Raw genomic sequence first — 288,358 nt, forward strand, 5'->3', positions numbered from 1 at the left:
GTAGTAGTAGCACTTTCAGTATTAGTGGGAATGTGACATTATCAGTTTTCCAGACTCAATGCTTCACCATACGATGTGTGATACCTGAGGTTGTACTTTAAATGAAGTACATTGCAGACTGTAGCATTGGTTTGGGGTGAGAACACAGAAGGAGGTGGTCTTGATGTGTTCATCCTCCTTATGTTGTACTTTCACCTACAATGACAACACAATTCGACCAGGTAGGTCAATCATAATGCCTAATATATGGATTCATTTTCAGGTTATCTACACAGAATACTTTACCAGTCTTTGTTCATGTCAATACACCAGGAATGGTCTTTTGTAAACTTTGACCTTGCATTGGTTGTCAAATGTGCCCACAGTCTCTGTGTGTCTTTTCAAAATTATAATCCATTTACATTTAGTACAATAAGGGCAGGTACACACTGTAGGACTTTTAAAGTGGTCGGGGATTCATCTGATCGTTAAGCATTACACACTGCAGGAGTTTATTTCTTCGGCTGTCATATATCGTTGTGGTTTTCACACTATAGATTGATCCCCGACCAGGGATTACACACTGTAGGATAGTTCACTAGGATGCTTTCCAGACTCAGACCCAATACATACATTTGTTTTTATTCCAATTCATTTTAATCGATGTCTCCCGTGGTATCTCTCTCATCTCTCTCTTTCTCTCCCTCTCTCCCTCTCCCTCTCTCTCTCTCTCTCTCTCTCGTCAAGTGCGCAGCACGCAGTGTTGCCATGTCCGCATATTATAAGCGACTTTGGGATTGTTTTTCTGTAAAGTTACTTGAAAGTGTAGTTGCTTATTTGGCCTTGTGTCCTAATGTTGTTTGAACCAGTTGTTCTCAAACATTTTCATCGCAAGGACACCCAAATTAATATTTGTCCATAGACAATTTTCAATTTATTTCAATATTTTCTTCTTTGAAAATAGCCAATCTACAATGTGAGCTTGTAGATCGTCTATTTTCAAATATGCAATGTATTTGTATATAGGGTTAAAGTGCTCATGTGGCCTGCCCTATAGTCGCTTTTGTTGGGCTTGTTTTCATAGATCTGGTTGCTTATTTCTCTCGCAAAATCTGGCAACAAAAAAAAACGTGTTCCCGAGGCTAGACTATGACAGACACACTGCTCACGCACGCACGCACACACACACACACACACACACACACACACACACACACACACACACACACACACACACACACACACACACACACACACACACACACACACACACAATACACACAGCTCACGCTCTCTCTCTCATTCAGTTTTATAATGTTTAACTTAAAACAGGTAATATTGCGGGGGAGGGTCTGTTTGTTGCTGTCAGGTCCAGTGATCCTCTCCTAGCCACGGTGGCTGCTGTAATGTGCTCTCATTGGTTGTGGCGCAGATCTCCTCGCAGATTTATCTCAGACCCTTTCATACTGTATGATACTGACTCATGTATAGTCGGGGCCGAATATCTAACCTGGTAGATATTTGAAAACGGTCAGGAAGCCATCACCGAGCGTAATTATCGTGGCCGTATCCTCTCGCAGAGCCTTTCACACAGCGACCAAAACCTCGCCGATCACATCCCGATCTGCGTCAGATCGGGGGCTTTGTCGGCGAGCGCCAAAAAAGGTCCCAGACAGCATAATCGGACCAAATATCCTGCAGTGTGTACCTGCCTTAAGTCTTAAGAGATTCAAACTTGAAAAGTGTGCTCCTCTGAACGCAGGTCTCCGCTAGGCCAGGTTGCCTGCAGGTCCCTGAAATTTGGAGGCAGTCATAGCCAATTGGAATGGAATCTGACAAATCTGACTCATGCATCTCAATTACATGACCACAGAGATACTGATTTGTGTGAGTTTTGGTCAACATATGTATTTGTAATCGTAGTAGCAAAAAGTGTGTTTTTAAGATAGCGCAAACCTGAGTCCACAAACTAGACAAAAACAATGCTTGCCTACAAAACTTGTGTTTCTCCCCTACTGCACTGTGCTATATTATTTATGTGTGTGTTTAAGGAACGGCTGGGTCCATTTGGTCGCAGACTTTTCTCACTACTGGCCTAAGTTCGCCAAAGGAACTGCATGTGACGGACAGGAAATGTACGTCGGGTTTGATGTTGCACGCAACCGCACGGACAACATTGCTGGCTGACGGTGGAGCCAGAGGGAGCGGAGGGGGAGACAAAACGCCCACCTTTATGTCGGTCGGCGCTCGTTACGTCAGACTTTGGATGTCACTCCAACGGTGCAGGACATTAGCTGCTCACAGACACACGGACGGACGGACGGACGAACGGACAGGGGTGAAAACAAAGGCCTTCGGCCATCCAGCCTGGCGGATCTGTGATGCTATTTACTTAACAGAAAATATATTTTACCTCTTTGAGAGGTATATTGATCGGCAGCAGCAATACACTCAGTATCCGTCTGCCACATCTCGGTGGTTGAAGGAACAGCAGAACTTGACCCTTGGTTGGTTTCATGAATTCTTTAATTGTCTCCACGATCCCATAGAGAGATAGCTGGGTCACATTTACAACCACGTGAGTCTGAGTCACTTCCTGTGGTTTTAAGAGTTCCATCTCCCCCTCGTCTGTGATGTGGGCCACAGACAGATCATCACCTGTGAAAAGTTTTTGAGACATTCTAGTTTCCATTTTATTTAAAAATAAATGGTCTTTAATAACGTTGCTGTCCGGCAGGAACCAGTTAACTCAATTTTTCCGCTTTTGCATTTTTTTTTCTCCATAAATCAGTGCTATTGAACACCCTTTACGTCTGTGTGTTGGTAAAAAAAAATATTGAACCAATGAAAAGTATTGAAAAGTGCTAACTCCAGCAAAGGGGGTGGAGTTAGCTGGTTTTGCTGACTCCAGGCTCCACCCCCTTTTGACCTCCAACCTCATTGTGAGCTTGGAGGTCCATTCACCTGTTCTTATCAATGATGAACAAAACCTCCATTTTTTTCCTGTTTAGTTTTTTTTTTTTTTGACATTTTGGAGTTAGCTGGTTCCTGCCGGACAGCAGAGATATCTAAAACAATTCAGTTCAACAGGAAGACAAAGGCTACAGTATCCATGACAACACAATACAACCTCCCATATTGGATTTCAACCTATTATTGACGGTTATACTGTGTTGCTTTGAGCAATGAAAGACATTTTTTTTTTGCTTTAACCAAAGTGTCTTACAATGCGTGTTACATTCACCCATTCACACACACTGACGGTGGAGGAAACCATGCAAGGCAGTAACCTGCTCATTGCTAACCTGGTAAACCCTCTCTTCCGGAAATCTCATTTGCATTTGATTTCAGGAATTGGGTCTGGCTTGAGGGCTTATCTGGGCGTTTCTTGCTCGTCCACAAAATGGACTCGCTCATTGTTCTGTGATTGACAGTGGAGGTTGGCCAATCAGGTGGAACCCGAGTGAACCCGAATGGAGCCGAGTGCAGCCGACCAAAATGTTACGCCGGCCATTAAAACTCTGTCCGCTGTTTTCTTCGTTGTTTTCAAACTTTAAAACGCTCCAAAACTTATTTTTTGTGGCACGGAATTTAATTTTAAGATATTTTTTAGATAGCATTTAGTTGTTTAACTTCATATTTATGGTCAATTAATCATGACAGAGCCTATTTTTTAAAAAGAAATCAGAGAACCGGCAGGGGCGGGCAGTGACACCATGTATCCGAATAAAGCAACCTATTTTCGACATAGCCCTTTCAAAAGTCCCCTTGTCACGTCCCCCTGTCACATACTGCTGATTGGCTGAAGGGGAATGAACTGCTGATTGGCTGAAGGGGTTGTCAGTCGACAGTACTAATCCCGCCCAGCTCCCGGCCACAAAAAAAAGGCAAACAGGCCTGCATGCCAGACTCACTACTGAAATCAAATACAAACTATAAAAAGTGCTCCTCGGAGCACAGGTCTCCGCCAGGTCAGGTACGTTATTCTGGCTTCCTGGTGGCGCTATAATAGGCCAATGTGAAAAGGGTGCCATTTATTCTTAGGTCTTTCACGGCAATCAGACACAGCATTCATGATTTGAGGCATTTTGTTCCAAAAATGTGTTTTGCTAAATTAGACCTGCTGGTGGCGCTATAACAGGCCAATGTGAAAAGGGTGTCATTTCTTCCTCGGCCTAGTGGGAATGTGCGTGTGAAATTTCACGGAAATTGCAAGCTGCGTTCATGATTTGAGGCAGTTTGTTCAAAACGGACCAATCCTGCAAACTTTGGATGGCAACCTTAACCAATGAGGATGGAATATTGGAAATCAGACAGATCAGGGTTGATCACATGACTATAGAGATACTGTGTATCGATTTGCATGACGTTTGGTTAAAAACTGTAGGAGTAATGTGAAAAAATGGGTTTTACACAAATCGGCCTCCTGGTGGCGCTATAACAGGCCCATGTGAAAAATTTGACATCCAGGGAGTGTGTGTGTGCACAGTTTCGCAGCGACCGGGCCAACGGTGCCCCGGAGATTTGGTGGTAACACACGGACAGGACGGACACACACACACACACACACACACACACACACACACACACACACACACACACACACACACACACACACACACACAGACACACACACACACACACACACACACACACACACACACACACACACACACACACACACACACACACACACACACACACGGACGGAGTGTAAAACATACTCTTTCGCCATGCCTTCGGCCTGGCGGAAACAATGAGATTTCCGGAGGGAGGGGTTTACCAGGCTACCTCATTGCTGCCCAGAATGATAAAACAGCTCCTCACCGGGTGTGATATAGCAGTGTGGCAGGCGCAGCTGGTTGATAGACTCCTGAGAACACTTGATGCTAAACAGAGGTCCTACAGGAGTCATTTCTGTTGATTGGAGCTTTTCATTCTCCCACTGAACAGTCCTGTAGAGGACTTATCCTTCTCCTGACATTCCAAACCCCAACCCTGATTGATCGCACTGGATCAGCTCTGCTGCAGAGATGTTGAAGCTGTGACACACACACACACACACACACACACACACACACACACACACACACACACACACACACACACACACACACACACACACACACACACACACACACACACACACACACTCTCTCTCTTAAATGAAATACATAAGTAAAATAAAATACTAAAAGTGCTAATAAACTACAAAAGTGCGCTCCTCCGAGCACAGATCTTTGCTAGGGCCTGGTTGCCTAATTAGGGATGTGCAGTCATCTAGTGCTAATTACAAATTTGAACATTTCATTTTTTAACAGTTTAAAGAAAGAACATTTTAGCAACTTTGTACATTTTATGTGAAGTGGCCTTTTATATTGCCACCATGAACCTGATTTGTTCTTCCTAGGCGTACTGGGATTGTGCGTGCACAGTTTCATGTCTATTGGTGCAGTGGTGCCTGAGATTAGCTTGTACACGTTGCATGTCCCAGTGTTGGAATCCTTTGTAGTGAAACGCAGACAAAGAGTGTAGCCTGTTTAGCTTTATGTATTGTAACCTTGTTTAAAGTAACAAGCTGGAAGCCTACATGCTGCTGTGAGAGCAGTGTTGTTGTTTTTACTAGTCTCACTTGTCATGTGCTTTGCTACATGAATGTCCGCTTTGGAGCACCGGTTCAAAGCTGACACCTGAGATATAACTCAATCCCAGTTGGTTGTTCAATAGAAACATGTTATTGTAAACAGGAAGACTCAGTGGGGTGAGTGATTAGCTGATGGGCTTAAAGGGTCTACACCATGAATTTAAAAAATAATAATAATATTTAATATCATATTGTTTATGTCCCTCAAACGTTTTTCAAAAGGTTTGAGCCTAAATCAAGCCTCAGATATACTCATTCCAACTAACTTCTCTCTGGCTTATAAAGCACTTTCACCAGCAATACCACATTGTCCTGTTTGGCGCGCGGCGCTATTGAGCCACTTTGTATGCATGTTATCTCCTGGTTCTGTGTGGAAAAAGTAAAAAAATAAAATAAGAAAAAAATAAGAAAAATATATATATATATTTTTTTTTTGGGTTGGAACTGAAAAACGGGAGGAATTGTTCCCCCTGCCTACGTAGGCAGGGGGACCAAATCAGTTCGGCCTGTTTTTAGACCAATTTACAGAAAACCCCAGATTTGCTGTGAAAGCCTGAGTGTTCAAACTGGGGTATTTTTGAGGATAGAAGAGAGGTAGGGGAGACCAAAAACACACAAAAAAGAAGAAAAAGTTAAAATTCATGGTGTAGACCCTTCAAAGACAAAGGTTGTACCAATGAAGCTGTTTATGATGAGTTACCTGTATTCATTGGTTGTGTGTTCTGTGTTCACGGTGGGTGTAAAACTGCTCTGAAAGGCATAAAGCAGTGAGGACAAACAATCAGTAACTTTCCTGATGTTCAGTCTGTGTGATTATTCTGTAGAGGAGCTGCTTTTACACACAATGTCCATGTTTGACTGATCCACCTCAGAGGAGAGTCTAGAAACACGCACGCACGCACGCACGCACGCACGCACGCACGCACGCACGCACGCACGCACACACACACACAGAGAGAGAGAGAGAGAGAGAGGTGAGAGTGTGACAGAATGAGAACAAGTAAGATGCGCAAACGCGGGAAGCGAACGCAAAAAATATTAATAATAAAGAAAAAAATATATTTAAAAAAAAAGTAACCAATATTTTTTTTTTTTTAAATACCAAAGAATTCTGCGTTAAAAGGAGCATCTTAGAAAAATACAAATTCACAAAAAAGAAAAATTGAATGTTTTTGAACAATTCAACAAAGTGTTTGAAGTGGCTGTTTCACCCACTTCCGGGGGGCGGAGCCAAAATCCGAGGCCGAAGTATTTGTTCGTAGACCCCCACTTAGGGGGGGTAGAAAAAGTCTGGGAGCGATTCGGGCACTTTTCATTTAACATGGGGTTTCAATGGGGAGTTTTTAGGAGCCTTCTCCGGGGCGTGGCTTCCGGGGGAAGGGGCGGGCTTAAACACAACCTTGACAGGTGTGTTCAGTTTTCAAAGACCTTTCATTTGATGAATGGTACGTCTATATTGGACATTTACTTGGCTGCACACAGGCAGTGCACACATACTGCACACAGACAGAGACACAGGGACACAACCCAAGCACGGTTTCATAGTAGGCTCCACTTGCGCGGAGGCGCGCCTTTGCCTCCTTCCGCTGCGTTCGCAAACAGAGATGTTATGCTTTTCAAATGATCTGTCAGGGAGAACACAAGCAGTTGTTGCTGAGGGTGCTAGATCCCGCTCTTTTAATTGGGGTCCATTTTAGGTCCTCTTTTATTTACACTGTATTGTACATATAACGATATTGCGCTCCCCTCCCTGCACTGTGATGTCCACTACTAAGTCTTAATTGTCTCTAATTAGTCACAAGCTTGTCTCAAACTCTGACAAGACTAAATGTATGTTATTTGCAATGTCTCCAACAACCCAATCCCCAGAGGAAACGTTGTCACTGTACATTTCTCCAGAAACGTTCAATGACAAAATTTCTGGACCACAAAAACGTTACATTTTAGGTACGTTTAGGGTTAGGCTTAACAGTAATGCTGCTGCTTGATGCTGCTACTTGTGTCATAGTTGTCTCTGCCAGGCCGAAAGCCATGGCGAGAGAGTATGTTTTGCACCCTCTCAATCCGTCCGTCTGTGTGTGTGTGTGTGTGTGTGTGTGTGTGTGTGTGTGTGTGTGTGTGTGTGTGTGTGTGTGTGTGTGTGTGTGTGTGTGTGTGTGTGTGTGTCCGCATACACTCCCTGGATGCCAAATCAGAACCTCTGCCCCAAATGTTTCACATGGGCCTGTTATAGCGCCTCCAGGAGGCCGCTTTTTGCAAAACACATTTTGACAGTACTCCTACAGATTTTGTCCAAACGTCAGGCAAATATCTCTATAGTCATTAAACAAAACAATTCTTTCAGATTTTTCATATTCCATCCTGATTGTCTAAAAATGGCTTCCAAAGTTTGCAGGAGTGCTCCGTGTTGAACAAAATGCCTCAAATCATGAACACAGCATGCAAGTTCCGTGAAATTGCCACTTGAACATTTTCAAATCAGCCTCATGGTGGCGCAATAACAGGCCGATTCGTGTTTTTACCTATAACTGCACCGATCTGTGTAAAACTTCAACTCTCTAGAGGTCAAGGAAAAACCCTTACCCTTTTTCACATTTGCCTTTTATAGCGCCACCAGGAGGCCGACTTATGTAAAAAAAATGATATTACTCCTTCCCATTTTATCCAAATTCCACGCAAATCGGTACACATGATCTCTATAGTCATGTGATCAAGACGGATCTGTTTGATTTTTCATATTCCATCCTGATTGGCTAAGATTCACATTTAAAGCTTGCAGTAGTGGCTTGTTTTGAACAAAATGCCTGAAATCATGAACGCAGCGTCCGATTGCGGTCAAACTTTGCACGCTGATTCACACTATGTTGAGGAACAAATGCCACCCTTTTAACATTGGCCTGTTATAGCGCCACCAGCAGCTCTAATTTAGCAAAACACATTTTTGGAACAAAATGCCTCAAATCATGAATGCAGTGTTTGAATGCCATCAAAGGCCTATTATAGCGCCACCAGGAGGCCACAATAACCTACCTGACCTGGCGGAGACCTGTGCTCCGAGGAACACTTTTTCTAGTTGTCTTTTTTATGGTGTGACTGTTCTGTGTTTCTGGACAACAAAGGAAGCACACCTTAGGGCTTTATCGTGTTTTTATCCTCTTTGATATTGTGTTTGCTATATGTTGTGGAAGTGCGGATGTGCTCTTTCCTTTAATCACTACATAAATTCATTCAGAAAATGGAATTGACTGCATAAACATGTGCGTGCTTGCGTGTGTGTATTCCTCCATTCTACTTACTTTATCTGACACAGAGACACTGAGGAGTCACGGTACAACCAGAATCCAGGGTAGAGGGGTTCAGTGAATGTGGACTGGAAGGTGTACAGGTATGTTAGTGTGTCAGAGGACACTCTGTAGAAGGACAGAGTCCCAGCAGGCCAGTCCAGATACACTCCTACTCTGTTGGATTCAAAGGGATGGACAGGGAGGACTGTGGACTCGCAATTGTGTCTGACTCTGTAATTGTCACCGTAGAAATCATCTGAACATTCCAGACTCCAGGACTTGTCATTTCTTCCAAACAGACAGTCTTCACCACTTCCTGTCCTGTTGATTCCTCTGTAAGTTACTGCTATGGCAACATTTCCACTCCACTCTACCTCCCAGTAACAGTGTCCAGTCAGACCCTCTGTACACAGAACCTGGTAATATGTGAAAAATCTGTCAACATGATCAGGATATGACAGATCCTGTTCCAGCCGTGTCACCTTTCTGTTGTTCTCAGTCAGAGAGAGTCCACAGTTTGCTGTGTTTATGTCCAGTGTGAGATGATGGAAATCTGATGAGGAAAAACAAGACAGTACACATAAATATTGTCATTCACTGAGATAAACAGATCGATAGATAGATAGATAGATAGATAGATAGATAGATAGATAGATAGATAGATAGATAGATAGATAGATAGATAGATAGATAGATAGATAGATAGATAGATAGATAGATAGACAGACAGACAGACAGACAGACAGACAGACAGACGACAGACAGACACTCACGGCTTGTAATGGGTTGAGCTTCAACCCAGCGCTCCTCTCCTTCCATTTGCTGAAATGAATGCCGAAAGTTTAAATGAACCAGCTCATAACAAGGAATATGACTGTAATTGATTGATAATTGTTATTACTTTCATTTGAGAATTAGACATTATCCAAATATGTATTAAAACGTGCTGCAGCATTAGTCAGAAGCTGTTTAATATTTATAACTGCATGTTGCCAGCATTGTGGTTACTGCTAAGATAAGCAAAAAAAACAAAAACATCTTAAGGTTCAATGTGGTCTGTATTGTTGCATGTACATAAGAACAAAACTTGTTTTGCAGCAGAAAAAGTAATAAAGAACTAAATAGACAGTAGGCTAAAAATAAGACAAAAATATAGCTGCAAGCAGCAATAAACAGGTTCGAGGTATGAGAGGCAAAAAGCGATATGCAACAATAGCACAATAAGACGTACAAACAGAATATTGAACTTGAGACAATGCAGCATGCAACTAACAATGAAATGAGCATTCTCAACAGCTGAGCAGAGTGCTGAGGGATTGTGGGTAGCAATCCAGGGGTAAGAACATTACCCATGGCCATAGACAGGAATCGAACGTTCAACCTTCGGACTCACAGGCTGTCACACTAGTGATTGAGCTAAGGCTTCATCCAGCCTGACGGTGTCTGTTGAAGATCTTGTCCTCTGCATTGAACCGAGCCCCTGTTTCACTAAAACTAAGATCAGTGGTTCACAAAGCATTTATCAATAGAGAAATGTGATGTCTACAAAAACGCTAATAAACAGCTGAGATTTGGTGAAATCGAAAAACAGGTTTCGCTGTTCCGTGCACATGGTAATGGTCAATGGCTGTGTGCAAATTCAGATCAATTGTTCCAGCCACTGAGGAGAACCGGGCAGAAATGTTTTTTTTTCTACAGACAGACGTTTCTCAAATTATAGGAGGATGGTCATGTTTTGTACAATGCCCACCCCCCTCACCCACTGTAAGATAGAGTTCTACTTTGGTTCACAGAATATTGAACATCACCATGGCACATCTACATGAATGTGGGACAACCAAGTTCCGTTCAAGCCATTTATTGTTCCGTTGTACACATGAGCATTTTATGATTGGGCAAGGAGGTGGTGAGGCTTCACTAACCCTAACCCACCAAGTGACATTCAATATTTCTTAAGGTTAGGTTAATGATTATTGTATTTCCCTGAATTCTATAATAAGTACACACACACACACACACACACACACACACACACACACACACACACACACACACACACACACACACACACACACACACACACACACACACACACACACACACCTATCTATGAGTTTCAAGGCAAACAACACATAACCCACAAATGAACCATGAACAAGTGAACTCACTTCAGTGACGCATGACCCAGACCTGCTGAGACTCCAGGGGCCTGTTCCTCGAAAGGTGAATTAGAGCTAAAGCCTGGCTTTACCACCTATCCTGACTTAATTTAGCCAGGATTAGGGCTGAATCGGTTCCACGAAAGCTGAATTATCTTGAAGATTAGTTTAGCCAGTTCACCCTGGCTAAGTTTAGCCTTATCCGATTCCACGAAAGAGAATTGAAGCAAGCCTACCTTAGTTACCATGGCAATTTAGCTGTGAAGGTAGCCTGGTCAGGAGCAGGCTAACAGCCAAGCTTACTTAATCCAGTGCCTTGTTCTACAAGTTTTTCCACAGTTAATTCAACACATGTGTTTGAATATGGACTCATTTTAATGACCTTGCATTCAAATAAAATGAAATAAATACAATAAGATATAATCAAATTAATTATATTGGCCTACTGAAATAGTGTGTGACAATCATAATTGTTTCACAATGACTCATGTGATATGTCATTGTCCCTCTGTTAACACTATAGTTCATATTGTTGTTAGATGTTTGATAATATATTACAGATTTTTTTTAAATATTATAAAAATGTCTGACACACATAAAAAATGTCTGACACACACACACACACACACACACACACACACACACACACACACACACACACACACACACACACACACATATATATATATATATATATATATATATATATATATATATATATATATATATATAAATTATTAGTTAATTCTAGTCAATGGAGAAATATTTTTTTATTTCTTGTCCATCTTTGGAGTTACATCATGATGGTAAGGTAACTACACAACCCAAACCTCTACCAAAGTGGTCTTGCAAATGTGGGGTTATTGCGTGTCCCGCCAATCATGTCAGCTTTCTGTAAACTGAAAGCTTTTGTGTCAAAAAGCCCAATTGACAAACAAAGTTTTTACGACGTATCTACACATAACCTGCCCCTCATTATCATGGGAGGCATGCGTTAATCCGACAGACCTTTTCTCCGACTATGTGGCATCCGCGTGCGGTTAGGGTTAGGGTGCGGGTTTGGTTCGGGTTTAGTATTGGAAACGTCGGAGCGCTGCGCTGTCGGAGGAATGCGCTGTCGGACTAACGTACTGCACCCCATTATCATACCACCCAAAGTACTACAGAGTAATACAGACTCTGCCCGCACATAACACTGATGCTGGCCTACAAAGCAACCAAAGGTATGGCACCCTGACACCCTCATATCTTTAGTCTGTCGTAGTCTGATCCAACTCTGCAATCTCTCCTGCTAATGAGGAGAGGTTGCACGACTGCACCATGGTAATAGATTAATTTCTGGACAACATAAACATGAACTTAGACTCTTAGATCACCTTTCAAAATGATAGCCATATCAATGCTTTTAAATTAATAAGTAGCTAATTATGCAGTATATAAACTAAAGCCAACAGAAAAAAAGAAGAAAAACATTGGACATATTTATCTGACTTTCTAGGAACCCCAAGATATACCTCTCAACAGAAATGTAAGAGTGAAAATTATGGCCACTACAATTTGATAGGCCCCCTGGCAAGTAGGCGTGGCTGATTTTAAGGCCAGGGAGTATTATTCTTTGCTAAAATGGATGGTTGGAATGATTCAGCACCCCCCAAAACCCATACTTAGACATCCCACGTAGTCCATATTGGCCAATTGTTTTAGTTGTTTGCCCAAGCACTCTCTGAGGATAATGAGTCAGTAATGTAAAAGGAATGAGATCAATAAAGAAAGAAAGAGATAGAGTGAGGGGAGAGAAAGAGACATGACTGGGGTCCACTGACTAAATACAATTGGTACAATGTAAGTTCAGGAGGGAAGACCACACCAGATAACAATCTCCTCCCCCATGTAATCGCCTCCAATCTGGCCGACATCAACAAAGCTCACCTGCTTGTGATGGCGTTGTATGCCGGCAACCATGCCACCTACAGCCATCGCCGCCAACCCCATCCCAGTCTCCGCTTCACTCCGTATCCAGATCCTTCAGGGTATGGATATAGACTTAGCCTCACTACTAAGACCCTCCACTTCCTCCCACCAGCCCAGGACCGTCGATTGCGCGGGGGTTTCAATCAGACTCCGCGACCTCCATACCTCACCATCACACAGCATCCTCACACCCACCGAATTAGTTCTGGCTTTTTCACTATTTCGCAACGTAATCTGTTCACCTTTTCCCACCCGCAGGCAGGAGCTGGACGACTATGTCCAGATCATCATGGACATGGCCGTCCGCTTCGGGGGCACGCTCTACTTTCAATACCACCGGCAGTTTGCGGCGATGGCGGATGGAGTGGAATATGGTAGCATACTGGGGAGCGCAGGACACCGAGCTATTCTGCCGGCTCTTCGCCGGCAGAACCGCCATTGCCTGCACTCTGTGCGGCTGCCCCACCGACTGCACCATATTTATCAGCTCCCACCCAACCACCTCCTCACCGTCCCCCCAGCCAACCTACAACCAGTATCCCCAGGCCTACTCCGCCAAGAGGGAGCCCCAACCACTCATGTCCACCACCGTCCGTCCCGTCAGGGCAAAAACCAACCATCCCAACACCTTCCCAGCCTCCTCCCAGTCAAGGGACCGTCGAGGCCGCCTGTTAGTGTTCGTAGGCTCCAAAATGGTATGTCATAATTTTAACGATCTGGGCTGCGACATGTCTACCTGCAAAATGCTACACGTGTGCACATTCTGCAGTGGCGCACACTCCCGCCCCACCTGTCCCCACAACCCCACCAAGCCCTCAGCCAGCTGACTAACCAAGCACCTCGCCACTCCCATCAACATCCCTGCCATAGCATCAGAATTGGCCTCCCACCCAGATCCCACCTTCATCCGGTTCTTAATAGACGGCCTCAATTATGGTTTCTCCCCCGGCCTCATCACACTCCCAGACACATCCCACACCTGCAACAACCTACAATCTGCCATAACCGACCCGGACACCGTCGACTCATTAATCAACAAGGAGGTCCAGCAGGGCTTTATGATAGGCCCCTTCACTTCCCCCCCATTCCCCACCTACAGAATTAACCCGGTTGGCATAGCCACACGAAAACACTCAGGCAAGAAAAGGCTAATTATAGACCTCCCATCCCCTCCCACGGTTCCTCAGTCCCCAGCATCAACAGCCTCATCCCCAGTTCAGATTTCTCCCTCCAATACTGAAAAGTCACACACGCCATCTCCCTCATCCGGCTAGCCGGCCGTGGGGCCTGGCTTGCCAAAGCTGACATTACGGCTTTCAAAGTACTCCCCCTTCATCCAGACTCCTGGCACCTGTTCGGAGTCTGCTGGAGGGGGAAGTACTACTTTGCTGTCAGTCTGACATTTGGCTGTAAAAGCAGCCCTAAGCTGTTCAACAATCTCTCCGAGCTGCTCTGCTGGATACTCCTCAACAACTATAAAATCCCCTTCCTCGTTCCACCTCCTGGACGACTTCCTGTCTGTCGACTTCCCATCATCCCCCCCGCACGCACTCTGTCTTGCATTAAAACATCATTCACAGCTCTCGGCGTTCCCCTCGCCGAGGACAAGACAGAATTCCTTTAATCTAGACAATCTAGACACCCTCACCTTCCAAGCCTCACTCCCCCTAGAAAAACTACACAGGATCACTTTAACCATTGCAAATTTCGCAGACACCCCCTCATGCACCAAGCAGAAACTCCTCTCACTCCTAGGTCACCCCAATTTCGCCACCCGCATCATCCCGGGGGGCATACGTTAGTCCGACAGACCATTCCTCCGACTACGTGGCATCCGCGTGCGGTTAGGGTTAGGGTTCGGGTTTGGTATAGGGTTAGTATAGTAAACGTCGGAGGCATGCGCTGTCAGAGGAACGGTCTGTCGGACTAACGTATTGCACCCATCATCCCCCAAGGCCGCTCATTTATCTCCCACCTCCTCTCACTAGCCTCCTCCGTCCCAGCCCTCCATAACCAAGTCACCATCTCCCCAGAGTGCAGAATGGAGCTCAGCCTCTGGCACACTCTACTACAGAACTGGAACGGTATAAGCTTTTTCTACGATGACTTCCACTCCTCACCAGAGGACCTACAGTTGTTCACTGACGCCGCCCCCTCCGTAGGCTACGGAGGGTACTACCGAGGCCGATGGTTCGCGGAGGAATGGCCGGAGGAGATGCTAGATACCCAGTGCGACTCCGGCCATTCCGCCGCTCAGATGTTCGAGCTTTGCCCAATCGTTGTAGTGGCTTCCCTTTGTGAATCCGAATGGACCAGCCGCTCCGTATTAATACACCGACAACCAAACCACAGTCAACATCATTAACAGAGGTCACTCCTCCTCACTCCCCATCATGGTACTCCTCAGACGACTAACCTGGATCACCGTCACCCACAATTTCATCATTCGCGCCGCTCACGTACCCGGTCACCTTAATACCATCGCTGACTCACTCTCTCGTTCTCTCTTTCAGAAATTCAGACTCTTGGCTCCAGACGCAGACTCCCATCTCACTCCGGTACTTCCGTATTCACACATGACCTTCCCCTGAAACACCCGCTCGGCCACCACATTCTCCACACACAACAAGCCATCCTCCAGTCACGGGTGCAATACGTTAGTCCGACAGACCATTCCTCCGACAGCGCATGCCTCCAACGTTTACTATACTAACCCTATACCTAACCCGAACCCTAACCCTAACCGCACGCGGATGCCACATAGTCGGAGAAATGGGATGTCGGACTAACGTATGCCTCCCCCAGTCACTCGCCCCATCCTCACTGTCCACCTACTGGACTGCCTGGAAAAACTTCCAGCTGTTTCATAACACCTTCGCCCTGCACTTCCCGCCACTCTCACCTCATACATCAGCCACTGCCACTACTCCCGGTCCATGCACTCGTCAACTATCCGAGTTTACATAGATTACATCAATTTCATCGTCAAACTACTCACCGGCACCGACCCACTCACAGACTCCACACTCGAGTCCCTATTTCTCCTGGTGTTCTACTGATTCCTCCGCTGTTCAGAATTCACCTCCACCAACACTAGGTTCGACTCAGCTCGCCACCCCTGTCTGTCTGACCTATCCATATACTTAGCCCATCCACCCTCATCAACACGCTCACAGTAAGACCGACCAGTTCGGAGCATCCACCCCCATTCACTTATTCAAACTAGACTCACCCCTCAGCCCATACGAATCGCTCGTCCGCCACCTCTCCACCCGACAGTCACAAAACGCTTCACCATCCGACCCTCTGTTCATCTCAGAATCTGGTTCCGTAGTCACCCACACCTGGTTTCACCACCACCTTCGCTCCGTCCTCACCAAAGCCGGCTACGCCGCCGAACATTTCTCGGGCCACTCGTTCCGCATAGAATCCGGAAAGGCGTCCCCGAACACGTAATACAAATCCTGGGTAGGTGGTCGTCGCAAGCATACCACACATACATCCGCTCCAACTCCCACGACCTCCTCCAAGCCCACATTGCACTCATCCGTTAAAAACACTGCACCATCTTTTGGGGTTTCGGTGTGACCAGGTCGCCGATCGACCCTGCCCGCTCCTCTCCATCCCTCCTCCCTACCTCCCTTCATCCCCGCTCGCCATCCTCCCTACCACCTTCATCAGGCCCCTCAACCAACCACTAAGGTAACACAGTAACACTTTGTATGCGCACTCCCTAGAGGCAAAGGAAAAACCTTTGACCTGCATTTTTCAAATCTGCCTTTTATAGCGCCACCAGGTGGCCGACTTATGTAAAACACATGTTTTGATATTAAGCCTTCACATTTAATGCAAATTTCACGCACATTGGTACACATGATCTCTATAGTCATGTGATCAAGACGGATCTGTTTAATTTTTCATATTCCATCCTGATTGGCTAAGATTGACATCTAAAGTTTGCAGGAGTGGCCCGTTTTGAAAAAAATGCTGCAAATCATGAACCCAATGTCCAATTGCGGTGGAACTTTGGAACTTTTGCACGCATATTCGCGCTACATTCAGAAACCAATGCCACCCTTTTAACATTAGCCTATTATAGGTTCACCAGGAGGCCGAATTTTGCAAAATGTTTCTTTTTTATATTACTCCTACAAAATGTGTCCAAACATCATGCAAAACGGTACACATTATCTCTATAGTCAAGTGAAATCGCCAAATGAAAAGGAAAGAGTGCCCTCTGCTGTTTTTTACTCTCTCACTTAGCTCTGGGGGGAGCAAAATGGAGCACCCGTGCGCAAGGAAACCGGGGTGTTGGTCTGCCTTCAGCCTTTCACTTACGGTTGTGCGACTATGTTTTCATTCCCACTAACAATATTTCTCCACGGAACACTAACACCACTTCTCCCAGAGAACATGGATCGTTTTGGTTATAAGCCCACTTGTTTCTATGATGAAAGAGCAAGTTAAAATGTGAATCTTTCCGTGGTTTTGTCTGCTCCGATGACGCTATTGTTAAATGAGTTTCGGTTTAGTGGAGAAGGATCGGCAGACACGTAAATCCCGCCCACTACATTTGATTGGGTAAAGCGCGGCCTGCTTCCTGATCTGAAGGCACGCCCACTTGTAGGCCAGTGCGCAGGCAATATGACGAACCCCCCCCGAAAGTCAAGATCAAGCGGGCTTTTGCCCTTCTGCTCCACGGGAGGTTTCTGTCCTGATTCAAGTTTCTGATTCAAGCGCAGAGCAGAATCTGTTCTTGAGAGATTAGCGAATTCCAAACATTGCTTGCCCACAATAACCTACCTGACCTGGCGGAGACCTGTGCTGCGAGGAGCACTTTTTCTAGTTGTCTAGTTGTAAGGCATGGCGAGAGAGTATGTTTTACCCCCTGTCCGTCCGTTGGTCTGCAAGCAGCTAATCTCCGGCACCCAGTGGCGTCGTTAGGGGGGGGCTTCGGTGGCTATAGCCACCAATGTTTTACCCAAAGCCACCAATAAAAAAAATAAAAAATAAAACATTTTTTTAAAATATGTTTTTATTTTTTTTGAATTATATATCTATCACCCTAACCTAACCCTACCCCTAACCCTAAAACCGAAATAAAGTAACAAAAAACGGGGAAAAAAGTACCCAAATCCGCGAAATCCGTGGAAAAAATCGCGCGCGTGCGGAGGGGGGGAAACATGCACGCGCACTGCGCACGTTGCCTGCGGGGCTAAGCCCCCGATCTAGTAGAGACCTAGCGACGCGTCTGCCAGCACCGATTGCCCGGTTGCTGCAAAACTGTGCACACACACTCCCTGGATGCCAATTCAGAACCTCTGCCCCAAATGTTTCACATGGGCCTGTTATTGCGCCACCAGGAGGCCGATTTGTGCAAAACACATTTTGGATATTACTCTTACAGATTTAATCCAAACATCACACAAATCGGTACACAGTATCTCTATCAAGACGGATCTGTCCGATATTTCATATTCCATCCTGATTGGCTAAGGTTGGCTTCCAAAGTTTGCAGGACATGTGTGCGCATGCATGTGTGCGCATGCATGTGCACATGCGCGTGCACGTGACGTCATAAAATAGAGCCCCACTAGCTCAAAAATCACATCACTGATCCTATAGCTTTCAGCTACTATTACTAATAATACTTGCACTCTTAAATCATAATCCATGATTTCATTCTGAATTACAGGAGGCCACAATAACCTACCTGACCTGGCGGAGACCTGTGCTCCGAGGAGCAATTTTTCTAGTTTTGTTATGTTCTTTGTTTAGCCTACTTTGCTACCATCTGCTAGTTTAATTGTTTGTTAGTGACTTAAATACTTTCAGATGCAAACTGTTTATTAATAATTAGTTAATTTGTTTCATTTGTTTTGACGCTTCTTGTATGAAGAGTTTCTGTTGAGAAAACAGAGGAGGGACATAACACCACATTCTGTGACCTGTTGTGACACTCTTACTGCTATTCAAACTGATAATCCTATACAGGGATGGGCTGCCAGTGGGGCTCACCGGGGGCGGCGCCCCGGTAGCTCTGAAGCTGCACGAATGTGCTCCCCACATGCACGCGCCCGCGAGAGAGCCGTCAACGTGCGTTGACGGCGCCACAACACCTAAATTAACAATAGCCCTCTACCTGGCTGCTTTGCATAACATTAGGCTACTCGAGAAAAGCCATGGACTTGAATTGAATGTGTCTCTCACAATGAGAGACAATAGTTGCACTGCAGAGTGTGAAAGGGGAGGGGATTCAGCCAAATGAATTTAATCATCACAACAAAAATAAAAACAACACATTAACAATGCAACTAAATAATAGGAAATATAACTACATTAAAAATCACATATGTTGAATGCAGTATTTCAACTAGCACTGAGCTGAGTGGGTATGTGCACATGCGTGCACGTGCACATGCACATGACGTCATAAAATAGAGCCCCACTAGCTCAAAAATCACATCACTGATCTTATAGCTTTCAGCTATTATTACTAATAATACTTGCACTCTTAAATCATAATCCATGCTTTAATTCTGAATTACCAATGGAAGAAAGTGTGCTCCAGGGGCCATATTCATAAAACATCTGGTCAAGTCCTAGCTCTGCGTCAGTGCAGTTGACATACAGTATATTGTTACCTAAGTAACACAAACATGCAGTTGCTCATGTGTGTGAATGGAGGAGAGGAGATGCCTTCCTCTGCTAAATGCATTTTAATGCAGTTGTAACTCTCTGCCTGCACATTTTTCAGCTCCAGAAGCTTTCTCATTTGAAGCGTAATACTTTATTCCATGTATAAGATTAGAGTAGTAGTTGCAGCAGCAGCATTGTCAGGATGAATTAAGGAGGTAACATGTGATCACAGCAGGGCGCAGTTTGAAAACAGAGGAGGGACATAACGCCACATTCTGTGAGCTGTTGTGACATGTTATGTTTCCACTGTGGTTAGATTGTTTTCCCTCCTTTTACTCTGTAGACTTAGGCTACAGTTCACTCACTTACACTGATAATCCTATACAGGGATGGGCTGCCAGTGGGGCTCACCGGGGGCGGCGCCCCGGTAGCTCTGAAGCTGAACGCATGCGCTCCCCACATGCACGCGCCCGCGAGAGAGCTTACACTTACACAGGCACGCAAGCACGCACGCGCGCGCACACACAAACACACACGCGCGCGCGCACACACACACACACACACACACACACACACACACACACACACACACACACACACACACACACACACACACACACACACACACACATTTTAACCATTTATCTATGTCCACATAAAGGATAATACATACAGGGACACACAAATAGTATAGGTGCAGTAGGGTTACATTCACAAAATCATGGCATATGTTTTCATGATACAATAGGCATGTCACTCAGTACTCTACGGGTATAAGTAACAGCGTCTCCGCCACATATGGCGACTGCCAATTATAGCAGAGATAGCACAATACTTTGCCAGCCTTTTTGCCTCCTTTTTGGGCATCCTAAGTTGTTGAAGCCGACACACACTCACTCACTCACTCACTCAAACAGCTGCTTTTAGAAGGTGCTGGTCAGAGATTTTTTCTTGTGATAATTGTGCTTCTGATGTGGAATGCTTTTTATCAGATGTCCTATCATGCATGACTGCACACAAAAGCAGAGCTGCATCTGCGTCAGAGGCATCCACAAACACTGGACTAATACCAGCATCCCTCCTCCTCTTCTGCCTAACAAAACATTATGTTAAACCTAATTATTACCTAAAAAAAAGACATATTCTTCGTGGAATAATATGTTTTTCAACATCTGTACAAAGATGTTGAAGGTGTGTATGTGGTTGCCAGGGCCCTTCTGTCAGAAAAAAATAGCTGATACATGCTCACAACGTGCCACAATGCGACACATTGTGAGCTTGTAGATCGGCTATTATCGTTATTTTTGCTCAACACTGTTGTGTGACAAATTATAAAATAAATTAATAACGCTAATTATTCCTCAATTGTTACCTCGATTACATTGCCCTAGTCTCGGATACAGCAGAGAAAGGAAGGGAACTACTACTGGCAGTAGAAATGGAGTGCAGGAAGATCGGCCTCAATGCCAAGAAAACAAAAGTACTGACAGTCTACACAGAGGACAAAACCATTGCCACTGGGGACGGGACGGTGCTCGAGGCAGTCGAGGACTTCAAATATCTGTGGGCCTGGACTGCTTCAACAGAACAGGACCTGAAGGTCCGGAGGGGACTTGCCTGAAATGCCTTGCATTGTGGAAATCAGACATGGGAGAAGACCTCAAGAGGCGGTTGTTCGTAGCTACAGTGGAGTGTCATAGTCCAGTTGTAATGGAATATGACAAATCTGACTGATACATGTGGATCACATGTAGCCTGGTAACCCCCCCCCCCCCCTAAAATGTTACTTTTCGGGTAACAAAATAGCAAAAAGAAATTCAGGATTCCACTCACCTCCTAGAAGTTGATCATGAAAACTCCTCCAGTATTCACAGCGTTGTCTGTGTATTATTTATTGTTTATCTGTAGATGTTCATAAATCAACATTAAGTTATGAATCCAGTGTTGTGAATCCGCTCAATGTCTCTGTTTGACGTTTCTTGTCTGATGAGTTTCTGTTGAGAAAAGAGGGAGGTAATAGATGTTTCACCACTCTCTGTGGTTAGATTGTTTAATCTGTAGACTTACGCTGTGTACACTACGCACCTTAAAAAAGGCACTGCTTTTTTACATGTATCCGTATGAGAAGCTGCTTTTATAAGGAGCTGATCAGAGCACTTTTTCTGGGCAGAGTCTGTGCTGTTTACATGTGTTACTAATAAAGTATTAAATTAATCAATAAAAGGTTTTCCTCAGCGTGATAATTACAGTAATGAAGTAATTATCACACTGAGGAAGGCCTTAGGCTGAAACTTTCGTTGTTGTTGCTTAAAAACAACAAATTAATTAGATATCCTAAAATAACTTTAAGTGAATGCTGGTGATCTTTTAAAGCTACTTAATTCCTTTCAGAACCGTGCAGCCAATAAGTGAACTAATAAAGTGCTCACAATTGTTTTTTTAATGATCTACTGATCTACTACCTTTTGCACTGTACAAGAGTGTGTGTATTGTGTTATTCCGTGTATAATATTTATAAGTCATAAATATTGTCTGTTTTAACAACTTATACCTATAATAAGGTTATGCCTTTGCTATTACAACCTAAAATACTGCATCTCGTTAATGGAAATAATAAAAGCTAGGTAAACTTTCTTTACCATTTTAAAATGTGGATAAAGTTTAAGTGGTGGGTTTCATCCCTCCTGAAATCTTTGCAAATTGGCTATACTGTATATTGGTCACATTAATAAAACAATGTACCTATACCTTATAATGTGTTATTGTAATAATCCATTATAATAATGTATTATGACATGCATTGTTGAGGTCATACACTGGTGAGCAGCATTTGTGCTAATTGAGAAGGTTCACAATGGATTACAAACTACAGAGAGGGAAAAGATTACTGAGTGCAGGGGTGGACTAAAATATATCAGCCTGAGAATGTACATTACAGCAGCCCTCATATTTGTTGTTGTCATGTATACAAATTATAATAGTAGTAGTCAGTCTATCAAATAAATACAAACTAAAGACCCCAGTATGATGGTCTATAGCAACCGTTCTCAAAATGGGGTCTAGGGACCTCCGGGGGTCCTTGAGGGGGTTCATCTGGATCTCCATCTTAAATTGTTGTTATAGCTAGGAACCAAATGGACCCTTACAGGTCTGTAACTCTGAGAGTGTACACATGGAATCAAGTTATATACACTCTCAAAGTTATGGGGGTCCGTTGACTAATCCAAACCAAACTGGGGGCCCTTGAAATTGAAAAGTTTGAGAACCTCTAGGACCGTGCACAGACATGTTGGGGGCTCAAGCAATAAAAGGACACTCACCAACAGATATTATTCTCACTCTGCTCATTCAACCACCATCCATAATCTAACGCTATGTTCATGAGTCTGACAACAATGTCAGTATAGAGTTTCATTATAATAATACAGGGCACACATTATACCGTACAACATGATCACACACATTGTAAAATAAACTAATTAAAATGTTCTATTCTCATAAATATCTAATTTATAGCATCCTCTCATTTGCTCTCTTTTACAACGTAAGACATTGAAGTTTCATTATTTCATTGCTGCGTAGGCCTATGCTTATTTAATTTTATTCTAATTTATTTTATTTTATTTACGCATGCCTTCTTGTCTGATGTCCACACAAAGGGTGCATTGTGAAAGCATACAAAGTGTGTGTGTGTGTGTGTGTGTGTGTGTGTGTGTGTGTGTGTGTGTGTGTGTGTGTGTGTGTGTGTGTGTGTGTGTGTGTGTGTGTGTGTGTGTGTGTGTGTGTGTGTTTGTTTGAATTCTAAAGAGGGTCTGTTGAAAGATGTACATTTGAGGAACTATGTCAACATTGCTTTCACAGAGCTTGTGTAAATAAACAGCACATATTCATCTGTGCTATATCCTTGGTGTCAGGCAGAAACCTTGTATCTCCATATTTCAACTTGTAGATTGTCTGTTTTCACTATTTTTATAAAAAAAAGAACGGTCTTGGACATACAAGGTTTCCACCCGACAGCAACAATATTGAAGAATTTTGACTCTTTTTTTCCCCTCCTAATAAAGTAGTTTTTATTCTGTTTCTGTAAAGCAACTTTGAGTACCTAGAAAAGTGCTATATAAATGGTATGTATGTATTATTATAAGCCCAAAACATTTGAGTAATCAGGGTCCCTAAGGATGCCGGTGTCTATTGGACCAAAATGTCTTGAAATGACATCTGGAAGGGAACCATAGATTAACTTCTGCCACAAGAATGGGGAAAGAAAAATAATGACCAAATGGATTGACTACCAGCTCCACAGTAGACTGAAAGAACGAGCCCAATCGATGGTCTTGAAGGACGGATCCAAACCCAGCCGCCCGGATTCGTGCAGCGCTTCCTATTGCTTCACCAATCTATGTCCCCGCCTCCCTTCCCCTTCCCCCCCCCCCCCCCCCCCCCCCCCGGCCTGTGCACGGAGCACGCTGACGTCACCAAATTTAGAGTGACGCCCCTCTGCACTCTGATATTGGTTAGGAGATAACAAGGTCCTAAGACCATCGTTCCTGCATCGTTCGCCCAGGCTTTTTTTCTTTTGTAACAAAAACAAAACCATGGGTTTCCGAGGCTAGTTCCACAGTGACTCCTACAGGTCAGCAGATGCACCTGCAAGACAAACTGCAGCAACCCGAGGTGCACATGCAAGAAGAATGACAATGGGCCTCATTCTCGAAGGGTACGTACACTCAAATTGCAATAGCGCCAAACCACAAACAAAATGGTTACTTGTATCTGCCCAACATTTGTCAAAACATAATGAAAGAAAAGAAAAAATATGTCTGTTAAACAATCTATTGCTTATTTTTGAATGCTTATGGACATCATGCAAATTCAAACCAATGTTATTGTATTTTTAAGTTGACACATTTAGAGCTGAAAATAATCATGTCCCTCAGCTGTGTCTGCAAGAATGAACATCATTCGGTGAATTACAATGGCCTATCATGCCTTGTTGCAGGAGACCAAAGACGCACATTGCGGTAGTTATTAATCTCCAATAGCAATTATGAAACTGGTTTATCACATGAACCTATGCCACACAATAGACGATCTGATGAAGCAGCCTGTGATGGTCAGGTCAGACAAGCATGTTGGCCAGGGGCGTCTTTTGGGGTCTCTTTTGCATTTAACCTTGAGATTCTGGTCTTGTATTCATATTTCCGCCGCCTCCCAATTGGAATATCGAGCGCTCCAGAAATTGGCAGAGACTTTGACAGGACTTGAGGGGGCAGAGGTCTATATGGATGACATTCTCATACATGGAGAAACAGAGGAAATACATGACCAACGCCTGACCGAGGCACTGAAGGTCATTGAAGCAGCAGGCCTCAAACTGAACAAAGCATGGTGAAGTTACAGCGACAAACAGCGACAGATCCGCTTCCTCGGTCACATCATCGACGAGGCAGGCGTCAGGCCCGACCCAAACAAAGTGACCGGGATAGGGAACTTTCCTCGACCCCAAAATGTGACCCGAACTAAAAAGATATTTAGGGATGGTTAATTACCTTGCAACGTTTGTGCCAGAGCTGTCCACTGTGGGCCAGCCACTGTACGAGCTACTGAAGGCAAAGTCAGAGTGGCTGTGGGGGCCCGCACAGCTCACAGCATTCAACAAAATGAAAACTGCACGTGCAACCGCCCCGGTGCTCACCTTCTACGATGTCACCAAGCCTACCATCGTGTCAGCAGATGCCAGCAGCTACGGGTCGGGAGCTGTCCTGCTCCAGCAGCACGGGGAGGACTGGAAGCCTGTAGCCTACTGTTCCAGACACCTAACCGACGCAGAGAAGAGGACGCTCACATTAAAAACGAGTGTTTAGCCAGTGTGTGTGCGTCCGTGCGTGCGTGCGTGCTGTATAGGTGTATAACATAGGTCATGTTCCAGTGGGATACCTGCCATATGCCAGAAACACCACGGCCATCAGGGAGAGTTACAACGTGTTTGTGAACAGCGCTCTCTCACAAATGCAAAATATAAGGTGCTTACCCGCTTGCCTTTAAGGTGTCTGGAATATTTGTGCAATGTATAGACGGATTTCCGCGCGACGTCATCACAGAGCAGAATGCGCAATCTGCGCATGCCCGGGTGAAGGCGCGTTCGAAAATACAGCCCTGAGCGGCAGTGAGCGCACTGGCCAATACAAACTAATAGGCGAGTGTGCTCCGGTGCGTAATTTCCAAACGCACCCATAGGCTTCCCCCCGCAGCTGCGCGGTCATATTCCTCTCATGTTTACTAACAGGAAACCTCTCTATGTAGTCCATGTTTTTCAATAAAGAAGTGTTTTAGTAATTACTCCGGACACCTAGTTAACATTTGTACACGTTATACAGCCATTACTGGTGACATTCCAGGACAAAATCGGGGGGTGGTCGCTAAGACTTGTAGATCTAAGGCTAACGGCGAAGATTAATCTGACACATAGTTTCAGTGTTAAAACGGATAAAATAATTGCTGTCTGTGGTTATACAGTATAGGGCTGTGGCAATATTTTGACAAATAATAGCTTGCAGCAATGTATTGAAAAACAAACAAACTTTAAAGTAGTTCATATGCATATATATACAGTATATGTCACAGGGAAATTGGCATTCCAGGGAAATTGAAAGAGGAACGCTTGCTTTTATGGGACCAGAGCGGGGGTGGGGAATGAATGCTATTGGTTATGTAGCTTGTCAATCAAATCATCACAAGGTAGCCACGCCCCTCCTTACAGCATATCCTACTTTATCATCAATTTTAAAATAAAAACAATATTTTTTTTACAGTATTATAACACTAAACTCTCCTCTTATCAATGTACCTTAAACCAGTGGTTCTCAAACCCCCCCATCTGAAAATGTTTTGTGCCAGGGACCCCCATAGAGAAGATTTGTTTGAAAAATTTAGAATTTTTCAAACCACTTTCAAGATTTTTCAAAAATGTTCAAAAATAGCAGATATACAAGCTTGTGAGCTTGTATATCTGAATTTTTTGAATAGCCGACATATGGTTAAAGGGGTTAAAATGATTGTGATGCTGTATTAACACATTTTGCTTGGGGCCCCCTGGAACCCCCTCAAGGAAGGACCCCACTTTCAGAATGTCAATGCAATGAGCAGGAGCAGTATTAACACTATACTCTCTCCATGTCAATGCAATGGACCTTAAACTGATCTACCCATGAAGCAGTATTAGTATTATTTCAAAGAAATTGATGACATATTAAATAATTTTGTACTTGAAAAAATCACACCCAGTGTGAAGTGGGCGGTGTGTGGTCATCACAACATGACTCACTTTAAAAAAAGGATAAATTACTTTTTTTAAAGTCCATACTGCTATTCATAGGGCTGCACATGTGTCATGTGTTTCGCTAGCCAATCACAGTCCTGAATTTGCAAAGTCAGCCAATCACATTACAGTTAGTGGTGATGACACTAGCTGTAATGTGATTGGCTGATATGAAAAAAGTATCGATTTGCATTAACAATGGAAGGGTTAGGGGGTACACAATTTTTTTGGTCGGTGTCCAAAACTCACTTATAGGGGGCGGCTACACCGCCCCAAAAAATGGAATTTTATGATGATTATGCAAACGTGATAGCGATTATCTCAAATAATTGTGATTAGACGATCATGTAATAATTGTGACAGGACTAGGGAGGAAGCCCAAATGAGTGGCTGTAGCCCATCCTTTCGATGGGAATGTACCTCCCCCTTGTGGTCTCCTGATAGATTCAAATATTAAAGAACACAAATATTTCAGTACGCTCAAAACAACTTTTAAAACTCAGTGTATACAGGGTAGAAAATGATCAATGCAGATTATGTAGCTGCATTGCTCCAAAAAGGCTCTTTCACCTTTTCTTCTGCTGTCTCGTTCTGCATGAGTAAATAAATAAACTTTATTTATAAAGCCCCTTTCAAAACATAGATACTGTACATAGTGCTGTACTATGAATCCCATTAAAACAATGACAGTTAAAACAATAAAGATGACAGTCTAAAACAAGGCAACAAAAAACATAAACTGGCACAGATAAAAGTGAAACTTCATAAAACAAAGTGTTTTTAAGAGACTCTTAAAACAATCAACTGACTTTTTTTTCCCTCTTCTTTTTTGGGTGGACGCTTGATTGATTGATTGAATACTTTATCAGTCCAAAAATGTTAAACAATTAGGCTAAAATGATAACACATCCGTTGTGGTCCTATGTGTTCAATTCAACAACATTCCGCTTCTACCCCAGATTTGAACTTGGTTTCCTTCGCACGTGCTGACATTTTTACCATTGAGCTAATAGAGCCTGCCTGCTTGCTCAGGGGATAAATTGATTCTTGACCATCAGATCAAAAATGTTGTCAGATCCTGTGTCTAGGTGAGACATGACCTTTGACACAATCTAAATGTCTCAATAGAAGAGCAGGGAGACAAAATACAACAACCCAATTATATAACTTATTAACATACTCTACCATACAGATTGGACACAATGACATTATATTAACTTTTGTATTTATTAAAAAGTTCTGCTTTAATGGTGTACTATTATTTCTTATTTTGTGTGAATGTGCATGCACGTACATGTCTGTCTGGTGTGCACGTGCTTGTGTGCATGTTGGTGTGTATGTGTGTTGGTGTGTATGTGCACAGCTGAAGCAGCAGTGTGTGTATGATGTGAAAAAGATACCTCAGAACATCACACAGGGAACCAGAACAGAGCTGGAGACACTGCGTGCCATCTGGGTGTGGCTGTGCCACTACATAGGTGGGTAATGTTCACTACATCACTGGTTCCCAAACTGGGGTTTGGGAGGGGTCTACAAATTATGTTGGGGGTCCCCAGATGATAAGCTTAATGAGCAACATTGTTTTGTCACTCAATGGTTAACACTTATATACACACATATATATATATATATATATATATATATATATATATATATATATATATATATATATATATATATATATATATATATATATATATATATATATATATATATATATATATATATATATATATACACAGTATAAGTGTATACTGGGTATCTGCACATTTATAAAGTTACAATTTCCTGACTTTTAAGACCTTTTTATTTGGCCAAAGTGGCAAAACTGTCAAATATTACGTAAGAAAGAGGCAAACATTGTGAAAATACCCGATCTAAAAGCTCACAACGCCTCAGTGGTTTGGTGTAGAGTGGAAAAAGGAGCAAACCAAGTACAGAGCCAAATGTCAAGTTTACTAAGTATTGACAGTTTAAGTGGTTGAAAAACATGAATTTACACAACACTGATGATAGAGCTGTCAAACAAGTCTATGAAGCCATCTATGAAATCTATGAAAAAGTCTAATCTGCAAAACAATTTTATACAATATGTAGTGGGGGTCCCTGCTTCATCTCTTTCAGCTAAGGGTCCTTGGCCTGAAAAAACCCTGTCATAGACTATGATGCTTATTTGTAATGTTTGGTCATAGAGTATGATGTCAGTGGGTACCTGGGTGAGTCAGAGAAGCTGTGTTCTCCAGAGGAGGTGATAGCAGCAGGCAGAGAGGTCTACTGTGGATACTCCTGCGTCTGTCTGCACATGTGCAGGTAAACTCACCTGGAAACAAACAAAAAGAGTTTTACACTTTTCATACGTTTTTATGTTTATTTCATTTGACTTTACGGTTTTAGTTTCAATTAGTTTGGTTTACTTTGTATTTTGTGAAAATGCTTCTTTTTAGTTATGTTAAGTTTGTGGTAGTTTATAGTTTTAGTTTTTTATTGTAATATGATCTAGTCAGGGGCAAGATTCAAAAAGGTCAGACAAATTGCCATAATAGCAGATCTACAAGCACCCAACGTGCTTGTATTTGTTATCTTTGCTATCATTTTTAGAATTTCAACAAAGGCTAAATCTAAGGCCATAGTTTTAGCTAGTTTTGTAAACACACAAAACAGTTTTAGTTTTTTTTTTCATTTTCATTTATTATTTTAAAATGTTTTTCCAATTATTGTTTTTGTTATTTCGTTAAAGGCCCACTTCATCCATTTTCAACATAAGTTTACATAAATGGTCATTATAATATGGCACCATTTACTTCTACTCAGTGTGTCAGGACATTTCTGAAACCTTACCAGGATTCCAAGCTAATAGACGCTGCATGCTTTCTCTTCCTGGAAAGTTAGCATGCTATAATAGAAGCCATTGTTCTCGCATTAATATAATAATAATAATACAAAAAAAAAACACCCATCCCCATACCCCCCACACAGCCCCCTACACCCCTCCTTGCACCACGATATCACCACACCCCTATTTCCACCCCATTACATACCAAGCAGCTGCTACCTTAAAAACCCTCCATATCCATCCACCAGCTTTCAGTAATAAAATGTTTTATATCCACTACTAACGCTACTCCTGAACATGAAATATGGATAACATGCTAATTTCAGCAAATTTACATTGATGTCTAGTGGTGATATGTTGATTAATGTGAGAGAAATAATAAAATACATTAATTCATTAAATACAAATAATTTGTTGTTCACTTCAGAAGTACCTCCACAGAACTATTGATTTATTTATTGTTATGCTTGGAGTCTAGTTCAACCATCTTTAGACTTAGGTTTAGGTATTCTTTACTTCATTCTCTCAACTTTATTTCTGTGTGATTTCCTGTGATTTCTGTGAGCAGCAATCACACACAGGTGTGACTGCAGGCAGGGCCATGCAGTCATGCCTTATATGGGGATTGGTGGGGCGAGTACCTATGATAATTAGGATTAACTGGCACACACCTTCAAGTTACGAGGATTCGGATTCATCAACATTAGAACATAAGTTACGAACAATTCTGCCTTTTAAGAACGTTTCATGAATATGACTCGACTTCTCTTAGTAGTTAGTTCAATTCCCCGGCGTCATACAAAAGACTATAAAAAATGGGACCCAGTGCCTCCTGCTTGGCACTTAGCATAAGGGGTTGGATTGGGGGTAAATCCCTGCGACAGATAACGTCATGTCCAGGGGGTGTGTGCATCGAGCCGCCTCACGCTACATAAACAGGTTTTAAATGAGCTCAAGTTAAGCTTTGGACTGATGTCTCATATATCTCTCTTATGTTTCTTGGCCACTTGAACCCCAGCATGTTGTGAGCTTGTAGGCTAGATCTGCAATTTTTGGTGAAGAAATTTGGTATAGACCAGTGGAGTAGCCAGATTAGGCTGGGCCTGGGCAGGAGCGGGTGGGCACGCATGCACGCGCGCTCAAGTTTTTCTTTTTTGTATTATTATTTTTTTAATTCTTATTTTTAATCTAATGACACTAGCACGCACGCACACACTTGACAACAAACTACTCCAAAGACCATTGGGCTTCATTATCCAAATAGACATGACATTACCTTGTCACAGTTCAAAAAATCAGTGATATAAACGAAAGAATAACAGGCGACTGATTTATCTGCTCGGCGGCAGCGTCAATAACCATTACTGTACCTTAGCTGTTGCGGGCAGCAGTTCAATCATTATAAACCAAACGTGGCCTTGCGCTCTGGGGTTGTGGAGATGACATAAACGTTCAGATTTCAAATATAAAGTGCTTAATGCTAAATGGTTAATAAAGGATATGTGCTTATCAGGTGCTGGTGAATAGTTCACTAAAATCACATTTGGTTGATTTCCACAGTTGGCGGTGAGGCCAACGTGTCCGTGGGCTTCTCCATACCCATGAAGTTCACCTACGAGATCAGTCAGTACCAGAACCAGCACAAACACTCCAACAACTCCTCCTCCAGCTTAAACTCCTCCGGATTCCTCACTTACTCTGACCATAGCATGAATTTGCAGCTACGTCCTCCCTCAAGTGACACGTATGATGTAAAGGTGTTCGCCTGCCCTGAACTGGCAGCCACCACTCTCAGATCTGTCTGTTCCTTCACCATAGAGTGCCCTACACCCGGAGCCAGGGAGGTGATCCTCGACAACCCCGCTGTGGCCTAAAGCCCACAGCGGGGTCCCTGGGTGTAGCAGGGAGCGGCCAAAGGAGTGCAGTAGCCGAGGTGTAGGCTGGGGTGTTTGAGCTGGTGTTAAACACCTCTAGGTCCCTGACGGTGGTGGATGAGTTGTTGCATCCACAACTGGAACCTGCAGTGGCTGAGCGCTGCCTGGCCACCCAGATCCAACCCCACCGCCTCACCTGTCACGTGCTCTGCCCCTTGCCTGGCTTCTACCGCCTGTCCTTATTCGTAGGGGACTACAATGATGCCAAAAACGCAGGGGCCGAGTTGCATAACGCCCCTAACTACCTGTTGCATTGCGAAGGGAAGGTGGTTGGCCCGGACAAGCTTTTCCCCCCTAACCTGTCCTCATTGTGCGGTCCAGGGACGTGCGCGGAGGAGGCAGGGCTGTTCAAGTTCAGCCACACAGGGCTGCTGCGTGCTTTCATTAGCACGCAGCAGGGGAAATGTGACATCACCTTCCACAACCAGCAAGAGCTGGAAATTCTCGCCGTGCTGGAACGGGACAAGAACGAGACGGGAACGAGTTCCTGCCTCGAACGCCACATCTTTATCACCTACACCGACAGAAAGGTGACGGTTAGCATCAGCCTGCTAAAGCCAGGCGTCTACCGGCTGGGGCTGTTCGCCAAGACGACGAATAATTTCAGCCACGTGTGTGACTTTATCGTGAGGAACAGCAGCACTCGGCCCCCGTTCCCGTACGTTTATTCCAACTGGGATAAAGGCTGCCAACTCCTGGAGCCTCGCTCGGGGCTCCTGGAGCCTCTGTCCCGGGTGCACTTCAGGGTCAGGGTGCCCGGGCCGCGCAGGGTGAGCGTCATTGTGCCGGACGGAGGGTGGACCGAGCTGAAGCCGAGCGACAGCGGGGTGTGGGAGGCGGACGTATAGCGCCACCATGAGGCAGACTTTTGCAAAACACATTTTTTGCTATTACTCCTACAGATTTTGTAAAAAAAACACGCAAATCGGTACACAGTATCTCTATAGCCATGTGATCAACACGGATCTGACTGATTTTCCATATTCCATCCTGATTGGCTAAAATTGGCTTCCAAAGTTTGCAGGATTGGTTCATTTTGAACAAAATGCCTCAAATCATGAACGCAGCATGCGATTTCCGTGAAATTTTCCACATAGATTCCCACTTGGCCCAGGAAGAAATGCCACCCTTTTCGCATCAGCCTGTTATAGCGCCACCAGCAGGTCTAATTTAGCAAACCACATTTTTGGAACAAAATGCCTCAAATCATGAATGCAGTGTCCGATTGTCGTGTAAGGCCTAAGAAGAAATGGCACTCTTTTCACATTGGCCTATTATAGCGCCACCAGGAGGCCACAATAATCTACCTGACCTGGCGGAGACTTGTGCTCCGAGGAGCACTTTTTCTAGTTGTCACTGGTGTCATTTCTCATATTTTACTGTAATTGTTTGTAAACTGTCTCCTGTACGATGTTTACTTGTCTTGTATTGTATTGTATTGTATTGTATTGTACTGTATTGATATGTCTGTTTTTGTATGGATAGTTATATCACCACTTTTTAACAGCCTGCTTAGGGACTACAGATGAAAATTAGCTTTTGACTGACATGTTGATTAATGTGCACTGTTCCTGGTGAATGAATAAATCAATACAATAAATTCACCTTATAGAATGTGCATTGCCTTTGTTTTGTTCAGACGTTGATACTTAAGCTTTCTTTAGTGGCAATGGTAGGCCAGGCCAGGGTGAATACATTAGCAGTCTGAGTTGTTGAATTGTTTTCATTCATTCATAGTTTTACACCTTGATATCAAACAGCTGATTGTAACAAACGTAGTTATTGTTGAAATGACAACCATGATCAATGAGCTGTGGCCATATTGTCATGAGAATACGAGGTACTATCAAAATCAATACACAACAATGACAGACTTTCAAGAAGCAATTCATTAAACATATGTCCAAATACTATATACTATTGAAATATGAAGAATGGGAATAATATGCGGTTAATATGCAATGGATACAGAATGATGTGATGAATTAACGAAAGAATGATCTAACAATGAAAGAATAGATAAGAACAAAGAATGAACGTTAAGCAGTATTATACTTGATGCTGTGCTTAACTGTCATTATTGACACAACAGTGATGTTGTAAGAGATGAGGGGCTCTATATGACTTAATTTCCCAAGCTCACCCTCAGTTGTAATATTATAATTATACAACAAAGTTACCATCCAAATCAAAATGTATTGAATTCACTCTGAACATTAAAACACATGTGTTAATGTTATCTCAGTTAACCTGGAAATACATGGGGTATGACTGATACATGAACTAGTCATTATTTGCAGTAACCAGCCAACTTGAGCTAATGAGTTAGAGATCAATTTTCCAAACTGAATAAATACCAGACATAGAAACAAAACGTTTCTCAATTTCATTGCAATGATCTCTCTCTCTCTCTCTCTGTGTACCTGAGCAAGACTCTTAACCCCTAATTGCTCCCTGAGTCCCTGAGCACCTTAGAATGGCTGTCCTAGTAGTTATAGGATGGGTAAATGCAGTGGACACATTTCATGTATGTGCAAATATACAGTGACAAAAAAGAAGAAAAAAAAACAAGAAATGGGAACCAAAATTATTATTATTATTTAGGTTATGATGTCTGTTTTCAACTACAAAGAAGCCACTATAGCAGCAGGAAATTGCTTAAGAGGAAGGGGTACGTACATAACCAAATTTAAAACAAATATACTTTTCTTAAAGTAAATGCCCCGGGACCCCTGACTAAATAAACATGTGGACATTCTATACAAGTAACCGACATATTGGATGCACATCTGTTTTACATAACTTAGGCAACAAGTATGGATTCTAGGGATTTGTGCAACAAGCAATTCCACTTACTTTTAAAATGATTACCCAACTAGTAAAACACCCAGCACATGTTGAGGGTAAACCTCATCAGAAAAAAAAGATTGTGAGTACATACAGTAGAAGCCAATTTTTAATGTAGCATTTAAAAAAAAAAAAAAAAGTAAGGCATTTTGCGACCATGCATTATGCTTATGGCTATCCTACAAAAATGTGTAGGAAATCCAAACGGTAAAAACTAAAACCTTCACTAGCTCCAGTGAAGGGTTAATATTGTGAGGGACTCTTTCCAGACAGTTGGCTTGTGTTTATGTTGAGTTAGGTGCTTTTTCCTTAAAGAGGTGGTGCCATGGTTTTGCACTTTTTCTGTTTTTCATGTGTCTATGAGGTTGATAGAACTTCATTAAGGCCCCTGCTGGTGGTTTTATGGTGTTGTGGTTTTATGGTGTTTCATGTCTTCTCTGACTATTTGGAGTTTTTTCCTGGAGGCTGAAACCTTGAGAGTCAAACGTGCCAATCCAAAAACAGGGGCATAGTGACATCACAGAGCCCCCAAAAAACATACCCTCCCCCTCATTATCATAACACAACAGGTGTGGGCATGAGGAGGAGGAGGGACTAGGACAGGTGGGTGGTGCTAAGGTGGTGGAGGAGGTGCTAAGGTGAGAACCAGGCATACTTAATGAACTGGAGGCGTGTCCACATAAAAAACATTTTTTTAACAATTTCTGTAGGCCTACACTTTTTTTTTTTGAAAAAAATCCTTACATAATAATAATACCTTATGATCAGGTTTTAGGGTTGAAAAATATCATGGCACTCCATCTTTAAAGTAACACTTGGAGGCAGCTGCAAAGCTGCAAACTACATGACTGATGCCTATAGACATGACTAAGGGGAAAAAGCTGTGAGAATCAAAATTATGATCATAAATATTAGTTCAAATTACTGCATGGTCGACTGGCTGTGCACATCCCTAATGAATACAAGGAATTAATGAGTATGGCATAAATATCATGATGTCACACAACATTTTTTCTCCTTCTTAGCTGCCTCTTGTTCTTCTGCCTCTTCTTCCTCTGTCACCATTTGACTCGTCTCTGCATCTTGTTCCTCTGTCAATGGTGCTGGCAGTGCTCCCGTCCTGCACATGTAGGAAAAAAATCCAACAGATGTGTAAACTGATGAACCAATTGGTGCAGGGCACAGGTGAAAACTGCTCTTGGTAATGTAACCGCTTGGGAATCAGAAGGTTCCTGGTTGAACCCCCAGGCCCCATCAGGTAGTGTTGAAGTCCAGCGGTGGAAAGTAACTAAGAACATGGATGCTCAAGTACATATACTTACGTTTTTTTTTTTTACTTAACTAAAAAACATGCATTAACCACTTTATCCCTATATACTTCTACAGACTCACACCTTGTAGATCTGCCTTGCATGTTTTCCTCTGCTGTCGTTGTATGAATGGGTGTGAATGGGTGAATGTAATGCACATTGTAAAGTGCTTATTCCGATGCCCCGATAGTAAAACAAAAATAGGGTTAATGTGGATTGGGGTTACTTTAAAGCTTAGCAAAGTGTGTCATTGGACCAATGGTACTTTTGAATAAAATGCGATGGAAAATGTCATGGTACCATATAATATAGGCCTACCATTTAATGAAATCATCATTGTCCGAAAAAGTACACATAATATCTTGTACTAATACAATGTTGGCCTACATTTTAAATACAATTTAAATGGCAATTACTTACAGATCATCTAGAAGAAACTTCTCATGTTTCTCAAGACATTTAAAGAAAATGCCCTTGGCTTTTGGCCCACCGGAATCCAGGAGTTCCATGAGTTTCCTCATCTTCTTCTGACGGGTGCCCTCAGACATCACATCACTTCGGCCCTCATGGGTGATGACACCCTCTTTAAGGAGCAGATCCAGGATGGATGCAACCATGTTCACTCGCTGAATCAGGTCAATCCGGTGTTGGTCGACAAAGTCACTCGCCCACACTGTGGGCAAAACAGTTAGAAACCAGTAAGACTCCCTAATCGGGAGATAAGCGACCGTAGGTCACATGTATACAGAAGAGGGCTGTAACGGCGATTGGTTCCTAGTTGTGTGGGCAATGTATAGTTTTGTTTGGTGGTCTAAATGTGGGGTTAGCTGTGACATGGTGGCGTTTATGTGGGCAGAAAACGTGTAATGTGTAGCTGTTGCAAATGGGTAACAGAGTGAATGCTGAGAAATACGACTGGCACAGATTTTGTTGTGGGGAGCACAGTGGGAGATTGGCTGCAGTGGCAGGGGGTCCTCCACTGGGGGCGCCACCACTTTTGCATCCGTTCTGGAGCACCAGGAGTGGGTGGTCCCCGGGAATGCCCCGTGAGCAGCCCCGTTGGGGTGGTCATTTGGTAATTTGTCCACATGTGCTCATTTTTTACACTTGGGGGTCCCCGAGGCAGCTGGGGGTCCCTGGAGCTCCGGGGGTCCTTGGAGGGTGTAGTTTGGCAGGTAAGGAGTGTGTGTGCAAAATCTGGCATGGATCGGGGCAACGGGTGCGGAGATATGAGCAGGGCAAAAGTGTGACGTGTGTGACGGAGTGACGGAGTGACGGACGGACACCTGGAGCAGTTTTCTGTAGTAAGTGCGACCTACGGTCGCAACAAAACGAGATGTTTATCAATATTCTATGCTTAAACTTGCAAAGACTTTGCATCCCCCAGTTACTAGAATATTAGAAAGTGATGATAAACAACAAAGACTTCAAGTGTAAAAACATATGAATGATAATTGGAAAGCTATCTTATGAATGGAATCTTAGATGTGTTTCAATATGCTGTAGGATATGAACCTGACCCTGTTTTGAAAAGGAACCAAGTAGGTCACAGCCAGTATATGAAGCACTTAATGACAATTAAACATTAACTGACAAACTTAATGTGTTGTCATTAAGATCCGGCGATCGGCCCCTCAATTCTTACACTTAATGTTCCATTCCCCGGGACCTGCAGTAGTCCTGCATAAGCTATAGCATGTAGCATTGGTGGTGATTTAAACGTAAGATAACAAATCTAAACTAATCGTTAGTAGGCTACTGTTATATTAGTTGTACAGTAATTAAATCGGTTCTAGTACAGTCACTAGCCTGGCTCAGCTGGTTGTTTTACTCAGGCTAATCCATGCCATGGCTAGAGTGGATCTACGGCTAAGTTGCAGGTGAACAGTTCCCGGTGCCTGGGACATCACAAAATGTACGTTACTTACGTTAATTGCGTAACCACAGTTACATCAACTTTTTTGGTTACTTGCATTACCCCGGTTTTCTGATAATATAATAGATAGTAGACTGAGGTGTCTCACTATGTGGAACGCTCCTGTCTACTTCTGATAACTAGTTAGCAGCAGAGCTGGCTCTGATTAGCGGTATTAGTCAGCAGCAGCTAGCTTCCACCTGTTAGGTCATGCAAACTGCATTTGTATAATTTTGCAACGGCTGTCCTGGGTGATTTGAGTTTATAAACACAGGTGCCTATGCATTTTCCTATAATTATGTTATATGTTTACAGTAGATAGGCCTGTACAGTATTTAGGGGGTATTTGAGAGATGTGTGTTGTTACTTTTACAAGGTAAATTTGCTGGTGCGTACTGTTTAGACAGCACTCACCAGGGATCGATGCAGACAGGATAGATGCTCCTTTGGATTGTTCTGTAAGAAATACAACATTGATCAAATGGAATTAAAACACAAGCATGTCAGATAATATAGCTAGTTACTGTAAATTGGAAACAGACTGTAACGTCACTGTAACAATGAGCCTGTAGCTATTGTTGGTACTGAATCTGTTGCAGGGGTTGCTTAACTGCAATTTGTCCAAATTTGATGATTACATGAAGTGAAACACAACTACTCTACTTCTTCTACTCTAATTTTAGTGAGAGTAGTAGACTCAACGTCTGGTCTGGGGCTCACCAGGGGTCCAAATGGACCCTTACTGGTCACACTGAGGGTGTACAAATTGGATTCTTTTTGTTGGGACCCAAATCTGCACTGATTACAAAAACAAGAAAGGTAGGCACAATTTGTGATTATTGTAACTATACAAAGTTATTGTCAAGGGTAGACTGACTTAACACTAAAGAGTCAGTTTAGACTTAGTTGAATGTTGTCACTGATGATTCCACGTCCAACTTCCAGATATTTTTTGTTTGCATTTCACCTTGCTAAATAAAACCTCCATGCTGTTCAGCAGGCAGTATACACACAGCACTGGAGATTGACAGTGTTTAATTTTCAATCAGCTCTTAAAATTAAACCTTACCGTCCAATGTCCCATGTCTTCCAAGGAGAATATCTCGCTGCCAGACTGGGGTTTTCTCAGGTCCCAGTACTGCCAGTTTCACACCCTCTGCTTCGAGATCCATCTGCACCTCAAATGTTGGATAGTAATTTGGTCCATAGTTCAATTGATATTTGGCATTCTGAAAACAGATAAGGGTATTATTATTGTATTATGTTGCTGTAGTAGAGCTAGTGGTGGTTGTAGTTGTAACAGTAGTAATAATAACAGTATCGGTAGTAGTAGCAGCAGTAGTAGCACTTTCAGTATTAGTGGGAATGTGACATTATCAGTTTTCCAGACTCACTGCTTCACCATACGATGTGTGATACCTGAGGTTGTGCTTTAAATGCAGTACATTGCAGACTGTAGCCTTGGTTTGGGGTGAGAACACAGAAGGAGGTGGTCTGGATGTGTTCATCCTCCTTATGTTGGACTTTCACCTACAATGACAACACAATTTGACCAAATAGGTCAATCATAATGCCTAATATATGGATTCATTTTCAGGTTATGTACACAGACTACTTCACCAGTCTTTGTTCATGTCAATACCAGGGATGGTCTTTTGTAAACTTTGACCTTGTATTGGTTGTCAAATGTGGCCACACCAACAGACTAGTCTCTGTTTGTCTTTTCAAAATTAGGCCAGGTTGCCTGCAGGTCCCTGCAATTTGGAGGGCAGTCATAGCCAATTGGAATAGAATCTAACACATCTGACTCATGCATCTCAAGGAGATGGTACAGGAGATTAGCTGCTCACAGACACACAGATGGACGTACGGAGGGACGGACAAGGGCGAAAAAAAGGCCTTCGGGCATTCAGCCTGGCGGAGAAAACTATCTGTGATGCTATTTACTTAACATAAAATATATTTTACCTCTTTGAGAGGTACATTGCTCGGCAGCAGCAATACACTCAGTATCCGTCTCCCACATCTCGGTCGTTGAAGAAACAGCAGAACTTGACCCTTGGTTGGTTTCATGAATTCTTTAATCGTGTCCACGATCCCATAGAGAGACAGCTGGGTCACATTTACAACCACGTGAGTCTGAGTCACTTCCTGTGGTTTCAACAGTTCTATCTCTCCCTCATCTGTGATGTGGGCCACAGACAGATCATCACCTGTGAAAGGTTTTTGAGACATTCTAGTTTCCATTTTATTTCAAAAGAAATTGTCTTTAGTAACATATCTAAAACAATTCAGTTCAACAGGAAGACAAAGGCTACAGTATCCATGACTCTGTGTTCAGAGACTCTGATCAAATACAAACTCCCACATTGGATTTCAACATATTATTGGCTGTTTTACTGTGTTGCTTTGAGCAATACAAAAATAAGTTTAGCTTTCAATGGTGCCTTTAACCAAAGTGCCTTACAATGTGTGTTACATTCACCCATTCACATACACTGATGGTGGAGGAAACCATGCAAGGCAGTAACCTGCTCATTGCTGCCCAGAATGATAAAACAGCTCCTCACCGGGTGTGATATAGCAGTGTGGCAAACGCAGCTGGCTGATAGACTCCTGAGGACACTTGATGCTAAACAGAGGTCCTACAGGAGTCATTTCTGTTGATTGGAGCTTTTCTTTCTCCCACTGAACAATCCTGTAGATGACTTCTCCTTCCCCTGTCGTTCCAAACACCAACCCTGATTGATCACACTGGATCAGCTCTGCTGCAGGGATGTTGAAGCTGTGACACACACACACACACACACACACACACACACACACACACACACACACACACACACACACACACACACACACACACACACACACACACACACACACATTAAATACATAAATACAATAAAATAAAATACAACTAGAAAAGTGCGCACAGATCTTTGCTAGGGCCTGGTTGCCTAACTAGGGATGTGCAGTCATCTAGTGCAAATTACAAATTTGAACATTACATTTTTTAACAGTTTAAAGAAACTTTGTAGCAACTTTGTACATTTTATGTGAAGTGGCCTTTTATATTGCCACCGTGAACCTGATTTGTTCTTCCTAGGACGTACTGGGAGTGTTTGTGCACAGTTTCATGTCTATCGGTGCAGTGGTGCCTGAGATTAGCTTGTACACGTTGCATGTCCCAGTGTTGGAATCCTTTGTATGGGCTTAAATTAGTGCCAATAATATTTTGTACTTGTAAAAATAATTTGTATTTGTAAACACATTTTGCATTTGTAAAAAAAATATTTGTACTCGTAAAAATAATATGTACTCGTAAAAATATTTTTTGCATTCGTAAAAATATTTTTTGCATTCGTAAAAAAAATATTTGTACTCGTAAAAATGTATATGTACTCGTAAATAAAATATTTGTCTTTGTAAATAAAATATTTGTATTCGTAAATAAGATATTTGTATTCGTAAATAAAATATTTGTCTTCGTAAAACAAAGTTTTGTATTCGTAAGATAAAAATGTGTGTTGTAATTGTAGAATTACATTTACAATGAACATTGTGACCAGAAAAAAACAACAGCTTGCTCGCTCGAAGATCTGTTCTACGGATTGCAAAACTTTATTTTTGGCACTCTGCACTTCCGGGTCTGAGCCAATCACGTGAGGCCTTTTCCACTACCCAATCATAAAGCTCCATAGGTCTCCATGGCAACATGGCAAACGGGGTTGCCATGTTGCAACCCCAAGAGTTTTAACGGCAACATAATTCCATTGCTCAGGAAATAAACAACGGATTAAAATAATATAACATTCCCTTTAATCAGTAACATGTAGGTGATACCTATGTCTATCAAATATGGTTTTATTGAAAGGCAATCAAAGGCTAGATCGAGTTTAGAAAGCAAACAGGTCATGTCTGAGGGCCTCAGTGTGGCTGCAGAGTTTGATTGAGTGTGAGACTAGGACCCACATGCCATATGTCAAAATGAGCGGCTTCATCGGGAATCGTGCGCATGTATTTTGCTAAGAGATTGGTTACATAGTTTAATTGATATTAATTTATTAGCGCATTAAATTTCCCCATCCACTTTGATGGGAAAATTAAAAAACTTGATTTCAAGTATTTTTTTTTTCAGAAACTGTAAGGGCTAGAGTTACAAGACTTGGAGGGGAGGTTCATAATTTAATCCGAAATTGTCAAAAAAAGAAATACACCAGTCAGCCTCATGGTGGCGCTATAAAAGCCCCCTTTACGTTTTGGCCTATAACCGTAGGTCGTAAAATAAAAATCTAACTCCCCATATAGGCCACGCCCATTTGCGTCAGGATAATTTTCCGCCATTATGAATTTTCTTCAAAACACACTTTTAGCTCCTCCTCCCACATATTTTGTCCAAATTTCACAAAAATCGGTACACATGATCTCTGGGCCCATGCGATAAACATATCCTAACAACATTTTGATAATCCTTACTGTTCGTCCGTAAATGGCTTCCAAAGTTAGTGGGAGGGGCCTTTTTTACCAAAAATGCCAGAAATCACGAACGAAACGTCCGGTCAATCCCAAATTTAAATCACATGTCGAGGGTGGTTTACTCAACGAATCCCCAAAAGCATTTCCACTTTGACCCATAGGGGGCCTCACAAATGCACAAAACGTTACCGTTTGATGCAAAAACATGATTTTTGGGGGGAACAATCCTTTCAAAATGTAATAAAAGCGATATCAGGAGTGACGCAACAATATGATTGGCCGGTTACATTTGTTGGAGGGGCCTATTTATTTAGTGGGAGGGGCCTATTTCTTAAAATCAAAACAGCACGTATCACAAAGGCAGGATCCGACCGGCACCCGATTCGAATGGCACGTCGCGCGGCCTGCGACGGTATTCCTCCCGGCGTATCCCTCGAGTCCCGGCGGCCGAGACCCGCGACCGGCGTCGGCGCAACCACACTTTGCAATTTCCCAGAATTGCTACGCGTCTAGTTTTTATTAAAGTTGGAGACCTCGCACGGCAGTGGAATGTTCGGTCTATGAGCAGAGCAGCCCGCGTGTCAAATCGTTAGAGAGGGGAAAAAAAGTCACTTAACACTCTGGACCACCCTATAGTTGCATTACCTAGTTACTTTTAGTTAGCAGAAACAAAATAGCAGTTTCATGTTTTTGGTAAAAATGTACCTTTGAGAAAATGACGTGAACAAACACGGCTGTATTTGGGTAGGTTCTTGAACGTTAAATCTTTGTGTGGTACAGCTGAGATCCAAGCCATACTACGTCTCTTGAATAGCCTACATTGTTAGCCTCAAACTGTATTCAATCTTGAAGAGGAGAGCTGCGACAGCTTTCTCATAGACCAGCCACACATGTGCAGTGTGCAATGATCACTATGTAGTCGGCAAAGAAGTTAATGTTTACAAACACAAACCACCGTCACTCTCTAGTCTTAAGCGTGTCTCTATGTACCGTCTGACCCCTCAAGGGCTGTAGCATCGAAAAGGTGGGCGTGGCGAACTTTTGGTGACGCGACGTTGGTACACCCTATAGGTCAGTAGCAGTGCTGTCAAGCCTATAATGCTGGAGGAGGAGGGGGGGGGTGGGGGCTTTTTTGTAAAACAGGCCCCTCCCGCAAATTTTGGAAGCCATTTATGGAAGAACCGTATGAACTATCAAAATTCGGTTTGGAGATGTTTATCGCATGGGTCCAGAGATCATGTGTACCGATTTTTGTGAAATGTGGACAAAATATGTGGGAGGAGGAGCTAAAAGTGTGTTTTGAAGAAAATTCAAAATGGCGGAAAATCTGTCCTGGCGCAAATGGGCGTGGCCTATATGGGGAGTTGCGTCATGACCCAAAGAATCTAGGGAAAAAAGATTTTTATTTTACGACCTACGGTTCAAGAGTTATAGGCCAAAACGTAAAGGGGGCTTTTATAGCGCCACCATGGGGCCGACTGGTGTATTTCTTTTTTTGATAATTTCGGAATAAACTATGAACCTCCCCTCCAAGTCTTGTAACTCTAGCCCTTACAGTTTCTGGGAAAAAAATACTTGAAATCGAGTTTTTTAATTTTCCCATTAAAGTGGATGGGGAAATTGAATGCACTAATACATTAATATCAATTAAACCATGTAACCAATCTCTTAGCAAAATACACGCTCACGATTCCCGATGAAGCTGCTCATTTTGACATATATGGCATGTGGGTCCTAGTCTCACACTCAATCAAACTCTGCAGCCGCACTGAGGCCCCCAGACATGACCTGTTTGCTTTCTAAACTCGATCTAGCCTTTGATTGCCTTTCAATAAAACCTTAATAACATTATAGGGAATGTTATATTATTGTAATCCGTTGTTTATTTCCTGAGCAATGGAATTATGTTGCAGTTAAAACTCTTGGGGTTGCAACATGGCAACCCCGTTTGCCATGTTGCCATGGAGACCTATGGAGCTTTATGATTGAGTAGTGGAAAAGGCCTCACGTGATTGGCTCAGACCCGGAAGTGCAGAGTGCCAAAAATAAAGTTTTGCAATCCGTAGAACAGATCTTCGAGCGAGCAAGCTGTTGTTTTTTTCTGGTCACAATGTTCATTGTAAGTAAATGTAATTCTACAATTACAACACACATTTTTATCTTACGAATACAAAACTTTGTTTTACGAAGACAAATATTTTATTTACGAATACAAATATCTTATTTACGAATACAAATATTTTATTTACGAAGACAAATATTTTATTTACGAGTACATATTATTTTTACGAGTACAAATATTTTTTTTACGAATGCAAAAAATATTTTTACGAATGCAAAAAATATTTTTACGAGCACATATAATTTTTACGAGTACAAATATTTTTTTTTACAAATGCAAAATGTGTTTACAAATACAAATTATTTTTACAAGTACAAAATATTATTGGCACTAATTTAAGCCCATACCTTTGTAGTGAAACGCAGACAAACAGTGTAGCCTGTTTAGCTTTAGGTATTTTTTAAACCTTGTTTAAAGTAACACGCTGGAAGCCTACATGCTGCTGTGAGAGCAGTGTTGTTGTTTACTAGTCTCACTCATGTGCTTTGCTACATGTAATGTTCGCTTTGGAGCACCGGTTCAATTAAAGCTGGCACCTCACATATACCTAAATCCCAGTTGGTTGTTCAATAGAAAATATGTTACTGTAAACAGAAAGACTCAGCAGTGGTGAGTGATGATTAGCTGATGGGCTTAAAGACAAAGGTTGAATGAAGCTGTTTATGATGAGTTACCTGTACTCATTGATTGTGTGTTCTGTGTTCACGGTGGGTGTAAAACTGCTCTGAAAGACAGAAAGCAGTGAAGAAGACAAAAAAATCAGTAACTTTCCTGATGTTCAGTCTGTGTGATTATTCTGTAGAGAAGCCGTTTTTACTCACTATGTCCATGTTTGACTGATCCACCTCAGAGAGTCTAGAACATATACACACACACACACACACGCACGCACGCACGCACGCACGCACACACACACACACACACACACACACACACACACACACACACACACACACACACACACACACACACACACACACACACACACACACACACACACACACACACACATTTTAGTTCTTTATTTGAATCCACAAATTACAATTAATTTACAGGGAGACAAATATAGCGGGGTTGATATTTCATGGTCCCTAAGGATACACATGACACCTTCTCCTCCACACAGACAAACTGCCTATAACAGCTGAAACAGAGCAATATTTTGCAAGTTGCTTGGCTTTGTTTTTTGTCATGCCAGCAATTGCTAGGCCACTCGTGGTCAGCTTATATACATGGCCCAGGCTTCCAAATACACACACACACACACACACACACACACACACACACACACACACACACACACACACACACACACACACACACACACACACAATGGCCCTCATTTATCAACGCAGCGTATAAACCGGCGTATATTTTTCCATATATTCGGCCGTACACCAACGTCGAAGTCACATTTATCAACGCATCCTACACAGCTGATCCCAGCGTACATTGGGTCCCAGCCTTGATAAATCTCACGTCTGAAAACGAGTGTCATTTAAATAACACGCCCTTAAATATTCTCAAAACGCCCCGATTTTACGACATGAAGATTGAAGAACCAGAATACGACCTAAGAAGACATCATGAAAAGCCAATAAGAAAGCGTTTCGCCTCGCCGCACACGCACACGCCCCTCTCTCGCACACACACACACACACACACACACACACACACACACACACACACACACACACACACACACACACACGCCTGCCTGTGTTTTTCATTTAAACCGTACCGTTGCGGTGTCACGTAGGCTTGTAGCCTACATGAATGACATATTATGATACCAATTACATCGCCATGAATGGAATACGTTTGTATATTTATTTACCCCATACCGAGCAGTGCGCGTTTGAGTTACACTAAAGCAGTCATGTAGTAGGCTATTCCCCATGAGACTCGGGCGGTCTGCAGACTGCAGTGATCCCGTGCCGCAACCCACGTTACAAGAGATTGGAGCGTCAGGTTTATATCCTTAACCCAGCCAGGTTGTAGCCTATATAACTCTCTATGACATAACTCCATACCATAGGACAAGCTACTGTAAGTTTGTAGACCTCACTGTTCATGAAAAGAAAAAAAGCGCTCGTACATTTTTGAGAATAGCAGATCTACAAGCTCACAACGCGTCGCGATGCGAAGCTGGCTTGTGAGCTTGTAGATTTGCTATTTTCAATGCAGCCAGATCTACAATCTTATTAGCCTCGCGTGGCCAGACCATATCACACGACACACTGCGTGGATATTAGTCTGGTCCCTATCAACGATAGATTTTTTTCCAAGGGGCGGTTACAAAAAGATCCAAACGGACTCTATTGGTTAGACCTAAACCAATCAGAGCAGTGCTTCCTTGTACAAACGAATCAGAGCAGTGCTTCCTTGTACGTCATTGCTCCAAATAAGGTGATAAGCCCGCCCACATTTGGATACTGGGCCCTGATTGGTCCCTCACGACTTCGGAGGGAGAGAAATTAAATCTCTATTGAGGGGGGCCAGACCTAATCTGCCGAGGGCTTAAGTGCGATGCAATTTTGCAAAGGCAGATTCGTCTGGAACCAGGCTACAATCTTATCTGAATGACTGTTAAAGCAATTTGTTTAAATGACTTTATAAAATGTTATATTTTCACAGGGATTATTTATTAGTGTAGATACATTTATGAGTGGATTATGTGTCCAGATGCCTGTCAGACAGTCAGACAATGTTGCTCTGCAGGTCTAGAATGGAATAAACGGGCGCAGCCAAAGTCAACAACTGGTCTCGACCAGGCGTGAGATTTCAGCGTAAAGTAGGATGAAGCCCACGTCAGTATATATTGATAAATGCCGAAAGGTGCGGTGATCTCGCCGTACGCCCATTATTTGGGCTGCACCGCGTTGATAAATGAGGGCCATTATGTATAATACACGTTACATACACATTGTTATTATGTATTTGTCTTTTTTATGGTGTGACTGTTCTGTGTTTCTGGACCACAATGGAAATATGCCTTAGGGCTTTATTGTGTTTTCATCCTTCTATTGTATTTGCTATATGTTGTAGAATGTGCTCTTTCCCTTTATCACCAAATAAATTCAATCATTCGTTCAGAAAATTGACTAGACTGCATGAACATGTGCGTTACTGATAATCCACGATTCGATTCGACTTTCGATTTTAAGGTCACGATTCGATTCGATTTTCGATACGATATATATTTTTAAAACGTCCTTTTTTTCAGCTTTGAGGGCTATATGATTATTAATTTAGGCTATTGTCTTGATTTGTAAAGAAAAACACATGTTTCTCAATAAGTCCCTTTTATTTGAATAATATCAAATGAGAATGACAATAACAAAAAGGGTTTTATGCCCTTACAACAACTGTCATTTTCAGATTCTTCTTTAAGATGAGTTAACAACAACATTCTTTGTGAAGCTCTATAACTAAATCAAATCTAAATACAAAGTTGAACATGTAAGAAAAAAGGATCCAAAGACAACTGTTATTTGGCTACAAGTTTTTAAACATCTTAAAGTATGTTCACATTGTTTGAACAGGTAAGAGCTTTAACAAACAAGAAATGTGAAAAATAAGCTAAGCCAGGGGTCTTCAACAGGGTTTTTATTTTTTTTTATTTTTACCTTAACCCCATCCCTTTTCTGAGGTGAACTTTAGCCAAAAATAGCAGATCTACTGTACAGATCGGCTATTTTTGGCGGAGAGGTATAGGTGTAGAGGGGAAAAAGAGAAGACGGAGCAACTATCAATGTGGAGCATAATCGACAAACGGTAGCCGTTTTGTCAACAACGTGTCGGGTGCCCTCATAATTCACTGAGAAGCCAAAATATAGGCAGACTTTTGACTTAAAGGAAGCGGGAGGGTTTTCCAATTCATCCGTTTGTGTATCATCATTACTATCGCTGGCTTCAGCAGTGGCCAGAGATGGGCGAAAAAACATTGAAAAGTATTTTGATACAAAATACAAATACTGGGTCAAAAAATGTATCAAAATACAAAATATAAATACGTGTCTGAGAAATGTATTTGAGATACAAATACGTATTTTGTATTTTGAAAATACATGAAAATACATTTTATAAAAAATATTTATTCATAGATTTCTAAGAATAAATTGACCATACAAGCAGACTGTTTTTCATGGCGTTTGGCTTTGGAGCAGGCAGCCTAATATGAGTGCATGCCAAGACAACTGGATATCCGAACGACTCAGCGGCGGGCACCGCACTCCTTCGAGTCCTTGGTCAGTCCTATATACACTTGACCATACAGTATGGGCAATTGGGCATAGCGGTCGGATCCGTGGCTCTGCCAATCGGATGTCTGTATATGTCAGTCCTTGTCCCTTTTATACCCATATATGGATATCGCTGATGTCATCAGTACATGCCCATATATGGGCATGCCCTCTTTTGTGCCCATGGGGCTGACTGATTTGTTTGCGGCTGATGCCATGACGACACATTGAAGTTAGACAACACACTCCACAATTGGGTGTAGCTGAATTTGGAACTCTTTGGAACTTATATGGTTATTATGGCTGAGTCAGATTGACGTCAGAGGTCCGCCCTCCGGCCAGTCGGCCCGGCTTCCCATTAGCCAATTTTGATATTGGATAGGATGAAGTATGTAGTAATCACAAAAGTAAACTATCTTTAATGCATAAGGAAACCAGACCTTATGGCTGTGTTTGTTGTTGTTTCCATGGACATGGTGAATAAACAAGGCTGCACAGATGCCACAACTTGAACTTTATTTAGTAAATCATTGTCTCCAGACCGAAGGCGTGGCCGAGACTATGTTTTTGCCCCTGTCCACCCTGTGTCCGTCTGTCTGTGAGCAGCTAATCTCCGGCACCGTTGGACCGATCGGTGTGAAACTGCACGCACACTCCCTGGAGGCCAGAGCGCAACCTTTGCCCCAAATTCGTCCTGTTATAGCGCCACAAGGAGGCCGATTTTTGCAGAACAATTTTGCTTTTCTTATACAGATTTTTTCCAAACATCACGCAAATCTTGATTTGTCTAGTCATGTGATCATGACAGATCTATCCGATTTTTCATATTCCATCCTGATTGGCTTAGATTGGCTTCCAAAGTTTGCAGGAGTGGTCCGTTTTTAACAAAATGCCTCAGATCATGAACACAGCATCCGATTACCGTGACACTTTGCAGACACATTCCCATTAGGCAAAGGAAGAAATGCCACCCTACATTTTCAAATCGGCCTCATGGTGATGCTATAACAGGCAGATTCACGTTTTGACCTATAACTTGAACCGTAGGTCATACAATCAAAATAAGCCAAACTCATTTAAACGTGACAAGTTTTTGTAAAACATACTTTTTGCTACTACCCCTACCAATTTTGTCCAACCCTCACCAAAATTGGTACCTCTTGTATATGAATTGAATACCAAGGCCCTCATTGGAAATAAGTCCGCAAGGACTTTTATGAACGGACCTGTTAGACCCTAAGTATTTTAAATGTAACTGTGCTGTTTTACATTTTTTTTGCCTAATGAAATATTCAATCAATCAATCAAAACTCTGTAGTCATGTGATGAAGATGTATCTGTCAGATTTTTTGGATTCCATTCCGATTGACTACGATTGGCTTTCAAAATTTGCAGGAGGGGCCCATTTTGCACAAAAATGCCACAAATCATGAACACAGCTCCTGATTGCTGTGACATTTGGACACACTCATAGTAGGCCAAGGAAGAACCTCCACTCCAAATCTTTTACATTGGTATGGTGGCGCTACAACAGCCCACTTAACATTTTGACCAATAACTCTTGAACTAGCTTGTACAATAAAAATCTTTTCCCCTAGATTCCTTGAATTCTCATTCTCCATATAGGCCCCGGCTACCTGTGCCAGATTACATTTTCTGCCATTTAGCCTTTTCTTCAAAACACACTTTTTGCTACTACTCCTACAGATTTTGTGTAAAACTCACACAAACCGCTACACATTATCTCTGGGGTCATGTGATCAAGATGTATTAAGTTAGATTTTTCAGATCCCATCCCAAGTGGGTATGACCAAAGTGTTCCCCTGGGTAAGCGACCCGGCCTGGCTAAGACCTGTGCTCCGAAGAGCAAACCTTTCTATTTTTCTATTTATTTATTCCACAGTGTAAACCTGTGTAAATGTTTAAAATGTGTCAATTTGAGAATAAAATGACATAAAAACAAATATATTTTATGTATTTGAAATACAGAAAATACTAGATCTGAAAGTATCTTGATACAAAATACATCTCATTTTTTCCGTTCCAACCAAATATAAATTACAAAATACAAAAAAGTATTTCAAATACGTATTTCAAATACATGTATTTCAAATACTGGCCATCTCTGGCAGTGGCCATGGTGAAATGTAAAGTAGTAGTACAGACGCAACGGTGCCATGTCATTGTTCCGACGGCTCATTGTTCCGACGTATACTAACCCTATACCTAACCCATGACCCAAATGGTGACTAACAGACAAAACCAAAGGGGTTTTGGCATCACTCAAAATATACAGGCCAACACCAAAAACTGTGTATACCTAATCACTTGTAGCAAGTGCAATCTACAATATGTATGAGAAACAGGAAACAGCATTCTCACTAGATTAGCACAACACAGATATAATATCAACAATGGGAAAAAGACACACTTAGTAGTGGTTCAACATTTTATGTCACATGGCCTAACATCACTAAAGGTGTCTGGATTGCAACACAATCCAAATTGGTCAGTGGGACAGAGAAAACATAACGAAAAACAATGGATCAACAGGCTAAGCACAGCCTTCCCAGAGGGACTGAATATGGCCACCTCTTAAAACCTAAAATTTAGCCACTTGATAAAATAGAGCACTAGGTGGAATCAGTGAAGAATCCTACATTCTAAATCCCAAAACCTAACCCTCACCCTAAACCCTAACCCTAACCTTAACCTGAGTGGAGGGTGATTAGGCGGGTGAACTCACTGAAGGAGAATTATTAGGTTTAAAGAATCAGTGGAGACTTTTAAATCCTAAAGCCTATACCTAAACTCTAACCCCTAACCCTAACCTGAGTGGAGGGTGATTAGGAAGGTGAACTCAGTGGAGGAGAATTATTAGGTGTAAAGAATTAGTGGAGACTTTCAAATCCTAAAGCCTTTACCTAAACCCTAAACCCTAACCCTAACCTGAGTGGAGGGTGATTAGGCAGGTGAACTTAGTGGAACAGATCCATTAGAGGTTATCAAAGACTGGGGACCACTTAAGGTAATCAGAGGGAAATGATTACTGGGTCAACTCAATTGGCACACCTCTCAACCCCTCCTATAACCTAAAGTGCCCTTACTGGCAAACAGAACTTCACACCCACAGGTGTAAAGGGAACTCCCCTCTATTAAGAACAGCCCACTCAACCCTTCAAAGGGAGAAAGGGGAGGGAAAATTAGAGCAATTAGAAAGATTACACCAAAATGAACTTTGCCTATCAATGCAAAGATATTTAGGACTTATAAAACTACAGTGATACAAAATAAATATAACTAAGTAGACCTAAAAGCAGTTAAAGTCAAAACCAAACTAACCTAAGATAAAATAGTTAGAACAGTCCCCCAATGAATAGGTCCAGAATAGCTCACGTGAACCTATCCACTTAAAATAGATAGAATTAAACTGAAAGATTTAAATGGAAGAAAAACACCATTTAAATCCAGTTCAAACAAACTAAACTGTTTAAGAATATAGTAATCACAGCCCATTGGGATATATACACAGAAGGGAACTCAAAGTTATACTTTCCCTCAAATTAGATTTAAACAATTCAAGGGAATAATGAAAAAAGATAAAGTCAACTAGAATTTAAATAAATAAGGGTAACCTGATGTATTTTAATTCTAGAAGTAAAATAAAAATAAACTTAAAAGTGAAACTGGAGTTCAGAAAGAAACCTAACTCCTTAAAAATTGAAATAAATAAAAGTTAGGAACGGGATATTTAAATATAAAGAAGCTAAAGTGAAAAACTTAATTGGATAAAAAACTAAACAGCCCATATAAGGGTAACTTAAAATAGAGATAAAAAACAAATAAATAGACAATAGATAATAGACAAAATAGGAGCTTTTAGAATCAACACTTTGGTATGCGGTCTAAAGTGGAAGGACTCAGGGATATGGACGCCCCTGCCATGCACAGCCTAGTGAACATACAATTCCCAAAATATAATCCACAATATAACTTAGTCTTAGACATTCACTTAAACAAAGCAAAACCCTTAAAAACAGACTTTCTTTCAAATGAAGATGGCGAATGCAAACATTCTTTAATCTGTTTTTTTATGTCAAGACGCCTTGACTGAAAACATTTTACTGAAGTCCCGGCGAAGAAGTCCTCCGCTAATCCTATCCTAACCAGCTAGTACCTCTAAACATTTGGAAGAAAGACTACCTCCTTCTTAAAAAACTTAAAAAAGTAAAATCTCACAAAAGAGAAAATAAAAACACAAAGCCTTGTACACCCCTGAAGCAACTAGCAAGAATGAGGAAATAAGACCACACCCCCAGAATCCTGATTGGACAAAGGCCAAACGAGCCACACCCACCAACCAGCTGATAGGCCTGGTAGAAACTAAGCCACGCCCACCTCTCAGTGCATAAATACAGAGGGTCCAGCAACACAAAAATCATTCTTTCAGAAGAATCAACCGCTTGAGGACGGACCAGATCGTCCGAAACGTTGCGAATATGAATCAACTAGGAGCAAACCGATATCAGAGAACAAAGAACCAGGAGAGGCCTGGTCCATGGAGCAGACCAAACCCTCAACCAGGGATGAGAGATCAGACTTGGAGCCACAGAGGAGATCACCATTACCCTGAGGGCCATGGAAATCACTGGAGCCAGTGGACCCACCACAACCACCGGTTTCGAACGGACCGCTGGAGACAACAGACCCACTGGCCTCCATGGAATTGGAACCATAGGATCCAGCCAGAACAGAGACAGGACCCCAGAGTACCACAGCCTCGCGCCGGTCAAAACCAAAGACCAGGCACCCGAGGGTACATAAACCAGACAGGTACAGAGGGCCAGAACACACACACACACACATAGACCCCCTTGAAAGGGACCAATTCCTGAAAACAATTAGATTGTTAAACAAACTCATAGTCTCCACACATCACCTTCAGAACATAACAGGTTCTGAAAAGGTGCCAGCCAGCATAGCCAAAAAAACACAAGAATTAATGACCTTAATTAAACCGGCACAGCCAAGCCCAAACACCACCCTTATGCTGGAAGGGAATGCAAAAAATTGGGAATACTCCACACTTCTGATTCTTGAGAATCACTACATGGCACATTTAGCAGAAATCAAACAACAGCTTGCCGACTGCTTAACAGAGGAATGGAAAAAAGCTTTTTCCATAGCGATCAAATGGGCTAGAAAAAATCTAGGCAAAAGATTAAGACAAACAGACATAGATCTAGCCCAGACAAGTATCACTGAGCTGAGAACGGTCACACAAAACCCCCCCCCACACCCTCCTCTCCCCACCTTTCCCCTCCTCCCTCTCCCTCTCCTCCTCTCTCTCCTCCCCTACCCTCCCCTCGATCCTCACCTCCCCCTTCCATCACCCCCCCTCTACCTCTCTCCCCTCCATGTACCACCCTACCTGACCTAAATCCCCGGCTAATCTTGACCCGCATAGCTATCCCAGCCACCCCAAGACCCTCTCCCCCTCCCCACACCCACACAACACCTCTCTCTCTTCCCACAACACCCCCCACGAATCCCCGTTCTCCCCAAACCACAGGTCCACAACAGAAGACCCCCAGAAGGACACCCACGCCAGGACCCAACACACTACTCAGGGGAATAGTAGTCCAAGCCCAAGTGATCCGGGGAGCGGAAGATCTAAACATGAGCCTGGTAGAATTCCCGGAATTAACAGCAGCGCCAAAGAAGACCCCACCTAGGAAACAGAGGAAGCAAAGGAGCCCTAATAAAACACGGAAGGACCCGGATCGGATCTCGCCAGTGCCAACGCAAACCACGGAGACTCGACCCAGCCCAGACAGCACAACACAAGGCCCAACCCAGGAACACGCTCCACCACTACGAGAGGATGCCAGCGAAACAAGCCAGAACACCACCCGCGGGGAAGGACACACAGAAGACAGCCCAAGACGAGGACCATCGCAAGAGACCAGGCAGGCACAGCTGGAATTGCCACGTAAAGGAGAAAATCTTAGTCTTGGGGGACTCCAACCTATGCAAAATTCCGCCATTTGCCAGAAGCGACATCCAAGTCGAGTGCTATCCAGGAATGAAACTCCACACTTGCCTAGAACTCCTGAAAGCCATCAAGGTACCACATCCCCAGGTAAGACACCTACTCCTATCAGTGGGAATCAATAACAGGCAGTATGATGCAGCAACAACAGCTCCAAGAACGCTGTCACAAATCAGATATTGGGCAGAGAAAATGTTCCCAGGGGCAAAAACCCACATAGCTTTAATTAACTACTCAAAAGGACTCCCAAGGAAGGACCAGCTGAAATTGGATAAACTAAACAGAGAAATCAGGGAAGGACCACATATCCCCAAATTGGACGAAGAGGAATTCCAGACTGGTCCTGATGACATACATTGGTCATCTGAAACTGCACAATTTTTTTTTCAACATTGGATTACTAGTTTAAACTGCTAAGCCCTTCAAGCCAAATACAGACAGGGCTAAAAACAAGTATAATAAATTTATCACACTACTTTAGACCCAACCAAGCTCAAAAAGAGATACTAGAAAAAGGCCTGTCATTTGTACCCACTGTAGACATTTACAAACAACAGACAAAACGTTTGAAAAAATATGTTTCAGATTACCACAGGAGATTAAAATTAGCCACCCACTTTGGACTGGAACAAAGGCAAGAGAGAACTCCATTCCAGCCAAAATCCTCCTGGGAACCGACGGAGGATTCTCTACCAGCCAGCCTCACACAACTTCTCCTACAAGACAGTGGGACATTAGACAGAATCCCAGGACACCTGAAGGAAACAGACAATCTCACCAAACAACAGGTAAGCGCTCTCAGACAACTGGCTAAAAATGAGGACATTATAATCAAACCAGCTGATGAAGGCTCCTCTGTAGTAATTATGGATAGACACCAGTACATTTTCGAAGCGGAGAGACAGCTCGGTAACACCAACCATTACAGAGTTTTAACAACACCAATGTATAAAGACACGGAACTTGAAGCCAAAAGGATTGTTAAACAGATGAGAACAAAAAAGATTATTAATAGCAAACAGGAAACCTATCTCCTGGGGCAGGACACACCACGCGCCAGAGTGTTTTATCTATTACCAAAAATACATAAAGATCCCAGCTCGTGGACAATTCCTTTTGAAGTCCCACCGGGCAGACCAATAGTCTCAGACTGTGGGAGTGAAACTTACCACACAGCGGAGTTTGTGGAATACTTCCTGAACCCTTTATCAACCCGACACGCTAGCTATGTAAAAGACACATATGACTTTGTAGAGAAAATCAAAAAAGTAATAATGCCAAAAACAGCATTCTTATTTTCAATTGATATAGACAGCCTTTACACGAACATTGACACAGAAGCGGGCTTAAAAGCGGTGCAAGAAGTCTTCAACAAATATCCAGACTCTGGACGCCCGGATGAAGAACTTTTGCAACTTTTAAAGCTCAATCTGACCAAAAATGATTTCCAATTTAATAACAAATTCTACCTACAAATCAAAGGCACGGCCATGGGAAAACGGTTTGCACCGAGTTATGCAAATTTGTATATGGCCATGTGGGAACAAACAGCACTGGAAAAGTGCACCCTAAAGCCAACACATTATTTTAGATACCTGGACGACATATTTGGGATTTGGGAACACTCCAGGGAGGCATTTGAGGATTTTATCAAAACCTTAAACACTCACCACGAATCCATCACAATCAAATATGTCACAGATCCAGAGGAAATAGATTTTTTGGACGTGTCGGTCTACAAAGGACCACTCTTCCACACTAATGGCAAATTAGACCTTAAAGTCTTTTTCAAAGAAACAGACACCCATGCACTATTACACAGATCGTCCTTCCACCCACAACACTGTTACACAGGGATTGTGAAATCACAACTCTTAAGATTTCACAGAATTTGCACACAAGAACAGGATTTTAAAATAGCTTGCAAAACACTCTTTACTGCCCTACGAGACAGAGGGTACACACGCACCTTCCTGAGGAAAGCCCAGAACACCTTCCTGGAGATCAAAGAGAGATACCAGGGCCCACAATTGGCACTCGTAACCACTTATTCCTCACAAAGTAAACTGGCAAACACCAGAATAAAAATAAATTTTCAGAACAGGGCAGACACACTATTAGAGGGTTGCAAAATAATCTCGGCCTATAGGAAAAACAAAAATCTCAAAGATTATTTAGTCCACAGCAATCTTAAAAGCTCCAACACACCAATTAAAAGAACACCAAACTATTTTGAGATGACCCAAATGGTGACTAACAGACAAAACCAAAGGGTTTTTGGCATCACTCAAAATATACAGGCCAACACCAAAAACTGTGCATACCTAATCACTTGTAGCAAGTGCAATCTACAATATGTAGGAGAAACAGGAAACAGCATTCTCACTAGATTAGCACAACACAGATATAATATCAACAATGGGAAAAAGACACACTTAGTAGTGGTTCAACATTTTATGTCACATGGCCTAACATCACTAAAGGTGTCTGGATTGACACAATCCAAATTGGTCAGTGGGACAGAGAAAACATAACGAAAAACAATGGATCAACAGGCTAAGCACAGCCTTCCCAGAGGGACTGAATATGGCCACCTCTTAAAACCTAAAATTTAGCCACTTGATAAAATAGAGCACTAGGTGGAATCAGTGAAGAATCCTACATTCTAAATCCCAAAACCTAACCCTCACCCTAAACCCTAACCCTAACCTTAACCTGAGTGGAGGGTGATTAGGCGGGTGAACTCACTGAAGGAGAATTATTAGGTTTAAAGAATCAGTGGAGACTTTTAAATCCTAAAGCCTATACCTAAACTCTAAACCCTAACCCTAACCTGAGTGGAGGGTGATTAGGCAGGTGAACTCAGTGGAGGAGAATTATTAGGTGTAAAGAATTAGTGGAGACTTTCAAATCCTAAAGCCTTTACCTAAACCCTAAACCCTAACCCTAACCTGAGTGGAGGGTGATTAGGCAGGTGAACTTAGTGGAACAGATCCATTAGAGGTTATCAAAGACTGGGGACCACTTAAGGTAATCAGAGGGAAATGATTACTGGGTCAACTCAATTGGCACACCTCTCAACCCCTCCTATAACCTAAAGTGCCCTTACTGGCAAACAGAACTTCACACCCACAGGTGTAAAGGGAACTCCCCTCTATTAAGAACAGCCCACTCAACCCTTCAAAGGGAGAAAGGGGAGGGAAAATTAGAGCAATTAGAAAGATTACACCAAAATGAACTTTGCCTATCAATGCAAAGATATTTAGGACTTATAAAACTACAGTGATACAAAATAAATATAACTAAGTAGACCTAAAAGCAGTTAAAGTCAAAACCAAACTAACCTAAGATAAAATAGTTAGAACAGTCCCCCAATGAATAGGTCCAGAATAGCTCACGTGAACCTATCCACTTAAAATAGATAGAATTAAACTGAAAGATTTAAATGGAAGAAAAACACCATTTAAATCCAGTTCAAACAAACTAAACTGTTTAAGAATATAGTAATCACAGCCCATTGGGATATATACACAGAAGGGAACTCAAAGTTATACTTTCCCTCAAATTAGATTTAAACAATTCAAGGGAATAATGAAAAAAGATAAAGTCAACTAGAATTTAAATAAATAAGGGTAACCTGATGTATTTTAATTCTAGAAGTAAAATAAAAATAAACTTAAAAGTGAAACTGGAGTTCAGAAAGAAACCTAACTCCTTCAAAATTGAAATAAATAAAAGTTAGGAACGGGATATTTAAATATAAAGAAGCTAAAGTGAAAAACTTAATTGGATAAAAAACTAAACAGCCCATATAAGGGTAACTTAAAATAGAGATAAAAAACAAATAAATAGACAATAGATAATAGACAAAATAGGAGCTTTTAGAATCAACACTTTGGTATGCGGTCTAAAGTGGAAGGACTCAGGGATATGGACGCCCCTGCCATGCACAGCCTAGTGAACATACAATTCCCAAAATATAATCCACAATATAACTTAGTCTTAGACATTCACTTAAACAAAGCAAAACCCTTAAAAACAGACTTTCTTTCAAATGAAGATGGCGAATGCAAACATTCTTTAATCTGTTTTTTTATGTCAAGACGCCTTGACTGAAAACATTTTACTGAAGTCCCGGCGAAGAAGTCCTCCGCTAATCCTATCCTAACCCTAACCTTAACCGCACGCGGAAGCCACGTAGTCGGAGTAATGGAATGTCGGACTTATGGGCAGTCCCCGACGCAACAGCGGTCTCTCTCTCTGTCTCCTGACTCTCCTCCAAACTCCTCTGTGGTGTGTATGGGTTTTTTGTCGTGTCGTCTTTTTTTTCTCCCCCGTCGTAAGCGCGCATGTGCGATGCACGGAAAAACACAACAGACGCTCGAGCATGGCTTCACCTGGACGTGCAATCGTATGTGCGCATATGCGGGAGTATTTTTTTTAAATTAACCCTTCAATCGCGATACGGCTTTTGATTGCGATACACTGTATCGTACGTCATTTTCGGTTCGATTTCACACTTAGTGTGTGTGTGCTCTTTCATTCTACTTACTTTATCTGAGACATGGACAATGGGTGGCCTGACAATAAGAATCCAGGGTAGAGGGGTTCAGTGAATGTGGACTTGCAGGTGTGCAGGTGTGTCAGTGTATCAGAGGACACTTTGTAGAAGGACAGAGTCCCAGAAGAACAGTCTAGATACACCCCTACTCTGTTGGATTCAGAGGGCCTGACAGGGAGGGTAGTGGACTTATTATTGTGTTGTATGACGTATCTGTCACCATGGAAATCATCTTGACATCGGAAACTCCAGGACTTGTCATTTAGTCCAAACTGACAGTCCTCACCACCTCCTTTCCTGTTGATTCCTCTATAAGTCACTGCTATAGCAACATAACCACTCCACTCTACCTCCCAGTAACGGCGTCCAGTCAGACCCTCTGTACACAGAACATTTGGATACGTCTTAAATCTGTCAGGATGATCAGGATATGACAGATCCGGTTCCAGCCTTGTCACCTCTCTGTTGTTCTCAGTCAGAGAGAGTGCACAGTTTGCTGTGTTTGTGTCCAGTGTCAGACGATGGAAATCTGATGAGAAAACAAGACATTAGACATTAAAAATGTAATTCACTGACAGAAAGATTAGATAGATAGATAGATAGATAGATAGATAGATAGATAGATAGATAGATAGATAGATAGATAGATAGATAGATAGATTACATTACATTACAGTCATTTAGCAGACGCTTTTATCCAAAGCGACTTACAATAAGTGCATTCAACATAGGTAGGGAACGAAACTACTAATCACCAGAAGTCTTAAGTGCATTTCCTGCAAAAACAAGCAACCAAGAGTATACCTAGCGCTAAGGTAAAAGTGCTATATATCAGCTACCTACTTTCTTAAACAGATGAGACAAAATAGCAAAATCAAATGAGCACGAGCTAATACAAAAAGTGTATCGACTAAACAAGATCCAATAAAACAGTACAACAGTAAAACAAGAGTTCGTACAACTAGTTAACAACAAGTAAGCCAGACAAAGAGGAAGGGTAGTGTTTCCTGAAGAGGTGGGTTTTCAGCCTGCGGCGAAAGATGGGCAGTGACTCTGCTGTCCTGACTTCAGTGGGAAGTTCATTCCACCACTGTGGGGCCAGAACAGAAAAAAAGTTGTGACCGTGTCGATCGACCAGAAGGACCCTTGAGTGACGAGGCAATCTGTCGCCCCGAGGTTGCAGACCGAAGTGGTCGGGCAGGGGTGTAGGCATCAACCATAGCCCGGAGGTAGGAAGGAGCTGTTCCTTTAACTGCCCTATAGGCTAGCACCAGGGTTTTAAACTGGATCCGAGCTGCTACGGGGAGCCAGTGTAGAGAACGGAGAAGGATAGTTGAGTGGGAGAACTTGGGGCGGTTGAACACCAGACGAGCTGCAGCTTTCTGAACAAGCTCCAGAGGTCTGATGGCAGATGCTGGAGCACCAGCCAGGAGGGAGTTGCAGTAGTCCAGGCGGGAGATGACAAGAGCCTGGATGAGCACCTGGGCTGCCTTCTCCGTGAGGAAGGGGCGAATCCTCCTGATGTTGTAGAGGAGGAATCTGCAGGACCGTGTCACTGATGCGATGTTTGCCGAGAACGACAGTTGATCGTCCAGGGTCACACCCAGATTCTTCGCAGTCCGAGTTGATGTCACCACAGCATTATCAATGGTGATGGCCATGTCTCGGTGTGGACAGCCCTTCCCCGGGAGGAACATCAGCTCGGTCTTGTCCAGGTTGAGCTTCAGGTGGTGCGTCGACATCCACTCCGAGATGTCGGCCAGACAAGCAGCAATGCGTGCCTCCACTTGTGTGTCAGAGGGGGGGAATGAGAGGATCAGCTGGGTGTCATCGGCATAGCAGTGGTAGGAAAAGCCATGGGAGTGGATGACAGCACCAAGAGATGTAGTGTAGAGAGAGAAAAGAAGAGGACCCAGAACCGAGCCTTGGGGAACCCCAGTAGTGAGTCTGTGTGGTTCTGATACAGACCCTCTCAGCATCACCTGGTAGGAGCGACCTGTCAGGTAGGATGCAAACACGGAGAGTGCAGAGCCTGAGAAACCCATCCCCTTAAGGGTGGAGAGGAGGATCTGATGGTTCACTGTGTCGAACGCTGCAGACAGGTCCAGGAGTATCAGGACAGAGGAGAGATAGTTTGCTCTAGCGGTATGGAGCGACTCCGTCACTGCCAGGAGGGCAGTCTCGGTCGAGTGACCCACTTTGAACCCAGACTGGTGGGAGTCCAGGAGGTTGTTCTGGTGGAGGTAAGAGGACAGTTGTTTAAAGACAGCACGTTCGAGAGTTTTAGATCGGAAGGATAGAAGGGAAACCGGTCTGTAGTTCTTGATCTCAGGGAGGGGGGTGACTCTGGCAGTCTTGAAAGCAGAGGGAAAGTAGCCAGATGTCAGAGAGGTGTTAATAAGGTGGGTTAAGAAGGGAAGAAGTTCAGGTGCAGAGGCTGCAGCAGAGTGGATGGGACCGGGTCCAGGGAGCATGAGGTGGGGCGACTAGAGGTAACAAGGAGAAGGACCTCGTTAGGGGAGAGGGGAGAAAAGTGGGATAGAGAGGGTGAGGGGGAGGGAGGAGGAGTAGATGAAGATAGGGAGGGAGGGGTGGAAGGCAGACAGGTGTGGGTAGTGCGCAGGGCACCAGCCGGGGGAGGAGTGAAGGAGGATCGGATATCGTTCACCTTCTTGTCAAAGAAGTTGGCGAAGTCGTCAGGGAGGAGGGAGGAGGAGGGCGGAGGGGGTGGTGGTTGCAGGAGAGAGGAGAAAGTTTCAAAGAGTTTTTTAGGGTTGGAAGCAGAAGCCTGAATTTTACTGCAGAAGAAAGCAGCTTTAGCAGCAGATAGAGAGGAGGAAAAAGTAGAAAGGAGAGATTGGAAGGTAAGAAGGTCCTCCGGGAGGTTGCCATTTCTCCATTTGCGCTCAGCCGCTCTCAGGCTACGTCTCTCAGTACGCACTGAGTCCGACAACCAGGGGGCAGGTGGAGTTTGGCGTGCAGGCCTGGTGGTGAGGGGACAGAGATGGTCTAGAGAAGAGGATAGGGTAGAGAAAAGAAGATCAGTGGCGGTGTCAGGGGATAGAAGAGCAAAGGATTCAGGGGCAGGGAGAGCAGAGAGAACAGAGGAGGAAAGATCAGTGGAGGATAGTGAGCGAAGGTTGCGACGTGAGGAAATCATGTGGGTAGGGAGGGGCTCTGAGGGGGGAGAGGAGAGAGAGAGAGAGTAAGACATGAAGTAGTGATCAGAGAGTTTCTTACCCTTTTCACTGGAAAGAGGAGTGACGGACAGGTTAGCAGTAGAGCAGCCTCTGGTGAAGATCAGGTCCACTTGGTTGCCCGCCTCGTGGGTAGGAGGAGATGGGGAAAGGACTAGGTCGAAGGCGGCGAGAAACGAAAGTAGTGGGTCTAGCTGCTTCTCGGTCACCCAAGTCACCCAGAAGGATGATTCCAGAGCCATCGACAGGGAAGTGAGAGACTAGATGGTCCAGTTCCTCCAGGAAGCCACCAGCAGGGCCCGGTGGGCGATAAACAACTGCAATGGTGAGCTTGACTGGATGAGAAACCGTGACCATGTGAAATTCAAAAGAGTTAGGAGAGAATTGTGACAGTGAGACAGGAGAGTATTTCCATTTTCTGGAAATTAGCGGGTGTAGCAGTGTGTAGCAGTGTTTTCTGGTGGGATCCAAGTCTCAGTTAGGGCAAGGAAGTTAAGGGAGAGCACGGATGCGTAGCCTGTGATGAAAGCAGCTTTGCCTTCCACCACAGCCGAGTGGCAATTCCAGAGCCCCCCTGTTACCACTTGCTCGACGTGAGTTGAAAGAGTAGGATATATTAGATTAGCGGTCTCGCGACATCTGGGTGTAACCTAGTGTTTTTGCGACCACCAGGAAGAGGAGAGGACAGGAATAGGAAGAAAACACATTGTTGATCACTAAACATACACACTACTATATCTATCACACTCCTATATATGTCACTAAACACTGATGCTGCTTCTGAAGAGAAGAAGCACTCAATGGCCCAGGTCGTACATTGACGAAGTCGGGCTTTGACAAAGTCGCCCTTGCCTTTGTTCGTCTAGCCTTGACTTTGTCAAAGCCCGACTTCGTTTGCTAGCCGCTTGAAAGCTACCGCTTTCAGAGCAAGTATTTAAGGCCACTTCAACTGATTGCTAATTGTCTACCAGGACTGGAGCCCCTAGTATGAACAAGGCAATTGGCCTGGTTCAGATCAAAATCCCTCTGATAGGGCAATCAGGTCACACCTCACAATATAGCTCTAATGCTTTTAAACCAATTACTTTTAAACACATTAACTATATACAGCACTGATACTCTGAAGCGAGCAAAGTACAGCTAAGCAACCTGATAATACAAGAAAATATATACTCAGACTATAGGTGAGTCAGGCAGTTACAGAGTTCCTCCAGGAGATTGAATAACACACTGATAGATAGATAGATAGATAGATAGATAGATAGATAGATAGATAGATAGATAGATAGATAGATAGATAGATAGATAGATAGATAGATAGATAGAAAGATAGATAGATACTCACATTTTCTAACGAGTTGAGGTTCAATCCAGGGCTCCTCTCCTTCCATTTGCTGAAATGAATGCCAAAACCTAAAATTAGCCAGGTCTTAATTAGGAATACTAGAACTTTACTACTAGAACTCAGCTCGAGCGCCCGTGCCCACGTAGCGCCCGCGCCCACTTGGCAGCGCATATCAGTGGCGTAGCCAGTGGGAACATGGCTCGGTCAGTAAAGACCCTGTAGCGCGTCTGATATGTGGCATAGAGGGGCGGATTGTGAGCCCGCCCTGTGCCCCTCCTCCTCCCCCAATGTGCGGTATTGAGAGCCCTGACGTCACAACATTTGGAGTGATGGCCACTGCACTCTGGTTGGTTGGAATATACCTAGGGCCCAGGTAGAACCCACTTATAGCCCACATGGGCATCCCAGTTAAGACCCACCTCGGCCCCACATAGAATTGCCTAGGTGGGGCCCACCTAAGGCCCGTTTCGGTGGTCACAAACGGTGCTAGGGTGACCACCTCATTTGGTAGCATGCAGGGGCCTTAAGCAGCAGTAATGTAACACAAGCTTAACTTGACCAAAATTAGCAGAAATTACTACATTTCCCATGATGCCCTCTGATTGTGCAGCAACGCATCGCTGCCATTATGTTACATTGTGTCACAAAAACCCACAAAATACACTAAAATGAAACTCTTCAACGGGCTAATTAGGTAGCATTGATGACATTTACCAGACTAACGTTCATACAGGTTGTTGGTAAGATGTGTAACATAGCCGTTTCATCACGACGCAAGCGTTAGCATTAGCTGCATGCTAACGCTACTCGTTCGTTAGCTTAGCTACACGCTAACGGCTCATTATAGGCAGCGCTTTACCTCCGGGTTTTGGTCAATGCCCACACCCCTGCCCGACCACTCCGGTCTGCCACCTCGGGGCGACTGATTCCCCCGCCACTCAACGGTCCTTCTGGTCGATCGACACGGTCACAACTTTTTTCTGTTCTGGCCCCACAGTGGTGGAATGAACTTCCCACTGATGTCAGGACAGCAGAGTCACTGCCCATCTTTCGCCGCAGGCTGAAAACCCACCTCTTCAGGAAACACTACCCTTCCTCTTTGCCTGGCCTACTTGTTGTTAACTAGTTGTACGAAAGCTTGTTTTATTGTTGAATTGTTTATTGGATCTTGTTTAGTCAATACAATTATTTGTTTTAGCTCCTGCTCATTTGATTTAGCTATTTTGTCTCATCTGTTTAAGGAAATAGGTAGCTGATATATTGCACTTTTACCTTAGCGCTAGGTATGCTCTTGGTTGCTTGTTATTGCAGAAAATGCACTTATAACCTCTGGTGATTAGTAGCTTTCGTTCCCTACCTTTGTTGATTGCACTTATTGTAAGTCGCTTTGGATAAAAGCGTCTGCTAAATGACTGTAATGTAATGTAATGTAATGTAATGTAATAGTCATTTAACCCAACTAACGGCAACACAGTAATTGACATAAACATTCACATACATGCTTTAGACATTATTAGCAGGCTGCATTAACAACCAGCAGCAACAGAATCCAAGTTGCAGGCCACGTTAGCTGCTAATGCTGTGTACGATGAGGGTTGGCAGGTCTGTTTGTCGTATAAGCGATTTTGGGATTATGTGGGCGCACCATCTACAATGGAGTAACTGAGCAGGAATATTAACATTCACCACACTAACGTTCATTGTTGACAAAGTGATTGCACAGCTGCTTCAGCCATGAACCACGTTAGTGTTAGCTACATGCTAACGTTGAAAGTGCGTTAGCCGCATGCTAACGGCTCATGTTAAGCACCCCTGGGCACTAATCATTGAAATACAATGATCGCTATCACAGTAGTGGACATAAACATACGTTACATTAGTAGGAGGCTGCAGTGACCTCAAAGTCTTGACAATATGAATGACAGGGCGATTTAATAAAGAAATGACGGTGATTGTGCTGTCCAGCTGGGCTCGCAGAACAATCACGGAGGCCAGCCGTTGCTGTGTCAGTGCGTCTGACTGTAATGGCGGCAGCGAGCTATGTGAGCGAGGGCTTGATGCTGCTGTCTAGAAACTGCCCTAAGCATGACACAACCAATGAGAGTTAGCGCTTAGGTTGTTGCTAAGATACGATGTATGGCACATAGCGTCTCTGCCCCATAGCTTGTAGATCTCGCGAACATGATTGGCGTAGCCTGCGTTGCCAGGTCTGCCTTTTGTATACGCGATTTTGGGCGTATTTGGGCAGGCTTTTGGGGCTTGTTTGCATAGACCACGGCAGCGCTTGTTTCTCGCCCGTTTCATGGATGTGGCAAGGAAGGTGCTCAGTTTGTGTCGCAGATGATGATGATTGGCTGTTAAACGGAACATCCAGAAGTAAATTGCGAGCTGTGGAAGTTAGTCCATGGGCCCAGGTCATAATTTTCACTAATCAGGGACACCCAAGGTGGCAAATTCTAGTTTGGTATTTTGAAAAGGTCTATATCCCTACATTATATTTCAACATGATAGCCCTTCCCAAGTAGTAGCTTAGTCCTAGTTATCAGCCTTCAAAGACACCAACCATAGATCCAAAGAAGGAAAAAATCGCCTAACCTTTTTTGAATAGAACATGTCATACAGAGGGAAAAAAACATCATTCAATCTCTTTCATTCACTTATTTAACCACATGAACCCTAGCATGCCTATTCTGGGGCAAACATTCAGCAAATGGCATGTCTACAAGCTCACAACACTTCACGTTGTGATACGATGTGAACAGCATTTTCACTAATCGGGGTCACTCAAGTGCAACATTTGCAAATTCTAGTTTTGTATTTTGAATAGGTCTATATCCCTAGATTATATTTGATCATGATAGCCTTTCCCAAGTGGTAGCTTAGTCACAGTTATCAGTCTTCAAAGACACCAACCTATTCAAATCATGAAGAAAGCGTGCCACTTTTTTTGAACAGAACATGTGATACAGAGGGGGGAAAAAATAATTTCATCTCTTTCATTCACTTAATATAATAATATATAATAATAATCAATAATAATACAAAAAATAATAATAATAGTAGCTTGAATTTATATAGCGCCTTTCAAAAACAATGAACAACCAACAGACAAACTAACAAACAAAACAACAAACAACTATATGCCATAAGCCTGAGAGAATACAGTACAGTAGGTGTCTTTTCAAGACACACAGCCTTAAGAGTCCAGTGTTGCATGAGCATGGAGCAGGAGCTTGACCAATCCCTATTGGGAGAGAGTTCCACAGGGTGGGGGCTGCCACACTGAAGGCTCTGTCCCCGACAGAGCCTTCAGAACAAGGTTCAGAACATGGTTCAGAACAAGGTTCGCTTGTTTGCCTTGGGGACAGAGAGGAGGTCCAAGTCTGTGGACCACAGGGTCCGTGACAGAGTCGGTTTATGGAGTAGGCTTGAGAGGTACTTTAATCAATGATCATCATCATCATCATAACTGTCATACCAATATCAATTCTTCAGTATTCGTCATCGTCATCATTATCATCATCATAATCAAACAGTTCCACTTCATCTTCCTCCTCTCCCTTCTGATTGCTGCAGGTTTGTAGCTTGCACATTTCTGTGCACTTTAATTCGTTGGCAAGGCAGGAACAGTCTGGAAGCTTGCAGGTCCGTACACACTTGCAGGCCATAAGTTCCAGGACAGCCATTGGTGCTGAGGCTGACAGGCTGGTGGTAAATGCTAAATGGGCATTTATATAGCGTTTTTATCCAAAGCGCTTTACATAGATTGTACATTACATTCACCCATTCACACACACCGATGGCGGAGGAAACCATGCAAGGCACCAACCTGCTCAGAGCAATTAGGGGTTCAATGTCTTGCTCAAGGACACTTCGACACTAACTCTGGGGGAGCCCGGGATCGAACTAGGAACCTTGCGGTTTCCAGTTCACTCTACCCAGCCACTCTACCCCTGAGCCACTGCCGCCCCATGGTGGTCCATGTGGAGTGGGCTGTTCATGTGAAACAGTGCAAGAGAGTTGTAATTGTCTCCAATGACACACACACCTTCACATTACTGCTATACTACACCCCATATACTTACTTCCAAGCACTGAGGATGAAGGAGATCTGGCAGCAGTATGGTACAGGTGAGAAGCGGCGCATCCTCCCACTGCATGAAGCAGTCTCTCATCTTGGAGCACCACTAGCCAAGACAGCTGATCAAGGCACATATCCTGACTGGAGATGACTGCATGAGTAAGGTGGGGACCAAACATGCAGCTATGGCTTTTGAACCAGTGCAATATCTGACAATCTTTGGAGAGGCAGACACCTTGACCGAACAAGACACAGCGTTGACAGAGAAGTACTTGGTGCGTGTCTGGGCAGGGTCCAGTTCAAGTACAACAGCAAGACATTTGATGACCTCAGGGTAGAAAACTATACCAGTGCCAGTGCTGGAATGGATGCTCTCCCTCCCACAAGTAGTGTGATCAGAGGCCACATCCAAGGTGTCTTTCTGGTGCATAGGGCTTGCGACCTGTTGCGACAGCCAAGGAACCTCAGGCAAGACTAGCACCAATGGAACATGGATGGGAGGAGCACTTTGGTACACTCCTGCCATCTAAGTGTCTGAAGGCCTTACCACCAAGTCTGCTCACAGTATGCAAGTATTCAGGCAAGTGTGACACTCGCCAATGTGGGTGCCGTGCTGCTGAGTTCCATGCATCATATTCTGCCATGGAAAAAAATTAAATCCATCCTGTAATAGTCCATCACACTAACCAGCATGCACACATATGGTGCACTTTGAGAGGAATTGTTATTTGATTTTAAGTTATGATTTTATTTGTATCATTTTGTAGGTCTATATCACTCTTATTTGCTCATTTCAACACCCGATTAAAATAAAAGTTAAAGGAGGATATTTATAATGTTATATATCTCATGTGTATGTCTTTTGTTATAAATAAAACAAATCATTATTGAAAAAGAAATACAATGAAAGAACAACATTATTGAGTAATTGAAACATTGCATTGACTTAGATATTTCAATGACAAGATGCTCCTTAATGGTCAAAACAATATCAGAAAGGAATTATAAATGCCAGAATTAGTTTAATTAGTCTTATTACACCTGTTTTTAGTCCTAACAATGGCCAAGTTATGGCCAAGGTCTTCGAAATAGCAAGATGACCTTGACCATGACCTTTCAAGGTCAACATCACCCAAAGTGGTCATAACAGAAATGAATTCCCCACCCCACAATTAGTCAACATGGAGGTATTGCATGTGTATATACACTCAGAAACAAAAAAAGTTGGATTTTCATCATAGCCGATGGCGGCCATTTTTTATTTGGCCATTGCGCCATTCGTGGCACTATGGCGGATGAGCACCTCTGTGATTTTTCATGTCTAGGTACCCATTGACTCAGTTCAAGTGAGAAATTCTCCTAACACCAAATTGCGAACGGTTCTATAGGCCAGGTACAGAACTACTGTGCAGATAATGTGGGGAGATAATGGAAAAAACATGAATGTCCTAAAAAAGTAATAAAGCTACTCATTTGAAAAGGCTATCATGTTTCAAAGTACTTATATGGACCCTACAAACAAAATGGTGCCAAAGAGATTTTGCCACCTTACGTGTCCCTGACTTCTCGTCTGGCCCATGGACTAAGTGATTTGCATAAGTATTGGGGCATAATGCGCTTCATATTAATTGTACATCGTGCAAGTACAGTAACGGTATGGGAAGCAGCTGTTGTTACATGAAGAAAAATTGTGGAATTTTGGGGGATAATGTGGAGTTAGTTGGGCCATGTGTCTGCTTGGAGACTGGCCCCATACACTTGTGTACACTCCATGAGTGTGGCCGCCAATTATGGTTGCAGGATATGACTATGACAATTGTTATTACTTTCATCTGATAATTAAACTAATATCCAAATACCTGCAGCATTAGTCAAATGATACAACAGAAGAAGTGTTTGTGTTTATTACTGTATGTATAACTCTATGGTGCCGTTTGCATTGTGCTTAGGGGATACCGGGGACAAAAGTAATACTTTTTGTATTTGCCTTCATAATTCACAGACTACTTGAAATATCCTAGTCATCTTTTGCTATAAGAAACATATATATGTGCCCTAATTAATAATACAATTTTTAAGCTTTCACTAACAAGGACACGACTAAAATATTAATTTGAATGCAACGAGTCACAGTGTTACAATTGCCCCCAACCACTGTTACAATTGCCCCGGGGGCAATTGTAACAGTGGTTGGGGGCAATTGTAACACTGTAAAAATAAGTCATATTAACACACTTTATCTCAAATATAAGCACATCACCAAGTAATATGTGTTTTTAATAATTTAACATTTTTACTTACGAATGTTTTATATACATAATTACAATTATTTTGTATTTTTATTTGAATTATCTTATTTTTATTTTTTATTCTACAATGTATGTCTATTTTTTATTTAAATGTATTTTTACTTTGAAATGTAGTGATATTTAGTGAAATATGTTCAATTACTAACATGAAAGTATGTAATCCCAGAAATAAAGTCTGCTTGCATTGAAAACACATTGTTACAATTGACCCCGGTCACTGTGTTACAATATCCCCCGATGGGACAACCATGATAAAATCCCATATTCTAGCTAGAAACACCAATACTAGCATAGGCTGCTGACGTTAATTTGTGACCAATAACATAGAGATACAATTCATCTAAGTTTAAATCAGCTGACATCTTATCTTTAGACAGCTGAAGGAAAATACCGTACACTCAAAAAAAATCATTTACACCTCAAAATCATTTTTTTGTTGAAAACTTCTGCTGAGATGAAATGATCATTCTATCCTTCCATAGGCAGAGAGAGGACCCTACTGAGCATGTGCACAACAAGTCTCACCCCTCTAGCTTATTTCTAATCAGAATTATTGAGTGTGTTGCTTTTGTCCCCTGTTACTTTTGTCCCCGGTCTCCCCCTACTGCTAAGCTAAGCTAAATAAAAAAGTTAGAAAAACCCCCAAAACAAGACAGTGTGGATCTCAATGTTCAAGGTTGTCTGTATTGTTACATTTTTTTGTACGTGTAGGAACACTTGTTTTTGTTTGGCTTCTTCAGACATTGTAGCAGCAAAAGTAAAACTATTAGTATTAGTAATAGTAATTAAGTAGTAGTAACGTTCCGCAAGATGGCGGCGCCCTGTACACCGCCGGCTTGTTGATGGGGAAAACTAAAACGTTCTAACTCAACAGAGTAGAAATAAGAAGAAAGAGGAGTCATGAGTAAGGGAACAAAGAAGACACGTGCAAATCCGATGATGGAAAACGACATCGACGAGATCCGTAAGTCGCTCGGCTTTATGACATCGGAGATGTCTAAAGTGACGAAACAGCTAAAGGCGCTAGCAGAACTCGTATGTGAAGTCAAACAGCTTAAAGACCTGATCCAGGAGAAGGACAAGACCATCGATCATCTTGAGCGAAGAGTACACGATTTGGAGCAGTACACACAAATGGAAGATGTTATTATAACGGGATTAGACTTCAAACCTCGCACATATGCATGGGCTGCAGCTGTGGGAGGAAACGTCGGTGAGGACGCTGTACAAGAAGATCTACAAACGCTGGAGATGCAGGTTTTGCAATTTTTTTAGGGTAAGGGAAAAACGGCAAGATCAAGTCAACATGGACCCGAAACTGCAAGGTGCTAATAAAGCTGAATGGATCCACTCCTGAGCAAGCCAAGACAGTAAAGGTAAGAGAACTGAGGGCGGATTCAGACTGGGTCCGTTTGAATCAAACCGTTCCCGAGTATGCTTGGCTTCTCCCAGCTGGCCAGCATTCACACTGGCCAAGACTCGAGACCATTTCATTTAACAGTAATGGTAAATATGTGCCTCATGGGGGCGCTGTGGACTATGGGGCTTTGGGAGAGAGAATGTCATTCACAGAAGAAAAGTCACTCTAGAGTGAATAATAAAGTTTGACTGTGTTCCTGACGCTGTCTTGAGTTATAATAACAACAGATCAACAATACACAACCAAAGCAGTGTGTGCACTGGTCTTTGAAACCTCGAAATGTAACGTTGTCTCTGTTAATATGACTAGACCATACCCGTAGGGGAATATGAGCACCCAACGTGTGCAGTTTGGCTTATGCGCCGAGAACGGACAGTATCAGCGATCGAAAGTGAGTTTGTACTGTTTAGTGGAGTGGTTCGCAAACGTTTTTATGTCAAGGACCCCCAAATTGACACTTGTTAGCCCGCGGACCCCCATTTGAAAAGATATACCAGGGACCCCCATAAAAGCTTTTTTATTTTATGGCTCTAGCAGTGATTCTCAACCATTTTAATTTCAAGGACCCCCAGTTTGACATGCATTAGGGCTATGGACCCCCATTTAATGGCATTTCTATGTCTTGGACCCCAAGTTATATAGTAAACGGTACATGCTCCTGTCGCGAACACGAACACACACACACACACACACACACACACACACACACACACACACACACACACACACACACACACACACACACAAACAAACAAACAAACACACACACACACATACACACACACACCACGGTACATGCTCCCGTCGCAAAAAACACACACACACACACACACACACACACACACACACACACACACACACACACACACACAGAGATCGTCCAGCGCGTTTGTTTAGATCCAAGTGATTATCAATGATAGCGGCTACACCAGGCGCGCGGATCTCTCTCTATCTCCCCCTCTCTCTCTCTCTTTCCCCTCTCCTCTCTCTCTCTGTGTCTCTCTCCCCCTCCCTCCCACGCTCTCGCTCTCTCTCTCTCTCTCTCTCTCTCTCTCTCTCCCTCCCTCGAGCCGTGTATGCGTTGACACGCATATAGGCCGCGGACCCGTCCACCCCCCCCACCACACACACACACACACACACACACACACACACACACACACACACACACACACACACACACAGAGAGAGAGAGAGACATCTGTAAGAATGTTTTCTGTGTAAACGTGCGTAAATGATGTCACCGTGTTTCTGTTGAGCAGTTGATGTGCTGCGGTGAACGGAACGCACTCGCGGTCTCGCAGTGAATGGAATCATGTGTGTCGGTGTTGCGGTGTTGCCATGTTCGCTTATTGTAAGCGCTTTATTGGCAATATTGGTGGTGTTGTGTTTTGGCGTTGGTTGTGAAAGCGCAGGTGGGTGTGGGGACACGTTGTGAGCTTGTAGATCGGCTGTTTTCCAATAGGCAAGGTATATGTGTGAAGGCGCTTCGTTTGGCCTTCTTTTGATAGACCTCGTTGCTTGTAGGGTTCGTTTGGTTTGGCCTTGTTTACTGCTTGTTTCTCTCGCGAAACCTGGCAATGACGCATGCGCAGTTTGATCAAGAGTCCCCCCAACCAAAACCAACCAAGACTCCACCACCGTGAGGTTACTAGAATTATAGTAGGATATTGGCGTCACGGACGCATCCTTGGTATTTTAGCAGTGACGTCACGGACTAATCCTTAGTATATTTATCCTTATATACGCGTTCGCTACACATGTATTTTTTGTTTATTATTTTTCACGGCTCGCGCTACTCAAACACTAGCGGGATTATTAATTCTTGTCAACATTCAAGTAGAACTATGAGAAGGTATAACCCAGCTAAAATAATGTGTCATTATAAAAATATATAAATGATATATATATGTGTATATATATATATATATATATGATTAGCAGTCCACTTCCTCCTGTTGGTACGGATGGCTTCACATTGCATCGTTCCGTACTCGAATACGCATGATCCGGATCCGAGACTACCTCCGGAGGTGGTTTCGGGTATGGTACGGTGATCCGTTTCGGGGAACGATACGCAACGTTCACACTATCACAACATCAGCCAAGTGGTCCAGGGTGCGCACCCGGGACCATAGTGTGAATCCGCCCTGAAAGACCTTGATGCATACAGATCATTTTGCTGTCTCCTCTAAGGGAGTTATGGCCTGGAGGGCTCACGATGGATATGTCTATGGAGCTAGCGCTGACATTATTTATCTATTTTTGTACCTTTTGTACTGTTTTTGGGGGTTTTGACCTTTTTGGCATGGCACAAACGGGTGCAGTACGTTAGTCCGACAGCGCATTCCTCCGACAGCGCAGCGCTCCGACGTTTCCAATACTAAACCCGAACCAAACCCGCACCCTAACCCTAACCGCAAGCGGATGCCACATAGTCGGAGAAAAGGTCTGTCGGATTAACGCATGCCTCCCGGCACGAACATGGATTTCCTTTTTTTTTTTATCAGAAGGATAGATGGAGCTTCTCTGTGTTTTCCCCCCCTCTTATTTATTTTTCTATATGCATTTTGCATGGACATCCTCTTTTTTATTTTTCTATATGCATTTTGCATGGACATCCTCTTTTTTATTTTTCTATATGCATTTTGCATGGACATCCGGGATTTTTGCATGGATCGTTTTTGCATGGGTTTTGCTGTTTGCATGTTCTTTCTTTTTTGTTTTCCTTTTTGCATGGAACTTTGCTTGTGGATATATTTGGGAAGGATAATGCCCCTGCTATTATTTATTGGTTGTGGACTGGACTTATTGGACATGGAAATGTCAAATTCTTTCTTTTTTTCTTTTATGCATGGATATATGACCCAATAATCCACTTCAATAGTAGGAGTCTGTACAAAAACTACACAGAAATTGAGAAATATCTGAGGCAATTTAACAAATTCAATGTAATTGCAGTCTCTGAGACGTGGCTAGAAAAAGAAAAAGGTTATAATGTGGGAATGGAGATATGAGTTGTTCACAATGGATAGGACCTATGCAAAAGCTGGAGGAGTTGCATTATATGTGGATGCAGCTCTAAGATGCAACATGATTCCATCAATGTCAACCACCATTGATGGAATTATGGAATGCATAACAGTTGAAATTGTTGTTGGGGAATCAAAAAATATAAGTATCAGCTGTGTGTATAGGACCTCTGGATCTTGTATAGATACATGTAATCAGAAAATAGAGAGTATATCTTGTAATATTAATAACAAGGGACAAATAATATGTGGGGACTTCAATGTGGACCTTCTAAACCCTCATGGGAATTTAAAAATAGCAGATTTTATCAATACAATGTGTAGTAGAAGTCAGTTCCCATTAATCACTAAACCTAGTCGAATTACAATAAATACAGCCACATTGATTGATAATATATACACAAATGCAATGGAATGCCAAGCCACTGCTGGATTACTTATAAATTACATAAGTGACCATCTCCCTGTTTTTTGTATTTTCCACCACCCACTAAAAAAGGAAAAAAATATCCAAATGTACAACCATAAGATGATTAGATGTAGAACACCTGAATCTGTTGTTGCCCTTAGGGTGGACCTGAGCATACAAACCTGGGATGAGGTCTATGCCACAAATGACCCTGAACAGGCCTATGAGGCCTTCCAGTCCATTATACTCGATAAACATTGTCCATTGAGAAAGTCTACATTTAAGAACAAAGCCAGGCAAAATAGGCCATGGATCACCAAAGGCCTAGAAAATGCGTGTAAAAAAAACCCCTATTATATAAATTATATATGAAACATAGAACAAAAGAATCCGAAAATAGATATAAAACGTATAAAAATAAATTAATAAGTAGTATAAGTTTAAAAAAGAAGGAATATTATCATATGAAACTGGAACAGCACAGGAGTAACATCCAAGGGACATGGAAGATACTAAATAGCATAATTAAAAAAGGTAACGTAAGTAACGATTACCCAAATCACTTTATTAAAGACAATATAATTATAAATAAGACTAAGGAAATAGCTGATGAATTTAACAATTGCTTTGTAAATGTTGGGCCTACTCTTGCAAACGATATTGTAGAGCAGAGAGACTGTGATGGTCTAAATGAAAGAATTATCAGACAGAATCAAAACTCAATTTTCATTAGGAGTGTTGACGAAAGTGAAATCCTGGAAATTGTCCAACACTTTAAAAATAAGAAGTCAACGGACTGTACTAATATAGACATGATGCTGGTCAAGGATATCATTGATTGTATAGTAACACCATTCACATACATCTGTAACCAATCTTTTTTAACCGGCATTTTTCCAAGCAAAATGAAGACCGCCAAAGTGGTTCCTATCTTCAAGAGCGGGGATAAATATAACTTCACAAATTACAGACCAATCTCTCTGCTCTCACAATTTTCAAAAATATTAGAAAAACTGTTTTTGAATAGGCTTGATAATTTGAATTTCATAGAAAAACATAATTTACTAAGTAATCATCAGTATGGGTTCAGGTCAAACATGTCCACCTCGATGGCAGTCACAGAACTGGTAGAATCAATATCTACAGCAATCGATAATAATGAATATACAGTGTTTTTTTTTATTGATTTAAGAAAAGCATTTGACACTATCGACCATGGTTTGCTATTAAAAAAAATTGGAAAGATATGGTATTAGAGGAACTGCCAATGCATGGTTAAAAAGTTATCTTAGTGACAGAAACCAGTATGTTCACATGAGCAGTGTTGACTCGGACAAACTTAACATCACATACGGAGTCCCACAAGGCTCTGTACTGGGACCCAAACTGTTCATAATGTATATAAATGATATATGTGATGTATTTAAACATCTTAATTGTGTACTGTTCGCAGATGACACTAGCCTGTATTGCTCAGGAAAACACCTAGAGCAGCTCCTGGATACAGTAGAAAGTGAGTTAAGTATATTTAAAAAATGGTTTGATATCAATAAATTGTCATTAAACGTAAGCAAAACTAAATGTATTCTTTTTGGAAATAGGAAAATAGACAAACAGGTCAAAATCAATTTTGCCGATGTTGAAAGATCAAGTTGTGGAGAATAGATACACTGGGAATCACAATTGACAGCAAACTACATTGGAAATCACACATAAACACCTTAAGAACTAAATTATCAAAAACAATTCCTATACTGTATAAAATGAAACCAATCTTGGACCAGAACTCACTCTACTTACTGTACTGCTCTCTCATACTTCCACACATCAGTTATTGTGTGGAAGTATGGGGGAGCAACTATAAATCAAATATCAATCCAATATTTCTACTCCAAAAAAAAGCCATCAGAATTGTCAATCATGCAGAATACTACACACCTACAAATTCACTTTTCATTCATTCAAACACCCTAAAACTACATGATCTTGTTGACCTTAATACTGCAGTCACAATGTTTAAAGCACATAACCATCTGCTTCCGCGATGTATCCAGGAGCTGTTTGAGTCAAGAATAGAGAGTAGGTATAACCTAAGGGGATTCGGTATTTTTAAGGGGACTAAGACAAGAACCAATAAAAAAGGTAGATGTATAAGTGTCAGAGGGGTTAATCTTTGGAACAGTTTGGACGATGAACTAAAAAAGTGTAGATCCATGAATACATTTAAAAGAATGTATACATCTAAAATAATAGATAAATATAGAACATTAATGTGAATTATAAATACTTGAAGGAATGTTAGCTTTGCTAGATTATTTTATAAATGATATCTTAATTACATAGCCTACTAATTATGTATTATAAGGTATTATTCAAATTGATTACTATAGTATTATATATGGATATTGTAATATGATAATTTAAGAATTCTGTAAGTCTTGTCTTTTGGTTGTTGTGATCACGTTTGTCTTGTTTTTTCTCTGTTGTATTAATCTTCTCTTTTGTCTGTTTTCTCGTTTGTTTTTGTTTTTTCTTGTTTTCGTAGTTTTTCTTTTTTCCTTTACGTCAATTTGATTTGTGTGAAAAAGGATAGGCAAAATAAGCCAGTGGCTTCAGCCTACTCCTTTTTGTTCTAAATCATATATGATATGATGATGTTGAACATATTGAATGTATCCTGCTAAGACCAAAATAAAATACTACTACTACTACTGTACTACTACAAACAAAACAAAATAGACAGTAGGCTAATAATGATTTATGAGTTATGACTCCACATTTGAGCAAGTTTTCAGTCCAATCTAACCCCCATTTACTTCCATTAGACAGCTGATTCCCTGTGTATTTTTGGTTTCTTTCTGTGAGCTGGAAGCTTTTGTGTCAATAAGCCTAATTGAAAAAAAAACTGTGTCCCATCTGTGTTCAAGTCAGACAGAGTAACGCCGCTCCTCAAGAAACCTCAGACGTCAAAAACTGCGGACCGGTATCACTCCTTTCCAGTGTTGGGCAGTAACGTGTTACTTAATAATATATTATATTGTGTCATTTTCATGTATATCCAGGCAACCCGATCTCACACAACATAGGCGACATAGCATGGATGTCATTCCGTACATAGACACATAGAAAACCCGAAAACCCCTGCATAGCCGCCTCGTATCCCCTCCATTGACTTTACCACATCGGCAGTCTCAAGCGAACTGGAGCCATGTGAAGCACCACCGAGTGAGCTAAAGCGAACAAGTTGCTGTGCTGAATGTTGCGACGTTCGCTTGAGCCTTCTCAGCGCCGTTTGAGTTATATATCAATAGGCACAGAATCGTAAATCATGTTGTGGGGACTGCTCTCCTTCTGGGTTGCAACCCGGGTTATTTCACTGTGGGATTCACGCCACGGCTCATATGCGCGGCTTTTCGGGTTTTCTAGGTGTCTACGTCGCCTATGATGTGTGAGATCAGGCTGATCCAGGTCCTGGTATAGCAAGAAAATGCAATCCAGTCTACTTTATTTAGTCACAGGAGTTGAGATGACAGGGTGTTACACCGTATGTTAGACGTCCAATTCTGTGACCTGCTGTTATTGCAGTGATGGCAGGACGCAAAGGACATGAACAGAATTCAATAGGTCACCAAATGTGGTGTAACACGCAACACGCACAACTTGCACACACACACACACACACACACACACACACACACACACACACACACACACACACACACACACACACACACACACACACACACACAGTGAGGGCAAAATGTGGGATTAAATGGCATTTACTGATTTTGTAAAGGTGTAAAAGTAAATGATTGCCTTGCTAGAGCCATAAGCAATTTGTGTGGCAAGTTTGAAGACAATGGGACAACTGCTCTGCTCTGAGTTTGTAGTCCGCGGAGCATACACACAGGCTGGCTGGGGCCAGGCTTCAATTAAGGTAGGAAGATGTTAATTAACTTGCTCCATCAGAATTCAAGAAACTTTCATACCGACAATGACAAGTTAGTCCTACTAGACGTGACTCCATATTGCAATCGTTCACGTTGTAGATAGCCCCGTTTGGAACCTCGTACAAGCTATAGTGGAGAATGATATTCCAAACGGGGTTACGTTGTAGACTGCTCGCAGCATTGCCTAGTTAAAAAATAAACTAAACAATTCAAGCATGCCAGCCCAAACAAAGTAGTCAGAAGTAGATAGGGACAACACTTGTTGTCAATGTAAGCATAACATTTTAGATCCCTTCAGAGAGTTTAAAACTATTAATTCCACCAGAGTTTGGGGCCAGCAGTTAGCGCATAGCAGTGACATTGGTACTCCTTTTCCATGAATATAATACATTTAAAGACAGAGACAAACAATGAAAGGCAGACAATGTTGCCATACTGTCTGAATGGGGAAACTTTTTTATTTTATTGGACTCAAATTATTTCCCTGGCACTGCTACTGCTTAGTTGTGCAGTTATTTTTACGGGGCCAGGCTTCCAGCATGGACCCGTATTGTTATTGGCATTATTCCGTTTCTTCTTCTTCTGCCACTTTTGGCAGTTCTGGCTGAACCGTGCAGTCGCTTTTTATGAAACTCGGCCATATGATAGATGGTCATGAAAAACGATCAAGAAATAATTCTCACAATCTTTCGTCAAAAGGTGGCGCTATAGCACTCAATTGAAAAATGCCAACTTTGAACAGGTACAACTCATGCCCTGTTTCACCTACAGCCATGAAACTTCGATGCACACATGCGTCTCCTCATGCTGAACAACTTTCACACTCTGACTTTTGACCTCTGACCTTTAGATCTCCCACCATTTTGAATTATATGAAAAACAGTTAAAACCTATCTCCTCCTGGGATTTTTGAGTAATCTGCACGAAACTTTTTACACATGAACTTTGGACCTATGCCAAAAAACGTTTGCAAAATATTTTCCATAAGTGAAAAAATGAAGCTTTAATGAGCCAATGAATATTGCAGTTTTATGACAATTATTCATCTGCCCCTAACACATACATGCAGACTTACCATTCTTTGAAACTTTGCAGAAATGTAAAGGGCCATTCCAAATATCACTGAAACCAATCTTACTCCAATTGGTCAAACGGGGGCGCTATAGCAATTTTTTGAAAATTGAAACTTTAAACAGGCAAAAGTCATGCCTCGTTTGGCCGACAGCCATTAGACCTGCTTACACATGTGCCTTGACTAATGAGGAACACATCTATCACGTTGACCAGTAAGCACCGCCCTTAGATTGTCCGCAATCTTGAGCAGTTTGAAAAAAACTTAAACCCAGGATTTTTCAGCTATTTGCGTGAAACTGTATGATCAGTGTGATCTCTTTTTTCAGAGGTTTGTCTGTTGGTCCAATAGCGTCCCGCTTAAGTGTATGTCTCACAACCTCAAGGTCACAGGTTCAAGCCTCACTTGGTGCAGACTTCATCTAAGTTGCATTTCACACAACATGACTATCAATGAATACATTTGCAATTGTTAAAGATAACGTGAAATACTTAATTGAGTGTTTTTTACATACTTCATTGTGAAAATAACTTTTCAGATAGCAATGAGAGTATGTTTTTTCAATGTATAACATACTTCATTGTGAAAATAGCCGATGTACAATCTGACAACTTTTAATGGTTTGTGAGCTTGTAGATCGGCTACTTTCACTAGTTTTGGTTCTGAGGAGATGTACAATTTCTTCATTGGTAAATGGTTTGTGAACGAGTGATCTTTGTGTTAGTGAAACAGGGGCTTGGGTCATGACAGAAGGCAAGAGTTTGTGATCCTCAACAGACAATATCAGCCTGGACAAAGCTATAGCACTATAGGTAGTGTTGCAGCTACCTAAGAATGCCTCACGAGCGCAAGGTTGCCGGTTCAAGCCTCACTTGATGCAGACTCATTTAAGTTGAATTGCAAAAAACATGACTCAATCTATTCCGTTTCCATGGCTCTCTCTCTCTCTCTCTTCAATCTATTCCGTTTCCATCTTCAATCTATTCCGTTTCCATGTCTCTGTCTCTTCAATCTGTTCCGTTTCTATCTTCAATCTATTCCATGTCTCTGTCTCTTCAATCTATTTTCTCTCTCTCTCTCTCTCTCTCTCTCTCTCTCTCTCTCTCTCTCTCTCTCTCTCTCTCTCTCTCTCTCTCTCTCTCTCTCTCTCTCTCTCTGGTTAGTGAGCCAGCCCAGAGAGCCAGAGGCTCTGGTTGACCCAGGTACGATTCCAGGCCAGGTCAGCAAATGTGTCGATGAAATTAAATTTGTCCCTGAGCAAGACTCTTAACCCCTAATTGCTCACAGGACCTCATTGGAAACAAGACCGCAAGGACTTTCATGAACTGACCTGTTAAAGGAATTATCATTTCTCTTTCTCTCTCCTGGCCCCGTATTATCGCTGCTTGCAGCTATATTGTTGCATTGTGATTGCTGAGGTTTTAATTTAAAGACATCTTAGTTTGTTCAAGACAGGATATTTAAATTCAATATTTTGTTTACATGGTTATTTTGTTTTCCAAAAATAAAACATGTTTTTTCTGTTGTCCAAAAATAGCCGATCTACAATCTAACAACGCGTCACATTTGAACTTGTAGATCGGCTATTTTCAATGTGTTTAGTTCTGCTGTTTGGTTGATTTTTGACTCCTCCTGTAAGGATATTTAGTATTGTTCCGATATGGAATACTAATATGCAGAAAAACTGTTATAATAAAAGTTATAAAATATTTAAAAGTCATTAGTAATACAATTTAAAGGAGTAATAATAAGTAACAGATTACTTTCCTAAGTAATATTGCCCAACACTGCTCCTTTCCTTTCTTTCAAAAACTCTTTTTTGTTTCCAACCAGCTTTCTCTCCATCTCTCACAGAACAACCTACTGGATCCGAACCAGCCCACTCCACGGAAACAAACTGCACTCCTTGCAGTCACAGAAGCACTACATACTGCCCAGGCTGCCTCCCACTCCGCAGTCCTGATTATTCTAGACCTATCAGCAGCTTGTGACACAGTGAACCACCAACTGCTCCTGGACATCCTTGCTGACCTATAGGCATCGCTGGGACGGCACTAAAGTGGTTCTCCTTCTGCCTGACTGACCGGACCTTCCAGGTTTCTTGGAAATGTTTGCTTTCATCCCTCTGCACCCTTCTAAGCGGGGTCCCCCAGGGATCTGTACTTGCCCCCCTCCTTTTCTTCCTGTACACTAAATCTCTTGGTTCTGTCATCTCACTCGCAATGTATCTTATCACTGTTATACCAATGACACTCAACTATTTCTCACTGGGAGATGTCTGGATCTCCTAGTGGATGTCTTCTCACCACCTCAAGCTAAAGCGAGACAAGACCGAGCTTCACTTCTTCCCAGGTAAGTCCTGCCCCATACAGGATCTACCTATTTCCATAGACAACCTGGTGACTTCGATTCCAACGGCCAAAAACGTTGGTATTGTCCTGGACATTAGCTCTCATTCAAGGCACACATTGCAGCGGTCACTCGATCCTGTAGGTTTACACTCTATAACATTCAAAAGATCCGACCCTTCCTCACCCAGGAGTCAGTGCAGCTCCTTATCCAGACCTCAGTCATATCAAAACTTGACTACTGTAACTCGCTCCTTACTGGCCTATCATCATGTGCCCCTCCAAATAATCCAGAATGCCGCAGCACACTTGGGTCTTCAACCAGCCAAAATTCTCACGTCTCCCCCCTTCTAATAGCCCTTCATTGGCTCCCATGCCCGCACAGAGTACAAAACACTGATGCACCCCCATATCTTCAAAGCCTGAGCCAAACCTACAATTGCTCTTGCTAATGAGGAGAGGTTGCACGACTGCACCATGGTAATAGCTTCATTTCTGGACATCATAAACATGAACTCATATTTTTTTTGGAAAACATTAGACCTATTTATTTGACTTTCTAGGAACACCAAGACTCAAAATATAAGTGCAAATTACGGCCACCACAATTTGATAGGGCCCCTGAAAAGTAGGAGTGGCTGATTTTATGGCCAGGGAGTAATTTCTTGCTAAAAATGAATGGTTTGAATGGATTCAGCACCCCCCAAATCCCATACTTAGACACCCCACAGGCGCTCTGGGTACCCCAACTTTTACTAGTAAGCTATTGGTAGGTAATAGCTGTGGTGGTAACCAAGGACGTTTACTTAAGTACTGTAAAGACAGATGTGCATCGTCATTCCTACCTTCCTTCCTGAGAACTGCAGTCAGATGTGTTTTCAGTGCTACTGTGCCGTTAATCCAGACCAAAGACAGTATCAGTAGTTATACCACTATAAACATTGGTTGAGATTTAGACCAAATAATGTGCTCCAGCTAGTGTGCATGTAGTTCCCATGCATCGTGTATGTCATATTTTACTGTTAACACCTATTAACACACTGCTATAGATTGTGACAACTTTGCTATTAACCATTTGCTTATTCTGTTGTAGGCTATGTACATCAAAATAAAGATGTATTCTGCATCATATCTTTTCAGGTAACAGCTGAGGCTAGAATGATGCAACTTAAGCTTGAATGGAAGGAATACTTCCGATGTTCAGGGCATTTAACCCTTCTAGACAACAGAAAAGGCTTCTCTCTCTCTCTCTCTCTCTCTCTCTCTCTCTCTCTCTCTCTCTCTCTCTCTCTCTCTCTCTCTCTCTGTTATGTTGTAACGAAAATAGCAGGTCTACAAGCTCACACGCTAAAAGCTGCAATGCTAATAGTGCTGTTTCCACTGCAGGCCACCATCCCAGTCAAAACAAATCACTCTCTGAGGATAATGAGTCAGTATAAGGTAAAAGGAATGAGATCAATAGAGAAAGAAAGAGATAGAGTGAGGGGGAGAGAAAGAGAGGAAGACAGGTCTGGAGTCCACTGGCTAACCAACAACTTGTGTGATACATTCTGCATAGGGATGGGTATCGTTAGGATTTTTAGGAGTCCGGTTCCGGTTCCGGTTTTGCTTATCGGTTCCGGTTCTTAACGGTTCCATATATCGGTTCAAAAATGGTAAAAAAAAAAGAAGAGGTCAAATGTCTATTTAATAGGGATGCACCGAATGGAAAATTCTTGCCCAAAACCGAATATAGGAAACACTTGGCCGACGGCCGAATACCAAATGGCCGAAAAGTATTATTTAAAATATATATATATACATTTTTTTAAATATTTTTTGTACCATTGCTGTCATGGCTATGCCTCTGTTGTAGAGGTACATGATTATGGCAAAACCCTCATATCATAACTATAATGGGTCCATGTTGAGATCAGTTATTTAAAACATATTTATTTATTGTGTAGAATTAATTATTTACTATTGTGTAGTAATAAAATACAATGTCTTAAAACATTGAATAGCCTAACAAAAGGCAATACACTGTAATGTCTGCAGTTGCATTATTGCACACAGCCAAAATGCATTAATAATATTAGGCCATTCCTTCCTTATGGAGAAGTCACTTTAAGTTTCATTTCAGACAGACAGACAGACAGACAGACAGACAGAGACACACAGACAGACAGACAGACAGACAGACAGACAGACAGACAGACAGACAGACAGAGACACACGCACACACGCGCGCGCGCGCGCACGCACACACACACACACACACACACACACACACACACACACACACACACACACACACACACACACACACACAATCAAGGAGAAGCGTTTACAGCTGGTGTTATTGTTTTGCTCTGCAGGCCGAATGCGGCTCAGAGAGAACCAGCAGCTCCGCAGCTGATTTATACTTCTCCATACAACGGTGTTTTACCGGATTTGTGATTTAGTACTGTTTGTGTAGGACTTCTAAACGCCTTTGTTTTAACGGCTTTTAGCGCGTCTAGGAACCGATATGCAGAACCGAAATTACATATTGTCTATGGGTAGGCTACCCGGTACCGACCATTTCTTTATCGGTTCCTGGAACCGAATTTCGGTACCCAACCCTAATTCTGCATGCAGAATTCTGCATGTCCTTTTTCTGCATTCAATGGAAAACAAAAGACCATTGACCACCCAAAAACAAACGACACACACACACACACACACACACACACACACACACACACACACACACACACACACACACACACACTAGCGCAAGGTGAGGATAAAGGAAACATTTAGTCTAAATGTCCAGTTTGCTAATTCTCGCCTACTACTACTACTTTTGTATTTGAAACTTTAAATTTCTCTAAATATTATCAACTTTCAGGACAGCCTAAGTACAAATATAATTTATGAAAAGGCTATATATAGGCTACAGTGAAGTCGGACTGAATAATGACTTCACTGTAGCCTATAGTAGCCTTTTCATAAATTATATTTGTACTTAGGCTGTCCTAGAAGTATATAATATTTAGAGAAATATAAAGTAGTAGTTGTAAGCGAGAATTAGCAAACTGGACATTTAGAATGAATGTTTCCTTTATCCTCATATTGCGCTATTCCACGCAACTGTTTTGCCAGGTTTTATTTTTGTTGTTTCTCATAAGCGTGTATCCGTTGTCCGTCAACAACACAGTAGTCTGTGCCTTGACTTCAGTGTGCTGACTCTCTCTCTCTGCATCCAATTGAAAACACAACATAATGCATAAAGAGCAGAATACCCACTAATAATCAAAATTGGAAAGACAGCATTTACATTTGATAATCACTAGGCCTAAAGGAAAGTGACCCAGACACGCTCCATAACAAAGCCCTCACCTACAGTGGAACTCTACAGAAATGCTACCTTAGCCATCTTGGTTCTGGGACAACCAGCCGTCAAGCATAGCCACCAGACAGAAAACCCACTGGACTAAACCAAATTATAGGAAAAGAAAAAGAAAGCTATCTGACACAGGAAATAATCAACCCAAGTCCAGGGCAAACTGGAATGCAAACAAAATATGTTGTCAGTGGGTTTGAAGACATTTTGCAAGGCACTGTATCTATCAAGCCTGATTTATACTTTGACATTTGACAGTGCTGTCTGTCAGCAATTGGCGATCTACAAGCTCACAATGTATCACAGCATAAATTAAGCATTAGCGGCAACACACCCCTAAAAGGTCTGACCCTAAAAACGCCCAACGAATAAAGAGTATGATGTGGATGTGGCTCTTGCATTGCCTGCATGGATGAAAATATTTACCGTGGCTCTGTGACTGGAAGTTCTGACTGGATCTGATTACTCTTGGTGTTTCTTGGCTGTCTTCTGTTCTAAAAGGGAGAAAAGAATGTTGCAGGGCAACAATTAAAACACGACATGAATGACACATCTACAATAAAACATAATACGTATGTTATTACCTAGTCTTGATACAGGTCAACCATAGAAACACCACAACCTCTCTGTCCCTCTCTCTTGAATGGCTGCTGACTGTCAGGATGCAACATTCAACTAGTTGGGACACTGCATTCCTTAAAACTCATGTGTGTGACATACATTCTAAAAGTATTTTTGGCAACGCCTCTGGTGACGTCCCGGTCATTACAGAGTTGGTCTATATGGAACCACTCAACAATGGATGCTGCAGGGTCCTAGCACCCAATGACATTTTGGGACATTGGAACGCAACAATATGTTGCCAAATATGATTTATTTATTAAAATACATAAATAAACACACTTTCGGTACATTTCCGATGCCTACGTAATTTTGTCGAGTGTCGGAAGCAGACCCCCACAAATAAAAAATATATGTTTTATAGTGTTTAGGGAAGTTCTAAAAATCACCAGTGAAAAATATCCCTTGAGAAAGATTATATAAAAAAATACTTTTGTTTAATTGCATAAGTTACACATGTAGGACAAAATTCTGTCACGCACTTTATTAATCACTCATGCAAGTATCTGTTTTGACTCAGTTTCTTTATTTCATTGTTCCATCATCATTATAAGCATACAAGTGTCATTGTCTCCGCCAGGCCAAAAGGCATGGCCGAGACTATGTTTTGCACCCGCCCGTCCGTCCGTCCGTCCCCCGTCCGCCCGTCCGTCCGTCCGTGTGTGTGTGTGTGTGTGTGTGTGTGTGTGTGTGTGTGTGTGTGTGTGTGTGTGTGTGTGTGTGTGTGTGTGTGTGTGTGTGTGTGTGTGTATGTGTGTGTGTGGTTCCGTCTGTGGACAGCTAATCTCCAGCACCGTTGGCTGGATTGCAACCAAACTGTGCACGCACACTCCCCCTGGATGGCAGAGCAGAACCTCTGGCCCAAATTTTTCACATGGGCCTGTTATAGCGCCTCCAGGAGGCCGATTTTTGCACAAAAAAAATGTCCATGAGTTTGTGAATGTAACCTTTACTGCAACTAAACTATTTGTGTCCCTGTATGCTTTCCCTGTGTGTGGATATAAATAAATGGTTACACTGTGTGTGTGTGTGTGTGTGTGTGTGCGTGCGTGCGTGCGTGCGTGCGTGCGTGTCCAGCCTCCTCTCCCCTCTTTCCCCAGTTTCTAATTAGCCCTCAACATGCCTTAACAAGTATACATGGAACAACATGCCGTTACATCGTTCTAGGTTTGAACATGAAAGATATCAATGTCGCAAAAAGGCAACAAATATTGACACTATTAATTTCCCCCAGCTGACCCTGAATGTACAGCTAAAGCCCCTCGATAACAAACATACCTATATGTTTTAGCCACCAGCAAAGGAAGATCAGCCCTCTCTCATTTGCTCTCTTTCACAACGTAAGAAATGTGTAGCATAATACCATTATATCAACTATAAAATAAGAGTAGTTGTTGCAGTCTCACCTCCTAGAAGTTGATCATGAAAAACCCCAGCTGGTTATGCATCCAGCTCAATGTTTCAGTTTGACGCTTCTTGTCTGATGAGGTTCTGTTGAGAGAATGCAAGAGGGAGGGAACGGTAGTAAGGCAAATGGCTTCCTGTACCCCACTCTGTGGATAGAATGTATTTCCTCTTTTTACTCTGTAGACAAGGCTGTGTTCACACTAAAGGCTGATGCATAGTACCATTTTAATGCGAAAATAAAATCTTTTCGGGAGGGGTCACCAACCCGATTTTATTTCGGCTCTATAAAAGTCATTTCATACTAATGTGGCTATTCTTATTTATTTGTTTTCGTCATTGAAATTGTCACCCAGCTCTGTGCAGTTTTGGAGAAGTAAAAACTCCTGACAAGACACATGTGTTCTTCACAGCTTTCATGACATCTGCCAATTCAGCACTAATTTATTTGACGAGTGACTAACTAGTCCCTGTGTAGCATGCAGTTTAACCTGTGACCTGTGTAACATGCAGTGCCTCCATCAGGTGCACACAAAGGAGCCAACCAGTGCTCGAGCACCTGCCTGTTTGCTTTCTTAGGAAATTGCCCTTCTCTAGTTTAAATATTGGTCTTGCTGACCACAGTTGCTCTCCAACCTGCTCTCATTCAATACCATGTGTGTAGGTTAGGTCGCTTTGTTTTCTCATCCTGATACAGTTAGCCTAAGTCTGAAAATGTTTTAGTTGAGCATGGCAGTCTCCATGTTTCTTGTTAAAACCAGAGTATAAAAGACAGTTTTAAAAACACGCAGCAGAAGAAGGAAATGTGAACATTTTTCAGACATATACTGTATGTGGGTGTGGAGTGTGGTTTACATTATAGGACATTATGCAAGTAACACTAAAAAGTGTGAACTTGCTACAGTAGGTTCAGCTGACAGGCTTTTTAACACATTAAACTGTCAAAATGATTAGGGCTTATCTATATGAATCATTATCATTCATATTTGTAATTACTATATGAAGTATGTACACTTTTATTAGACTGGGACTATATTGTTTAACTTATCTGTTGCCTAAATTGCTACTGTCCTCCACACAGTGGGGGTTGGGGATATAGTTGGGTAGTCTTTCTTACAATTTATATTTGCTAACAGTATGTTGGATTCATGCATATTTTCAGACATTTAAAACAACAACAAAAAAGTATTAGGAAAAAAAGAAATGGGTGGGCCAGTGACTCTGAGGGGTCACAGACTCCCTGTTGAATACCCATTATGTAGATCCCAGTGGAGTGTGTACTGTCAAAAAATAAATAATAGCCAACCTAAAAAGTAACTAAATTTAGTACTACTTTAGACAATATTTGTCTTGGATATGTACTGTGTACATACTGTAGCAGTATATGAACACTATTATGGTGATATAATCCTATATAGACTACATAATATAGTTATACAAAAATAAATATAATAGCAGATGCCTTGACTGTGTAATATGGACGGCTATCTTTATTTATTAAAAACATAAATTAATAAACTTAAATTAATTAGTGAAACCCCTCCTGGATGGCACCCTTGTGTGGAAGTCCTGTGTATGGGTTCTCATAACCCAGCAACCCTAGGCAAATTACACCACTGCTTGGAGATCAGATATTTTGGGCAGCAGTAGCAGTCTTTTTGGTCCTTTCAATGTGAGGTTTGCTCTCACCGCTTAACACACGGAAAATAACACGTCTTGAGTCTTGTGCTGATCTTAATAGAGCCACATGTCACAGAAAACATTGTCATATAGCAGAGTATGTCCCACAAAACATTGTCATATAGCAGACTATGTCCCACAAAACATTGTCATATAGCAGACTATGTCACTCAAAACATTGTCATATACACTGTAGCAGACTATGTCACACAAAACATTGTCATATAGCAGACTATGTCACACAAAACATTGTCATATAGCAGACTATGTCCCACAAAACATTGTCATATAGCAGACTATGTCACTCAAAACATTGTCATATAGCAGACTATGTCACACAAAACATTGTCATATAGCAGACTATGCCACACAAAACATTGTCATATAGCAGACTACAGTATGTCACTCAAAACATTGTCATATAGCAGACTATGTCACACAAAACATTGTCATATAGCAGACTATGTCACACAAAACATTGTCATATAGCAGACTATGTCACACAAAACATTGTCATATAGCAGACTATGCCACACAAAACATTGTCATATAGCAGACTATGTCACACAAAACATTGTCATATAGCAGACTATGCCACACAAAACATTGTCATATAGCAGACTATGGCCCCCATTCACGGCCAAAACTGCTATTCACACTAATATCTGATTTAGGACTAGGCAAGAGGCGTTTCCCCGCAAACTTTGCTATTCTGTGGCACCCCCCTCACCCGCCAAACACCTGAGCTACCCCTTACATTATGCATAGATGGTTTGGCCGTTACAATGATAAAACCAATCACCGTGCCAGAAGCCATTACCTTTAAGAGAAGACTGCGCTAGCCGTCATCCCAGATCCAATATTATGCTCTCCTATCTCCCAAGGAGGATGTCACAGGCACAAAAAAATGGATCTACAAACTGTCAACACGTTGCAATGTTAAGAATTTTTTGCTTAGAGATCTGATCTTTTTAAGCATGTGCCATCACGCAAACGTATAACGCACGTGCAGGTCTGGGACAGGTCTGTGCTCCGTGCGCAGCTCATTCCTCCTAAGGATGATTATTACCGTAAAAATGATTTAATATAACTTAATACTCTTGATAACAACTATTGCCCATCACAGAATATAGTTAGATCAGTGCTTACCTTATTTGTGTCTACAGAGTTTGTCTTTGAAGAAAAAAATCCAGACTCTAAGCTTCGTCCTCCAGTGTCAACATGTATGACTGACAAGTGATTCCTGTACATGAAAAACATGGTGTAATCATTAACCTGCTGTAAGGAATGATTCTGGAATAAAGTCCACAGTCTTTATTGTTTTTTATTACACAGCTTGGTTGAATGCTTGATTCCGATTGGTCAAACACTGAATTCAGCGGTGTTATTTCTGGATAATGACCTATGAGCTCAATAACAGACCACTGGCTAATCAGAGACTCAGAGCACCTGCTCATATCAACCTGCGCTACTTGATTTTATGCTGTATCCAACATGACAGTGATGCTTCGGGTCCGGGTCGTAACCGTTTCAGTTTGTCTCGGCTCAGACTGTGAAATGGACGGTTCCACTAATACCCGAGTGGACCCAGCGAGCGGGGGGTCTCGGGGCTCAGACTGTGAAATGGACGGTTCCACTAATACCCCAGTGGACCCGGCGAGTGGGGGGTCTCGGGGCTCAGACTGTGAAATGGACAGTTCCACTAATACCGAGTGGACGGAGGGAGGGAGGGAGGGAGGGGGGTCGCTCAGAAGACAGACTGGCAGTGACGCAGTCAATGACTGGCTGCTATTTATATTATCACTACATAATGTTATATCATTGACCTAAATGGCGATATATTAAGGCATGAAGCCTATTTTCATTATTACGTGACACTTTGGCTGAGATGGCCCGCTGGCAAACACACTCAGGGACCTAATAATTCAGCTCTAAATGCGACTCATAGCCTAGAAAATAAATAAAAAGCGGTGGAATCTACATCATGTCTATATTATGCATAGGCTACAAGCAATACATCGTTTAACATTTATTTTTTATTTTTTATATATATGTGTTGACAAATGTTGGGCACATATATATTTTATTTGAGGTTTGCCACTGTTGTAATTGATTTTGACATGAAGGATAAAGCATTCTAAAGACATACGCACATTTCAGCCCTGGCAAGACTGCCTCGGGGGTGACGTGAGAACGTGCGCACCTGACGCACAAGACACAGACCAAAAATGTTTTAGGAATCAGGTGTATGTGTACGACTTGTCCTAAATGCCGGTACGTACAAAATATGATCGTAAATCCCTTTATGAATCCGGCCCCATATTGACACTATTCATTTTCCCCAGCTGGCCCTGAATGTACAGCTAAAGCCCCTCGATAACAAACATCTCTATGTTTTAGCCACCAGCAAAGGAAGATCAGCCCTCTCTCATTTGCTCTCTTTCACAACGTAATAAATGTGTAGCATAATACCATTATATCAACTATAAAATAAGAGTAGTTGTTGTAGTTTGTAGCGACTCACCTCCTAGTTGATCATGAAAAACCCCAGCATTCACAGCGTTGTCTGTTTATTATTATATCTATAGATGTTCATAAATAAAATACAAAGTTATGCATCCAGCTCAATGTTTCAGTTTGACGCTTCTTGTCTGATGAGCTTCTGTTGAGAGAATGCAAGAGGGAGGGAACGGTAGTAAGGCAAATGGCTTCGTGTACCACACTCTATGGTTAGATTGTATTTCCTCTTTTTACTCTGAAGACGAGGCTATGTTCACACTAAATGCAGATACTTTACTTTATTTGTTTATTTAGACGGGACACCGCATATTAATGAACTGCTGAACATATGGAAATGTATTATAACGTCATTTATGTTGAACAGCCCACTTTAGGATATAGGCTTACAATTATTTTATCACTTGCTTTGCCTAAAGTAGTATTATGATATTGACATGTTGAAATTACTGCTGAGGTGCACTCGAAGGCTTGCAGCAGGCAGAGGCCTTTTGTGGTTTTGCATTTCCTGTATGTGAGCTGCACTCGCTGCACACGTGACATACAGCCTATTTATGACTGATCAGTGAGATCAGAGATCACACATGCAAGCGTGGATCATTTTATTTTCTCATTTATTTAACCTGATGATATTAATGATTTAATAATTGCTGATAATTTGCAGTATAATTGCATTTACTGAATTATGCTCAGGTCTAAATTTCCCCTCACATTTTGAGGGAAATTTAACCCCCCAGTATGCCCGTACATGGCCACAGAAAACATATAAAAACAAAAACAGGCACACTGTTCAGTACATTACTTTACATTACACGGGGAAACAGAGCATAACACGTAAATACAAGAACAAAGGTAGCTTACAAAGGTGCAAAGTATATCTATTTAAGGCTAAGACTAAATCAGGTTCCACATTGGCTTGTGTAGTATTGCACTGGGGAATTAGCAGCGTTTTAGAGCACAATGTATTTGTATATTAAAGTGAGTTGTGTATAAAGTGCAGTATTGCTTTCAAGTAGTACAGGATACGTTTTCAAATAAAGTGCATGAGCATAAATGGTCAGGTGTGAATCATCACACCTGATGCGTAGTACAATTTTATTTTGGCTCTGTAAAAGTAATTTCATACGAATGTGGCTCACGTTTATGGCTCGCGTCAAAGTCGCTTCAACAACAGACAATCAAGTTTTTACAGGCCTCCTCTAGATGCTTATTTTGGGCTTGTTTTCATAGACCTGGTTGCTTGTAGATGATTTAGTCATTTTGCGCCCTTGGTCATCTACGGCGATCCACTCTAGACCGGCGAGCCGCTCTGGCCACAGTAGGCGAGCACTGAGCATTTCAAACATTTTAGACGATAAATATGTCACGTATGTCAGTGTGTGTGTGTGTGTGTGTGTGTGTGTGTGTGTGTGTGTGTGTGTGTGTGTGTGTGTGTGTGTGTGTGTGTTGGAAAGAAAAGAAAGAATATGTCTGTTAATCAATCAATTGAATTAAGATGCATAACTGGGCTTATGGACATGAGAAACATTCAAACCAATTTTCATTTATTTTCAAGTTGACATTTAGCTGAACATAAGGGACTATCGTGTGACTATCATTTTTTTATTTAGGAGTGGGGGGGTCCTGATGGGATTTAGTTCTACTTTTTCATGACTACATCATAACCATCGTTAGTTACAGTAGAGTCTGGCGTGAGTTTTTTTCGCAACAGAAAACACTGCATACGCATACAAAGCTTCATATCTGCGTGACTGCATCAATTAACCAAATATAAAATAGTTAAAGAGTCTAACCACAGAGTGCAAAGAAAGAGTACAGTCAGACAACCCAATATGCGACAACTGGCATCCACAATAAAGTGATCAAATACTGCCATGACATGTGAGACAAAAATCCAACTTAAAAACTAGCTGGCTCTCGTGCACGCACGCACGCACGCACGCACGCACGCACGCACGCACACACACACACACACACACACACACACACACCTCAGCAATTATAATGAATCAGTACTGATAAACGTGCCGCATTTCTCTGATCGGTTCTTCACACATACACAGAGCTTAGTCAATGATATGTCTGTAGTTTCGTCGAGGCCCACACCGGGTCCAACTGGACCGGCAGGTACTGTACTGTAAAAGATTTGGTCACGCGACGGGACTGGTGCTTCCTTGTCTGTCATTATTAAGCTGTGCTCTGATTATGGTGTTACAAAATGTACACCGAGGGGACAGGTACAGGGGCGATCCACATATTTAGTCAGACTCCCAATGGCACTTTTTAAACTTTGAGTTTGAAACGCAATACATACAATAGCAATACGTGCTCACAACATGGCTGTTATTGGATCAAATAAATGTCCGGTCTAGAGTGGATACGGAAACAGTGCATGCATGTGTGTGTCTACAGTAGGTGGGTTCTAGACCGGATGAGAGCACTGAGCAACTGAGGTGAAGAAAGAAACCAGGCTTCACACGCGGCTTACACACGTACTGCGCGAGGTGACGTGAGTCTAATAAAACCCACCCAATGTTTTTTTTTCCCCGCCCAATCTAGCAACACTCTCTCTCTCCCATTTAATGCATGAGCGGTTTGGTGAGAGACACCAAGTTGAGTCACCATACAGGGTAAACTTGATATAGATAGTATTAACACGTATGAAAAATTTAAATACTAAATTGAACAAATTAAAGTTGTCTGACCAGTACCGCGGGAAGTAGGGGTGCGGGGGGGGCGGGTGCCCCCCCTCCCCCCAGGTACCCGCCCCCCCATCAAAAAAAAAGATTATTATTTTTTGATAATAAATCGGTAAAATCAGGCAAAAATATGAATTAAATAACACAACTCTAACCTAACCCTAATCCTAACCCTAAAACCGAAATAAAGACACCAAAAACTGGGGGGAAAACGAACCGAACCCGCCCAGAACCGCGTAAAATTTCGCGCGCGCGCACGGGGGGTCCTCATGCCGCACCCCTAACCTAAAAGGTCTTCCCGCGGCTATGTGTCTGACCCCTTCCAAATCCAAAATTAAAATATAGCTGCAAGCAGCAATGAGCGGTTTCGAGAATAATGGCAGACTGGCAGACTGTGACAGAGTGGCAGACTGGCAGACTGGCAGACTTTGACAGAGTGGCAGACTGGCAGACTGGCAGACTGTGACAGAGTGGCAGACTGGCAGACTGGCAGACTGTGACAGACTGTGGCAGACTGGCAGACTGGCAGACAGACAGACAGACAGACAGACAGTGACAGAGTGGCAGACTGGCAGACTGGCAGACTGTGACAGACTGGCAGACTGGCAGACTGTGACAGAGTGGCAGACAGACAAACAGACAGACTGTGACAGAGTGGCAGAGTGGCAGACTGGCAGACAGACAGACAGTGACAGAGTGGCAGACTGGCAGACTGGCAGACAGACAGACAGTGGCAGACTGGCAGACAGACAGACAGACTGTGACAGAGTGGCAGACTGGCAGACAGACAGACAGTGACAGAGTGGCAGACTGGCAGACAGACAGACAGTGACAGAGTGGCAGACTGGCAGACAGACAGACTGTGACAGAGTGACAAAGTGACAGAGTGGCAGACTGGCAGACAGACAGACAGACAGACAGACAGTGACAGAGTGGCAGACAGACAGACAGTGACAGAGTGGCAGACTGGCAGACAGACAGACAGTGACAGTCGGAGAGAGAGAGAGAGAGAGAGAGAGAGAGAGAGAGAGAGAGAGAGAGAGAGAGAGAGAGAGAGAGAGAGAGAGGCAGTGAGAAAGAGAGGCAGTAAGAGAGAGAGCGAGAGAGAAGAAGTGAACATGCATTAATTAACAAAGTCATGATTTTTGTTCAGTAAATTATATTTGGACCGGTTAAATTGGGGTTTGAACCAGGGACCTATAGACTTGTGGGTAGACAGTGTAAAGGATAAGGATAATTCCACGTCCGTTCATGAAAGTCCTTGCGGTCTTGTTTCCAATGAGGGCCTGTGAGCAATTAGGGGTTAAGAGTCTTGCTCAGGGACACATTTCATTTCATCGACACATTTGCTGGCCTGGCCTGGATTCGTACCTGGGGCAACCACGGCCTCTGGCTCCCTAGGTGGGCTCACTAACCACTCAGCTATGGCCACAGTACAGACTGAGCCATTGGATAGACAGAATTGGATTTCATATGTGGTAAGTTATCATACAGCATGGGTTGCTTATTATATACATACAAGCTCATAACGCGTCACATTGTAGATCGGCTGTATGTGGTTACTGTAGGTGTTGTATTAATAATTACATCTGCAAAGTAACAAGTAACTAAAGCTGTCATCTGCTGTAATTGGAGTAGAGTAGAGTAGTAAAGTAAAAGTACCTAAAAATTGTACTGTGCATGTGGCAGGTGTGATTGGTGATGAGTGAGAGCAGGTGAGAGGGGTGGATCCAATCCATGGGAATAGGGGGAATTCCAAATGATGATCACCTCAACGCATTGTTGGGGACAGGGATCGAACCAGCGACCTATGGATTCACAGGCTGCCTCTCTTCTCATTGAGCTAAAGATATGGCCTCCCTGATGGTGTCTGTTGATATCTATAGGTTTTTCCGTCCTATAGGTTCTTCCGGTGTGAGATTGTAGATCAGCTATTTTCACAAGAAAGTATGTCATACATAAAAAACAACTAACAACAACAACTAACAATTGCATGTTTATTCATTGATACAGTCATGTTGTGTGCAATGCAATTGAGTTGAGGTCTGCATGAGGTGTGATTTGAACCGGCGACCCTCTGGTATCAAGGCAGATGATTAAGCCATTGGGCCAACAGACCCGAACTGATGAAAAGGGAGTTCACACACATGACACACTTTCACGCAAATTGCTCAGAAATACTGGATTTAAATGTTTTTCAAACTGCTCAAAATTGCAGACAATCTAAGGGCGGAGTTTACTGGTTAACAATTGCACATGCATTCATTGATACAGTCATGTTGTGTGCAATGCAATTATAATGAATTCTACATGACATGGGATTCGCACCAGGAACCCTGTGTTTTCAAGGCAGATGATTAAGCCATTGGGCCAACAGACCTGTACTAGTGAAAAGGGAGTTCACACACATGACACACTTTCACGCAAATTGCTCAGAAATCCTTGGTTTAAATGTTTTTCAAACTGCTCAATATATTTCGGAATGGAAACTAGTGGAAAATAGTCGATCTACAAGCTCACAACGCGTTGCTATCTAAAAAGGTGTGAGATTGTAGATCGGCTATTTTCACAAGAAAGTATGTCATACATAAAAAACAACTACTCTCAAAAGCATTTCGTGTTATTGTCTAAACATTGCACATGTCTGAATTAACAGGGTCATGTTTTGTACAATGCAATTTAAATGTGAACTGTAATAAGTGGGATTCGAACCAGGGACCTTCGGCACATAAGACTCACACTCTACTGGTGGAGCTATCTAATACAGAGCCTTAGACAGTGAAAAGGGAGAATCCAACAAAACAAAACAAAAGCGCGAATGAAGTACGTCAAACATTGAAAATAACTACTTTCAAGTATGCATTTCTCGTCATCTTTAACAATTGCACATGTATTCATTGATATAGTCATGTTGTGTGCAATGCAATTATAATGAAGTCTACCTGAGGTGGGATTCGAACCGGCTACCCTATGGTTTCAAGGCAGATGATTAAGCGATCAAGCTATTGAACCAACACACCTGAACCTGTGAAAAAGGGCCTCAAACATGTATTTGACACAGTTTCATGCAAATTGCTCAGAAATCCTGGATTTAAATGTTTTTCAAACTGCTCAAAATTGCAGACAATCTAAGGGCAGAGCTTACTGGTCAAAGTGATACATGTGTTCCTCATGAGTCAAGGCACATGTGTAAGCAGGTTTAACGGCTGTCGGCCAAACGAGGCATGGCTTTTGCCTGTTTAAAGTTTGCATTTTCAAAAAATTGCTATAGCGCCCCCCTTTGACCAATTGGAGTAAGATTGGTTTCAGTGATACTTGGAAGGACCCTCTACAATATTGCAAAGTGTCAAACAAATTTGAGTCTGCATGTATGTGTTAGGGGCAGATGAATAATTTAAAAAAAGCTGCAATTTTCATTGGCTTATAAAAGCTTAACGTTTTCACTTATGGAAAATCCGCTTGGTTACGTCTGTCGGCATTGGTCCAAAGTTCATGTGTATACAGTTTCGTAGAGATTGCTCATAAATCCCAGGAGGAGTAGGCTTTTTACTGCTTTTTACTGCTTTTCATAGAATTCGAAATGGTGGGAGATCTAAAGGTCAGAGGTCAAAAGTCAAACAGTGAAAGTTGTTAGGCATGAGGAGACGCATGTGTGTATCGAAGTTTCATGGCTGTAGGTCGAACAGGGCATGAGCTGTACCTGTTCAAAGTTGGCATTTTCAATTGAGTGCTACAGCGCCACCCTTTGGCCAATGGTTGTGAGTTTCGGGTTTTCGCCGTTTGGCATAGCCCTCTACCATATTGCCGAATTTCATAAGAAGTGACCAGGCGGTTAGGCCAGAACTGGCAAAAACGGCGGAAGAATAATAATAATAGTGAAAGTGTAGAGATGTAATAGCTTTCGAAGCCTGATGGCTCTCGAAACCTAATGAAAGTGTAGAGATGTAATAGGGTTCGAAGCCTGATAGGCTCTCGAAACCTAATAATAGTGAAAGTGTAGAGATGTAATAGCTTTCGAAGCCTGATGGCTCTTGAAACCTAATTAAGTCTACCTGAGGTGGGATTCGAACCGGCTACCCTATGGTTTCAAGGCAGATGATTAAGCGATCAAGCTATTGAACCAACACACCTGAACCTGTGAAAAAGGGCCTCAAACATGTATTTGACACAGTTTCATGCAAATTGCTCAGAAATCCTGGATTTAAATGTTTTTCAAACTGCTCAAAATTGCAGACAATCTAAGGGCAGAGCTTACTGGTCAAAGTGATACATGTGTTCCTCATGAGTCAAGGCACATGTGTAAGCAGGTTTAACGGCTGTCGGCCAAACGAGGCATGACTTTTGCCTGTTTAAAGTTTGCATTTTCAAAAAATTGCTATAGCGCCCCCCTTTGACCAATTGGAGTAAGATTGGTTTCAGTGATACTTGGAAGGACCCTCTACAATATTGCAAAGTGTCAAACAAATGTGAGTCTGCATGTATGTGTTAGGGGCAGATGAATAATTTAAAAAAAGCTGCAATTTTCATTGGCTTATAAAAGCTTAACGTTTTCACTTATGGAAAATCCGCTAAGTTACGTTTGTCGGCATTGGTCCAAAGTTCATGTGTATACAGTTTCGTACAGATTGCTCATAAATCCCAGGAGAAGTGATTTTTTTACTGCTTTTTACTGCTTTTCATAGAATTCGAAATGGTGGGAGATCTAAAGGTCAGAGGTCAAAAGTCAAACAGCGAAAGTTGTTAGGCATGAGGAGACGCATGTGTGTATCGAAGTTTCATGGCTGTAGGTCGAACAGGGCATGAGCTGTACCTGTTCAAAGTTGGCATGTTCAATTGAGTGCTACAGCGCCACCCTTTGGCCAATGGTTGTGAGTTTCGGGTTTTCGCCGTTTGGCATAGCCCTCTACCATATTGCCGAATTTCATAAGAAGTGACCAGGCGGTTAGGCCAGAACTGGCAAAAACGGCGGAAGAATAGTGAAAGTGTAGAGATGTAATAGGGTTCGAAGCCTTACAGGCTCTCGAAACCTAAAAAACATGCCGCTCCCCAGTGCTCCCCCCCCCCCGTTTTACACCATACCATCCGTCCATGAATAACGATACTTCCCTAATTATTATGTCCATCAGCGTGTCTGCTGTTTCTGCAAGTGTGAACATAATTTGGTGAATTACAATGGCCTATCATGCCTTGTTGCATGAGATCACAGACGCACCTCTAACATTGCAGTAGTTATTCATCTCTAATAGCAATTATGAAACTGATTTATCGCATGAACCTACGCCGCATGATAGACTACAAGTCTTACCATCTGATGAAGCAGCCTGGATACCTTCCATGGACTCAGGATCCGGCCCTGTGATGGTCAGACAAGTATGTTGGCCTGGGGCGTCATTCGGGGTCACTTTTGCATTTAACCTTACGATTCTGCTCTTTTATTCATATTTTCCAATGTACAAGCTCACAATGCATCACTATGCGATGTGTTGTGAGCTTGTAGATAAGGTTTTTTTGTGCTATTTTGGTTGCCACCCTTTATTTTATCATTTTTTAAAATATTTTTTTTATGAAAAGATACCTCTGATGTAGGCCACAGAGGCATCCACATACAACTACCACCACCAGCACCCCTACTCCTCTGCTGACTAACAAACACATTATATTAAAGCGGCACTATGTAACGTTTTTTAAATGAATAAAATGTTATTTTGTCCCATCTGTATGGTAGAGTATGTTAATACAATATAGCTTACACAATTGGGGTGTATTTTGTCCCCCTGCTCTTCTATTGAGACATTTAGATCCTTAGGTGAGCAATGCATGACCTTTGGCACGATACTGTTTCTGATTTGACACAATTTTTTACCTGAAGGTCAATATTACATTTATCCCCTGAGCAAGCAGGCAGGCTCTAATGCCTCAATGGTAAACGTTTCAGCAGTTGCACAGGAGACCAGGGTTCAAATCTGGGGTAGAAGAGGCAAGTTACATAGTGCAGCTTTAAACCTGTTATCTAATATAATTAAATCATACGCTGTATTCAACGTGGAGCCTACCTATAGTCTGCTCGTTACTTATTATATTACAGTATATATTGTTACCCCTTTGTCCCACATTCTGTTTCACAATGACTGTGACCCTCTAAGGATAAGGATAATTCCTTTTAACAGGTCATTCATGAAAGTCCTTGCAGTCTTGTTTCCAATGAGAACCTGTGAGCAATTTGGGGTTATAAGAGTCTTGCTCAGGGACAAATTTCATTTCATCGACACATATGCTGGCCTGGCCGGGAATCGAACCTGCGGCAACCAGGGCCTCTGGCTCCCTAGGCGGACTCACTAACCACTCAGCTATAATAGCCGCCTCTCATGTGGTCTTATGTTATAAATTGAATACATCCCTTTCATTTACAGTGGTGTGCTTTTGAACATACTTAGGTATTCAAAAGTTAATGCTTTTAAAAAGTAGAAGTACATTTTCTCTCTCTCTCTCTCTCTCTCTCTCTCTCTCTCTCTCTCTCTCTCTCTCTCTATATATATATATATATATATATATATATATATATATATATATATATATATATATATATATATATATATATATATATATATATATATATATATATATATATACTGTACACATTTTTTTTTAGGTTTGTCAGGCTGATCTAGGTTTAGCTGCTGATCAGACTCTTCTCCTGCTGGCCTGCCACCATTACGTTTTGTTTTGTTTTGAGTTGAAACAAGAACTCAAAGAAGTGGTGGATATATGGATAGGTTTGCGCACCTGGATGACATATTTCTGCTTTTATGTAGGGGTCCTTAAAGATGGAGTGCCATGATATTTTTCAACCCTAAAACCTGATCATAAGGTATTATTATTATGTAAGGATTAAAAAATAAAAATATAAAGTGTACAGAAATTGTTTAAAAAAATGTTTTTATGTGGACACGCCTCCAGTTCATTAAGTATGCCTGGTTCTCACCTTAGCACCTCCTCCACCACCTTAGCACCACCCACCTGTCCTAGTCCCTCCTCCTCCTCATGCCCACACCTGTTGTGTTATGATAATGAGGGGGAGGGTATGTTTTTTGGGGGCTCTGTGATGTCACTAAAGGGCTGTTTCTCTATTGGCACGTTTGACCCTCAAGATTTCAGCCTCCAGGAAGAAACTCCAAATAATCAGAGAAGACATACAGTAAAACAATATAAAACCACCACCGGGGGGCTTAATGAAGTTCTATCAACCTCATAGACACATGAAAAACAGAAAAAGTGCAAAACCATGGCACCACCTCTTTAACGTTTTTCGGGCCGCGGACCACTTAGCTGATGAAGCAAGGACCCATACTGTATATTCTTATTTGATTAGGCCCGCTCAGTTCAAAAAGGCAGAGGAGAGAGAAGGACGCAGAACAGGAGTGTGTGAAAGGACCGGTGCGACACAGAAAGGCAGAGTGTAGCCGAGGAAAAGGGCATGCATGAGAGACGGGAGAGCGCGTGCTGCCAGCCATTGAAAGCCACGAGCAAACATTTGGCAGACGGCTCCATTGTTATATCGACCCGTGAGAGACCGAGTGTGCAGAGGGGAAGGAGAGGACGAGAGCAGCAGAGACCAGACCATATAAGGAGCGGAGCAGAGCCTGGAGTGGCGAGGACGTCAGAGAGGCTAAAGTGTTGCACGCGCAACTCCGTCAGTAGGCCGCAATCCGCGGCCTTCGGAGTAAGTTTCAATCCACGCAACACTCGTTTTGTGATAGCCAATACTGCTAGCAGCCCACAATACCTTGCCTGAAAACAGACGAACTGGCCCCATTGCTTCTGTATTTTCAGACTGTGTTAAGAAACAGACGAACAATTGAAGAGTCCTGGCTTGGCTTCCCTCCACCTGTTTTCCCCCAGTATTTGCACACGATTGTCTTAGTTATTTATAGCATTTTATTGTATTTAATAGCACCTGCACTTTACTTTACAATAAGTATTTGATGCACATTTTGCTATTATTTGCACTATTTGCACATTCTGCTGTTGGCCGAAAGAAACCCCCAGTGTTGCACTTGAATGGCCTATAGTAAGTCCAATAGTATTGAATGCACTTTATATGGCACCGCACTCTACTTTTGTAAAAGTAATTTGCCTATTTTGCTATTTAAGTTGCGCTCTTGCTATTATTGTTGTGTTGCCCAGTGTTTGTATTTTAGTTAGTTTTGAGTACATTTTAGTTAGTTTAGCGGCGCCATAGGAGGTTAGGGTTTATATTTTAGGACTGTATTAAAGGCACAGAGGCCTCTTGTATCAGGGACAATTATAGTAAATGTATGTTTACCCCTTTTTATCCGCTGTGTGGTCTCAGTTCCTCCTTGGTTTTATTGGTGTTGTGTTCTCTTTAACGTATAAATACTTACCCAGTTATCTCGAACCTGTAAAAAGCCTGTTAAAACAAAAGGAGTTAACCCAGGAGTTCTTAGGCTCCTTTAATCCAAACCTAAGTGGCGTAGTCTGCAAGGTTAATTACTTTATTCCATTGGTATACGCAACAATTACGCACCCCGCACTTTATTGTGCAATTGATATTTTATTGTTGTTAAAACCATTCGTGAATAAGTTGAAGGGTGTCATTTATTCCACCAGTAAATCGACACAGTTAAATGTGACTCAGTCTGCAGTAGCTCACATATACTGTCTGTACTTTAAAAAATCTATATATTTTTGTAATGTACAAAAAAAAAGTAACATTTTTGTTCTCCCTCTTACCACCAGGGGGGCTGCAGCCCCTATAGCCCCATAGCTCCAGCGCCACTGATCCCACACACATTTACAATACACTAATTCAAATGTTCTATTCTCATAAATATCTGGCAACCGTCTCAGTTCGATTTGAACCAGCTCCTCTTTTCAAGAAACTAAACAATGTCCGTCTCTGAGGTTAATTATTTACAGATATGTATATTTGTGAACAAATGTGCGTGTGCGCGCGTTCGTCCGTGTGTGTACGTGTCTGTCTGTGAGCAACTAATCTCTGGCACCATTGGGCCGATCGCAATATTTAGTTTCTCAGTTCTCAATTACTCCGAATTTTCACATTTACAGATATTCTGTTTAAATGACAAAAATGCATCCATGACCATATATTTGCACAGATATGGTGACAGATACAATACTCTCAGGATCAGCCCACCTTTAATGAGACTTCTATGACTGCACATTATCTGCAAGCCATTTGAAATCTCGATGATACTGTACTTAGTGAATGCCAGTCTGAGGCAGTCATTAAGATGTGAGTCCGTCATACGAGTTATAAACTTGGATTTTATTATTTTAAAGTAGGCATGCAGCTTAAGGGCACAAGACACAATCAGGGGATACTTCACAATTGACCAAAAGTCCAGGTTTCTAGCTCTGCCCTCCAGTTGGTAGCCAGTTAGTAGTTCAAAAATCTCCATTTCAACACCTGTAGTTAATGCAAACACATCCTGCATTTTAACTGACAGCTGTTCAATATCAATACTGAGGAAAGGGTTTGATACAAAAGCAGCTACTTAACTCATGCCTCAACAAATCTACGGCCAAATTCTGATTTCAGTTCAATAACCAAGCATCGTCAGACATCAATGATCTGCTCATATTCCTCGTCCCTCAACTTCAGAAAAATTATGATCTCTGGCAGTAAATCCAGAAAACACTGCAGCACGTTGCCCCGACTGAGCCACCTAACGTCTGCATGAAGTATATCAAACCTCCATATTGCAGAGTCAGTGCCAGTGCTCATTGACATTTTCAGATTCTTCTTTAAGAAGATTAGTTAACATTCTTTGAAAAGTTATGATTTTTTTCCCATTCCAAGTGGCTATGACTTACCACTTTAGCCCTATTTTATAACTATCTGAAAATAGCTGATCTACAAGCTCACAAGATGCACCGCTACGCATTGTGAGCTTGTAGATCTGCTATTTTCAAACATATTTGTACTTTACTACTGGTACTTTAAGTATATTTTGATGCCAATAATTTTGTACTTTTACTCAAGTAACATTTTGAACACAGGCCTAAAAGGTATTTCTACATTGTGGTATTGCTACTTTTACTTAAGTAAAATATCTGAGTACTTCTTCCACCACTTGTGCTCAAATGCGATCTGCTGCGATGGCACTTTGTAACGTTGTAGAACACTGTTTGAAGATTTAAATCCAGCGTTCTCCACCACTGAAAAGGCTTGCATGTCATGAGACTGCGCTCGTTATTTCTTGAGCACGACCCGCGAGTTGAATTATGTGTGCGCGGAATGTAGGCTACAGGAAAACAACGACGCATGGCTACCGTTCGACCAGCGTTGCCAGATTTTGTGAGAGAAACAAGCAACCAGGTCTATGAAAAGAAGTACAAAATAAGCGACTAGGGCAGTTCAGTCCAACTTTATTGTTGAATGTTGTTTTAGAGCAGTGGTTCACAAACATTTTCATGTCAAGGACGAATATATTGGGGGTCCTTGAAGGACCCCCAATATATTCAATCGACTTTACAGAAAAACAAGCCCAAAGTAGCTTATAATAAACAGACTTGGCAACACTGCCTTAGACGCACTAGCCTAGTCTACACTACACAAATTCTGTGAATTGTCGATGGCTGCCCGTTTGCCACTGGGCCCACCCCGCGATCGACTTACAAGGCTTTGATGATCTACCAGTAGATCGTAATCGACTGGTTACCCCTGTACTAGCGTCATGTCCAGGGTGTGCCATCATGGCTCAGGGATTTACTTGTACATCAAGCCGCCTCACGCTACAGAAACAGGAGATGTAGTCCAGGGGCCAGGCCATATTTTGGTACCACCTAAGGTGACCGTAAAGTTTTTGTATTTTTGTCTTCCTACATGTCTCTAGTTTATATTTTGGTATGATAACCCTTCCAATCTTGTAGCTTAATGGCAGTTATCACTACCTACTGGCTAATGTATCCGGTAGGAGACACAAAGTACAATCTTTGTGTCTCCTACACCCGGGCATCAAATTATTGCGACAAAAAACAAAATATATCCATGTATTCAAGGCTTCATAGGGTGTGCAATTGATAGAAAATAAATCATTTTTTGGGTGAACTCCTCCTTTAAGTTTCCCAGGGGGACTCTCTACCCATTCAGCTATGACCACCCTAGACCGAAGGAGGGTCAACTTTTACAAGCTTATGGAAAGCAGTCTTTTTGCAAACACCAAAAATCTGAGAAGTTATCAATTGCACACCCCATGAAGCCTTGAATACATGGATATATTTTGTTTTTTGTCGCAATAATTTGATGCCCGGGTGTAGGAGACACAAAGATTCTACTTTGTGTCTCCTACCGGATACATTAGCCAGTAGGTAGTGATAACTGCCATTAAGCTACAAGATTGGAAGGGTTATCATACCAAAATATAAACTAGAGACATGTAGGAAGACAAAAATACAAAAACTTTACGGTCACCTTAGGTGCTACCAATTTGTGAAAATATCAGTGTTGGCCCCTGGACTAATGGGCTCCTGACCTATGGGCTGCATGGCTCAGCAAGGCTTACTACTACTGATTGATTGATTTATTGAATACTTTATTAACAGTTTGCAACGACAAGCACAGGGAAGTACAGTTCAATACAAGGTCTGTTAAGAGGGGACAAGAACATATGTAGGCAAGGAAACCACTAATCACCAGAAGTCTTAAGTGCATTCTCTTCTAAAACAAGCAACTAAGAGTATACCTAGCGCTAAGGTAAAAGTGCAATATATCAGCTACCTATTTTCTTAAACAGATGAGACGAATAGGAAAATCAAATGAGCAAGAGCTAGCACTATGGCTTGTTTCCATTGGGGTCCTTTGTACTCAATTCATCAAAACATTTAATGACAGACATACACTCCTGATGTAACAGCGTTGACAATAGAAAATGTGGGGGCGGGGTAGATTTAGCTGTTCAAACGCCGATCCAACATTCATATAACATATTTCTTGTTTGAGAATAACAAATTACATTATTGGTACTGTTTTTGCACATTATTTGAATTTTCAGCCATCAAAATGATCTGTTGCCATGTCTTTGTTTAACTACTTATACCCTATATACTTGACCAGTTTATCCAAGGGTCTATACTTGGCCCCCTCCTCTTTTTCATCAACAACAAATGTCCTGAAAACAGCAGATCTACAAGCTCACAATGCATCGCAACGCTGTTTTCGCCAAGATTCTAGGGTTCATTGACACAACACCGAAGGCATAACCAAGATAGTAAAAACGCATTGAGTCAACATTCAATGTTGCCAAGCAGCGGTATTGAATCCTCATTGATTTATGACATTGACTAAACTAATTGCAATATTATTGAAAGCTTGTTACGTTAAATATTGATTTAGCATCACATTTTCAATCAACACTGACACAGAATCAACATAATCTAAATCCATTGTCTAAAGACGCAAACTAAACATTGAATCCTGGCTGATTTGATATTGAGAATACAGTTTCACTCAGACACAAACAGTAGCACAGTCAGCACACACTGCAGGGCCTGCATTCCTCACATGTATGCTTTGGCCCTGTGTGTGTGCGTATGTGTGTGCGTGCGTGAGTGGATGTGTGTGTGTGTGTGTTTACGTGTGTGTTTGGTAGGGCAGTCACAATTATTACATAATCTTCTAATCACAATTGTTTGAGAAACATCACAATATTTTTTGCATAATCGTTTCCATGTTGAAAAATGTTCATACATTTTCAAATATAAAAAGAAAGCAGAAATAGCAAATCTACAAGCTTGTAGATCAGCTACTTCTGCTATTTATACATGTATTAAATTATCAAATATGTCAATAATGTATTTGTATATTTAAGTTATTTTTCATAATATGCCCTTTGCAATTTGTAATTATTAAGCCTCAAAACCAAACGGAAATTAAAATTGTTTTCATATGTTCCAATGTTGTGCCAAAAACACAATTAAATCATTAATCGTAATTATTTATTATTTGACAATTAATCATCAACTTAAATATGTAATCGTGACAGCCCTAGTGTTTGGCTGCTACCTGTTGCTGTTTGTGTAGACAGCTTGCCAGCCCCACCACTGTGTTGAAATGTTCAAATTTCACACATCGTACATTCAACCTTCCATAGTGTGTGTGTGTGTGTGTGTGTGTGTGTGTGTGTGTGTGTGTGTGTGTGTGTGTGTGTGTGTGTGTGTGTGTGTGTGTGTCCAGCCTCCTCTCCCCTCTTTCCCCAGTTTCCAATTAGCCCTCAACATGCCTTAATAAGTATATTATGGAACAACATGCCGTTACATCGTTCTAGGTTTGAACATGAAAGTTCAAACCTAGTTTTTTTCGCAACAGAAAACACTGCATACGCATACAAAGCTTCATATCTGCGTGACTGCATCAATTAACCAAATATAAAATAGTTAAAGAGTCTAACCACAGAGTGCAAAGAAAGAGTACAGTCAGACAACCCAATATGCGACAACTGGCATCCACAATAAAGTGATCAAATACTGGCATGACATGTGAGACAAAAATCCAACTTAAAAACTAGCTGGCTCTCACGCACGCACGCACGCACGCACGCACGCACGCACGCACGCACGCACGCACACACACACACACACACACCTCAGCAATTATAATGAATCAGTACTGATAAACGTGCCGCATTTCTCTGATCGGTTCTTCACACATACACAGAGCTTATAGTCAATGATATGTCTGTAGTTTCGTCGAGGCCCACACCGGGTCCAACTGGACCGGCAGGTACTGTACTGTAAAAGATTTGGTCACGCGACGGGACTGGTGCTTCCTTGTCTGTCATTATTAAGCTGTGCTCTGATTATGGTGTTACAAAATGTACACCGAGGGGACAGGTACAGGGGCGATCCACATATTTAGTCAGACTCACAATGGCACTTTTTAAACTTTGAGTTTGAAACGCAATACATACAATAGCAATACGTGCTCACAACATGGCTGTTATTGGATCAAATAAATGTCCGGTCTAGAGTGGATACGGAAACAGTGCATGCATGTGTGTGTCTACAGTAGGTGGGTTCTAGACCGGATGAGAGCACTGAGCAACTGAGGTGAAGAAAGAAACCAGGCTTCACACGCGGCTTACACACGTACTGCGCGAGGTGACGTGAGTCTAATAAAACCCACCCAATGTTTTTTTTCCCCGCCCAATCTAGCAACACTCTCTCTCTCCCATTTAATGCATGAGCGGTTTGGTGGGAGATACCAAGTTGAGTCACCATACAGGGTAAACTTGATATAGATAGTATTAACACGTATGAAAAATTTAAATACTAAATTGAACAAATTAAAGTTGTCTGACCAGTACCGCGGGAAGTAGGGGTGCGGGGGGGGGCGGGTGCCCCCCCTCCCCCCAGGTACCCGCCCCCCCATAAAAAAAAAAGATTATTATTTTTTGATAATAAATCGGTAAAATCAGGCAAAAATATGAATTAAATAACACAACTCTAACCTAACCCTAATCCTAACCCTAAAACCGAAATAAAGACACCAAAAACTGGGAGGAAAACGAACCGAACCCGCCCAGAACCGCGTAAAAATTTCGCGCGCGCGCACGGGGGGTCCTCATGCCGCACCCGTAACCTAAAAGGTCTTCCCGCGGCTATGTGTCTGACCCCTTCCAAATCCAAAATTAAAAAAACATGCCGCTCCCCAGTGCTCCCCCCCCCCCCGTTTTACACCATACCATCCGTCCATGAATAACGATACTTCCCTAATTATTATGTCCATCAGCGTGTCTGCTGTTTCTGCAATTGTGAACATAATTTGGTGAATTACAATGGCCTATCATGCCTTGTTGCATGAGATCACAGACGCACCTCTAACATTGCAGTAGTTATTCATCTCTAATAGCAATTATGAAACTGATTTATCGCATGAACCTACGCCGCATGATAGACTACAAGTCTTACCATCTGATGAAGCAGCCTGGATACCTTCCATGGACTCAGGATCCGGCCCTGTGATGGTCAGACAAGTATGTTGGCCTGGGGCGTCATTCGGGGTCACTTTTGCATTTAACCTTACGATTCTGCTCTTTTATTCATATTTTCCAATGTACAAGCTCACAATGCATCACTATGCGATGTGTTGTGAGCTTGTAGATCAGGTTTTTTTGTGCTATTTTGGTTGCCACCCTTTATTTTATCATTTTTTAAAATATTTTTTTTATGAAAAGATACCTCTGATGTAGGCCACAGAGGCATCCACATACAACTACCACCACCAGCACCCCTACTCCTCTGCTGACTAACAAACACATTATATTAAAGCGGCACTATGTAACGTTTTTTAAATGAATAAAATGTTATTTTGTCCCATCTGTATGGTAGAGTATGTTAATACAATATAGCTTACACAATTGGGGTGTATTTTGTCCCCCTGCTCTTCTATTGAGACATTTAGATCCTTAGGTGAGCCATGCATGACCTTTGGCACGATACTGTTTCTGATTTGACACAATTTTTTACCTGAAGGTCAATATTACATTTATCCCCTGAGCAAGCAGGCAGGCTCTAATGCCTCAATGGTAAACGTTTCAGCAGTTGTACAGGAGACCAGGGTTCAAATCTGGGGTAGAAGAGGCAAGTTACATAGTGCAGCTTTAAACCTGTTATCTAATATAATTAAATCATACGCTGTATTCAACGTGGAGCCTACCTATAGTCTGCTCGTTACTTATTATATTACAGTATATATTGTTACCCCTTTGTCCCACATTCTGTTTCACAATGACTGTGACCCTCTAAGGATAAGGATAATTCCTTTTAACAGGTCATTCATGAAAGTCCTTGCAGTCTTGTTTCCAATGAGAACCTGTGAGCAATTTGGGGTTATAAGAGTCTTGCTCAGGGACAAATTTCATTTCATCGACACATATGCTGGCCTGGCCGGGAATCGAACCTGCGGCAACCAGGGCCTCTGGCTCCCTAGGCGGACTCACTAACCACTCAGCTATAATAGCGGCCTCTCATGTGGTCTTATGTTATAAATTGAATACATCCCTTTCATTTACAGTGGTGTGCTTTTGAACATACTTAGGTATTCAAAAGTTAATGCTTTTAAAAAGTAGAAGTACATTTTCTCTCTCTCTCTCTCTCTCTCTCTCTCTCTCTCTCTCTCTCTATATATATATATATATATATATATATATATACTGTACACATTTTTTTTAGGTTTGTCAGGCTGATCTAGGTTTAGCTGCTGATCAGACTCTTCTCCTGCTGGCCTGCCACCATTAGGTTTTGTTTTGTTTTGAGTTGAAACAAGAACTCAAAGAAGTGGTGGATATATGGATAGGTTTGCGCACCTGGATGACATATTTCTGCTTTTATGTAGGGGTCCTTAAAGATGGAGTGCCATGATATTTTTCAACCCTAAAACCTGATCATAAGGTATTATTATTATGTAAGGATTAAAAAAAAAAAAAAAAAAAGTGTACAGAAATTGTTTAAAAAAATGTTTTTATGTGGACACGCCTCCAGTTCATTAAGTATGCCTAGTTCTCACCTTAGCACCTCCTCCACCACCTTAGCACCACCCACCTGTCCTAGTCCCTCCTCCTCCTCATGCCCACACCTGTTGTGTTATGATAATGAGGGGGAGGGTATGTTTTTTGGGGGCTCTGTGATGTCACTAAAGGGCTGTTTCTCTATTGGCACGTTTGACCCTCAAGATTTCAGCCTCCAGGAAGAAACTCCAAATAATCAGAGAAGACATACAGTAAAACAATATAAAACCACCACCGGGGGGCTTAATGAAGTTCTATCAACCTCATAGACACATGAAAAACAGAAAAAGTGCAAAACCATGGCACCACCTCTTTAACGTTTTTCGGGCCGCGGACCACTTAGCTGATGAAGCAAGGACCCATACTGTATATTCTTATTTGAGTAGGCCCGCTCAGTTCAAAAAGGCAGAGGAGAGAGAAGGACGCAGAACAGGAGTGTGTGAAAGGACCGGTGTGACACAGAAAGGCAGAGTGTAGCCGAGGAAAAGGGCATGAGAGACGGGAGAGCGCGTGCTGCCAGCCATTGAAAGCCACGAGCAAACATTTGGCAGACGGCTCCATTGTTATATCGACCCGTGAGAGACCGAGTGTGCAGAGGGGAAGGAGAGGACGAGAGCAGCAGAGACCAGACCATATAAGGAGCGGAGCAGAGCCTGGAGTGGCGAGGACGTCAGAGAGGCTAAAGTGTTGCACGCGCAACTCCGTCAGTAGGCCGCAATCCGCGGCCTTCGGAGTAAGTTTCAATCCACGCAACACTCGTTTTGTGATAGCCAATACTGCTAGCAGCCCACAATACCTTGCCTGAAAACAGACGAACTGGCCCCATTGCTTCTGTATTTTCAGACTGTGTTAAGAAACAGACGAACAATTGAAGAGTCCTGGCTTGGCTTCCCTCCACCTGTTTTCCCCCAGTGTGTGGCACACGATTGTCTTAGTTATTTATAGCATTTTATTGTATTTAATAGCACCTGCACTTTACTTTACAATAAGTATTTGATGCACATTTTGCTATTATTTGCACTATTTGCTAATTTGCACATTCTGCTGTTGGCCGAAAGAAACCCCCAGTGTTGCACTTGAATGGCCTATAGTAAGTCCAATAGTATTGAATGCACTTTATATGGCACCGCACTCTACTTTTGTAAAAGTAATTTGCCTATTTTGCTATTTAAGTTGCGCTCTTGCTATTATTGTTGTGTTGCCCAGTGTTTATATTTTAGTTAGTTTTGAGTACATTTTAGTTAGTTTAGCGGCGCCATAGGAGGTTAGGGTTTATATTTTAGGACTGTATTAAAGGCACAGAGGCCTCTTGTATCAGGGACAATTATAGTAAATGTATGTTTACCCCTTTTTATCCGCTGTGTGGTCTCAGTTCCTCCTTGGTTTTATTGGTGTTGTGTTCTCTTTAACGTATAAATACTTACCCAGTTATCTCGAACCTGTAAAAAGCCTGTTAAAACAAAAGGAGTTAACCCAGGAGTTCTTAGGCTCCTTTAATCCAAACCTAAGTGGCGTAGTCTGCAAGGTTAATTACTTTATTCCATTGGTATACGCAACAATTACGCACCCCGCACTTTATTGTGCAATTGATATTTTATTGTTGTTAAAACCATTCGTGAATAAGTTGAAGGGTGTCATTTATTCCACCAGTAAATCGACACAGTTAAATGTGACTTAGTCGGCAGTAGCTCACATATACTGTCTGTACTTTAAAAAATCTATATATTTTTGTAATGTACAAAAAAAAAGTAACATTTTTGTTCTCCCTCTTACCACCAGGGGGGCTGCAGCCCCTATAGCCCCATAGCTCCAGCGCCACTGATCCCACACACATTTACAATACACTAATTCAAATGTTCTATTCTCATAAATATCTGGCAACCGTCTCAGTTCGATTTGAACCAGCTCCTCTTTTCAAGAAACTAAACAATGTCCGTCTCTGAGGTTAATTATTTACAGATATATTTGTGAACAAATGTGCGTGTGCGCGCGTTCGTCCGTGTGTGTACGTGTCTGTCTGTGAGCAACTAATCTCTGGCACCATTGGGCCGATCGCAATATTTAGTTTCTCAGTTCTCAATTATTTTTCACATTTACAGATATTCTGTTTAAATGACAAAAATGCATCCATGACCATATATTTGCACAGATATGGTGACAGATACAATACTCTCAGGATCAGCCCACCTTTAATGAGACTTCTATGACTGCACATTATCTGCAAGCCATTTGAAATCTCGATGATACTGTACTTAGTGAATGCCAGTCTGAGGCAGTCATTAAGATGTGAGTCCGTCATACGAGTTATAAACTTGGATTTTATTATTTTAAAGTAGGCATGCAGCTTAAGGGCACAAGACACAATCAGGGGATACTTCACAATTGACCAAAAGTCCAGGTTTCTAGCTCTGCCCTCCAGTTGGTAGTCAGTTAGTAGTTCAAAAATCTCCATTTCAACAACTGTAGTTAATGCAAACACATCCTGCATTTTAACTGACAGCTGTTCAATGTCAATACTGAGGAAAGGGTTTGATACAAAAGCAGCTACTTAACTCATGCCTCAACAAATCTACGGCCAAATTCTGATTTCAGTTCAATAACCAAGCATCGTCAGACATCAATGATCTGCTCATATTCCTCGTCCCTCAACTTCAGAAAAATTATGATCTCTGGCAGTAAATCCAGAAAACGCTGCAGCACGTTGCCCCGACTGAGCCACCTAACGTCTGCATGAAGTATATCAAACCTCCATATTGCAGAGTCAGTGCCAGTGCTCATTGACATTTTCAGATTCTTCTTTAAGAAGATTAGTTAACATTCTTTGAAAAGTTATGATTTTTTTCCCATTCCAAGTGGCTATGACTTACCACTTTAGCCCTATTTTATAACTATCTGAAAATAGCTGATCTACAAGCTCACAAGATGCACCGCTACGCATTGTGAGCTTGTAGATCTGCTATTTTCAAACATATTTGTACTTTACTACTGGTACTTTAAGTATATTTTGATGCCAATAATTTTGTACTTTTACTCAAGTAACATTTTGAACACAGGCCTAAAAGGTATTTCTACATTGTGGTATTGCTACTTTTACTTAAGTAAAATATCTGAGTACTTCTTCCACCAATTGTGCTCAAATGCGATCTGCTGCGATGGCACTTTGTAACGTTGTAGAACACTGTTTGAAGATTTAAATCCAGCGTTCTCCACCACTGAAAAGGCTTGCATGTTATGAGACTGCGCTCGTTATTTCTTGAGCACGACCCGCGAGTTGAATTATGTGTGCGCGGAATGTAGGCTACAGGAAAACAACGACGCATGGCTACCCTTCGACCAGCGTTGCCAGATTTTGTGAGAGAAACAAGCAACCAGGTCTATGAAAAGAAGTACAAAATAAGCGACTATGCAGTTCAGTCCAACATTATTGTTGAATGTTGTTTTAGAGCAGTGGTTCACAAACATTTTCATGTCAAGGAAGAATATATTGGGGGTCCTTGAAGGACCCCCAATATATTCGAGCGACTTTACAGAAAAACAAGCCCAAAGTAGCTTATAATAAACAGACTTGGCAACACTGCCTTAGACGCACTAGCCTAGTCTACACTACACACATTCTGTGAATTGTCGATGGCTGCCCGTTTGCCACTGGGCCATAGAGTTAAAAATAAGCACTGGGCCCACCCCGCGATCGACTTACAAGGCTTTGATGATCTACCAGTAGATCGTAATCGACTGGTTACCCCTGTACTAGCGTCATGTCCAGGGTGTGCCATCATGGCTCAGGGATTTACTTGTACATCAAGCCGCCTCACGCTACAGAAACAGGAGATGGGCTCCTGACCTATGGGCTGCATGGCTCAGCAAGGCTTACTACTACTGATTGATTGATTTATTGAATACTTTATTAACAGTTTGCAACGACAAGCACAGGGAAGTACAGTTCAATACAAGGTCTGTTAAGAGGGGACAAGAACATATGTAGGCAAGGAAACTACTAATCACCAGAAGTCTTAAGTGCATTCTCTTCTAAAACAAGCAACTAAGAGTATACCTAGCGCTAAGGTAAAAGTGCAATATATCAGCTACCTATTTTCTTAAACAGATGAGACGAATAGGAAAATCAAATGAGCAAGAGCTAGCACTATGGCTTGTTTCCATTGGGGTCCTTTGTACTCAATTCATCAAAACATTTAATGACAGACATACACTCCTGATGTAACAGCGTTGACAATAGAAAATGTGGGGGCGGGGTAGATTTAGCTGTTCAAACGCCGATCCAACATTCATATAACATATTTCTTGTTTGAGAATAACAAATTACATTATTGGTACCAGGCCTGGAATTTCGTCATTTTAGGGGCAAGGCCACTTGGCCTTTGGTGTTGTAATTTTTTGGAGGGCACAAAGGCCAAATGCCAGGGCAGGAAGGCCATCCAAAAAAAAAAGTGTTTAAGTCCCCGGAAATAATGCATTTAACTTGAAGGTTAAGGATGATTGTATTTTAATATATTATAAGAATTGTATAACTATCTGTGAAATATAACCCATTTATTTCACAAAATAATGTGTTGGCAAATGACCAATATTTAGTTATATAGGTCTCAATATGTCACATTCAGCCCTGGACTTCACTGACTGAAGTAGGGGTCACATTAATCACATTAGATTCACAGAATAAAGAGATTTTATGTATTTTCCCCACAAGTTATTTTCATTCAAATGAAATGTGATTGAACTTGCACTAATAATGACTTTAGTTGGTTTTCTCTCTCTTTAAAATATAGTATTTCTTAATTATTAATAATTACAGCTTGTAGATTGGCTATTTTCATGATTTTAAATTGTTTTTAAATAATAATAAAAAAGGAACATACAAGATTTCCACCTGAGAGCCATAATATATAGCCAATATATGGTTCTGTATCAGCATATTAGTCAGTTTTTGCAGATTTCATTCTAATTGGCTACTATGCCTGCATATGAATTTCATGGCCCTGGGTAGGTCACCCTGGCTTGGCGGAGATATGCCCTGTTGCGCACAAGCTCCGCACACTGCAGCAGCAGGTGAAAGCAATCACTTAAACGAGGGCTGTGTTGCGCACCAAAAAACTGACTAAAACTGTCACATTCTGCTGAAATAAACTTCCCAATTAGAACATTGTTGACAAACGAACAGATATCATGGATGTGGTTTGCAAAAGGATTTATTTATTGTCCTTCAGAGCGGTGAGGTCACTCTTTTGTATGATATTGATAGCCTACACTTTTAATTTGTTTGCAGTTATTCTGTTGCTTGCTTTATATTAAGACTCATAATTTGGGGATTTTGCTGTATTTTATTAGATGTATTCATCTATATTTAGCTGTTGAAAAAAACATCGGGGCACATCGGTCTGTAGGACTACAGAATCCTCTCTTTCTCTCTCTCTCTCTCTCAGGCTAGAAATCAAACCTACCATTGATTAGTTCAGGCTGCGTTAGATTTATCTCCTGTTTGGCCCGGTAATGCTTTTGTGTCTATCACACTATGTTGCGGGATTCCGAAGGTTCATAGGAGGCTTAAAATCAAACCTACCTACCACTGTGTTGTAGCTGCGCAGCTCAACCAAAGGGACTGGTGACTAAAAAAACGTATTGACAAGAAAATCGCGCAGAGGAAAAACTGTGAAATCAGTTGCTGGGCGCAGCTGGGGCACCACGGCCACTGTGGCCGTGAAGGCATGTCATTATTCGAGGGGCACACGGCCAATGGGTAATACTGGTAACCAGACATTTCGCTCTAAAACCATTTCGCCCCCGTTTTTGAGCGGACATTTCGCCCACCCCCAGACATTTCGCCCGGACATTTCGCCCTCCCCAGACGTTTTTCCCAGACATTTCGCCCACCCCCAGACATTTCGCCCGCCCACCCCCAGACACTTCGCCCAGACATTTCGCCCTGCAATTATATTGTGCATAGCTCCGTTTACAACTTGTTCTACTGTTTGATTGATGGCAGTTTGCATAGGAAAAGGTACAAACGCCTTAACTGATCACCAGCTATCTGTGTACTTTAATTGCTTTAATTGGCGGCAGATGGCCCATTCCGCACCTCCTGGATCTAGGTCTATTGAAATTTCAAGACAAAGGAATTGAATGTGACCTGCCTCTGTGATGCATCTGTACTGTAATGACAATAACAGAATAGCAGAATAAAAAGTATTGCAAATGTAAATGTTCCTTTTCTCCTGTCTTAGCGTGTGTGTGTGTATGACTCCTGGCAAACCTGTTCACCGCTGCTGCATGTCAGAAGTCATCTCCACTGTTCCTATGTCATGAGCAACAGACACCGTTGGCTTGTTTTACAAATAGGCCTAAAACATGTCTACAACCCATTCCAGAACTGACAGAATACAAACATTTAGATTCTGCTGGATCTTCGTCTGAGGAATCAAGCATGACACGTAAATCAATCAAACAATGCACTGAAAAACAGGCCACTGAGTCGATAATATAATCTATCCCCAGCCTAAATTGTTGTAATTGTTAGATTTGGCTTGAATCATTCTTTCTGAATGATTACACTTGAAAACAAATTAGATTTAGGAATGTTATTCCTAAAGGCTTCAGAAATTAATAAAAAACATAATGATGCATGGACAGTTTAGCTATATCCTGTCTTTTGATTGGCATTTTTGTTTTTTATTTGCTCCGCAGTCACAGCGGTAAAAAAAAAGTGGTAATGTGGTTCAACATTGGGATCCCCCTGTATTTGTCAAAATACTTCCAAAATGTTAATGATGTCCACGATCACAATACCAGAGGCAGCTCCACAAACCTTGTCCAACCCTTTTTTGGCTCAACAAAGGGAAGTAACTCGTTCTCATGCTATTCATCAAAAATGTGGAACGCCCTACCAAAAGGAGTAAAGGAGTGTAAAACCCTACTCTCTTTCAAAACAGCCCTAAAGATACACCTTCAGGAGGCTGCAATTGGAAAATGGCCCCTGTCTAAGTCCTAACCTAACCTACCCCCCTACCCCCCCCCCCCTCTCTCCTTCTCCTTTTGTACATATTTCTCACTCTTCATACCAGTAACCTGTAAACTGATTGTATGACATTCTATAGTAGTTGTGTATATCTGTCTGTCTCTTATATGTCATCATGATTTGTGTGCATGGGGAACTCATTTGAAACAAGCTCTGTGCTTTTATGAGTCTTCAGTTTAGTAGACCTTGTATTGTGAATTTGTACTTCCATGTACTGTTGTTCTCATGTCTTACTAAATAAAGTACATCAATCAATCAATCAGGTAAGGGGTAAGTTGATCCTAGTCAAGGGGTAAATTTACCCATATGATATTTTGCATTTTGAAGTTTTGAACTTCAACAAATAACATATTCACGTATCAACAATAATTTAATAACACATTTCCCTTTTGCAAATTGTCTTATTTATTGTCTTAATGGTATTTAAACAATATAAAACCAATTAAATAATGTTTGTTATTCAGAACCTTTTAATATTTGCAAGTGTTAATACAATATTGAAAACTTACTCTTAAATGAGTGTATTCCTCCAAATGAAAGGTCATACAGCATCATTTGAGAAGCAAATACATAATAAAAAAAATAATAGTAAAATATGTCCAAATTCAAAGGGTGGACAATGACAGGGTCAGTTTTAGGATTTAATTGGCACATGTTGGACCTTCTGTTAGCAACTTAGCTCAGTTAGCAAGGTGACTCTATACTTTTTTAACAGATATATTTCAAATTTCAGAAAAGTTTTTATATTCATTGATATTTCAGTATGACAGAGTGGACATGCTAAGCTTGTACTGGATTGACCACTTGACCCCCCCCCCCCCCCACACACACTTCAGTAAGTGGTCCCCTGCCACTTCCTGGCCCAAGGTGTGAAATGGGTGTGTCTTGAAATGCCCTTTAAAAGGCAGTCCACCACCAGCACCAGTACAACAGTACAGCAACTGCTTGCCCTTCCGTATCTCCCTGCCCATGAGATTGAAGGAGCATTCAATCTCCTCACATTGTCTGCCACAGAACTGCTAAAACCCCTGACTGAGTACATCAAATACACCTGGATAGATGGCCAGTGGCCACCAGAGAATTGGAGCGTGTACAAACGTGCCATTAGGACGAACAATGACGTGGAAGGATGGCATCACAGGCTAAACCGGCACGCAGTGCGAGCAAACTTGCCGATGTATATGCTTGTAACGTTGCTGTATAAGGAAGCTGACCATATCCCCTACCAGATGCGAATGGTCTCAGAGAACCAGCTACGCCGCTACCAACGGAGGGCAACTAAGCAGACCGAGGGCAATTTGGCCCAGTTATGGAAGGCCTTTGAAAGGAACCAGATATCCGTCATGCAGCTACTGAAGAAGGCATCTCGCCAGAGTGTCCCGCCCTATCTCCCTCCCAGAGCAACCCAGTGACACATGTGGGACAGTAGCACAGAACAGAACTTTTTTTTGTATTTTTAGACATTATCTTTGGAAAAAAAAACATGTTTCTTATTTTTTATTTTTTACATTTGTAACTTTTTTTTTACATCTGTACTTTTTGGAAACTAACTTTTTCTTCTATTATTATTATTACAGTTCAGATACATTTGGCACTACAGTTATGTCATAATAACTGTGTTGACCTGTTCTCTTTTATTTTATCAATAAACTGATATATATTCCTACATTTGACCTATTTTGTTGTGTTGCTTTCATATGGATCTCTTGTTATGTGAGTCAGTTTGATTGATTGATTGAGGTTTTTATTATCAGTTTGCATAGGAAAAGGTACAATTTCCTCCATAACCCTCTCTCATTCTCGCACACAAACGGCCAGCTAGCTTCACTATCTATGGGCGAAATGTCCGGGCGAAATGTCCGCAAAAATGGGCGAAATGTCCGGGCGAAATGTCCGCATTTTTGGGGCGAAGTGTCCGGGCGAAATGTCCGACTTTTCGGGCGAAGTGCGGAAAGGGCGAAATGACTGGTATTCGGCCAATGAGAGGGGCAACGACGGCCATGGCCGCCGTGGCCGCCGTGAAATTCCTGCCCTGATTGGTACTGTTTTTGCACATTATTTGAATTTTCAGCCATCAAAATGATCTGTTGCCATGTCTTTGTTTAACTACTTATACCCTATATACTTGACCAGTTTATCCAAGGGTCTATACTTGGCCCCCTCCTCTTTTTCATCAACAACAAATGTCCTGAAAACAGCAGATCTACAAGCTCACAATGCATCGCAACGCTGTTTTCGCCAAGATTCTAGGGTTCATTGACACAACACCGAAGGCATAACCAAGATAGTAAAAACGCATTGAGTCAACATTCAATGTTGCCAAGCAGCGGTATTGAATCCTCATTGATTTATGACATTGACTAAACTAATTGCAATATTATTGAAAGCTTGTTACGTTAAATATTGATTTAGCATCACATTTTCAATCAAGACTGACACAGAATCAACATAATCTAAATCCATTGTCTAAAGACGCAAACTAAACATTGAATCCTGGCTGATTTGATATTGAGAACAGTTTCACTCAGACACAAACAGTAGCACAGTCAGCACACACTGCAGGGCCTGCATTCCTCACATGTATGCTTTGGCCCTGTGTGTGTGCGCATGTGTGTGCGTGAGTGGATGTGTGTGTGTTTGCGTGTGTTTGGTAGGGCAGTCACAATTATTACATAATCGTCTAATCGCAATTGTTTGAGAAAAATCACAATCATTTTTGCATAATCGTTTCCATGTTGAAAAATGTTCATACAGCAGATCTACAAGCTTGTAGATCAGCTACTTCTGCTATTTATACATTAATTAAATTATTAAACACTAGACCATACCCGGTCGACGCATCCGTGGGGGGATATGCGCACATGATCTGTCAACCCGGGAGGCAGTTCGTCCCATAGCTGGGCAGCCCCGTAACCATGGCGACAGTGTTTGACACAAAAACGCTAATAAGAAGCTGAGATTTGATGAAAAACGGGCTTCACAGTTACGTTCAGATGGTAATGGTGAATGGCTGTGTGCAAAATCAGAGCAATTGGTCCAGCCACTGAGGAGAACCGGGTAGCTTCACCTACTCACTCACTCACCACTACAGACAGACAGAGGTTACTAGAATTATAGTATGATGTCAATAATGTATTTGTATATTTAAGTTATTTTTCCTAATATGCCCTTTGCAATTTGTAATTATTAAGCCTCAAAACCAAACTGAAATTAAAATTGTTTTCATATGTTCCAATGTTCAATGCCAAAAACACAATTAAATCATTAATCATAATTATTTATTATTTGACAATTAATCATCAACTTAAATCTGTAATCGTGACAGCCCTAGTGTTTGGCTGCTACCTGCTGCTGTTTGTGTAGACAGCTTGCCAGCCCCACCACTGTGTTGAAATGTTCAAATTTCACACATCGTACATTCAACCCTCCATAGTGTTGCAAAAAGGCAACAATATTGACACTATTAATTTTCCCCAGCTGACCCTGAATGTACAGCTAAAGCCCCTCGATAACAAACATACCTATATGTTTTAGCCACCAGCAAAGGAAAATCAGCCCTCTTTTACCGTTTCTCATTTGCTCTCTTTCACAACGTAAGAAATGTGTAGCATTATACCATTATATCAACTATAAAATAAGAGTAGTTGTTGCAGTTTGTAGCGACTCACCTCCTAGAAGTTGATCATGAAAAACCCCAGCATTCACAGTGTTGTCTGTTTATTATTATCTATAGATGTTCATAAATAAAATACAAAGTTATGCATCCAGCTCAATGTTTCAGTTTGACGCTTCTTGTCTGATGAGCTTCTGTTGAGAGAATGCAAGAGGGAGGAAACGGTAGTAAGGCAAATGGCTTCCTGCACCCCACTCTGTGGTTAGAATATTTCCTCTTTTTACTCTGTAGCCGAGGCTGTGTTCTAAAGGCCGATGCATAGTACCATTTTAATGCAGAAATAACATATTTTCGGGAGGGGTCACCGACCCGATTTTATTTCGGCTCTATAAAAGTAATTTCATACTAATGTGGCTCGCACTCACGGCTCGCGCCAAAGTCGCTTGGGAGTTCTTGACATGAAAATGTTTGAAAACACTGCTGTGTAAATATGTCACGTGTGTGTGTGTGTGTGTGTGTGTGTGTGTGTGTGTGTGTGTGTGCGTGCGTGCGTGCGTGCGTGCGTGCGTGCGTGCGTGTGTGCGTGTGTGTGTGTGTGTGTGAGAAAGAAAATAAAAAATATCTCTGTTAATCAATCAAGCAATCAATATTGCTTGTTATTGAATTAAGAAGCATAATTGGGCTTATGGACATGAGAAAAATTCAAACTTTTTTTTCTTTTTAAGTTTTATATAGCTTTATTAGAGCTGAACATTGATCCATTTTTTATTTAGGAGGGGGGGGGGGGTGCTGATGTGATTTAGTTTTTTCCTTGACCCCCCCCCCTCTCCTCCAAAAGCAACTATGTTCTATTTTTCATGATTACATCTAGCCATCGTTAGTTAGAGTCGGGAGTGAGTTTCTCTCTCTCTCTCTCTCTCTCTCTCTCTCTCTCTCTCTCTCTCTCTCTCTCTCTCTCTCTCTCTCTCTCTCTCACACACATACAAAGCTTCATATCTGCATGACTGCATCAATTAACCAAAGATAAAATAGTTAAAGAGGCTAGCCACAAAATGGATAGTCCCTAACATAGAGTTCGTTAATATAATATAACTTACACAATTGGGGTGGTTGTATTTTGTCTCCCTGCTCTTCTATTGAGACATTTAGATCCTGTGTCTAGGTGAGACATGGCCTTTGACATGATACTGTTTCTGATTTGACACATATTTTGACCTGAACGTCAATATTACATTCATCCCCTGAGCAAGCAGGCAGGCTCTAATGCCTGCCTGCTTGCGTTTCAGCAGTTGCACAGGAGACACAGGAGACCAGGGTTCAAATCCGGGGTAGAAGAGGCAAGTTACATAGTGCAGCTTTAAACCTGTTATTATCTAATATAATTAAAGCATACACTATTTTCATCGTGGAGCCTACCTATAGTCTGCTCGTTACTTATATTTTTACCCCTTTGTCCCACATTCTGTTTCACAATGACTGTGACCCGCTCATGTGGTCTTATGTTATAAATTCAATACATCCCTTGCATTTACAGTGGTGTGCCCTGTAATTGCTTTTGAACATACTTAAGTATTCAAAAGTTAATGCTTTTAAAAAGTAGAAGTAGAAGTACATTTTATATATATATATATATATATATATATATATATATATATATATATATATATATATATATATAAATACATCTTTTTTTAGGTTTGTCAGGCTGATTTAGCTGCTGATCAGACTCTTCTCCTGCTGGCCTGCCACCATTACCGTGTTTTGTTTTGTTTTGAGTTGAAACAAGAACTCAAAGAAGTGGTGGATATATGGATAGGTTTGCGTGCCTGGATGACATATTTCCGCTTTTATTCAGGGGTCTTTAACGTTTTTCGGGCCAATGACCACTTAGCTGATAGAGAGATGAAGCAGGGACCCATACTGTATATTCTTATTATTTTTTTAGAATGCTTTCCAATTTGTCATGCAGAAACGTGAATGACGTGTGCATTGTGGCCTTGCATAGAACTTTTCAATTCTGTTCACAACCCAGAGATCGTCATTGAAATTGACAGGCAGCTCTGTGCAGTTTTCGAGAAGTAAACCTGACAAGACACAAAACGTCAACATGTGTAACAACACTGTTCCATGTTCGAACCTCAGAATGGGGAAGTAGAGCAGTATGTTCTTCACAGCTTTCATGACATCTGACAATTTAGCACTAATTTATTTGGCAACTCAGCACTAATTTATTTGGCAACAACATTTTTTCAGACATATGTGGGTGTGGAGTGTGGTTTACATTATAGGACATTATGCAAGTAACACTCAAAAGTGTGAACTTGCTACAGTAGGTTCTGCTGACAGGCTTTTTAACACATTAAACTGTCAAAATGATTAGGGCTTATCTATCTATTATATATTTGCAATTACTATATGCAGTATGTATACTTTTATTAGACTGGGACTATATTGTTTAACTTATCTGTTGCCTTTGCTACTGTCCTCCACACAGTGGGGGTTGGGGATATAGTTGGGTAGTCTTTCTTACAATTCTGCTAATAGTGTGTTGGATTCATGCATATTTTCAGACATTTAAAACAACAACAAAAAAGTATCAGAAAAAAAAAGAAATGGGTGGGCCAGTGACTCCGAGGGCCCCCTAGGGGTCACGGACTCCCTGTAGAATACCCATCATGTAGATCCCAGTGGAGTGTGTACTGTGAAAAAATAAATAATAGCCAACCTAAAAGTAACTAAATGTAGTACTACTTTAGACAATATTTGACTTGGATATGTATTGTGTACATATAGCAGTATATGAACACTATTATGGTGATATAATCCTATATAGACTACATAATATATTGGAAATATATTACAAAAATACAAAATATAATAGCAGATGCCTTGACTGTGTAATATGGACGGATATCTTTATTTATTAAAAACATAAATTAATAAACTTAAATTAATTAGTGAAACCCCTCCTGGGTGGCACCCTTGTGTGGAAGTCCTGTGTATGGGTTCTCATAACCCAGCAACCCTGGGCAAATTACACCACTGCTTCTTTTGGTCCTTCGTTTGGTCCTTTGGTCCTTTCAATGTGAGTTTTGCTCTCACCGCTTAACACACGGAAAATAACACGTCTTGCGTCTTGTGCTGATCTTAATAGAGCCGCATGTCACAGAAAACATTGTTACAGCAGACTATGTCCCACAAAACATTGTCATATAGCAGACTATGTCACACAAAACATTGTCATATAGCAGACTGTGTCCCACAAAACATTGTCATATAGCAGACTGTGTCACACAAAACATTGTCATATAGCAGACTGTGTCACACAAAACATTGTCATATAGCAGACTATGTCACACAAAACATTGTCATATAGCAGACTATGTCACACAAAACATTGTCATATAGCAGACTATGTCACACAAAACATTGTCATATAGCAGACTATGTCACACAAAACATTGTCATATCATATTATAGCAGACTGTGTCACACAAAACATTGTCACAACATGTCGAGAGCTTGTAGATCTGCTAACAATCTGGGAATAATTTTAATCCAAATTTTTGGAATATGTTTGGAACTTTTAACAACAGAAATCTTGTATGGGGGTCCCTGGCACACAACATTTTCAGATGGGGCTCCATGGCCAAATAAATTACAAATGAATTTGGGATTTCCTTGACATTGAACCACTGTCATACAGGACACGGCCACACGGTGGAGCTGTTGGCTATCAATAACACAAGACACCCTGTAGCATCATGGCCTGGTATGACCAGACCAATTATTTGTTTACCAACATTGAGACTGGACGCACAGGTGACTGTTTCATGTAATCAATTCCCAACAGATCCCCAAACCTGTTGTTTTGGGGTGTGCTGGTTTCAGTTCATTCAACCCCCTCAAGGACGGGTCGGGTGTTTTTAATGTTAAAAATGGAGTTTGAAGTTATAATGGGTTTGTATAGGAAGGGGGCGTGTCTAATAAAAATGAATATCAAATACTGAATAAAGCAACTTAAAAACTGTCTTTGGGGCTCATAAGAGCCAGAGTAGATGATAAAATGACCCAAAAGTGTTTTCAAAGTGAAATATCCCTTTAATGCGGTCCACGGGTCAATATTAAAATACTGATATATTATTGATTTCAGCTGTTCCAAACATGATGCAAGTTTGGTCCGTGGTCAAATGCATATTCATTTGGGGTCCTTGACACGAAAAGGTTTGAGAACCACTGTCATAAAGGACACGGCCACACCGTGGAGCTGTTGCCTAAACATCAAAGCCTGGTATGACCAAAAAACAGTAGCATCTTCCTTCCTGTAAGTCCAGTGTTTCTCAAACATTTTATGTCAAGGACCCCCAAATTGATTAACTGATATAATATATATATATATATATATATATATATATATATATATATATATATATATATATATATATCATTTTGGGGGTCCTTGACATGAAAATCTTTGAGAACCACTGTATTGGAGAATGTGAGCCCAACATCCAACAAGTTAGCCCAACATTCCGACAAGTGATGTGCACAATCTACCAGCTTTTTTATAATGAATAAACGCCATTAATAGTGGAGTTGTGTGGTCCACTGTGAGCTCCAGGAGTCCCTGGGAGAGGAGAGCTCAGAGGCGCTTATGGGCGCTTATGGTGCAGCAGCCAGCCGGTACAGACGTGTCCATGTGGCGGTTGGTACTGAAGTTTCTCTGTAAACGATCACCTATTCACCTATACAGTGAAGAAAAGGAAATTTGTGTCTCATTACATGAAATGAGCTAAATATATTTGCTCAGTATTGATTAATTTAATTTACAACAGCTATCGTTTAACACATGTCGGACTCCATCGTTGTATGTGTATGCATCTATGTTCTGTTGTGGTTACAGTACGAATAAATGAAGTAAACGTTACATATCTGCCATCTGATTGGCTGTAGCTCGGGGTCGCTCAAATCTCAAAGTTGCTGCTCATTGGCATGAACTTGAAATTGTTTTAAGGTTTTGAGGGGTTTTTTTGGGTCGCTAATAGGAGGAATCGGAGGAACCGTATCCAACAATGAGGAACAGGAATCGGTTCCATTACATTTTTGTAAGTGTTTCCGGACCCATTTTTTCTTATCACACTGTCAGTGGTTCTCAAACTTCAAATTTCAAGGACCACCATGACTCTGACATTGCACAAATGGAACTAAATTAACCCGTAAGGGTCCATTTGGTTCCATTGTACACTCTCAGAGTTGCACAGTCCTGTAAGTGATCCCCTCAAATAACACAGAGGGTCCCTGTACCTCACTTTGAGAACCACTACAATACTGTGCTGTATGTATGATTGAATTTGTGTTCATCAAAAATTATAATGTGGGCCTTTTAAATAAAACACTTGGTCATTGTAGCCACTGGAAATGAATGACTGCAGGTCGTTTTGCCGCTTCGCTTTTGGTGTGAATGCAGCGTAACGGCAATTTGTGCAGACCATTGTCTGAAACAATGTTTCACTTGAATGCAGCATTTTATGTTGAAAGAATTTCCCTCTGTAGAAATCAATGCCGTACGCCGTATCTCCAGCAAAGCTTGATTATACCTAATTGATCGTTCTGTCACGCAGAGAATTATAGCCAATCTACAAGCTCACAGTATGTCGTAGTGCCCCGACCACTTCCAACCCCCCCCTCCTTCCACACACTCCAGCAGGCGGCCCGTGCCTCGCTTCCATCCTAACATGTTTAAATTGTATCGTTAATCAAACATCAATGATGATGGCACCAAGAAAAAAAAACATTGAAACATTTTGTCCAATACGCATTATTTAACCTCAAAAGAATTGTACCGTTGCTTGTTTTTTTGTTTATTATTTCCTTTTTTTAATGTTCATAACATTCCAATGGGCGATTAGATTGTTCACCAAGCTGTTGGATACTCTACTGCTGCTGGATACTCTAAGGACAGTGATGAGGAAGAAGATGGCAACGCGACAAATACCAGCAGGACTTTTCCTGCTAGAAGTAAGACTAGAAGTAAGAACTTTCATGATTTCACTATTTCATCACTGGCAGAAACCTTGTACATAAGTGTGTCTGTGGGTTTAAACATGTCGAACCAAAGAAAAGTATTATGAAGTGACTAAATAATAACTACATTGGATCCATTGGAACGCTGGTTCTTTTCCCCCCATTTCCTGATAAGTAACAGTTTTGGACATACAAGGTTTCTGCCTGACAATGATGACTTGGACGTTCCAAAAGTTACAACAGACAACACATTCTGAGAACTGCACATAATGAGTGCTTATTAAAGATTTTATAACCAGTGTGGTGCCCTCATGTTGGGGGCGAAAGCAAGACTCTTAACCCCTAATTGCTCCCTGTGCGCTAATGGAGGGAGAAGGCTGGCCACTGCTCCTAGTTGTTATAGGATGGGTAAAAAGCAGAGGACGAATGTCACCTACTGTATGTGCATATATATACACATGTGTCAAAATTAACACCCCAAAGGAGTGGGGACTATTCTATTTAAGTGCAAAGTCCCACTTTACACTTAAAAAAAGGGAAATTGAATGTGGCTATAAAAAAAAACATTATCTAGGCCTACATCAACTTTGCTAAAGTACAGGCTTACCACACGATAGGCCAACCCTAGACAGACCTCTGCATACAAATGCCTCCGTGTAAGGGCCATATTACGCTGAGGCTCAAATTTCAATCCAACTCACATCCCATGCAACAGATAATATGTTAAATATTATGGCACAGAAAGATGCCATTGTTGTTGTTCAAAAAGGAAATTCATTTTTCAAATGGCACTGTGAAGCAATTATAATTCACATAATTGTTTTGTACTTAAAGGGATAATTCACCCAAAAGATTACCCCATGGAGACTTGAATTCATGGATATTTTTTGTTTTTGTCACATTCCTAAGTTCCGCTGCCGGTCATCAAATTATTGGCTTAGGAATGCAACAAAATCAAAACAATATCCATGGATTCAAGTCTCCATGGGATGACTGATCGATAGGAAAATCCTCCAATAAAATGTTCAAATAGGTGGAAAATAATCGATTCTAAAATGCATCGCAATGCCGCCTCTGCATGGATGCAGTGACGTGACGTAATGGATTATAGCCTTTAAACAAACATGTATTGTCGATTGTTCCTCCAAAAGCAATGTTGCATTACAACTAGTTGAAGGCTGACAGTCATTAAGTTATAAAATCATAAAAAGCCGGCCAGTGTTTTCAAATCTTATCATCTGAGATTTACAATGCCGTTCTACACGCTCACAATACATTGTAAGCTGTTAGGTCTGCACCATATAGAGGGCTAGGGTTATCTGCACAGTCTTTCATGCTTCACGTCTACCAGTCGATGGCACTGGTCCATTTTGTTTTTTTGTACACTCTTGGAGTTAAATGAACACTGAGGTGTTTACTGTGTACTCTGAAGTGCCCTTCTCTCACAGCTGTGAGAACCTTATATTATGCAGCACAACTGTAAAGTTGACATAGGGTGAAACCTGGTATGAGTCTCAACCTTTTCTGGATCAGGGCCCACATGAAAAGTTCAAAAGTATTCACCCACAGGTTGAGAATCACACGCACAATAGTTTTTATCATACAAGTGTGTCTCACACAAGACATGAAAGTAGCTGATCTACAAGCTCACCGCGTTGCAACCCGCTTTTTGAGATGATCCTGTATAGTGGGGGGTCCCTGCTTCGTCTCTCTCAGATAAGGGTCCTTGGCCTGAAAACCCCTTTTCATACACTATGATGCTTATTTGTAATGTTTGGTCATAGAGTATGATATCAGTGGGTACCTGGGCCAGTCAGAGAAGCTGTGTTCTCCAGAGGAGGTGATAGCAGCAGGCAGAGGTGTCTGCTGTGGATACTCTAGCCTCTGTCTGCACATGTGCAGGTAAACTCACCTGGAAACAAACTTGTTAGGGTTTTACACTTTTCATTAATAGTTTGTATTTGACTTTACGGTTTCAATTTCAGTTAGTTCCAATTAGTTAGTTTACTTTAGTTTGTATCTTGTGAACATTCTTCTTTTTAGTTACATTAAGTTTGTGGTAGTTTATAGTTTTAGTGGTAGTTTTAGTTTTAGTTTTTTATTGTAATACGGTCTAGTCAGGGGCAAGATTCAAAAAGGTCAGACAAATTGCCAAAATAGCAGATCTACAAGCCCACAACGTGCTTGTAGATTTGTTATCTTTGCTATCTTTTTAAGATTTTTGACAAAGGCTAAATCTAAGGCCATAGTTTTAGCTAGTTTTGTAAAACACACAAAACAGTTTTCGTTTTTTTTTTTTTCATTTTCATTTATTAATTTAGTTAACTAAAATGTTTTTCAAATTATTGTTTTAGTTATTTCGTTATTCCACTGGAACCATTTATTTCTACTCAGTGTGTCTCAGAGGAGGGCTCTGGATACTTCTGAAAGCCTACCAGAGGCCTGTTCCTCAAAAGAGAATTAAAGCTTAAGCCTGGCTTTAACACCTATCCTGGCTTAATTTAGCCAGGATTAGGGCTGAATCGGTTCCTCAAAAGCTGAATTAGCTTGAAGATTAGTTTAGCCAGTTCACCCGGGCTAAGTTTAGCCATGAGCCGATTCCTCAAAAGAGAATTGAAGCAATCCTACCTTAGTTACCATGGCAATTTAGCTGTGAAGTTAGCCTGGTCAGGAGCAGGCTAACAGCCAAGCTTACTTAATCCAGTGCCTTGTTCTTCAAGTTTTTCCACAGTTAATTCAACACATGTGTTTGAATATGGACTCATTTTAATGACCTTGCATTCAAATAAAATGAAATAAATACAATCAGATATAATGAAATTAATTATATTACTGAAATAGTGTGTGACCATGAATCATAATTGTTTCACAATGACTCATGGGATGTCATTGTCACTCTGTTAACACTATAGTTCATATTGTTGTTAGATGTTTGATAATATATAACAGATTTTTTTTTTCACTGAATGTAAGTCAATGAGGAGCATATTTTAAATGATCAATTTCTAGTCAATGGAGAAATTATTTTTTATTTCTTGTCCACCTTTGGAGTTACATCATGATGGCAAGGTAACTACACAACCCAAACCTCTACCAAAGTGGTCTTGCAAATGGGGTTATTGCGTGTCTCGCCCCCCGTCCCCCTGTCCCCCGCTCATCCCGTCGCGGCCCCCAGTCGCGGTCAACCCCCCGCGGCGTCCCGTCCCGTGCGTCCCGTTGCCGTCCCGTACCGTCGCGCGCGCACACACACACACACACACACACACACACACACACACACACACACACACACACACACACACACACACACACACACACACACACACACTCTGTGTGTGCTTGCAATACCTTGCCACGCTTTCTCCCTGGATCTATTTATTGCGGTCGCGTTTCCTTTCTCGCTTATAATACATTTTAGATTTTACTTCCTTGTATGATTTCATGAGCTGCTGCAATGCTGCTGTTCAGCCACAGAGAGGAACGCCGCTCTGGTTTTGGACTCCATGATTGGTCAAGTTCAAGGATTCTGCTATCGACTTTCATGGTCTTTTATAGAAATACGTGAAGCCTGGCTTCATTATCCTGGCTGGACATAGCCTGGCTTGACAAGGCCTAGCTCGACAAAGTCGCTCCTTTTCAGCCTGGCTTTGCTTCGAGGAACGGAATAAACGAGGCTTATATGGACCCGACTTTGTCAAGTCTGGATTTGGCTTAAGTCCAGGCTTAGTTTATTCACCTTTTGAGGAACAGGCCCCTGGATTCCAAACTAATAGATGCTGCAGGCTTTCTCTTCCTGGGGCCTATTACACGAAAGGAGCCGCCAGTTGCCCATGTATGATCTTAAACACTTAACTAAAGAGATAATGTGTATGATGTTTGGAAAACATTTGTCGGAGTAATATGAAAAATAAAGTTTAGCAAAAATAGGCCTCCTGGTGGCGTTATAATAGGTCAATGTTAAAAGGGTAGCATTTGTTCCTCAAGGTAGTGTGAATGTGTGTGCAAAGTTTCACCGCAATCGGACGCTGCGTTCATGATTTGCGGCATTTTATTCAAAACGGGCCACTCCGATGAAGTTACAGGTAAAAACACAAATCGGCCTGTTATAGCGCCACCATGAGGCTGATTTGAAAATTTCAAGTGGCATTTCTTCCTCGGCCTAGTGGGAATGTGTGTGCTAAATTTCACGGAAATGCTGTGTTCATGATTTGAGGCATTTTGTTCAAAACGGAGCACTCCTGCAAACGTTGTAAGTCAATCTTAGCCAATCAGGATGGAGTAGTATTATTTTTTAAAGGCAGAAGGCTTTAATACAACTGAATGTCTTTCATACTTTGAACAAGGAATAAACACATTGGGCCTCATTCAGCAACGGTACTTAAGAGGAAATTTCTTCTTAAACCCACTTAAGAAGTTTTTAAGAAGATTTTGGTATACTCCAATGTTTTCTTAGCTGTGATCTGTTCTTAGGTAAGAACAGAATCTACACACACTTTCTTAAGAGGATTTTTTTTCTTAGACCCATTTAAGAGGTTTTCAAGAAGATTTTGGTATACTCCAATGTTTTCTTAGCTGTGATCTGTTCTCAGGTAAGAACAGAATCTACACACACTGATGAGCACTCTTAGGCTGGCCTTTGAGTTCTTAAGTGTGACATATTTGTGCAAAACTAATTAATTCTCGAAGTTTCTTCAATTCTACAGTTGGATAATATGAAATTCATAATGCTTATCATGTGTACTTTTTTTTTCATTAGAAAAAGTTTGTATAGTGACCTATATATATAGACAGTAATTTCTATATTACATATGGTTATATATATATATATATATATATATATATATATATATATATATATATATACATACACACACACACACACACACACACACACACACACACACACACACACACACACACACACACACACACACACACACACTGTATATTAACACACATATATATATATATATATATATATATATATATATATACCAATCCCACCACATACAATAACACTTATATTTACATAAATTATGTAAATTTGGATCCAAGCTGATGGGTTAATTAGTGATTGATCATTCTATTTATAGGACCAAACGCCTCTTTCTGCACCTTTCACACAATGGCAATTTTGTTGCTGCTGCAAGATGCCGCCGATCGTGCCCTAGGGAGGGAACGCATTTTCAGGACCATGTAGACCCCTTTGCCCGAAGTGACCAATATTTATTTTCACGCTTCAGACTGCCAAGAGCTGTGTTGCTAGAACTGTGTAACAGTTTGGAGCCAGCACTGCGGAGCCGTACCAGACGCTCTAATCCAGTACCACCACATGTACAGGTACTTTCTACCTTGGGCTTTTTAGCCACTGGTACATTCCAGACAGTATGTGGAGACAGGGTGGGCATCTCTCAGCCAACTATCAGCCGCATTCTTCCACCAGTCCTGGATGGATTAATTAAACTGGCCCCACTTTACATCAAGTTCCCCTACACAGCAGCGGAACAGATTCCCATCAAATTCGGATTCCATTCTATTGCTGGTCTACCAAACACCATTGGTGCAATAGACTGCACGCACGTGCGCATTAAGGCACCATCTCCAGATCCATTCCCATACCTTAACCGCAAGCGCTACCATTCCATTAATGTCCAACTCATCTGCGACTCTGACAACATCCTTCTAAATGTGGTCGCCCGGTACCCCGGAGGTGCACATGATTCATTTATTTTCCATAACAGCTCTGTGGGTATGCGCCTTGAGCAAGGAGCTGCTGGAGACGGATGGCTCATTGGTATGTATTGTATGTATATCTGTAGCTAGCTCTGGTTCAGAGCGTTAGTGAGTTCCCTCTAACGCTCTGGAAGACCCCTCGCTCTGCGCATGTACAAGGAATTCCACTGCCCTGCCAGCGCTCAACTATAGTGAAAATAAACTAAACCATTTCACTACTCACCGAAGCAAAGGCTGTTTTGTGTTGTTGAAAGTCTATTCTCCAACTGCGCACGCCTAAACGCACCCCACCTACTCTGTAAAATACACTTTTTGGGCAGAAAATAAAATATGTCAGCGAGACGGACATTATTTGTATTTACTCCACAGTGCCCTCTACAGATCTGGAGGATTTGAACGTACCATTAACCAAAATGTAGAAGCACTTTGTTCAGTAATAGAAGTCTCCCCGTCTCTCCAGCTCTTTAATAAACAGAAAATACATTTTCCGGTAGATACGTCAAAATCTCAGCCAATCAGGAGAAAGTGCCAATTTTTAAGCTTCATGTTTATAGTGTTCCAGTTCCAATTTTGCCTGCTCATTTCTTAGGGTCATCACTTCTAATGTCACTTGTTTAATCTATATCCTGATTGAGTTCTCTATCCTGATTGGATACATTTGGAAATGAAACCGAAACTGAAACGAAAATGCATTTTCTGTTTTATAAACAAGGAGACTCCTTTTACTGAACAAACACTCTATAGCAATGAGTACTATCAGAATATAGAGTTATTTAACACTTATTTTAACCAAAGAAAATCACATACCCTACCTTTAACAGAAAATATATTTTACCTCTTTGAGAGGCACATTGCTCGGCAGTAGCAATACACTCAGTATCCGCCTCCCACATCTCGGTGGTTGAAGGAACAGCAGAACTTGACCCTTGGTTGGTTTCATGAATTCTTTAATCGTCTCCACGATCCCATAGAGAGACAGCTGGGTCACATTTACAACCACGTGAGTCTGAGTCACTTCCTGTGGTTTTAAGAGTTCCATCTCTCCCTCATCTGTGATGTGTGCCACAGACAGATCATCACCTGTGAAAAGGTTTTGAAACATTCTAGTTTCCATTTGATTTCAAAAGAAATTGTCTTTAGTAACATATCTCCGCTGTCCGACAGCAAACAGCTAACTCCAAAACGCTCATTTTTCAGGAAATGAAAAAACAAAATAATAAACTTTTCAGGAAATGAAGAAAACCTTACATTTTTAAAACAAAGCAATACTGCCTCATCAAAGTTGGTATTGTGACTTAATATTGTCATATACTTGCATGTGTCATTATATTATCACCACTTTACCCAAATCCAGCTCAAGTGGAGGTAGGAGTTTTGTCGGTCATTGATATAACAGCTGACTATAGACCAATTATGTGTTTACAAACATTGAGACTGGACGCACAGGTGACCGTTTCATGTCATCAATTCCCAACAGATCCCCAAACCTGCTGTTTTAGGGTGAGCTTGTTTCAGTTCATTCAACCACCTCTGTGTGTAGGCTAGTGGGGTGCGTCCTAGCGACACATATATACTTCATCGTGCAACGGTATTGCGCACAGAGAACAGCTGACATACAAGCTCACAATCGCGTCGCGGATGCGACCGCTGTGAGCTTGGAGATCTGCTATTCTCGGCCGTTCTCTGCGCGCGACACCTTCGCGGGACGGAGCATAAATTAGTCTTGACGGGCTGCAGCTGCGCGAGCCAAGCAGGTTCTGGTGCCATGATCATAGAGCGCTCCCTCCGTTCTTATGACAGCCACTGGAGGTGGAGTTTTGAGGACAACTGCTTTGAATAGTTATTATTGTTTACACACAACAGAAACCAAGGATTATATATTTCAAGAGCGAGAGATCACAGTAAAAATCCTAAGCATTCTTCCTCCACACTGGGAGAAAAACAGCATCTGAAAGTTTGATGGGATGCATTTTTACACGTGAGACTGTGACCACTTTTACATTGCATCTTATGAGAGGTGGGGTTCTTTTGCTGCCGACCTGCGCGCGCATACTGTTTCATACCAGTGTGACGTCGTCTGTTAAGGCGTCTATAGCTCCAATCGCTACGGAAGGGAGAGGTTCCAAATGGGGCTAAATTGACAATGAATCTCCAAGCTCACAATGCATCACAACGTGAGAAATAATGCCCTGATGCTTCATGACACTTATTATATAGGCCTACAATAATAAACAGGACTTTGAATATTACAATAACCTCTGCAAAGAGGGTTTCACGGAGTTGGAGTTTCAGTGGAACTAGCGAGAGAAATGCTATGAACTAATTTCTTGTCACATTGCTCTCCTCATTAAACACTTCATAGATTTTAGAAATATAATTACTTGTTTTCATATAAACAGGTACACTGCATAGTTTTAACAGACTACGGGGGGAAAACCCTGCCTCGTTAAAGTTTGTTTATCTTCCGCACGCAGCAGAGCTCCTCTGTGTGCACTCACTGAGGCACGCAGCAGTGCACTGGAGAGGGGGTGGAGATGGTTGGTTTGACGGACAGTTTGAGGATCCAATGGAGTTGGGAGGTTTTGTCAGAAGCGCTTTTTAATACTTTTTATTGGTTAATCTTTTTTTTTTTACACAGACGTAAAGGGTGTTCAATAGCGTTGATTTGTGAAAAAATAAGAAGCTGAAAATGGAGTTGGTTGGTTCCCGCCGGACAGCGACGACAATTGAGTTCAACAGGAAGACGTAGGCAACAGTATCCATGACTCTGTGTTCAGAGGCTCTGATCAAATACAACCGCCCACATTGGATTTCAACATATTATTGACTGTTATACTGTGTTGTGTGAAAAAATAAAGTTTTGCTTTCTATGGTGCCTTTAACTAAAGTGCCTTAGAATTTGTGTTACATTCACCCATTCACACACTGGTGGTGGAGGAAACCATGCAAGGCAGTAACCTGCTCATTGCTGCCCAGAATCATAAAACAGCTCCTCACCAGGTGTGATATAGCAGTGTGGCAGGCGCAGCTGGCTGATAGACTCCTGAGGACACTTAATGCTAAACAGAGGTCCTACAGAAGTCTTTCCTGTTGATTGGAGCTTTTCTTTCTCCCACTGAACAGTCCTGTAGAGGACTTCTCCTTCTCCTGTCGTTCCAAACACCAACCCTGATTGATCGCACTGGATCAGCCCTGCTCCGCGAATGTTGAAGCGCACACGCACGCACGCACGCACGCACGCACGCACGCACGCACGCACGCACACACACACACACACACACACACACACACTCTTAAATGAAATACATAAATACGATAAAATAAAATACAACTATAAAAGTGCGCTCCGCACAGATCTTTGCTAAGGCCTGGTTGCCTAACTAGGGATGTGCAGTCATCTAGTGAAAATTACAAAATTGAACATTTAATTTCAACAGTTTATAGAAACTTTGTAGCAACTTTACACATTTGATGTGAAGTGGCCTTTTATATTGCCACCATGAACCTGATTTGTTCTTCCTAGGCCTACTGGGAGTGTGTGTGCACAGTTTAATGTCAATCGGTGCAGTGGTGCCTGAGATTAGCTTGTGCACGTGTGTCCCAGTGTTGGAATCCTTTGTAGTGAAACGCAGACAAACAGTGTATCCTATTCAGATTTATGTATTTTAACATTTTTAAAGTAACAAGTTTGAAGCCTACATGCTGCTGTGAGAGCAGTGTTGTTGTGTTTACTAGTCTCACTTGTCATGTGCTCTGCTACAGTACATGGAGCACCGGTTCAAAGCTGACACCTCAGATATTACTCTATCCCAGTTGGTTGTTCAATAGAAACATGTTACTGTAAACAGGAAGACTCAGCTGTGGTGAGTAATTAGCTGATGGGCTTAAAGACTAAGATTGTACTGTACCAATGAAGCTGTTTATGATGAGTTACCTGTATTCATTGGCTGTGTGTTCTGTGTTCACGGTGGGTATAAAACTGCTCTGAAAGACAGAAGGCAGTGAGGAAGAGAGGAAGACAAACAAACAATCAGTAACTTTCCTGATGTTCAGTCTGTGTGATTATTCTGAGGAGCTGCTTTTACTCACAATGCCCATGTTTGACTGATCCACCTCAGAGGAGAGTCTAGAAACACTCTCACACACACATACACACACACACACTCACACACACACACACACACACACACACACACACACACACACACACACACACACACACACACACGCACACGCACACGCACATGCACACACACACACACACACACACACACACGCGCGCGCACACGTGCACATACACACACACACACACACACACAGAGAGAGGGGTTGTGTGACAGAATGAGAAACAGAGATGTTATAAATTAAAAGCAAGAAGCATGTCAGCTGGTTTTCAAATGATCTGTCAGAGAGAACACAAGCAGTTGTTGCTGAGGGTGCTAGATCCCGCTCTCTTCTAATTGATAAAGGTGTCCCACAGGGATCCATTTTAGGTCCTCTTTTATTTACACTGTACTGTACATATAACGCTATTGCACTCCCCTCCCTGCACTGTGATGTCCACTGCTATGTGGACGACCCAATTTATATAGTATTGCCCCATCTATTGAATTGGCCACTGCAAACCTGCAGACCACTTTTGATAAGTTTCAATTGTCTCTAAGTAGTCACAAGCTGACAAGACTAAACGTACAGTATGTTATTTGCATTGTTCCCAACAACCCAATCGCCAGAGGAAACGTTGTCACTGTACATTTCTCCAGAAACGTTCAATGACAACATTTCTGGACCACAAAAACGTTAAATTCTAGGTACGTTGCATTTCAACGTTTAGGTTTATGGTTAGGTTTAGGGGTTAGAATTAGGATTTAAGATTAAGTTTAGGCATTGTTTTTGTGAGGTTAGGTTTAGGGTTAAGGTTAGGCTTAACAGTAATGCTGCTGCCTGATGCTGATACTTGTGTCATAGTTTGTTATTATGTAGTTGTCTTTTTAATGGTGTGACTGTTCTGTGTTTCTGGACCACAAAGGAAACACGCCTTACGTCTTTATTGTGTTTTTATATGTTATTTTATTTATATGTTATATTTTATATGATATTGTGTTTGCTATATGTTGAAGTGTGGATGTGCTCTTTCCTTTAATCCCCAAATACATTTATTCATTCATTCAGAAAATGGACTTAACTGCATAACTATGTGCGTGTGTGCGTGCGTGCGAGTGTGTGTGTGTGTGTGTGTGTGTGTGTGTGTGTGTGTGTGTGTGTGTGTGTGTGTGTGTGTGTGTGCGCGCGCGCGCGTGTGTGTATTCCTCCATTCTACTTACTTTATCTTACACAGAGACACTGAGGAGCCACGGTACAACCAGAATCCAGGGTAGAGGGGTTCACTGAATGTGGTCGAGAAGGTGTACAGGTGTGTTAGTGTGTCAGAGGACACTCTGTAAAAGGACAGAATCCCAGCAGGCCAGTCCAGATACACTCCTACTCTGTTGGATTCAGAGGGACGGACAGGGAGGTCTGTGGACTCGCAATTGTGTCTGACTCTGTAAGCGTCACCTTGGCAATTATCTGAACATTCCAGAGCCCAGGACTTGTCATTTCCAAACCGACAGTCTGCACCATATCCTTTCCTGTTGATTCCTATGTTAGTAACTGCTACATTAACCATTCCACTCCACTCTACCTCCCAGTAACATTGTCCAGTCAGACCCTCTGTACACAGAACCTGGTAATATGTGAGAAATCTGTCAACATGATCAGGATATGACAGTTCCTGTTCCAGCCGTGTCACCTTTCTGTTGTTCTCAGACAGAGAGAGTCCTTCCTTTGCCGTGTTTGGGTCCAGTGTGAGATGATGGAAATCTGATGAGAAAACAAGACAGTACACATAAATAATGTGATTCACTGAGAAAAACAGATAGATAGATAGATAGATAGATAGATAGATAGATAGATAGATAGATACTCACGGCTTCTAATGAGTTGAGGTTCAACCCAGTGCTCCTCTCCTTCCATTTGCTGAAATGAATGCCAAAAGTTTTAACCAGGTCTTAACAAGGAATATGACTCTAATTGACTGATAATTGTTATTACTTTAATTAGAGAATTACACTAATTATCCAAATACGTATTAAAACATGCTGCAGCATTAGTCAGAAGCTGTTTGTGTTTATTATTTATAACTGCATGTTGCCATTTGCATTGTGTTTACTGCTAAGCTAAGCAAAAAAAACAGGGTGGATCTCAAGGTTCAAGGTGGTCTGTATTGTTGCATGCACATAAGAACGCAACTTGTTTTTGTTCTTCAGACACAAATTATTTACACTTAAAAACACCCCTGCAATGAATAAAGAGTATGATGTGGCTCTAGCATTGCCTGCATGGATGAAAACATTTACCGTGGTTCTGTGACTGGAGGTTCTGACTGGATCTGATTACTCCTGGTGTTTCTGGGCCGTCTTTGTATTCTGAAAGGGAGAAAAGAATGTTGCAGGTCAACAATCAAAACACGACATGAATAACTTAAAACATGATACGTATGTTATTACCTAGTCTTTATACAGGTCAACCCTAGCAACGCCAGAATCTGTCCCTCTCTCTTGAATGGCTGCTGACTGTCAGGACACAGCATTAAACTAGTTAGGACACTGCATTCCTTTAAGGTCATACTGTGAAACATTCATTTTAAGGAGCCTTTTTGGCTACGCCTCTGACGATGTCCCGGTCATTAGAAAGTCATTCATAAACTTTGTTTTTGTTACATGTAGCACAGAACCTGAAAAGGAAATTATTGTTGTAAGTTGTACACAAGTAGAAAAACAAGCACATCCAAAATGTGATGATAGGTGTGGCGCTCCACCTCAACATTCCATCTCCCAGGGGTCTCCCGGGTTCTCAGCTGATACCGGCAATAAGCAAACATCAATGAGAAATAGAGTCCGCACATTGGATCATCCTCCAAAGCATGAAAGTGTATTACCACCAAGCAGTCATGTTTATGTCGTCAAAACATAAATGTGAAATATACTTGCTATATTTGGTATCGGACAGCTGAATAGTGTAAGCAGTGTCGATTGACTTGTGGCAGCTGGCTGGCCAGCCCAGCTGTGATCTCAGTTCTTTTTTTTTAGGTCATTAAAATGTTATATTAGACTAATTAACACAATTCAGTAAATGTAATTGTGGTTTGTAGGATGTGCGTAAAAAGACCGATTTTATATGAAAACATGCCAGATTTACCGTTTAATTTACCACTTAATATGGTGACCTCAAATATAGAGTTCACTCTCTTTGATCTCCCAACACAGCTCTGGCCAACTCTACAGGAGCATCGTTTTTTTTCCCTCCTGTGAAAAGTCAATCAAAGTCCAATAATAAGGACTGTATATTACACCTGATGTGTGCGTATGACACTTATATGGGAAATATGTTACTTCATAGATTTTTTAGATTGGCCTGTTATAGTGCCACCAGGAGACCGATTTTTGCAAAACACATTTTAGGCCTAAGAAGGGCCTAAGAAGAAATGGAACGCTTTTCAAATTGGCTTATCATAACGCCACCAGAAGGCCACAATAACCTACCTGACCTGGCGGAGACCTGTGCTCCGAGGAGCACTTTTTCTAGTTTTTTATATATATTTTTATATATATTTTTTATCCCACGATTTTGTAACCCTTTTTCACCCGGTGCCAATTATCTAAGTAATCCTGGGCGCTACACTCCCTCTGCCAGCCTAGGGAGCCCAGAGCCGAGCTCATGCCTCCTTCAATGCATGAGAGCCAACTGACCTTCTTATCACCTGACAGGGAGGAGTTTCCCCGGTAGGACGTAGCGCGTGGAAGGAACACGTTATTCCCACCAGCCTACTTTATCGTCAATTTTAAAATAAATGGGACCATAATTTAGCAAAACGCATATCATGATGATTGAAAGGAGACTTTAAACTAGCGACTGGAAGTATATAGTATTTATGACAATTTGTATTAAGGTAAGAAAATCTAGTCTAAAGTTCACCAAAAACCCATCCACTTACAATGAGAGAATATTCTTTCTGACACCTGCAGGGCAGTGCCATCTATTAGAGAGTTACGCCAACTCCGTTCACTTCTTCGGGCCAGGTCTTCTACATACACATACATTGGCGAATAGTGACAAATCCCTAAACCGGAAGTTCATGGAACGCATTGAAGTCGACGGCTCCTTGTCACTATTTCCAGCAACTGTACATGAACCACGTGACCGACGCTGTTTTCTTCTCATTGGCGCAACTCTCTAATAGAAGGCTCTGCTGCAGGGGTAAAACAGCGCCATACAGGCCATTCATATGAACTGTCTCTCTTCCGTATTAGCTTCAATGTAAATATGTCAGGCTGGCCCCTTAGGCCGGAACCACGAATCCGGAAAGACTTCACCCCAAAATAACTACGGCCGGGATCAAGGGCATTGTAATAGGGCCTACCTAATCAAATCCTTGTTGCGGCGTAGTTTAGCTTATTTTTTAAATATAAATGTGAGTGTACTTTCCGGACACTATTTAGCGTCTGTCTACCTTTGTTATCCCACGGAAAAATTGTATGCCATTTAAATAGGGATTGGGGAAACAAACAGGGGGAAACAAAACATAGTGGCTCCGCCAAACCGGAACCGCAACTTCCGGAAAGTGGAATTGCTTTTTTTTTTCCCCCAGTAGGCGCGGCCTAGACCGGATCACACGGGCCATTAATAACGAATACCAGGCTTTCCTCTGAGGTGGAAAGACTGGTGATGCGAGGTTAATAGGCCACATGAGCACTTTAAACATTTAGGAGTATTTGAAAATAGCCGATCTACAAGCTCTCATCAAATAAAAAGCAGCCTGCAACAGACAATATTTACAAGCAACTTTACAGAAAAACAGATAGCTTAAATATAGAAGACATGGCAACGCTAGTCGCAACGCAATCCCTTCCTTTCATTCAGTGAGAGAGGCCACGGTGCTAATGACCGATACACTTATTTGTTTTAGCTCTTGCTCATTTTATTTTCCTATTTTGTCTCATCTCTTTATGAAAGTAGGTAGCTGATATATTGCACTTTTACCTTAGCGCTAGGTATACTGTTAGTTGCTTGTTTTAGAAGAGAATGCACTTAATACTTCTGGTGATTAGTAGTTTTGTTCCCTACCTATGTTGAATGCACTTATTGTAAGTCGCTTTGGATAAAAGCATCTGCTAAATGACTGTAATGTAATGTAATTTTATGACCATGTCCAGTGCCTTGGCTATTCTGCCCTGCCAAGCCAAAGTGCAGTAACTACAAAAAAAGAATCACTGAAAATGGCTTTAAAGGTGTTTCAACTGTTCAGCCAAATGAAATATCGGCATGTAAGTGATATTATAATAATTTTACATCTGTTCTTGAGGTAATTGTTTATCCCCCAAAATCACAAAGGTTAATTTGACCTTTGGGATACACAAAAAAGTCGGTGTGTCCAAAAACGTAGTTACTGCACTTTGGCTTGGCAGGGCAGTATTGTTGTCACAGAACAAGTTTGGCGACTATACCTTCACAGTCAGGTACAGTCAGCGGCAAGGCGGCGTTGGGGGAAATCAGATAACAGAAGCTTTTGGCGCAGCTGTCTTTTTTTTTCTCTCGTTTTTTTTTTCCATTCAGAAGTAGTATTAAATGGCATTTTCTAAAATCAAAAATCAAATCGAAACACCAGTTTGACAACACTGCTGAGACCCTTCCTTTTGAATAGCCGCTGAACCAAGTAAGTAAGACAAGAATGAGGTCAACGACAGAAACAACATAAACTCTCTGTCCCTCTCTCTTGAATGGCTGCTTACTGTCAGGATGCAACATTAAATACAAAACAATTCCTGCCATGCACTTCATTATCTAATCACTCATCTGTCTTTACTCTCAAGCTTCCTTCTTGGCATACCCTACACAATTCCACGCAACTGTATCACAGTAATGTTGTAAGAGTTCTTCACTGGAAAACACCTACAGTAGCTTGCCAAACAAAAAAAACTAGTTTAGTAGGTAGAACTGTGTCTCCTCCTGTTCTCAAGTAACACTGTCTTCTGCAAAGCCAACAGTCTGTTAAAATACACTCTCACCCACCTTTGTAACTTCTATACAAGTGCTAAATCTATGTACATAATTATTTAGGGTCATTCATGAACAGGCACTTGGCTGCCTTCAGGAATAGGCACTTGGCTGTCTACTTTATCTCAGAAAATTGTCTGCACTGTATATTGGTCACATTAATAAAACAATTACATACCTTATAAGATGATATATTTCAAGCGTTATTGTAATAATCCATTATAATAATGTATTATGACATTGCTGTAATTGTAGTCTGGACCGAGCTGAACCAATTCGGCACTAAAAGTGAAGTATGTGTCGGCCTTATGCACCTTTAAAATAAATAACAATGAAGAATAACAGGCACTTTTGCCTTTTCACATTAAACCCTATAAGAAGCTGCTTTTATAAGGGGCTGATCAGAACTTTTTTTCTGGCCCAAGGCCTTCCTCAGTGTGATGATTACTGCATTGCTGTGGTTATACACCGGAGCAGCATTTGTGCTAATTGACAAATTGTTCACAATGGATTACAAAATACAGAGCGGAAAAAATATTATTGAGTGCAGGGGTGGACTGTAAAATATATCAGCCTGAGAATTTAAATTACAGCAGCCCTCATGTTTGTTATTGTCATACATAAATACTAATAAAGTATGAAACCCATCAACCAGCTGATCAGTCAGTCTATCAAATAAATTCAAACTAAAGACCATCCCCTAAGATCTCCATCTTAAATTGTTGTTAGATAGGAACCAAATGCACCCTTACAGGTCTGTAACTCTTGAGAGTGTACACATGGAAACTTTACGGGTCCATTTTGTTCCATTTGTACACTCTCAGAGTTATGGGGGTCTGTTGACTAATCCAAACCAAACTGGGGGTCTTTTAGATTGAAAAGTTGGAGAACCAGTGGTCTACACAGGACCATGCACAGACATGTTGGGGGCTCAAGCAATAAGATATGATTCTCACTCTGCTCATTCCACCACCATCCATAATCTCACACTATGTTCATGAGTCTGACAACAATATCAGTATAGAGTTTTATTTTAATAACAACAATGTCAGTATATACACACATTGTAAAATAATCTAATTCAAATGTTCTATTCTCATAAATATCTCATTCATAACATCATCTTATTTGCTCTCTTTTACAACGTCAGAAATTGAAGTCAAATTAAAAACAATTGTTTTTGTTCATTGCTGCGTATTTTTATTTGACTTACTATACTATAATAACTGGTCAATCATTGGCCTAATTCTCAAATAATATAAGAACAATTGTGAAAATAGCTGATATACAAGCTCACAACGCCTCGGGTTGTGAGGCATTGTGAGCTTGTAGATCGGCTATTTTCAGAGTCAAACTAAATGTAATGCCTCAACTCCTACAATTCCAAGTAGGCCTACTTGTTAGGATAGGAGTTCCCCTCGGCCTGGGGTGTAGAAACGACAGTATTTAATATGATTATATTCATAATATTATAATATTATGACACATTTGCTTGTAACATAGGGCCTGTGTCTCAAAGCTATACTTAGTCGTACAACAGTGTCAAATGTTTAAAATAGCCGATCTACAAGCCCACAATTGTCGCATCCGCAAAGTGTTGTTGTACAACGGAGCATATTCATAACCATCAACATGGTTGTTCAGTTCACTTGATTGCACCAGCCAACGTTAGTTAACGGTAATAAAATAAGTACATAAACCATAAACATAACTAATAAAACTGTTACAGTATGTGACAGTCATTAGTCAGAGCACATTCCTCACTGTCTTTTACTTCACTTCCATGGAAGCATAAACGTGGCGGAATGTAATCACTGTACAGATCACTCTGAAACCATTTCAACTCAGATCTACCACCAGGTGTGACTTAACCCATTAAGACGTGAGGCCCATTCTATAAATGCCTTCTAAATCAGTGGTTCTCAAACTTGTTCATGCTAAAATGATATGTATTTGGCCGTGGACCTCCATCTGAAAATGTTTTCTGCCAGGGAACCCCAGAGGGGAAGATTCGTAAAAAAGAAAAAAAAATGCAAACATTTTCAATATTTTCAAAATCTTAAAAAAATAGCAGATGTAGAAGCTCGCAGCGTGGCACGAAGTGACGCGCTGTGAGCTTGTAGATATATGTTGCTACATATATCTCTATGCTAAAATCTAAAATGACACAGATGCTTTCCCGGTTTAAATGGGTAAAATAACAGGCGTTTCACCCAGGGACCGCGTCACTCACAGTGATGCATATTCCCATCGACTCGCATTGGTTGATCTTGTCAAGCTAATCTGAAAAGTTGAGTTAGCTACGTTGAATCATGTCGACGTTTATGATCCCAAAGTATGTTTCATATCAATATGCAAGTACAATAATGCAATTTTTAAATAAATAACTTGGCCCATCCATATGCAACTCAGACGGCAGTTCACTCAGGTCTGCCTCAAAAACCTCAAGGCCTCACTGTCAGTGCATCTGCCTTGTTGCTCTAACCTCAGCAGTACCTGTAGACAGTGGTGTAAAGTAACTAAGTGATGTACTCAAGTACTGTACTTAAGGGTGGATTCAGACTGGGTCTTTGTAACCTTGCAATGTAACCTTGTCTGTAATTATCATGACAGTGATGTCAGTGACGCATCCTTGGTATTTTAGCATTGACGTCACGGTCTAATCCTTGGTATATTCATCCTAGCAGCAGTGTTTTTTGTTTATGTTCATTCACGGCTTGCGCTACTCAAACACTAGCGGGATAATTATTTCTTGTCAACATTCAAGTAGATCTATGAGAATGTACAACCCAGGTAAAATAATGTGTCATTATAAAAAATATATAAGCATATATGGTTAACAGTCCACTTCCTTCTATTGGTACGGATGGATTCACATTGCATGGTTCCGTACCCGAGTACGTATGATGCGGATCTGAGACTACCTCCCCAGGCGGTCCCGGGGTACAGTACGGTGATCCGTTCCGGGCAACGGTACGCAACGTTCACTCCACTTACTCCACTATACCTCAGAGGCAAATATTGTACTTTTACTCCACTACAGTTATTTGAAAACTAGTTACTTTGTAGATTTTGATTATTAATACAAAACCACTTCAGCCCTATTGGCCATTTTAAAATAGCTGATCTACAAACTGTTCACAATGCGACGCATTGTGAACATGTAGATCATGACGTATATGTAGACATGTAGATCAGCTATTTTCAAAAGATTTTTATGCATCCTATAATACATTTCTAAACCCAAAACCCCCCAAAAAAAACTGCCACTGTGTGGGACTAAACACAAAAACAACATATCAATGTCACTAACAAGACACGCCACAACGTGCAGAATTACTACGCGCAGTCTGTAGGCCACTTCATACTGCTCAGCACACATCTGACCCCTCGCAGCATAATTAATTGCGGCCAACACAAACTCACAACATTACAGTCGGCCATGTTGTTCCTTAGCGTCATCGCCGACCACCGCCCAACGAGACCCAAGTGAGGTCAGACAACACACTCCATATTTGGGCATAGCTCCATTGGGAACATCTCCTATTATGGCTTTATATATTATAGAGACCAACAAACACAAAGCACCGCGCAGCGGATAGGGGGGAGGGGCACGCAGCGCCCCGACCCTCTAGTTTTATACATTTGAAAACTTTGTGAAATGGGTAGTACTTTTGTACTTTAATCAAGGACATTTTGAATTCCGGACTTTTAACAGAGTATTTCTACAATGCAGTATTGATACTTTCACTTAATAGGCTACATTTGTATGAAGACTTTTTAAAAAGATTCATCAGCATCATCTTATACTAGCATAATGTACAGTCATACAGTTCTACTGTTTGTTTTTTTCTGGTACAGTCCTTACCTGTCAATGAATCCTGTTTGTCCAAGTAATTGTCAGTAGATTGATCTTCGGCCTAAGTTGTTTTGTAGCTAACTGTAGTCACACTGCGTGAAATACAAGATTCATTTCCATGTTCAGAAACAGTGGCATGAGGGGTGGAGCGAGAGAGAGAGAGAGAGAGAGAGAGAGAGAGAGAGAGAGAGAGAGAGAGAGAGAGAGAGAGAGAGAGAGAGAGAGAGAGAGAGAGAGATTCCGCAGAACAGGTAGGGAGTCATTGAAGTCAGATACAAGTTGATACCTGATATTAAAGCTTTCATGACATTCAGTTTTACAACCCATTAAAAGTGTTTGTCATGGTCCTTCAAACGTGTATAAAAGGTTTTAACTGAAAATTCCACTCCAGTTAGCCATTGCAGGTGTTTTTTTCTCACATTTCTAAAGCCTTTTCAACTGCAATGAAAAAAGAAATCTTTGCCTGTGGGTGTCGCTGTTGAGGGATTTTGCCTGTCAATCATCGCCTCAGCTAAAATATATTGTTCCAGGGACCCCCAGAAGCAAAGATTTGAGTTAAAAATGTTTGCTTAAAAAAAAATATATATAAAAAAATAAATAAAATATATATATATATATATATATATATATATATATATATATATATATATATATATATATATATATATATATATATATATATATATACATATATATATTAGAGGTGGGCATAGATTAATTTTTTTAATCTAGATTAATCTATCTGCAATCCTGGAGTTAATCTAGATTAATCTAGATTAAAATGGCTCATTTGAAGTCTGCCGAAGGCATTCAAAATATGTGTGTTCTAGGGATGCACCGATGGGATTTTGGCCGATATCGATATCCGATATGATATATTGCTGTTATGACCGATAACCGATATAACCGATGTCGATATGATCGATAAAAAAAACAGTTTTATCCAGTCTGAAAAACATGTGTAAACACTGCATTTGAAAAAGCAATCCCTGTTTATTCCAAATGATTTTATATTATCATCTGGATAATCCCCAGAGCAAAAAACATATGTGTCAACTGCAAAAAGTACCAGTGACAGCAGCTTAGAAAGAAACTTGGCAAATATCATTGATATTGAATAATTGAATAAAAAGTTTGGGCCCCAATACTGACCCCTGGGAGACGCCCAAATGATTTGAGCTGTATTTGCCTAGCTTCACAAACTGTTGACGTCTGTCCAAATAACTTTGTTTTAATCCAGTCTACTGCAATGCCTCTAATACCAATTTTCTCCAGTTTGTTTATTAATATGGTGTGATAGATAGTGTCAATAGCTTTTTTGGGGTAAATTAATATTCCAATTGCAACTGTGATTCTTTCAATGGATTCCATCAATGCCTGAGATGTTGATCTGTTAGTTCTAAAACCATATTCGACTCTCTGAGAGTAGGCTACATTAAAATTTCCCAAAAAAGAATCTAGTCTGCTATTGAAAAGTTTCTCCAGTAGGCCTATCATTGAAAATTGTGAACAATTGGTTCCATTTGGATACTGAATTTACAGACCCATAAGGGTCCATTTGGTTTGTACACTCCCGAGTTACAGACCCATATAAGGACCCACTTTTAGAACCACTGTCCTACACTGTGTGTGTGTGTGTGTGTGTGTGTGTGTGTGTGTGTGTGTGTGTGTGTGTGTGTGTGTGTGTGTGTGTGCGTGTGCACCCGCACGCTTAATAGCATACATGTGTTTGTTGTTGTTAGCATGTAGCACTCATTAGCATGCTCTAGCAACAAGTATTACCAAACAGCGCCCAACTACTGCTATGTTTGTTCATCAACACGGTAGCGGAGGCTCTGCTTTTGTCCAATGACCACTTTAATAAGCTTCGCTGGGCTTACAGACCTGAAGCAAATGAATTAACGAGTGGAGCAACACGCTCGCACCGACACGCAGCCTCTCTCTGTCTGAGTGAAATGAATGAGAGGCAGTGCGCACGCCTGTACACCATGTCAAACCCGACACCTACCCCCCCCCCCCCCCCCCCCACACACACACACACACACACACACACACACACACACACACACACACACACACACACACACACACACACACACGCATTGCAGTCACACACAGACACAGAGTAATTCGCCCAGCTACATCAGCTAATGTTTTGGCTCCCAGTCCAGACCCAACTTTGAGAATAGATTAACGGCGGTAATTTTTTTTTATCGCACGATAAGAGTCCGCGTTAACTTAGCCCGTTAACGGCGTTAACGGCCCGGCCTTAATATATATATATATATATATATACACACACACACACACACACATACACACATACATACATACATACATACATACATACATACATACATACATACATACATACATACATACATACATCTAAGCTCATAGTGCGGCATGAGCTTGTATATCTGTTATTTGTCAATAGCCAAAGTATACAATTATGGTTTAAGAGGTTACACAGATGTGTTCCCGGTTTTAATGGCTTAAGCTACCCATTTAGCCAAATATTATGTATTGTCTATTGTATTGTAAATTGCAATCCAAATCAAATTTGTCACAAAATCATCTGTATCTCCAGAGTTTGCTCTGAAAAAGAAAACAAGAACAGTTTATTGTCACGCAAAACTGGCAGACCTGAATGCAGACAGGAACACAAGTAGTAAAAGGTCAAAATGTTTTAATTCACACTTGTGAGGGGGCAGTGTGGACTGGGGTACAGTACAGTATAGGTGACATGAGGTGAGGATGAGGTGAGTGGCGACCGCAAGCAGGCAGCCAGCAAACATGTAGCCAGCGAATATGTAGCCAGCGAATATGAAGCCAGCAAACATGTAGCCAGCAAACATGTAGCCAGCGAATATGAAGCCAGCCAACATGTAGCCAGCAAACATGTAGCCAGCGAATATGAAGCCAGCAAACATGTAGCCAGCAAACATGTAGCCAGCGAATATGGAGCCAGCAAACATGTAGCCAGCAAACATGTAGCCAGCGAATATGAAGCCAGCAAACATGTAGCCAGCAAACATGTAGCCAGCGGATATGAAGCCAGCAAACATGTAGCCAGCGAATATGTAGCCTGCAAACATGTAGCCAGCGAATATGAAGCCAGCAAACATGTAGCCAGCAAACATGTAGCCAGCAAACATGTAGCCAGCGAATATGAAGCCAGCAAACATGTAGCCAGCAAACATGTAGCCAGCGAATATGAAGCCAGCAAACATGTAGCCAGCAAACATGTAGCCAGCGAATATGGGGTGCATGTCGCCTTTCCGACATGTCGCCTTTCCGACGTTAACGAACCCTATACCTAACCCTAACCCTAACCGCACGCGGAAGCCACTAGTCGGAGTGGCGAGATGTCGGAATGGAAGGAGCACCCCGCGAATATGAAGCCAGCAAACATGTAGCCAGCATGTAGCCAGCGAATATGATGCCAGCAAACATGTAGCCAGCAAACAGGCAGGCAGAAAACAGGCAGCCAGCAAACATGCAGGCAGAAAACAGATGGCCAACAAACATGCAGGCAGCAAACAAATGGCCAGCAAACATGCAGGCAGCAAACAGGCAGCCTGAAAACATGCAGCAAACAGGCATGCAGCAAACATGCAGCCAGCAAACAGGCATGCACTAAACATGCAGCCAGCAAACAGGCAGCCAACACATGCAGGCAGCCATAAAACATGCAGCAAACATGCAGGCAGCAAACATGTAGCCAGCAAACAGGCATGCAGCAAACCAGGGGCGTCAATTGGGTATGGCAGGCTATTGCAGCTGCCATACCCTGGCTCCAGGGGTAAAAAAATAAAATGTAGGCCTACTTTGCGTTTGAAATCTTGATTTTATCAACTAACTGGCTGTGCGCATCGGAGGAGCAGCGGAGCCTGTCATCAAGGGGCAGGCCGTGTGTGTGTGTGTGTGTGTGTGTGTGTGTGTGTGTGTGTGTGTGTGTCGAGACACGAGAGGAGAATGAAAACACTCGCCCCAAAACACACTCGCCCCTATGTTTTTCGCCGACCGAGGCCGCCAGATATACCCGGGCGAGTGTGTTTTGGCTTTTGGGGCGAGTGCTTTTGGACGAGGCGTTCTTGTGAACAAGCAGTGAATTAAATCACGTGTCGCCGGTGGAATACAAGTCGGAAAGAAAATAATCAGGAGCTCAACAACATATAAGAGGATACATGTGCTATAAATCTGTGCTAGATGCAAAGTGTGCATATTTAAGCAAGTATTTTAAAACAGTGAAAGCTACCGAGGAAAAAGAAAAAGAAAAGTGATAAACCCCCGCCGGCCGCCACGACTCAAACTAACGACCACGTTGTGAATAATTATAAACAAACAACCTCCTGGTGCCTCCTGGTTGGGGGGTAATTTGACCAAAACCGAAGGTATTGAAGAGGAGAATGTTATGGTCATCAGAGATCAGAGGATCTAGCAGCTGCCATTCTGATAATGTTAGGAGCAATGGACCAGGCAACAGTGATACTACGAGCAGGTAGGGTCCCGTCCAAAGTGTTTCTAAATGGACTGCAGTCTGCACAGAACCCTATCCATCAGATCCAAAGTATTATTATCATACTCCTATTACAGAGAAGATTTCATACCCCCCACTTTTTGCAAATTTAATTGTGTTTAATCTTTTTGATAATAAATCGGTAAAATCAGGCAAAAATAAGAATTAAATAGCATAACCCTAACCTAACCCGAATCCTAACCCTAAAACCGAAATAAAGTAACCAAAAACTGGAAAAAAGCGAACCCAATCCGCCCAGAACCGCACAAAAATTTCGCGCGCGCGCACGGGGGGCTCATGCACGCGCGCTGCGCGCGCGTGCATGAGCTGCCATACCCTAGCTTTCGCTGAACTGACGCCACTGCAGCAAACAGTCAGCAGAGCAGGTGCATAATGTTTCCTGAGGCACAGGAGAAGAGTGTGAGTTCAGGCAAAAAACACAAGGGGAGCTGCTATTATCTTACTGGACCAGATTAATGACTTGTGTGGTGTTTCTGGGTAATCTAGCTACTATAAAACATTACATGTTATAAACTAGTCTGTCTCTCTCCAACCTGCTTCTCTCTTGAAGTGGTGTTACTGTGCTTTCTTTTATTTATACTTTTTTAAAGAAAAAATATATAAAGGTCAATAATAGAAACACCATAAGCGTGGGATGCAACAGTTAATCTGTTAAACTGATCAAGCCTGGAATGTCATCTTTTTAAGGGCAAGGCCAGTGGGTATTTGGTGTTGTCCATTTTTTTGAGGGCACAAATTATACAAACTCCTGAGTCAGACGTTCATCCACCCTCAGCCCTGCAACAGTCACAATCATTGGGATGGTTTGCAGGTGGAGGGAGTTAAGAATTCAGAATCTCAACAAAAGACACTGGTTTCTAAAAAACATGTTGACAAGAAAGAGGTAGAGGAGAAATGGTGAAATCAGCTGGGGCAGTGTGGGTGGGGCATGATGGCCACTGTGACCTCATTGAGGGGCAGAAGGCCAAACTGAAGGGCAACGATGCACATGACCTTCATGAAGTTCCTGAACTGGAACTATTGATTTAATCAATTATAAAAAGTGTGACAATATCAATCCAAATCATTTCCACCTTTCTCGTCTGTGGTTTGGCACACCCTCGTCCTACGGTACTGTATAGCCCAGATAGTCTCCTGGAGCCCCAACCTGCACTTCTTTGGATTCGCCGTCAGCCCCGCTTGCCTGAGTGCTCCCAGTACAGCCTGTGGATGATGATGTTATCCAAGAAGGCTGCTGCATGTAGGCGGAAGGGCCGGAGGATGCGGTCCATCATCCTTTGAAATGTGCCCTGTGCGCCCTGGACCTCAAATGGCAGGACAGTGTATTGAAACAGCCCGTCCGGGGTGGAGAAGGCAGTCTTCGAGCGGGCCCTTGGCGTCAGGGAGACCTGCCAATATCCCTTGGTGAGATCGAGTGTGCTGATGAAGCAAGCCGGGCCTAGTCGTTCGATCAGCTCGTCTACTCTGGGAAGAGAAGAAGAAGAAGAGAACTCAGGACACAAAGTCTTTAGGCACCAATAATTGTTCGATTTCACTCAATACAATAATCCATTTTATACTGTGAAGTGAGGATATGTCAGGTTACTCACCCCCTCACAGTGTTGATTGTCAATGACGGACACATTTCTCCTGGCATGTTCCAGATTTGGGTCCCTCCACAGGGCGGTGGCAAACACTAATGGTGTGGTGCCGCCTTCCACCTCCAGCTGGGAGAACACCTCGCCCTCGTGGCTGGTCTCGGCCTCCGGTTCCCTCGCCACCTGCCTCTCATGTTGGGTCTAGGCCTCGCACTGGGGTTCGGGTTTGTGGCACCGGTGTCCTCAGGTATGTTGGGGAAGACCTCTGGGTTACTGGCGCAGTCTCTGCCACTTCGCTCTTCTCCCACAGGGTGGCGGGCCGGTTCAGACATTTTCAACATGTCCAAACTTACTTGATCATTTTCAAGCAGAGCTACTAACTCATCTAACATGTCAGGGCTCACTTGGGCTCACATGTTGCTTGCCGTTGATCAGCTTCCTGTATTCTCCACCACTTGTGGAAGCTGATCAACACCAAGACACTGAGAGCTGGGTTTCACAAGAAAAAGTCTCTCTCTCTCTCTCTCTCTCTCTCTCTCTCTCTCTCTCTCTCTCTCTCTCTCTCTCTCTCTCTCTCAGACTTTCTTTCTCTCTCTCATATTTTACTTTGAACATGAATACAGAGGAACACTGACAGACTTTCAGAATGTATTTATTGAACATTTATACTGATCACACAACAAATTGAATATGAATAATCATAATGGTATGAACTTAACATGCAATGAAAACAAAGCAATGAAAGCATTAATGATCTGAGTTAGTGCATGGACCCAAGTTAACCGACAACAGAGTGAGAGGTCAAGTAAATAACATGCAATATGTGAGACCAACATACATCTGGATAAGATAACTTACATCTATGTAATTAGGCATCACATACATATACTAGGGAAGTGTGCAATGACTCATTTCAATGATGTAAAAATGATTACACAACTAGTATAAAGTGAAAATAAAGTAATTGCAAAATTACAAGTAATACAGAATGCTGCACGAGTCCTTACCAGGACTAAGCGCAGAGCACACATCTCTGCATTGGCTACCTGTACTTTCTAGAATAGATTTTAAGATTATTTTATTTGTCTATAAATCACTTCATTGTTATGCCCCGAAATACATACCAGATATGATCAAAACATATGAACCTAGTAGGTCGTTGAGATCCTCTGGCCCTGGACGCTTAGAAGTTCAACCTGTCAGTAACAAGAGACATTTAGTTTGTATGCCCCAAACTCTGGAACACCCTGCCAGTCAGTCTCAGAATGGCTGAATTAGTAGATATATTTAAGTGTGATCTTAAGACATGTATTTTGCCTTGCTTATCGCAATGATTAATCTCACACATATACCGTTTTTTTCTGCTCATTTGTTTTGTTTCTTTATGTTTTCCATTTTTATGTACCTTTACTTATATTTTGCAATCTTATTTTTTAATGGTCATGAAAGTAAATAAAGATCATTATCATTTACCACCACAGATGGACATGAGAAGAGTGTTTCTACTCAGGGGTTTGCGACACATAGTTGTGCATGAATCCTTGTCTGTGTCTTTGTAAATAGCAAAAGTTAAGTTTATTGAACTCATATTTGACAGTGAAAGAAAGAAAAGAAGATGTGGAATTGATATACATAATGAAATGAACAAGTCGGCCTTGAGTCCCATTCAAAATGAAAAGTATGATGTCAATGTCGCTTCCATAAAACTATTTTTGAATGGAAGGGGTTTTCGTAGGGATAAGGAATACATTTCTCTTCCCAAAGACCCATCAATAAACATACATTATGATGGTGAAAAGGGACTGCTCATACTGGCACCACATTCCTAGAGGAAATAAAATAACATGATATTGAAAGAATTTCCTTAGATAAAATAATGTTAGTTAATGTCAATAAAGACTTGGTAGTAGGCTGAATATCAATGGGGCGGCAGTTTAAGTAATGGGTTGAGAGCCTCTAATCTAGAAACAACCTGTACACAAGATGGAACAATAAAGATCATCTGGAAACTCGAACCTTGATTAGACTAGTCGACTAGCCGTGCACATCCCTAAGGATACAAGTGAGTATTTCCTTAATATCATAATGTCACACAACAACGTGTCCTCCTCCTCAGATAAATCTCTTGCTCCTCTGTCATCGGCTCTTGGCGTCCTTCCATCCTGCACAAATCAAACGATAAATGACAATGTAACCTAGCAGCACTGATGTCTGTGTCTTGTTCAGGCTGATGTCTAAACTCACAAACGGATTGGTGCACAGGTGATAATTGCTCTTGGTCATGTGACCATGTAACACTAATAACCATGGAAGCATCACTGCCCAGAAAGGTACATTCTGTAGTACCAATACAATGCTATTATTATTAATGTTGATTTAAAATGAGAATTACTTACAGATCTTTGAGAAGAAACTTTTCATGCTTCTCAAGACCTTTGTAGAAAATGTCTTTGGCATTTCTGGATGTCAGGTGTGTATAGAGTTGCCTCATCTTATTCTGATTGGTGCTCTGTGACAGAACATCATCGTAGCCCTCTTGGGTGATGACCCCCTCATGAAGGAGCAGATCCAGGATGGGTTTGACCATGGTCACGTTCTCTATCAGGAAACACCGGTGTTGGTCGACAAAGTGTTTCGCTGAAACTTAAGAGGAATGAAAATGTAGTTGTGGGTGAACCATTATTTGAACACATTAACGTTGTTTCAGAGCATCCTATGTTTAAAAATGGAAATACTTTACATCCCTCAGTTTAGTTTGTGTTAAAATGTTGATATAGGCTGTCATATTTTCTCTAGGACATGTATGTACATAACATGACCCTGTTTTGAACATGAACCAAGAGGGTCACAGTCAGTATATGAAGCACTTAATGAGAAACATGCATTGACTGATCAAAACAACTTATAAATGTATGAAAATTCAAAGGAGACTATGATGGTAGCTACAATGAAAACTATTTAAATGGGATTCAACAACAAGTAACGCTAGTAGGTCTAAGACTATATAAAATGTCTCAATTTAGAGTCAAACAACTTTAAACAGCACTCACCTGAGACAGATGCAGATGGTCCTTTGGATTGTGCTGCAATAAATAAAACAACAATCGAATGAAATTAAAATACAAACACATCAACTAATATGGCCTAGTATATTTTGACCTAGTGTTTTGTTCACTAGCCTGTTTGTTATTTTATTCACCGGAAATGACATACCCAAATTCAAACAGTAACTCCACAAGCTTATCTGTAAGCTACTACAGCAGTAAGCACTGCTGAGGGTGTATAGGGTTATTAATATTATTCATATTATTACTCTCCGCAGGAGAGTATTGTTTTCACTTTCTAAATATGACACACCGATTGGTCAAGCCTCACGTGACACGTGACAATACGGTGAAATACTGTATAAATACATGGCATCACTTTGACAGTGTCTTTGCCACTGTCAAAGTGAGGTAAGACAGGAACCATCACAAAATGGCTGCATGGCTGATACATAATTGGCAGATAGGACAGATAGGACACTTATATAGACAGGAGGGATATGACACTTACACAGACGGATAGGACACTTACAGTACACAGACAGGACGGATAGGACACTTATACAGACAGGACGGATAGGACACTTATACAGACAGGACGGATAGAACACTTACACAGACAGGACGGATAGGACACTTACATAGACAGGAGGGATATGACACTTACACAGACAGGTCGGATAGGACACTTACAGTATACAGACAGGACGGATAAGACACTTACAGTATACAGACAGGACGGATAGGACACTTATACAGACAGGAGGGATAGGACACTTACACAGACAGGAGGGATAGGACACTTACATAGACAGGACGGATAGGACACTTATACAGACAAGACGGATAGGACACTTATACAGACGGATAGGACACTTATACAGACAGGACGGATCGGACACTTATACAGACAGGATGGATAGGACAGTTAGAACATAAGAATTAGAACATTCCCAACATTCCCAACACAAGTCTGGTAAGAGTGAGGTAAGACAGGAACAATCACGAAATGGTTGAGAAATGGCGGATACTGTAACAATTGGATAGGACACTTACACAGACAGGACGGATAGGACACTTACACAGACAGGACGGATAGGACACTTACATAGACAGGACGGATAGGACACTTATACAGACAGGAGGGATAGGACACTTATACAGACAGGACGGATAGGACACTTATACAGATAGAACATTCCCAACATTCCCAACAGCGGAGAGTTGTGCTCCGAGGAGCACTTTTTCTAGTTAATATTGTATTTATTATTGTTTGTTTACCTCCACACCCACAAAAAATAGGAAGTGGATAACACTAGCATAACAATGAGGGTGTATAGGGTTATTCATATTATTCATATTATTCATATTGTATTTATTATTGTTTGTTTACCTCCACACCCACAAAAAATAGGAAGTGGATAACACTAGCATAACAATGAGCTAATAGTTATTGATTGTACTGGTAGTACTGAATCTCTTGTACAACTGCTAAACTGCAACTCATCCTAATTTGATGCATTAGGCTTAGGGTTACCATACAGTATATACCATGGTATAACATAACATCATGCCAGTGGAGATAGCCTACACCTCTCTCCAGCTGTCTGTTAAATTGCTGTAATGTGCAAAGTATGATTGAGATGAAAGTGTTCGGTTTGGGCATAGGAAGTGTGTAGGAACTATGCACTTCATGTTATTTGCACTTTGGAAAGGGGTGCGTTCAGGGCAGGGGACCATGAGGGGATGAGGGCAGTGGATGCACAGGATGGACACTCTTAGACATGCTTACTCTGCATTCTCTTGTATTGTCCTTGTCTTGTACTATGTAAGCACTGCTGAGGGTGTATAGGGTTGTATAGTGTATATTGTATTAAAAAAAGATATATATTTAGCCTATTATTGATGGTGTTGCATTGAATTGGGATGTCTTTATATCATGCTGTATCTACGGTACATTTTTATCTATGTAATTATTTTTATCTATGTTTATTTATGTAATCTGTGTCTAAGCTGTGCTGTCTTGGCGACTGAATTTCCCTTGTGGGATCAGAGGACTTAGACATTGCTTATCATCTCTTGTCTTATCTTATCTTACACAAGTTGTACATGAAAGTGTACATGGCATGTAGGATGAGATGTACACAGATTGGTCTCAACCCATACACATCAATGATATTAACATCATATTCAGCAGGGGTGTCCTAATCAAATCATCCATTTATGTTATTTTCAAATCCAGCATGTTTGCTCAGCAAACTGTACATGTCTGTGACTTTTATTAGGCTATATACATTTTGGTGAATGTATTGGCGAACATCAGAAGATCTAAAGACTGACTAAAGACTCACTCTGGTGGAGATAATTCAATATTATAAGATTATAATTCAAGTTCTGAAATTGCTTCAGTACACACCATTTGTAGCTAATTTAGTGAAATCATATTTCTACAACAAACAGTAACATTTGTAAGATTTGTCGTGCCCCCTTTGGTTGTAATTGAAATCGCTTTTGGCTCTGTGTTGTTTAGAGGCCCCTCAATGTCTGATTTACATTAGGGGTTGATGTGACGCTTTTTGCTTAATTCTTTTTGGTAAATCAGGCCGCTCCCGCAATCTTTGGAAGTCAATCGTAGCCAATTGGAATGGAATATTACAAATCTGACTGATACATCTTGATCACATGTGTACCAATTTATCTGAATTGTGGACAAAATGTGTAGGACTAGTAGCAAAACGTGTATTTTGAAGCAATGCAAAATGGCGGAAAATTTAATTAATTCTATTATATGACCTACGGTTCAAGAGTTATAGGGAAGAAGTTAAAGCACCCTGTTATAACACTATGCGGACCTCCTTGGTCTACTGGCAATGGACATGCAAAGTTTATCTATCGATGATCGATCCAGCTGTGCCGGAGCTCAGAATCAGGATCAGCTTTATTGTCACATCACAGCTTTACAGAAGTAAAAAAAAAAGTGGGTGAAATTTGTTTTGTGCAAGTTCTATCGTTTTGTTATTTCCATAGGAAAAAAAATGGAAGAAGAAGTAGGGGGCAAGGGGAGATTATCTGTTCACATACACAAACAAACAAGCAAACAACTGTCGGCCTGGCGAAGACCATTGAACTAAATACATTTTTGTCTTTACCTTCCAATGCCCAGTGTCTTCCAAGGACAATGTCTTCTTGCTGCCAGACTTGTTTTTTCTCAGGACCCAGTAATGTCAGCGTGATGTCTTCTGCTTCGAGATCTGTTGTCACCATGAATGTTGCATGATAATTTGGTCCATAGTTCAACTGATATTTTGCCCCCTGTAAACAGAGATAACTGTATTACTACTGTATTGTATTGCTGTAGTAGTGCTAGTCATGGTTATACTTGTAACAGTATTAACTATACACTCCTCGGAGCATATCTCCACCAGGCTGGGTTGCCTAGCCAGCCATGGGCTGTGGCCATCAGGACAGGTGAGGAAGCTGGGGGTACAGCATTTCTACAACATCCGCTGCAACTTTATGCATTTGTGGTGCACCATATGTGCCAAAGTAGGAGTGGACGCCCCATAACATACTATTCCAATTTGGGGTTAATTAAATGTTGCATTCATGAGCGTTTTTGGAAGAAAATTATTACAAAAAAACGATTCTGTATTGATTGTGAGTGAGTGAGTGAGTGAGTGAGTGAGTGAGTGAGTGGATTGAAAATTGAAAATGTCAATTCCCTTTAAACTTCACCGTCAGTCAACAGTCTTTCAGTAAATGTTTTCCACTGCCGTGCAGTTTTCTACATTTATCTACTTGTTTATAAATGAAACTGAAACTTAGGTGAGTTTATAGAATAGCCTACAACGCAATAATTTCCCACTTAACGTGTCGCTTGTTTGGATTTTAATTGGATTCCGTGGCGGCCAGCAACATTGGATGTGATACATATGTTGAATGATTCCAACAGAATAAAGTAATGCTGCGTTCACACTGGCAGCTACAAAGATACAGGCTACCATTATTTTTCAATGGAAGCCACATGAAGATACAAAGACATACCGATGTTTGTAGCTGATACAAAAGCTACAACAGCTACAATGCTACAAATATACTGTGTAGCTTTGTATCTTTCTATCTTGTATCAGCCAGTGTGAACGCAGCATAAACATTAATATTGTGTATTTGACTGTAAATGCATCACCCGGAGCATTTGCAATATGAATGAAAATAAAGGGAAATGATCAGTTTTCCAGACTCAAACTGCTTTTCCGTACAATAAACGAGGTTGCAGTTTTAATGTGATTTTTAATGTGATACCTGAGGTTGTACTTTATATGAAGTACATTGCAGAGTGTAGCGCTGGTCTGGGGTCAGAACGCAGAAGGAGGTGGTCTTGATGTGTTCATCTTCCTTATTGTGTACATGAGCTGCGTTCATGATTTGAGGCATTTTGTTCATAACGGACCAATCCTCAAACTTTGGAAGCCAACCTTAGCCAATGAGGATGGAATATGGAAAATCTGACCGATTCGTGTTGATCACATGACTATAGAGATACTGTGTACTGATTTGCATGACGTTTGGATACAATCTGTAGGAGTAAATGGGTTTTGCACAAATCGGCCTCCTCGTGGCGCTATAACAGGCCCATATGAAATATTTGGGGCAGAGCGCAGAAGGAGGTGGTCTTGATGTGTTCATCTTCCTTATTGTGTACTTTCACCTACAATGACACCAATTGACTAAATGGTTCAATCATAATGTCTGGGATATAGACAGACTTGTCAGGCTATGTACACAGTAGTGATGCGCGGGTTGACCCGTAACCCGCGGGACCCGCGGGTCAACCCGCGGCGCGGGTGGGTCGAGTCAGAATTTCGGAGGCAATTATGCGGGCTGCGGGTGAGCGGGTCACGCGCTCTCACACGCAAAAAAATAATAATAATAACATGCTCTTGTTTTGTCTTTATTCCTAATAAGAATAAGAAGAATAACAATAAAACAGTTTGAATACACTTGGGGATTATTTTCTAACCATGATTTTACAGAATTTAAAAAAAAATCGCGGGTCGCAGGGCGGGTTGAGCCATAGATTTATATATGGGTTCGCGGGGCGGGTTGAGGCGGGTTGGGTTCCGTGGCGGGGCGGGGCGGGCCGAGTCATGAAAAAACCCGACCCGCGCATCACTAGTACACAGGCTGCTTCAACAGTCTTTGTTATTGTCAATACCAGAGTTGCACTTTTATACACTTTGGCCTTGTATTGGTTGTCAAATTTGCCCACACGTACAAACCAGCCTCTGGTTGCAGAATCCACTTAACATTTTAGTACATTTAAGGAATTCACCCAAGAAATTACTTAATTTCTATCGTTTACTTATTACCCCGTGATGTCTTGAACACAGAGAATTTGTGTTTGTAAAACATTCTTTAACAGTGAATGAAGAATCCTAATATGATGAAAACACCTGATGAATTAACACCTGATGAATTGAAGTACCGAGATTATAACAACAGCAAAGTGATATCTGATCATGAACACCATTGAGTAATCCGAAATGTCTTCTATCCATTTGTAGAACGCTATGGTCAAAACTCTGTGTGGTTCAACTGGAGCTCATTCACACGCACACAAGGGCCCAGGCACGTGCATTTTTTGTGCAATGAGACGTTTAGCCCGGAAGTGTTTAAAACGTTTATTCTCTTTTTTTTTTTGGTTAAGGTATTTTTGGGGGCTTTTTGGCCTTAATTTATAGATCAGAGTAGAGACAGATAGGAAACAGGGAGAGACATGCAGCAAAGATCGTGTGGAACGAGACTTGAACCTGCAATGCGGTGTCAGGCTACATTGGAGCATAGGTGCCCGGACCGCTACACCAGCGGTCCAGGCCTTCTTCTCCTAAGGTTATATTTTGGAAAGGTAACAACAAGAATACTGGGAATACATGCTGGATTACATTATGAGCATCCTTTTGAAGTTTATAAACAGATTTTGATATTGTTTTGCTGTTGTTAATCTCGAACTCAATTCATCTAAAACAACAATATAAACAAAAAAAAGTGCTCCTCGGAGCACAGCTCTCCGCCAGGTCAGGTATGTTATTGTGGCTTCCTGGTGGCACTATAATAGGCCAATATGAAAATGGTGGCATTTCTTCTTAGGCCTTTCACGGCAATCGGACACTGCAGTCATGATTTGAGGCATTTTGTTGCATAAATGTGTTTAGCTGAATTTGACCTGCTGGTGGCGCTATAACTGGCCAATGTGAAAAGGGTGGCATGTCGTCCTCGGCCTAGAGGGAATGTACTCGTGACATTTCACAGAAATCGCAAGCTGCGTTCATGATTTGAGGCATTTTGTTCATAACGGACCAATCCTCAAACTTTGGAAGCCAACCTTAGCCAATGAGGATGGAATATGGAAAATCTGACCGATTCGTGTTGATCACATGACTATAGAGATACTGTGTACTGATTTGCATGACGTTTGGATACAATCTGTAGGAGTAAATGGGTTTTGCACAAATCGGCCTCCTCGTGGCGCTATAACAGGCCCATATGAAATATTTGGGGCAGAGGTTCTGAATTGGCATCCAAGGAGTGTGTGTGCACAGTTTGGCAGCGACCGGGCCAACAGTGCAGGAGATTAGCTGCTAACGGACGCACAGGACACACGGACGGGTGGACAGGGTGCAAAACATACTCTCTCGCCATGCCTTTCGGCCTGGCGGAGACAATAAAGTAATTTCTTGGATTAACTATTCCTATCAGCCTAAAGATATTTAAACTCTATTGGATGCTAACTACGTAACAGATAACATAATTCACCTCTCTGAGTGGCACATTGCTCGGTAGCAGATATATACTCAGTATCTGCCTCCGACCTCTCGGTGGTTGACGAAACAGCAGAAGTTGACTCTTGGTTGATTTTACAAATTTCTTAATCCTCCTCACGATCCCACAGATAGACAGATGGGCACTATTTACAACCACATGAGTCTGAGTCACTTCCTGTGGTTTTAAGAGTTCCATCTCCTCCTCGTCTGTGATGTTGGCCACAGACAGATCATCACCTGTGAAAGGTTTTTGAAACATTCTAGTAAACAAATGCGCAAAAGAGACATAAGTGATTATCTCTTTAATAACGTGCCTAAACCAACTCAGTTCAACATTACGACAGACAGTATCCATGACTCTGTTGTCAGAGACTAATCAAATACAACATCCCACATTGGATTTCAAAATTAGTATTGACTGTTATACTGTGTTGCTTTGAACAAGAACCCTGAAAATAATTGGATGAATGGTTTTGCTTTCAATGATGCCTTTATCTAAAGCACTTTACACATACATTCACCGATTCACATGTGACACAAACATACACACACAGATGGCAAGGCAACAACCACGCAAGGCAGCAACAGCAACTAACTGCTCATAGGAGCAGTTAGTTGTTCAGTGTCTTGCTCAAAGACACAAAGCCAGTAGGAGACTGGGTTTGAACCGGTAACCATCTGAGTCACTGCTGCCCACAATGATAAAGCAGGTCCTCACCGGGTGTGATGCAGAAGTGTGGCAGGCGTAGCTGGTTGATAGACCGCTGATGACACTTGATGCTAAACAGAGGCCCTGCAGGAGTCATTCCTGTTGGTTGGAGCTTTTCATTCTCCCACTGAACAATCCTGTAGAGGACTTCTCCTTCCCCTGTCGTTCCAAACACCAATCCTGATTGATCGCACTCGAATAGCCCTGCCCCAGGGATGTTGAAGCTATGACACACACACACACACACACACACACACACACACACACACACACACACACACACACACACACACACACACACACACACACACACACACACACACACACACACACAAAACATTTGAATAATATAATACCTTGACTTCATTAGGTCTCATCTTGTCACATTAAATGTCAAGATTATTTACAATTACAGTGGTTGGTTCAATAGAAACATACTACTGTAAACAGGAAGACTCAGCAGTGGTGTTTGATCAGCTGATTTGCTGAAAGACACAGGTTCTATCTCGATCTGTATGGTAACAATGAAACTAGAGGTTACGTCTGTAACCCCAGTTTCTTTACCTTCGGAGTGATATCTCCCCCTGGCGATGCACAGATAAACACACATGGACTCCCGCGACAATTCTTTTGATTGGCTAGGGTCATGTTACGCGTTCCGGCAGTCCGGAAGGGGTATAAAACCCCTCGTGTAACTAGAACACGGCCTCTTAAGAACTTCCCTCTGCACGCCAAATGCGCACAGAAGGGGTGTTAGGTGAGTATATCACTCCGAAGGTAAAGAAACTGGGGTTACCTACGTAACCTCTAGTTGTCTTTTCCCTTCTCCATGATATACTCACTATGGGACTCATAAACCCCCCTGGGGCACTAAGTCACACGACCCTACAGATCCGCACGCCCTCGGCCCCCAGGTCCCGCCCCACGGGCGAGACCCCAGCCCCAAGGGCGCCCCGGCCTTCCGGGCCAGGGTGCGGAAAAGTACCAGAAGGAAAGACCCTGACAGACCACATGGTCTACCTCATTCAACTAACGGGCAGACACAAGTCTATCCCATACTAAAATGAGGAACAGGGCCTCCTCCCCCAGGACCCACACCTAGCTGGTCCAGGGGGGCCTAAGAGGAAGGATAAAAACCAGGAGATAAAGCCCCTAGGCCTGCTCATCTCCCCCCTGGCTCAAAACAGCTGCTACCCCCAGGACAGTGTGCGCCATCGAAGATGCCACCACGTCCAAGCTGTAGAAAGCCGCAAAAGTAGACGGAGACGACCAGTTTGCCGCCGAGCATATTTCCTGCATCGAAACCCCCTTGTAAAGGGCCCAAGATGCAGCCACGCCCCGAGCAGAATGAGCCCTCAGTCCCACCGCAACTGTAGAGCCGCTACTCACATAGGCCAGTCTGATCGCCTCCACAATCCATCTGGACAGCGTCGGCTTAGCCACTGCCTCCCTCTGACCAGTCCGGCCAAAAGAGACAAAAAGCTGTGTCGACCCACGGCCGGCCGCCGTCTTCTGGCAGTAAAGCTTTAGAGCCCTTACTGGACAAAGACAGTGCAACCGCCTATCCTCTGCCGAGGCGAAAGGCGGCGGATGGAAAGCCACCAGCTCAACAGGGGCTCGGGCCACCATCCCGGTATTAGACACAAACGCCAAGTTGGGTTTAAGCAGAACCCTCTTGCCGTCTACTGAGAACCACATGCATTCCAAACTCACTGAGAGTGCCTGCATGTCACTGACCCGCTTAGCTGTATACAGGGCCACCAAGAGGACCGTCTTGAGACTCACGATCCTCAGATCCATAGACTCAAACGGCTCGAAAGGAGGACGGCAGAGTGCATCCAGCACCACCGCCAGGTCCCACTTTGGGAACAGAGGCCTGTTAACCGGCCTGGCCCGCCTAGCACCATTCATGAAACGGTGCACCAGCAGATGATGACCAACCGTCTTGCCATCGAACCCCTCGCGACAAGCGGAAATGGCCGCCAGGTACACCATAACAGTTGAAAAAGCCAGATCCTGACTTAATAACCTGTCCTGCAGGAAAACGAGGATGCTGCATACCGGGGCCTGGAAAGCCACCACTGACGGTAACTGTTCCAAACACCAAGACACAAACATGTTCCACCTGACGTCATACGCCAACCTCGTGGAGATGGCCCTTGCCCCATGTATGGTAGCCACCACATCAGGAGGCAGACCATGCGAACTCAAATTCGCGGGCCAGACCCACAGGTCCAGGTCCTGAGGGCGCTCGTGGAACACCTCGTCCCTTCCCTGTCTCAGCAGGTCAGCCTGACCCTCTCCAGCGTTGGAGTGATCGGTTCCATTGGTGGGAAAGCATACAGTATGTTCGGCCTTGAAGATGCCAAGAGGACATTCCGATGTAGCTCCTTGGCATCCTCGGCCCACACGGGCTCAACCACCAGCTCCATGAGCCTCGCATTGGCTGAGCCCTGGAGGAGACACACGGCGTTGAAAGCCTTGGCGGCCAGTCCCGAGGCCCTGTAGACCCTGTCCACAGCCGCAGAGGTGGCTCTCCTGCTGGCGTCGGCAAACACTGGCCCTGGCTGAGGGCCGTGAAACGGGGCCCTTTGTGCTGTCCTCAATGCCCCTGGCCAGCACCGGATCCATCGGGGGGAGGCCGCCGATCCCATCTCCGGAGGTGAGCACCTCCAAGGGGAACATAAGCTTGGTGGGCTCCTTTTGGGCCAGCCAGGAGAAGTGAAGCGCCTCTCTCACGCCCTTGGCCTAAGGGAGTTTCTTCACTCCACCTGCCGAGGTCGATGGGGCGCCAGCCCTTGGAAACCTGGAACGGGAGCCTCGGTGGACATTTGTAGGTTCTCCATCGGCTGCTCGAGGCCACACCGGGCGATGGCCCGTCTAAACACCACCGAAACAGACTCGAGGAGCTCTACGTCCCCCGCAGAACGCTCCGCTGTGGGCCCAGGAGGATCGACCGGTCCGGGGCTGGTCATAGTGACCTCCTGGACCTCCTGGTAGGAGGTGATCTCACCTTCTTCTTCCTCTCCGTCCCCCTCCTCCATGTTGTCGTTGGCTCCGTCGTCGTCTCCACCACCGGAGTAGACGTTTCCCTCCGGCGTGTCGCCCCACTGTGGGATGGAGGGGGAGGGGGAGGGAAAGGTGCCGCTGCTGTAGTGGGGCTGAACCCCACTGGACACCACAGCAGCGGCGGGGGTTGGCGCCGATGAGACGGCCCTGGAGGTGACGCCGCGCCGTCCCTGGCTAGCACCGCTGCTCCTCGGGGCGACGCCTGAAGGTGGGCCCATGGCCCCTCGGCTTTCTTCCTCTAGCGGGGCTCTAGATCCCGCGGCGAGGGGAGCTCCGCTGTGTCCACCGCTGGTTGTAGCTGCGAGGGTCCTAGCCCTCGCGAGCCGGCCTTTGAGGTGGAAAACCGTGTAAGCGGCCCAGGCTTTGCAGGCGTCCTCGTCACCTGGGTACCATCTGGCGATAAAGTCGTGGTTCACCCCCATGCAAGCAATGCAGACGCGGTGTGGGTCGTCCGCGGCGACGAGGAATGCGCAGCCCTCCAGGCCGCACTGTCTTGGAGGTTCCATCTCAAAGTAAAGACCGGGCTAACAAACAACAAGCGGCGGCAGTATAAGCCATCCATTCCCTCGGTGTTAATGGGAAATGTGAATGTGCTAACTGGGTCATTCCAGAATTGGAGGACATTTGGGCTTCCGAATTTTTGAAAAAATAACTTTCTATTTGACAAATTTCTGTTATATATTCATCAATAATAGGTAATATACTATCAAAAGCTTGATTAGCTCAGCTCAGGCATCAAAAGTATTTTTATTACATGTTTTATATGGGTTATAGTAACAGGGCTGCAAGTAAAAGTAACAGGGCTGCAAGTAACAGGATTGCAAATCTATGCTAATGTTAGCTTTTTCTCAGGAATAGAAGCTAGCTGTTTAGCTAGATGTTAGCATTTACGAAGAGGACAAACTCACATAAATAAATAAGTACAACTTTTTTTGTCAAGTATTTATCTTATTCTGGAAATATGCATAACAGGGTTGCGTGAGGTAGGTTGAGACATTCAAGTAAGGCTGACAATGTTATACAAATATGAATAATAGAAGAGAGGAGATGCCTTTGCTCTACCCATGATGTTAGGAAAGTGTTTGATGATGTCACTTCTAGTCTGTCATGTGACTCACACTTTTCTTCTTCTTTTACCATGCAAAAAGGTTTAAGGTAACAGGGTTGCATGCAAGTTGTGGGACACAGGTTCCTTGCATAATAATACTTATTTAAAATATTAGGTTAATTAAAACATATGTTTCCACATCAACAAGAGACATCTATGAACAAAATAATGTAAAAGAAAGTAGATTTAAATGTCATTTTAACAGTTTTATCTGAGATTCAATTTGGCAACCAAGGGGGTGGGACAAGAGAAAACTTGCATTTTAGGGGTACTACAGACTTATTTGGTATTTTTTTAAATGTGTTTTTTTTTTTTAAATGCTCCAAGTTGATTTAGATTTGGTCTCAGGACAAGTAAAAGTTACACGACAAATGCATTATTTAGTATTTTGTAAATGGATTATTTGACATTTCTTGGGTGGGACGTAAAATGTCCTCCAATTCTGGAATGACCCAACTAGTATGAAAATGGACGAATTACGAGGGCTGGTCAAGACGCAGAGGATATACCGTGAAAGCAGCCTGATCATACTGACGGAAACATGGCTAACTAGCCGCAAACCAAACACCGCTGCGCAGTGTTGTGCCTGAACGCGTTCAATGAACGATCGTTCATGAACTCGTTCATATTTTGGGCGAACGTGAACTGAACGTACTGTATATCCGCTAGATGAACGTTATCGTGAACGCGTTCATTCTGGCGTTTGTGAACGGCGTTCTCTCACAGTTTAACTTTGTTCAAGAGTGTCCCAAATTTCCATGGTTACATTGGTTTGTCATGTTGTATTTCATCCTATTCTGTGTTTCCGAGGCGTCTTGAACGCACCATCAGCCAAAAAAGAGAAAATCAAGGCGGTGTCTCACATTCATGTGCGCAGCGCGGAGTCCGAGTGAACAGTCTCGTTGCAACGACAGCTAGTGAGCAGCACAGACAGTTACGGCCACTCGGCCAGGGCGAAGAGCTGACACTTTATCCGCTCTGCGAAGCTCATTTCCCGGCCACAAGCATTTGGAAGTTGACTTGTGTCTCTTCCAAAGTATCGGTGTTGTTTCCTTGGCTTCACTGCCGACAAAATTAACTTGAAGCTGGGCTGAATTAATAAGTAAACACCGCGGAACGGCGAAATGAGTTTGGGATGTCACAACAACATGTCCGTGGCTGATGCGTTGTAGCACTGTAGCCTACAGCCGACTTTAGGACGGTAGCCCCGGCCCCCGAACCTCTGAATGAATGTCATATTGTAGTCTGGACGTCCGACCCGACTTTATTTTGGCATTAAAAGTGGACTTCTGCACCTGGCTTTTGATGTTAACAGTGTCATACACCCACTTTGACAAGCCTCCAGCCCCCCCCAAGATGAATGAAAATCTTTAGAAAATAGCAGATCTACAAGCTCACTGTGTTGCACCGTGACCTGTTGTGAGCTTGTAGATCGGCTATTTTCCAATAGCCAAAACTTAAATAGGGCTGAAGTGATTCATGTATTTGTAAAATATTTTATATTACAATATTTTCCTCTGAGATGTAGAGTAAGTAAGTACTGAAAACTGCTAATACTCTAGTAAAGTAAAAGTACCTCAAAATTGTACTTAAGTACAGTACTTGAATAAATGTGCTTAGTTACTTTACACCACTGGAAATAATAAATATAGGGTGCTTTGGACGATGCCAGCCACCCACTGCACACAGCACTTTATGCACAGAAGAGCATTTTTAGTAATAGGCTCCGATCACTGCACTGTAGCACGGACAGATTCAGGAACTCTTTTATCCCAAGGGCCATTAGGCTGCACAATGACGCACTAGGGGAGAGAGGAGGGAGAGGGAGGGGGTTGACCAGCTGATCTATATTTATTTGTTAGCTGTGATTTTTTACTGTTTTTACCTAGGTTTTTTAACTGCTTATAACTGATAGTTTTTTTAGGTTTCGAGAGCCTGTAAGGCTTCGAACCCTATTACATCTCTACACTTTCACTATTATTATTATTCTTCCGCCGTTTTTGCCAGTTCTGGCCTAACCGCCTGGTCACTTCTTATGAAATTCGGCAATATGGTAGAGGGCTATGCCAAACGGCGAAAACCCAAAACTCACAACCATTGGCCAAAGGGTGGCGCTGTAGCACTCAATTGAACATGCCAACTTTGAACAGGTACAGCTCATGCCCTGTTCGACCTACAGCCATGAAACTTCGATACACACATGCGTCTCCTCATGCCTAACAACTTTCACTGTTTGACTTTTGACCTCTGACCTTTAGATCTCCCACCATTTCGAATTCTATGAAAAGCAGTAAAAAGCAGTAAAAAGCCTACTCCTCCTGGGATTTATGAGCAATCTGTACGAAACTGTATACACATGAACTTTGGACCAATGCCGACAGACGTAACTTAGCGGATTTTCCATAAGTGAAAACGTTAAGATTTTATAAGCCAATGAAAATTGCAGCTTTTTTTAAATTATTCATCTGCCCCTAACACATACATGCAGACTCACATTTGTTTGACACTTTGCAATATTGTAGAGGGTCCTTCCAAGTATCACTGAAACCAATCTTACTCCAATTGGTCAAAGGGGGGCGCTATAGCAATTTTTTGAAAATGCAAACTTTAAACAGGCAAAAGTCATGCCTCGTTTGGCCGACAGCCGTTAAACCTGCTTACACATGTGCCTTGACTCATGAGGAACACATGTATCACTTTGACCAGTAAGCTCTGCCCTTAGATTGTCTGCAATTTTGAGCAGTTTGAAAAACATTTAAATCCAGGATTTCTGAGCAATTTGCATGAAACTGTGTCAAATACATGTTTGAGGCCCTTTTTCACAGGTTCAGGTGTGTTGGTTCAATAGCTTGATCGCTTAATCATCTGCCTTGAAACCATAGGGTAGCCGGTTCGAATCCCACCTCAGGTAGACTTAATTATAATTGCATTGCACACAACATGACTATATCAATGAATACATGTGCAATTGTTAAAGATGACGGGAAATGCATACTTGAAAGTAGTTATTTTCAATGTATGACGTACTTCATTCGCGCTTTTGTTTTGTTTTGTTGGATTCTCCCTTTTCACTGTCTAAGGCTGTGTATTGGATAGCTCCACCAGTAGAGTGTGAGTCTCATGTGCCGAAGGTCCCTGGTTCGAATCCCACTTATTACAGTTCACATTTAAATTGCATTGTACAAAACATGACCCTGTTAATTCAGACAAGTGCAATGTTTAGACAATAACACGAAATGCTTTTGAGAGTAGTTTTTTTTTATGTATGACATACTTTCTTGTGAAAATAGCCGATCTACAATCTCACACCTTTTTAGATAGCAACGCGTTGTGAGCTTGTAGATCGACTATTTTCCACTAGTTTCCATTCCGAAATATATTGAGCAGTTTGAAAAACATTTAAACCAAGGATTTCTGAGCAATTTGCGTGAAATTGTGTCATGTGTTTGAACTCCCTTTTCACTAGTACAGGTCTGTTGGCCCAATGGCTTAATCATCTGCCTTGAAACCACAGGGTTCCTGGTTCGAATCCCACGTCATGTAGAATTCATTATAATTGCATTGCACACAACATGACTGTATCAATGAATGCATGTGCAATTGTTAACCAGTAAACTCCGCCCTTAGATTGTCTGCAATTTTGAGCAGTTTGAAAAACATTTAAATCCAGTATTTCTGAGCAATTTGCGTGAAAGTGTGTCATGTCTGTGAACTCCCTTTTCATCAGTTCGGGTCTGTTGGCCCAATGGCTTAATCATCTGCCTTGATACCAGAGCGTCGCCGGTTCAAATCTCACCTCATGCAGACCTCAACTCAATTGCATTACACACAACATGACTGTATCAATGAATAAACATGCAATTGTTAAATGAAACGCTTATTGAGAGTAGTTGTTTTCAATGTATGATGTACTTCATTCCCTCTTTTGTTTTGTTTTGTTTTGTTGGATTCTCCCTTCTCACTGACCAAGGCTGTGGATTGAATAGCTTGATCAATACAGTGTTAGTCTCATGTGCCAAAGGTCCACGGCTCAAACCCCACTTGTCACAGTTTACATTTAAATTGCATTATGCAAAACATGACCCTGTTAATTCAGACATGTGCACTTTGCTCTCTCTCTCTCTCTCTCTCTCTCTCTCTCTCTCTCTCTCTCTCTCTCTCTCTCTCTCTCTCTCTCTCTCTCTCTCTCACTCTGTCACAGTCTGTCTGTCTGCCTGTCTGCCACTCTATCACTGTCTGTCTGTCTGCCAGTCTGCCACTCTGTCACTGTCTGTCTGTCTGTCTGTCTGTCTGTCTGCCAGTCTGCCAGTCTGCCACTCTGTCACTCTGTCACTCTGTCACAGTCTGTCTGTCTGCCTGTCTGCCACTCTGTCACTGTCTGTCTGTCTGCCAGTCTGCCACTCTGTCACTGTCTGTCTGTCTGTCTGCCAGTCTGCCACTCTGTCACAGTCTGTCTGTCTGTCTGCCAGTCTGCCACTCTGTCACTGTCTGTCTGTCTGCCAGTCTGCCAGTCTGCCACAGTCTGTCTGTCTGCCAGTCTGCCAGTCTGCCACTCTGTCACTGTCTGTCTGTCTGCCAGTCTGCCACTCTGCCACTCTGTCACAGTCTGTCTGTTTGTCTGTCTGCCACTCTGTCACAGTCTGCCAGTCTGCCAGTCTGTCACAGTCTGCCAGTCTGCCACTCTGTCACTGTCTGTCTGTCTGTCTGTCTGCCAGTCTGCCAGTCTGCCACAGTCTGTCTGTCTGCCAGTCTGCCAGTCTGCCACAGTCTGTCACAGTCTGCCAGTCTGCCAGTCTGCCACTCTGTCACAGTCTGCCAGTCTGCCACTCTGTCAAAGTCTGCCAGTCTGCCAGTCTGCCAGTCTGCCACTCTGTCAAAGTCTGCCAGTCTGCCAGTCTGCCACTCTTGTCACAGTCTGCCAGTCTGCCATTATTCTCGAAACCGCTAATTGCTGCTTGCAGCTATATTTTATCATTGTATTCATTCCCATTGGTGTATGTTTTTTTTTAATGTTTACCATCCTTCTTTTTATTGACTTCTGTATGAATGTATTGCACTAGTGCCGATGAGCAAAACAAATTTCCTTCGGGATTGATAAAGTATATATCTATCTATCTATCTATCTATCTATCTATCTATCTATCTATCTATCTATCTAACTAGCCACTTAGCCTAGCTTAGCCTTAGCTTGTTAGCCTAGCCTAGCCTGCTAACGTAGCTTCCAAGCTAGCCTTGAGCCACGGATGGAAAACTGAGAAGATGGGAAGAATGAAATAATATAAAATAAGCTGCGGGAGCGTGATTAACAGAAGGATTTAACGAAACTCCCGTGGGGGACACAAGTGACCCCGCTTTGGGTTAAAGCTGGTTTTCGTGTAGATTTTTATGTGGTAGTGTGTCTTGGCTCGTGCGCATTGCGTAGCAGAGTGAAGTAAGAGGGCGTGTTTTTAGTTACACGAGGGGTTTTACACCCCTTCCGGACTGCCGGAACGCGTTTATGAGCCTATAGCCAATCAAAAGAATTGTTGCGGGAGTCCATGTGTGTTGCTCTGTGCATCGCCAGGGGGCGATGTTATCCCATAGTGAGTATATCATGGAGAAGGGAAAAGACAACTGCTTAGAATGAGTTACCTGTATCTGTTGGTTGTGTGTTCTGTTTTTACACTCGGTGTAAAGCTAGTTCTGAAAGACAGAAAGCAGTGAGGAAAACAAACAATCAGTAACTTTCCTGATGTTCAGTCTGTGTGATTATTCTGCAGAGGAGCTGGTTTTACTCACAATCAATGTCTGGACAAAACACACACACACACACACACACACACACACACACACACACACACACACACACACACACACACACACACACACACACACACACACACACACACACACACACACACACACACACACACACACACACACTTACAGTTAAAAGCACGTATAAGTGGAGGAGAGGGGCAATTCAGTCCCAACTCAGTCCTGTTACCTGTTACCTATTCACTTCGTGCCTTGTGGCACATAAGGCCTTCCCAACTCAGTCCACTAGTATTTAAGTGGAGGAGAGGGCAACTCAGTCCCAACTCAGTCCACTAGTATTGAAAGAGTTCAAAGACAAGATCAAAGATCTTGCGACGCGTTCTTGCGACGCGTTCAGCATTTCTTTGTTCTTGTTGTGATCTCTGAGTACACACAAATTACAAAATCAACTGTATGTCGGTTTTGGCAATAAATGTCTGATTATTATGTGAATATCATATACTCTCTCAATAGCTTGGGATCCATCTATTTGCTGATCGGCCTATCGCTTCATATTTAGGTCAATTATATTTTTTACTTATCTGATCTAACAGCAGGCACCGGGTATAGATGGCAACATAGAAGCAAACCAACTTTGATCAGTATTATCATTTACCAAAGACAAAAAAGAAAGAGAGTCCTACAAATGCAATAATAATGAGTGTCTTCTCTAAACTGTTAACATAGTCGCCAACATTGTATTACAAGAGTAGCAGCCTTAAGCTCAGCTCACACTACAGGATCAAAATTACTATAATCCTGATTATCATCATTAAGCCTCCTGATTTGCTCCCAGCATGCGCGCTGATCCCTCTATATATTATTTGAAAATAAATGTAATTAAAAAAAATTTGAATGGATTTAAAACTTTTTAATACATAGAAAGGCTGTAGTTTGTATTAGCTTGGAATCCCTGTGGATGATGTCCGATGGTAGGCAGGTTTCTGAACTGTCCACAGGCAGAAGGAACCCCCCCACTTGACACACATGCATGCACTGCCCCCAGCTACCCCCTCCCCCTCGGAGATCACATCAGAAGAGACAGAAACACCACTGTGAAACTGTGTGTGTGTGTGTGTGTGTGTGTGTGTGTGTGTGTGTGTGTGTGTGTGTGTGTGTGTGTGTGTGTGTGTGTGTGTGTGTGTGTGTGTGTGTGTGTGTGTGTGTATACTTTATCTGACACAGAGACACTGAGGAGCCTTCTGGAACCCAGAATGCAGGGTAGAGGGGTTCAGTGAATGTGGACTTGAAGGTGTAGAGGTGTGTCAGTGTGTCAGAGGACACTCTGTAGAAGGATAGAGTCCCAGCAGGCCAGTCCAGATACACTCCTACTCTGTTGGAGTCAGAGGGACAGACTGGGAGGGTGTGCTTCCTATTGTGAATGACACTGTATATGTTACCATGGTAATGATCTTCACATGCCAGACTCCAGGTCTTGTCATTCCATCCAAGCCTACAGTCACCATCAATTCCTCTCCTGTTGATTCCCCAGTAAGTCACCGCTATATGAACCCATTTACTCCACTCTACCTCCCAGTAGCAGTGTCCAGTCAGACCCTCTGTACACATAACCTGTGGAGAGGAATCAAATCTGTCAGGATGGTAAGGAAGAGGCTCCTTCCACCAATCCCCTGTCACCTTTCTGTTGTCCTCATTTAGAGTGAGTGATCTGTGTGCGGTGTTTGAGTCCAGTGTGAGATGATGGAAATCTAATGAGAAGTCAAAACAGTACACATTAAAATCTTCATTCAGTGAGAGAATATTAAATACAATTCACTGAGAGAAAGAGAGAGAAAGCGAGAGGCAAAGATGGACGGGGACGGACGGACGGAAGGACGGACGGACGGCGGACGGACGTATAGACAGATAAATAGATAGATACTCACATCTTCTAATGAGTTGAGGTTCAGTCCAGTGTTCCTCTCCCTCCATTTTCTGAAATTAAAGCCCAATGTTGATTCAACATTAATCATGTCTTAACGAATATGCGTCCATGAAAATTAGCATTACTTTCGTTTGGGAATTGTACTGATCACACTATCCAAATACATAATAAAACATGGTATGCTTGTAACATGGCAACATGCAGTTATAAATAATAAACACAAACACCTTTCGTTGTATAATTTCTCTAGGTGATGTGTTTATTATTTATAACTGCATGTTGCCATTTGCATTGTGCTTACTGCTAAACTAAGTGTAATCTCTCAAGACAGATTCTGATGTTAGCAGAATATGCCAGCAGTACTGTCTTAAACATGAAGAGTGGAGTTTGCATGTTCTCCCGTGTCTCCTAGGCAATTCCCTCACAAAAACATGTAGTAATCCTGGTCGCTATACCGCCTCCCCCTCTGGGCTCCCTAGGCTGGCGGGGGGAGTGTAGCGCTCAGGATCACTTAGATAATTGGCACCGGGTGAAAAAGGGTTACAAAATCATGGGATCAAAAAAAAAAAACGAAAAAAAAAAAAACATGAAGTTCACAACTCTTAACTTCTGCCATGGAAGCGTTAATGCATGAAATTCTGCCAAGGCTTTCCCTGCCAACGACGAGTTTGGACGAGTTTTTGTTTTCAGTGGTTATCTACCAGATGGCGCTGTTACCTTACCTATGGATGATGCTTTCACTGCCTCATGACAACAGACCCGGTAATGACGTAATTTAAAAAAATAAAAACTTTTTGACTTCCTGTTTATTTCCTGCAGTGAAACGGCCATATCTCTGCTAGATCTCCATTCCTCCTGCTTTACGGCAAAACAAGCCTCATTGAAACGGCCATAGCTCTTGAATGGAGGATTGCGACCGGGCAATTTTTTTCCCCTCTACTACGACCCTGTGCGTGTAATCAGCCGATGTCCGTGAGGACGGTGGTCACAGAGAATATTCCATGATTTTTCAAAGGTACAGTAAAATCGCTGTTTTTGCTGGCAGTGGGGTGACACTATTACACTATTGATCTGGCAGTTAAAGAGTTTTAATAACCCACACATTCATACATGTAATTAACGCTTAATTAACACTAAGGTCCTTGCACACTGGTGAGTTTTTTCGATGCGTTTTATTAATCCGAGATCCGCAAAAAAAACGTCATGCATAACATCCTTGCACACTGAGTCCGATGCGTATTATTTATATTCGTTGCAATGTTCCCGCAGAACAACAAAAAAATGGAGTCATCAAGAAGTAAAGATGATTTTGTGGTCCTGTCACTTGTGAAAAAAAGAAAAAGGAAAAGAGAATATTGGGTTCATCCTATCCTGACATTCCGTAAACAGGAAGGAGAGTTTCACACGTTGTTCAAGAAGCTGCGGCTTTATCCCGACCGTTTTAGCTATGAGGATGTCAGTGGGCCAGTTTGATGCTTTGCTAGCAACACTGGAGCCACATATTAAAAATACCACCACAAACTTCCGCGAACCAATTGATGCTGAACAGCGGCTGGTGGTATGTCACCACGACACACAAGACACACACACACACACACACACACACACACACACACACACACACACACACACACACACACACACACACACACACACACACACACACACACACACACACACACACACACCATTCCAATCAATTCCCCATACTTGAATTATGCAGGAAAGTGGGTTCTTATGTCTCTACACAAAATAAGGTTCAAAAGTTCTTCATACAATTTGCATGTGACAATATAGGGGTCCACATATTCAACGCATGATAACTACCACTAAGCTGCTAGTCTGCAATGGTTATCATAACAAAATGTAAACTAGAGATGTACAGCTAGTCAAAAAATCAAACCTGGATTTGCCCACCCATTTGATAATTATGGCTCAATTTTGGGGCTCTGACTCATGGACTATTACTGGTATATATTTACATGTATACTTTTTGGAGAGAACCGGGGAGGAAAGGAGCGACAAAGAGCCAGAAGAGCGAGACCAGACCAGGAGCCGAGGAGAGGACAAAGGAACATGTTTAAAATAATGTAAAGAATGTAGCCGTGCACTCCTCTTCATATAAATAGGGGGGGCGTGGCTATGGAAAAAGGGGGCGGGTTTGCTATTAAAAAAAAGGGTCCAGAACCAACAGTGTGTGTGTGTGTGTGTGTGTGTGTGTGTGTGTGTGTGTGTGTCAGCCTGTTATAGCGCCATCAGGAGGCCGCATTTTGCATAACACATTTTTTTACTGTACTCCTACAGATTTTGTCCAAACATCACGCAAATCGGTACAAAGTATCTCTATAGTCAGTAAACGAAACCGGTCTTTCAGATTCTTCATATTCCATCCTGATTGTTTAAGATTGGCTTCCTAAGTTTGCCGGAGTGCGCTGTATTGAACAAGATGCCTCAAATTATGAAGCACGAGTTCCGTGAAATTTTGCACACACATTGTCACTAGGCAGAGATGACAGGCCACTTGAACATTTTCAAATCAGCCTCATGGTGGCGCTATAACAGGCCGATTTGCGTGTTTACCTATAACTGCACCGATCTGCAATGGAAGCAAGCCCCCTGGGGCTTTTTGTGTTATCTTTTTAGCATAACCTTTGACTGTACTACCTGTATTGTTAACATGCCTACTACTTATTATCAGCTATTATTACTATTAATTGCAGTTCCTCATGTGTGTGAATGGAGGAGAGGAGATGCTTTCCTCTGCTAAATGCATTTTAATGCAGTTGTAACTCTCTGTCTGCACATTTTTCAGCTCCAGAAGCTTTCTCATTTGTAACATAATACTTTATTCCATGTATAGAATGAGAGTAGTAGTTGCAGCAGCACTGTCAGGGTGAATTAAGGAGGTAGCATGTGATCACAGCTCGGTGCAGTTTGACTCACCTCCTATAGAAGTTGATCAAGAAATCTTCTCCAGCATTCACAGCGATGGCTCTTTATTATTTATCTGTAGATGTTCATAAGTACAATACAAAGTTATGAATCCAGCTCAGTGTTTCAGTTTGACGCTTTCTGTCTGAAGAGTTTCTGCTGAGAACAAACAGAAACAGAGGAGGGACATAACGCCACATTTGACCTGTTGTGACATGTTATGTTTCCACTGTGGTTAGATAGTTCTTCCTCTTTTTATTATGTAGACTTGTAGGCACACACACACACACACACACACACACACACACACACACACACACACACACACACACACACACACACACACACACACACACACTCAAACAGCTGCTTTTAGAAGGTGCTGGTCAGCGATTTTTTTTCTTGCTGAGCAGAGCACTTTTAAGAGTTGAAAATATTTTTTAGAGAATTGTGCTTATGATGTGGATTGCTTTTTATCAGCTGTCCTATCATGGCTGTACCCAAAACCAGAGCTGCTCATCTGAGCTGATGGTGGGACCAACATGTCTGCCTAACAAAACATTATGTTAAACCTATTATTACCTCATATAATTACATTGTATATGCTATATTCATCGTGGAGATGAGAGCCTGGTAGACAAGTGTATAGGAATAATATATGTTTTTCAACATCTGCACAAAGATGTTAAAGATGTTCTATGAGTATTTGGTGGCCAGGCTGTGGCCCCCCATCTGAATTTTTTTAAATAAATGTATATGTGACAGGGTCAAAAACGAGGTGCAATACTTTTTTTGTATTATTTTTATTGATGCTTAAAACCTGTATACATGCACTTAAAATACTCGTCATCTTAAATGTATTCTTTTTAATTCTTTTCACTGAGTGTTTTTACCTTACCATGTATTGTACCCCGGTCCCTGAGCCACTTGACATTGAACCCGACGATAGGCTGCTTGACATTGACCGTGGCACTCCAGCCAGCCAATGTCCCCAGGTCACGCTGTCTGAGGAGCGAATGAGAGTGGGAAAGGGTGTGGTCCACCGAATACAAAGGTAGGCGCGGGCCGCTTGAAGACAGGCAGGAAAAGACAGGCACACAGGCAGAGTGAATGTGGGAGCCGAGGGAGCAGGTTGTGCAACATTGAGTACCACGGAACCAAGGAGAAATAAGGAGCAGTAGCGAACACGCAGCTAACCAGGGCGAGACGGTGAGCCGAGGCGTGCACGCTGTCCTTGAAAAGAAGCCACAGGAGTGAACGAGAGAACCGGGGAGGAAAGGAGCGACAAAGAGCCAGAAGAGCGAGACCAGACCAGGAGCCGAGGAGAGGACAAGTGTCGGAAGCGTTGCTCACACGCACACCGCAACACCAGGCATTCCGCCTGACGAGCGAGTAAGTTTCTTTCCATGCAACGCCTTCCTTTAGAACAACACTGTCCTAGACTCAACGCTTAAATTACTTTGAATAGATGAACTGGTTCCAGCTTTCTATGATTTCAGACGGAGAATAAGAAGACAAGAAGACGACAAAGATTCCTGGCCTAAACCCCCCGTTCCATTATACCCATATAAGGACATTCCCACCGCTTGCATGTGAACCGTGATGAGTATTGGCACTTTAAATTAGCACTGTCACTTTACTGGTTCAGTAGTAGTAGACACTTTAGCGCTATATTTATTTTGCTACAATTTGCACAAAGCCCTGTGAATTACGCATTTATTGTTGAGAGTTTCCTGTATTTGTTGGATTTTAGTCAACAATAGTGGGCGCCATAGGAGGTTGAGGGTTTTAGTAGTATTAGTGTTATATTGTGTTTATGTTTTCAATTGTTTTATGGCACAGATGCCTCTGTATTAGGGAATTAAAGATTGACTTACCTTTTTATACAAACCTGTTTCTGTCCAGTTTTCTCCAAGGGATATTTTACCAAGTGTTGTTCTAATTTAAAAGTGTTTATACTTACCTGGGTAAACTCGAACCTATGAATAGCCTGAAAAGAAAAGAAAGTGTTATAGAGGACCTTACCTCACATAGAAAAAGGTGGCGTAGTCGTTTGCAGTAATTGGAATCTAATGGGGGACGATTTTGGCCTCCACACTTATTTTTTCGGATTTAACTTTCGTTTCGGTAGTGACAAACTTTCGTTTCGGTAGTGACACAATGGTGAAAGCATTTTTTTACTAAGTCCAGAGCTGTTTTAGGAGCTGAATGTTAGGGACGGCGATTTTGGCCTCCACACTTAGTGATTTTTTCGGATTTAACTTTCGTTTCGGTAGTGACAAACTTTCGTTTCGGTAGTGACACAATGGTGATTTTTTTTTTTACTAAGTCCAGAGCTGTTGTTAGGAGCTGAATGTTAGGGATGACGATTTTGGCCTCCACACTTAGTGTTCTTTTCGGATTTAACTTTCGTTTCGGTAGTGACAAACTTTCGTTTCGGTAGTGACACAATGGTGAAAAAAAACATGTACTAAGTCCAGAGCTCGATGAATGTTAGGGACCAAAAAAAAGTCACTACAAAGTACTACCAATCAACTCTAAATTGCCTGAAACGTACTCCTAACAGGTTTTTGGGGGGACGATTTTGGCCTCCACACTTTTTTTTTCGGATTTTACTTTCGTTTCGGTAGTGACAAACTTTCGTTTCGGTAGTGACAAAATGGTGAAAAAAATGTTTTTACTAATTCCAGAGCTGTTGTTAGGAGCTGAATGTTAGGGACGACGATTTTGGCCTCCACACTTAGTGGTTTTTTTGGATTTAACTTTCGTTTCGGTAGTGACAAACTTTCGTTTCGGTAGTGACAGAATGGTGAATTTTTTTTTTTACTAAGTTCAGAGCTGTTTTTAGGAGCTGAATGTTAGGGACGGCGATTTTGGCCTCCACACTTAGTGATTTTTTTCGGATTTAACTTTCGTTTCGGTAGTGACAAACTTTCGTTTCGGTAGTGACACAATGGTGAAAAAAAACATGTACTAAGTCCAGAGCTCGATGAATGTTAGGGACCAAAAAAATAAAGTCACTACAAAGTACTACCAATCAACTCTAAATTGCCTGAAACGTACTCCTAACAGGTTTTTGGGGGGACAATTTTGGCCTCCACACTTAGTGATTTTTTCGGATTTAACTTTCGTTTCGGTAGTGACAAACTTTCGTTTCGGTAGTGACACAATGGTGATTTTTTTTTTTACTAAGTCCAGAGCTGTTGTTAGGAGCTGAATGTTAGGGACGACGATTTTGGCCTCCACACTTAGTGATTTTTTTCGGATTTAACTTTCGTTTCGGTAGTGACAAACTTTCGTTTCGGTAGTGACACAATGGTGAATTTTTTTTTTTACTAAGTCTGGAGCTCGATGAATGTTGGGGACCAAAAAAAAAAGTCACTACAAAGTACTACCAATCAACTCTAAATTGCCTGAAACGTACTCCTAACAGGTTTTTGGGGGGCCGATTTTGGCCTCCACACTTAGTGATTTTTTCGGATTTAACTTTCGTTTCGGTAGTGATAAACTTTCGTTTCGGTAGTGACACAATGGTGACTTTTTTTTTTTACTAAGTCCAGAGCTGTTGTTAGGAGCTGAATGTTAGGGACGACGATTTTGGCCTCCACACTTATTGATTTTTTTGGATTTAACTTTCGTTTCGGTAGTGACAAACTTTCGTTTCGGTAGTGACACAATGGTGATTTTTTTTTTTACTAAGTCCAGAGCTGTTGTTAGGAGCTGAATGTTAGGGACGACGATTTTGGCCTCCACACTTATTGATTTTTTTGGATTTAACTTTCGTTTCGGTAGTGACAAACTTTCGTTTCGGTAGTGACACAATGGTGATTTTTTTTTTTACTAAGTCCAGAGCTGTTGTTAGGAGCTGAATGTTAGGGACGACGATTTTGGCCTCCACACTTAGTGATTTTTTCGGATTTAACTTTCGTTTCGGTAGTGACAAACTTTCGTTTCGGTAGTGACACAATGGTGAAAATGTTGTTTTATTAAGTCCAGAGCTGTTGTTAGGAGCTGAATGTTAGGGACGGCGATTTTGGCCTCCACACTTAGTGATTTTTTCGGATTTAACTTTCGTTTTGGTAGTGATAAACTTTCATTTCGGTAGTGACACAATGGTGATTTTTTTTTTTTACTAAGTCCAGAGCTGTTGTCAGGAGCTGAATGTTAGGGACGACAATTTTGGCCTCCACACTTAGTGATTTTTTCGGATTTAACTTCGTTTCCGTAGTGACAATTTTTTGTTTCGGTAGTGACACAATGGTGAATTTTAAGTCCAGAGCTGTTGTTAGGAGCTGAATGTTTGGGACGACGATTTTGGCCTCCACACTTAGTGACTTTTTTCGGATTTAACTTTCGTTTCGGTAGTGACAAACTTTCGTTTCGGTAGTGACACAATGGTGAAAAAAAAATGTACTAAGTCCAGAGCTCGATGAATGTTAGGGACCAAAAAAAAAAGTCACTACAAAGTACTACCAATCAACTCTAAATTGCCTGAAACGTACTCCTAACAGGTTTTTGGGGGGACGATTTTGGCCTCCAGACTTAGTGATTTTTTCGGCTTTAACTTTCGTTTCGGTAGTGACAAACTTTCGTTTCGGTAGTGACACAATGGTGAAAAAAATGTTTTACTAAGTCCAGAGCTGTTCTTAGGAGCTGAATGTTAGGGACGACGATTTGAAACGTACTCCTAATAGGTTTTTGGAGCGACGATTTTGGCCTCCACACTTAGTGATTTTTTCGGATTTAACTTTCGTTTCGGTAGTGACAAACTTTCGTTTCGGTAGTGACACAATGGTGAAAAAAAAAATTGCTAAGTCCAGAGCTCGATGAATGTTAGGGACCAAAAAAAAAAGTCTCTACAAAGTACTACTAATCAACTCTAAATTGCCTGAAACGTACTCCTAACAGGTTTTTGGGGGGGCGATTTTGGCCTCCACACTTAGTGATTTTTTCGGATTTAACTTTCGTTTCGGTAGTGACAAACTTTCGTTTCGGTAGTGACACAATAGTGAAAATTTTGTTTTATTAAGTCCAGAGCTGTTGTTAGGAGCTGAATGTTAGGGACGGCGATTTTGGCCTCCACACTTAGTGATTTTTTCGGATTTAACTTTCGTTTCGGTAGTGATAAACTTTCATTTCGGTAGTGACACAATGGTGAATTTTTTTTTTTACTAAGTCCAGAGCTGTTTTTAGGAACTGAATGTTAGGGACGACAATTTTGGCCTCCACACTTAGTGATTTTTTCGGATTTAACTTCGTTTCGGTAGTGACAATTTTTCGTTTCGGTAGTGACACAATGGTGAATTTTAAGTCCAGAGCTGTTGTTAGGAGCTGAATGTTAGGGACGACGATTTTGGCCTCCACACTTAGTGATTTTTTCGGATTTAACTATCGTTTCGGTATAGTGACAAACTTTCGTTTCGGTAGTGACACAATGGTGAAAAAAATGTTTTACTAAGTCCAGAGCTGTTTTTAGGAGCTGAATGTTAGGGACGACGATTTTGGTCTCCACACTTAGTGACTTTTTTCTGATTTAACTTTCGTTTCGGTAGTGACAAACTTTCGTTTCAGTAGTGACACAATGGTGAAAAAAAAAAGTACTAAGTCCAGAGCTCGATGAATGTTAGGGACCAAAAAAAAAAGTCACTACAAAGTACTACCAATCAACTCTAAATTGCCTGAATCGTACTCCTAACAGGTTTTTGGGGGGACGATTTTGGCCTCCAGACTTAATGATTTTTTTCGGATTTAACTTTCGTTTCGGTAGTGACAAACTTTCGTTTCGGTAGTGACACAATGGTGAAAAAAATGTTTTACTAAGTCCAAAGCTGTTCTTAGGAGCTGAATGTTAGGGACGACGATTTGAAACGTACTCCTAATAGGTTTTTGGAGCGACGATTTTGGCCTCCACACTTAGTGATTTTTTCGGATTTAACTTTCGTTTCGGTAGTGACAAACTTTCGTTTCGGTAGTGACACAATGGTGAAAAAAAAAATGACTAAGTCCAGAGCTCGATGAATGTTAGGGACCAAAAAAAAAAGTCACTGCAAAGTACTACCAATCAACTCTAAATTGCCTGAAACTTACTCCTAACAGGTTTTCGGGGGGACGATTTTGGCCTCCACACTTAGTGATTTTTTCGGATTTAACTTTCGTTTCGGTAGTGACAAACTTTCGTTTCGGTAGTGACACAATGGTGAAAAAAAAAATGTACTAAGTCCAGAGCTCGATGAATGTTAGGGACCAAAAAAAAAAGTCACTACAAAGTACTACCAATCAACTCTAAATTGCCTGAAACGTACTCCTAACAGGTTTTTGGGGGGACGATTTTGGCCTCCAGACTTAGTGATTTTTTCGGATTTAACTTTCGTTTCGGTAGTGACAAACTTTCGTTTCGGTAGTGACACAATGGTGAAAAAAATGTTTTACTAAGTCCAGAGCTGTTCTTAGGAGCTGAATGTTAGGGACGACGATTTGAAACATACTCCTAATAGGTTTTTGGAGCGACGATTTTGGCCTCCACACTTAGTGATTTTTTCGGATTTAACTTTCGTTTCGGTAGTGACAAACTTTCGTTTCGGTAGTGACACAATGGTGAAAAAAAAAATGACTAAGTCCAGAGCTCGATGAATGTTAGGGACCAAAAAAAAAAGTCACTGCAAAGTACTACCAATCAACTCTAAATTGCCTGAAACTTACTCCTAACAGGTTTTCGGGGGGACGATTTTGGCCTCCACACTTAGTGATTTTTTCGGATTTAACTTTCGTTTCGGTAGTGACAAACTTTCGTTTCGGTAGTGACACAATGGTGAAAAAAAAAATGTACTAAGTCCAGAGCTCGATGAATGTTAGGGACCAAAAAAAAAAGTCACTACAAAGTACTACCAATCAACTCTAAATTGCCTGAAACGTACTCCTAACAGGTTTTTGGGGGGACGATTTTGGCCTCCAGACTTAGTGATTTTTTCGGATTTAACTTTCGTTTCGGTAGTGACAAACTTTCGTTTCGGTAGTGACACAATGGTGAAAAAAATGTTTTACTAAGTCCAGAGCTGTTCTTAGGAGCTGAATGTTAGGGACGACGATTTGAAACGTACTCCTAATAGGTTTTTGGAGCGACGATTTTGGCCTCCACACTTAGTGATTTTTTCGGATTTAACTTTCGTTTCGGTAGTGACAAACTTTCGTTTCGGTAGTGACACAATGGTGAAAAAAAAAATTGCTAAGTCCAGAGCTCGATGAATGTTAGGAACCAAAAAAAAAAGTCTCTACAAAGTACTACTAATCAACTCTAAATTGCCTGAAACGTACTCCTAACACGTTTTTTGGGGGGCGATTTTGGCCTCCACACTTAGTGATTTTTTCGGATTTAACTTTCGTTTCGGTAGTGACAAACTTTCGTTTCGGTAGTGACACAATGGTGAAAATTTTGTTTTATTAAGTCCAGAGCTGTTGTTAGGAGCTGAATGTTAGGGACGACGATTTTGGCCTCCACACTTAGTGACTTTTTTCGGATTTAACTTTCGTTTCGGTAGTGACAAACTTTCGTTTCAGTAGTGACACAATGGTGAAAAAAAAAGTACTAAGTCCAGAGCTCGATGAATGTTAGGGACCAAAAAAAAAAGTCACTACAAAGTACTACCAATCAACTCTAAATTGCCTGAAACGTACTCCTAACAGGTTTTTGGGGGGACGATTTTGGCCTCCAGACTTAGTGATTTTTTCGGATTTAACTTTCGTTTCGGTAGTGACAAACTTTCGTTTCGGTAGTGACACAATGGTGAAAAAAATGTTTTACTAAGTCCAAAGCTGTTCTTAGGAGCTGAATGTTAGGGACGACGATTTGAAACATACTCCTAATAGGTTTTTGGAGCGACGATTTTGGCCTCCACACTTAGTGATTTTTTCGGATTTAACTTTCGTTTCGGTAGTGACAAACTTTCGTTTCGGTAGTGACACAATGGTGAAAAAAAACAATTGCTAAGTCCAGAGCTCGATGAATGTTAGGGACCAAAAAAAAAAGTCACTGCAAAGTACTACCAATCAACTCTAAATTGCCTGAAACTTACTCCTAACAGGTTTTCGGGGGGACGATTTTGGCCTCCACACTTAGTGATTTTTTCGGATTTAACTTTCGTTTCGGTAGTGACAAACTTTCGTTTCGGTAGTGACACAATGGTGATTTTTTTTTTTACTAAGTCCAGAGCTGTTGTTAGGAGCTGAATGTTAGGGACGACGATTTTGGCCTCCACACTTAGTGATTTTTTTCGGATTTAACTTTCGTTTCGGTAGTGACAAACTTTCGTTTCGGTAGTGACACAATGGTGAATTTTTTTTTTTACTAAGTCTGGAGCTCGATGAATGTTGGGGACCAAAAAAAAAAGTCACTACAAAGTACTACCAATCAACTCTAAATTGCCTGAAACGTACTCCTAACAGGTTTTTGGGGGGCCGATTTTGGCCTCCACACTTAGTGATTTTTTCGGATTTAACTTTCGTTTCGGTAGTGATAAACTTTCGTTTCGGTAGTGACACAATGGTGACTTTTTTTTTTTACTAAGTCCAGAGCTGTTGTTAGGAGCTGAATGTTAGGGACGACGATTTTGGCCTCCACACTTATTGATTTTTTTGGATTTAACTTTCGTTTCGGTAGTGACAAACTTTCGTTTCGGTAGTGACACAATGGTGATTTTTTTTTTTACTAAGTCCAGAGCTGTTGTTAGGAGCTGAATGTTAGGGACGACGATTTTGGCCTCCACACTTATTGATTTTTTTGGATTTAACTTTCGTTTCGGTAGTGACAAACTTTCGTTTCGGTAGTGACACAATGGTGATTTTTTTTTTTACTAAGTCCAGAGCTGTTGTTAGGAGCTGAATGTTAGGGACGACGATTTTGGCCTCCACACTTAGTGATTTTTTCGGATTTAACTTTCGTTTCGGTAGTGACAAACTTTCGTTTCGGTAGTGACACAATGGTGAAAATGTTGTTTTATTAAGTCCAGAGCTGTTGTTAGGAGCTGAATGTTAGGGACGGCGATTTTGGCCTCCACACTTAGTGATTTTTTCGGATTTAACTTTCGTTTTGGTAGTGATAAACTTTCATTTCGGTAGTGACACAATGGTGATTTTTTTTTTTTACTAAGTCCAGAGCTGTTGTCAGGAGCTGAATGTTAGGGACGACAATTTTGGCCTCCACACTTAGTGATTTTTTCGGATTTAACTTCGTTTCCGTAGTGACAATTTTTTGTTTCGGTAGTGACACAATGGTGAATTTTAAGTCCAGAGCTGTTGTTAGGAGCTGAATGTTTGGGACGACGATTTTGGCCTCCACACTTAGTGACTTTTTTCGGATTTAACTTTCGTTTCGGTAGTGACAAACTTTCGTTTCGGTAGTGACACAATGGTGAAAAAAAAATGTACTAAGTCCAGAGCTCGATGAATGTTAGGGACCAAAAAAAAAAGTCACTACAAAGTACTACCAATCAACTCTAAATTGCCTGAAACGTACTCCTAACAGGTTTTTGGGGGGACGATTTTGGCCTCCAGACTTAGTGATTTTTTCGGCTTTAACTTTCGTTTCGGTAGTGACAAACTTTCGTTTCGGTAGTGACACAATGGTGAAAAAAATGTTTTACTAAGTCCAGAGCTGTTCTTAGGAGCTGAATGTTAGGGACGACGATTTGAAACGTACTCCTAATAGGTTTTTGGAGCGACGATTTTGGCCTCCACACTTAGTGATTTTTTCGGATTTAACTTTCGTTTCGGTAGTGACAAACTTTCGTTTCGGTAGTGACACAATGGTGAAAAAAAAAATTGCTAAGTCCAGAGCTCGATGAATGTTAGGGACCAAAAAAAAAAGTCTCTACAAAGTACTACTAATCAACTCTAAATTGCCTGAAACGTACTCCTAACAGGTTTTTGGGGGGGCGATTTTGGCCTCCACACTTAGTGATTTTTTCGGATTTAACTTTCGTTTCGGTAGTGACAAACTTTCGTTTCGGTAGTGACACAATAGTGAAAATTTTGTTTTATTAAGTCCAGAGCTGTTGTTAGGAGCTGAATGTTAGGGACGGCGATTTTGGCCTCCACACTTAGTGATTTTTTCGGATTTAACTTTCGTTTCGGTAGTGATAAACTTTCATTTCGGTAGTGACACAATGGTGAATTTTTTTTTTTACTAAGTCCAGAGCTGTTTTTAGGAACTGAATGTTAGGGACGACAATTTTGGCCTCCACACTTAGTGATTTTTTCGGATTTAACTTCGTTTCGGTAGTGACAATTTTTCGTTTCGGTAGTGACACAATGGTGAATTTTAAGTCCAGAGCTGTTGTTAGGAGCTGAATGTTAGGGACGACGATTTTGGCCTCCACACTTAGTGATTTTTTCGGATTTAACTATCGTTTCGGTATAGTGACAAACTTTCGTTTCGGTAGTGACACAATGGTGAAAAAAATGTTTTACTAAGTCCAGAGCTGTTTTTAGGAGCTGAATGTTAGGGACGACGATTTTGGTCTCCACACTTAGTGACTTTTTTCTGATTTAACTTTCGTTTCGGTAGTGACAAACTTTCGTTTCAGTAGTGACACAATGGTGAAAAAAAAAAGTACTAAGTCCAGAGCTCGATGAATGTTAGGGACCAAAAAAAAAAGTCACTACAAAGTACTACCAATCAACTCTAAATTGCCTGAATCGTACTCCTAACAGGTTTTTGGGGGGACGATTTTGGCCTCCAGACTTAATGATTTTTTTCGGATTTAACTTTCGTTTCGGTAGTGACAAACTTTCGTTTCGGTAGTGACACAATGGTGAAAAAAATGTTTTACTAAGTCCAAAGCTGTTCTTAGGAGCTGAATGTTAGGGACGACGATTTGAAACGTACTCCTAATAGGTTTTTGGAGCGACGATTTTGGCCTCCACACTTAGTGATTTTTTCGGATTTAACTTTCGTTTCGGTAGTGACAAACTTTCGTTTCGGTAGTGACACAATGGTGAAAAAAAAAATGACTAAGTCCAGAGCTCGATGAATGTTAGGGACCAAAAAAAAAAGTCACTGCAAAGTACTACCAATCAACTCTAAATTGCCTGAAACTTACTCCTAACAGGTTTTCGGGGGGACGATTTTGGCCTCCACACTTAGTGATTTTTTCGGATTTAACTTTCGTTTCGGTAGTGACAAACTTTCGTTTCGGTAGTGACACAATGGTGAAAAAAAAAATGTACTAAGTCCAGAGCTCGATGAATGTTAGGGACCAAAAAAAAAAGTCACTACAAAGTACTACCAATCAACTCTAAATTGCCTGAAACGTACTCCTAACAGGTTTTTGGGGGGACGATTTTGGCCTCCAGACTTAGTGATTTTTTCGGATTTAACTTTCGTTTCGGTAGTGACAAACTTTCGTTTCGGTAGTGACACAATGGTGAAAAAAATGTTTTACTAAGTCCAGAGCTGTTCTTAGGAGCTGAATGTTAGGGACGACGATTTGAAACATACTCCTAATAGGTTTTTGGAGCGACGATTTTGGCCTCCACACTTAGTGATTTTTTCGGATTTAACTTTCGTTTCGGTAGTGACAAACTTTCGTTTCGGTAGTGACACAATGGTGAAAAAAAAAATGACTAAGTCCAGAGCTCGATGAATGTTAGGGACCAAAAAAAAAAGTCACTGCAAAGTACTACCAATCAACTCTAAATTGCCTGAAACTTACTCCTAACAGGTTTTCGGGGGGACGATTTTGGCCTCCACACTTAGTGATTTTTTCGGATTTAACTTTCGTTTCGGTAGTGACAAACTTTCGTTTCGGTAGTGACACAATGGTGAAAAAAAAAATGTACTAAGTCCAGAGCTCGATGAATGTTAGGGACCAAAAAAAAAAGTCACTACAAAGTACTACCAATCAACTCTAAATTGCCTGAAACGTACTCCTAACAGGTTTTTGGGGGGACGATTTTGGCCTCCAGACTTAGTGATTTTTTCGGATTTAACTTTCGTTTCGGTAGTGACAAACTTTCGTTTCGGTAGTGACACAATGGTGAAAAAAATGTTTTACTAAGTCCAGAGCTGTTCTTAGGAGCTGAATGTTAGGGACGACGATTTGAAACGTACTCCTAATAGGTTTTTGGAGCGACGATTTTGGCCTCCACACTTAGTGATTTTTTCGGATTTAACTTTCGTTTCGGTAGTGACAAACTTTCGTTTCGGTAGTGACACAATGGTGAAAAAAAAAATTGCTAAGTCCAGAGCTCGATGAATGTTAGGAACCAAAAAAAAAAGTCTCTACAAAGTACTACTAATCAACTCTAAATTGCCTGAAACGTACTCCTAACACGTTTTTTGGGGGGCGATTTTGGCCTCCACACTTAGTGATTTTTTCGGATTTAACTTTCGTTTCGGTAGTGACAAACTTTCGTTTCGGTAGTGACACAATGGTGAAAATTTTGTTTTATTAAGTCCAGAGCTGTTGTTAGGAGCTGAATGTTAGGGACGACGATTTTGGCCTCCACACTTAGTGACTTTTTTCGGATTTAACTTTCGTTTCGGTAGTGACAAACTTTCGTTTCAGTAGTGACACAATGGTGAAAAAAAAAGTACTAAGTCCAGAGCTCGATGAATGTTAGGGACCAAAAAAAAAAGTCACTACAAAGTACTACCAATCAACTCTAAATTGCCTGAAACGTACTCCTAACAGGTTTTTGGGGGGACGATTTTGGCCTCCAGACTTAGTGATTTTTTCGGATTTAACTTTCGTTTCGGTAGTGACAAACTTTCGTTTCGGTAGTGACACAATGGTGAAAAAAATGTTTTACTAAGTCCAAAGCTGTTCTTAGGAGCTGAATGTTAGGGACGACGATTTGAAACATACTCCTAATAGGTTTTTGGAGCGACGATTTTGGCCTCCACACTTAGTGATTTTTTCGGATTTAACTTTCGTTTCGGTAGTGACAAACTTTCGTTTCGGTAGTGACACAATGGTGAAAAAAAACAATTGCTAAGTCCAGAGCTCGATGAATGTTAGGGACCAAAAAAAAAAGTCACTGCAAAGTACTACCAATCAACTCTAAATTGCCTGAAACTTACTCCTAACAGGTTTTTGGGGGGACGATTTTGGCCTCCAGACTTAGTGATTTTTTCGGATTTAACTTTCGTTTCGGTAGTGACAAACTTTCGTTTCGGTAGGGACACAATGGTGAAAAAAATGTTTTACTAAGTCCAGAGCTGTTCTTAGGAGCTGAATGTTAGGGACGACGATTTGAAACGTACTCCTAATAGGTTTTTGGAGCGACGATTTTGGCCTCCACACTTAGTGATTTTTTCGGATGTAACTTTCGTTTCGGTAGTGACAAACTTTCGTTTCGGTAGTGACACAATGGTGAAAAAAAAAATTGCTAAGTCCAGAGCTCGATGAATGTTAGGGACCAAAAAAAAAGTCTCTAAGTCCTACCAATCAACTCTAAATTGCCTGAAACGTACTCCTAACAGGTTTTTGGGGGGGCGATTTGGCCTCCACACTTAGTGATTTTTTCGGATTTAACTTTCGTTTCGGTAGTGACAAACTTTCGTTTCGGTAGTGACACAATGGTGAAAATTTTGTTTTATTAAGTCCAGAGCTGTTGGTTGTTAGGAGCTGAATGTTAGGGACGGCGATTTTGGCCTCCACACTTAGGGCGCGCTCCCACCGCACTTTTATTTTACCTCTGGGGCAGAATCTGCCAATGCTTTGTCAATGCAAATGCGGGGATTCACGCAAGAGCAGATTTTTCCGCTTATCGCGCAGACCTTGCGTTTATCCGCTCTACACGAAGAAGCATAAAACTGCTGGAGGCAGGAGCTGATTTTCCCCCTCTGTCCAATCGGGTGAGTCGAAGGCGGACTGTCCCAAGACTCAGGAAGCAACATGGTGCTCTCAGTGGACCAACTGGTTGTAGCTGTTGCATCTCACCCAGTACTTTATGATTTGTGCACTTGGGGTTCGTACATCTACATACACATTCAGATTTAAAATATAAAGTGCTTACCCCATGGCCACGGATTTTACAATCATGTACGGGCCCTCATAAGTACCCGTATCTTCCGTATTGTTCAATAAAAAGCATTTTAATCCGATTGGTGGCCATTTTATAATGTACCAACAGTGCAATACACCTCTTAACCGCTAGGGTCGCGCAGTTGAAAGCATACGGAGAAAATGACCACTGATTGGATTAAAATGCTTTTTATTGAACAATACGGAAGATACGGATACTTATGAGGGTCCGTACATGATTGTAACATCCGTGGCCATGGGGTAAGTACTTTATATTTTAAATCTGAATGTGTATGTAGATGTACGAACCCCAAGTGTGAAAGTGCAAAGACATTTTTTTTGTCTAGTGGCTAGTGTCTAGTGGCGGTGCGGGCTACGGGGACGGTCTTGAATGTGAGTGACAGGTGCGTCACAGCGTTTTTCTAGAATCCGCTGGCTGCAAAAAACTGTGGCCGCGCACAACCTGCGTTTAACAGCGGCCAGCCAACTTTTGGTGAGAGCGCGCCCTTAGTGATTTTTTCAGATTTAACTTTCGTTTCGGTAGTGACAAACTTTCGTTTCGGTAGTGACACAATGGTGAAAGCATTTTTTTACTAAGTCCAGAGCTGTTTTAGGAGCTGAATGTTAGGGACGGCGATTTTGGCCTCCACACTTAGTGATTTTTTCGGATTTAACTTTCGTTTCGGTAGTGACAAACTTTCGTTTCGGTAGTGAAACAATGGTGAATTTTTTTTTTACTAAGTCCAGAGCTGTTGTTAGGAGCTGAATGTTAGGGACGACGATTTTGGCCTCCACACTTAGTGATTTTTTCGGATTTAACTTTCGTTTCGGTAGTGACAAACTTTCGTTTCGGTATTGACACAATGGTGAAAAAATGTTTTTACTAAGTCCAGAGCTGTTGTTAGGAGCTGGATGTTAGGGACGACGATTTTGGCCTCCACACTTAGTGATTTTTTTTCGGATTTAACTTTCGTTTCGGTAGTGACAAACTTTCGTTTCGGTAGTGACACAATGGTGAAAAAATGTTTTCACTAAGTCCAGAGGTGTTGTTATGAGCTGAATGTTAGGGACGACGATTTTGGCCTCCACACTTAGTGATTTTTTCGGATTTAACTTTCGTTTCGGAATTGACAAACTTTCGTTTCGGTAGTGACACAATGGTGAATTTTTTTTTTACTAAGTCCAGAGCTCGATGAATGTTAGGGACCAAAAAAATAAGTCACTACAAAGTACTACCAATCAACTCTAAATTGCCTGAAACGTACTCCTAACAGGTTTTTGGGGGGACGATTTTGGCCTCCACACTTAGTGATTTTTTCGGATTTAACTTTCGTTTCGGTAGTGACAAACTTTCGTTTCAGTAGTGACACAATAGTGAAAAAATGTTTTTACTAAGTCCAGAGCTGTTGTTAGGAGCTGAATGTTAGGGATGACGATTTTGGCCTCCACACTTAGTGTTCTTTTCGGATTTAACTTTCGTTTCGGTAGTGACAAACTTTCGTTTCGGTAGTGACACAATGGTGAAAAAAAAATGACTAAGTCCAGCGCTCGAAAAAAAAAGTCACTGCAAAGTACTACCAATCAACTCTAAATTGCCTGGTTTTTGGGGGGATGATTTTGGCCTCCACACTTCGTGATTTTTTCGGATTTAACTTTCGTTTCGGTAGTGACAAACTTTCGTTTCGGTAGTGACACAATGGTGAATTCTTTTTTTTACTAAGTCCAGAGCTGTTGTTAGGAGCTGAATGTTAGGGACGACGATTTTGGCCTCCACACTTAGTGATTTTTTTCGGATTTAACGTCGTTTCGGTAGTGACAATTTTTCGTTTCGGTAGTGACACAATGGTGAATTTTAAGTCCAGAGCTGTTGTTAGGAGCTGAATGTTAGGGACGACGATTTCGGCCTCCACACTTAGTGATTTTTTCCGATTTAACTTTCGTTTCGGTAGTGACAAACTTTCGTTTCGGTAGTGACACAATGGTGAAAATGTTGTTTTATTAAGTCCAGAGCTGTTGTTAGGAGCTGAATGTTAGGGACAGCGATTTTGGCCTCCACACTTAGTGATTTTTTCGGATTTAACTTTCGTTTCGGTAGTGATAAACTTTCATTTCGGTAGTGACACAATGGTGAATTTTTTTTTTACTAAGTCCAGAGCTGTTGTTAGGAGCTGAATGTTAGGGACGACGATTTTGGCCTCCACACTTAGTGATTTTTTCGGATTTAACTTCGTTTCGGTAGTGACAATTTTTTGTTTCGGTAGTGACACAATGGTGAATTTTAAGTCCAGAGCTGTTGTTAGGAGTTGAATGTTAGGGACGACGATTTTGGCCTCCACACTTTGTGATTTTTTCGGATTTAACTTTCGTTTCGGTAGTGACAAACTGTAGTTTCGGTAGTGACACAATGGTGAAAAAAATGTTTTACTAAGTCCAGAGCTGTTTTTAGGAGCTGAATGTTAGGGACGACGATTTTGGCCTCCACACTTAGTGACTTTTTTCGGATTTAACTTTCGTTTCGGTAGTGACAAACTTTCGTTTCAGTAGTGACACAATGGTGAAAAAAAAAAGTACTTAGTCCAGAGCTCGATGAATGTTAGGGACCAAAAAAAAAAGTCTCTAAGTCCTACCAATCAACTCTAAATTGCCTGAAACGTACTCCTAACAGGTTTTTGGGGGGGGCGATTTTGGCCTCCACACTTAGTGATTTTTTCGGATTTAACTTTCGTTTCGGTAGTGACAAACTTTCGTTTCGGTAGGGACACAATGGTGAAAAAAATGTTTTACTAAGTCCAGAGCTGTTCTTAGGAGCTGAATGTTAGGGACGACGATTTGAAACGTACTCCTAATAGGTTTTTGGAGCGACGATTTTGGCCTCCACACTTAGTGATTTTTTCGGATGTAACTTTCGTTTCGGTAGTGACAAACTTTCGTTTCGGTAGTGACACAATGGTGAAAAAAAAAATTGCTAAGTCCAGAGCTCGATGAATGTTAGGGACCAAAAAAAAAAGTCTCTAAGTCCTACCAATCAACTCTAAATTGCCTGAAACGTACTCCTAACAGGTTTTTGGGGGGGCGATTTGGCCTCCACACTTAGTGATTTTTTCGGATTTAACTTTCGTTTCGGTAGTGACAAACTTTCGTTTCGGTAGTGACACAATGGTGAAAATTTTGTTTTATTAAGTCCAGAGCTGTTGGTTGTTAGGAGCTGAATGTTAGGGACGGCGATTTTGGCCTCCACACTTAGGGCGCGCTCCCACCGCACTTTTATTTTACCTCTGGGGCAGAATCTGCCAATGCTTTGTCAATGCAAATGCAGGGATTCACGCAAGAGCAGATTTTTCCGCTTATCGCGCAGACCTTGCGTTTATCCGCTCTACACGAAGAAGCATAAAACTGCTGGAGGCAGGAGCTGATTTTCCCCCTCTGTCCAATCGGGTGAGTCGAAGGCGGACCGTCCCAAGATTCAGGAAGCAACATGGTGCTCTCAGTGGACCAACTGGTTGTAGCTGTTGCATCTCACCCAGTACTTTATGATTTGTGCACTTGGGGTTCGTACATCTACATACACATTCAGATTTAAAATATAAAGTGCTTACCCCATGGCCACGGATTTTATAAGTACCCGTATCTTCCGTATTGTTCAATAAAAAGCATTTTAATCCGATTGGTGGCCATTTTATAATGTACCAACAGTGCAATACACCTCTTAACAGCTAGGGTCGCGCAGTTGAAAGCATACGGAGAAAATGACCACTGATTGGATTAAAATGCTTTTTATTGAACAATACGGAAGATACGGATACTTATGAGGGTCCGTACATGATTGTAACATCCGTGGCCATGGGGTAAGTACTTTATATTTTAAATCTGAATGGGTATGTAGATGTACGAACCCCAAGTGTGAAAGTGCAAAGACATTTTTTTTGTCTAGTGGCTAGTGTCTAGTGGCGGTGCGGGCTACGGGGACGGTCTTGAATGTGAGTGACAGGTGCGTCACAGCGTTTTTCTAGAATCCGCTGGCTGCAAAAAACTGTGGCCGCGCACAACCTGCGTTTAACAGCGGCCAGCCAACTTTTGGTGAGAGCGCGCCCTTAGTGATTTTTTCGGATTTAACTTTCGTTTCGGTACTGACAAACTTTCGTTTCGGTAGTGACACAATGGTGAATTCTTTTTTTTACTAAGTCCAGAGCTGTTGTTAGGAGCTGAATGTTAGGGACGGTGATTTTGGCCTCCACACTTAGTGATTTTTTCGGATTTAACTTTCGTTTCGGTAGTGATAAACTTTCATTTCGGTAGTGACACAATGGTGAATTTTTTTTTGTACTAAGTCCAGAGCTGTTGTTAGGAGCTGAATGTTAGGGACGACGATTTTGGCCTCCACACTTAGTGATTTTTTCGGATTTAACTTCGTTTCGGTAGTGACAATTTTTCGTTTCGGTAGTGACACAATGGTGAATTTTTTTTTTTACTAAGTCCAGAGCTGTTGTTAGGAGCTGAATGTTAGGGACGACGATTTTGGCCTCCACACTTAGTGTTTTTTTCTGATTTAACTTTCGTTTCGGTAGTGACAAACTTTCGTTTCGGTATTGACACAATGGTGAAAAAATGTTTTTACTAAGTCCAGAGCTGTTGTTAGGAGCTGAATGTTAGGGATGACGATTTTGGCCTCCACACTTAGTGTTCTTTTCGGATTTAACTTTCGTTTCGGTAGTGACAAACTTTCGTTTCGGTAGTGACACAATGGTGAAAAAAAAAATGACCAAGTCCAGAGCTCGATGAATGTTAGGGACAAAAAAAAAAAGTCACTACAAAGTACTACCAATCAACTCTAAATTGCCTGAAACGTACTCCTAACAGGTTTTTCGGGGGACGATTTTGGCCTCCACACTTAGTGATTTTTTCGGATTTAACTTTCGTTTCGGTAGTGACAAACTTTCGTTTCAGTAGTGACACAATAGTGAAAAAATGTTTTTACTAAGTCCAGAGCTGTTGTTAGGAGCTGAATGTTAGGGATGACGATTTTGGCCCCCACACTTAGTGTTCTTTTCGGATTTAACTTTCGTTTCGGTAGTGACAAACTTTCGTTTCGGTAGTGACACAATGGTGAAAAAAAAAATGACTAAGTCCAGAGCTCGATGAATGTTAGGGACCAAAAAAAAAAGTCACTACAAAGTACTACCAATCAACTCTAAATTGCCTGAAACGTACTCCTAACAGGTTTTTGGGGGGACGATTTTGGCCTCCACACTTAGTGATTTTTTCGGATTTAACTTTCGTTTCGGTAGTGACAAACTTTCGTTTCAGTAGTGACACAATAGTGAAAAAATGTTTTTACTAAGTCCAGAGCTGTTGTTAGGAGCTGAATGTTAGGGATGACGATTTTGGCCTCCACACTTAGTGTTCTTTTCGGATTTAACTTTCGTTTCGGTAGTGACAAACTTTCGTTTCGGTAGTGACACAATGGTGAAAAAAAAAATGACTAAGTCCAGAGCTCGATGAATGTTAGGAACCAAAAAAAAAAGTCACTGCAAAGTACTACCAATCAACTCTAAATTGCCTGAAACTTACTCCTAACAGGTTTTTGGGGGGATGATTTTGGCCTCCACACTTAGTGATTTTTTCGGATTTAACTTTCGTTTCGGTAGTGACAAACCTTCGTTTCGGTAAAATAGCCGATCAAAAGCTTGATGAAGCAGGAATGTCCCCCGGACCGGTCATACACCAGCACCTGATTCTTAACTTTTGCCGTCAAGTCTGGATATTAAAACATGTCAGCTTATGTTTACATCACCAGTCAATCAATGCGATTTGAAATGTGAATGCGCTCGCGACCCGACGCAGTGCAAGTCCCATTTAGTTACGGGCAGTGGTGGAAAAAGTACTCAAATTTTGTACTTAAGTAAAAGTATCAATACTGCAATGTAGAAATACTCTGTTACAAGTAAATGTCCGGAATTCAAAATTTAAAATTTAAATTTAAAAGCACTAAAGTATTGGGATCGAAATATACTTAAAGTACCAAAAGTAGAAGTACTCATATGCAGAATGTCCCATTTCAAGTTTTCTAAATGTATAAAAATATTTTAAAAATAGCCGATCTTCAAGCTCACACGTTGTGAGCTTGTAGATCTGCTATTTTCAAATAGCCTAGGTATAAAATAGGTCGTTAATGCTAAAGTGTTTAATGTATGTTTTATAATGTAATAATTTAGTAACTAACCAATCAAATATAATTGTAGTGGAGTAAGATTACAATCTTTGCCTTTTGAGATATAGCCTATGGAGTAGAAAGTATTGAAAATTGGAAATACTCCAGTAAAGCAAAGATACATCATATCTCAAATTGTACTTAAGTACAGTACTTGAGTAAATGTACTTAGTTAGCAATTTGGACCGCCTCTGGTTCTCTATTTCTTTATCATATTGTTTTAATTTGGTGTAGCCTTACTGATGAACAGTTAAATGACTGAATTGATCGTTGCGTCTGTCATCTTGCCGTCGTAGCGCACTACAGCCCAAGACTATCAAAGCAAAGAGATGCGGGTAGGGACCTTTCTTTTCCCATAATGCTTTGCGCATACCCACAATGCAGTTGGGCATATCAAAGATGGCGGTATTTGCGAAACGGCTTATGTGAAAAGGGTGCCATTTCTTCTTAGGCCTTTCACGGCAATCGGACACTGCATTCATGATTTGAGGCATTTTGTTTAAAAAAATGTGGTTTGCTAAATTAGACCTGCTGGTGGCGCTATAACAGGCCAATGTGAAAAGGGTGCCATTTCTTCCTCGGCCTAGTGGGAATGTGCGTGCACAATTTCACGGAAATCGCACACTGCGTTCATGATTTGAGGATTTTTGTTGAAATAGGACCTATCCTGCAAACTTTGGAAGCCAATGTTAGCCAAATAGGATGGAATGGAAAATATCGGACAGATCCATCTTGATCACATGACTATGGAGATACTGTGGACCGATTTGTGTGATTTTTGGACAGAATCTGAAGGAGTAAGAGCAAAAAGTTTGTTTTACAAAAGTTCTAAAAAGCATATGTGAAAAATGCAGAGCAAAGGTTTTTCCTTGGCTTCTAGGGAGTGTGCGTGCAAAGTTTCACGCAGATAGGTGCAGTTATAGGTAAAAACGTGAATCGGCCTGTTATAGCGCCACCATGAGGCTGATTTGAAAGTTTTCAAGTGGCATTTCTTCCTGGGCCAAGTGGGAATATCCTTGGAAAATTTCACGGAAATCCCATGCTGCGTTCATGATTTGAGGCATTTTGTTAAAAATGAACCAATCCCGCAAACTTTGGAAGACAATCTTAGGCAATCAGGATGGCATATGGAATATCGGACAGATCCGTGTTGATCACATGACTATAGAGATACGGTGTACCGATGTGCGTGTTGTTTGGACAAAATCTGTAGGAGTAATATCCAAAAATGTGTTTTGCAAAAGTCGGCCTCATGGTGGCGCTATGACAGGCTGATCTGAAAAATGTGGGGCAGAGGTTCTGCTGTGGCATCCAGGGAGTGTGTGTGCGCAGTTTCACAGCGACCGGGCCAACGGTGGCGGAGATTAGCTGCTCACAGACATAAGGACGGACGGACGGACGGACGGACAGGGGGCAAAACATACTCTCTCGCCATGCCTTTCGGCCTGGCGGAGACAATAATGAGAATCAGGTAACACAAGAGATGCTCTGTATCATGATCACGGCCCCTGTTGTGTCTATGATGTGACTGTTTAGCCACTGAGTGTGCCTCTGCCCCTTTCTTGCCCTGCTCCTATTCCCCCTCAGCCAATCTCCTACCCTCCCTTCTACCTGAGGCCAAGACTCTGATTGCCCTGAGTGCTGTCACCTGTGAGGACCAGTTGAGCCTGGTTGGGTGACAAGCTCCTGAGACTATAAAGACTGTGTTTTTCAATGTGTTCAGTGCTGGGTCATAAGATGCGTATCAGGTCCGCTGTTATGTTGCCAGTGTCTTGTTTTGAGTTCAGTTTATTGTATTAGTTACCAGAGTGTTTCTGTAAGTTATCTGTGTGTCGTTATAAGTAAACTTAAGTTTGTGATCCTCATCTCCTGCGTTTGTCTAAGTTTGCGCTTGGGTCCTACAACACCTTCCGTTCCTGACAATCTGTTCTATCCCTGAGGACGTGTCTATAAACACATGGCTGGCGTAATCTTGGAAGCACTGTTGGGAGACGGCTGGGCGGACACAAATCCATCTCTGCATCTGGGAGATGGCGTCAAAGGTGAAGAAGACCTACCACGCCGACAATGGACCCTGCTGAACCACCTACCTAATGTACTGGGGTCAAATCATGTATGAAGAAGTGTAGCATGGCAGACAGCGCAGCGTGCGAGTGTGGCAAGCCTGTGCAGTCTGGGCATCCAGGGAGTGTGTGCGCAAAGTTTCGTTGCGATCAGGCCAACGGTGCCGGAGATTAGCTGTTCGCAGACAGAAGGACGGACGGTCAGGATGCAAAACAGGTCAGAAATCGGCCTCATGCTGGCGCTATAACAGGCCGAAGTGAAAAGGCCGATTGGGCAGAGGTTCGGAATTGGCATCCAGGGAGTGTGTGTGCAAAGTTTCGTTGCGATCAGGCCAACGGTGCCGGAGATTAGCTGTTCACAGACAGAAGGACGGACGGACAGGTTGCAAAACCTACTCTCTCGCCATGCCTTTCGGCCTGGCGGATACAATTACCACCTGCCCCCTATACAGACCACCTTCAGAAGAACATACCACCTGCCCCCTATAGGACTATCCACCAGAACAACATATAATTACCTCCTGCCCACTATACAGACCGTCAGAAGCTGGCCTCTTCTACATAGGATCAGAGACGAGGGCATGGCTACACGACACTGAGCTGGCCACCTGATCATACACGAAGGAAGAAGCAATGCAGTCCATCAATCCATCTTCAACCGCTTATCTGGAATTTGGTCGCAGGGGCAGTTCCAGCAGAGAGCTCCAGACTTCTCTCTCCCTAGAAACATTAACTTTCAGCAGGGGTCATCACCATGCCAGCTTGTTACGGACATTTTTATCAATATTTTTGCTGTGGCAACTGGGGTGGCATTTCATTGACTTAATGGCAATATGGCGGCCGAGTGAATATGGTCTATAATTTTACCAGAAAACCAAATCACTAGTGCTAAATGTAAACTAATGGACTTGTAATGTGCCATAGTCTATGCCAGTGTGCTACACATTTTAAAACTAAGACACAGTGAGGTCCCATACAGGGCAGAGGCCTGGATTGTGACACATATGTGCTAACTATGTGCAACTTTCACCCAAATGTACGCCCAAGTACCTAGAGTAGAAATGTTCAGATGATTCGAGCAGGCGGTAATGATGATCATTAAACCAGAGGTGTTTTTTTGCAAAGTACCCTTAAAGTAATATTTTGACAGTAGGCTATGGCTGCAAGTTGGTCTTGATGTTTATTAGGAAATGTGTCCTGTGTTAATTCACACTGCCCCACTCATTTGTTAGTTTCAAGAGTTGTGGTTTCCGTTAAGGTGAACAAGTATTCGATGTTGATGAGAACATCTCAGACCATGCGTAGGTGATTTGATGTAAGGTATGCCAGTGGAGCAATGAAAGAATTAAGGCAGCTATTAGCAAACATTACTTCTAGCTGTCTTGTCTTGCATCCTCACCTGATGCAATCATGTGCGGGTACCAACACAACAAATCTCCATATTAATGAGCAATTCATCCCGACACTTTACGAGTCACCAAAATCATTCACCAAAATTGTACACATTATAACCAAAATACAAAATGTGCCATGGACGTGGACAAGTCTTGCCACGGACACGTTTGTCCATGTACGAACATGTTGATGACCCCTGACTTTCAGAAAACCACAAATCATTTGACTAGATTTCCCCTGCTGACAGTAAACTGAGAAAAATATGTATAGGAACAGAAAGTAGGAACTGAAATCTCAACCATCTCAACAACCCAAACGCATGGCACCCATGCAGATCACATGGCACTCTCTTTACACACATTTGCACACAAAGGGCCACAATGGAAATAAGCTTGTATATATGTATATATATAGCTGGGAGGGCTGACAAGTTTTTGATTTTTGGCATGGTGTTAGGTATGGGCATAAGGTTTTCAAAAACCATCGCAAGCAAGTTGGGATCACTCCTTAGTGGTCTGTTTGCAATGATTCCAATATTAGATAGCTCAGCATATGGTTGAAAATCCAAATAATTGATAGACAATATTTTTCAATGGATTCTGTTACTACTGGGCATGCTAAAAAGTATACTAAAAATCTAGGAAAATCTTAGTTGTGGAAAGGCATTATTTTCAGGATGGCGTCCGCGATGTGATCTTGTCAAGGACGATAAAGTTGTCAATCCCTTCAAAGAAATGGGTCCAGATCTCATCACCTTAGACACCGGTGAGGTCATGGACCCTGAGATCTCAAACTCCATGTTCATGGAGTTTGCAAGGGACAGAATAGAAAAAGCCACAAAAACCCTTATCTGATGTCATTCCAAGGGCCAAATTGTTCACATTCACCAACAGACCACTACTCTGAAGATCCACACGTATATTAGACTAATTAACTAAAATGATTGATGAAATGTAATTGTGGTTTGTAGAATGTGTACAAAAAGTGTCATTTCTGTATGACATAAAGCCTGCCAGTTTTACACTTCACATTCACCCATTCACACACCGATGGCGGCGGAAACCATGCAAGGCACCAACCTGCTCATCAGGAGCAGTTAGGGGTTCAGTGTCTTGCTCAAGGACACTTCGACACATAGGCAGGGGGGGGCCGGGAATATAGATTGCAATACTGCATGAAATGAATTGAAAGAGTCTTAGGAATTGGGGGTTATCATTACTTCTACTCTAGTGCCACCTCCTGATATCAAAATGTAATAGCACCAATTATGTGAACCATGCATAGTTTCCAAAGTTCGGTTTATAATTAGTAATGTGTGCGTGCGTACGGTGCGTGCTGTGTGTGCATGCGTATGTGTGTGTGGCCGGAGCTAATATTGCAAAGCACTGGTTTGATCAGCACTACTACCTTTTTTTGCCATAAGGTGTCTTTAATATTTTGGGGAAATATTTCAATTCATTTGATAACAGATGGGCCTCTGAACAGGCTGAAACCTTGTCCTCTTGACATATATCATGGATATGTCACAGATGGCTGATGACAGGCTGGTGACATGAAGTCTCTGGCTGAGGCCCCTGTTGTGAAAAGGGTGTAAAGGGAAAAGAGAAAGTAGAAGAACTGCAAGCTCACAAACAGAGAACAATTTGATCAATATAATGACAAAATAGAGTCCTCACCTACAATAATCATAATAATCAAACACAAGTGTGGCTGAGTGTGTGCAGAAGTGGTGCCAAATTGTAGTAGAAGCAATTGTAGAGGCTTGATTCCTCTGGTTTGCCATCGAGATCATGTAGTATTATATGCATGAACTTTGTTTTGTTAGGACTATGAAACTTAAAGCATTCTTTAGTGGCAATGATAGGCCAGGCCCAGGTGAATACATTAGCTAGTAATCCAGGAGAGGTATAGAGGATGGAACACCAGGTCAGCTGCAGCTGCCAGCCACACATTGACGTCCATGTGATGTTTCTGTAGAACTTTTCTCATCAATTGATACTTTTACATCTTGATGTCAAACAGGAGATTGTAATCAAATATAAATAGAAGCTGATCATTCATGAAACCATGACAAATGAGCTGTGGTCATATTGTCATGAGAATACTATGAATATCAATACACAACAACGACAGACTTCCAAGAACTGATTTATTAAACAATCATAATTCTACACAATGATTAAAATATGAAGACATTAGAATAATGAGATTAATATATAATAATACAGAATAATGTTATAAATTAAAGAAGGAATAATCTAACAATGAATAAATAGATGAAAACAAATGACTGCCATACAATTTAAGCAATATTACATGAGAGTGTGTGCATTACCATCATTATTGACATGACAGTGATGTATGTGTTCAGCAACAAGGCACTTTCCCTGAGATTTCAAAGCCAGTGGTTCTTAAACTATTTTGGCTGTTGTACCCCCTTTAACTGACTGCAACATTTCACATAGGAAATATTGACATCAAAAGTCCAATTTTTAGGTCAATATGTTCAAAATAAAACAGCACAACAGCAAACAAGCATTGCTTTCTATTCAGTAACAGTTATGTTCTCTTTATTTGGTTAAACACTTTATATATCAGCAGGTTCACATGAAGTTTGTTCATGTTTTATCATTAAACATAACAGTAAAATAAATTCTTCAATTTTTCACTTTGTCTCATGTAACCCCTGTAGTACCTCTGTGTACCCCTAAGGGTCCTCATACCCCCATTTAAGAACCACTGCTCTAAGCATCCCTGAAGTGCCAATAATGACAGTAAAGCAAGCACACACTTAACTAACATCAAAATGAATTCATATTGTGGGTCAATTTGCTATAAGAAAAAACTTTTTTAAGTGTTCTCAGTTCTCAGTTTCCCTGGAAATTGCTTAACATTTCTCATTTTTAGAATTTGATCAGACACACCCGCCTTCCTATATAAACCCATTCAAACTCCATTTTGACCGTGTTAGATTCACTGAAAACACACATATTTCTGGTGACTGATAGTGTCCTTCTAATGCAGGAGGGGGCTGTATTTTTCAATTACTTTTTTCATGTTTTTTTTTAATACAATTTCTTTTGAAACTGGAAAAATACAAATACAAAAATAATCATTGAAAAAGCTGCCCCCTCACGCATTCGAACCAGTCATCAGTCACCAGAATCAAGGATGTGTGTTTCCAATTAGTCTAACATGGTTAATATGGAGTTTGAAATTACAATGGGTTTAAATAGGATGGGGGCGGTGGTGGAGTGATATGAGCACGGTGCTGGAGAGCCTATTTCAACCAATCAGATTGCTTGGTCAGAACTACCTGTTCTATAATTACAAGTTAAGCATTTAATAGATTTAATTAAGTCCAAGTTGTAAAAGACATGAACCCTAGTCAACCAACGACATAATGAGAGGTCAGGTAAATAGAGTTGTACACAATAACATTTCTGATAGTAATCATTGCTAGACCTGACTTGCTATAAAGTGCTTAAACATATAAATGCATACATACATGGTCCTAAATGCACTCTCTCACATGTTACATGACATTACAGATACAGATGAAATATAAAGGACTTGTAGAACTGGCATGAAAAGAAAGGAGAGATCAATCACTGTCAATCAGAGCAGCAAACATATAGAAACAGCAGCAACTGAGATAAGCTTCTTATCATAAGCACGTTAGGAATACAGTGGACATCACTATAACTAAACAATGCACTTACAGAAGGCTAATCAAAGACGCAGAAATACATAACATACATACATACATACAAACAAACAGTCATACACATCTTAAGATAACATGAAATCATAATTATGGCAGTTAAATCAAGTCTTACTTTGAGTTGTCCAAATACGTTTCATGCTGTATGTATTGCTGTCAGAGCTCAGGGGGGGGGGGGGGGGGGGGGGAGAAGTTATGTCAGAGACAGGGACGTGCTGGCCACTGGGAAATTTGGGACAATTCCAGAAAGGCCTCTCCATTCCAGGCTGATCAGGCCGGCCGTTTAAAAAAATTAATAATAATAATATTTAACTTTTTTTCCCCTCCACTTTTTGGGTCTGGGCGGCCCACAAAGTAAATATAATAACTCATGTGATTGGCCCACTGGCTTTTGTCTCATCTGAAATGACCTACCTCCCAAGTTGGGAGGTAGGTCAACAGTAAATATTTCTGTTGGGAGTCCCAACAGAAATATTTACTGTTGAGCTATAATGGAAAGTTCTGCTTCCATTTCAGTTGTATGCAATACCTCTTGTCAACCTACCTGACCGCAATATGTCAACGTTTCAGAAGCGTGGCGAGACCTACCATTGTAGATCTGTTTATAGTTGTATTGTAGTAACAGGGTCTTGAACAGGGGTCCGGTCCTCAGAGTTACAACAGGGGGGGCCGCCAAATAGTTGTGATAGGAACGTTTTTTTCTTCTTTTTACATTAACAAGTAACAACATCAACCCAGTAGCTATCCCTGTTCTGGTGGGAACATTGGCCGAAAATAGCAGATCGGCAAATAGGTTTGGTGTTATCAGAGCTGTGGTTATTTGTACACCGTGGTGGCTGTATTGACTCCAGTGTGAAGTTTTCACTGTCAGTGATGATGCCATGTCATCTGCTGGTGTTGTCATCCACTGTGTTTCATCAAGTCCAGAGTCAACACAACTATCTATCAGGATATTTTAGACTGCTTCCGTATGTTGACAAGCTTTATGGAGATGCTGATTTCCTTTTCCAGCAGGACTTGGCACCTGCCCACAGAGCCAAAACTACTAGTGGTGTACTGACCATGCTGGATATATATAATTATTAGTATTTTTAAAGCCCATCTTCAAGGCAAATATGAATAAGGGAAGTAATATAATTTACCTGGTTGGTTTGAGGATTAATATTATGGATTTCATACTTCACATTGTTATTATTATTATTATGATTATGGTGTGATGGTGAAATTAGTAAAAGGATAAAGTTAACACTACAGTTATAACAACTTTAATGAAACCCTTCAGACGTTAACATTTTAATGTAACTTAACTGAAAACATGGAAGAAACATATTATGGGTCAATGACACAGAAAAGAGCTTCACGAGAACAGAGTATGTTGTCGAGATGCTGTAAATCGTCTGTCGGGTGGAAACCTCATAAAGTCCAAAAACGTTTTAGGATTCAAATAGAAAAATAGCGAAAGTAGCAGCTCGACAAAGCTCAAACGCGTCGCTTTGAGCTTGTAGATCTGCTACTTTAGAGTGACGCTGTAGTATGATCAAGTCGGGCGTCAATTTAAACAGTTCAAATATGGAGATAAGAGGTTTCTGCCCGACAGCGACAAAATTATGTTCATCAAGTCTGGCTGTATTGACGACCGTCACCTTGCTGAGCCAAGTGTGACTTCAAGAGAATTTTGTGTGTAGAGTACATGAAATGACTGATAAGGCAAAAAGGAGCAAGTTGCTTGTTAAGTCTTGTTGTGTGAATTACAAGAAATTTAAAAAATGATAGAATAATGTAAAGAACAGCATGTTTGCACCCCAAGGCGGCTTCCAAACATCTTTATATAGTGTTTTGTATGTGTGAACAACTTCTTCATAATCTCATCTGACTATACTAGGTAAAGCTACTACTGTATCTGGAATTTGTTTGAATCAATAAAAGGTTATTTTTGACCAATCTGTATTAATACAATATAACTAGTTGCTCTACTCTGCCATTGAGACATACATATACATACATATATCTCCAGGTGTCAGGTAGGACAAATAACGGTTATGTCCATGGAAGTCATTTGAAGCAGACGGTACATCAGATTGCACACTATAGATCAGCAGTTTCCAACTTTTTTTCTGGTAGCCTTTCGGCTGCTGTGTTGAGTGGTCAGATGGAATTACCTCTCCACCGGCAGATACATAAAACTTACAGATTGCAGCTTTAAAGACAATGAACTGACACTTGCAATGGACCAGAGGCGTCATTTCACAAACGAGATAGATGGTGACAAAAAAGAAGGAAAAAAAAAAACGTACCACTTAAGCCCCATGTAATAGCTAAAATAGCCCCTTGTAGATCAGCTATTTTCAATATTTTAAAACAAAAAAATTACATAATCGGGACACATGGTTGAAAGCGGATAACGAATGTACTGTATGTATGGTTTCAGACAAGAACACACATGTAGAGCGGCAATCTATAAAATCAGATTATTCTGCATGAAGAAAAGAAAAAAAACATTTCAGAGGTGGAGAAAACCTATATTCTGGATAGCATTGTGATTGCTATATTGCTATAGAGTATTCTTTCAGTAATAGCGGTCCCTCTCTGTCTTTCCGGCTCTTTTAGTGAACAGAGAATACATTTATACAGGATAATTAAGTGGAATCTGGAGTGATGAATCAAATCAATGACCAGGTAAATTGGAACGCTTATAGAATCTATCTGACCCACTTGTACTTTCTGTTTATTAAAGTGCTGGAGAGACGGAGGAGACCCCTGTTACTGACCAAACACTCTGTAGCAATGATTACTATCACAATATAGAGCTTTAGCTTTTTTTTTACAAAGTCACTTACACCACCTTTAACCACTTAAACCCTAAATGGTTGACCATATGCAAATTGAGTTGAGGGCATATGCAAATACCCCCAAATGACGCCTCTGGCATGGTGGTCCGTCACCAGTAAAAGGCACCAGACAGACACCCCCCCAAAAAAAAGTCATCTACCACCTGTTTTTCTTAGGGCAACAATACAGTTAAACAGCCATTGAAATGAAAGGACCACTCTGAATACACACAGTGTGCTTAGAAACAACTTGCAAAGAGGGTGAATGACAGGAAAGCAGAGTTGGTGGCTTAATTCCACTGAGTGTGCACGTGAATTAAATTAAAGGCACGCTCACACACATGCACACACACGCGCACGTGTCAGAAGTGCCAGCCTCCCGATCTCTTCCATTCTGTGCGAAGCTAAAAAGGGCGGAGCTTCCTGAACGTGCAGCGCGTAGATTCCAACACTGGTGAAGCGGGTGTCAACCAGTGGTGTAAAGTAACTTAACTTTTTCCACCACTGGTGTCAGCCGATAAGCACTGTGGTTGGCCGCCCTTTGGCTTGTAGTTATAGGGCAGGGCAATTAACTGAAAATAATATCAAAACCGATATTTTTTTAACCAATAGGATAAGCAACCAAAAAGGACAACTTTGAGTTTGTTCAGTTGTTTGAAGAAGTTCTTTGATGCCAACTACAACCATGAGGGACCATTACGAGCCTGCAGGCTGCTCGCCAAGGTCACAAACGTCTGGCCAACCAGCGGCTCCATACCTCCCCGAAAGACCTCAGCAGCACCTAGAAAGTCTTCCCCGACAACCAACCCGCTCGGCAATGTCGGCACGCAATCCTACATCATCAGCAGCACCGTGCAAAGACAACAACTCGGACCTGAAGGAGCACTTATAGAAAGAAGTTTATATAATATAAATATATATCGAATTGACACAAAATAATTCTAAATGATTTTTTTTTAATTCGATTACAGTGATTGGTCTGATGAAATTGATTGGTCTGATCAACCACATAGCCCTGTATTATACTTTGTTTTAGAATGGTGGCTGGTGTACAAGAAGTCGAAAATATCTGATCTACAAGTTCACAACATGTCGCAGGCAGCGTGGCGTGTTGTGAGCTTGTAGATTTGCTATTTTCACACAATCCCAGCGTGTCCTCGCCGGATCTTCGCTGAATGGAGTTGCATAAATTGCGCCGCATGCCCATTATGAGTTCCCCTCCACAATATGGCGCCCGTGGTGACATACAGCCCAGAATCCAACGCGGCGTCTACCTTTTTCTGTCTATGACACAGAGTCCCCCCTCACTGGTAACGCTGGTGAGGGGATGGAGGAGGGAGAGTTCTCCGAGGCCAGAGAGAGGACATGGCTCTGGAGGTAGTGTAGATTTTGACAGCAAATGTTGATTCAGTTTTAGTCATGTTTTAGTTATCTGAAATGTTTGTCAGCTAAATCTGCAGTTGATTTAGTCGACTAAAATGTATTTTGAAGGCGCCTTGATGGCGTCGTAATGGCTGATTTTACACTTGGTTGCATGTTGAAAATCTACAAGCTCACAACGCTTCACGATGCGTTGTGAGCTTGTAGATCTGCTATTTTCAGACCGCAACAGCCAAGTGCAACCAAACATAAAATGTGCTGTCTTTTAGTTCTACTGGATCTCTTCATTTTAGTCTAGTTTTTATTTGTCGACGAAATTGTCAATATATTTAGTCTTAGTTTGAGTCATCATAGCTTAGTTTTTATTCAGTTTTTCGTCAGTGAAAAAAAGGTAGTCGACGAACATTTTTCGTCATAGTTTTAGTCGACGCAATCAACACTGCCTGAAGGGTGGCCAAGGATTACGAAGAGGTGGGCACCGAGTGTCGGACAGGAGGAGGATGAGGAAGATGAGTATTAAAAAGGCCATGCTCTTGCCTTTGGACCACAAGGTCATGGGTTCGATCCCGGGCACCGCAACTCAGAGTACGAGTATAGCATGGCATGGGTGCGGCAAGTCATGCGGTAAGAACTGGGAGCTGATGGTAGGTGTCTCCTACCATCTCCCAGGGGTCAATAGGCTCTATGCATAGCAGCCATATTGGAAAGAAATTGGGCCTCTTCTTACTTCCTTCACAGGTGTTACCAATGATACTAATGAAGGCTCTGTTCCATTCTGGTCAGGATGCTGATATCGTGCATGTTGGCTCACTAGAAACACTCCATTTTTGTTCCCAAATGGCCCCTTATGGTGGGTGTGTAACTCTGAGAGTGTACAAATGGAACCAAATGGACCCGTAAGGGTCCATTTGGTGGACTACACTCTCAGAGTTATGGGGGTCCTTGAAAATAAGGCAACCACTATGCCACTCTAAATGGAACAGAGCCTTAATTAGTATTATTGGTAACACCTGTAAAGGAAGTAAGGCAGGGGCCCAATTCATTCCCAATATGGCTGCTGTGCATAGAGCCTATTAGCGCATTGTAACGGGGACAGACTCCCGGCGTTCTCGGCTGATACCGACTACAAACCTCTCCAACCTACTTTGGTCAAAATACATACCAGAAAACCCAGCACTAGCCACAAAACCGCAAGACAACATAGGAAACTGCCATGCGTTGGCTAAACCGCCTCTGACGCACATGTGTGAGCGTGCCGTCTGACCATGAAGAAAACTACAAGTGTCTAGTAATATTCAAAACGACATAATCAGCAAAGCTGTTGAATGTTTACTAGGGCTGAACAATTTAGGATGGAGAAAAAAAAAGAAGAAAAAAAAAAAAAGGACCATACTGGTGTTTGGTGTAGATATAAGTCATGAGAGAGCCAATCCCAATTTGGGAGATTCCTATAGACCAGTGGTTCTCAAAGTGGGGTGCGGTGACCCCCTCAGGGGTCCTTGAGGGCGTTCCAGGGGGAATAGCATCAAAATGATATTGAAGATCTGCATTTTTTTCTAAAGAATCTTGAAAACGATTTGACAACACAAATCTTGTATGGGGGGTCCCTGGCACAAATCATTTTCAGATGTGGGTCCACAGCCAAAGAGATATAGATTTTGGGAGTCTTTGAATATGAAATGTTTGAGAACCACACTGTCCGAGACCACCGATTTATCACTGCTTTGAACTATATTTTTTTGTACAAATGTGCAAAATCAATCTGAATTTCTCTTTGAGAACATTTAACTTATAAATATATAATAAACACAAATAAAAGATCAGTTTATTATATAAACTGAACTTTAGTTCATTTAACCACTTAAACCCTCTTCAAAAAAGGGGGAAAAAGAAAGAAAAAAAGGTTTCTGTTCTACAATCTTCCAACTTCAAAAGATCTGCGACTTCTGGACACTTTCCTCTGCAAGTTGATTTACATCTTGGAAGGTCAATAAAAGCAAATATTGTCAGCAGTAATGTAAAGTATACAGTAGGAGCTACAGTATGGTCCTTTTAGTAGACAGTTAAGGGAGAAATTAATATGGTACTTGATTTATGGTCCAAAGATAACCTAAAACACTAGAAGACCATGTTCATAAATACCTTTTTGACCTCTCTTTTTACACAATTAAGTGCAGCCTCTGCGATTTGGAAATTGCAGTAGTAGTTCATATTGTGATTTAGTCTATTTTCCGATTAATTGTTCAGCCCTAATATGATTACCCAAAGCTCGAGGCACTGCAGCCCATCAACACTTAGGTTATGAGTATACTTGAAAAGTGCAGAATTATAGGTTCTCTGTTTTTTTTTTGGTGTTCAAGTGCATAAATTTGATCTCACATTTATGGCTTTTTTTTTTAGTTGACAGACTTAAAAAGGAGTACTTTTGTCATTTTGGGGGGTCAAGTACTCTTTTAAAATCTAAATCAAGGACGGGGGTATACGGAGGTAGGGGGGGGGGTAGTTGTCCCCCCCCCCTACCTCCTATAGTCTCTTGGTGTGACTGGAGTTGTAGTGGCTCCGCATGTCTTTCCGCAGGCGGAACTTCTCGCCGCACACGCCGCAGATGTACAGGTGCACGTCCATGTGCTTCTCCAGCTGCTCCCCGCTGGGGAAGATCTGGAAGCACACCTGGCAGATGGACTCGCCCGCCGACAGGTGGGAGATCATGTGACGCAGGTGGTCGTGCTTGAGGAAGGTGCCCTTCATGGAGGACGATGTGAAAAAAAGGGGGGGAAAAAAGTTGATGTCACGATTATTGTGGCACAGAAATAATTGCGATTAATGATAATCGGAAAATCAAAAACATAATTAAAACTCTTTTAACCACTTGGATCCCCAGCATCCCTGTTCTGAACGTTTGCCAAAAAAATGGCAGATCTACAAGCTCACAACACGTTGCTTTGTGGGCTTGTACATCTACAATCTGCAATTTTTGGCGCAATAATTTGATGTAGAGTGAAGAAACAGCACAGTTACAAGTCTTTCAACTTTTACTAATTAGAGGGTTTAAAGGGATAGTTCACCCCCAAAATTACTTTATTTCTATCGATTAGTCACCCCATGGAGACTTGAATTCATATATGTATATATATGTATATAGTGTACCACTATTACACTATTACTCTGGCAGTTAGAGAGTTTTGTGGTTATAATTAACGATAATAACGTAATATCGTCCCATCCATCCATCTGTCCATCCCTACCTGGTCGCAGACGGGGCAGACGTATCGCGCCATGCCCTTGTGCATGTCGGTGTGCAGCCGCAGCTGCCGCTCGCGCAGGAACTGCTTGCCGCAGGTCTGGCAGCTGAACTGCTTCTCCTTGGTGTGGACGGTGTAGTGCTCCCTCAGGTGGCAGCGCTGGTAGAAGCCCTTCCCGCAGATGCTGCAGAAGTGCTTGCGCCGGTGGTCCGGCTCGCCGCCGATGCCGCCTATAGGGGGGTGGGGGGGTATCAATGATGATCATGACGTTTTTTTTTATTGACGATCGTCAAAATGTAACTGTAATTAATGTGGTTGCCCGAATAAGGCAACCAGACTATATAGTACTCTTCCGACTTTATTCTTCTTCTTTATAGATACACTTTATTATGTTGCGCAATTTATTTTTCCCACACTCGTGCCATATGTCAAATTGACCCGCTTCACCGGGAATCGATGGCTTGTACTTTGCTAAGAGATTGGTTACATAGTTTAATTGATATTGATTTATTAGTGGATTAAATGTGCCCATCCACTTTAATGGGAAAATGAAAAAACTCTCATTCAAGTATTTTTTTCTCAGAAACAGTAAGGGCTAGAGTTAAAAGACTTTGAGGGGAGGTTCATAGTTTATTGCCAAATTATTTAAATAATAATTACACCAGTCAGCCTCATGGTGGCGCTATATTGGCCCACTTTACCTTTTGGCCTCTTGAACCGTAGGTCGTAGAATAAAAAAATATTTTCCCCTGGATTTCTTGGGTCATGACGCAACTCCCTAGATAGGCCACGCCCATTTGCGTCTGGATATATTTTCCGCCATTTAGAATTTTCTTCAAAACACACTTTTAGCTCCTCCTCCCACATATGTTGTCCAAATTTCACAAAAATCGGTACACATGATCTCTGGACCCTAGCGATAAACATATCCACTTTGATAGTCCTTACCGTTCGTCCGTAATTGGCTTCCAAAGTTAGTGGGAGAGGCCCGTTTTACAAAGAATGCCAAAAACTCCCAGAATTGTGACGCGTCTAGTTGTGTTGTTGTTGTTTTTTGGGGGCATTGCAAGTTTGGAATGTATGAATATATATAACGTTGCTGTCCTCTTATTTCCATATTCTAACTTATTGTGTTTTTCTCGTAAATTAACGCCCTACTTGATCATACTACAGCGTCACACAAAAGCATCAAAAGTAGCAGATCTACAAGCTTGCAGATCTGCTACTTTTGATGAGAAATAGTTGAGAATTTAGTTGAGAAATAGATACAAGCATTGTGAGCTTATATACAGTATCTGCTATTTCTGCTTTTTTTTTTACTGAAATCTTGTCCCTGGAACAAAACTTTTTCATGTGAAGGACCTCCAAAGTTATATATATTTGGCCGCGGACCCCGCATCTCAAAATATAGTTCCAGGCCCCCGCCCCACCTCCCGGTGCAAAGATTCGAGTAAAAAATGTTCGCTTAAAAAAAAAATATATATATATTATGTAGCCTATATTCAAAGAGTTGTACACATTTTCAAGATTTCTTTCATAAATAGTAGATCTTCTTCGTCGGCTTCCGAAGTCCCATAGGAACATTGGATCAGCGCTTCTGGTTTCCCACTGCAGAGCTGGAGCAGCGCCTCTTGTGGCTGTAGAGCCCAACGAGCTTGTATAATAGCCAAAGTGTAAAATATGACTAAACTCTAAAATGACACATGATACGTTCCCGTTTTTTTAAAACCCATTAAGACCTGGGACGCATCTGTATCGCATCTTTTTTGATTTGAGCTAAAAAACATTATTTTACACTTTGGCTATTCAAAAATAGCAGATCTACAAGCTGAGTGCCACGCTACGAGCTTGTAGATCTGCTATTTTTGAGAAATCGAGAAAATGCGTGCAATTCTGTGAATATGTATTCTTTTAAAGCGAACATTTTTATCTCAAGTATTTGCTACTGGGGGTCCCTGGAACAAAATATTTTGAGATGGGGGTCGGCGGCCAAATACATATCATTTTGGGGGTCCTTGACATAAAAAGTTTGAGAACCGCTGATATAGAAACATACATTTTTCAGAATACTGTTTGGATTTAGAAGACATTTGTAGAATCGGCCTCAGGTCTTAATGGGTTAAATGGGTTTTAAAATCGACAGGCCTTATCCTTACCGGCTTCGTCCAGCAGGGCGGGCCGGAACAGCTCGGGGTCGTGACAGGAGAGGGCGTGCTCCAGCGCCAGGCTCTCGCTCTGGAAGAGCAGGCCGCAGTGAGGACAGGCCAGGTCCGAACCCTCCAATAGGAGGCCGTCCTCCATCATCACCTCCTCCTCGCCCTGCATTGGCTCCTCCTCCAGCAGGGAGGAGCTGTCGTCCTCGCCGTGGGAGTCGGACTCGGCGCCTTGGGACTCGCCGCAGCGCTCGGCGTGCTCCTGGAGCTGCCGTCCTTTAATGAGCACCTGGCAGGGATTACATTACAAAAAAAAAGAAAGACATAATTATCGTTGTTGGGCAGAAACCCCTTATCTCTATATTCTTTTTTTAAAGATGTATTTTTTGGTTTTAATGCCTTTATTAAACAGTAGGCTGACAGGAAATGGGGGAGAGAGATGGGGAGTGACATGCAGCAAAGGCCGTCGGGATCGGGAATCGAACCCGCAACACGCTGTCAGGCTACACTGAGCCTAGGTGCTTCTGCGCCAGCGGCCCAGGCCTTATCTCCATATTCTAACTTTTTGTGTTTTCTTTTAGTAAATTAACGCCCCGGGCCTACTTGATCATACTACAGCGTCACACTACAGTATCAAATGTAGCAGATCTGAAACGAGGCTAGAAACGCGGCTCGAAACGCGGCTTGAAACGCGGCACGTTTTGAGCTTGTGCTTTGGGTATTTTTTTTATTGAATCCTGAAAAGTAACAATTCTGGACATAATGAGGTTTCCACGCGACAGAGACAATATATAATAAATAATCTCACAACTGAAAGCTTTGTTAGGCCAAGTGACATGTCTAGTCTCACGTAGCCAGTCTACTATTCTACAATCTCTGAATGTTGTGTAGTCCGGAATTACTACACCTCCCGAAAGCTGAGAAAGGAAGCCGTCATGTGTTCGTCATTTCCATTATAACCCGTTCAGAGGCCGATTTAAAAAACACCTAATCCTAACCTAAGTTTTCTGAAAAACTTGGAATTTCTTATTCATTTTTCTTTTTTTAAACATCATGTTGCTACGTAGCAACATCTAAAATGTCACAGATGCTTTCCCCGAAGGGTATAAGAATGGTTACATGGCGGCTTTCCGACATGTCGCCTTTCCGACGTTAACGAACCCTATACCTAACCCTCACCCTAACCCTAACCGCACGCGGAAGCCACTAGTCGGAGTGGCGACATGTCGGCGTGGAAGACGGTTACCATAAGAATGCTAAGCAGCAAGCTATATATGTCATACAGTAGGACAAATTTAAGACGAGACGGAAGCCGGGGGGACGCAGGATCATCCGCTTTACACCACGTTACGTTTTCAGCGCTTCCTTGGTCCCTGTATGACGGAAGGAAGCATTTGAACCAAATATTTTTGAGATGGGGGGGGGGGGGGGGGGGGGGGGGGCGGTCCGCGGCCAAATACATATCATTTTCGGTGGTCCATGACATTTGAGAACCACTGATATTATAGCAACCTAAGTTTTTTTTCCAAACTGCTAGGATTTAGAAGACATTTGTAGAATCCCCAGAAGCAAAGATTTGAGTTAAAATGTGTATATATATTCAAAAATGTGCACACATCTGCACAATTTTTCACAATAAAATAAAGCAGATGTACAAGCTCGTAGCACTGCACTATGAGCTTGTATATCTGCTACTTTTGAATAGCCCAAAGTATAAAATAATGGTTATAGCAAAAAATATATAATATAGTATCCAACTAAGTACATGGCTATCTGCTCGGACCCGTCAAGGTTATGTGGCAACGTCACGCATCAAAACAACAGACAAGTGTTATGTGTCCAATCCGTTTACATATGTCCTACCGTGTATTACATGGCGCCTCATGTTCTTTCTACATGACGTGTGTAGCATCCATGTAGTCCTGCCACAATTATTACATCATCGTCTAATCGCAATTATTTGAGATAATCGCAATTATTTTCGCAATTACTTTTGCATAATCGTCATCATTGTCAAAATAGTTTCCATGATCAAAAATACATTTTCAAAAAATATCCTTATCCTTAAATATAAAAAAAGCTGAAATAGCAGATCTATAAGCTTACAACTCCTCACGAAAATACATTTTCAAATATAAAAAAGCTGAAATAGCAGATCAGCTATTTCTGCTATTTTAATTTTATTTTTTGAAAGTATAAATTATTTTAGTTATGTATTTGTAAATTCAAGTTATTTGTCATATCTGCCCTGTGCATTTTTTTGTTATTATGAAGCCTAAAAACCAAACAGAAATTTTAAATGCATTCATGTGTTCCAATGTTCAATGACAAAAACACTATTAAAATCGTTAGTCGCAATTATTTGTGTGACAATTAATCGTCAACTTAAATTTGTAACCGTGACAGCCTTACATGCATGGTGAACGTAAACACCATCCGGTACAGGCGGTCTCAAGGGTCTGCTAAGCACGAAAATAATTGTCCCCGCGTCCTCATGAAAACGCATGTGGTGTGCATATATACAGGATGAACACACATGTGCACACGCGTGGTTTATTTAAGAGTTGCGGTTTGGTGGGTCGAAAAAATATGTTCACCCTATTCAGTAGGCTTTCTATAAATAAGATGCACGAGAAGCTCAAAATGTTTTCCACAAATGGGTCAACAACTACTGCTTTTCACTGTGTTGTTATTAAATATATGAGCGTTTCATATACTGAAGTTAACAATCATTGATGAAACTTTACTTTACGGGGACACTAAGCTCTATTCACAGCAGCCATATTGTGAAGACATTCACAGGTGTTACCAATGATACTAATGAAGGCTCTGTTCCATTCTGGTCAAACAGAGTCAGGGCGCTGATATTGTGCATGTTGGCTCACTGGAAACATTCTGCTACACCAGTGGGTCTAAAATGTGGGTCCAGGGACCCTCATGGTTCCTTAAGGGGTTTCTAAATGGCCCCTTACAGGTGTGTAACTCTGAGAGTGTACAAATGGAACCAAATGGACCCGTCCATTTGGTTCCATTTGTACACTCTCAGAGTTATGGGGATCGTGGAAATTGAAAAATCTGAGAACCACTGTGCTACACAAAATGGAACAGAGCCTTCATTAGTATCATTGGTAACACCTGTGAAGGAAGTTATAATAGGACTGCTGTGCATAGAGCCTATTGTGTTGCGTGGCTAATTTACAGACCAGTTTGTCGTGACAACACGTTTCAGCATTGCCTCTGTCTCATGTACATTTTCTCAGGAAAATCACCGCTTATCAATGACTTGACGATCGATCGAGAAGGTGAACCAACGATGTCATTAAATTTGCATCCCCATCACACACTAATGCTCTGTTTCCTAAACTATATTAGCACGATTATTAATGTTTTGCTGCTATTGTTATAAAACCTATGTTCCTGCTGTTCTACATACAGCCAACCAGTTGAAAACTATTCATTCTTGAAATTGAAGTTAGGGTTTTATGGAAGACGTCATAGTTTGACCAATTTTAAAATAAATTTAAATATCTAAATTATTATTACAGTAGGGCTTGACTTTACCTGCCACATGGGTAAGGATTATACCCGAATTATACTCGGTTATTCACCGTGTCATGCAATGGAAATAGAAAGTATTTTTGGAGCACGACACTGGTGCGCAACTAAGGATAAATCATAATTTAGAGAAAAGCAAAGGGAAAGATATGATGGACTATATAGCATTGGTTCTCAAAGTGGGTGGGGGGTCCTTGGGGGGTACCAAAGACTTGGATCCAGGGTACCAAATCTTTGAATATATATATATTTTAAAGCGAACATTTGTAACTCAAACAAATCTTTGCTTCTGGGGGTCCCTGGAACAAAATATTTGGAGATGGGGGTCTGCGGCTAAATACATATCATTTTGGGGGTCCTTGACATGAAAAAGTTTGAGAACCACTGCTATATAGAATCTAAATGAGTGAAATCAGTGCTGGCGACTTAAGAACTTCTAATCCAACGCACCTGGCCACAGCGTCCACAGGCGCAGATGTGACCCATGTGGTTGGAGATGTAGTGGGTGGACTTGTCCTCGTCGGTCAACAAGGCGCCGCACAGTTCGCACGGCGTGCACTGCTCCTCGGCCTTCTCCTCTTTAATCTTGCGGACCTTGGCGGCGGGGGGGAGGATCCCCGAAGAAGAGTCCTCCTCCTCCTCCCCCCCGCCCCCACCGCCGGACAAGTGGCCGTCGAACGGCTCTTCGTTCGCGCCGTCCTCCATGGCCGACGCGCCCGGCTCCTCTGGCGGCTGGTGGCGTTCGAACCTCGTCGTCGGCGTCCGGTGGTGGTGGCGGTCTCTCGACGTCGGGTCCTTGTGTTTGGTTTCGCCGCGTAGCCGCGCGCTACAGTCCCTTCCGCCGACGCCGGCGCCGCCGTGCTCGCCCACCCGCACCACCTTGATGCTGCCGTCCATGTTGTCGTCGGAGAGCGGCGGCTCCTCCGGCTCCGTCTTGATGGAGACGCTCCTGGTGGAGCCGGCTTCGTTGTCCGTCGTCGTCCCGGCCGCCACCGAGCGGATCATCGTGGTGGCGGCGCCCGTGGAGTCCATCGCGTGCTGCTCCTCCCCGGGCCAGTCGTCCTCTCCTTTGCAGACGAGCAACCGGCTCGGCTCCTCGGGCCCCTCCGACGCCGAGCTCTCGGCCTTGCTGGAGTCGTTGTCAGCCTCTGCGTTGGTCCTGTTGGGTCAGAGGGACGTTAGCGGTTAGAGGCTGTGATGGTAAGGATTGCGTGGAATGAAGCGAAATACAATGAATTATATGAATTATCTTCATGACTGAAGGTTTTTAATGATGATGTTTATGTATTATTATCTTTATAAAGCTATGTGGCTGCTGTTCCACATACAGGAAATCACAGAGTTGAGGCATTAACCTTTTCTTTCATGACATTTCTGAGACCATTCATGTTTATGGAAGATGCTTCTAAACATAAACATACTCTATTGCTAGTTTGATCACTTCAAATACTATAACCAAAAACAGATCTGCTAATTTCGGTGCACAACATGCTTTCATAGAATTCATGCTGGCTTCTACGGACTCCAAATGACTGAAATCAGTCGTGGCGATAGCCCCTTTCGGAACCCTGAATACCTTTCATGTATTTGGGAAGGCGGATCCAGGGTCCCTTGAAAGTCAATGCCTTCTCTAATACACTCGCTGGTACCACTGTCTGTAAAGTTTTGCAGAGAGATTTCAAAGATACTCTGAGCTGCATTAGAAGGTGCCGCGGAAACGCGCGTTGATCGGCGCGAATCAATGCTGCCATTAAACGTGTTTAATCCATATTTTAGAATTTAGTCTCGCCTCCCCCGTCTTGTGATTGGCTGGAAAAGTGCATCTAGCCAATCACAAGACGGGGGAGGCCGGGCATGGAGCGCGGAAGAGAGGAGCGCCGATCAACACTTGTTTCCGCGGCACCCTGATGCATCTTTGAAGTATCTTTGAAATCTCTCTGCAAAACTTTAGAGACGTTATATTTGTCCCGAGACCAGACAGTGGTACCAGCGAGTGAATGAGAGAAGGCATTGACTTTCAAGGGACCCGGGATACCGCCTTCCCAAATACAAAAAAAAGGTATTCAGAGACACTGTCGCCGGCTACTTTTCTACTGTATTTTCTATATATCATTTTATATTTTGTAAGGTGTTTCTCCTTTCTGAATGCCACAGTCCTCCGTACGGCAATGGCAATGGGCTGATGGATTTTCGTCAATTAAAATGAGCAGTCTGCCGTCATATAGTTCTCTTAAGCCATTCAATCCGAGAATGCATACTGTGTCATTTTCGGTTTTTCGCTATAACCATTATTTTATACTTTGGGCTATTCAAAAATATCGGATTCTACAAGCTCGTAGCGCGGCACTCGATCTGCTATTTTTTTTTTTTAATCTTGAAAATGTGTGCAAATATTTGAATATGTTTGTTTCTTTGAATATATGTTTGAATATATGTTTGTTTTTAAAGCGAAGATTTTTAACTCAAATCTTTTTGCTACTGGGGATTCTACAAACGTCTTCTAAATCAGATAAAACAGTTTTGTTTTTTTACTTATGTAGCTAAAATATCAGTGGTTCTCAAACGTTTTTCATGTCAAGGACCCCTAAAATGATATGTATTAGGCCCCCCATCTCAAAATATTTTGTTCCAAGGACCTTTTTCAAAAATAGCAGATCTACAAGCTCATAGCGCGGCACTCGGTGCCGCGCTATGAGCTTGTATATCTGCTATTTTTCAATAGCCAAAGAAATCTAAATTGACACACATGCGTTCCCGGATTGAATGGGTTAACGGACTCATTGCTTTTCAAGGATCTGTTCCGTTCGATGAACTGAACTAATAGTTTTAGTTTTAGGTATTTATGGGTCTATGTGCAATAACAAAGGATTATTATTATTCCCAGTGACACCTTCTAACGCTTTTTATGCTTATAATATTCATAAAATATATATTTTTTATTTGTCTTCTCTCACTTTTTAACCTGTGCCCCCCCCTCTTGTTGTGATGTGTTTTTAACTAACCTTAATGTGTGCCTGTATGACCTATGGGATATCTGAATTTCCCTTCGGGGATCAATAAAGTATCTATCTATCTATCTATACGCAAAATAATATTCAAATGGCTCAGTTGCACTTAACTACGCAATGTGCTCTAAACGGCACTGAAACGCTTGCATTGTAACCTCCTATATTCTGCACAATTTAGAGTGCGTAACCAAGCAACATCTCCAAGTAGTGCTCCCCTGAGAACTAGACCAAAAAAAACGTTATGTGCGCTCCTGCAAATGGACCCGTATACCATTGTTTCTCAAAGTGGGGTCCGGGGACCCCCAGGGGTCCTTGGGGAGGTACCAGGGGGTCCCCAGCTAAATTAGTTAATACAGCGTCACAATCATTTTCAACTCCTTTTTCCATATTTTATACTTTGGCTATTCAAAAATAGCAGATCTGCTATTTTTGAAAGATCCTGAAAATGTGTGCAAATCTTTGAATTTATATATTTTTAAAGCAAACATTTTAACTCAAATCTTTGCTTCTGGGGGGTCCCTGGAACAAAATATTTTGAGATGGGAGTCCACGGCCAAATCCATATCATTTTGGGTGTCCTTGACATGAAAAAGAACCACTGCCGCATACTCTCTTGAGTTATGGGGGTTCTTGAAATGTAAAGGTTTTAGAAACAAACTGACCTAGAATATAATATCGTTTCCTGCAGGAAAACCCTGTTCATAAGTTACCTGGGGGGCTGGTAGGCCTTGCGGTTGGTGCAGGTCAGGATGTGCTCGATCAGGAGCTTCTCGCAGCTGAACACGAACCCGCAGTCGTCGCAGGTGTAGGTCCGGCCGAAGCGAGGGCGCTCCTTCAGGTTCGAGCTCCTGCCGCCGGAGCGCTTCCTCAAGTCACACGGCTGCTCCGCCATACCGTCCACAAGCGGCGGAGCTACGATTAAAGGCACGACGGCAGACACGACCACGTCCTCCACTGCCGCCGCCGCCGCCCTGGTGGCTGACAGCGGGATAGCTTGCCGCGCCGCTGCCGCTACAGCAGCGGTAGCAGTGCCGGTGGTGCTGCTGCTGCAGCCGCCGGCGGCGGCGGCGGCTTTAGGCGGGCGCTCCGCCTCGGGGGCGGGGCCGCCGCTGGGCCTCTGCTGCTCGAACATGCGCACGCCGAACATCATCTTCCCGGCGGCGGCCACGCCCGTCGTGGAGGAAGAGGAGCTGGAGGAGGACGAGGAGGACGAGGAGGCGGAGGAGGACGGCGTGAGGTTGGAGCTGCGGATGTCCCGCAGGTCCTCCAGGGAGTCGGGGATGTAGTACATCTGCAGGTAGGCCATGGAGGCCTTCAGCTCCTCGAACTCGTAGCTGCCCACCACGATGCGGCCCAGGTACATGAGCTGCAGGATGAGGTCGAAGCACTCGGCGCTCATCTGCATGTTGCTGAGGTCCAGCCGCGAGGCGCCCTGCTGGTCGCGGATGAACAGCATGCGGAAGTAGGAGCTGCAGGCGGCCAGCACGGCCTTGTGCGCCCGGAAGTAGATGTCGCCGATGGAGATGCAGCAGTCGCACAGGAAGCCCCACTCCCGCTGGTTGTTGAGCTGCTGCAGGACATGGTCGCTGTGGCTTAGCCTCGCCATCGCCCCCCTACTGGGGAGGAGGGAGAAAGACAGGGGTGGTGCAGAGAGGAGAGACGGAGAGGAGAGGGGAGGAGAAAGAAAGGAGAGGAGATGAAGAAAGCAATTAACTGGCTGCATGCTTTATACATTGAGGTTTGGATGTGGTTAGGGTTTATTGTGCTGCAGTAGATTTCGTAATGTTTGCTGGATTCCGAGCCGTGTTGAGCCCTGGTAGACGACTACTGAATGACTATGTAGTTTTGTTTCACATCATCATACTATAGGCAATGTGCACAGCACTGTACAGAGCAAAACACAGCCAGAAAAGAACATCACGTTAATAGCTCTATGGTCCGCACAATGAGCTTGTAGATCTGCTATTTTTGAAAAATCTTGAAAAAGTATGCATATCTTTGAATATACATTTTTTTAAAAGGCAAATCTTTGCTTCTGGGGGTCCCTGGCACAAAACATTTTTGGATGGAGGTCCGCGGCCGAATGTATATCAATTTAGGGGTCCTTGGCATGAAAAGGGTTGAGAACCACTGTTATACAGGGTATATACTGTACTATGAGTATATGGGGCTTAAGTGGTAGGCCTATGCCTACACATGATGCTATCACGGTTTGAATGAAAATGCTATATGATATGTATTCATGACTAAGTGAAGGGCTATCACATAAATTACAAATACAGTACACACAGTGACATATTCTTCACATGTTCATTAATACCCCATACTGTAAGCGGTAGACTTAAAAACTCATTCTAAATTGGAATACCCTCCCAGGTTGTCGGCATGAAAACAAACACCTGGGGCCTTCCTGAAAGGAATGTATTATTATTATTATTATTATTATTATTATTATTATTATTATTAATGTCTTATATTCTGACTCGAACCGATTCAAAGAATACTTTTTAAACGTTAAATGTTTCATGTCTTATATGCCTCCTCCATGACTCAGAATAACAAACAATATAAATGTTCTGTAATCTACTACTAGAGTTAGTATAGCATGAACACGACTCTACTGTTAGTAGTGTACTACTCTACTGTATATTTAGTAGCCTATAACATAAACATGACTCTACTGTCTACTGTGCATTTAGTAGCCTATAACGCAAACATGTCTCTACTGTTAGTATGGTGTACTACTGTATATTTAGTAGCCTATAACATAAAACAGTACATTTAATCAAGTACTGTTGAGTACTGCTCATTTTCAATACTTTTTTACTTCTACTTTTACTCCACTATGATTATTCGAGGCCGAAACACCCCCTAATTCAAAGGCACACTGCTGGGACCCCCAAAATGATATTTATTTGGTCGCAGACCCCCCAACTCTTAATATTTTTGTTAGCCTATAACATAACCATGCTACTGTGGTGTACTACTACGTATAGACTAGTACAGGGGTCTTCAACGTTTTCAGGCTAAGGACCCCCTAGCTGAGAGAGAGATGAAGCAGGGACCCCCTACTATAAAATTGTGTTTCAGATTAAAGTTTTTTTTTTTTTTACTTCTGCTCTTTTTTCCCTCTACACCTATAGCCTCTTTGCCAAAAATAGCCGATCTACAAGCTCTCAACGCCTCGCGTTGTGAGGCGTTGAGAGCTTGTAGATCTGCTATTTTCGGCTAATGTTCCCCTCAGAAAAGGAATTCTAGGGTTCAAGTGGTTAATGTAAAAAAACGAAATCCGATCACACAAAGATTTGGCGGACCCCCTATAGTAGCTCTGAGGACCCCCTAGGGGTCCCGGACGCCCTGTTGAAGACCCCTGGACTAGTATAACAAAGATAACTCTTCTGCAGTCTACTGTAGAGTCAGTATAACAAACATATAACTCTAGTCTACTATACTGTACATTTAGTATATAAAACAAACCTGATTATTTATTTATTTTCAAGGACCCCCAAGTTTGGTACGCATTAGGCCACGCACGGACCCCCATAACTCTGAGAGTGTACAAATGGACCCTTACAGGTCCTCGTTTGGTTCCATTGTGTACACTACCAGAGTAACAGACCTGTAAGGGTCCATTTGGTTCCCATAAAAAACAATTAGTTGGGGACACCTTGGAACCCCCTCAATGACGCCTGGAGGGGTCCATGGACCACTTTTGAGAACCACTGACATAAACAACATTACAGTGTAAGACCTACAGTAGATGTTTGCATAACGTAAACATAACTCCACCCAGCCGGTCTGCAACAGTAGCTTTCAACTGTACAGGTTTGTTATGACATGTTAATACATACTTAAGATAACTTTTTGTCTCACAATCCAATTATGTCTACTTCTTAAGATGTTAACTTTAAGGACATTAACTACATAGATATTAACTAATACACCAACTATATTTCTGACCATACGTTTGTAATGAACATTTGGTTCATTTACATACCATACCAACATACTACTACATACAGAAGTAATAGATAGCCTACTACATACAGAAGTATGTAGTAGTAGGCTATCTATTATAATTAGCTATGTAACATTAATTACATTGACTGTCTGTGGGGGGGGGGGGGGGGGTTCTATATTACAGTGTACACATAACAGCAGACCTGTAGTTAAGCAGCTAAAATGAGAGGTTAGCAGCCCGCCCACGCATCTCTGCGTGGCCTCTACGCACTCTCACACACACGCACGTCGCACGCACGGGGTGTAGTGCGGGGAGGGGGGGGGGTTGCTCTGTTCATTGTCACGCATAACAAATGTGCAATATTATCCATTATACCTCGAATAAGAACCTGGTGACAGTTGTTGTAATAACGTTAACTAGTTGTAACCAGTTCTGACAACACACTGGTTTTTACTTACAACGTTACAACAACAACAACCGTAGACTCCGGCTGCCCCGCACCGCATGAAACGACGAAACGCAAAATGGAGCTTGGTTGGCCCTGCTGTGTTTGTAGAGCTGCGTGAGACAGCGCTTGCGTGAGAGGCAGCTCGAGCTGTCTGCTTCCAGCTCGAGCTGCCTCTCTCTCTCTCTCTCTCTCTCTCTCTCTCTCTCTCTCACGCAGAGAGAAGCCAGAGAGAGCACGCGCTGCCTGCCTCGCGCTGCCTGCCACCCCCGCGCTGCTGCGTGCGTGACGTGCGTGCTTCTCCACAATCCCGCATTCACGCACGACTCGAGAGACTTCAGAACAACAACAACAACGAACGACGACGACGAAACGGGCTCATTAGTAGTAGCTCACTGTAATAGTAGCGTTATTGTCGTTATTATCATACAGTTACCGTGTTGTTTACAAACTCAGAAAAGAAACGTCGAGCCGAACACACACTCACCGACAGCACTAGAGGAGGAGGAGGTGGAGGAGGCCCAGACCAACAGCGTATATAGGTTCTGAAGTGGAGAGTTTGTGTTTTAATGTCCTCCACAAGAAGTTCCGTCCAGTTCGGTTTGGTTCGGTTCCCCCCGCGTCGCCCTCTCTTCTCGTCGCGTCGCCCGGCGGGCCCCCGTCGTTCTTCTTTCCCCCCTCTTTCACTTTAAAAAAAAATATTATTCCGAAATCCGAACCATAAAGTTGTGGTGGACCCGGACGGGACGGGACGGGACGGGCGACAAGAAGAAGAAGAAGAAACACTCGCGAGGGTGAAGCCTCCTCCTCTAGTTTCTTCTGCAGTCTGTCCCAAAAAAAAAAAAAAAAAAAGGATGAAAGAACTTCCGCACAGCCGCTCTGCTCTGCTCGCGCTCACTCACCGAGCCGCACGCGCCTCCCCTCCCCTCCCTCCCCGCGAGCTTTAACACCACACCCCCCCTGCTGCGTCGTCACCCAACCCCGCCCCCTACACACTATTATTAATAAATAGTGTGTAGGCTAGAGTAACTACGTATTCTTCTACCTACACATACGTCATGTCCTAGGATGAGCGAATAGGGGAAGGGGATCAACGTCACGTGATTCCCTTGTTTGACCCGGCAAAATCCCTGATGTGTGTCTCAAAGAATATGATTATTGGCAGAATCGCGAAAAGTTTCAAATATTTGTTTCGGTGGTTCGGTGGTTGTTGCAATTACCTGCACTACAATGCTTCACCACATGTTTTGGAAAAAAACATGAAATGTAACAATGTGTACGTTCAATAATGCAATTCCAATGGTGAAAGCTGTGTTGTTTGACCCGGCGAAGGAATGGCGGATTCGGCCAAGCCCCGAAATACCCGTATGTGTGTCTCAAAGAATATGTACTCAAGTAGTGTAACCATGAAGGCCTACCATATATCAGTGACATATACAGATCAATTTTTAAAAAAATAAGAAAAGTTCATTTTCTTCCGTAATATCATTTGAAAAGTGAAACTTTCATATATTCTATAATTGCGCGTAAAGTGAAACATTTAAAACTGTTTTTTTGTTTGTTTTATGGCATAGGCTACAGCTCATGAAAATCAAAAATCCATTTCTCAAAATATTAGAATATTAGGCTACAAGAGACCACAAAAAAATAAAAAAGATTTATAATACAGAAATGTTGACCATCTGAAAAGTATGTTAATACTGTATGCACTCAATACTTGGTCTGGGCTACTTTTGAACAAATGTGGCACTGCTGAGGTGTGATGGAAGCCCATGGTTTGCTTTCATAGCAGCCTTAAGATCATTTTTATTGTTGAGTCTAGAGTCTCACGCCTTCCTCTTGACAACATAGCTTCTCTGTGGGGTTCAGGTCTGGCCAGTTGGCTGGTCAGTTAAGCACAGCAGTTTCCACCTTGAATATTGGAGGAAATTATGTAACTCATGTCAACATTTCTATCTTTAAAATGTCCTTCCAATTGAAATGTGTGAAGCCCCAGCCTCTGGCTGTCCAACACATTATTGATATAAATGTAATCTGAAACATATTGATATAAATGTAATCTGAAACATATTGATATAAATGTAATCTGAAACATATTGATAGATTTTTTATCTGAAACATATTGCTATACATTTAATCTGAAACATGTTGTTGTAATCTTGTCTTTCAAACTACACATCTATGTTGACGTTGTAGTTTTTGTCTGAACTACAGCTCCCAGCTCCCTGTGCGGTAGGTGTATGTTGTAGTTTTTGTCTGGACTACAGCTCCCAGCTCCCTGTGCGATAACTCACGTCTCCTCACTGCAGCTTTGAGGAATTATCTGAATAATTAAATAAAAAGAGCAGATGGCTCTTTGGCTCCATCTGCTGATCAGACGTTGTGAGTGCAGCTTGGTGAACGCACGCACACGCACGGACCCACGCACACAAAGCAAAGCAAAGCAAAGTTTGTTGTTTACCCAGGGTGTCGGACTAAGCACGAAGCTTGTTTCCAGCCGGACCCTGCATGGAAGCCTTGCTCAAGGGCTATTCAGCGGTGATTCATGATCGATGTGATGAATTGGGGAATCGAACTAGGGACCTTCCGGTGTCAAGGCCGCCCCTCTAACCACTAGGCCACCGCTGCCACACACGCACACGCACACGCACGCACACGCACACGCACACGCACACACACACACACACACACACACACACACACACACACACACATATATACATACATATGAACATGAATCCAACATCAGCAATGATTTGACAGAGAGAGAGAGAGAGAGAGAGAGAGAGAGAGAGAGAGAGAGAGAGAGAGAGAGAGAGAGAGAGAGAGAGAGAGAGAGAGAGAGAGAGAGAGAGAGAGAGAGAGAGAGACGTTATACCTCTATGAATACCAGAAACGCTCGCCCCAAAACACAGTCACCCCGGGGAAATCCGGGGGTATATTCACCTGGTATTCCTAAACGTAACCCCAGTAAAACTATGCCTAAGTCTAACCTTATTCCTAAACATTACTTAACCCCAGTAAAACCATGCCTAAGCCTAACCTTATTCCTAAACATTACTTAACCTCAGTAAAACGATGTCTAAACCTAAACGTATTTCTAACCTTATCCTCAGTAAAACAAATACAAGAATGAAAGAACCTGCACTGGTCCACGAAAAAGAAAATGGGGGTGAGCGTGTATTGGGGCGAGACTTCTCTATCCTACAGTATAGACGTACAGTAGAGAGTCACGTGACAGATCATTTTGGGGAAAATCTCGCAGGATGCCGCCGGCGCGCGAGACCGAGCGAGAACACCTTCTGCAGCAACAAATAGGGACAACAATAACATTAATCTACATTTCTGCAGGTTTTCACGGTAAGACTAGGTCTACAGGTCTAACAGCACAGACAGACAGTCACACGCCTCGTTGCATTGTGTGTTTGCATGCATTGTGTGTGTGTGTGTGTGTGTGTGTGTGTGTGTGTGTGTGTGTGTGTGTGTGTGTGTGTGTGTGTGTGTGTGTGTGTGTGTGTGTGTGTGTTGTTTGTTTGTTTGCATGCATTGTGTGTTTGCATGCACTGTGTGTTTGTTTGTTTGTTTGTTTGTTTGCATGCATGCATTGCTTGGGGAAAACAATGATGCACCGGTAACGCGCGCGCACGCCCACGCACGTTTCGTGCGAGTCGCAGGTTATATTTGCAATCAAAGCCTAACGATAACGATTGTGTTTGGCTTGTGAGACAGACATGTGAGACAGGCTTGTGAGACAGACAAGACTTGTGAGACAGACATGCAGACAGACAGACAGACAGACATCGGTGGTCAGTGACGCCGGCCGTCGCGTGCACGGTCGCGACACACAACACACGGATCGTCGCGTGGCGTGCACCGATCATCACACCCGTGCGTGACCCGTTTATTATTTGGCTACAATGTCTTTGTGGTCGGGGGCCGTCGCCGGCTATATATTATTATAGTGTAATAACTAGGCTACCTAACCTAACTACTACCTTTTTGGCGTTGCTTGCCGAACAGAACCAACCAACCAACCACAGACACAAGGGTTGGTCTCTGTTCGGCAAGCGACGCCGGTCGCGCGCAATTACGCGAGGCGTTGCTGCTGCACTGTATAGCCAGGACTGTGTTATATTGAAACATTGTGTCGAGTGTCCGCCGTTACATTGTAAGACGCGTCTATATGGTCTATATGGGGTTGATCCAGACGACGAAAACATCTGGCCAAAGGCTTCACAACATCTGGCGTTTTGCCATATCATATCTCCCAGGTTCTCAAATATGATCAATGTGTCAAGGAGACCGTCGATGTTGATCTGATCTGATTTAATAATAATACATAATAATAATAAACTTTATTTGTATAGCACCTTTCATGACATGAAATGCAGCTCAATGTGCTTTACAGAGCAAGAATACAATTACAGAAAAAGTACAAATAATTTAACAATAAAGCAAAAAAGCAAAAGCATAAAACAACATTGAAATAATAGCAAAAGGCAGTGAATAAGGCAAAACAGTGAGGACATGAATAACAACACAGAGATTTAAAAATCAACTAAAATCAAGAGTTGAGAAGTAGGTCTTGAGCTGTGCTTTAAAGCTATCCACAGAGGCTGCCTGTCTTATGGGTAATGGGATATTGCATGCTTGTCGGCCTGTAGTAGCAGAATACTGCTTCAGGATGTTTTTTGATGGTGATTGAATCTGATTTGATTTGTTTTGATTTGCACATGCACAGTCAGACATTTGAGCTAAAAGGATAAACACACCCAATGAAAAAGTCCCGGGGACTTGTTTCCATTCTGGTCCTATGTATTCAATTCATCAGCATAGCATAAAAATAACACGAAAACAATATTATCAACACATAAAACACTATTATGTACAAAGTGAACATGATTATAATCAATGAATCAACGAAGTGTTAGTACCATACGTGCTATAACTCTCAGCACCTGTCCACATGCAGGAGGCTTTTCTAAAGACAATAACACAATCTATAGGCCTGTACACACATTTTAAAATACAGGCATTAAAAACACTATAGTCTAATCAGAATTGAACAAACTATAACTATAACAGAGGCAACATGAGATTCAATTTGGTTCTATGTGTCCACTCTCATTGTTACAGACCTTTAAGGGTCCAATTGGTTGTAGTTGTACAACTCTGAGTTACAGACCCATAAGGGTCCATTTGGTTCTATTTGTACAACTCTGAGTTACAGACCCATAAGGGTCCATTTGGTTCTATTTGTATATTCTCAGATTTACAGACCTTTAAGGGTCCATTTGGTTGTAGTTGTACACTCGCAGAGTTACAGACCCATAAGGGTATATTTGGCTCTATTTGTACCCATAAGGGTCCATTTGGTTCTATTTGTACAACTCTGAGTTACAGACCTTTAAGGGTCCATTTGGTTCTATTTGTACACTCTCAGAGTTACAGACCCATAAGGGTCCATTTGGACCTCTAGAGCTGTGGTTCTCAAACCTTTTTGACTCGTGGAACCCTTGGAAAAAACATCTTCCACGGCAAGCCTGAATGTCACAGTACATTTCTAGAACCTAACATTCATGTCATATTACGGTAGCCTGGTAAACCATCTCGGTTGTGTGAAAAGTGGAAGAGCCAATCGGCGCCTGTTAATCACAGGGCCTGTGATTGACAGACACCTATACCGCTTGTGCTGTAACGTGACCAACGCGGAAGTGCGAGTTGCCGTGCCGAACGATGAGAAGTTCGCTTCAGCCCAACTCAGTGCCGTTCGAGTTATGTACCGATAGGAACAGAATCGTAAATTGTGTTTTGGCGAGAGCGTTTGCCCCAACTGCCACTCAAAGTGGCTACTGGCCAATCACAGCGCAATCCTTGCACACGTGGTATGGGTTTTGGGATCATACGGTATAAACACACACAGTGCTGGGAGTAAGTGCACCCCCCAGGTACTCTTCTGGTCATTCACAAAATTCACCCTGTTGACATTTTGCCACCTATACCTGAAAATGTATTGTATGTATTCTGTTTATTAAAGAGATGGAGAGACAGGGGGATTCCTGTTACTGAACACACACTCTATAAGCAGGGTTCCAAGGACCCCTTAGCTGATGAAGCAGGGACCCCCACTACATATTTTAACGTTTAATGTTGTGTAATAATCATGGAGGTGTGTATTATTGTGTTATTGTCTATTTATTAGGTGTGTAACCATGGAGGTGTGTATTGTTGTGTCATTGTCTATTAGGTGTGTAATCATGGAGGTGTGTATTATTGTGTCATTGTTTATTAGGTGTGTAACCATGGAGGTGTCTGCACACAGCCTCTTCCTCCTGCAGCAGCTCAACGTTCAGAGGGAGTTTGGCTTCCTGTGCGACTGCACGGTTGCCATCGGCAACGTGTACTTCAAGGCCCACCGCGCCGTGCTGGCTGGTTAGTGCGAGGAATTAGAAGTATTCCAAATTCTTTTCACTTTCTGAAAATAGCAGATCCAACAGTTCACAACGCATCGCGATGAGACTCGTTGTGAGCTTGTAGATCTGCTATTTTCAAATAGACGATGTATATATAACGTATATATATATATATATATATATATATATATATATATATATATATATATATATATATATATATATATATAGCGTTGCGAGGCTTTGTGAGCTTGTAGATTGGCTATTTTCACAATGTTTGCCTCTTTTCTCTTTCTTTTGTTTATTTTTTTTTTAGCTTTTTCCAACTACTTCAAGATGATCTTCATCCACCAGTCTAGGTCAGAGAACACAATAATTCCAAACTTCTTCGTGCCACTTTTTCTGTTTATTAACATAAATATGTAGTAGGTATAGGTGATAATATATTGCATTTTCACGTAACCTGACCCAGACACTCCCTGGTCTTCAACCTGCCCTAAATGTTCCTGCCCCCCCCCCCCCCCCTCTGCATTCCCTTCACTGGCTTATAGTTGCTGCTCACAGCCAGTACAAAACACTGGTGATGACCCACATCTGTCTAAAATAACATGCATCTAAATCACATTCTTAAGTGTGTCCTGTTCTCCTTCTTTCTCCTCTGCAGTGAGTGCATCAAGATCCAGCCCACAGACATCCAGCCAGACGTGTTCAGCTATCTGCTCCACATCATGTACACAGGTTACTGTTGTTCATTTCTGATGGTGCTTTGTTTTGTGATTCTTCTTCCCCTGACTTCTAGTCCTTTTTGTATGGCTACCCAACCCACTTGCTGTATTTCACAGCAATGGTTCTCAAATGTTTTCATGTGAAGGACAACCATATTTTTTTTTAAAGCAGCACTATGTAGTTTGGGGTGTCAGTGGCTTCTTCATTTTTTAGGTATTAAAAAGTTCTTATCATTTTCACTTTACTGTCAACTAAACAGCCAGTGTGTGTGTGTGTGTGTGTGTGTGTGTGTGTGTGTGTGTGTGTGTGTGTGTGTGTGTGTGTGTGTGTGTGTGTGTGTGTGTGTGTGTGTGTGTGTGTGTGTTCAGGCATGTGCCCTAAACAGCCAGTGGACCAGAGTCGTCTGCAGGAAGGCATCAAGTTCCTCCATGCCTACCAGCTCTGTCGTCAGCCAGGAGAGGGCGCTAATGACTCCAACCAAGGTTATTATATTACTTTTGCACTTTTCATTCGTTTTTAGTTTTGATTTTGTTTCGACTTTATTTATCAATTTCAGTTTAATTTTAATTAGCTTTTTAATGGTGCTGGCTGTTTTATTTAAAAAGGCTAGTTTTAGGTTTGTTTTTATTAGTTTTAGTGGTAGTTTTATTGTTTATAGAGCACCGAAGTCTGACGTAATTTACACATCCTAGGTTTGTCTACCTGGTTCGCGATTTTCCACCCCCATTCTGAATCCCCATAGACGTATTTAATATTGCGTCAAATAAGATCTGTGTTCCAAAAATAAACAAATGACCCCGGCGGTTTTACTGTTATGGATATGAAGCATCAACTGACGGTGAGAAAACGCTAATGTTACTTCCGCCGAATTAGTTACATTTTCGCCAGAAACAGACTGTATCAAATATAAGTGACTGACTATCATAAATGATACAGAACCTCATCCCTGACAATATCGCCGAGACAGTTTGTTTATATTTGGACCCCAATTCTTATATGAGACGATTCTATGATGACCCAATGTTATTCTCCATAGCAAAATGACTTTACGAATCTGGGGATGAACGAGTGACATCAGGACTTCTGCACTCTATTGTAATATGATGTAGTCAGGGGCGAGATAAAAAAAGTGTAAAATAGTGAAAACAGCAGATCTACAAGCTCACAAGCTCACTTGTGACGTAACCACTAGGGTTCTCAAACTTTACCAGGCCGCGACCCCCCAAAATAATCATGTTTGAACAATGTTTGCCTCTTTCTTATGTAATATTTGACAATTTGTCCAATTTGGTGTTAAAAGGGTCGTAAAAGTCATTAAATTGTAACTTTAGAAATGTGCAGATACCCTGTATATACACTTATACTGTATGTTTGTTTACTTTTGAGATAAAACTATTTTGCACATTAAAGGGATAATTCACAAAATTACTTCTTTTCTATCGATTGGTCACCCCATGAAGACTTGAATTCATGGATATTCTTTAGTTTTTGTCACATTCCTAAGCCAATAATTTGACAACCGGCAGTGGTTCCGGTAGGAGAGCTCATCAAATTCTTGGCTTAGGAATGCGACAAAAAACAAAAGGATATCCATGAATTCAAGTCCCCAGTTTTGGGAACCACTGCTCTACCGTACAAATTGGACAAAAAAAGTGACATGGTGCAGCTTTAACTAAAATGTTTGTTCTATATACTTATTTTTGTTATTTTGACTGTGTTTCCAACTACCTCAGACCTGGTGCGCATGTCCAACCTGTACGGGATCCAGATCTCGTCCCAGCTGGCCAGTAAGGAGGGGTCCGCCGGCGGGGCACAGAAGGGGTCCGCGGGGGGCCGCAGGGGTTCGGGAGCTCCGGCCGGGGGGGACGGCCGCTCTTCCAGCCACGTGGGCCGGTCGCACGCCCAGCTGAGTTCCCTGGCCGTGGGACTGGAGGGGCTGGAGGGGCTGGTCGCCGCGGACCAGAGGGCGTCGGGCCTCCAGAACGTGGCGTCCGGGGACGATTCGGACATCTCCAGCCGCATCAAACAGGAGCAGGTTGGATTTTGATTTGGTTGGACTTTTATTTGAATTCAAACACGACCATGCAGAATTACCATGGTCCTGGGTTCGATTCCCGCCGGGGACGCTGTGGGTGCTGGGGACGTGTCTTCTCCTCCGCGTCATCAGCGCCCATACCCTATAGGTGGGGTTGGCGAAAGGGCCTACTCTGTGTGGAGTTTGCATGTTCTCCCTGTGTCTCTCAGGGTAGTTATTACCCTCACAAAAACATGTAGTAATCCTGGTCACTACAACGGCTCCCCCATGACAGCCGGGGCGCCTGATGGAGGGGAAGGGAACTGGTTGGAATAACGTGTTCCTTCCACGCGATACGTCCAACCAGGGAAACAGCCCCCTGTCAGGTGATAAGAAGGTCAGTTGGCTCTCATGCATTGAAGGAGGCATGAGCTTGGCCCTGGCCTCCCTAGGCTGGTGAGGGGAGTGTAGCGCCCAGGATGACTTAGACGATTGGCACCGGGTGAAAAATGAGGGTTACAAAATCGTGGGATAAATAAAAAAAATAAAAAAATTATCATGGTCATTTTGTTCTGATGTTTCTTTTGTTATTTCAGGCTTGTTTTTCTTCTTATGTTAAAATTAAGACAGCAGGTTATTTCGACAAGATGCTAGGTTTGTTGTTTACCTGGTATCCTATAGATCAGGGGTCTTCAACAGGGGGTCCTCAGAGTTACTACAGGGGGTCCCCCAGATATTTGTGTGATATATATATATTTTTTTACATTAACCACTTTGAACTCTAATATCCCAAAAATAGCAGATCTACAAGCTCACAACGTAGATCGTCTATTTTTGGCAAAGAGTTATAGGGTGTCAGGGAAAAAGAGAGCAGCAAAAGTTTATCTGAAACATAATTTTATACAATATAGAGGGGGGTCCCTGCTTCATCTCTCTCTCAGCTAGGGGGTCCTTGGCCTGAAAATGTTGAAGACCCCTGCTATAGATTAGGGGTGATGGGTGTGCCAAAAAAAAACCCCTCATAATATGGAGTTGTGGTATAAAAACGTTTGGTTTAGACTGATGCTAGGTTCTTGGTTTACTTCCTAGATTACTGAGACACGACACTGTCTCTGCATTTGATGTATGTGTTTACCTTTCTTGTTTTAAGTGGCTCTAGTCCGGGAGTCAAAGGGTGATTTTTGGCTGAACGTGGTTTCGTCGGTTAAAGTATTTTTCTCAACTGATTCTTGCTGCTGGGGGTCCCCTCTTAAGGATTCAAGAGGGTGCCCAGTGAAATCCCTTGGGCATTTTTTATTATTAACCCCTTAATGCCCAAAACACTAAAAATTCACCCGAAATAGACTTCTATGGTATTTCATGCAAAATACTTGATCTAAATGCTTAAATTTGGTTTCTACAGTGTGTATCCATGTGGATGTGTACAGTGCATTAGATTTAATATTTATGCATTTTTTACTATTAACCCCTTCCTGCCCAGAACAACTTAATCTTTAAACTGTGATATTGTGAAATAGCACATGCACAGAAATCAAATCAAATGCATCAGATCTGCTTTCTACTAAGTCTAATAGTGGAACTGGTCATGTTTCCTTTCGGATGAATGCATATTAACCCTTTGAGGCCAACCATCTTTTAGTCATTAACCCTTAAATGCCCAAAACAAAAAACGTTTTTTTTTGGCATTTTATGCAAAAATATTGATTTAGCGCATCAAATTTGATTTCTACAGTGTTTATCAATGAACGTGGATGTGTAAAATTTTGTTTTTTGATTTCACATTAGAACATTTCATAGATATGAACTCCTTCACACCCGAAGCACCAAAATCCATTAAAAATGTTGATTTATGACATGTTATGCACAGTAAATCAATAAAAAATAATGCCCAAGGGATTTCACCGGGCACCCTCTTGAATCCTTAAGAGGGGACCCCCAGCAGCAAGAATCAGTTGAGAAAAAAACTTTAACCGACAAAACCACGTTAAGCCCCATGACTCCCGGACTACTCTGGTTAACTCATTCCCTGCCAGACTTATTTCTGGCTGTGTTTTCCATTACGATCGTAAGTCCAAACGTTTCTAAACACACAGGCGATCCGTGCACGCCGCTCAGACAACAAACATTCCGATCGGGGCAGAGTCTGAAATGACCAAACCTGCCTACCGATCATGTCACTGGTAGGTAAAAAATAAAAATAAAGAAATAAACATTTCCAAATATTTATAAAACCTATTTATTGTTTATGAGAATGCCAAATTAAAACAAAAGTGCTGTTTTTTCCCCCCACATTATTTGAACATCCAGTATTTAACCACTTAAACAGCAGCATCTTTATTGTGGGGAAGACACTATAGAGCCCTGAGGTACTCCGCCGCTCAACCTGGGGGTTTAAAGGTTTCATGACGTTCAGTTTTACCACACATTAAAAGTCTTTGTCATGGTCCTTCAAACGTGCATAGAAAGTTTTAACAAAAAATTCCACTCCATTGATCCATGGCAGGTGTTTTTCTCTCACATTTCTAAAGCCTTTTCAACTGCAATGAAAAAAGAAATCTTTGCCTGCGGGTGTCGCTGGTGAGGGATTTTGCCTGTCAATCATTGCCTCTGCTCCGCCCCCCCCCCCCCCCCCCCAAAGGAAACGATAGGGGAGGGGAGGGGCGAGGAGGAGGAGGAGAGTTGGCGGGATTCATCGGCTGTGACCTCACTGCCGAAGGGCCAAACTCAGATTACTTCTCAGCCTAATTATTCAGAAAACCCCAGACCACAGAAAATCCACTGAATGTCCAAAGTTCAGATTTTTTGGGTGTAATTGAGGTCATAAAACCCCCAAAAAATAAAAATAGTGAAAATGAATGTCATAGAACCTTTAAAGTGGTTAAAATGACGTGTTGCTGTTGTTGTTGTTGTCGTCCTGTCTTTTGAGGTGGAGGAAGGGGAGGAGGAGGAAGAGGGAGAGGGAGAGGAGGCACAGAGGGGAGGAGGCTCGCCGGCCTCTCCCAGGGGCAGCAGCCCTTGTGGGGGTGGTCTCCTCTTCAAGGACAGCCCGCTGCCCATGCTGTGCCCCCGCTGTGGAGAGTGCTGCTCGTCCCCAGAGGGCCTGCGCGAACACCTGTTCAACCACGCTGCCGACGGTCTGATCCAGGCGGGAGGTACGTCAGGGGCGTAGCCACGGGTGGGCATAGGTAGGCCTGGGCCCACCCATTTGGTTTTTCTGCCCACCCCCAAATTTTTTTTTTCATGTCATATTCAACCATTTTGATAACAGTGTATATATGTTATCCGTCACATATGTTATCCGTCACAAATCCGTCACAAACCCGTCACAAACCCGCAAAAAAAGCATCAAAAACGCGAATAAAAAAAAGCGTGCACTTCGCGCGCGCGCATGGTGTGCGTGCGCGTGCCCATCTGCAACTCCCTAGGCCCAGCCTCAGCTAGCGTTCTGGTTACGCCACTGAGGTACGTACTTAACCCTGTTCAATCCGGGAATGCATCTGTGTCACTTTGGTTTTCTTTGGCTATTCAAAAAAATCTTGAAAATGTGTGCAAATCTTTGTATATATATATATAAACATTTTTAACTCAAATCTTTTCTTCTGGGGGGGTGCCTGGAACAAAATATTTTGAGATGGGGGTGGGGGGTCTGTGGACAAATACATATCATTTTGGGAGGTCCTTGACCTGAAAAAAGTTTGAGAATCACTGATAGCAACATAAGTAAAAAAAATAAAATAGAAAAAACTTTTAGGATTTAGAAGACATTTGCATTAGAATCCCCAGAAACAAAGATTTAAAAACAATATATATATATATATATATATATTCAAAGGGTTTTACCCTTAAAGGAGTAGTTCACCTCAAAAATGACTTATTTTCTATTGATGATTACACACCCCATGATTTTCTTTGTTTTTGTCACATTCCTAAGCCAATAATTTGATGACCGGCTCATCGGTCAGTAGGAGACTAGGTAGTCTCTGAGTCTCCTACCGGGAACTCCGCCGGCAGGATAAGTAAACTAATAAGCCCCATTCAGATTTGAATGGTCAGTTAGAATTAGTTGGTCAGTTATTAATTAACTCTTTATTATCCACCTGTGCATCCAGCCAGTGGTCTGATGGAGAGACTGACCCCGACGGGAGGAGGTGGAGAAGCAGGTGGAGTTGGAGGAGACGCAGAGGAGGAGCACAGAGGAGGAGAAGTAGGAGGAGGAGGCTCCACTGTGGACACTGGCTGTCTGGAGGAGGCCCTCAGGCAGAGCCAGGCGCTTGCTAACCAGCTAGCCGCCGAGCTAAAGTGCAGCCAAGGAGGAGGAGGAGGCAGCGGAGGTTTAGGAGGAGGAGGAGGTGGGAGCAGCCCTCCCTCCCTGCCCAGGTTTGCATTTTTTCATTTGTTTTTATTTCATTATTTTGTTTTTGTTTTCAATTTTGGTTTTAATTCCCTTTTAAGAGCAGGTTTGCGGATATATTTTGTATTTTGATATTATTTTGTACAAAGGCTTAGTTTTTGTTTAGTTTTTAATAGTTTTAGTGCCATTTTCTTTATTGTTATAGGGCTGAGATTCAACATGCTTAGAAAAAAATCCATAAATAGCTGATCTACGAGCTCACAACAGCTTAGATCTGCTATTTACGCACAATACAGTTTCAGTTAGTTATCGTTTTTGTGTAAAGCTTAAAGACGGGGTGCCGTGATTTTCAGTGATTCCCCCCCCCCCCCCCCCCCTAAAACATAACCATCAGGTATTATGGTTATACTAGGAGGAAGATTTTTTTCAAAAAAGTGTACAGAAATTGTTAAAATTATGTTTTTATGTGGACACGCCTCCAGTTCATTAAGTAGGTGGTTCTCACCTTAGCACCTCCTCCACCACCTTAGCACCACCCACCTGTCCTAGTCCCCCCTCCTCCTCATGCCCACACCTGTTGTGTTATGATAATGAGGGGGAGGGTATGTTTTTACTATGTCACTAAAGTGCTGTTTTCTATTAGCACGTTTGACCCTCAAGGTTTCAGCCTCCAGGTAGAAACTCAAAATAGTCAGAGAAGACATAAAACACCATAAAAACACCACCATGGGGCTTAATGAAGTTCTATCAACCTCATAGACACATGAAAAACAGAAAAAGTGCAAAACCATGGCACCACCTCTTTAATTTATATTGTAATTTCGGCTAACTACAACGTTTTGTCAATTCTAGTTGTCGTTATTTGGTTAGTTTTAAGTTCTCGCGTGGCCAGACTGTTCTCCCACAATTTTCAAATCCTTCCGTCATACAGTCTGGAGCATACATGGGCAACTGGTGGCCCGGGGTCCACATGCGGCCCCCACCTTCACTTAATGCGGCCCGCAGGTTAATCAGAATATTGATATATTATTGATTTCCCCTGTTCCAATTCCAAACATGCAAACATGACCCGCTTTAATTACTTCAGTCTATATTAGTAGCTTAATGACTAGTATTACAATTCTATTGTCTTTTTTATGTCCAATGTATTTGTATTTAAGTTCATAAGTTTAACATAAGTATAACTAAATGCATTTGAAATTAAATAAAAATGTTACTTTTCAGGATTCCAATTAAAAAATAGCAGATCTACAAGCTCAAAAGGCGTCGCACTGCGACGCGTTTTGAGCTTGTAGATGGGCAATTTTTGCTACTTTTGTGAGACATACAGTAGAATGGCGAAAAAAGTTAAACTACGGAGATAAGAGGTGTCTGCCCGACAGCATATGAAATGTGGCCCCCCTGGAGTGAGTGTGGAAATACAGTGGCCCTCTCCATCATCAAAGTTGCCCACCGCTGCTCTGGAGTAACGGAATCTCTGAACATGATCAGAGGATAAAGCCGATGTGACAACTCCTCCCTGCTTTTGTTTAGTCTTTACAGTCGTGCAAATGTGTCCTAATATAAATCAAAACAATCTCATAGCTTGCTGCTTAGCAGAATTTTTTTTTTTTTGTGATCGGAAATGACGCTTGAACACTAGGTGACTATAGGCTTCCGTTATCGGCTTTCGGGAGGTGTAGTTCCAGACTATAAACTTATAGTCTGTGACTTATCGGTGTCATCAATGATGACACCGATAAGAGAGTGTACTGCTATGAGTTTCTTACAGCGAACGGACTACCACTCGTCGAACACCTCCTGGATAGAGACCATGACTTTTGGCATGTGCCAATGCCCTATACCGCTTGGAACAAGGTTTTCATCTTTAATACTGAGAGGCCTCGAGAGCTAAGCTACCAGTGATCGGAAATGACGCTTGAACACTAGGTGACTATAGGCTTCCGTTATCGGCTTTCGGGAGGTGTAGTTCCAGACTATAAACTGTAGCATTCAGAGATTGTAGAATGGTTGTCTGGCTACGCAAGATTAGTTTTAAGTGAAAGCGGGAAAAGCGGGATTCGCAGACAGGAGAAATCGTGTCCAAGAACTCCACATGATGGCTACTTTGAGGGCGGATGTAGACACAGTCATCAAATCCATCAAAATTAAAGATGTAAGCATGTCGCGAGTCTGGGATATTGGATGGAAACGCGCTAATACGAGGCATCTGAGAGCACATACATAGGGCGAAGGGCTATGTATGTTTAAAGGGCGAAGGGCTCGCTTCTTTTGGGCTTGTTTTAATATACCTGGTTGCTTGTTTCTCTCGCAAGACCTGGCAACAGTGATCCAAAGCCTCTTGTTCTGACTTCCTCTGAGTCTCTCCAGTAGTTAATGAGCCTAGCCTCGTGTCAGACAGCTAGTGATTCATGTGTTACAATGTGGGACGTTGTATTGGGAGTATGGGGAGGGATGATATTAGCGGTGGTGGGGGTAACAATGGGGGTGCCTGTTCTCGTGATAGGGTTATTTTTCAAATATCGGTTCAAAGGCTGGCTCCAGGGAATAATCAGAGCTTGGGTGCGGACTCATTTTACATTTAGAGATCCTGGCTTCCAAGCAACGGCTGAATTCGAATACTACGGAGGACTGGCGGTACAGCAGGTTGTGGCCAATCGTCATATTATAGTGGGGTGGATGCAGGTCTGCAAGCCAACCGATTGTGCCTATGCCGTTTATGACAACATCAATGATGACACCGATAAGAGAGTGTACTGCTATGAGTTTCTTACAGCGAACGGACTACCACTCGTCGAACACCTCCTGGATAGAGACAATGACTTTTGGCATGTGCCAATGCCCTATACCGCTTGGAACGAGTTTTTCATCTTTAATACTGAGAGGCCTCGAGAGCTAAGCTACCAGTGATCGGAAATGACGCTTGAACACTCGGTGACTATAGGCTTCCGTTATCGGCTTTCGGGAGGTGTAGTTCCAGACTATAAACTGTAGCATTCAGAGATTGTAGAATAGTTGTCTGGCTACGCAAGATTAGTTTTAAGTGAAAGCGGGAAAAGCGGGATTCGCAGACAGGCGAAATCGTGTCCAAGAACTCTACATGATGGCTACTTTGAGGGAGGATGTAGACGCAGTCATCAAATCCATCAAAATTAAAGATGTAAGCGTGTCGCGAGTCTGGGATATTGGATGGAAACGCGCTAATACGAGGCATCTGAGAGCACATACATACAAATACATGGACAACCAGCCTATAAGTACCTCAGACAGGACAATAGCCCCAGAGCTTGCTCCGGCCCCTTCCACCGACCACATGTAGCAGCAAGGCCTCCTGTACCTCTGTGCTGTTTTATACAATAAATCAACTGAAGGAACTTGTACTTGTCTGGACCTTCCAACTATGTTTCACACTTGTACAATATACTACACTAGTATCCCAAAATATGAACATTGACAAAATATCAGTCAATATCATTACAACACCATTAACGGATCATAATGCTGTCTAGATTTCCATTCCTTTACACTCTAACAATATTAAGGTATGTAGAAGTGCTTATTGGAAGCTTAATAGTTCATTGTTACAACATGATATAGTTAAATTAGACATTGAAAAGTTAATATGCAATATTGGAAAAAAGCTAAATGTGAAAATTCTTTCACATTTTCTACGGATCGTAAATAGAGAAAGTGCAAACACCAGGTTGAAGTTGATCCATGACTGTTACAGGAGTATCATGTACCACACGGTAAGACTAAAGTAGCAGTTAATAAATAGACGAACAAATGAATTAATATACTTTAACATGCAAAGTTGGCCTAAACCTAACCCTAACCTCACAAGCACTATGCCTAACCCTAACCTTACATAAATAATGCTAAACCTAACCTCAAAAGTCAAAACCCTGTCTGCCTGGGCGTAGTCTCGCATAGCCAGACAACTATTCCACAATCAGGTATATAGAGTCTGGAACTACAACTCCCGAAATCCGATTGAGGAAACTGGCACTTCCGTTCACGAAAATATATTTTAAAATATCTTTACATTTTCTTTTTTAATTTCCATTTCTGCTAAGCAGCAAGCTAAATATACTTAAATGATTTTGATTTATAGTCGGATAAATTTGCGCGACTGTAAAGACGAAACGGAAGTGGGGAGGAAGCTTCACATCCGGTTTATATTCTAATCATGATCAGAGCTTCCGAGTCCCAGACTGTATGACCGGAAACATTTGAAAATTGCAATAGCACCCAGCTGCGCCCGCTCACGTGGTAATTCTGCATCCAGAATAGTGTTGCCACGTCCGCTTATTATAAGCGACTTTGGGCTTGTTTTTCCTGTAAAGTTGCTTGTAAATATTGGTTGGTTGCGTTTTTTTGGGCTTGTTTTTAAAGTGTAGTTGCTTATTTGGAAATTGTTTCCTATTGATGTTTAAACCAGTGTTTCTCAAATATGTTCAAGTCAAGGACCCCCAAATTAATATTTATTCAATTTGTCTGCAGACCCCATCTGAAAATATTTTATGCCAGGGACCCCCATGCAAGATTTGAGTTGTTAAAATGTTTCGAAAAATATGATTGGGTATTTTCAAAAAGCCAATGTATATGTTTAAAGGGCGAAGGGCTCGCTTCTTTTGGGCTTGTTTTAATATACCTGGTTGCTTGTTTCTCTCGCAAGACCTGGCAACAGTGATCCAAAGCCTCTTCCTTCCTCTGAGTCTCTCCAGTAGTTAATGAGCCTAGCCTTGTGTCAGACAGCTAGTGATTCATGTGTTACAATGTGGGACGTTGTATTGGGAGTATGGGGAGGGATGATATTAGCGGTGGTGGGGGTAACAATGGGGGTTCCTGTTCTCATGAGAGGGTTATTTTTCAAATATCGGTTTAAAGGCTGGCTCCAGGGAATAATCAGAGCTTGGGTGCGGTCTCAATTTACATTTAGAGATCCTGGCTTCCAAGCAACGGCTGAATTCGAATACTACGGAGGACCGGCGGTACAGCAGGTTGTGGCCAATCGTCATATTATAGTGGGGTGGATGCAGGTCTGCAAGCCAACCGATTGTGCCTATGCCGTTTATGACAACATCAATGATGACACCGATAAGAGAGTGTACTGCTATGAGTTTCTTACAGCGAACGGACTACCACTCGTCGAACACCTCCTGGATAGAGACCATGACTTTTGGCATGTGCCAATGCCCTATACCGCTTGGAACGAGTTTTTCATCTTTAATACTGAGAGGCCTCGAGAGCTAAGGACCCATGACGCACCCGAGTTCCTCTTCCCGGACCAGCTCGGCACGTACAGGTGCGGGCTTGTCAACCTGGGCTTTGACTTCACCACCCTCCTGGTGGCAATGGACTGGTACACATCGGAGATGACCGAGCTGGCAAGGGTCAAGTGGAACCTAAATATGTGCTGGATGCCCGTACTGGGCCAAGCTTTCCTGGACTACAGCTCCGCAGCCATTTGTTTCAAGGATGATGGTGGATTTATTCTCTGGCCTGATTTCGACGAAGATGACTATCATATCTGTGGTGATAGCCAGTACATAGTCAGCTTTTAATAATCCTTATTAAATTGCTGACAAAAAGTTCTTAGTTTACGTATGTATATTAGTTATTAATGCACTGTCCTGATCTTGGTACATAGAACTTTGTACCAAGTGTGATTCAAACAACATAGCACACATATGAAGAATTGCTGCTATTTCTTTTATACTAAGGTATCCTTACTTACATGTGTATATATAACTACTTTTAACAGCAAATGCACATTTTTTTGTTTTGTATTCTCTCTAAGCTAGTTTTACATATTTGATTATAACATTTATACATATATACGGACACAGCTCTGTTTATACACGTATTTACTGTAAACGTGTTTCCCATGTCAATAAAGCCTGTTTGAATAAAAAAAAAAGATTTCAGTCATTTGGATTCCATAGAAGGCAGCACGTCTTCTATGGGAGCATGTTGCGCAGCAAATCTAGCCGATCTACAAGCCTATCTACAGCCGATCTACAAGCTGTTGACAACTTAGAGATAGGCTATTTTCGGTCATTCTTTTAAAGGTAGGGTAAGTGATTTTCTTTGGTTAAAATAAGTGTTAAATAGCTCTATATTCTGATACTCATTGCTATAGAGTGTTTGTTCAGTAAAAGGAGTCTCCTTGTCTCTCCAGCTCTTTATAAAACAGAAAATGCATTTTCGTTTCAGTTTCAGTATCATTTCCAATTTTAATCAATCAGGATAGAGAACTCAATCAGGATATAGATTAAACAAGGGAAATTGGAAGTGATGACACTAAGAAATGAGCAGGCAAAATTGGAACTGGAACACTATAAAAAATGAAGCTTAAAAATGGGTACTTTCTCCTGATTGGCTGAGATTTTGACGTCTACCGGAAAATGTATTTTCTGTTTATTAAAGAGCTGGAGAGACGGGGAGACTCCTGTTACTGAACAAACACTCTATAGCATGATTACTATCAGAATATAGTGCTTTAACCTTTTAACAAAATACTTTTTGTTTTAACCAAAAAATATCACTTTACCTACCTTTAAAGATTAAAGCTTTTGAAGTGATCAAACTAGCAATTATATTTAGAAGCATTTTCCAGACCGTAATGGTCTGGGATATTTCATAAAAGCTCAATCTGTGATTTATTCACCTGGTTGGCAATATGTAGAACAACAGGAACAATATTAGCCTACTAAAACATCATAATTGGGGGGGTCTCTCCTTTCACACTGTTTCACAAATAATAAGATAATAGGAAAAAAAAATCAATTTTATTTTGCTTTAATCCATGTAACCGTAATAACCCTGCTCCACCCTTCTCCACAGCGCCACCTCTCTCCTCCACTCGCGGAAGCGGAAGATGGCGTGCGCCGTGTGCAGCGTCAACTTCTCCCACAAGAGTGCGCTGCAGGAGCACATGTACACGCACACCACGGGCAAGCCCTCGCGCTACCACCGCTACAACCGCCTGTGCAGCCAGCTCCTCCACCACCACCACGCCTCCTCACACTTCTGCGAGGGAGGCGGAGCTACGCCCCAAGGTTGTTAGAGATTTGCATTTTTTTTTTACGTTCAAGTGGTGCTAGCCGCTTCTACATCTGACTTTGTGTGTTTGTTTGTATGTATGTCTGTCTGTCTGTATGAGTATGGCATAAACAGCTGCCGTTTATCAGTCGGTTTATCAATTTCAGTTTTGTTTTGATTAGCTTTCAAATCGGGCTTGCTATTTTTTATAGATTTTTTTGTCTTCGTTTTTTAATTATGTTTTAGTTGTTTATTGTAATATGAAGGTAATTTTTTAAAAGATTTTTGACAACAACTTGGCACAGGTAAAAAAAAAAAAAAAGTATTAAATAATGACAAAGACTAAACCGAGGTCAATTTCTGTACAATTTTGTCTTTGTTTTGTGCACACAATATTATTTAAGTTATTTTTCCTTTTTTTGGTAAAGCGTTTTTATTTGTATTTCAGTTAACTCAAGTGTTATTTCAATTGTCGTTTTAGTTATTTCGTTAGCTTTATTTAACTCTGATAACCTCGGTCCTCGTCCCGCAGGAGCGGTGGCCATGTTGGAGGAGGCGAACAGGGACGCTCAGGACAACGGGAGCTCATGCTACTCGCTGGACTCGGAGGTCTCGCAGGAGAGCGTGGACGGAGTGGCCGTGGAGTGACGGGCGGAAAAGAAAAAAACAGTCACAGAGCGTATGGAATCACAGAGAGGAAGGATTTGAACCAAAAAAACAGCGCTGTTACTGCTGTTATGAATCACTGTTTCTCAACGTCGGGTCCGAGGTCCTCCAGGGGTCCAAAATGGACCCTTTATGGGTCTGTTAAATGAACGCTGAGGATTTTACAGTGTAGATCGGGGTCCCGTGGAGATTCGGCATCAAATGAGGGTCCGTGGTCTAATGCATATCAAGCTGGGGGTCCTTGAAATTCAAAAGGTTGAGAATTGCTGTCATAAACAATTCATATAGATGGTGGTGAACGGGCTCAAAAACCTTTCTTTCGTTTCTGTTACAAAGTCAATCATCATCACACGACTTTTAACACGTTGACTGCCAAGGACGTAATACTACGTCATCTCAAATCTAACGCTTCACTGCCAAAGACGTAATATTACGTCATCATGGTGTTTTTGGTGATCACGCTAGAGGGCGCTCTTCGCCAACCTATGAATGATGCCTTGACTTCCAGAGAAGGATAGACCTGGAAATTACGTCATCTATAAAAAAATATCAACTGATCCACTGCAATGTTATCAGATTTATAAAAATACATTCATCTCTGATTTCTTCACCCAGATTGCGTTTTTGGTGAAAACTAGCTATATTCAACTGCCGATAACTACAGAACGGACGATCGCGGTTACAATGTTTTTTTTTTTCCCGGTGGAAAGAAGAGAGACCCTCACAAAAAAACATGCAGTAATCCTGGTCTCTATACTGCCTCCTCCTGGTCAGCCGTGCCTGATGGACGGGAAAGTAACTGGTTGGAATAACGTGTTTCTTCCACGCGTTACGTCTTACCGGCTCCCCCTGTCAGGTGATAAGAAGCGGCTTGCTAGTTCCTCACGCATTGAAGGAGGCATGAGCTCAGTTCTGGGCTCTCCCTAGGCTGGCAGAGAGAGAGATAGAGTAGCGCCCAGGATTACATAGGCAATTGGCGCTGGGTGAAAAAAAGGGTTACAAAATCGTGGGATAAAAATGTAAAAGAAGAGAGTCTCGGTCTTTCCACCGTCTTTCCAAATATTCTGTGGATCGTCAAAAATACTCAAAATAAGGTAAAACCGTTGGCAGTGGCGGATGAATGAATTAATCAATACCTGGCAATGAATGTGTTAATATCAAAATGACCAGTCGCTATGTCAACAGGAAGACAGCTTGCTGCTGGTTCTACAAGTACAAGACGACAACAGAAGATGTACCGTCAAATACCTTGGCACTGAGTGTTGTCAGTGTCAGTGTGTCTTTGACAAGCCCCACACATTGTGAGCTTGTAGGTCAGATATCTTTGCCACGCAACACCTTTGTGTGACGGGAGCATAAATTAGGCATTACAACGCCACCTTCGGGTCTGTATTTGTCACAGCTCCTCTTTCGTCTACGCAACGTTCATGAACTTCTTGGGAGTTACACCGAACGTGTGTTTCAGAGCAGTGGCTTTCAAAGTGGGGTTCAGGGACCCTCAGGGTTCTTTGAGGGGGTTCCAAATAGACCCTTAGAGGTCTGTAACTCCGAGACCTGTTGCAAGGCTTTGTGAGCTTGTAGATCGGCTATTTTCAAAAATGTTGCCTCTTTCTTAGGTAGTATTTGACAATCTGGCCAATGTTTCTTTTTTTATTAGAGGTATTAAAAGGGTCTTAAAGTTAAAGTAAGTCCTTAAAGAGGTGGTGCCATGGTTATGCACTTTTTCTGTTTTGTATGTGTCTATGAGGTTGATAGAACTTCATTAGGCCCCCTGGTGGTGTTTTTATGGTGTTTTATGTCTTCTCTGACTATTTTGAGTTTCTACCTGGAGGCTGAAACCTTGAGGGTCAAACGTGCCAATAGAAAAACAGCCCTTTAGTGACATAGTGAAAATATACCCTCCCCCTCATTATCATAACACAACAGGTGTGGGCATGAGGAGGAGGGACTAGGACAGGTGGGTTGTGCTAAGGTGGTGGAGGAGGTGCTAAGGTGAGAACCACGTATACTTAATGAACTGGAGGCGTGTCCACATAAAAAACAATTTAACAATTTCTGTACACTTTTTTGAAAAAAATCTTCCTCCTAGTATAACCATAATACCTGATGATTATGTTTTTGGGGGGGGGGGGGAATCACTGAAAATCACGGCACCCCGTCTTTAAATTGTCACTTTATAAATGTGCAGATACCCTGTACACACTTATACTGTATGTTGGCTTGTTTACTGTTGAGTGAGAAAACAATGTTGCACATTAAGCTAATCATCTGGGGACCGCTCCCAAAATCCTTTGGGGACCCCCCTGGGGGGGTCCCGACCCACAGTTTAAGAACCACTGGTGTAAGGGGTGGTTCAGGCCGCTGCGATTTCTCTCTGCCACGTAATGCTTAATTTACAATGACGGTGTCACTTGCGTAAAACATCCGACCTTCGAGCAAACATAACGTTACCGTCAAGTTGTGTCAGCAGTGTGCTAGTGCAGCGGTTCCAGTGGTGTAAAGTAACTAAGTTAATGGAATCAAGTACTGTACTGTACAATTTTGAAGTCTTTTTGACTTTACTGGAGTATTTCCACATGTCAGTACTTTTACTTTTACTCCACTACATCTCTGAGGAAACTATTTGTACTTTTACTCCACTACAATTATTTGGAAACTTTAGTCACTGTTTACGTTACAGATATAAATTATTATATTATAAAACATACATTAACCACTTCAGCCCTATTTTATACATAGGCTATTTGAAAGTAGATGATCTACAAGCTCACAACGTGTTGCGCGTTGTGAGCTTGTAGATCGGCTATTTTCAAACATTTTAGTACTTTTACTTTTGGTACTTTAAGTATATTTCTATGCCAATTTAACTTTTTAATTTTACTTTACATTTGAGCACTTTTTCCCACCTCTGCCGTTAAAAGGGAATCTTTAAGGAACCATAATCGTAATCGTTAATCAGGGCCCACTTGACAAATCTCAATCAATCAATCAATCAATCAATCAATCGATTGTGCTCTGGCTTGGATACGGCTTGGATCGATATACTTTATAATTCTTATTTATCACATCGAAAACGTAAAACTTTTTTTTACGTTTTTAAAGAAAACATACATAACAAATCAAAAACCTACCCGGGACCCAAACTCGTGAAAATAGCCGATCTATAGACGAATCCACAGACGCGCTGCCTGTAGGCAGCCATGGCTGCGGTGTCAACCATAGTGTCAACGCTCCACACCGCGACACCGCAGCAATGGCCGCCTACAGGCAGCGCGTCTGTGGATTCGTCTAAGCTCACAATGGGTTCGACAATTTCTTTTTCTATTTATTTATGACATTATTTTGAAAAATGAATGAATGTTTGAGGGAATTTTTTGAACATCTTTTGAAATAACGGGAAGCTGGCAATTCTGAAGCGAGTGTGTGACCAGGCTTTAATCAATCTTAAAAAGTGTTTTGTCTTGCTCCGATCTTGGTCTGAGAGATGTACACTTAATTCTCCCATAATCTAGATTGTGTGTGCGCGTGTGTGTGCGTGCGTGCGTGTGTTATGTAATAATGGGGTGTGTGTCCATTTTGTGTTGCATTATAAAAAATATGATTGTTATGAAATGTTTTGCAAATAGTAATAATGTCTCTTTTACAATGGGCTACGCTCTGTAAATAAATGTCATTTTTTTCCACAAATGGTCAAAAAGTCTTAATTGTTTGGTAAAAGTGAATGAGGTACAGCAATTTACTCTCATAGGAACTAATGTTGGCTCTATTTTTGTTCTTGTAGTAAACCTGTGACATTTAAAAAATGCTCAACGTGAAAAAAGAAAGCATCAACATCAAAATGAGTGAGTGAGTGAGCGAGCATCTCGAGAATCGTCCGACCGAACGACTTCAAACTTGGTGTGTGTATCGCAGACGAGTACCTGAGGGAGTTTTGTGCTGAGTTGGCACATCAGTTGGACAGACGGCCGTTGTCCAAAAATATAGATAAATCTGCAAATCCCATATAATAGAGTACCATGATGTCATCAATATGACGTGAATAACATTTAGGGTAGTGATATATTTTAGTTGAAACAAAAGCTTTTTTGTTAAAAGGTTTAAAGCACTATATTCTGATAGTAATCATTGCTATAGATTGTTTGTTCAGTAACAGGAGTCTCTGTCTCGCCAGCTCTTTAAACAGAAAATACATTTTCAGCCAATCAGTAGAGAGTACCCATTTATCAGCTTTATTTTTATAGTGTTCCAGTTCCAATTTGTTCAGCTCATTTCTTAGTGTCATCACTTCCAATTGCACTTGTTTAATCTGTATCCTGTCTGAGTTCTCTATCCTGAAATTGGTATCCTGGCCTGAAAATGCATTTCTCCTGTTCACAATGCTCCTGTTACTGAACAAACACTCTAGTCTATAGCATGGGTTCCCACACTTTTCAGCCCGCGACCCCAAAATAATGCAGCTATTGACTCGCGACCCCACCTAACCCTGGAGGTAATTTATGCACATAAACTTGCAAGTTCGGTGCGCATTTGTAATGCATTTTAGTATGACTTTTGACTGTAGGCCTACTACTTTTAATGATCTTGTTAATATAGAATTCAATCAATCACATTTACAGTACCTAATGAGATGGGTAAAATGTAATATTTGTAATAATTTTAGATTGTATTTCATTCATTCTGTTGACATTTATTTATTTTTTAAATATTTTTTATGAACCAAAATAATTTCACGACTCCACCGTCAGTGTCCTTGGGGTCGCGACTCCAACTTTGGGAACCCCTGCTCTATAGCAAGTACTATCAGAATATAAAGCTATTTATGTGCATTTGACGGGAGAGTGTAGGACCCAAATGCAGGATGAGGCAGAGGAGGTCGGTTCAAAGTGTTTAATAGCTATAACCAGGAATACAAACTGACTCACTGGAAGCACTAGGAATACGAAAACATATTCAATGAAACAAGCCACAAGGACTATTCAAGGAACTGGATCAAGACTTAACACACCTAACATTTCAACAATGGACTGGCAAATGAAATGACACAATGGGAACAGGGGGGTATAAATACACAAGGACTAACTAGACACAGGTGAACTCAACTGACTATCAACACTGGGATAGGCTAGGGGGCTAAGAGGACACAGGTGGAAACACTGGCAAATCATAGGGAGGCGAGACATGACAGGTAACAGCAACAATAGAGGAAACCAGGAGACACTAGAGCATTACTACAAAATAACGGTACACAACTGAGAAGTAAGACGCTAACTGAACCCAGGAAACAAGGAACATAAGAAAACACAACAGGGAGACTATGTGCATTTGATGGGGGCTATATGTGCATTTGACGGTGGGATTTCGCGTCATTCAGGGTTGACCACGTTAGATCGCCATGGTTACTCCAGAGGTTAGAATGAGTGACTTCACACACTCTATACTGGGACATAATGGTCAACCCGGAACTCCATATATGGTCATCGTTTAAACGGATCCTTATATGATTTGTGATGACGACACGATTTGTTTGGGTCTTACGTCATGCTGTCACAGTCAGCCATATTTGGGTGTAGCTGCAGTGGGAACTCTATATATGCTTATGTCTGAGTCATAGTCATGTGGACGGTACATATAAAGGTTTGAGCACTGTGCTCGTAAGATAAATGATCGTGCGAGATTGAGATCATAATAAATGTCCCATCCTTAGCCTTCCTCTACCTGCTACCTCATTTAGAGTTCTAATTTGACAGAAATACAAGACACTTTGACCACCTTTTGTCTTTTTCCAGTGCACTTGAACTGCTCAGTCAGTAGTGAAGGAGTGAGAGAGTCCACGTGAACCCATTGCCCCCCCCCCCCCCCCCCTCTCTCGCAGACAACCAATTCATCGTCATCTTCAAGAGCTTTGACTGCATCTTTGACATCAAGATTCTCAAGTAAGCCAGCTACAAGGCTGCTGCCATTGTTCACAACATGTTCATCTGGCTGGGAAACCTCTACAATGTAGAGCATGTAGAGTCTACATGGTCTTTACAATGATCATAGCTCTTGTCCAGGAGCAGGATCACGTACACCGTAGCTTCAGCGTTGTTACTCAGCTCCTGAATATGGCTTCCTTTACTTCCATATTCTTCAAGGAAGGGTCGGATGTCGCCTGGCATGTCTTTTTCAGCATTGTTATGGTTAATGTGAACTTATTATCCCTGATGTTGAAGTACGACGACGTTCCTCAGATAGGACGTTCCTCAGATTCAACGTTCCGTATTTCCTTTTCAAATGGCAACCCACCTGTCTGCCTGGGTCGGCGTCTGCTGCCAAGACTTCATCACCACCCACGTCCTCAACGCCGTCCTCTTCATTTTGACTTCCGGTATCGTCCTGTTTACATGTCTTTGTGTGAGTTTGTGTGTGTGTGAGTACGTCCACGAGTACAGACACGGGTACGAAAGAAACGAGTACCTGCTGAGGAAACCCCTGGTCCACACGTACGAGAAAGGGGACGGTGCGTACGACGACGACGTGTGCGCCATCTGCCTGGACGAGTACCGGAAAGGAGACCAGCTCAGGGTCCTGCCGTGCTCTCACGCCTTCAACCGGAAGTGCGTGGACCACTGGCTCGCCGCCATAAAGACTCTGTGTCCCATGTGCCGGCGAGAGGTGCTGCCCATGTTTTCACTTCATGGTCCACTGGAGGGTAATATTTTTTTGTTATTTTGTTATTTTTTGTTATTTTTTCTCCTTGAATGTGTGTACCTTGTTTGTTTGTGTCGTCTCTATATGTTATATACTGATGCTTTTGTGGAGCTATGCTCTATGTTGGATCAGAGAAGGTATTTTCTTAAACTTCAATTGCCAATATGGATAGTGTGAAAGGACTAAGAATAATACATTTGAATATCAGGAGCCTTAAGCATAACATTGACTTACTTCGGTTGTGGGTTGAACAGCACAAACCTAATGTAACACTATCAGAAACATGGCTTAACAACAGGATATCCAATAATGAAATCAAACTAACTAACTATGTCATATACAGAGCTGATAGAGGTACACGGTCTGGAGGTGTAATCACATATGTTTCATCAACTCTTGCTTCTGAGCTTATTGTGCCTGCAGTTGAGCCTTCACATTTTGAAAGCATGTTTGTGAAGATAATTTTACATGAGAACAAGTATATCACTATTGGTAACATCTACAGACCTCCCTCAGCTCCTGCTGATTCTTTCAAATGCATAATCTCCACCATGAACTCCATTAGAGATTTAAAAAAAAGAAAAAAAATGATCATTTTGGGTGGTTTTATTATTGGAAATCTGAACCTTACTCAGCTAATTAGTGAACCTACTCGGGTTACACCTACAGCTCAATCCCTGATTGACTGTGGATATTGGTCTCACACCCGAATAGATTTATTAAATCAGGGACTATGTAGGAAACCCGTGCCCTATACATACAGACACATGGGTTAAGGGCATTGCACACACACACACACACACACACACACACACACACACACACACACCACACAGATGCGTGGCAGATATGTCCTAACAAAATGGCAATACTATAATGTCAATACTGTTGAATGCATTCACAAATTCACAAGTAATACACACAGACTTTACAGGGGTAAAACATTCAGTTTATTGTGTAATCTGTGTTAAAAGGAGTTGCTCATTGTTTGTCACCTGTAACTCCTCTGCAGTACTGGCACTGTGGGTTGAACTGCCAGAGCAGTACCAAACCATGTAGCTTATGTGCCATGTACTGTAGAGGAGGAGGGGTGTTTCACAATGTTTATGGGCAAAGTATTCTATTGTCTTCGGAAATGAATTCAAACACAAAATGGTGTTCAGTCTGAAAGTACAATATCTATTTATGTGTTGGGTTATTCATGATACATTTGTCAGCTTGTAGATAAGCTATTTTTTTAAGGTTAATTGCTTCCTGTGTTGTGGTAGGATCCTCTCCTATAAAAAGGAGACTGCAGATTCAGAGCGTCAGTTATGCTCGGGCGGCCAGTATTATGTGTGTTATTCGAATACATCTGCACTGTATAAAGCTACATTGGGTTTGGTGGAGGGGAAGTGGGAGAAATAAAAAGCCCAAAAGAGCATTTCTGACTGTTTTTGGAGTCTCGATCTCCGGTCAACTTTACATGTGGTGTCAGAAGAAAGGAAACAACAGTTCAGGATGCCTCCAAAACCACAATTAAGAAGCAACCAGCAGCAAATAGCACTCTCGGAGGAGGAAGACGGTGCCGCAGGGGGGGAAATATGGAGGAACAAGTCCAACCCAAGGTGAGCACCACCTCTTCCCAGGAGGCAACATTCTCCAACCTGGCAAAAATGTTCGACACATACATGCAGTCGCAAATGGAGAAGGAAAGGAAGCAAGACAAGGAGAGGGAGCGACAGGAGCGGAAACTCGACGTGATCAACCATCAAATAACCCAGCTCCAGTTGGACATGGAGGCAGCCAGGGCGAGGACGAGGGCGCCACCAGTGGCAACGGAGCCAGCGATGAGGTCGCCAGCAGCGGCACCAGCGGGACCAGGGACGGGATCTGCAGCAGCAGGACCATCATCAGTACCAGTGCCAATGGGGGACCCGAGGCTGGTGAGGTTAGAAGACTCAGATGACATTGAACATTTTCTCACAACGTTTGAGAGGCTGGCGGTGGTGTACAGATGGCCACGACAGCAGTGGGCCATCCGGCTGATTTCCTTGATTTTGATTTCCAAAGCAAGAGGTGCGTTTGTAGCAATGGACTCTGCCTACACATAAGACTATGACCGGCTGAAAGTCAGGGTTGAGAAAGTATGAGGTGTACAGAGACTCTTAGCGACAACGATTCCGGAGCCTTGATGTGCCACCAGGCGAGTCACCTCATGAGCTGTATACCCGCCTCAGAGACCTATTCAGCAAGTGGGAGGACTTCTCTGTTGCGTCCAAAAAGGACATCATGGAGATGGTGGTCCTAGAACAGTACCTGAGGGTCCTCTACCCAGAAGTGAAGGTCTGGGTCAAGGAACGGGATCCGGAGACGGCAGAAGAGGCGGCGGACCTCGTCGACACCTACGTCTCAGCACACAAAGGTCCAGGGTCCTACCTCTACGCCGGACAGCGCCAGGTGAAGGGTAAGTCTGAGGGTTGGTTCAAGGGGGTAGTCCTCAGAGTAGCTCTCATTCCCAACCTAGATCAGGCAGGCCAGTGGTTCAGGAGCACACTAACCCAAGGTCACAGCCAAGTGATAAGTCACAGATTGTGTGTTATAATTGTGGTGAGGTAGGCCATACACGCCCAGTTTGCCCCCTCTAAAAGCACAAATCCACCAGTCTTTGCTATGTCCCTAGGCCTGAGTTCACTGAAGAGCAGCCAGACTCCCTTTTGACCACTGTTCAGCTAAATGGAAAGCCTTACACTGCCCTGTTAGACACAGGCTGTTCACAGTCTCTAGTTTAGTCTCACCTGGTTGCTAGAAAGATGTGGAATGAGGAAGACTCAGTGTCAGTCATCTGTGTCCATGGCCATGAAGAACAGAGCCCTACTGCAGACATTTACCTTGAGGTTAAAGGTCAGGTGTACCTCATGAAAGTTGGTGTTGTCCCAGAATTGCCCTAACCCATCCTGCTAGTACTGGTACAGATTTACCAGTCCTGTATGACCTAATCTATGAAAACAGGGAAAGGTTTTGTGGTGTTGTGACACATGCCAGAGCCAGACAGTCTCCATTTCCGGAGGTACAGCCACCGGTTTCCTCTGTAATCCAGCAGGCAGGGCCACCTGTTACACCTGAGGCAGTGTCAGTTACAGAACCCCTACCTATCACACCCGACAGGCAGGCAGGCACATTGCAGCTAATGCCATTTCATGGGGAGGTTGTAGGGGAGCCCACAGTTACACAGGAGGACAGATTGGAGAGGCGCAGACAGAAAGTGGGGGAGCTTATACCACAGTTCACAGAGGAGGCAGAGCCAGAGGTTCCAGCTCCATAGCTGCAGGTAGACCTGTTACCCTATGATCTTGCTAAGTGTCAGCGTTAGGACTCCACTCTTGTGCACTGTTTTAAAGAGGCAGAAAAGGAACACTCAATCATTTTGCCCCACCATGAGCGCTATGTAATAGAAAATGACCTTCTGCATAGACTCAGTGAGGATGGCAGACAGCTGGTACTTCCCAAACCCTGTAGAGAGGAAGTTCTGAGGGTGGGTCACACAATCCCTTGGGCAGGTCACCTAGGCTTTATGAAAACCCTGTTGCGCATTTTTAAGAGGTTTTGTTGGCCAGGGATGTATAGCCAGGTTAAGGACTATTGTAAAACCTGTCCAGAATGCCAGTTAACCACAGGGAAAGCGACAGCCCCTGTACCCCTAATTCCACTCCCTGTCATTGGTACTCCATTTGAGAGAATAGGAGTAGATGTAGTGGGCCCCCTGGAGAGAAGCAAAGCAGGAAACAGGTTCATTCTTGTTATGAGTGACTATGCCACCAGATATCCCGAGGCTATCCCCATGAGAGAGGTGACGGCTAGGCAGGTAGCATCAGCTTTGCTGAATTTCTTCTCTCAAGTAGGAAGGTTTTGAGAGAGTAACGACTACCCCTTACCACCCTCAGACTGACGGGCTGGTAGAGCGTTTCAACCAGACTTTGAAAGGCATGCTCAAGAAGTTTGTATCAGAGACTGGTAAAGACTGGGACAAATGGCTGCCATACATTCTGTTTGCCTACCGCTCCGGTCAACTTTACACTATGCCTGACAGCTTTTGTGACCATTGCATTGTATTTTGCATCTGGAAAAGCAAATTACCAAAACTTCCCCCTAAACTAATCAAGATTAGGCAATATAAAAACATCTATATCAATGAATTCATTAACAACCTGATTTCAGTTAATTGGGACCATTACCAGATAATTTCAAATGTCCATGATGCTTGGAACTTTTTACATTCAGAACTTATGAAAATAATTGAACAAACATGCTCCTTTTAACACCATCAAGGTCAAAGGTAGCCACCTTCCATGGGTAACATCTGATTTAATAAGTACCTTCAGGCAAAGGGATAAGGCATGGGCCTGGGTGCATTTCTCCTTTCCGACATGTCGCCTTTCCGACGTTGACTAACCCTATACCTAACCCTAACCCTAACCTTAACCGCACGCGGAAGCCACTAGTCGGAGTGGTGAGATGTCGGAATGGAAGGAGCACCCCCATGGGCCTCATGTCGTGAGACACAAGATCCCACTGACTGGGAAAAATACAGACTGTGTGTAGAAATGCAAAATCTAACTATTACAAAATAATCTTTCACCCATGACTCTAAAAATCCTAAACATTAACTAATGCACCTGATAAAACTGATCATTACAATAAGTTAAAAGTTAATAACACTATTTTACATAATCCTCTTTTAGTAGCTCAAGCTTTTAATCAACATTTCTCCTCAGTCTGTGCCCCCCCAATGTCTGATCCTTATGTCATCTCTAATAATTCATCACCTTGCCAAAGCACCTTCTCTTTCTAGAACATTACACCTGTTGTTATGAATGTCATTAATGATCTTAAATCTTCCAGTGGCCCCGGGTTAGATGGTATTGAAAATAAATTCCTTAAATTAGCATCACATTCCAATGTACCCTCTCTGCGATATTTTTAGCTTATCCATTTCAACTTATGAAATACCTTCCATCTGCTCGCGTATAACTCCACTACACAAAGCAGGCAGTGAACTGGATCCTAATAACTAAAGACCAATTTCAATCATCTGTTCTATAGCTAAAATCTTTAAGAATTAATGTATAAACAATTATTTAATTATCTCTGCAAACACAATATTCTATCAACTTTTCAATCTGGTTTTCGTTCAAATCACTCTACAACAACTGCTCTGTTAAAACTCACAAATGATATATTTTCTTCATCTGCTGATAGCAAACTTACAGGAGCAATCTTTATTGATTTAACCAAAACTTTTGACCTGGTTGACCATTTCTCCAGCTCTTTAACAGACAGAAAAACAAAATTCTGGTGCGACACCAATTTCATCCAATCGGGAGAGAACCCCACAAAGATAATTTATTAGCTTGTGTTCCAGTTTCAAGTTGTGAGGAAGCTGCCGGGTGCAGCTTTACTAGCTCATAGTGCGGCACCTACTCACTTTGCGTCACCTGCCAGTGAGGAGCTCCCATCGGGAGGACACAGAGCCTACTCCTCCCGCCCAACACACCCCGCCCCCCAGCCCGTAGGAGTGCATACAGTGACAAATATCACCCTCTCCGCCCGGCTTCCCTCCCCCGAACAATGCTTAACTGATCGTCCGAGCTTTGCATAACGTTGCCGTCCGTGTCAAATTAATTTGACATCCCGTTAATCGCCCAGCCCTACAAGGCAGGCATGGCAACAGTTTATGCTGTGTATGATGTCAGTCAACAGCTATGTTCAGCTATATGTAAGGTGTTGTAGACGTCAAGAGACATTGCAAGAGACTGCGACCGAGACATATTAAGAAAAAGTAAGAGAGAAAGAGATAAATAGACAGACAGACAGAAAGATGTTCCGCTGGACCGTCTGGCTGAAAGGAGGCTCAGAGAGTCCTCCTCATCATGTCGCTGTGACAGTGGCAGACAAAATCTATTACTTTGGAAGGTTCAGCGACGTGGGTCAGATTCATGTGAAGGTCTTCAGCACAGTGGCTTTGCGCTGGCTGAGGTTGCCCCCGGTGCCAACTGGAAGAGCAGAATGTCCCCTTGTGGCTGGCTTACACTGCGAGTACACAGCTGTGCTGATAGACGATCTCATCTACATCTGGGGGGGACAACACTCTTCTGGGGGGGACAACAAACGCATTCTTTATGCGTTTGACGTCGACACCCACAGATGTTTGAAGCCAGAGGCTTCAGGAACCATTCCAGAGCCTAGGTGCTGCCACTCAGCCTGTGTTTTTGGGAAGCTCATGTATGTCCAAGGAGGATGGACCGAGGAGAGGGGCACTAATAACGACATGTACAAGTTGGATAGCACCACGATGGTCTGGTCTTTGATTAACACCAGAGGGACTCTGCCACTGGCTTCGTTACGTGACTCTGCCACCGTCATCGGGACAAAGATGTTTGTGTTTGGGGGCCGGTTAGGGGACTCTGACAACAAAATGAGAGTGTTTGACACAGAAACCAACTGCTGGCTGAGCACAACTTATTCAGAAGAACAAAGGGGTCATTCAGCGTTTGCCTACAATGGAGAGCTGTACATATTTGCCGGCCAGAACTTGAAAGAGACCGTCGATAATCTTTGGACATTCAATCCAGTGACCCTTTCCTGGAAGAAGGTTGGGCTCAAGGGGGAAGGACCTTTGAGACTTGATTGGAGCACAGCTTGCTGTTGCTTGGTCGGAGATCAAATCGTCTTAGTGGGAAGATCCACAACCAATGGCCTGTATATGTTAGACTTAAGACCTAGCCTGAAGACGTTATGTAAGCTAGCAGTTATTCAGAGCGGTCTGGAGCAGTCAGGACTCCCTCACAACATCAGGTGGGAACTGGCAACCATGACTAGCAAGAGCAACTAGAAATACTCCGCCAACCAGTTAACCTTTATATCTGTACTCATGCGTAGTCAATGAAGACACTGAAGGAAGTTAAATATCTCTGAGCAGAGGCGTCATTTCAGGAATAATAGTAATAATAATAATAAAGAATAAAAACCCTGTTCAAAATGTAGTGAAAATAATGGATATAATACATCCATTATTTTGAAGGGGAAAAAAAGGGGGGAAAAAATGTTTGTTTGTCTGTAATGACATGCCCAAAATAGGGAAGCCAGGTTGAAATGAATGTGGTTAATGTATGACTGCAGAAAGAAGAGTCAAGAATGTTTTCTGCCTCCTCCCATGACCCTTTAAAAACTTTAAGTTGAGCAGTGGTGAACAGTAACAGTCAAACCCCATGCAGTCAAACACACAGACTTCTATATTGTTCTGGCCATACGGTGCAAATTTCAAAATTTGCTACTGTTATCTACTACAAATATTATTAGCATTGAGTGATTGTAAGTTCTTCCAGGGGTGAAGTGCTCCTTTAAGTTATTGGGTAATGGAGCGGACCATCTCCTCGGGCAATAAAGCAATATGCCACTAGAGGTCGCAGTTTACCGAATATTTTATCATGGCACTGCTCGCCCTGCAGACACTGAAGCCTAATTTATAATAACAATAGTAATGAACTTTATTTATGGCTCAAAGAAAAAAAAAAGGTTTTCTAGGTATCAAAAAATTGAAAGAGCAATTACAATTCCCTAAACTAGTTTTTTTTTTATGTTCATTGGAGTATCTTATATTCATGAATAAAGCCAGTAATTCTATTGTATTGTCATTTATATAAATGTACCCCATAAAATGTCATTCAGTGTAACGCTAAGCGCTTAAATTAAATCAAACAAAATTATGCCCTTTTTGTTGCCAGACCCAAGGGGTCGGGCTTACATGAGGCTTTGTAACTGTTTTCTCCATACATGGGCATGGTCACTTTGTCCCCCGGCCCCAGCCAAAAAAAGTCTGTCCCCCTTTCGTCATAGAAGGGACATAGAAGGGACACACGTCATACGAAGCCCGGCCATTCAGATTTCAACCACTAGGGGTCTGGCAGTACCAGGTCTCCTGGTTCCCTTTTTTAACAATCACAAGGTTGTATATCAATGTGTATTCAGAAATGTTATTACTTAGAAAAAACTAGATTATTTTATTTTGAATACCTAATATTTGATGTGACACTGGTTCAACGCACAAGTTGTTGAGGGCACGGCCACACCCATATGGTTGCCCGCTGTTAACTGTGCGCGGCCAACAGTTTTTTTGCAGCCAGCTCATTCTAAAAAAACGAGTAGCTTGCCACACATTCTGTCTCAATAACCAGTGACGCACCTGTCACTCACTTTCAGGACCCTCCCCGTAGCCCGCACTGCCTTGACGTTGCCAGCCAGGCAACCACTGACACACCTCGGCATCTGTCACTCGCTTTCAAGCCCCTCCCTCTCCGTAGCCCGTAGACGAGCAAACACTTTGTCTGTAGCCCGGTTTATCAAACTTTATTAGGCGGCCGTGGCTATCTTTATTAAACTATAGATCTCAGGTGCAGTGTCTATAATGGACTGGCGGAGGGCACTTGTCCTTGCATTATTGGAAGGGGAGATGCAAGGACATCTCCCCTTTAGCAACAAGCAAAAAAAAAGAAGAGTTTGGGTTCATGAGACTCTCCAAAATAGGAAACAACAAGGGGATTGCTGGGGACTGGTCCAAGAGCATCGCTTTGATGGTGAACGGTTCAGATTATATTTAAGAGTGACGCCGAACCAGTTTGATGAGCCGCTATCAATTGTTGGACCCACAATCACAAAAGAGACCACCAACTGCAGAGAGCCGATTGGGCCTGCTGAGCGGCTAAGCATTTGTTTGCATCTGGCAACTTCATACAAAACACTGGCCTTCAACTACAGAGTTGGATTTTCAACCGTGGTGGGCATAATTAAAGTGGCGTGTCAGGCACTCTGGTCATGTCTTGTGGAGCAATATATGCCAGTCCCTGGACAACAAGAGTGGAGAGCCATTGCAGAGGACTATAAAACTATAGGTGAAATTTCCCAAATTGTGTTGGAGCTATTGATGGGAAACACGTAATAATTGAAGCCCCAAATAACTCCTTCTCAATTGTCTTACTGGCTGTGGTTGATGCGACTGGCAAGTATCGATTCAGACTCATAGATGTTGATGCGTTTGGAAAGAAGCCTGATGGAGATACACTGGCATCCTCAGCCTTTGGCCAAGCCCTGTTACACAATGCCCTCAACCTTCCACCAGACACAATGCCCTTCGTGTTTGTGGGAGATTAAGCATTTCCCCTGTGCAGTTTTGTTTCATGTGACTTGATCCATGTTGGCACTTTTAAGGTGCATTGTTTTGTTTTTAAATGGATGACAATACATTTATCCCTCTATCTATATAAGAACCTGATGAGGCCATTTGCGAAGCCATCCTCTGGGCTGCTGTCATTAAAGCACAGGTTACAACTATCGACTGTCTTGAGCCAGGAGGAAGGTGGGGGTGTGCATTTGGTCTACAGAGTACTTAACCCATTAAGACCGGGAACGCATCTGTGTAACCACAAGCTCATAGTGCGGCACCGAGTGCACTTGTAGATCTACTATTTTCGAAAAATAATGTTTTTCTTTGCAAATCTTTGAACATATATATATTTTTAAGCGAACATTTGTAACTCAAATCTTTGCCTCTGGGGGGTCCCTAGAACAACATATTTTGAGATGGGGGTCCGTGGCCAAATACATATAATTTTGTGGGTGCTTGAGAAGAAAAAGTTTGAGCACCACTGTAGAAAATCCCCTCCTGCTCAGCCCTAGGTGGGAGGAGCCAGACCGGGCACTTGCCTAAATTGGTAACACACCTGCACTTAATGATTTGTACACACCTGAACTGATTGCAAAAGGCCTTTAAAGGCCACTCATTTGGTGCAGTTGTTAGAGAGGCGTGTCGTGGTTTGCTTTCGAGCCAGGTGCAGTAATCTGGGAACGACGTTGGTAGATCTGATCTGTGCAACAAGAGAAGAGGAAAACGGAAAATGTGCGCTGCAAAACAAAGTATGAAGGATGGAGGATGGAGAGGAGGAAGAGAAGGAGAAGAGATTCAAACAGATTGCCTGGTGCCTGGTGTGTAACGTGGAGCTCCCCTCCGGTGCCTCTAGTATAAATCAACACAACATATGCAAGACCCACCAAGAGAAAATGCGTGACCTCAACATGGCAACTGTCACGGAAGCTCCTCTGGCTCCTAAAAGGAAAAAAAGGCCAAGATGACTCCTGCCAAGAAGCATGATAAATGTATGAAGCGCCACAAGATATCAGACGGCCTGGAAAGCAACCTCCCTCTCAGGAGTCAGGTGGAGAAGAAGGATGAGTCATCAGGGTGGCAGACGTTGGTGCCAGGTGTGTAACGTTGTGCTCACCTCCTTCTTTGTGCCTCAGGAACACAATAGAGGCAAAAAAACACAATAAGAGACTGTCAGAGAAGCTCCTGTGAACACAAAAACAAGAAATGACTAAAGTCATAATATAGCCGCCAGCGGCAGGCTTTTTTTGCCCCAATCTGCAGCACAATCTGTGTGTGTGTGTGTGTGTGTGTGTGTGTGTGTGTGTGTGTGTGTGTGTGTGTGTGTGTGTGTGTGTGTGTGTGTGTGTGTGTGTGTGTGTGTGTGTGTGTGTGTGTGTGTGTGTGTGTGTGTGTGTGTTTGTGGCTGACAACTATCTGAAATTAAAATGACAAAAGTTAAAAATATTGTTGCCTATCATTAAAACAACCATTCATATAATGTGCAATAAGTGTTAAATGGCTTTATATTATGAATAGTACTGTAATAATTACTATAAAATCTCTATGTCTCTTCAACTATTTATAACAAAAAATGCATATTTATTTTTTCTTTGTTTTAACCAAAATATATCACTCGCACTACATTTTACTAGGGCCTTCAAATACAGTACTTTACAGAGTAACAGACAGAAGGCAAGTGACCTTTTTACTTTTGGAAAATAATATTGAAGAAACGGTTAATTTGTGTACTGTCACTTTAAAAGCGCAATTTATACTTCATCGTACGACGGTGTCACGCACCAAACATAGCCGATCTCCAAGCTCACACTGCGTCTGTTCGCACCACGTTGTGAGCTTGTAGATCTGCCATTTTCGGCAACGATAGACTGAGGGACGGACACGCTCAGCAACACTAGTTATTCATTCACAGGGAGATCCCAAACGGATTATTATCAATTGGATAATTAAAATTGTCAACGGAGACTTGCTACCTTGGGTAGAAGAGGACGAGTGAAACTTTTGAGCGTTTCACTCGTTCGGTGCAGTTTCACCGCTGCACCGCACATGTAAACACAACAACGACGCAACCACCCGAGTGTACAAATGGAACCAAATGGACGCTTACAGCCCCCTTAAAATAGTGATGTAGTGAGCCAATACAATTCCTCTTCCTTGTTAACCCGGGCAGCGCTGTTTGGCACAACTTGCAGCTATCAATACACTTTTAGACCAACATGTTTGTGCCAGCGTGAGTGATTAGATTTATTTCTTGATCGCCTCTTGTTTTGATAGTTTAGACATGACGTCAGGGGCCGCTGCACTCGATAACAGGCTCGACAAGGCTAAAGCTTATCGATACCCGGGTCTCGATAAATTCATGCCCGGGTATATAATGTACCCGGTTTTCGAGCTCCATCCCTACTTGCGTCGAGAACTAATGGAGAGTGGACATTACCGCGTTTGGCTAAAAACAGTTAGTAACATCATACAAGCATACAAGCTAACTATTAGCCAAATTCGGCTAGCGCTCAGACGAATCCACTGAGAGAGGCGTGTCTAGTCCCATAGCTTGGGAGGACGAGAGCGCCCATTGGCTTAAACGACAGCCAATCACGCAAAAAAAGTGTTGAATACATGTCGGAAATCTGTCGGGTCAGAGTCAGAGTGAATACAGAGCCGCGCTTTCAGCTGGTGGCTAAAAAGAAGAAGGCCAACACCAAAAAGCAAACGCCTTCACCATCCAGTTCTGCCTTCTTGGCAGGAGGTGCTGGAATGTCTTCCTCCATGGCCCTGACTGTTCCAGTCAGGTAGGAGAAGCTCCTCCTCCTCCTAAAAGGAAAAAGGCCAAGAAGCATGATAAAGTTTAAAATCATCATCACCATTTCATTCACCACCTTCATCCTCAATCATTGCAATCAATGCTTGTACTGTTTGCTGAAATAAATATCTGACTTTTTATATATCCATCTGGTCAACTGGTTATACTTTGAAGGGTATCCTGATGCCTGAGTATTATTTCACCACATACCGAGTTAGTCAATTTTGACATGGTCCTTGGAACCGGATATTTGGCCATTAGGCATAGACCTATTAAAACTGACCAGATGGAAACAGTATGGCAAAGTTTATGGCAACAGTACTGGAGCTCCTATTACCGAACCTTGTATGCACAGCCAGCACCTGGCTATCCTATAGTGGCCAGCACCTACAGTAAGTGGCCCCACCCCTCAGGCCAACCAGCAGACTCACGCAACCCTTCCGCCCTGCCTGGGGTCGTGTGCACCTCATGGGGCGGCTGAGGACAGACTTTTCCCTTCCTGAGTGTAGCCAGCCCCGAAATGACATTGAGGACAAGGGCATTGTGTTTATTATCAAATACTATATTTGATGGGGCGGCTGTAGAAAATCCCCTCCTGCTCTGCCCTAGGTGAGAGGAGCCAGACCGGGCACTTGCCTGAATTGGTAACTGTTACGACCCGGCCTAGGGGTCACCAGGTGTAACACAAAAATGGACTCCCTCCTACCCAGTTCCCAAATATAGACAGCAAACACCAGTTTAAAAATCCAAAGTACAGTGTTTTATTTTACAAGTTACAAAAAAAACATAGATAAGTTACCTCAGGGTGGGTACCTGAACATAAAATCCTACTCAAAACAAAACCCTATTCTTACCTTCACCAAAACCCAAAACAAAGCACAGATATCTTACCTCACATAAATTAATGAAACATCTGATCAAACAAAGAACACAAAAGAAAGGACACCCACCCCTACCTTACCAAGACTACCATGTTAACATTGAAACTTCTAAAATACTGGCCAGGCTAAAACACTTAAAAACACCAGACTGGGGTGTTTGGGGAACTGGTATGGAGGAAGACCTCAGGGACACTGAGAAAGGCAGCTTTATAGGTGAGCCTGGTCACAGGAGCCAATCATCAGTAAGGTCCACCTGGTAGCCAACCACTCACATTCAGACACCACTCATTCACGTCAGCTGGTAATCAATCAGTCACTCATTCACACACACCAATGAGGGAAAAAAGATATACACATGGCAACACAGAAACATACATAATATGACCCTATAGAGTCATAACACCTCCCCCCTTAAGATCAAACATTTCTCCTCTAAGAAATTTTGATTTCACACCATGCAACTCAAAGAAAAACAAAACATGCTTAGTTCAACTCCTTCCTCCTATGTCCCCACTAAACCCTCTCTCCTAGTGTCTCCACTTAGACCTCTTCCCTTATCTCCACTGAGACTACCTTCCCTCCTAATGTCTCCACTGAGACCCCACCCATATGTCTCCACTGAGACGCCTTCTCTGCTATTTTCTCCACTGAGACCTCACTCACGTATCCCCTTCCTCCTAACGTCTCAACTGAGACCTCACTCACGTATCCCCTTCCTCCTAATGTCTGCACTGAGACCTCACTCACGAAATGATGAACTACAGCATGACACACAGAATCACAGAATATCCACATCAATGATGAACTACAGCCTGACACACAGAATCACAGAATATCCACATCAATGATGAACTACAGCCTGACACACAGAATCACAGAATATCCACATCAATGATGAACTACAGCCTGACACACAGAATCACAGAATATCCACATCAATGATGAACTACGAAAGTACAAAGTCTTAAACCCAAGGGGAGGGCACACAAAAGTATGGTTGGCAGGTTTTACAGGACTGAAAACAAGCTTGTGCAGACTTTGAGGTAGCCACCAATTTAGAGTGGAACCACAAGTTAATACTGATGAAGCACTAAGATACACATATTAATGAACTGCATTTACTCTCAAAAGTGGCACTAAAGCAATATGCTTAATGTAGAAAGGTTAGAGTGCATGGCGGTGTTAGGCCGAGGGGCAGGTACACCCTGTCGGCTTTAGCCCTAATGCGTACACGCATCAGCTCCTTGTTTGGAGCTCCACCTCTCAGAGATGGAAGGCCAGCCTAGACTCTGTTGAGTCCCCCCCAGCATGAACTAAGCGCTACAGACAATGACTCCGTGCTCAACCATGGGGCATGAGAGCGTCCTGTCCCTCCCCATGGTCGCTGTGGGTTAGGGAGGACGCATCAGCCGACACCTCTACATCCTCACCTAAACCCACAGACGCACTCACCACTGTAGATTAGTTAAGTACCGCCAGCCAGGATACCCTTCTCCATACGTTGTGACACACCAGTCTTTCCTTCCGCCTGCCGGAGATATAGACATTAGAGAACAGCAACCAAAGTTTGCAATAAGCCTATTTCTAAAGGTGGGAGTCTGCACAAACTCAAAACACATACACAATGTATAACCTGCCAACCCAAAGTATTAACAATCACTCAGAACACACACAAAAAAAAAACAGTGTAACCCAAACAAAACAAACAGAACTAATTAATAATTTACAAACTGTAAATTAACTTTGAGACGAGCCCCCATTTATGTTACGACCCGGCCTAGGGGTCACCAGGTGTAACACAAAAATGGACTCTAAACTAAAAATCCAAAGTACAGTGTTTTATTTTACAAGTTACAAAAAAAACATGGATAAGTTACCTCAGGTTGGGTACCTGAACATAAAATCCTACTCAAAACAAAACCCTATTCTTACCTTCACCAAAACCCAAAACAAAGCACAGATATCTTACCTCACATAAATTAATGAAACATCTGATCAAACAAAGAACACAAAAGAAAGGACACCCACCCCTACCTTACCAAGACTACCATGTTAACATTGAAACTTCTAAAATACTGGCCAGGCTAAAACACTTAAAAACACCAGACTGGGGTGTTTGGGGAACTGGTATGGAGGAAGACCTCAGGGACACTGAGACAGGCAGCTTTATAGGTGAGCCTGGTCACAGGAGCCAATCATCAGTAAGGTCCACCTGGTAGCCAACCACTCACATTCAGACACCACTCATTCACGTCAGCTGGTAATCAATCAGTCACTCATTCTCACACACCAATGAGGGAAAAAAGATATACACATGGCAACACAGAAACATACATAATATGACCCTATAGGGTCATAACAGTAACACACCTGCACTTAATGATTGTACACACCTGAACTGATTGCAAAAGGCCTTCAAAGGGCACTCATTTGGTGCAGTTGTTAGAGAGGCATGTAGTGAGTGTTTGGTTTCCTTCTGTTCCCTGTTATCCTGAGTTCTTTTGATGCATTATTTAAGTAAGTATTCCTTGGTTAGGTTGTCTTATTTTGTAATGTTCTCCTTGATAATATTTGGTTATGTGTACATTGTTTGATTGGTTTCCGTTTGTTTCTATTATAGTTTAAAATCACCATTTCATTCACCACCTTCATCCTCAATCATTGCAATCAATATATCAATATCAAAAATCAATATCTCCGCCTTGACCATAGCTCACCCGTGGCCACTTCACTAATCACCTTGTTGCCTATGAGTGCGTTCGGATATGAGCACCGGGAGCGCACTCACGTATTGGTTTGTATTGGACTAGTGCGCTCAGTGCCTTATATCCGCACCCTATATACAGTAAATGGACTCAATCTGCATCCTCCCTGCCAAATTCTGAACATGTGTCGTGATGTGTTTGTGTTGTGTTGGAAGGTCTGTTCTATCCTGCCTGCCTTTCATGTAACTGAAAAGAAAGGCCAGCCACCCCTACTGTAAAGAACCCAAATACGTTTTGCACTCAAATATTACATTTGTTGGTGTTGCTTTATTGTGAAATTAAATCTACCTGTATTAAGTCTTTGTTTTGAGTCAAACACTTTTATTTTGAAAATTAGTTGTGGATGACGTAACTACCTGACGCAGGGAGGAAGTATGACACAATAACAGTGTGAAAACACACGTGCCTCTTCGGGGGGGGGGGGGGGGGGGGGGGGGGGGTGCTAAAACTATAAGTGATCATCTCAGAAGACAAACAAATAATCTTTTTGCAGTAAAGAACAGGACATGGTTAGTAGCCATGGATTGTTATATACTATAGAATATTGTGATCTAGGATGTGCTCGCTGCATACAATACAACACAGGGATTTTTGGTTATAAAGGACAGAGGACTATTGCTAAAATGTCATTGCTTGATTTGTCTACATCCAGTATACGGTGTATTGAAGCACAATGACAGAAACATAGTTCTGCAACAAAGGCATACAGTATGGTGCTATGGATAATGAGAATGAACTAAACCAGAGTGTGGTTTACTCTTTCTGATGTAAAATGTGTTGAAAAATTTAATTGTGCGTCGCAAAGGAAGGCATTTGATATGACTGTATTTCATAGTTGGTTAAAAACATCATTTTGTGTCATTTTATGCACTTAAAGGTTAAAAAGGGCTTTATTATATTGAGTTAAAAGCCTGTTACTGCTAAAAAAGGAAAACAAGTTCATTAATGATGGAGTCTTTATTTCATTGCTAAGTAAAGTAATTACAGTAATTCTGTATACTGTTTTTAAAGGTGACATTAAGCTTCATGTAAGCCAATGTGTTGTTATTGCACAGAAAAGATGGGAAACTAACAGTTTTTTTGTTTTTGTATAGTTCTGCCAGCTCTTACGTTGGTCTTTGGATCTTAATAAATACATGATCATCAGTTAAAAGTGTTGACTATCTGTCGGTGGGGACCGCTACACTACCAAGGCTGAACTAACTAAACCTCATTGACACAAATCTGAAACACTGGCCGACACAGAGGACTGGTGTGGTTGGAGGCTGGCTGGGAGGAAAACATCTGAGCCTCTGGAAACAGGAAGCTTTATAGTGTAGCCCATGAAGACAGGAGCCAATCACCTGCCAGATTCCACCTACTGGTTAGCCACTCACATTCATACAACACTCAGTTCACTCACACCAGCTGGTAACCACTCACTCACTCACTCACTATTCAAACACACACACACACACACACACACACACACACACACACACACACACACACACACACACACACACACACACACACACACACACACACACACACACATTGATGAGGGGAAATACATTCACAGGGCAGAACACCATTCAGAGAAATACACAAATGACCCTAGGGTCATAACAGTGACAATAATCAGAGGACAAGGCAAAACAATAATGAATATGCGTTTATAGTTATAGGGTTATAGGAGTTATAGGAATGATAGGAAGTTATAGGAGTTAGTTAGTTAGTGTAGTGCTGGTTATGAGGTAAGGACCTGGGCTGAGGGATCTGTGGTTAGTTAGTTAGTGTAGTGCTGGTTATAAAGTAAGGACCTGGGCTGAGGGGTCTGTGGATTCATATTGATGAAGCTGAGGCCAGACTGCCAGACTGATGTCTCTTCACAAAACGCCATGCACTCTCCACTGTGTTCTATAGAGGCACACACGCACGCACGCACACACACACACACACACACACACACACACACACACACACACACACACACACACACACACACACACACACACACACACACACACACACACACACACACACACACACACACACACAGAGAAAACACACAAGCATAATGAAGTTGATTGTAACAAGAAACAATAGACAAGAAATAAAATCACCATCCATCCATACATACGTTCATCAGCATGGCCACTGTCATTGGTCCCACTCCTCCAGGGACAGGAGTGATGAAGCCTGCTCTCTCTTTGGCCGAGGAGTAATGGACGTCCCCCACCACCCGTTTACCACCGGGCTTACTGGCATCTGAGGAGAGGAGAGGAGAGGAGAGAGGGGTGAGGAGCTGGACAGACAGACAGACAGACAGACAGACAGACAGACAGACAGACAGACAGACAGACAGACAGACAGACAGACAGACCTGGGATGTGGTTGATTCCACAGTCGATGACGACAGCTCCCTCCTTCACCCAATCACCTTTCACCATCTCGGCCCTCCCTGCTCCCACCACCAAGATGTCTGCCCTCCTCACCTAGAGTAGAGCAAAGTAAACAGAACTACAAACAAGATGTCTGCCCTCCCCACCTAGAGCAGAGCAAAGTAAAAAAATAACTACAAACAAGATGTCTGCCCTCCTCACCTAGAGCAGAGCAAAGTAAACACAACTACAAACAAGATGTCTGCCTTCCCCATCTAGAGCAGAGCAAAGTAAACAAAACTTCAAACAAGATGTCTGCCTTCCCCACCTAGAGCAGAGCAAAGTAAGCACAACTACAAACAAGATGTCTGCCTTCCCCACCTAGAGCAGAGCAAAGTAAACACAACTACAAACAAGATGTCTGCCTTCCCCACCTAGAACAGAGCAAAGTAAACAGAACTACAAACAAGATTTCTGCCTTCCCCACCCTGTGGACAACAAACAAAAAAACAAACAAACTCTTACCTGAGCGGGGAGGTCAATTGTTTTGGAGTGACATGTGGTAACCGTGGCATGGCTCCATAGCAGCAGGTCATGCATTGGCGCCCCCACGATCTTACTGCGACCAATCACAACCACGTTCTTCCCCACCACGTCCACGCCTACACACAACATGAACCAATCACAACACGCCTACACACATGAACCAATCACAACCACGTTCTTCCCAGACCCATAGAGAGAGAGAGTGAGAGTTATGTCACGGTTTGATCTCGCCGCAAAGCGGGCTCCTATGGGCTGTATAGTTCCAAACATTGGAACTTCCTCATTGAGATGACGTAACTCTTTCTCTCTATGGGTCTGGTTCTTGCCCACTGCACGGACACACACGCCTACACACAACATGAACCAATCGCAACCACGTTCATTCCCCACCACGGACACGCCCACACACAAAATAAACCAATCACAGCACGCCTACAGTACCTGTCTGTCTGATCAGCTCCATGCATCCATTGGGGGTACAGGGGATGAAGCATTGACCCAGATCTCCACGAGACAACTTCCCTGCATTGATACTGGTCAGACTGCACGCACACACACACACACACACACACACACACACACACACACACACACACACACACACACACACACACACACACACACACACACACACACACACACACACAATACAGAGACATAAAGTATAAACCATTCTGAAAACGGGTGTGACAGACAAGCAGATACTCTCTCTCTGTCTCTCTTTGCCCCCACCCCCTCTGTCTGTCTGTCTGTCTGTCTGTCTGTCTGTCTGTCTGTCTCTCTCTCTCTCTCCTCCCCCCTCTCGCTCTCTCTCTGTGTCACTCACCCATCCAAATCTTTAAGTGGGGACACAGCATCAGTCACAGCCCCCCCTCTCTCTCTCTCTCTCTCTCTCTCTCTCTCTCTCTCTCTCTCTCTCTCTCTCTTTCTTCCTGTCTCTCTCTCCCTCTCTCTCTCTCTGTCACTCACCCGTCCACATCTTTAAGAGGTGACACAGCGTCGGTGACAGCCTCGGTGTCGATACGATGGACAGAGTCCAGAGGAAGCTGAACTATCAGCCCATGGACAGCAGGGTTCTCATTCACTGACGTGATACACTTCAGCACCTGGAATACACAACAATACACAACACACAACATTACACACTTGACTGATTTAATCCACTACAGGCTTGGAGAAGTTACAATGGGTTTATATAGGAAGGGTTGTCTGATAAAATGAATCTAAATATTGAATCAATGTGTGTGTGTGTGTGTGTGTGTGTGTGTGTGTGTGTGTGTGTGTGTGTGTGTGTGTGTGTGTGTGTGTGTGTGTATCAGGTTGTGCAGTTTGTGTCGTATGTACCTCGTCCTCTGTGGCGCTGCTTGGCAGGCGGATGTGATTGGCATCGATTCCAATCTGGGAATAATAAATTATTATTATCATCAGATTAATACATAACTGACATAATGCAACACTATAAACATTTAATCACTTCATCGTGCTCTCTAGTTAACCTCCAACCACAAGAATAACATACTACGCAGTGTGAATTTTTACAATAAATTCTGATTTAATCCATTTAGTTTTAGTCCTATTTTAGTCATCTGAAGTTGTTCATTGTTATTTAGTCTTAGTCGACTAAATATCAAAATGTTAGGTCTTTTAGTCTTAGTCTTAGTCAACACAATTAATAACACTGATAACTATGCTGAATTATACATCGTTGATGTTGGGAAGAAACCTTGTATCTTGTACCTTTTTGTAAATTACTACAGTATCACACAAAAGTTGCAAAAATAGAAGATCTACAAGCTCACGATGCGCTGTGAGCTTGTAGATCAGCCCTTTTCTTTTGGGTTTAAAAAACCTAAAACATTATGAAACATGGAGCTAGGAGGTATATCTGCCTAACATAACAGCAAAGTTATGTTATTCCATGTGTTAGTTGTACCTCTGCAGCTGCTTTTAGCTTCATGCTAATGTAGAGGTTGGAGTCATCTCTGTCTCCCACCTGCAATCAAAAGGAATACATCCATTAAATATATCATAGACTAATACAAAATAACATATCCTGTGGCATAAAGTCTCTGCCAAGACGTTAGACCAGTGGTTAGAGACCTATAAGGGTCTATTTGGAGCCTTCTCAAGGAACCCTGAGTGTCAACGGTCCCCAAACAGGTGTTCACTCTCCATTCCGACATCTCATCACTCCGACTAGTGGCTTCCGCGTGCGGTTAGGGTTAGGGTTAGGGTTAGGTATAGGGTTCGTCAACGTCGGAAAGGCGACATGTCGGAAAGGAGAAATGCACCCCCCCAAACAAAACACTCTCTCCATGTACATCATGGGTTCCCAAACTTTTCAGCCCGCGACCCCAAAATAAGGCGGAAATTGACTCGCGACCCCACCTAAACATGGAGGTCATTTATGCACATAAACTTGCACGTTCGGTGCGCATTTGTAATGTGTTAAAATGGTAAAATGTACCATTTGTGATCATTTTAGATGGCATTTCATCCATTCTGTTGAATAAAAAGTAAAAAAAAAAAAAAAAAAAAAAATGATTTTTTTTTTTTATGACCCAAAATAATTTCGCGACCCCACGTCAGTCTCCCGCGACCCCAAGTGGGGTCGCGACCCCTACTTTGGGAACCCCTGATGTACATGACAGCACACTGTGCTTGTAATGTACGGTATATTCACGTCATTCGGAGGCTTTTTACAGGCCGTAGCAACACGCTGATTGCAATGAATTGATGAATGATGTCATTTTGTGCAACTTTTGAGTTGTGATATGATGCGTAGCCTAACAGACTACACAGTATGTCGTAAGATGGCGGCTTGGCTCGCTGTGTGCTTCATTGGAAGCTGTTGCTGCGATACTATGATCAATTGATACCGATCATTTATGCGTTTAAGGTCGGTCACAGTAACTCGTACCCTTTGTAAAACCATGACTTTAGCAAGGAATGTCTGTTTCACTGCCACGCCACTGCACAAATTAAGCCTTTGTGTGTGTGTGTTCACAGTACCATGTTGTGTACTAATCTTTTTATTTATTATACTAGTAATGTATTATGTCTCACTGTACACGCACACACACACGCACACGTACACGCACACGTACACGTACACGCGCACACACACACACGCACACGCGCACACACACACGCACACGCACACGCACACGCACACGCACGCACACACACACACACACACACACACACACACACACACACACACACACACACACACTTTCCACTGCGGCGACAGTGTGTGTTGATAGAGGGTCCATGGTCCACTGTCTGCTATGATATAAAATAATGCCTGGCTGGCATGCCTAGCAGTGCTTCAGCTAGCGACCCAGAGCAACGACCACAAAACTCTGTTTCTCTGTTGGGGATGTGGGGGTCACATAACTTTATATAAAGTTGTGTTAAAAGACGGTAAATAACAATTAAGGATACCCTTTGTTCTGGGGTACACAACACAACACAACACAAGGCAGAACGATGTCTGGAATGGCCACTAGAAAAAAAAAGATAACTCACACATCGATCAATCAATGTTACTAGAAAGATAGAGGTCAGTAGAATACTGTGAGTGCAGAGATTGCTGGGGTCAGGGGACAGTAGCGTCAGGGCAGTGTGGAACTGGACAGGCTGAGTAAACATGGTCATACTGATAGCAGATTTCAGGCTGTCACACACATCATCACGCTCTACACACTAAAATGTTGCTCCCCCATGTTTGATCAGTTAGGCCCTATTGGACTGTAGTAGTAGTAGTAGTAGTTTGATTGATTGATTGAATACTTTATTAACAAATTGCAAACAGTACAGCAGGTGCAGTTAAAAGATACGACCACTTGTTTCCATTGTGGTCCTATGTATTCAATTCATCAAGTAGTAGTAGTAGTAGTAATGGTATTACCTGTAATACTACAAGTCCTGGCCTGAAGCCTGGAGCCTCCTTTTTCATCTTCTCCACATCTTTCTTCAGCCTCTCTCTGACCAGTCTGTAAGACAGACAGACAGACAGACAGACAGACAGACAGACAGACAGACAGACAGACAGACAGACAGACAGACAGACAGATGCCACATCTTTTAGTTTTTGTCTCATTCCTAAGCCAATAATTTGATGATCAGCGGACCGGTAGGCAGCGGTTCCGGTAGGAGACACAAAGGAGACTCTTTGTGTCTCCTAACGGAACCTCTGCCGGTCATCACATTATTGGCTTAGGAATGTGACAAAAACAAAAACATATCCATGAATTCAAGTCTTCATGGGGTGACAAATCGTCATTTTGGGGGTGAACTATCCCTTTAATAGAAAAAAACAATATTGGTGAAACCTCACAGGATGGTGCCACCTGTCCCTTGAACACAATGGATGAGTGCCGCCATGTTGTGTTCTGCTGTACGTTATTGATATATCTCAGTCGAAAACAAATCTCACTCATTGTAACTTTGTAACTCAAAGTTACTTGGATGTATAACTGTGTTATTACTGTTTTGGTAATTGCAATAATATTACAGTAATATATTCCTAGGCAACCGTAACGCTCTCCCCAAAACACACTCGCCCCCATTTTTCCGGCGGACCGGAATGATTTTATTTGTTTTACTGAAGTTAAGATTAGGAATACGTTTAGGTTTAGGCAGGCATAGTTTTACTGAGGTTACGTTCAGGAATAAGGTTAGGTTTAGGCATAGTTTTACTGAGGTTACGTTTAGGAATAAGGTTAGGTTTAGGCATAGTTTTACTGAGGTTACGTTTAGGAATAAAGTTAGGTTTAGGCATAGTTTTACTGAGGTTACGTTCAGGAATAAGGTTAGGTTTAGGAATAGTTTTACTGAGGTTACGTTTAGGAATAAAGTTAGGTTTAGGCATAGTTTTACTGAGGTTACGTTCAGGAATAAGGTTAGGTTTAGGCATAGTTTTACTGAGGTTAAGTTCAGGAATAAGGTTAGGTTTAGGCATAGTTTTACTGAGGTTACGTTCAGGAATAAGGTTACGTTTAGGCATAGTTTTACTGAGGTTACGTTTAGCAATACCTGGTGGCGACCGCTCCGTGGTCGGCGGATTTGACCTGGGTCGAGCGTGCTTGAGTCCAACGCCGGACACAAGCAGGAAGTAGTGTACTAACTGGGAGCACACAAGCAGGAAGTAGTGTACTAACTGGGAGCACACAATCAGGAAGTAGTGAACTGACTGGGAGGCGAACAGCCTTCTTCCATGCAGTTGGGGGAGTTCGGGGCGAGGCTTCCCTCGGGTCGTCTTCCCAAGCGGGAGTCGTCTGGGTTCGACTCCCGCTTGGGACAATACTTTTTCAAACAACCGCGGGCTACTTTTTTTCGCCGATAAAGTAGTTTTGGACCATGACGGAGGCGCGCCGACTCAGCAGACCTTGAGGCCGAGGAGGCGTGCCCGAGCACCTCCAGGCACGAGTGCCCGCGCCGACCGGCCGATGGCCTGCTAGTCGACTAAGTGCCGCCCGAGTTATGTACCGATAGGCACAGAATCGTAAATTATGTTGTGGGCACTGCGTTTGCCCCATCTGCCACTCACTGCACTAACATAGCCCGCCAGCCCCGCCCCCTTGTGCCTTCAACTGCATGGAAGAAGGTTGTTCGCGACTGGGAGTACACAAGCAGGAAGTAGTGTACTCACTGGGAGGTCTTGTTGCCAGAGATAACGGTGGCCACGGTGCGCCGGCCTCTTTGGCACCCAGAGGCCCAGCGACGCAGCGTGAAGCCCGCAGAGGACAGCATGGCTGAAAGACACAAGGACAGACTGATGATGAGCACACACAGAAAGACAGATCCGTGGAATTGAACCCTTAACCCTGGCTGGTTAATGCCTTGCTCAAGTCATACCATTTCACATGCATTTTAGCTGTCTTTTCTGTTGACACCTCTGGTCTGTCTATGGGCTGATTGAACTGCAATTCCCAGAATTCAGTTCAAAATAACAAACCCATGCACGGATGTACCACTCCAAAACAAAATGCTTGGTTGGCGTGAGTGTTGTTTGAAATTGTGTTTGGAGAAGTTGTCAAAATAACACATTTATGTTCAATGGTTATTTTGAAAGAAATGTACCAGTGAAAGATCATATATATATATTTAAAAAATAATACTTTTGTCATATGAAAAAGTTACACAGACTTTAATCAAACGGTTCCCACTCTCTTTGTTTTCTTTTTCTCTCTCTCTCTCTTTTTCCAATAACAAAACTTGTCCATGATGCCATGTGCACACATGCTACATAGATGAGCAGCCAATCACATCGTCCATGCAAGGCTCCAACTAACATTCCACCAGTTTTACAATTAATCAGCCATGTTTTTTTTTATTTATCCCTGCAGGAGTTTGTGAAATAAAATACCCCGAGCCATCTGGGACTGACACATCATCAGAGAGAGAGAGAGAGAGAGAGAGAGAGAGAGAGAGAGAGAGAGAGAGAGAGAGAGAGAGAGAGAGAGAGAGAGAGAGAGAGAGTTTAGCCATTGCTCAAACACTCAGCACATTTGGATTAAATCAAATGTTAATCATTACAGCAAAACACAGTCACACACATAGGCATGGACTGAAATACTCCTTCATTCATAAACAAACAAGCCAAAGTGCAGTCAGACGATTCATAAGCTCACAACAACATCCCATAAAGGAGTTTAGAACATGTAGCAGAGTGAGTGAGACATGAACTACTTGCCTTGTTGGTTTAAATTCAGTTGAAGTTTGCTGTTCCGTCCAGAAGATTGAGTCACTACTACACCCGCAATATGCTCCACGAATACTACTGCTGGACTGCAACCCTGTGTGTGTGTGTGTGTGTGTGTGTGTGTGTGTGTGTGTGTGTGTGTGTGTGTGTGTGTGTGTGTGTGTGTGTGTGTGTGTGTGTGTGTGTGTGTGGGCGTGTGCATTAGTGCTAGTGCATGCATATGTTTATTGAGTGTGCATGAATGTGTACTCTTGTGGACATATACTCTGGAGCGTGTGTGTGTGTGTGTGTGTGTGTGTGTGTGTGTGTGTGTGTGTGTGTGTGTGTGTGTGTGTGTGTGTGTGTGTGTGTGTGTGTGCGTGGCAGTTGAGCGGCATCCAGATTTTCCCACAGAATTCCTGCCTGCTCTGGAATGGTCTAGGAGGTGCAAGTTACTAAAGCCTTATCAGTACACACACACACACACACACACACACACACACACACACACACACACACACACACACACACACACACACACACACACACACACACACACACACACACACACACACACCTGCGTGACATCTAGAGGTCACACAACTTGTCTCCAATAGATTGCTGCTGCTTTGTTTCTCGTTGTGTTATATGAGATGTTTTCATCAGCTGACATTTATTCATTTACTGTATGCTTCACATTTCTACATTTTCAGATGGCTTTAGGAATGGTAGTCCCTTTGCTACTGTATGACATTTTATTAATGGGCCCGTAAAACTGAAATAATCCTAGTTATAATGAATCAGAAGTAATTACACTTAAATCAAATTAGATCAAACTAAACACTTGACCTGGCTTGAGGTGAAGGGTTCAAAGTTCAACTGTAACTCACGGTGGCGTATTAGACGAGTTAACCTCTGTCCAATCGGTTTCCCCGGTTCTGCTGTCCAGTCAGATTCCGCAGTTTTCTCTGTCCAGTCAGATTCCACAGTTTCTCCGTCCAATCAGATTCCACAGTTCCACGGGGAGTTCCCTGGAATGTTGGCAGCTTAAAGTGTTTTCCTCCTGAAACTGTGTCTGAGCAGAAACACTCTTTTCACACTCTGTTCTTTATACAAGAGAAAGAAGGAATCTATCGTTCATAATAGAGGAGAAGAAAGTTTGTCGTCCTTAAAAGGGGTGAAGGAACAGTTTGTCGTTCTTACTAGGAAAGAGGGGGGGGGGGAGTCTGCTGTTTATGTGCAGGAGAGGAAAGGAGGGACATGCTGCATTTCTGCTCATTCTGTTGGTCAAAGAAAATGTCAGGCTGACTCTCTCACCCTCCCTCCTTCCCCCCTTTCTCTCTCTCTCTCTCTCTCTCTCTCTCTCTCTTCCCCCCTCCCTCCCTCCCTCTCTTTCTCTCTCTCTCTCTCTCTCTTCCCCCCTCCCTACCGCTCTTTCTCTCTCTCTCTCTCTCTCTCTCTCTCTCTCTCTCTCTCTCTCTCTCTCTCTCTCTCTCTCTCTCTCTCTCTCTCTCTCTCTCTTCCTCTCCCTCCCTCTCTCCCCTCTCTCTCTCTCTCTCTCTCTCTCTCTCTCTCTCTCTCTCTCTCTCTCTCTCTCTCCTCTCTCTCTCCCCTCTCTCTCTCTCTCCTCTAGAACAGAACAGCATGCCTGCTCCCTGATTGGTCCTCTTAGTTTTTACTTCCTCAAATCTGAGTGCATGATTTTGTAAACGTATTATTTTATTTGTTAAATATTAACCCCTTAAGCCCTGTATTAAGTAACAAGTAATGAGCCCCGTTTACGTTAGAAAGAGAAGGAAGGAAGGGCATTTCTTGTAATGACCCCAACACTGCTCACATGCATGTGCAAGAATGCACGGGCACACACACACACACACACACACACACACACACACACACACACACACACACACACACACACACACACACACACACACACACACACACACACACACACACACACACACACACACAGATATTGACCAATTGACCGAGACAGTCAGTCAAGGGTCAGTGTTGCACCAATTGCTCTACTATCTACTTAAACGTTTGCACACACACACACACACACACACACACACACACACACACACACACACACACACACACACACACACACACACACACACACACACACACACACACACACACACACACACACCGATGACAGCAGAGGAAACCATGCAAGGCACCATTGAACCTGCTCATCAGAAGCAGTTAGGGGTTCAGTGTCTTCTTGCTCAATGGCACTTTGACAACCTGTCAGGGCGAGCCGGGGATCAAACCAGGAAGCTTGCCTAGAGCCACACTGTTGCCCACAAGCACACATACAGTAGCCTACATGCAGAAACACACAGACACATATTATTGCAAACAAACTGTATCTGCTTTTACTGTATGTATGTTGCTTTTTAGACCATTGGGGGAGGGGGGGTACCAGGGGGTCCCCAGCAAAAATAGTTACCATAGCATCACAATCATTTTAACCACTTTAACCTTATTTAATAGTTTGGCTATTCAAACATAGCAGATATACAAGCTCATAGCGCTATGAACTTGTAGATCTGCTATTTATTTTATGTGAAAATGTGTGCAAATCTTTGAATACATATATTTCAATTTTTTGAAGTCAAATCTTTGCTTCTTCTGTGGAGGCTCTTGGCAAAACACATTTTCATATGGGGTTCCGCAGTCAAATATATAATTTTAGTGGTCCTTGACGTGGAAAAACTCTGAGAACCCCTGCTTTAGACATCATGACAAACCGTTACACAGAACTGTGTTTCTCTGAACTTATCTGAGTTCTACCGGCTGTGCTGCACTTAGAGCTGGGGCTGGGTTGCCCTCTAGTGTTGATTTACTGCACTGCAGGTAGAGGACATGACATCAAAGCACAGGATTGGATTCGTTGTAGAGCAGAGGTTTTCAACTGGTGGTCCGTGGACCACGGGAGGTCCGTGAAGGTATTTGCATGTGGTCTCTGACCATGCATTCAATAATGTACGTGAAGATCCGGGAATAAGGCCATCTAATCGGCATGTGTCTGTTCACTCATAAATTACAAATCAGCATATCAGTTAACATGATTTTAATATGGAAGGTTGGATAAAGTACGAGAACAGAATATGGGTTAAACCGTGCAGATAGCTTGTTTTATTTTGTATAAATAGAACCCTGACTATGCGCGTTGTTAAAAAGTTTTTTTTTTTTTATCGACTAATTCAATGCAGTGTATCTGCTCAAAATCTGCTGTAGAACATAGAAGTAATTGCACAAATGTCACTATGTATCTCGTAAACAACATGTAATGGCCTCAGTAATATGTTTGTATACTGTACTCATTTTGTGTGGACTTGACCAATCATGGATTACACTTTAGTAAACTAACCCAGTAATATGAAGTGATGTGGGCTGAGTATTGTTTTTGGATTAATGTGTGGTCTAGATAAATACAGTGTACTACACTAATGCAGTAACACGGACTGCCCGCAAGATAGCGGCCGAGTAAGATTTTAAATGTAAAAAAAAAAAACTTTTGAAAATAGCAGATCTACAAGTTCACAATGCGTGGCGATGGGACGCATTGTTGATCGGCTATTTTCAAATGGCCGAAATGTATAATGGGCTGAAGAAGTGGTTAATGCATGTTTTGTAAATATATTCAAAATCTACAAAGTAACTAGTTACTAAAGTTTTCAAATAATTGTAGTGGAGTAAAAGTATAATATTTGCCTGTAGAGTAGGAGTAAAAGTACAGACGATTAGAGATACTCCAGTAAACAAGTAAAAAGTAAAAAGTAAAAACAATACCTCAAAATTGAGTAAACGTACTTTTGTGTTTTTGATTGAATACTTTATAAACTTGTTAACAGTTTGCAAAAAGTAAAGCGGTACGATTATACAATGATGCTAGAATGATTACACAAAAGGGCCTGAGGCCTCGTTTCCATTGTGGTCCCTCCTGTGTATTCAATTCATCAAGAAAGAGAGGGCTCGTCCGGGATTTGAACCCGGGACCTCTCGCACCCTAAGCGAGAATCATACCCCTAGACCAACGAGCCATGACGTTACCAAGTTGTGACGCTTATTAGTTGGTGTGGCCTAAGCGGAAACAAAACATTAGCTGACCACGTTGGTTACACCAGTGGTTCCAGGGCCGTGCTTAGGGATCAGGAGGCCCTAGGCAAACCCCAGTATGAGGCCCCTGGGTCGGGACCCATATGTGGGTCGCGGACCAATTTTTAAGGGTCGTGAGTAAAATACCCCTTTATTTTTTTGTTTCCTACATTTTTGTTTTTAATTATTTCAAAAGTTTTGACAAAAAATGTTTGACAAAAAAATTAAAATAAATGTAAAACTAAAAATATGTTTATTTAAATAAAGAAAGTAATGCAAATAGCAGATCGAGCTAAAAAGTATATTTCCCAAATTTAGGATTTTAAACATTGTGAAGAACACAGGGAGCAATTAGTAGTCTTGCTGGGGACACACATAAACACATTGCTGACCTTGCCTGGAATCGTACCTGCGACTACCAGGGCTTCGGCTTCCCAGGCGGGCTCCCTAACCACTCAGCTATGGCTGCCACAGTATTGTATGAAGAGAGGGAGGTTAAAGCCAAAGAGATTTTCAAACTTTCACAAATGTACACCAACACAGACAGACAGATGTCTATCTGTCTGTCTGTCTGTCTGTCTGATAATTCTATTCCAATCTCACTACTTCATTACAAGTTATATTCATAGTGAATTGTTATTAAATTAAATAATATCACATATTATTGCTGTCTCACTCTCTTTCTATCCAATGGTGGCATTGGGTATTCAGTTATAAAGCATTGTTTTTCAGTCTGTTGTCTCAGTCACTGCTATAACTACAGTATAGCACTTTTAAAAACATTTATTATGAAGAAGAATAGCTACTTTCATTATTGACATTTAAAACAAACCATTGAAGTAGAACAATTCAATTTGAAGTGAAACACACATTACCATGTCAAAGCCAACATGTGTGGTGGTGTCTGTGGCTAATGTGTGGCTGTTCTCAGATTTCAGATACAGATCACTTGAGAGACCAAATATTTTCACATTGTAATTAGCTACATGCTAAAACCATCCACAAAGTTAACATGTACATTCATTGTTTTGTTTTGTTTAGATTGTTGTTCGATTGGCAATGTAAACATATGTTTTATCATGCCAATAAAGCTCCTTGAATTGACACACACACACACACACACACACACACACACACACACACACACACACACACACACACACACACACACACACACACACACACACTCACTCCTCAGAGAGAGAGAGAGAGAGAGAGAGAGTCTCAACTTACTCATGCACTGTAGATTGTGCTGATTCAAATGTAAATGCAGTGCTCGAGAGTGGTGTGACAAATGGTGGGTCGGGGTCCGCACATGATTTTTTTTTTTTTTGGGGGGGGGGGGGCACTTTCTTATAAATTGTCAAATAATATAAGAAAGAGACAACAATTGTGAAAATAGTAGATATACAAGCTCAGAACGCCTCACAAAGCAAGGCTTTGTGAGCGCTTGTAGATCGTTTGCCCGGGACCAAAACTATTACAAAATAGCAGATCTACAAGCTCACAACAAGCTACAAGTTGTGTGAGCTTGTAAATCGGCTATTTTCACTACTTCTTAAACTTTTTTAAAATGTTATATAAATTATTTGATGGTTTTCCTTTTATTTTAATATCAAATACTTTAAAAAAATGTTGTAATTGATTTGAATTGATGAAAAGTAATGTTTTTTTTGTTTAAAGTTTTTTAATGTTTAGATTTTTTTTTTAAATGTGTCCGCGACCCAAAGATGGGTCCCGGCCCACTGTTTGGGAAACAGTGTTTTTTAGGTCATTCGGATCATTTCTCATTTCCAGGTTGCTCGCATTGTAGATCAGCTATTTTCAAATGGCCGAAATGTATAGGGCTGAAGTGGTTACTGTATGTTTTGTAAAAAATAATCAAAATCTACTAAGTAACTAAACTTTTCAAATAATTGTAGTGGAGTAAAACTATAAAATTTGCCTCTGAGATGTAGTAGAAGTAAAAGTACTAATTGGAAATCATCCAGTAAAGTAAAAAATACCTCAAAATTGTACTTAAGTACAGTAGGCCTACTATAGTAAATGTAAATTTCTGTTTTTGATTGAATACTTCATAAACGTGTTAAAGGTGTAGTGAAATGAAAAATATGTTTTTCACACTTTTAGAGCATATCCGTGGTCATCATATGGGCATACCTAACAATAGATGCCAAAAAAAATGAAAAAAAAACATTTTTGTGTATTTTTATATCTAAAGTCCCTAAAAAGCCAATCTTAATTACTTCCTGTAAACGAAAACGTGCTGCGTGATGACATAACGCAGCCTTCATGAATATAAATGAATCTTGATTACATGCACCTGTTTGATTCCCATAGCTGCACGTTCTTCAAACACAGCTGATTTTAATTACAGAGATACTCCGTTTTGAATCTCATTAAAGATGAGTGTGTTACTCATTTTAAACTTCATCTGCACACTAAAATATGTATCTGAAAACATTATAGGTTAGAATTAAGCCAGGTAGTAGCAAACGTGCTTCACTGGCCGTCTCTCTCTCACTTGTAAACAAACACTAGCCGTGTTGCCCACGGCTGAAGTGATTGTTATCCAACGTCCCATAGCCTGAAGGGATGGGACCTTCTGATTGGTTTAGAGTCGGTTGAGCCGACGTTTTAGACTGAACCTTCAAAATAAAATGACCGAAAATGTCACTTCACTGCGTCTTTAACAGTTTGCAAAAAAGTACAGCGGTACTATTATACAATGATGCTAAAGGGATTACACAAAAGCCCCTGCGGGCAATAGTTTCCATTGTGGTCTCTCCTGTGTATATTCAATTCATCGAGAAAGAGAGGGCTCGTCTGGGATTTGAACCCGGGACCTCTCGCACCCTAAGCGAGAATCATACCCCTAGACCAACGAGCCACGACATGAAACAATTATGACGCTTATTAGTGGGTGTGGCCTAAGCGGAAACAAAACATTAGCTGAACATGTTGGTTAGACCAGTGGTTCTCAACCTGTGGGTCGGGGTCCACACATGACAGTTAAGTGACAATTTAAGGTCTTTTAAGACCTTTTTAATACCTAAAAGAAAAGAAAAAGACCATTACAGCATCAAAAGTAATCAACAAACTATAGGCCTACTATAAAACTGTTAAAACATTGGATAAATTGTCAAATGATATAAGAAAGAGTCAACAATTGTGAAAATAGCAGATCTACAAGCTGGGCGCTTGTATATTTATCGGTGGAACCGCAAGTTTGAATGCCTCAACTCCTACATTCGAAGTGCTTGACAGGTCCCCAGGTCAAACATGATTATTTTGGGGGGGTCCCCAGTTTGTTTTTTATATGGGCCAACAGCTAACACTACTAATAATAGAAAATAATCAATAGTGGGATCGATAGGGAACCCATATTTAATAACTAAATATTGGTACAACATTTACCCTAAATCTGAGTTGTTATTGTCATTGTGTGCTTTTTCTGTTATTGATACATTGGTCTTAAACATAATTCTGAGTGGTAGGCTTACAGTAGGCCTAATAAAAGCTTGCAGATCCGCTACTTTTGATGGTTTTGTGTGACACTGTAGTATGATCAAGTAGGGCGTTAATTTACACAAAAAAACAAAACACAAACAGTTTGAATATGGAGATATAAACCTCTTGGTTTCTGCCCGACAGCACACACACACACACACACACACACACACACACACACACACACACACACACACATACACTTCTAGTCTGTCTCCAGCCAATGAGGTTGACATGACTCAGACAATCATGTGACCCGACCTGTCCCAGCAACATTCCCATTGACAAATTGGTCCAAAGCACGCACGCACACGCACACACACGCACGCACACGCACACGCACACACACACGTTAGTGTAGGAATGTAGGTTTGCTGCACCTAAACCAGTTCTACACACCTGACCAGGAGGCGTTCCCAAACCTGTCAGCTCCGGACACAACTCCTTAGTGTCTCCCCAAAACCTGAAACGCTTGAATGA

General features: G+C 42.1%; 6 protein-coding genes and 1 pseudogene across 12 annotated transcripts; 2 read left to right on the top strand and 5 right to left on the bottom strand.

Annotated features, from left to right (window-relative positions):
- Positions 1-63: 63 nt before the first annotated feature.
- On the bottom strand, positions 64-6,373 carry LOC311063775 (uncharacterized protein; the record flags this gene model as incomplete). The annotated part of the gene is made up of 4 exons (XM_084083377.1): positions 6,324-6,373; positions 4,807-5,021; positions 2,393-2,637; positions 64-195 (listed from the first exon to the last, which is right to left on the bottom strand). The coding sequence occupies exons 2-4, from the start codon at positions 4,892-4,894 to the stop codon at positions 64-66; spliced, it is 465 nt and encodes a 154-aa protein (XP_083939503.1). The 5' UTR covers positions 4,895-5,021; positions 6,324-6,373.
- An 18,840-nt stretch (positions 6,374-25,213) lies between these two features.
- LOC311063777 (kyphoscoliosis peptidase-like) lies at positions 25,214-32,609 on the top strand (annotated as a pseudogene). Its single transcript has 4 exons — positions 25,214-25,471; positions 28,358-28,472; positions 29,187-29,300; positions 31,388-32,609. The product of its transcript is annotated as a kyphoscoliosis peptidase-like (transcript).
- Positions 32,610-35,584: 2,975 nt separating this feature from the next.
- Positions 35,585-147,746, bottom strand: LOC311062498 (uncharacterized protein). Its single transcript, XM_084081577.1, has 13 exons — positions 147,650-147,746; positions 140,085-140,153; positions 139,656-139,704; positions 139,011-139,548; positions 137,776-137,812; positions 137,621-137,670; positions 40,404-40,618; positions 39,802-40,046; positions 39,253-39,363; positions 38,903-39,062; positions 38,248-38,289; positions 36,339-36,591; positions 35,585-35,728 (listed from the first exon to the last, which is right to left on the bottom strand). The coding sequence occupies exons 3-13, from the start codon at positions 139,699-139,701 to the stop codon at positions 35,599-35,601; spliced, it is 1,827 nt and encodes a 608-aa protein (XP_083937703.1). The 5' UTR covers positions 139,702-139,704; positions 140,085-140,153; positions 147,650-147,746; the 3' UTR covers positions 35,585-35,598.
- A 7,131-nt stretch (positions 147,747-154,877) lies between these two features.
- LOC311062518 (apoptosis-associated speck-like protein containing a CARD) lies at positions 154,878-174,278 on the bottom strand. Of its 2 annotated transcripts, none has more exons than XM_084081616.1 (7): positions 174,143-174,278; positions 164,344-164,558; positions 163,618-163,862; positions 159,954-160,116; positions 156,811-156,843; positions 156,157-156,397; positions 154,878-155,922 (listed from the first exon to the last, which is right to left on the bottom strand). In XM_084081616.1, the coding sequence occupies exons 2-7, from the start codon at positions 164,429-164,431 to the stop codon at positions 155,841-155,843; spliced, it is 852 nt and encodes a 283-aa protein (XP_083937742.1). In that variant the 5' UTR covers positions 164,432-164,558; positions 174,143-174,278; the 3' UTR covers positions 154,878-155,840. The 2 variants fall into 2 exon arrangements, with proteins under 2 accessions (XP_083937742.1, XP_083937741.1); XM_084081615.1 differs by having other exon boundaries at positions 156,157-156,403.
- A 33,967-nt stretch (positions 174,279-208,245) lies between these two features.
- zbtb1 (zinc finger and BTB domain containing 1) lies at positions 208,246-228,008 on the bottom strand. Of its 3 annotated transcripts, none has more exons than XM_084081557.1 (6): positions 227,594-228,008; positions 223,411-224,313; positions 220,143-220,851; positions 216,141-216,426; positions 213,988-214,214; positions 208,246-213,484 (listed from the first exon to the last, which is right to left on the bottom strand). In XM_084081557.1, the coding sequence occupies exons 2-6, from the start codon at positions 224,304-224,306 to the stop codon at positions 213,266-213,268; spliced, it is 2,337 nt and encodes a 778-aa protein (XP_083937683.1). In that variant the 5' UTR covers positions 224,307-224,313; positions 227,594-228,008; the 3' UTR covers positions 208,246-213,265. The 3 variants fall into 3 exon arrangements, with proteins under 3 accessions (XP_083937683.1, XP_083937682.1, XP_083937684.1); XM_084081556.1 differs by having other exon boundaries at positions 223,411-224,316; XM_084081558.1 differs by having other exon boundaries at positions 227,588-228,008.
- A 2,383-nt stretch (positions 228,009-230,391) lies between these two features.
- Positions 230,392-248,305, top strand: zbtb25 (zinc finger and BTB domain containing 25; the record flags this gene model as incomplete). Its single annotated transcript, XM_084081986.1, has 10 exons — positions 230,392-230,466; positions 233,399-233,538; positions 233,836-233,878; positions 234,184-234,257; positions 234,614-234,727; positions 235,979-236,280; positions 239,186-239,411; positions 240,369-240,636; positions 247,460-247,674; positions 248,190-248,305. Exons 2-10 carry the CDS (start codon positions 233,409-233,411, stop codon positions 248,303-248,305), a joined length of 1,488 nt encoding a protein of 495 aa, XP_083938112.1. The 5' UTR covers positions 230,392-230,466; positions 233,399-233,408.
- Positions 248,306-271,607: 23,302 nt separating this feature from the next.
- Positions 271,608-281,520, bottom strand: LOC311062515 (C-1-tetrahydrofolate synthase, cytoplasmic-like). Of its 3 annotated transcripts, none has more exons than XM_084081610.1 (12): positions 281,143-281,520; positions 279,221-279,323; positions 277,478-277,562; positions 275,498-275,557; positions 274,909-274,962; positions 274,534-274,670; positions 274,006-274,106; positions 273,544-273,680; positions 273,021-273,132; positions 272,778-272,905; positions 272,458-272,554; positions 271,608-272,084 (listed from the first exon to the last, which is right to left on the bottom strand). In XM_084081610.1, exons 2-11 carry the CDS (start codon positions 279,319-279,321, stop codon positions 272,480-272,482), a joined length of 990 nt encoding a protein of 329 aa, XP_083937736.1. In that variant the 5' UTR covers positions 279,322-279,323; positions 281,143-281,520; the 3' UTR covers positions 271,608-272,084; positions 272,458-272,479. The 3 variants fall into 3 exon arrangements, with proteins under 3 accessions (XP_083937736.1, XP_083937735.1, XP_083937737.1); XM_084081609.1 differs by having other exon boundaries at positions 271,608-272,088; XM_084081611.1 differs by lacking the exon at positions 272,458-272,554.
- Between the last annotated feature and the right edge of the window lie 6,838 nt (positions 281,521-288,358).

The sequence above is a fragment of the Gymnoscopelus microlampas genome, assembly GCF_963454915.1.
Source record: "Gymnoscopelus microlampas genome assembly, chromosome: 16".
Taxonomy (NCBI): Eukaryota; Metazoa; Chordata; class Actinopteri; order Myctophiformes; family Myctophidae; genus Gymnoscopelus; species Gymnoscopelus microlampas.

Coding starts and splice junctions, on each gene's coding strand:
- LOC311062515 (XM_084081610.1), bottom strand. CDS start 279,321: ATGCTGTCCTCTGCGGGCTTCACGCTGCGTCGCTGGGCCTCTGGGTGC. Junction 273,681..274,005: donor GGAGCTGATCAGACAGACAG/GTACTGTAGGCG, acceptor TGTTGTGTGTAG/GCGTGGACGTGGTGGGGAAG. Junction 272,555..272,777: donor CAGTGGCCATGCTGATGAAC/GTATGTATGGAT, acceptor GTGCCTCTATAG/AACACAGTGGAGAGTGCATG.
- LOC311062518 (XM_084081615.1), bottom strand. CDS start 164,431: ATGACTCCTGCAGGGCCTCTGTTTAGCATCAAGTGTCATCAGCGGTCT. Junction 163,863..164,343: donor ACACTTCTGCATCACACCCG/GTGAGGACCTGC, acceptor AACCTTTCACAG/GTGATGATCTGTCTGTGGCC. Junction 160,117..163,617: donor GCAATGTGCCACTCAGAGAG/GTGAATTATGTT, acceptor CTCTGTTTACAG/GGGGCAAAATATCAGTTGAA.
- LOC311062498 (XM_084081577.1), bottom strand. CDS start 139,701: ATGGAAGGAGAGGAGCACTGGGTTGAACCTCAACTCATTAGAAGCC. Junction 137,671..137,775: donor ATCAGTCAAACATGGGCATT/GTGAGTAAAAGC, acceptor TCTGTCTTTCAG/AGCAGTTTTATACCCACCGT. Junction 40,047..40,403: donor ACACTGCTATATCACACCCG/GTGAGGAGCTGT, acceptor AACCTTTCACAG/GTGATGATCTGTCTGTGGCC.
- zbtb1 (XM_084081557.1), bottom strand. CDS start 224,306: ATGGCGAGGCTAAGCCACAGCGACCATGTCCTGCAGCAGCTCAACAAC. Junction 220,852..223,410: donor AAGGCCTACCAGCCCCCCAG/GTAACTTATGAA, acceptor CTGACCCAACAG/GACCAACGCAGAGGCTGACA. Junction 216,427..220,142: donor CCTGTGGACGCTGTGGCCAG/GTGCGTTGGATT, acceptor AATCCCTGCCAG/GTGCTCATTAAAGGACGGCA.